The sequence below is a fragment of the Macaca mulatta genome, chromosome 4 (assembly GCF_049350105.2).
Source record: "Macaca mulatta isolate MMU2019108-1 chromosome 4, T2T-MMU8v2.0, whole genome shotgun sequence".
Taxonomy (NCBI): Eukaryota; Metazoa; Chordata; class Mammalia; order Primates; family Cercopithecidae; genus Macaca; species Macaca mulatta.
In genome coordinates, this window is record NC_133409.1 from 12,952,262 (window position 1) to 13,240,619 (window position 288,358).

General features: G+C 42.3%; 3 protein-coding genes, 3 long non-coding RNA genes and 1 pseudogene across 19 annotated transcripts; 3 read left to right on the forward strand and 4 right to left on the reverse strand.

The window, feature by feature from the left end:
* Positions 1-10,643: 10,643 nt before the first annotated feature.
* TAGAP (T cell activation RhoGTPase activating protein) lies at positions 10,644-21,113 on the forward strand. Its single transcript, XM_015137624.3, has 10 exons — positions 10,644-10,751; positions 11,440-11,524; positions 11,613-11,666; positions 11,989-12,055; positions 13,399-13,565; positions 14,259-14,420; positions 14,946-15,055; positions 16,803-16,998; positions 17,877-17,991; positions 18,978-21,113. Exons 2-10 carry the CDS (start codon positions 11,498-11,500, stop codon positions 20,273-20,275), a joined length of 2,196 nt encoding a protein of 731 aa, XP_014993110.3. The 5' UTR covers positions 10,644-10,751; positions 11,440-11,497; the 3' UTR covers positions 20,276-21,113.
* Positions 11,677-15,047, reverse strand: LOC106998184 (uncharacterized). Its single transcript, XR_013416154.1, has 3 exons — positions 14,914-15,047; positions 13,335-13,854; positions 11,677-12,816 (listed from the first exon to the last, which is right to left on the reverse strand). It is a non-coding gene; the product is annotated as an uncharacterized LOC106998184 (long non-coding RNA).
* Positions 21,114-47,337: 26,224 nt separating the features above from the next.
* LOC144340256 (uncharacterized) lies at positions 47,338-63,445 on the reverse strand. The gene is made up of 4 exons (XR_013416152.1): positions 63,339-63,445; positions 62,663-62,736; positions 60,266-60,345; positions 47,338-49,678 (listed from the first exon to the last, which is right to left on the reverse strand). It is a non-coding gene; the product is annotated as an uncharacterized LOC144340256 (long non-coding RNA).
* Positions 63,446-63,519: 74 nt separating this feature from the next.
* On the forward strand, positions 63,520-85,896 carry RSPH3 (radial spoke head 3). Of its 3 annotated transcripts, none has more exons than XM_077999231.1 (8): positions 63,520-64,131; positions 69,296-69,400; positions 76,527-76,668; positions 79,147-79,292; positions 80,588-80,791; positions 82,354-82,516; positions 84,914-85,000; positions 85,411-85,896. In XM_077999231.1, exons 2-8 carry the CDS (start codon positions 69,326-69,328, stop codon positions 85,719-85,721), a joined length of 1,128 nt encoding a protein of 375 aa, XP_077855357.1. In that variant the 5' UTR covers positions 63,520-64,131; positions 69,296-69,325; the 3' UTR covers positions 85,722-85,896. The 3 variants fall into 3 exon arrangements, with proteins under 3 accessions (XP_077855357.1, XP_077855356.1, XP_077855355.1); XM_077999230.1 differs by having other exon boundaries at positions 69,313-69,400; XM_077999229.1 differs by having other exon boundaries at positions 63,520-63,890; positions 69,313-69,400.
* LOC144340257 (uncharacterized) lies at positions 66,427-72,462 on the reverse strand. The gene is made up of 2 exons (XR_013416153.1): positions 72,321-72,462; positions 66,427-67,176 (listed from the first exon to the last, which is right to left on the reverse strand). It is a non-coding gene; the product is annotated as an uncharacterized LOC144340257 (long non-coding RNA).
* A 28,558-nt stretch (positions 85,897-114,454) lies between the features above and the next one.
* On the reverse strand, positions 114,455-232,563 carry OSTM1 (osteoclastogenesis associated transmembrane protein 1). 11 transcript variants are annotated; one of them, XR_013416027.1, is made up of 10 exons: positions 232,072-232,563; positions 221,703-221,817; positions 211,447-211,544; positions 205,116-205,283; positions 203,354-203,519; positions 197,313-198,980; positions 195,943-196,067; positions 192,506-192,624; positions 185,364-185,736; positions 184,064-184,501 (listed from the first exon to the last, which is right to left on the reverse strand). XR_013416027.1 is itself a non-coding variant. In NM_001261748.1 (6 exon segments), coding segments are annotated over 6 exon segments (1,005 nt in total). In that variant the 5' UTR covers positions 232,474-232,552; the 3' UTR covers positions 197,311-198,924.
* LOC703729 (nucleophosmin-like) lies at positions 166,440-175,664 on the forward strand (annotated as a pseudogene). The gene is made up of 2 exons (XR_003728747.2): positions 166,440-167,112; positions 167,204-175,664. The product of XR_003728747.2 is annotated as a nucleophosmin-like (transcript).
* Positions 232,564-288,358: the final 55,795 nt, after the last annotated feature.

A 288,358-nucleotide genomic window follows, 5' to 3' on the forward strand; every position in this document is an offset into this window, starting at 1 on the left:
GATGACAACATTCAGGATTGCCCAAGACAGCCTTACACACACATCTGAGAGTTGGTGTTGGCTGTGGGCTGGGCACCTTGTCTCTCCTCCACGTGGTCTCTCATCCTCCAGGAAGCTTGTATGGCTTCCTCACGTGGCTATCTCAGGGCACATTCAAGAGGGCAAAGGTGGAAACTTTGAGGCCATTGGAACACAGTATCCTTTTTTCTGCATTCTATAAGTCATGAGGGCAGCCTCACATCACGTGGGGAAGTAGACTCTGTGTCTTGATAGAAGTCGCCACAAAGAATTACGGCCACATTTCATTAACCACAAGATTGCAGCAGATTCTAAGTCACCTCAGCTCTCTCATGTTGTGGGTGAGAAGGGGTAAGTTAGGGAAGTAGTGCTCCTGAGATGACACTGCTCAATGTAGGGATGCTGAGGCTCAGCTTCCCACCCAGGCAGAGAATGTACCTGCTGCTCCTAAGATTGCCCAGTGCCTGTGGTTACAGTGGAGAAGGATCCCATTATAAAACTGACAGATCAGTTGACCCCAAAAACTGTGGCTGAGATCACTGGTTGAGCTGCATGTTGGAATTCTCTGGAGAATTTTTTTAAATCCTGAAATCTCATCTCCAGAAATTTCCATTTTATTGGTAAAAGATTAGGTGTGGGCATTGATTATTCTTAAAAAGCTTCCCAGGGAATTCTCATGTGCAGCCAAGTTTGAGAAGGGCTGATATTTAAACTTGAAACTGCCTTTTCTCAGTTGGCAGAGAGATTCAACTAATGCCTTATTTACTCTGTTGATCTGGTCATCTGTGCATCGTAAACATGTGTCATGAAAGGATAATGTTATACACACACACACACACACACACACACACACACACTGAGTGTTCTTGTAGGTGGTGGTCAAGGAAGCTCACCCTCAAGTGTTTAGGGATCTTCCAAGGGACATTTGTGGAGAGCTGAGCTCTCTCACCAAAAACAGACGCCCTGTGGACATACAGCTGTCTCTTAGGTTCAAGACAAGTTTGTGCACCTGGTGGTCTATTTGGCTTCCTTAAGCCAGGCCATTGGAAGTGAGTCATCAATAGGGAAATACCACTTATTTGAAAAAATTAAGTAAAATTAGCGAAGCCTCTGTTGAGTTAGATCTCAGGGCTCTAACTAAGTGGGCCAAGTGGTAGATGCCTTATCTCTGTTTAGCCACCTAGTAAAAGGTCTTGGGCTTATTCTCAACACAAAAGTGTAAACGATTCCTTTGGAGTAGCCCTCAGCTTTTGTCTGGGAAAACAGGGTTGAGCATAGCAATCAGAAGCAGAAATGTGTCCAAACATCCGAAAAAGCGGAAGTCCAGCTTCGGGCTGGGTGTCTGTTTTACTCATTCTTAAAAATGGATACTTGTGTGCTTCGTACCGTGCGCTCCAGGCTTGTCTTGGGGTTTAAGAATGAGTTTCTTCGATTTAAGGTCCTGCAGTCTAATTTCAAGGGGCAAGATAGAAAGATAGAATGTGAAAGCTAGCAAAGAATCGTGGAATAACCTAGCGATTATAAAAATGCCATTAAATAAACTACTCCAAAGCCAGGAAGCAGGAATATATAAAATGCATTTTACTTTTTACTTTTTTATGATACAGCAGGTCCTCAAATAACATTATTTTGTTCAATGTCATTTCATTATCACATGGATGAAAAAAGCAATTTCTTCCTGGCTGGGGTCACTCTCGATGTGGAATTTCTGTGCTCTCCCAACGTCCACATGGGTCTCCTCTGGGTGCTCTGGTTTCCTCCCACATCCCAAAGCTGTGCTGTTAGGTGTGTCTACATGCTCCCAGGAGGAATGAGCTTGGGTGCGTGTGTGAGTGTGCCCTGAGATGGGGTGGCAGCTGAGCCGCCAGGATGGTCTCTTGTCACCCCAGGCCCTGAAGTGGAATGAGCAGGTAAATAATGATTCTCTTTGTTTTTATTCATCTTTCCTAAATGTTTGTATAGCTCACACTTATTTCAATGTTTAATATTTGAAGTGTTCTGGGTCTTTATTTAGAAGTTCAGTGATCCTTTTGTGACCAGAAATATGCCACAGGAACTTGACTCTTTTTTACATCATCAGTTAGCCTATGGGAAAATTGTTTTCGTTATATGTTGATTCACTTAGAGTCACAGTTTCCAAGAACCTATGGATGACATTAAATGAGGTCTTACTGTGCTTTCAGTCATCCTTCAGAGTGTGGCCCTCAGACCAGCTGCATCAGCATCACTGGGTACTCCACAAATGCACATTTTCGGGCCTCTCCCCAGACCTGCCGAATCAGACGCTCCAAGGTGGAGGCCACAGTCTGGGTTTGAGTGAACCTCCAGGTGATTCTGATACATGATCAAGTTGGAGCAGCACTGCACTGCACTGCACATTTGAGAAATGGTTGCTGTTTGAGATTTAGGGAAGATCTCACAAAGGCTACAACTCAGAGAAAGGGCTTCTGGGCTCAGTTTTCCAGTTAACATATGCAAACTTAGGAAAGATATGGAAATTTTTAAAAATATGTATCATAGCTGGGCACGGTGGCTCACACCCGTAACCCCAGCACTTTGGGAGGCCGAGGCAGATGGATCATGAGGTCAGGAGTTCAAGACCAGCCTGGCCAAGATGGTGAAATCTCGTCTCTACTAAAAATACAAAAATTAGCCAGGTGTGGTGGTGGGTGCCTGTAATCCCAGCTACTTGGGAGCCTAAGGCAGAGAATTGCTTGAACCAGGAGGCAGAGGTTGCAGTGAACCGAGATCACACCACTGCACTCCAGCCTGGGCAACAGAGCGAGACTCCATCTCAAAAACAAAAAATTATATATGTGTATGTATATACACACAGATACATATATATATAATGCTTTCTAGTGTGTCGTATAATGTTTTATGACGCAAAAGCAGAAGGAGAAATCTTATGATTCTTTTTTCTGTAAGAAGAGCCTAGGAGGCTGCATCAGGCTTGCAAAAATTACGTGCCTTTCCCTTGCCCCCCTGCCCAAAGTCTTTTCACATAGAAGATGACACTAGCTTTAAACCCTTCCCCGGGACTGGTCCTAGAGTCTAAATCAGAACCAGTCTGGACTAGTGCATCAAGAAGGCTACAGTTGCCAGGAAAAGAAAGCACTCAACAGATCCAGCCACAAAGGGTTAGGACTTGCTAAATGGTTGGTACCTGAACCTGGGCGAAAGGTGAAAATCAGATGTGACGCCGCCAATGAACACACTGCCCTGAGCACTGACAAGCCCGCTCCGGCCAGGTGAGAGTTTGTCTTCAGGGTGGAGACCCCTTTACTTCTTCCCCTGGCAGGAGCTGCATGCCTAGTGGCCACGCTCCCCAACCCCGAGGAGCAGGGGCCGCCTCAGGAGGGCATCACTGAAAGATTTTCTTAGGAGACACCAAATAAGGCACAGTATTTGAGAAGGAGACCACACACATTCAAAATAACAAATACTTTTCTTTTTTTAAATTTACACAGGGAGGTAAAAGCCCTGGATAATTTTTTTCATATGACAAATGAAAAAAATTGCTCAGTAAAAAAACCAAAGTCAACTACAGTAAATACATCTTTAAAAGGCATTTTAAAAGCATGGGGCCAACTAAACATTTTTCCACCATTTCTACTTTTTTGGTTCAGATTTTTACAAATGCCGCACATGAATTTTGTAGACTGCTAACAAAGAACCTCAGCTTTCATAGTTTTCTCTTTGTTTCTTCAAAAAAATAACCTACCACATCATATTGTAGTTAACTGATGTTCAGGGTTGCTGACATGCCTTTTTTGACATCATGTTTTCTTTGTGCAATTTTTCAGGCCAAAATATCAACAGACAGAGTCTCGCTCTGTTGCCAGGCTGGAGTGCAATGGCACGATCTGGGCTCACTGCAGCCTCTGCCTCCCGGGTTCAAGTGATTCACCTGCCTCAGCCTCCCGAGTAGGTGGGACTACAGGCATGTGCCACCATGCCCGGATCATTTTTTGTTTATTTATTAGAGATGTTTCACCATGTTGGCCAGAATGGTCTCGAACTCCAGACCTCGTGATCTGCCCGCCTTGGTCTCCCAAAGTGCTGGGATTACAGGCGTGAGCCACCACCCCCAGTCAGATTCTTTAGTTCTTAAAGTGACAAACAGAGCTAAGCTGAAGCCCTGCTTGGGTCCCATAGCAGTGATAACGCAGCTAAGGTGAGGCCATGCCTGGGTTCCATAGCAGTTTGTGTCATCAGCCATACAGCTCTTAATCACCTAATCTCAGGAGGTCTTATTTTTAAGTCTTCATCTTGATCTCAATAAGTGGAGAAGGCAGTTTAAGAAGAACATTTTGTTTGAGACTTTCTTAGTTTTCAAGCCAGCTTTTGAAAACACAGAGTTCTTCAAATATTATTTTATGCTGAGCCTATTTTGTATTCCAACACAAAGATAAATTCATAATTGCAAAGATCTGAGGGAGCAAATCTGAAATGTCTGCTTCCACTGCTGCAGAAATGCAGGCATTTGTGGAGACAGCAAATTATTTTGCAAGATGCAATGATGCTTGACATTATTTCAGGGATGCCAGGGTCCCAGCAAAACTCTGAGAAGTTCCCTAGAAGGCAGCCCTTTTCCTGCTGGGGGAAAAAAAAATTAAAAATTAAAAAATGACCTTAAAGGACTGAACTGGATTTACTGTAGCTGAGACCGAGTCCTCGCCTGCATCTGTGAGCCCGGGGCCTGCGGAGAGGCGAGAACCTCTCTTCCAGGTATATCTTCCCCACCCACAGACTTTCCTAGAAGTTTCTTAGAGGAGAGGCAGACAAGGAGTTTTATTGCTAATTCGCTATAACCAAAGTCACCGCATGAAAGACTCTGCAGGTTGGGTACTTTGCAGATTAGTGAATCCAAGACCGTCATTCGAAGTGAGCACCGTCTCCCCAGCCCGCAGAGTCCTTTACGCTAAGTCCTCCTCTGCCTCCAGACACTGAGGAGCATGGCTCTGGGGACATTCATGTTCACACTTCCCAGAGCAGACAGAACTAGGGAGTCTAAGGTGAGAACACTGGTAAGGCTTTGGTCCTTGGAGGTGAGAGCTGGACAGGTGTGGTCACGCCCTCCTGACAGATTCACTGACAGAAGCTGCCACTCAAGTCCACCTAAAGAGAGACTTCCTTACTCACCACAGAGCTAGAAAGTCCATGTGTCGAATCCCTCAACATTGGTATTGACGTAAGCCGGTGGTGTGTGCAAGGAGAGCATGTCCCCAGCTCAATCAAATTCTGCAACAACGGTCACTGTTACAGCGTGACAAAGAGGTAGTCTTTCTCTATGAAACGAAACAGTCAAAGAGGCTGAGTGACAAAAAGTCTGAGTGACGAGTTGCAATACCAGCAAATGTATGGTGAGATTTAAATGTTTTATTTTATCACACAATTTTAGTAGTAATTAAAGTGTAGCAAATGCCTACTGTGTGCAAAATAGGAGGCCAGGCACTCGTAAGAATGAAAGATGAAAATGTGTCCCTGCTTTCTGGAGACTCACAGTCTACTGGATGTGGCCACTATGCAGGGCCAGGGAAGGGAGTTTAATTCAATCTAGAAAAATCCCTTCTTAGAGGAGATGGGACTTGGGCTAGATTCCGAGGGAAGGGCAGAATTTCAAAAGGCAGATGGGGTGAACGGCATTCCAGGAGGACGGAACAATTTATCAAAGGCCTGGAGACTCAGAAGCACACTTTTAGGGAATAACAATAGCCTGTGTGGCTAAAACATATGACAAGTGGGAAATGGGGAGGAGGGATAATCAGAGAAAAGGCTGGATTGCCCTTTTTTTAAAAAAGAAATTGTAATTTGAGCTTTCTAGAAGATCAACCTATTAATCAATCATTAGGTAGCCAGACACTGGGGTGATGGAGAAGTCCTGAAGGAAATTGTGAACTCTTTGGGAAAATAATCTTCAATGCAGGAAACTGTTGACATTAATCTCATTACAGAATGCAGGACTCTGAATCACTGGGTGGTCCCAGGAAAAGAAAGAGAAAGTGAGTTCAAAATGAAGAGCCAGACTCTGATTCTCCAGTTGGTGTTTCCCAGGCAAGCTGGGTAAACAATGTGGGGAAAATGACTTCCATATTCTGGTTCACAACAGTCCAGACTGAAGTGGTAACTGAGCCTGGAAGTATGGGAAGGAACGATGGTGCTTCCGGTAACTCTCCAAAGCACACATGTACACAGCATAGAAGTCACAGTCCCCGGAACGGAACTCACTGTCCCTAGAGACTCAACACAAGAAAAGCAAAGCCAGTTCTTTGCAGAAAAATTGATTGTGACCAGGACCCAAGCGATGAAAGTCCCACCATGAGAAGCATCTTTACAGATGTGGGTTTCACCGGGGTTTCCTTCAGCCCAACCCAGCAAAAGCCATTGAAGTTCCTTTCCACATTCTGAAGACTCTTACCATGCAGGGTGATGTGAGCTTGCTTTTCAAAGAGATGTGTGGGAGACAAGAATATGGAAAAAGTGAAACTGACATTTCCATCTTTTTTTCTAACTTTTGACATGACTGCTTCCACATTTTGCACTGTATTTACAAATGTTTCTCCTAGTGTTCGGAAAAATGCAATCAAAATTACTGTAAGATTTTCAGAGGTGAGGGTGTAGCACCTGCCCTCCACAACTCTTTGCATAGTAGGGGCCATATGCAGGTGGGGCCACAGTCATGAAGCAGAACGCCTCCTCAGTCCCCCACCAGCACCAGCTAACAATGATGGCTTTCCTTCAGTCACAAAATGCACCTATTCATTAGATGTTGACTGTCAAAATCTCCCAGGGACCCCAAAGGATGGCACCTCCCTCTGGGTTTTCCCACCATCAGTTGGGTCAATAAGAAGAGCCAAAACATATTTCTGCTTTAAAAAATGTAGGGGCCCTAACTCTTTTCTGTTGCCGTATTTGCTACTAACTTTTCATCCTAGATAGTTCGGCACCTTCCCTGGTTGCTTAACTAGGCATGGTAGGTCCCAGAAGGAAAAGGAAAGTTTGTCAATGTAACCATTTCTGCAGGTCATCAAACCATTCATCTTACATATTTTTAAAAGATGCTGAGGCTGGGCCCAGTGGCTCACACCTGCAATCCCAGCACTTTGGGAGGCCAAGGCAGGTGGATCACCTGAGGTCAGAAGTTCGAGACCAGCCTGGCCAACATGGTGAAACCCCATCTCTACTGAACATACAAAAATTAGCTGGGCGTGGTTGCACATGCCTGTAATCCCAGTTACTCAGGAGGCTGAGGCAGGAGAATCGCTTGAACCCAGGAGGCAGAGATTATAGTGAGCAGCAATCTCGCCATTACACTCCAGCCTGGGCGACAAGAGTGAAACTCCGTCTCAAAAAAAAAAAAAAAGAGATGTAAATTGTGTTTATTTATTATTATTAATGAAACTGACAAAAGGAAATTCTGAAGTTTCAGGAGCTTGCCCTAAATCTAACTCTCTGCTAGGTAAGCATTCCCCATAAAAATCTACCTGGGTTGTTCAGATATAAGTTGATATACGAGGTCTCAACATCTTGTCTCTGTTTCTAAATGATCCATTTGAAGGGTTATCTCTGAGTGGAAGAATACAGAGAGCTCTGGACTTAGGATCCAAACGTAGGACCAAGGCTTAAACACGGCTGAGTGACCATGGGCAAGTTAACTGACCCCGGGGAGTCCCAATTGTCTCACCTATAAAACAGGGAGGAGGACATACTTCAGAGTGCTGTGTTGCTAATTACATGAGATAAAGTCTTTAAAAATAGCTAGCGCATATGCAGGTTTTCAGTAAGACTCACCTTCCCCCACTCTTAGAATGGTAGATGCAGAGCTAATGACAGATGCCAAGATAGATGGCTTTTAAAAAGAACATGAACCACTGGGATGATGCCAGCACTGAAGTCATTTCATTGTTTGGTGTTTTGGGGGTAATGGTAGATGAATCTGAAATGAATGAATGGTAGATGAATCTGAAATGAATGAATGGTAGATGAATCTGAAATGAATGAATGCTAGATGAATCTGAAATGAATGAATGCTAGATGAATCTGAAATGAATGAATGGTAGATGAATCTGAAATGAATGAATGGTAGATGAATCTGAAATGGTAGATGAATCTGAAATGGTAGAGGAATCTGAAAGTTGTATCTCCCAGGATAGAACTGGGATTTAAGATGGAAACTTTTGGAAGGTGGGCTCCATTTTTCCATAACCAGGAGCCTTCACCTGATGAGGGAGTGGCTTTCTCAGGAGTGGCAATGCCTGTAGCACTAGAGGCCGGCAAGAACAATCTTAAAGAGACAATTTGGCCAGGCACAGTGGCTCACGCCTGTAATCCCAGCACTTTGGGAGGCCAAGGTGGGTGGATCACCTGAGATCAGGATTTCCAGACCAGCCCAACCAACATGGCGAAACCCCACCTCTACTAAAAATACAAAAACTAGCCAGGCATGGTGGCGTGTGCCTGTAATCCCAGCTACTTGGAAGGCTAAGACAGGAGAATCACTTGAACCCGGGAGGCAGAGTTTGCAGTGAGCTGAGATCATGCCATTGCATTACAGCCTGGGTGACAAGAGCGAAACTCCGTCTCGAAAAAAGAAAGAAAGAAAGAACAGTAAGTACATTAAGTTTCTTACAAAAATTAAAAAGTCCACTTGTCAGAAAAAAAAAGTTTAGAAAATACATATCAACGATGAATAGATATCACAATATAGTATGATATATAGAATATTATAGTAATACTCTATTTTGACTATTTTATAAGGAAATGTATACATTCAGAAATTATTTATTTAGTACCTACTATATACCTGGCACTAGGCTGGGCACAGCGTAAATGCCCTTTTTCAATTAAAAAAATCAGTGAGTCCACTTTGGAGGTTTATAAAGGCAGGAGAGGGATGCTGAAAGAGCAGGGGCCTCTACAGCTGCCCTGGGAACACTGGGTGAACTCTGGCACTGTGGTGGCTTTAAGAGAGGGAACGTCCAGCTGGAAGTCTGAAAACCAGGATCTGTCCCTAGGTCCCCACTGAGCCTCTGAGTTACAGAGCAAATTTCTACCTCTCTGTGCTTCAGTTTCCCAAAGTCTGCCCCCATAATCACCTCCTTTCAGTAAAATGACAATAGAAGTGACAATATGGAAAAGTCTTTTTTTTTTTATTTGAGATGGAGTCTCGCTCAGTCGCCCAGGCTGGAGTGCAGTGGCTCGATCTCAGCTCACTGCAAGCTCCGCCTCCCGGGTTCACGCCATTCTCCTGCCTCAGCCTCCCAAGTAGCTGGGACTACAGGTGCCCGCCACCACGCCCGGCTAATTTTTTGCATTTTTAGTAGAGACGGGTTTCACCGTGTTAGCCAGGATGGTCTCCATCTCCTGACCTCATGATCCGCCCGCCTCAGCCTCCCAAAGCGCTGGGATTACAGGTGTGAGCCACCGCACCCTGCCTGGAAAAGTCTTAAAATGAAAGATGCTGATGATGAATGAAGCCAAGTTATTTTAAAACTTTTTATTGAAAACTAACATAAATAGGAAAGTGTACACATAAGCCTAGCACCACCCAGATCAAGAATGGACAATCACCAAACCCCCGCTGGCCCCTGGAAGTCACTACCAGCCCCTCTGGGAAACTGCTACTCTTGCTTCCAACAGCACAGACGACTTTTGCTAGTTTTGTGCTTTGCATTAATTAATTCAAGTCTGGCTTCCTTGGCTCAACGTCATATTGTGAGATCCAACCATATTGTTGGCTATAGTCATAGGCTGTTCATTGTCAGTGCTATATAACATTCATTCTCTATGTGAATGGATCACAACTTATGCATCCATTCTCATGCTGAGGCATTTGAGTGGTTTCATATATTGCCCTTGATCTATAGAAAAGATCAGAAATTCTCTTATGCAGAAAGAGTGATCCACAAATGAAATTCACCATCTCTTTCCTATTTTAAATTGGTCTGATCAAAGGAATTTTTGTTTTCCTTCCATGTCAGAACGACATCTGCTCTGACTGTAAATTAAGTATCAATACTTTTGACCAGGAGTTACAGAAAGGAGAAGGGGGTTACTGTATTGACAACTGACTCGAGGGAGTTTTCTTCCTACTTCCAAAGGAAACTAACGTGGCTTTGGATGGTGATTGTTCCTCAAGGAAGGGACTGTCTTGGGTTTCTTTCTGGTTCTGTAACAGTGTCCCACATCCAGGGATGCTAATCAACGTGTGGTGCTGGTGGACAGAGCGGATGGCACGTGGGAGGGGGAACAGCACCCAAACAGGACGCAAAAAAAGGCACTTGAAATTACCACTTTAGAAAATAAAGTGATGTTTATGCACAGAATAACACAATTTCTTGTTCACACATCCCACCTATGACATTAATCAGAGCCTTCACCTATGGGCTGAATGTCATCTTTTCCACTCCTAGTAGTTTACAGATTTTTTACTTTGAAGTGGAGGAGAAAAAAAAAAGACAGAGCTGCCCTAAAAGGAATGAGGAAGTGAGAGCTCTCCAGTGTCTGGCTGGCTTCGTCTGTGTGACAGCCCATGATGTTCTTTCCGGTCTCTGTAATATTCTGAATTTCCACCTGCCCGCCCCCTCGCTTATAATGCAGAGCATGTGAAGGGAGACCGGCTCAGTCTCCCTCTCTCCCAGTGGACTAGAAGCAGCAGAGTGTCATGCTCTTTCTCCCATTATTTACAGCTCACCGGATGTAAAAGAACTCTGGCTAGAGACCCTCCGAGGGTAAGTACTATATATTAACACGCCTAGAAATTGCAGGCTGCCTTGCCAGTCACAGGTCACTCAGATCACAGGCAACAGAAAACAGCTAGCCCGTGGAATATACACTCACTTTATAAAGTCTCAGGACAAAGAAAGCTTTGCTTCAACGTGAAGGCTGCACCTTTTTGGTGTAGGGATTCTATAAATGTTGTCTTTGTTTCATGTTTACTATTGCAGCATCCTGGAGATACATTTTTTTTTTCCTTTTTGGATTAGATGAGAAAATCCATGCAAAGCACCTACTACGATAGCTGGCATATAGTGAGGACTCCCCCTAAAAAGTTAATGTTAATGTTAATTTAAAATGTTAATGTAATTGATATCCAAATTATCTCTTGATGGGAATGGAATAAATTGGTGACAACGTTTAGAATGGTAAAGATAGTTGGCTTAAATAATTTAGAAATAATTGTGTTCAGATGCTGTTCTTAACAACATATGACATCTGGTAACACAGAACTGACTTTAAATGAAAACTTGTCTATGTAATAGTTTTTTTTCCAAAGTAAAGGCAATTGAAAAAGTAGTAAAATAGAAAAATAAATAAATAAATAAATAGTTTCAAACTCTGTGCTTTGGCAAAGTGGTGCTGAAAGTGGCCAACCTACTGTGTGTTCCTCCTAACTCCTTTCCATATGATTCGTTGTAGACAGAGCCACAGCCGCACAGGAGTGAAATTCACTCCCGGACAGTCAGTCCCAATACTGATGAAGCTGAGAAGCAGCCACAATGCTGTGAGTGACACTCTCACATTTATTAATTCGCGTTTCCTAGAGGCAAGGGCCAAAAGATATTTACCTAATTTTATTTTTTCTCTTTTAGTCAAAAACACTAAATGCCAGTAATATGGAGACGCTAATCGAATGTCAATCAGAGGTAAGAAAGCAATTTTTGAAACTTTTTATCTGTACTGTGAGAAGGTGGAAAACTTTGTTTTATTGAATATTATTTGGGTTGAATATTAATTATCAGAGTAGTAAATTAACATCACACATGTAGTAAATTAAACACATTAATTAGGATCTTATATGATGACAATCGAGACTTTAATATTGCCTCTAGAAGCTAGAAAAAAACATCAATGCACTCTACTGACTTCATTTTTAATATGAATAAAATGTTGTATGTGTGTTTTGTGGGGAAAGACTCGATAGGTTTCTTCAGTCACTATATTTAACTGAAATAAAAATGTTTTTAGGGTGACATCAAGGAACATCCCCTGTTGGCATCATGTGAGAGTGAAGACAGTATTTGCCAGCTCATTGGTGAGTTTTGAAAACATACTGATCTTTTATGTAAGTGCTAACAACCAGCGTTCTTGGTTTGCAAAACCACAGCGTTTTTACTCTACTAGGAATTTTTTTGTATAAGTGTTCTGTTAAAGACCGCAGAACATTAACCCTTAAATGGCAGGTGTGCTCCAACTCACTAGAGCCGGGAGTGCTGCGAGCGGAAAGAGCCTCTCCACAGAGAATCCCCCAGTTCTGCCAAGGGTTTTTAATGCGGTTCCGTCTCCTGGCCGTGTATGTTTCCACAATTAGCATGCACACATTTGAAAACACACAGCGTCTTTTCCATTTTCTTCCTTCTCTTATGGAGAATGCATCCAAGAGCCTATGAAGCAACTGTTGCTGATCTCAAATCCCAAAGGACCCACCATTCGCTCTCAATTTTTTTCATAATGCATTTAATTACAGCATAACCCTGACCCAGTTCTCCTGAACCATACAGGCCACTTCTTTCTCATCACGCTTCCACTTGCCAATCTAAAATGTACAGAAACATATGCCAATGCATTTAGAAAATATAGCCTTTATAATTAGTTTAAAAAAAAAGGAGAAGGAAGGAAGGAAAAGAAAAGAAAGAAGGAAACTTTTGAGATTGCAATATCCATTGCACACACATCTTGTGGATTTCGGAAGGACAGAATATCTTGATAACGTTTTGCTGATAATTTCCAGTTGCCAGATGTAGGTTCAGACCTTCCTGCCGCGATTCGTATTTGCCTCTGTCCTAAAGCAGCGACCTGGAAAACCCAGGTGACCAGTCACCCGGAAGGAAGAATGGTGTTAGCTCCCTCTAGTGGCTATGTAGTGCCTGCGAGGCTGCAAAGGGTTGGAGCCGGCCCTGCTATGTGCCTTCGAAGAGAGATACTGAGCAAGTCACTTCCTCACCTTTTAAGTTTCGTTTTCTTCGCCAATTAAAGGAGGAAATCAAAATAATCTATTTCATATCAGAAATTTCCTCTATAGTTATTCAGGCCAGTAGGTTAAGATGGTTGTTTATGATCTGCACAGTTAGGTTTTGCTAATTTTCTGTAGCAAACAGCTGGAAAGAGTGAAAACAGGAAAGGTGGAGGCTCTGAGGAACCCTGGTGTTGCTGTTTAGGGAACTGGTTGCCCTGGTAACAGTGTGGTTGTTTATCGGTTGGTTTTTCTAGATTAAGATTCACGCCCTTTGCTTTCTTAAGTTTTCAAAATTATTTTTCTCACATGGCATATACTATCGACCACATTATGTGGCCAACGATACCCATTTTCTTACCTGGATCTTTGCGTATTAACACTGTAGTCTAATTTTTCTCGTTGCCTTGTTTTCTTGGCTGTAGAAGTTAAGAAGAGAAAGAAGGTGCTGTCCTGGCCCTTTCTCATGAGAAGGCTCTCCCCTGCATCAGATTTTTCTGGGGCTTTGGAGACAGACTTGAAAGCATCACTATTTGATCAGCCCTTGTCAATTATCTGTGGTGGCAGCGACACACTCCCCAGACCCATCCAGGTAGGCATGCATTTTCTCATAAACCTACTTCAGTTTTCAGTTGGACATGCAAAATACTCGGGAAATCTGAATGTCATTCTCCTATGAAGTTTGTAGGGACTGATCTTCCATATTTTCCACTCTTCGACATGGCACTCCCACATATGCATGCAGTTAGAAGAATATCTGACTGCTTCCATTCCAGAAATTGAAATTAGTTGTATTTGCCAATGAGCTCAGAGCTATGGTCCCTCCATTTCTCTGACTGCACAGAGTGAAGAATGCCGAAGATTTGTAGCTTCTGAAGAGTCTGAAGGGGAAACAGAATATAGACTTTGTGATCCAAAATCCAATGCTCATATGGAAGTATTTGAAATGAGAGAGCTCCAAAATGATTTTAGAAAGTGCAAAATTAGAGCTTTCACAATTTGCCTCCTCTTAGAAAAATAGCGGGGTTGAGGAAGGCCATTGATAGCGACTGAACTGAAAGCAAAATCTGACATTAATATTCCTGTTAAGACTATCTCAGTATACTAGAGAAGATAACTAACTTTTAGAGAGATGGTATTTTATGACAAGTAAAGTTAGAAACTGTTCATGTACATTATTTTAATTCTTTCTGCAGTCTAAGCATAGATCTTCATGCATTAGTAGCAGCACAGTATCTTTGAACCAATGGTAATCCTTTCCTGTTCCTATCGCTGTTTCCTTTAGGACATTCTCACTATTCTATGCCTTAAAGGCCCTTCAACGGAAGGGATATTCAGGAGAGCAGCCAACGAGAAAGCCCGCAAGGAGCTGAAGGAGGAGCTCAACTCTGGGGATGCGGTGGATCTGGAGAGCCTCCCCGTGCACCTCCTCGCTGTGGTCTTTAAGGTGAGTTCAACACGCTTGCGCCAAAAAACCTGCCAAGGGGCCCTGGCACACTCATTCTCAGGATGCAAGAAATAGGCTCTTCTCTCCACACAGCAAGGTACACTGATCTTGGAGTTTTATTTTTTTCATTAAGCCCTTTATTTATTTATTTATTTGGTAAGCACCTCTGTTTCTGTGACCTCAGATTCAAACAGAAAGCAATGCATTCTGCTCTCTCAAAACTTTGCCAACAACGGGCAATTTGATTGTTCCATGGCAGAATCCACATGCCAAAATCCAGTGGCCCCTCAGAACACACCCACCTGGGGATGGTGCCTCTGACTCTGCTTGATGTTAGAAAGTCGCAGAGAGGCCAAGGGTGTTGCAGAGAGGGTTCCCTGGATTAATCAAATGCAGGAATGAAGGGGCACAATCTATGATGGGCTAAGCATAGAACACCCTGTGATGGAATGAAAACCAGGTGAAAACGAGGACATGGGACATCATACAGTACCAATAGGCCAATAGCCCGCTCTCATCCCCCAGGACTTCCTCAGAAGTATCCCCCGGAAGCTACTTTCAAGCGACCTCTTTGAGGAGTGGATGGGCACTCTGGAGATGCAGGACGAGGAGGACAGAATCGAGGCCCTGAAACAGTAAGTCATCAAAGTCATCAGTGATTGCCAGGCCGCATCACCTCCGTCTTCTGATTCTTTACACAACTTTGTAAAAGCTTCATGATCCCTGTTTCATGAGAATTGTGATGTTTAGGGAATCTGAGTGGAATTGCTTGTCCACTCCCAGAATAAAAACCAGAGGGTGCCCTGGACTTTTGAAGTTTAATTTTAGCCAAATGAAAGGAAATATTTCTTCAAAACGTAGGAAGTGAATTTCAATCCTCACAAATCCCAAGAGGTAGGGAAGTCTGAAAATGTAAGCTGTTCAAAAAAGTGTGAGATAAAATCAGACCTGAAAACTGTAACACAGGCTTGCCAGCAAAGTGTAGGAGTTTGGGGTTATCTTTAAGCTACATTGGTGTCATGCAAGGCAACAGTTCTCCCATAAAACATCCCTCAGGATGCAGCCAGGCAATGGGGTGGGGGCGGTTGTTTTGTTCATAAAATTTCATAGCATATTTAATCCTCTTATAATTAACCAAAAGGAAAACTATATAATAACAAATTCCAGTGAGAGTAAAAATAATAACATATGCAATGGAAAGTGTGATCTGTTAGTGACTAGAGAATTCTAAAACCCAAGCTTTGAAATGTCAGCACGGTTATCACATCCTATGAAAGTCTATCTATATGTTATAATTGTCCCACATGGCTAAATATTTTCAATGACATATGTATAGAAGTGAAGACATTAAAATGTCTGTCCCAAAATGAATATTCTAAGATTATCACCATGAGTTTCCACCTAGACATAAAGCATTTTTATAACAATTCCTTCTTCTGAGAAATGAAAAGAATCACCATTTCATTTTTTGAAAAAGAGACTTTAAGAAGTCTAATTTCTTATCATTAGGAACAATGTTGTGATTGAAGTGCTGCCTTATTATGAATATGCCCTTAGAAACTGATTTAGTCGGCTGGGCGGGGTGGCTCAGGCCTGTAATCCCAGCACTTTGGGAGGCCAAGACGGGTGGATCACGAGGTCAGGAGATCGAGACCATCCTGGCTAACACAGTGAAACCCCGTCTCTACTAAAAAAAAAAAAAAAAAAAAAAAAAAAAAAAAAAAAAAAACTAGCCGGGTGAGGTGGCAGGCGCCTATAGTCCCAGCTACTTGGGAGGCTGAGGCAGGAGAATGGCATAAACCCAGGAGGCGGAGCTTGCAGTGAGCTGAGATCAGGACACTGCACTCCAGCCTGGGCGACAGAGCGAGACTCCGTCTCAGAAAAAAAAAAAAAGAAAGAAACTGATTTAGTCTTCATAAAGATTTCTCAGAATGTTGTAAAAATGTGTCATCTTCGTTTGGTAATTATAGTTTGTTTTTGTTTTAAGGCAAGAAAACCAGCCTAGCCGTGTTAGAAACAGAAAGAAATTCTACATGGCTAAATGATTACTCAACAAAACTATTTTCTAAATATAAATGCAAATTCTGGTCTTTAATGCAGATTGGCTTCATAATTTAAGCTCTGTATAAATAATAAAGGGCTGAATTATTCATGTCCCAATTATAAAGGCCAGTTTCTTAGCTCCTCAAGACCTTGCGGTTAACCAGCCTCACTCTGTGTCAGTTGCCACTGGAAGTGTCTGAATGAGCATTTCACAATATTACTTGTGAAAATGCACCTTCCTCATTTTAAAGGAAGTCTGGTTTCGGCAGAAACTCTCAGCTTGCTACACTGAAGACCATTAGCCTTTTTGAAAACTAACATCCCTTCACTTTATTCCAGGGTTGCAGATAAGCTCCCCCGGCCCAACCTCCTGCTGCTCAAGCACTTGGTCTATGTGCTACACCTCATCAGCAAGAACTCTGAGGTCAACAGGATGGACTCCAGCAACCTGGCCATCTGCATTGGACCCAACATGCTCACCCTGGAGAATGACCAGTGTCTGTCATTTGAAGCCCAGAAGGACCTGAACAACAAGGTTTGTTCTGCTTACTGATGAGAAATCCCCAACTTATGATCTCAGCATCTCTTTGCCAAATGCAGGCAATAAAATGCTTCTGAATGTCTCCAACTGAGTCAGCATCACAGTGAAAATATAAAATGCAAAATGCTTTTGTCATAGTTCCACTCCCTCAGATACATGTATCTAATGAAACTGAATAAATCTGTGTCTTCTGTGGTCTGTGACACAGATGAGTGCTGCAAGTGTTTACATCACTCTCTCCCGATATAAAAAAAGCCCTTTTGTTTTTGTGGTTTGTACGACACAGTCTATCGATCTGAGAAACTACTTACTTAAATGAAAATGTTATTAATACTTTAATTTTTTGTATGTTCTTAAATTTAAATGCATGTCTCAAAACACCAAGGAGTATCTAACTTTAATGTATATGATTGTTGGCATGGTGGCTCAGGTCTGTAATCTCAGCACTTTGGGAGGCCGAGGCAGGTGAATTGCCTGAGCTCAGGAGTTTGAGACCAGCCTGGGCAACATGACAAAATCCCGTCTCCACTAAAAATAGAAAAAATTAGCCGGGCCTGGTGGCACATGCCTGTAGTCCCAGCTACTCGGAAGGCGGAGGCAGGAGAATCAGTTGAGCCCGGGAGGTAGAGGTTGCAGTGAGCCGAGATCGCGCCACTGCACTCCAGCCTGGTGACAGAGTGAGAGCCTGTCTCACAAAAATAAAAAGTATCTGATTGTTACCAAATTTCTGTATGCTCTTTTCAGACACATAAAGATCTCAAATTCTCATTTTGGCATGTGACTCCACTGTGTCCCCATTCTTCCTCACCTCCCTAAAAAAAAAAAAAAAAAAAAAGTCTTCAAGCTGACAAATTGCTTACTTTTCCTCACAGGTGAAGACACTGGTGGAATTCCTCATTGATAACTGCTTTGAAATATTTGGGGAGAACATTCCAGTACATTCCAGTATCACTTCTGTTGACTCTCTGGAGCACACTGACAGTTCAGGTATGGAATGTGCTATCATTTGATTACGATTGTAGGGAAAAGTTCATGCCAGGCTGCCCGTCATGTAAAGCATCTCTGATGTATGAGGTAGAAGTTACCTTCACAATTCCCCAAGTCAGACTAGACTCCAGTCCACTAAACATGAAAACCCTGCTCCGGGCTTTTCCTGCAGCGCCTCTCAGACCACAGATAGTCTTTGCCCCTTCCCAGTGTTCATCGCAAATCACTGCTGATTTCACTAAGTCACCTTTAGCTCTGGAGTTGGGTGAGAAACTTTTGTTTCCACTTCATGGCATATGACTCCATTACAATGGAAATGGGTCCAGTAAAAGGAGCGGTTTTAAAAATTAAGGTCAATAAATTTGCAGTGAAATGCTGTTCTCTCTTTTCTTATTCTCTCCTCTCTTTCTCTCCTCCTTCTCTCCTTTACTCATTTCCTTTCCCTATTTTTCTTCTGATCTCAAAATAAATTCAGAAAGAAACAAACTTTTCATATGGTACATTTCTTGTCATATCAAGCCCCTAAGTAGTTCTGCTAATAAATCACCTAGTGATTTATTAGCAGAATTAGTCCCCTGATTGGTATGAGCAGGGCGAACTGTAGCAAAGTTCATTTCTAAAAGAACCTGAACGGCCATGCGTAGTGGCTCACGCCTGTAATCCTAGCACTTTGGGAGGCCAAAGCAAGCATATTACCTGAGATCAGGAGTTTGAAACCAGCCTAGCTAACATGATGAAACCCCCTCTCTACTAAAAATAGAAAAAACAGCCAGGCATGGTGACGGGCGCCTGTAATCCCAGCTATTCTGGAGGCTGAGGCAGGAGAATTGCTTGAACCCAGGAGGAGGAGGTTGCAGTGAGCCGAGATCACATCACTGCACTCCAGCCTGGGCAACAAAGCAAGACTCTGTCTCAAAAAAAAAAAAAAAAAATACAAATACAAATAAACCCAAACAAATGTTCAACTGCTCTTTGACTTCCCCCAGATGTGTCGACCCTGCAGAATGACTCAGCCTACGACAGCAACGATCCTGATGTGGAATCCAACAGCAGCAGTGGCATCAGCTCTCCCAGCAGGCAGCCCCAGGTGCCCATGGCCACAGCTGCTGGCTTTGATAGTGGGGGCCCACAGGATGCCCGAGAGGTCAGCCCAGAGCCCATTGTGAGCACCGTGGCCAGGCTGAAAAGCTCCCTCGCACAGCCCGATAGGAGGTACTCAGAGCCCAGCATGCCGTCCTCCCAGGAGTGCCTTGAGAGCCGGGTGACAAACCAAACACTAACAAAGAGTGAAGGGGACTTCCCCGTGCCCCGGGTAGGCTCTCGTTTGGAAAGGGAGGAGGCTGAAGACCCATTTCCAGAGGAGGTCTTCCCTGCAGTGCAAGGCAAAACCAAGAGGCCGGTGGACCTGAAGATCAAGAACTTGACCCCGGGTTCGGTGCTCCCAAGGGCACTGGTTCCCAAAGCCTTCTCCAGCAGCTCCCTGGACGCGTCCTCTGACAGCTCACCCGTGGCTTCTCCTTCCAGTCCCAAAAGAAATTTCTTCAGCAGACATCAGTCTTTCACCACAAAGACAGAAAAAGGCAAGCCCAGCAGAGAAATTAAAAAGCACTCCATGTCTTTCTCCTTTGCCCCTCACAAAAAAGTGCTGACCAAAAACCTCAGCGCAGGGTCTGGGAAATCGCAAGACTTTACCAGGGACCACGTCCCAAGGGGTGTTAGAAAGGAAAGCCAGCTTGCTGGCCGAATCGTGCAGGAAAATGGGTCTGAAACCCACAATCAAACAACCCGCGCCTTCTGCCTGAGACCCCACGCCCTCTCGGTGGATGATGTGTTCCAGGGAGCTGACTGGGAGAGGCCTGGAAGCCCACCCTCTTATGAAGAGGCCATGCAGGGCCCGGCAGCCCGACTCGCGGCCTACGGGAGCCAGACCGTGGGGAGCATGACCGTGGGGAGCATGAGGGCGAGGATGCTGGAGGTGGACTCCCTCCTACCCCCTCTTCCACCTGCTCACCACACAGGAGACTCAAGACACAGGGACAGCAAAGAGCCACTCCCTGGCCACGGACCCTCTCCCCTGCCTGAGCGATGGATACAGAGCAGAACTGTCCATGCTTCTTGGGACTCTCTGGGGCACGTGTCTGGCCCAGGGAGACCTGAGCTCCTCCGGCTGAGGACCGTCTCCGAGTCCGTGCAGAGGAATAAGCGGGACTGTCTCATGCGACGATGTAGCCAGCCGGTCTTTGAGGCTGACCAGTTCCAACATGCCAAAGAATCGTATATTTAGGAGGGAGGCCATACACCATGCCATAGCTTGTGCTATCTGTAAATATGAGACTTGTAAAGAACTGCCTTTAGATTGTGGTTTTAAAAGGTCTTGAATAAGCTCCTTTAGAACGCTGTGCAAAGCCCTCCTCAGTGAGGATAGCTACACCATGGCCATGGTGCATCAGATAGTCTGTGTGTACCCGGATTTGTGCAATATGTAACAAATGTATAAAATGTATTATAGATAAGGTGTTAGGTGCAAAGAATGTCTAATAATCCCTGCATACGTTTGTGGATTTGCAGTGAAGTACATTGCTGTTCCTTGCTTCCTGGGGCACTTTTCTCTTGGCTAGTGTTTGAAAATTATCTTTGCTTTTATAATGTGGCCTCAAATGTCATGCCAATTTTCACATTTTCCACAAACTCCATTTAGGGAGAAGTGTTTAAACCCCCGGTAAGTTTACTCTATACCAGAGTAAACTATATATTACTCCATATAAGCAGCCTTGCAATAACTAATCACCACCATAGACGAAAGAAACAGACTGCAAGGAACAGAGCTGAGCGTCTGGAGCCATCAAAGGCATTAAAAACTCCAGCAAAAGCAGAGGTCATAGCAAAAATCATGAAAAAACACTTCAACCTGTCCTTTCAATCATCCAATTAAATTTGGGTAAATTAATGAAAATGTATTATATCAATATTAACTCATCTACAGCACTTTGAGTTTCTTTGTAATTCATGATGTCCTATCCTATAGTGTGGAGGTAAATGATTTTATATGCATTGGGGGTCATATATAAAACTTCAATGTAATTTCACTACAATAAATTGCCTTCCTTATTTGAAAGTAAAAATGTTCATTTTTTTATTGACATGTTACCTCCTTTCCCTCGATTAATAGAAATCCACCGAGAAAATCATTCACATATTGGTTCACTCAACAAGCATTTATTGAATATATATTCACTATTCTAGACTAATAGCAAGACTGGAGATCTTGTTTAGGAAGAAGCAGTCTCTGTTCTCCAGAATTTGCAAAACCATAAAAAAGTACCTACTTTAACCCATTTTCTTTTTCAGCAACCAGTCATTCTGCCAGAAAAATTTAGTACACAAATAAAGGATAATATAATAAATGTAAAATTTCTCATTTCTAGCGAATTAAACTTTCCAGTAATTTTACATCTCATCTCATCTCATTCTTATGATGCTCACTTTGCTTAATGATTGGCAAACATAATGGTAAAATGTTTGTAATGTATTAGAACTTTACTGCTCAATTATTAAGATATTTATCCAGTATCTTTGAGATACTGGACTTCAATTTTCCTTATTTCATCAACTTTTTAAAAGAAAATATCATACATGCTTCTCCTTTGTTATAGAAATATGTTGTGTTGAGTCTTTTCAGAGATGATTTATCAATAATGTTGTGCAAAGTTAATAATGTTGTAAAATAGACTGCTCAAGGTAGCACACTCAGACCTAATATTAAAAATACTTTATTGATGGGCTGGGCGTGGTGGCTCATGCCTGTAATCCCAGCACTTTGGGAGGCCGAGGTGGGCAGATCATTTGAGATCGGGAGTTTGAGACCAGCCTGGCCAACATGGTGAAACCCCATCTCTACTAAAAATACAAAACATAGCCAGGTGTGGTGGTGGGCGCCTGTAGTCCCAGCTACTTGGGAGGCTGAGGCAGGAGAATCACTTAAATCCGGAAGGCAGAGGTTGCAGTGAGCCGAGATCATGCCACTGTACTCCCGTTGGGGTGACAGAGTGAGACTCGGTCTCAAAAAATTAAAATAATAAATAAATAAAATAAAAAATAAAAATATTAAGCACCAATAATATATAAATTTCATGGGGGCAGAGCTCAACTGACTGCTAACTTAAGCAGTCCATTTCCAGAGTTGGTCACTAATAGCAATAGTTACAATTTTAGCATCTACCATGTGCCAGGCACTGCACTAAGTATTTTAGTACTGAAAAAAAATCCTCTGCCTCTAACAATAACCACTTCTCATTGAGAATCAGAGGATTCCCATCAATAGACCACTAAGACTACTAACCAGGAAGCCACAAATGTATTCCAGCTTTACCACTCACCTGATCTCCGTGTGACCCTGCTCACTCAGGTCACGAAAACCCTACCCAAATTTCCTTATTTTTAAAAAGTGGAATGAAACCGGAAGTCCTCTACACACATGAATAGCACATTGTGCTGATGAACGTTTAGGAGCTCCCTGCCCAAGCAAATGTTGTTGTTAGTCTTTGAAGAGTGCAGTCAGTCACAGTTGACTATTTCAAATACTGCACGGTGTGGTAGCCCCACTCCTATCTACAGAGTCCGTCTGCCTTTCAAAAGGTTTCCCCAGCCTGGCTCCCAAGTATATTAGTTCTTGAGGGCTGCTGTAGAAAGTCCCATAGATGGGGTGGCTCAGACCACAGAAATGTATGTCTCACAGTTCTGAAATCCAGAGGTCTAAGGTCCAGGTTTCAGCAGGGGTGGTTCCTTCCGGGGCTGTGAGGGAGAAGAGGTTCCAGGGCTCTCTCCTTAGCACGGATGGCCTCCTCCCTGTGTCTCTTCACATCGTCTTCCCTCTACGTGAGTCTGCCTCCAAATTGCCCCTTCTTCTAAGGACACCAGTTACACTGGATTAGGACCCATCCTAATGACCCCATTTTACCTCTGTAAAGGGCTTCTCTCCAAATATAGTCACATTCTGAGATGTTGGGGATTAGCACTTCAACATATGAATTTGGAGGCGGCAAGACAGTTCAACCCGTAACACCAAGTTTTTCAAAATACTACTGAATGACACCTTCAATATGCCAATACTTTTTAATATTTCACCATAACCAGAGAGCAAGGGTGTACAGTGAGATTTAGATGGCATTAAAATGATGCCTTAGTCAAGGATCCAGGAACACCAGAGTTCTGTCCTCTATTGACTTCCTAAGGGCCCACACTAATGACAAATGGGAAAATCACAGATGTACCTGACGCCCCAATGCAAAGTGTATAGTAAAACCGGGTTGGAAGTCAGGGCCTAACTAGGAGATTAAACTTAAATTCAGGTCTGATTCCCTGGGAGATGCTCTCTCCTCCGGTAAAGAGGGGGAGAGGTGGATGACGCATGATACACGGATTATCTGTGCTGACACACTGTGCACCGTGCCCCCACCCACACACCAGCACTACTGAGGACTGGAAGAAATTAAAACTTGTTCCAGAAATGTTGACTTGTGGGAGTTAACCAAGGTTAGGCGCTTTTGTGGGAGCTTAGCAAAACTAAGATTGCACGAGAACTTGAACGCAACAAATACAACACCTCTGTTACACTGGTATCCCTTGGAAGCTGAAGTCGCAGCTATGGTTTTTAGCGCTAATAAAACCAATAACAGTTAATGGCCATAGCGCATCCCATGGCCATAGACAGAATGTGCGAAGAGCTACGAACACTGTTTATCCTTAGGTTTATCCTAAATTAAAAGAATATATTGACAGATAAATTCTTCTGATTGTGATCTCACTGGAAAAATCGCCAATACACGCTTCCCTCTTGAAAGGTCAGACAGAAACTCACATCAGATGCGATCTTCCATGTTTCCAGTTCTTTTTTAATTACATTATGTAATCTCAACTCTTCCTCTGAAAAAAGAGAATTACTAAGGAATCAGAGGGATAAACATTTTGCTAGAATTGGAAGTGAATCACTTTTTAGCAATATTTTAAATGTGGACTGAACTTCTGCATTATGTTCACTCCAGAGTAAAAATTAAATGTAAATGAGGAAAAACAAATGGGATGAAGTGCTTCCTCCTACTATATGCTACAAAGAGGCGGGCATTGTGAAACAAGCAAACTTGCGGAATGCAAAATCTGGCCAGAAACAGGAAATGCAGAATGTTAACATCTCTGTGGAAAAAGAAAGACAACGTGTTGAATGAATATACGACCCAAATTCAAATTCACGGAACCTGAGTCTGTGAATACTCCAAAATCTGCTCCCATGCACAGGGCACTAAACCTGTCTGAGCTCCAGTTTCTCCATCTATCAGATGAGGGTAATGATAACCTGCATCAGTTATGGAACACATGTAACAGAAAACCCAGACAACAGATGCTTAAATAAGAAGGAGGTTTGTGTGCCCTATGAAAAGAACAGACTGGCAGTCCAGGGCTGGGATCATGGCCTCCTCCGGCCCAGGGTTCCTTCACACTCAGAGCCAGTCATGGGGCTATGACCTGTGGACCCAATGCTAGGGTAATTCTCTGCTATTGGCATTTTTAGAGTATTAATAATTGAGAACTGCAGTCCTGCATGTCCACTTTGCACTGGGCCCTGCAAATTATGTAGCCAGTCTAGTTCACAACTTCAAGCTTTCTAGTCTACCATCCTTTCTGGGAACATGATCCTCTTCCCCTAACCTTTCCTTCCACATCCCAAGCGGGAACTTTCTGCTCAATAACCTCTACCTCCATCCCAAAGGCCAGAACTTAGTACGTGGCTTCTCTTTTTTTTTTTTTTTTTTTTTGAGTCTCCCTCTGTCGCCCAAGCTGGAGTGCGGTGGCGTGATCTCGGCTCACTGCAACCTCTGCCTCCCGGATTCAAGCAATTCTCCTGCCTCAGCTTCCCAAGTAGTTGGGAGTACAGGTGCATGCTGCCACACCCAGCTAATTTTTTGTATTTTAGTAGAGACGGGGTTTCACTGTGTTGCCCAGGCTGGTCATGAACTCCTGAGCTCAGGCAATCCGCCCACCTTAGTCTCCCAAAGAGCTAGGATTACAGGCATGAGCCACTGCGCCTGGCCAGTACATGGCTACTCTTACCAGCAGAGGAACCTAAGGATACAGTTTTTATAGCCAATTGCCTCTCCCAGCAAAATCAGTAAGAAACTAGAAGCAGATGGATACTGCGGAAGGCCTTGACACAAAAGTCAAATAAAAGAGATCGTCGGTACAATGAAACACATCCAAATTTAGTTGCTCTAATGATTAAAAAGGCAGGATAAAGTAGATTATCTACTTAATATAATGAGACCATTGAAAATGTTCCATATAATTAGGAATAATAAAAAGATAAGGCAGATAATCTCAAGAGTATTTCAATTATTTGTATGCTCACTGTGAGAATTTTATAATTATACAACAGTTTTAAGTAAAATAAATTAGTAACAAATATTAACTGCCCTCCTACAATATAAAAATATTATATTTGTATAAGGAGTTAACAATCTAGTAGAGAAATAAGACACCTTTGACAGCAAAGGTAGATTCCAAGTGAGTGATAATAACACAAAATACATAGTAGAAATGAATGACTGCTTCCTGGTCTCATTACTTTAGGATATACTTCCCATTTAAAGGAACTTTAAAGATTTCAAACAAGTGTAAGTACAACGTTCAGAACAATTGTGGAAGGTTCCAGCTGGATATTCATTTACAAGATCTGGCAATATCTTTGAGAAGCAAATAGTTAGATGTCATTTTTCCATCTTTGCTGAAAAGGACATTTCCTATCCAACATTTGTTTTGAAAAAGACAAAGCAGTAGATAAGGTAACTGCTGCTATACGGGCTGTTCATCTTTCCAGACAACACGTATCTTGTTAGTTTCCTAAGCAAGGATTTTCAATGGCTTCTTAACACTGTTTTTATTGAGTCTAAAGTCCTCTGCCTACCATCTATCATTCAAGGCCCTTCTTAATTTAGGCCCATCCTAAGTAAGCAAATTTACTAATTTTCTTAACTCTCTAGTGGCTTTCTACCATAAATCATAATTATGACAACAGCTAATTATATATATTAACACTAAGAATCTGAGATATAGCTACAGTGGTGTTCAGATGAAAATTCACATCCTCATATGATTATATTAATAAACAAAAGTAAAAATGAATGAATTCAGCATACCACTCATGGAGTTAGAAAAGGAAATAATAAAGTTGAAATTAATAATTTAGAAAACAGAAAAAGAATAAAACTGATAAATACAACCAAAGCTGACTCTCTGAAAAAATAAATAAAACAAACTCCTGCTTAATCTAAGCAAGGAAAAGGGAGAAATTAAAAACATATAACATGAGAAATGCTAATGGGACAATAACTACAGAAAATTAGAAGAAGCAAAAGACAACTTCACAAATATATTTGAATATTCTATGCAAATATATTTGAAGTACTATATATTATAACATATTATATTATACATTATATTAATAGGTATTATTATATTATATATTATACTAATATATTTGAATATGCTATGCAACTATATTTGAAATATGAATGAGATTATCATTTTTCTAGGAAGATATCATTTACCAACCTGATGACAAAATAGAGAAAAATCTTAAGCAGATTTATTTCATAGATGAAACAAAGAAACTAGCCAACCACTCTCCCTAATTCCCTAAGTCCAGTCGGTTTCACAGGGATTTCTCCCAAATATTTAAAAAACAGATCATTCCAGTGCCATTTAAACTACCTAGACTATGAAAAAGAAAAAAAACTTTTAAATTTTTTTGAAAAAGCAACTATAACACTGCCACCAAAACCCAGTAACAATTTCACATACACATAAAGGAAAATTACAGATCAGTCTTACAAATATTGATGTAAAAATTATAAATTATCCAATAGAATATATGATGACCAAGTGACATTTATTCCCAAATGCAAATATGACTTGATGGAGGAATTATTAATATATCATACTAATAAGTTAAAGGGAAAGTAATATGACTAGATCTATAGATAGTAAGACAAGCCCTATCAAAATTTAATCTCCAATATGAGGCTTTTATTTGTTTATTATGTTTTTAAAAATAATACAGATAGGGTTCCACTATGTTGACCAGGCTGGCCTTGAACTCCTGGCCTCACGCGATCCTCCCATCTCAGCCTCCCAAAGTGCTGAGATTGCAGGTGTGAGCCACTGCACCTGGCCTTTTGAGGTTTTAAAAATATATATATTTAATAAAATAGAAATGAATGAACATAATTTTTTAAAAAATATATGTCTATCTGAAGTCAGAAAAAAGTCTGATTGGCATTATTTCCTTTTATTATCTAACACACTCTGGAGGTACTATCTAAAGCTACCAGACAAGAGAAAGAAATCAGAGAAACAAAAATTGTTAGAGAGGAGGCAAGGCTATGACTATTTACAAATTATATAATTGGATATCTGGAAAATTCATGAGAACCAACTAAAAACAAAAATTACTAGAAATAAAACACATTCAGCAATCAAGGTATAAAATAAATACACAGAAATCACAAGCCTCTGTGCATACTCACAGCCAGAAAATATAACGAAAGAAAAGGTCCCATGTACGTTCACAACAAATAGATAGAAATAAAGTTAGCAAAACCAGTCTTTAATAAGATAGGAATCAATGAACACAATTTTCTAAAATATGTCTGTCTCAGACCAAAAGACAATATCAGACTTAATAAGGAAACAAAATGTTCCTGCAGGACAAAGAAGTAGAGTTGAATAAACAGAACCACTTATTATATCTTTGGAGAGTAACATAAAAATCATAAAATATGTCAAGTTGTCCTAAGTTAATTTTTAAATTTAAGGTGATCTTGATTAAAAAAAAAAAAAAAAAAAAGGAAGGGTTTTTTTATTTTTATTTTTTTGGTTGTTTTTGTTGCTCACTAGAACTAAAGAAAACTGAATCCACAAATCATATTAAAAAATCAATAAGCCCTGATAGGAAAGATGACTCTAGAAAAGAGGAGCAATTATGGAAAACTAGAAACCAGCCCTTCTAGATTTTAAGCGACACTCAACACTTTTGGGAACTGGAGCTTGAACAGACCTACTGAACAGAACGGAGGCAAATGCATACAGGACTTTGGTATGTAAAGCTGGCATTTCAAATCAGTGGGGACTATAAAGACGATTCAATAAATGGTGTTGGTATAAATGAGTGGCCATTTGGGGAGGAAAAAAAAGAAACATTGGGACCATATCAATTTATGCTAGGGGAAATTCTGGATAGGTGGAAGGTTAAATGTGGGAAGTGAAAGAATCAAAGTTCTAAGAGAAATGAGGAAAAAATCATTTATAATATCAGAGTAGGAAAGCCTTGAGAACATGACTTAAAATCTAGAAGACATGAAAGAAAATAATGACAAGTTAAAAACATAAAAATCAAAAACATCTGCATGAGTAAAACACCATAAATAAAGTCAAAAGACAAAGGACAAACTTGGGAAAATATTTGCAACTCACCTAACAGAAACAGCTAATTTGGTTTTATTTATTTTAATAGCTTTAGGGGTACAGGTGGGTTTTGGTTACACGGATGAATTGTACAGTGGTTAAATCTGGGATTTTAGTGGACCCATCGTCACCCCAAGTAGTGTACATTGTACCCAATAGGTACTTTTTCATCCCCTACCTCCCTCCTAGCCTCCCCCATTCTGAGTCTCCGATGTCCACAGTACCACTCTATATGCCTTTGTGAACCCATAGTTTAGCTCCCACTTATCAGTGAGAACATGCAGTATTTGGCTTTCTGTTCCTGCGTTAATTCACTTAGGATAATGGCCTCTAGCTCCATCCATGTTTTGGCAAAGGACACAATTTCATTCTTGGGGCTAACTTTTAAAGTTCCTGTAAAAAGATAAGGGAAAGGACAAAACTCAATAACAAATGTGCAAGGGATATGAACAGCCAATACATAGAAAAAGAAAAACAAATGGAACTGGGCATGGTGGCTCATGCCTGTCATCCCAGCACTTTAGAAGGCTGAGGTGGGCAGATAGCTTGAGCCCAGAAGTTAAGAGACCAGCCTGAGCAACATAGTGAGACCCCCTCTCTATTTTAAAATATGTTTAAAAAAAAAAAAAAAGCAAATGGTTCTTTAACTTTTGAAAAGATACACTCATTTTTTTAAAAAAACTAAACTACACGAAGACACTTTCTCCCATGAGATAAGCAAAAATCTAAAAGTTTAATAATACACTATGCTGATGTGTACATCTGTTATGTGTAACAGGTGTATAACTAAATGTGTACATCTAAATGTAGATATACACCTGTGTACATGTTATTAAATGTACTGCTAAATATTTTTGAACCTATTATAAATGAAATTGTTTTTCAATTCATTTTCCAGTGGTTGCTGCTAAAATATAAGAATAGAATTGGCCAGGCACAGTGGCTCATGTCTGAAATCTCATCCTTTGTGAGGCCGAGGCAGGAGGATCACTTGAGGCCAGGAGTTCAAGACCAGCTTGCTCAATAGAGTGAGACCCCCATCTTGACAAAAATAAAAAATAAGCCGGATGTGGTGGCACATGCCTGTAGCCTCAGATACTTAGGAGGCTGAGGTGGGAGGATCACTTGAGCAAGGAGTTTGAGGCTGCAGTGAGCTATAATTGTGCCACTGCACTCCAGCCTGGGTAAACAGAGCAAGACCCTGTCTGTAAAATTTTAAAAAGAAAACAGAATTGATTTTTGTATTTTAATTTTATATACTTTGACATATTTACTTATTACTTGATGTTGTTTGGCTCTGTGTCCCCACCCAAATCTCATGTTGAATTGTGACCCTGAGTGTTGGAGGTGGGGCCTGGAGGGAGGTGATTGGATCGTGGGGGTGGTTTCTAATGGTTTAGCACCATCTCCCTACTGCTGTCTTATGATGGAGTTCTCATGAGATCTGCTTGTTTAAAAGTATGTAGCACTTCCCCTTTCACTCTCTCTTACCTGCCATCATGTAAAGATGTGCTGGCTTCCCCTTCACCGTCTGCCATGATTGTAAGTTTTCTGAGGCCTCCCCAGCCATGTCTTCTGTACAGCCTGCAGAACTGTGAGTCAATTAAACCTCTTTTCTTCATAGATTGCCCAGTCTCAGATAGTTCTTTATAGCAGTATGAGAATGGACTAATACAGGAAATTGGTATCGGAGAAGTGGGGCATTGCTACAAAAGATACCTGAAACTGTGGAAGCAGCTTTGGATGGGCAGAGGTTGGAACAGTTTGGAAGGCTCAGAATAAGACAGGAAGATAAGGGAAAGTTTGGAACTTCCTAGAGACTTGTTGAATGACTTTTACCAAAATACTGATAGTGAGATACAGACAATGAAGTCCAGGCTAAGGAGGTCTTAGATGGAGATGAGGAACTTACTGGAAACTGGAGTAAAGGTCATTCTTGCTATGCTTCAGCAAAAAGACTGCTGGTATTGTGCCCCTGCTCTGTGAAATTTGAACTTGAGAGAGATAATTTAGAGTATCTGGTGGAAGAAATTTCAAAGCAGCTAACCATTCAATAAGTGACCTCGCTGCTTCTAACAGCATATGCTCATATGCATTCACAAAAAAGGTGGTCTGATATTGGAACTTATATTTAAAAGGGAAGCAGAGTATAAAAGCTTGGAAATTTTTCAGCCTGCCATGTAGTAGAAAAGAAAAACCTATTTTCTGGGAAGTAATTCAAGCCAGCTGCAGAAATTTACATAAGTAAAAAGGAGCCAAATGTTAATAGCCAAGACAATGGGGAAAATGCCTCTAAGACATTTCAGAGACCTTCATAGCAGCCCCTCCTATTACAGGCCCAGAGGCCTAGGAGGGAGAAACAGTTTCGTGGGCCAGGCCCAGGGCCTTACTATTCTGTGCAGCCTTGGGACATGGTGCCCTGAATCCCAGCCACTCCAGTTTCAGTCATGGCTAAAAGGAGCCAAAGTACAGCTTGGGCCATTGCTTCAGAGGGTGTAAGCCCCAAGTCTTGATGGCTTCCCTGTAGTATTGGGCCTGTGGGTACTCAAAGGGCAAGAGTTGAAACTTGGGAGCCTCTGCCTAGATTTCAGAGGATGTATGGAAACACCTGGATGTCCAGGCAGAAGTCTCCTGCAGGACTGGATCCCTCATGGAGAACCTCTACAAGGGCAGTGTGGAGGTGAAATGTGGGGTTGGAGCTCCCACCAAGTTCCCACTGGGGCACTGCCTAATGGAGCTGTGAGAAGACAGTCACCATCCTCCAGACTCCAGGATGAGAGATCCACTGACAGCATGCACTGCGCACCTGAAAAAGCTGCAGGCACTCAATCCCAGCCCATGAAAGCAGCTGTGGGGGTTGTATCCTGCAAAGCCACAGAGGCAGAGCTGCCCAAGGCCTTGGGAGCCCACCCCTTGCATCAGTGTGCCTTGGATGTGAGACATCGAATCAAAGGAGAGTATTTTGGAGCTTGGAGATTTAATGACTGTCTTCCTGGGTTTTGCTTGCAAGAGGTCTGTAGCCCCTTTGTTTGGCCAATTTCTCCCTTTTGGAATGGGGGCATTTACTCAATGCCTGTACCCGCATTGTATCTTGGAAGTAACTAACTTGTTTCTTTATTTTACAGGCTCATAGGTAAAGGGTACTTGCCTTGTCTCAGATGAGACTTTGGACTGGGACTTTTGAGTTAACTCTGGAATGAGTTAAGAATTTGGAGGATTGTTGGGAAGGCATAATTGTTTTTGAAACGTGAAAAGGACATGACATTTGGTAGAGGCCGGGTACAAAATGATATGGTTCGGTTCTGTGTCCTTACCCAAATCTCATGTTGAATTGTGATACTGAGTGTTGGGAGGGGTGCTGGTGAGAGGTGATTGAATCATAAGGGTGGTTTCTAATGGTTTAGCACCATCCTTCTAGTGCCATCTTGTAATGGAATTCTCATGAGATCTGCTTCTTTTAAAAGTGGGTAGCACCTCGCCCTTCGTTCTCTCTCTCACCTGCCACCATGTGAAGATGTGCTGGCATCCCTGTCACCTTTTGCCATGATTATAAGTTTCCTGAGGCCTCCCCAGCCATACCTCTTGTATAGCCTGTGGAACTGTGAGTCAATTAAGACTCTTTTCTTCAGAGATGACCCAGTTTCAGGTAGTTCTTTATAGCAGTGTGAGAATGGAATAATACACTACTTCTAATTATTTTGTAGATCCTTAGGATGTACAAAACAATCATATGTAAACAATCATATTGCCTGCAAATAAGGATGATTTTGCTTCCTTCTTTCCAATCTTTATTATTTTATCATTCGTTATTGCAGTGGCTAGAAGCTCCAATTCAATATTGAGTAGAAGTGTCTTTTTTTAGACAGCATATTTGCCTTTGTTCTGATTTTGGTAGAATATCATTTAATATTTCACCATTAAGTATAATGCTTGCTGTAAGTTTTTCATAAATGCTCTTTATGAAGTTGAAGAAGTCCTTTATAGTCTCAGTTCGGTGAGAAATTTTCTCATAAATGGATATCAAATTTTGTCATATTTTTTATCTACATGTGAAAATGAACAGATAGTTTTTCTCCTTTATTCTGTTAATATGGTGAGTTATATTGATTTTCAATATATTGTTAAACAAACCTTGAATTCCTGGGATAAAACTAATTGGTTATGCTGTATTATTTTATTATTTGCTTCATGTTTGTTTCCTCTGCTGTTAGTCCCTCTTGTTCTCCCTTTCCTATATTCTTTTGGATTAAGTGAATATTTTTATAATTTCATTTTAACTTACCTATTGGTCTTTTAGTCTTTTACATGATTTCTTAGAAGCTCCTCTAGAGACTACAATATAATCCCTTAACTTCTCAGTCTACTTGCAATTTTATTGGTCCATTTACCCTCCCCAGCCATACCACCAACACTGCCACCATCTTTTATGCCATAGCTGCCATATAATCTATCTATATGTGATATAAACCTTAAGTCAATATTATAATATGTCCTTTATACAGTTGTGCATATATGAAAAAATTAAGAGGAAAATTGGTCTTTGATGTTTACCCCAGAATTTATAATTTTTTATGCTTTTCATTCCTTTTCTCATATTCTGTACGACTCTCTTTAGCTTCTGGAAGTGCAGGTCTTCTGGTGATGAAATCTCAGTTTTCTGATATCTGAAGATGTCTTCATTTTGCTTTCATTCTTGAAGGATATTTTTGCTAAACAGAGATTTCTAAGCTGACAGTTTTTTCTTTAAGCACTTCAACAATTTCATTCCACTGTCCCTGACTTCTATAATTTCTGCTGAGAAGTCCACAACCATTGAAATCATTATTCTCCTATATATAATGTGTCATTTTTATTTACTGCTTTTAAGATTCCCCTTTGTTTTTTGTTTGTTTGTTTGTTTTCAGTAGTTTGACTATGATGTGTCTAGTTTGTTTTTCTTTGTATTTATCCTGTTTGGGATTCACAAAGCTTATCCAATCAGAAAATGTAAACATTTTATTAAATTTAGGATGTTTTCAGCCACTATTTTTTCAAATGTTTGCCATCTCATTCTTTTTCTCCTCTCTTCCTGATACTTTAACTCTCCATAACGTCAGCTTTTTAAATATTGTGCCACACATTCCTGAGGTTCTCTACGTTTCTCACTCCCTTTTCTCCTCCTCCTCCTCCTCCTCCTCCTCCTTCTTCTTTAGATGGGACAATTTCTATTGCTCTATCTTCAAATAGAGGCATTTAGATATGTGTAGAAACTGGTCAGCTTCCAAAAATGCAAATACAGCCCAAATAAATGTTAAGAACAATATATTAAAGTCTTAAGAAACCAGAAACATGTCGAGTGGGGATACCTTCACTGTTAGGTGATAGGGCAACCATCTGGTCATTTCATTCATGATCCCAGTTATTTTCATCTGTAGCAAAAAGTTATAGGATTTTCATTGTTACTGGAAATGAGAAAAAGTATATATACACATATATATGTATATATATATTTATATCTGTGATTTCTGGCAAATGTATAGGTGGTATTACACTTGAATTACATCCATATAGTTCCTAAGAATAATTTTATATGCCAAGAGTTTAAGATGCCTAAATTCTTTAAAAAGAACAGCAAATATCCACAGGCCTCAGAGTACACTGAGATGCATACAATCTAAATGTATTCCTTTCAGGATTTTGATTATAAAAAATTTCAGTAACTCCCTCAAAGATAGAGATTATTTATTCAACAAACATTATGGCAGATTCAAGTATCAAAACAATCTGTAAATTTGGGCATGTAGACCCAAAAAAGATCCTCTCTCAAACTGCTAACCTGGTGCTGCTAAATGAAGCAGTTCTTGCCTAAGAATTTTCACAGGTGTTCATTTGCATCCATGAAATTCCTCTCATTACATCAGTTTTTAAACAGGTTGTTTGCATCAAGTTTCAAGAGTAATTTGTGAACATTGGTGTCTGACTATCTATCCCCATAGTAGAGATAGTAACTTCTGAAAATTTCCAGTTACTCCTAGAGATTAAAGAGTTGGAAAATAAAAAGGTAAAATTTAAATTGTAATCTACTGGTCTAAGCCTATATTTTCAAATGGCCAGGCTTATAAACCATCTTCTTACTTAATATCCTTGCCTCAGCTGTCTTCCTCACACATTTTTTTTAAACAGTCTCAATCTGGCATCTACTGCAGCCTCAACCTCCCAGGCTCAGGTAATTCTCCAACCTCAGCCTACCGAGTAGCTGGGACTACAGGGGTATGCCACCATGCCCGGCTACTTTTTTTGTATTTTTTGTACAGACAGGGTTTTGCCATGTTGCTTAGGCTGGTCTTGAACTCCTGGGCCCAAAGTCCCATGCAGTTTGAACAGTATATACAATTGGAAGCCTCACATTCCAAACCCCACCTTCAACATGTTTCCCAAAATTTTCAAATCCCACCCTTTCACCTGGTCTTTCAGACCTTCCCCTAGAGCAGCAGTACCCTGTACCTGGTCCGTGGCCCAGGCATCGGGGACTCCTGCCCTAGGGTACATCTATTTGTTCTTGGAGTCACTGCCACAGCCACTGTCATTATTCCCCAATGTGGCCCCTCACAGGCTTGTGCGGGTGCATGCAAGCCAGCCCTCCCTCACTGATCCCGCATGCTGTTACCCTGGAGCAGCTCCCACACATGTGCAAAGCTGATGTACACCTAGGCCTTCGTTCATTCCAGTTCCCTACCTAGAATGTCTACGCAGTCCTCACACCCTGCCACCAGACCTTCGCAGCCATGCAGACACCTCGTCTCCAGAATTACCTCTGACACCTAAAGCACTCACAGACCCCACCTCCCTCCCTTTCTCTTTTGTACCCCACATTTTAATATCTTCCATTTTTTCCTGTTTCTCTCCTCCCAGTAGACTATAACTTCTTTAAGGGTAAGAAATGGGTCTCCTTTCTCTTCGTATTCTCCAGTACTAAAAACGCTTCCTGGCATATGTTAACCATTCACTACATGTTTGTTGAATTAATGAAAGAATAAAGAAATAAATGTACTTATACTCTTTAATTCAACCAAGAAAATATAACAGTGGTCCCCTACATGTAATTTATCCCTTACAGCTCAACTTTATATAAAACTTTCTCCAAACTCGAATCACTCAACTTCTTTCCACCACTTCCTTCAAAATTCACCAACTTCAAAGGCTCCATAATTTAACCCCTCCCCTTTGATCCTTCTCTTCTGCCATCTTCCAGATTCCACATTCCTCAGGAGCAGGCTTAAGGCCTTATCTTTCTCGTATTTTAAGTGTTTGCTTAGTTCCTTTTTGTGCCAGGTACTATAACTAGATGGGAAAAGGTTTTTTGGTTGTTTTCTTGTTTTTAATTTATCATGCAATTTTCACAACTTCACAAGATGAATATTAATACCCAAGATTTAACAGATGAGAAGACTAAGTAACTTGCCCAAGGTCACACAACTAATGAACGATGGAGTTGACATTTTAACATAAGGCTACTGTATTCTGAAGACACGCTCTTTTCTTTTTTTCCATCCCAGCACAGGGGAAAGGGGACAATTATTCTAGGCTGGATACTTACTTTATGTTCTTTCTGTAATAGATCTGTTATATTTTACAACAGGAAATATTTTTGAAACCACAGAATAGGTTCAGCAAAATAAGTGAAGCTTATCTTTGATCAGAGATAAAGGCAAAGAAACCCCGGCTTCAAATTAAAACCCCATATATGCAAACGTCATTTTATGAGCCAGGACTATCTTTTCCTGAGTTTTTTAACTTTAAAACACCAAAGCACAGTGGCTACAGAAGGAAGGTAGTCACGGAGTTGCACCACGGAATGAAATCGTATTATCACAGGCCTTAATACAACAGGCCAAATTCATTTCGAAAAAATGTATTCAAGTCTTAGACCCTGTGAAGAAAAAACTCTTATTTTCAAGAACAGAAACAGCTAGGGGTTTTTTATATCTTCTTACAATAAATTTCCATCCATTGGCTTTAAATTTTACTTTTCATTCAAAAGCACAGCATGTTTTTATATTGAAAACTTCCTAGGAAAAGGAGAGCCATTTTCTCATACTCTGAATCACGGTTTTGCTCTGACTAGGTAAACAGCATGCACGCTCAAACTCTTGCTAGAGAGAGTCACTGAAACCTTTTAGGTTAAAAGGAAATGATTGGTAAATAGCTTTTCTGAATCTGAGTTCTTCTGTAGGAAATGGAAAAACAGAGAACTTACAATTCTAACTAGTAGCATCAGACTCAAATAACAACTTTGTGGGAAAACAAGGATCGATTTGAAAGCTAGGCTCCTTCAGGTCAGACTCAGATTTTGAGGGGCCCTGTGTTTTTATAATTTTGGAGGCTCTCTACAAGAAAAAGAAGGCAAACTTACAAATGCAAATTTAATCATAAACACAAATATGTATCTAGAATAAAAAAACATAAAGCATAAATTTAATAAGGCTGACAAATACGGCAAACAAAATTTTTCACCACAATATGAAATAACATTTTTACTAAAATGTACATTTCGGTAGTGTTTCCTTTCCTATCTTTTTTAGTTGCATGCTCTCTTAAAAGACTTTTTTCCTAAAAAATAAAGATTTAAAATTATTTTCTCTATTGAGAATAAAGGTTTTTCCTTTAATTTGGCTAAAATTTGGAGTTCTTTCCAACATTAATAGCTTAGAATAATTTATTTCAGCTTCTCAACTCATTATTGTAATGTCATGTAAATTTTTAGAATTATTGTCAAATTTGGAGAAATCTCTGTCAAGTGTTTTTCATACAGGAGCTATATAATCTGGAAAAATATCTGCAGACTGCTGGTTTTATATATTTCAAATGTTCCTCTACTACCTACATACTGCCAATATTAGGCTCTGCAAAAAGTGTTCTTCTCATAGTACATGTCACAAGCCTGGTGAGTAGGCACCGTGGCCAGTAGGACTATCTTTGAAAGCCCCTCCTACCCCAGGATAGTTACGAAAAACTTACCTACTCAAGGAAGTGACTGCAAAGCACATAAGTAAATCTCATTGCTATGGCCTGGATGTTTGGGTTCCCTCAAGATTCCTAGGTTGAAATCCTAACCCCTAAGGTGATGGTATTAAGAGGTAGGGCATTTGGGGGAAAGATGAGGTCATGAGGCTGGGGCCCTCATGAGTGGGATTAGTGCCCTATGGAAGAGGCCTGAGAAAAACCCCTCACCTCTTCCACCACATGAGGACATAGACTGAGAGTGCTATCTGTAACCAGGAAAGGGGCCCTCATCAGACACCAAATCTGCTGGTGCTATGATCTTGGACTTCCCAGCCTCCAGAACTGTGAGAAATAAATTTCTGTTGTTATAAGCCACCCAGTTTATGGGATTTTGCTATAGCAGCCAAAATGGTCTAAGACATTCACTGAAATCAAACTAAATATATCCATAAGTCAGCTTTCCCTTAGCCTAGTCCTAAAATCCCCATGACCACTCCAGGGCCATTCAACAAGGTAAGTTAGCATGAAAAGAGACATGATTGTGGTTGAAATATTTTTCACAGACAGGCATGGTGGCTCATGCCTGTCACCCTAGCAGTTCAGGAGGCCAAGGTAGGAGGATTACTTGAGCCCAGGAGTTTGAGGCCAGCCTGGGCAACATAAGGGAGACCTTGTCTCTACAAAATAAATAATAAATAAATAAATCAGCCAGGCATGGTGGTGTGCTCCTGTGGCCCCAGATACTCAGGAGGCTGAGGTGGGAGGATTGCATGAGCCCAGGGAGTTTAAAGCTGCAATGAACTATGATCACACCACTGTACTCAAGCCTGGGCGACAGAGCAAGACTCTGTCTCTGTGTCTCCCTCTCTCTCTCTCTCATATAGATGGATAGATAATATATATAAAAAACACTCTATATCTATATATACTATCTATATATAGGTGATATACAATCTATATGTTATAGATACAATATATATCTATATATAGATATCTTAAATATATATATCTTAAAGTACTGACATCTTCCACCACCACTCGTAATCACAGCCACAGGCCGTAAACCACACTGGAGAATGGAGGCGAAGTGCAGCTCACCAGGCCCCAGCGCCAGACACTGGATTCCGGGGTTCCACGTGTGTCTGCAGAGATGCATTTGTTTCTCTCAACACCGAGGAAGACTCCCCCATTACACACTGGGAACTGGACTCAGAGCTACTCCCCAGGGGAGTGGGACCCAGGGCAGCTGCTCTTTCCACTTCCCATAGCGGCTTTTCCAGCGTTCTTTTCCTTACCATAAGAGGGGTGACACATATTCATTAAACATTTTCAGTAGATGGGATTTTTTAAATTACCTGTAGTCATATTACCTAGACACAACCATGGAAAGATTTTGGCATATTTTCATGTTTTATGGAACAAAGAAATTGAAAACATTAAATTAAACCAAATCTATTTCTCTCATTATTAAAGAAATATACATTCCCTGTCAAAAATATGAAAAGAATTTAAAAAATACTTAAAATCATCTGTATTTGTTGGCGAGGGCTGTTGTAACAAAGTGCCACAGACTGCATAGTTTAACAACAGACATTTTTTGTCTCGCAGTTCTGAAGGCCAGAAGTGCAAGATCAAGGTGTTGGCAAGGCTGGTTGGTTCCTTCTGAGGGCTGTGAGGGAAGGGTCTGTTCTACACCTCCCCGCTAGCTTCTGGTGTTTTACTGCCAATCTTTGGCATCCCTTGGTTGACAGAACATTACCCTGACCTCTCCCTTCATCTTCACGTGGTGTCCTCCCAGTGTGCAAATCTGTATCCAAATTTCCCCTTCTTATAAGGACACTGGTGACATTGGATTTGAGGCCCACCCCACTCCAGTATGACCTCATTCTAACTTAAGTAATTAATACACGATTTCCAAATAGTCACATTCTAAGGTAGTGGGGGTTAGAACTTGAACATATGAATTTGGAAGTGGGTAGGGGGACACAGTTCAACACAGAACACCATCTCAAATCCTGTGAGGCAAAGAAAACCAACGTTAGCAAGTTATTACTAGGTCGTTTTTGAAGGTATGGCCAGAAATTTCTTCTGCTACTCTGCTCATTGAGGTTGGGGTCTGTGTCCCCATGTCTCTGAATCTGGGCAAGCTGGTGACTGCTCTGCTCAGTAATCCTCGTATTCAAGTCATGACAACCCAGGCACCAGGCAGGGGAATGAAAGAGCTTCCAGATGTTTCCAGCCCTCAGCTACCAAGTCATTTCCAGCTTGGGTCTTACTGAGCTGAGGTCACAGACACCAGGGAATAAAGACAAACCCTCCCTCCTGTGCCCTGGTGAAATTCCAGATCCACAGAACCCGTGAGCATAATAAATGTATGTTGTTTGTGACCGTTAGTTTTACATCTAGACCACAAGATGCCTAAATACTTCGATAAACCTTATTCTGGGTATGTCTGTAAAGGTGTTTGGATGAGATTAACACTGGAATCATAGACTGAGTAAAGCAGGTTGCTTTCCCCAGTGTTCCTTCCCCAGTCCATTGCAGGCCAGAACAAAAGGCCTGGCAAGGTAGAACTTGGTCCCTCTGCCTGACTACTTGAGCTGGGACATCAGTCTTCTCCTGCACTCCAACTGGGGCTTACCCCATCAGTGCCCCTGGTTCTCAAGCCATTCGACTCATTCTGGAACTACACCACCAGCTTTCCTGGGTCTCCAGCTTACAGATGGCAGATTACAGGACTTCTCATCTACCACAATCCATGAGCCAACTCCTCGCAATAAATTGCCTATAATAAAGGTCTTATAATATATATGTTTATACACTATTGGCTCTGTTTCTGAAGGTTCCAAATATATTGTTTAAGTCAGTAATTTCAGAGGTGGGCGGAGGGCTAACTACCCAGCAATAGTTATATTGTAATATTTCTAGTCAGAAATATTTTAATTCTTATATAATTATAATTCTTACTCTTTTTTCTGTGCCTTTAAAAACATTTCTCTTACTAAAGTGAGTCACTAACTTCTTAGATCAAAAGGAAATGATAATTTCTCTGATTCTGAGATTTATTTTAAAAAATATTTAAAAAACAGTTCAGCCTCACTTCTAAACATTTGCATTATATAAACATAATGAATATACTAAGTCCAGCCATAGGTAACACAGGGACATTCACAAGTCCCAGGTGGAGGACAGTATGAACTGAAGCTTTTTGACGCAGTGGCTGCTTAGACCTTTTACTATTCTTTCCTAGTTAAAAGTCAGAGAAATCAAGTAAACATTGAAGTCTTAAAGATGCAGACAACAGCTGGGCACAGCAGCTCATGCCTGTAATCCCAGCACTTTGGGAGACTAAGGTGAAGGATTACTTGAGTCCAGGATTTCAAGAGCAGACCCTGGGCAACAAAGCGGGACTATCTCTTTGAAAAAAAAAAAAAAAAAAAAAGTCGTAGAAAACATGTGAGGCTCTTGGTAATGCATATGATGAATACGATGCACTACACAGCTCTGGTTTTGAGAAAGGGGAAGTGCTTGGTTCTTCTTGGCATTGGCTGTCAACCATGTAAATAGTTTGGCCAATATTAACAGACCCTGGAGCCAAATCAGTTTCATGGGGTCATCAATCATGACATTTCTTCTGAAACATGAGGTAAAGCATGTGGTGCAAGAAATACACTTTCTGGGAAATGACGGAAACCTTAAGAGGTGCAGCTCAGGGAGCTTCTTGCAGGCCAAACCGCAGCCCCTAGCCACAGAACTGACCAGACCACACGGAGGCCAAATACCTGTGTGTGGGTCCAGCATGAACAATGCTGGTCCTAAGTCCCTGTGGATCATGATCTCCTCATTACTGAGATTTTCATTTTCACTGCTCTTTCGGGTAGTAGATCTTTGAGATGTGTTAATGAAGGGACGGGAAGGTCTATGGTACTAAAAGTATATACTGTTGCCTTGAAAGACAACAGACTTAGTTGGGCATGAGGTTGTTCCCAACATTTTCCTCTGAAAACTCTGCTACATGTGGTTTCATTGTCTTCTGATCTTGGGTGGTGCAAAAAAAAAAAAAAAAAAGCCTATGGCCAGAGAGATTTCTGTTCCTGCATAGGAAACTTACTTTTTTCTATCTGAATGCTCATATAGTCTATTTCTTATATCTTTGTAATGTGAAAATGTTGTCACTCTTTTTTCTTGGAATGTGGTGGAATTTTTTTTTTTTTTTTTTTTTTTTTTTTTTTTTTTTTGAGATGGAGTCTCGCTCTATTACCCAGGCTGGAGTACAGTGGTGCAATCTCAACTCACTGCAACCTCCACCTCCTGGGTTTGAGCAATTCTCTCCTGCCTCAGCCTCCCATGCAGCTGGGATTACAGGTGTCCGACACCACGCCTGGCTAATTTTTGTATTTTTACTAGAGACAAGGTTTCACCATGTTCGCCAGACTGGTCTCGAACTCCTGACCTCAAGCAATCCGCCTGCCTCCACCTCCCAAAGTGCTGGGTTTATGGGCGTGAGCCACTGCACCCAGCCCTGTGGTGGATTCTTTTGATCTTCATCTTCAAGTTCTTTTCAGCACAAGAAACACTTGTTTAATTAGGTCTTTGGTTGTTACTTCTATTTTCCCACAGGAATACCTAAGATTCTTGCATTGAATCATTCTTCCCTCCCCTAGATAGCTCTCATCTCCCACACCGAGTCAATACTTTTAATCCTTTTCTCTGCATTCTGGGAACATACCTTAGGTGGTTCTTCACATCCCTCGCTTGACATTCAACAGCATTCTCTCTAATGTGGACGTGAATGTTATTATTCATCTTTAATTGCTTTTTAATCACTTCTCTCTTGATATTCCCTGCCTCACACTCTGATTCAGACACATTGAACTTCTCTCAATTCCTCAACATTCTAGGGTTTTGTTTTTGTATTTATATTTGTTTTAGGAGACAGGGTCTCCCTCTGTCACCCAGGCTGCAGTACAGCGACACGATCACAGCACACTGCAGCCTCTACCTCCCAGGTTCAATTGATCCTCTGGCCTCAGCCTCCCAAGTAACTGGGACTACAGGCACGTGTCACCACACCCAGTTAATTTTTGTATTTTTTTGTAAAGATGGGGTTTCACCATGTTGCCCAGTCTGGTCTCAAACTTCTGGGCTCAAGCAATTTTCCTGCCTTGGCCTCCCAGTGTGCTGGGATTACAGGCATGAGCTACTGCGCCTGGACAACATCTTGGGTTTTTTCTCACCTCTAGGGCTTCACACACGGTATTCTTTGGTCATAAACGCCCTCCACCACCAAGTCATTTCATTTGGCAAACTCCTACATCTTCATATGCTCTGAGCTTCAGCTTTCATGCAGGAAGCTTGCTATGACCGCCGAGGATGGCTCAGAGTCCTCGGGCTTCTATTGTGCCCTGCCAACCCTATTATCACGCATTTCACCCTGAATTGGAAATGCCAGTTCCCTTGTCTGGTACCTCACTAGATTCTGAGAGGACAAGAATTGACAATTTTATTCATCATTATATCCTCAGCCCCGAACACCACTGCTGGCATGTGGTAAGCATTAAAAAATATTTTTGCCTATAATATCCATCTTTTTCAATCACATTCGTCTTTTTGCATCTTAAGAATTCTCTGCATGGTACTCAAAGATGGTACCAAACAGCATCTTTAGGGATACCAACAAGTTTCATTTTTAGAGCTCTGTCTTCCTCTGATTATTCAAATGTGTGTTCCCTTCCTCCTACTTGACAGCATTTTTTCATAGATTTTATGTTTCTCCTGACCTCCTCCTCCAATGAATAGAATAGATCCAGACTTGGTGCCCACCAACAGACGCACATCATACTGACCCTGGCCTCACTTTCTATCTACCTGGGTGCCTGCCAATCTCCTCTTCAAGCTATAAAACAGACTGCAATGTCCAGCTCCCAGCTCCCTACCATTTCCATCTACTGTGCTCCTCTAGACAGAAATGGGACATGTCCTGTCCCACTGCCATAGGTATTTAGTTAGAATTGGAAGAAATTCCAACTTCAGTCAATGCCACTTTAAACCAGGAGTCCCCAGCCCTTTCAGTTTAAATGAATCCCAGGGACAAGGACATAATTTTGATAATTTTGGCAGGTGTTCTTAGAACACACTTTAGAAGTCTTATTTATGTCCTATATATTAGAGTTTCATCTTAAAGCAGCCTTGTATAGAAACTTTTGTAATCCTGTTAATGTCTTTGTTTTCTGCCTCTATAATTAAGAACTTACCTTTGACCTTTGGAGCACTGACCCTGTTTCTCTGGAGTCTTCCTCCTGAATGGGTCACTCCCCGTTTTTTCTTGAATAAACTTTTTTTTTTTTTGAGACAGAGTCTCACTCTGTAGCCCAGGCTGGAGTGCAATGGTGTGATCTCGGCTCACTGCAAGCTAGGCCTCCCGGGTTCACGTCATTCTCCTGCCTCAGCCTCCCGAGTAGCTGGGACTACAGGCGCCTGATACCACGTCCGGTTAATTTTTAAACTATTTAAACTGGAAAAAAATGAAACAAAATAAAGTTTAAAATAGAAAAATTAGCTGGGCATAATAGCAACTACTTGTAGTCTCAGCTATTCTGGAGGCTGAGGTGGGAGGATGACTTAAGCCCAGGAGGTTAAGACTGCAGTGAGTCATGATTCGCATCACTGCACTCCAGCCTGAGTGCCAGAGTGAGACCCTGTCGGAAAGGGAAAGGGAAGGGGAAGGGAAAGGGAAGAGGAAGGGGAAGGGGAAGGGGAGGGAAGGGGAAGGGGAGGGGAAGGGGAGGGGAAGGGAAGGGGAAAGGAAGAGAAAGGGGAAGGGGAAGGGGAACAGAAGGGAAAGAAAGGGAAGGGGAAGGGAAAGGGAAGGGAAGGGAAGGGAAGGGAAGGGGAAGGGAAGGGAAGGGAAGGGAAGGGAAGGGAAGGGGAAGGGAAGGGGGAGGGGGAGGGGGAGGGGGAGGGGAAGGGAAGGGAAGGGAAGGGAAGGGGAAGGGAAGGGAAGGGGAAGGGAAGGGAAGGGGGAGGGGGAGGGGGAGGGGAAGGGAAGGGGAAGGGGAAGGAGAAGGGAAACGAAGGGGAGGGAAGGGGAAGGGGAGGGAAGGGGAAGGGGAGGGGAGGGAAGGGGAAGGGGAGGGGAGGGAAGGGGAAGGGGAGGGGAGGGGGAAGTGAAGGGGAAGGGGGGAGGGAGAGGGGAAGGGGAGGCGAGAGGAAGGGGAGGGAAGGGGAGGGGGAAGTGAAGGGGAAGGGGGGAGGGAGAGGGGAAGGGGAGGCGAGAGGAAGGGGAAAGGGGAGGGGAGGACAGCTGAGGGGAAGGGGGGAGGGGAGGAGAGGGGAGGGGAAGGGGAAGGGGAGAGGAAGGGAAGGGAAGGGGAAGGGGAAAGGAAGGGAAGGGAAGGAGAAGGGAAGGGAAAAAGAAAGAGAGAAGGGAAGGGAAGGGAATGGAAAGAAAGGTGGACAAAGACATGCAGACTCAAGGATATTAAACTGTTTCAGAGCATGTGAGTTTTATTTTTCAAACTGGAAGGTTAGCATTAACTGACAATGGCTTTCATAAATTCAAAATTCATATTCGCTTCATCAAAATCAAGGTAATTCTACGTCTATTTCTCCAGCCCCAGCTTCTCACCTTCTCAAGCTATAGGATGTTGTCATGCAAGTGCCCTACAATCGTAATATCAAAATGTTCCCCACAAGGTAGAGGAAGTAAGTTTGGGCCAAAGAGAATCAAGGCATCAGATAGAAGCAAAGGGGAATGAAGGGTACACATGCTGCCCTCATTCCAATCTCTGCCTACTGCAACGCCTAAAGCCCACCCACAATGCTGCCATTCTGAAGGCACAGGAACCACCCCATAAACTTTAAAACATGCCCTTTTGCCAAGCAAATTCAAATTAGATTTCTCCCTTATGCAACCGAGGGTTCTCACTAATACAACTGCTTTACATAATACCTATATTGCTGTAAAGTTCGGTATAAATAATTTTTATAAAATTTTTTAAATCTTATATTTACATAGTACTTCACAATTTTCTAAATTGTTACACACATTATCTCTTTTGGTGTGCAAAAGTAATTGCTTGAGATGGCTAGAACAGCATTTACTATCTATGGTTTTAAAATAACAACAATAAAATAAGACACAGAATAATTTAAATTTTGCATAAGGTCACACAGCTAGTGAGAACAAAACAGGAGATGAACTCAAAGCTTCTGACTCCAAATCCAATACTCTACACCCAGAACTCTGGTCTTCTGATTGCTATCCCAGTGCTCCATGCACCCCTTGATGGCTATGCACATTTGTTAAACATACTAGAGACTATCTTTTGAAAGGAAACCTTTCCACCATGTACATAACTGCCTTCTAGTTGGCCTACTTTGTTTCGGTTTTGTTTTTGTTTTGAGACGGGGTCTCTTTCTCTCTGTCCCCCAGGCTAGAGGGCAATGGCACAATCTCGACTCACTGCAACCTCTGCCGCCTGGGTTCAAGGAATTCTACTGCCTCAGCCTCCCGAATAGCTGGGATTACAGGTGCCTGCCACCATGCCTCGCTAATTTTTGTATTTTTGTAGAGATAGGGTTTCACCATGCTGGCCAGGCTGGTCTTGAACTCCTCACCTCAGGTGATCCGCCTGCCTCAGCCTCCCAAAGTGCTGGGATTACAGGCATAAGCCACCACACCAGGCTAAGTTGGCCTACTTTGTAAATGTGATTTTTAAAAATAATATTTCCCTAATCAAGGGATACCCCGGCTGCAATTATTTCGATTACTGGAAACTAATGAAGAATTAGTGACACCTTGTGGCAAAAGCTTATTAATTCATGTTCTACTGCTACCCATTTTCAGAGATGTCCAAAGGCTTCATGCACTTCACTAAGAAGTTAAGACAAGAGCAAAACTTTGGAAAGAATAATCTAGGGTTGCAACTCTACCTCTGTAACTAGATTCTCTCCTCAATAACTCTACATGTGCTTCAGTCCCCTCCTCTTCACAGAATCTGTGTGACTTCAAGTTCACAGATGACTTCCAGGTTGGCAAACCCAGTGATTACTTCTCAAGTCTCATCTTTCTCAACTTCTCAGTTATATCTGACCAGGTTGAACACACTGTTCCTGAAACCCTTGGATTTGACAAAATCAGTTTCCCTTCTCCTTTAAAATGTTGTAAAGCGGTCTAAGTGCTCACGAGTACCAAATTTATATCTCTAGTTCCACTGAACTTCAGACTCACATCTCTAACCTGCCAGTGTGACATACGTATTTGGATGTCCAATAGCATCTGTCCAAAATAAAACTCTTGGTTTCCTGCTCTTTCCAACAATTGACTGCATCGCAGTAAATAACATGATCATCCTGTCAGTTTAGTAAAGCCATAACCTTAGCAGTCATTCTGTAATCCTCCACTACTTACTATTAGTAAGTGGCAGTGAGGAGTAGGAATAAAGGGACTTAGTTCATTCTCTGAAAGCTCCCAAATGCACCCCTTCTCTCCATTTTTCCTACTATCACCCTAATTCAAGCCAGAGTCTCTCAACCTACTCAGCACCTTCCTAACTAGTATCTTACTCTTCACCTCTTGCAATCCATTCTTTACATAGCAATCAGTGATCTTTTTAAAACATAACTCAGATGATATCCTTTCTTAAAACCAAAATCCCCATAATCCCAACTCCTCTTCCATTCTACAGAGCCCTCCAATTTGCCCCCAGCTTCCCCAAAATGCTCTAAAAGCTCATGTCTTACCACTCTTCCCTGGCGTTCCATGTTCTAGCCACGCTGGTCTTCCTTTCGCTCCTTAAACTGTTATGCCCAGACTGTTTGTTCCCCAAAGAAGACCACCAGAGTCCAGAGTCAAAGCCAAGTGGCAAGGATCTTTACTACAAGTTCGAACTTGGTCCCTCCTTTACACAGTATACAAGAGGGCCCCGATCAATGCGTGCGTTTGCTTTTTATAGCCCGAAAGTTGCAGGGGAACAAAGAAATTCTTTTGGCTCCCACGCTTTCAGTAACCTTGAACGGCTGTCTCCTTATCGGAGACTTTCCAGGTGGTGTTTGTACTGGGCTCAGGGAGTTTCGAGCCCGGGGGCTGAGGAATGTGCCCAGCTCCTTTCATTCCCCCCTTCTTTTCAGGTATCTTTAGAGCCAATCTTGGGTCTTATAAGTCTGGTTCTGTTTCAGCGTTTACAGGTTGGTATTGGGCTCTGAGGACTATGAGTTGTACGGTGTCAAATTTCTCCTTAATAAATTGTAAAATTCTGTTAACAACACAAGGTCCTACGGTAAGCAGAAATAGTAGACTTAGCAGGGGTCCAAGGAAGGGGGCTAACAGAGAAAACATAGAGGAATTCCACCATTGGTCTGCAGCTGAAGCAAACTGCCGTGTTTTTACTTCAGTGCTTAACTTGCGTAACTGTTGGACCCGGTCCTCTACAAGTCCTGATTCATTTATGTAGAAACAACAGTCTTCTTTTAGAAATATACATGTACCACCTTTTTCTGCAGTGAGTAGGTCTAGGGCTCTCCGGTTCTGCAAGGTTACCTGAGCTAGGGACGTGAGCTGTCGCTGAAGGGAGGCAAGGGACTCAGCCGACTCCTCCATAGCAACAGCAAATTGTTGTTACAACTTGTTACTTTCTATGAGGGTGTGACCTAGGGCTCCCCCCGCCAGTCCGGCCGCAATGAAGGATGCGGTGAGGGAGATTCCTGCAATGAGGGGGAGAAACATGGCTCGTGCAGGTCTTGGTCTAGGGTCTGGGTGAATAACAGCACTAGTCCAGTTACCGGTATACCCTAGGAACTCGCCAGCAGTTAGTAGAGTCAACCGGGGAACTAATGTGACAGGGAGACACAGTAGGTTATTAACAGAGGGACTAGGTAGGTTCTTAGATAAGGTTCCATTACACCAGAAGAATATGCCTGATGGAGCCCTTAAGGTGATATTAGGGGGCGTTGCAGTGATGCTGCAGAGGCTGGAATTGGTTTCTGAGAAACAGTAGGGAAACTTCTCCTGACTGGGGTTTAGGCATAGGCGCACGTTCAGGATAGGAGCATACGAGAGGTTCGGAGGTTGTTAGCTTGGGCAAAGGTAGAGGATCCCCATGGCAGAGGGACAGCGGTTAGCGGTGGACGCCCTAGAGTGGCGCACAGAAAGCAGCCAGACAGGCTATGAAGTCCTGTAAGGTTAGCAAGTTTTAGTCCTTCTTGTAATAACTTTAACCAGGAGAAAGGACGTAAGTCTTGTGTTAGTCTGTTTTCCTGTCATTGGATATTCCTGTGGACCAGGGGCAGTACTTGTACTAGGCCTCACCATAGATAGAGATGACTGCTAGGCCATGTGGAGGAGGGGGAGTAGTATACAGCCTCATGCTGAGGCGAGGTCTAGCGGGAGTTCCAGGGGTTTCTAACTATCTATGTATATGAAAAGTCTTTATCCCGTCTACGATGGAAGGGCCACTTAGGTTCTAACTGTTTTCTCTCTCCCCAATAACGGGGTCTATGGATGTTACAATAGTTATAAGGACAGCCGGCATTTTGGTGCCACCAATAGTGTTTACAATTGTATTTAGTCTGATCAAACTTAAAGCATATTATTGGTGTTATAGGTTTGGCTATTTGAAAACCAGTAAAATTTAGTAGAATTGGGCTGTTGCACCCTGAGGAAGGGCAATCAGCACTGGCCAATAATTTTCCGGGCTTATGAGGTTGCCCAGGGTGGGTTCGGTTTTCATAAAGCCAGAATCTCCAGACAAAGGGATTATGAGCTGGTTTTGTGATTTCTCCAGCGGCCACTAGGGCGACTAACGTTAGGGTTAGACTACCTAACTGCATGTTTGCAGTGAGCTATGCTGCCGGCGCAGGGTGAGTTTTAAGGGGTTGTTTCTAGCTCTGTCCACAGTCCATGCGTCCGGTGCTTCAGCCGCCGCCGTGATTGGTCCCAGAAGATCGGAGGTTGGGTCCACTGGCTTGACGTGGGTGTAGTGGATCTACGATGCGATGCCTTCTACCTTCAGGGCGGTGGGTGTGATTAGGAGTACCTGGAGTGGTCCTTTCCACCTGGGTTCTAGGGTCTCTTGTCGGTGTCACTTTACCAGGACCCAGTCTCCCGGCTGGTACGGATGGGGTGTCGGCGGGGGACCGGTCTCATATAGTTCCTTCAGCTTGGGCCAGATTTCTTGATGAATTTTCTGCAAGGCTTGTAGGGAAAATAAGAGTTCAGAGACATTTTCTGTTTTAGACTTGAGCAGATCATCTTTTAGGCCGGGAACTAAGGGTGGGGGTCTGCCATACATAATTTTATAAGGAGTAAGGCCTAGTCTGTAAGGTGTATTACAGGCCCGGAACAGAGCGTAGGGGAGAAGGACCACCTAATTAGTGCCAGTCTCCATAGTTAATTTAGTTAAGGTCTCCTTTAAGGTCCGATTCATTTTCTCTACCTGTCCTGAACTCTGGGGCTTGTAAGCGCAATGTAGTTTCTAATTTGCCCCAAGGATGGAAGCCAAATCCTGACTTACCTTAGCGACGAAGGCCGGCCTATTATCTGACCTTATCTGGACGGGGAAGCCATACCTGGGGAGGATATCTTCCAGGATTTTCTTTGCTACAACCTGAGTAGTTTTCTTCTTGGTGGGGAATGCTTCAGTCCACCCTGAAAAAGTATCTACAAAGACAAGTAAGTACCGATACCCGTATTTTCCTGGCTTTAGCTCAGTAAAATCTACTTCCCAGTAGATACCGGGCCTGGTTCCTCTAAGCCTTGTTCCCGTTGCAGCCTGGGATTGGGGGTAGGCGTTGTTAAGCTGGCAGACTTTGCAACTTGTCATGATGTTGCTGGCCGTCTCGGCTGTATGTCTGAATTTGAGCTTAGAGCGTCTGATCAGGTCTATCATCTGCCGAGCACCCAGGTGGGTGGTTCGGTGGATGTGTTCTAACACTTGTTGTCTTAATTTTTCTGGTAGGATGGTTTGGTCATTAGTATCAGTCCACCACCTATTCTGGATCTGTTTCAGGGGAAGCTTGTCAATCCACTGGAGATCTTGTTCTGAATAATCAGGGAAATATGGCAAGTCCCGGGGGCCCGGGTCAGGGAGCTGGAGTGCAAGGAGTTGGCTGGGAGCCTTCGCCACCTTTCTTGCAGTTTGGTCCGCCAGAAAGTTGCCTTGAGCAGTTGGAGTAGTTAGTTTCTGATGCCCTGGGCAATGCACAATGGCTAACTTTTCTGGCCTCTATAGGGCTGTTAGCAGGGCTAGGATTTCTTGCTTGTTTTTTTATCTCTTTTTTTTTTTAGCCGTCAGTAACCTCCGCTCCCTGTAAATGGCCCCATGTATATGCACCGTTGCAAAAGCATATCAGCTGTCTGTATATACCGTCAGCTTTTTCTCCGCCCCTAAGGTAAGAGCTTGGGTGAGCACTATTAGTTCGGCCTTCTGGGCCGATGTCCCCGGGGGCAGGGGTTCCGCCCAGGTTACCTCAGTCTCTGAAGTCACTGCCGCTCCAGCGTATCTCTGGCCCTGATGCATGAAGCTGCTCTTATCAGTGAACCAGACGAGGTCGGCGTCAGGAAGTGGGCGATCCTGCAGGTCTTCTCGAACCCCGTGCATCTGAGCCAGTACCTCGGTGCAGTCGTGGAGTGGGGCATCCAGGTCTGGGTTGGGCAGCAGCGAGGCAGTCTCTTACCCAGTGGCCAGCCTCCTTGCAGTAGGCACATTGGTCTTTTATCAGATTATCATGCCTGGGGGGGCCGCCTAGGTTAGGTGTACTCTGGCTGTAGATGTTCTTTCTGTACTACTGCTGCCAGGACCTTGGTCATTTTTTTAGTGGCCTTAAATTGCCTTTTTTCTGGAGTATCTCTGTTATTATAAACCTGCTGGGCTATCTGAAGGAGGTCTTGAATCCGCTTTTCTTCCAAGTCTTTTAATTTTTGGAGTTTTTTTAATATCTGGGGCTGCCTGATTTATGAAAGACATTACAACAGCTGTCTGACTTTCTGGAGCCTCTGGATCTATGGGGGTGTACTGTCTAAAAGCTTCCATTAATCTTTCTAAGTAGGTGGCTGGGCTCTCTGTCTTTTCTTGCCGAATAGAATATATTTTAGCCAAATTAGTGGGCTTGCGAGCAGCTGCCCGGAGACCTGCCATTAGAGTCTGGCGATAAAGGTGTAGCCGTCCCCTACCTTCTGCCGTGTTGTAGTCCTACGCCGGCCTGGTCAGAGGAAAGGTCGCGTTTATGAGGTCAGGGTTAGCAGTCGGTTGACCGTCGTTCCCCGGGACCAGCTTTCTAGCTTTTACCTGTATTCTCTCTCGCTCCTCCGTGGTAAACAAGATTCAGAGGAGCTGCTGACAATCATCTCAAATGGGCTGGTGGGTGAACATGACACTATCCAGTAAAGCCAGTAAATCTTTGGGGTTGTCTGAAAACCGAGCACTCTGAGTCTTCTAGTTATACAGATCACTGGTGGAGAATGGCCAGTACTGGAGCTTGGGGATTCCTGTGTCATCTGGGGGTCTTATTTCCCGAAGGGGTAAAGCCACCGTGGAGTCAGGCGGCTGGGGAGGGGGGCTAGTCCGTGAAGTGCACCCTCGCGTCCGCCCCGCCGGCCTTTTAAAGTTACTTTCCCTTTCAGTGAGCCCGCCTCCCCTCCGCCTGCTCCCTCCCTCTATCTCTCTCTCTAATCTTTCCGTTTCTGTCTAAATCTTTGATTGACATACTTACAGGGTCTCTTCTTTAAGTCTCTATCTCATTCGCGCACGCTTTCTCTCTCTCTGTCTCTCTGTCATCCCGTGTCCTTTCTCCTTTATACTCAGTCTCTTTTTTTTTTTTCTGTCTCTTTCTCTGACTCTCCACGTCTGCCGTTTTCTCCCCTTTCTCTTTCCGATTTCCCTTCTCACTTTCTCCCTCTCCCGTCTCTTATGGTCTCTCTCTCACTCATTCTCTCCCTCTCCCCAGTCTCACTTTCTGTGTCTCTTTTTGTAAAGGAATGTGGGTTAGAATCCCTGTAAAGGAAATCCGCGCCGGAAGCCGGGAGCCCGGGGACCGGGGCCGCAGGCGCGGCGCCGGAAGCCGGGAGCCCGGGGACCGGGGCCGGGAGCGCGGTGCCGGAAGCCGGGAGCCCGGGGACCGGGCCGGGAGCACGGCGCCGGAAGCCGGGAGCCCGGGGACCGGGGCAATTCAGACCGCGAGCGCGCACCCAGGGACCGGGGCAATTCAGACCGCACGCACGCACCCGGGGACCGGGGCAATTCAGACCGCGAGCGCGCACCCGGGGACCGGGGCAATTCAGACCGCACGCGCGCACCCGGGGACCGGGGCAATTCAGACCGCGAGCGCGCACCCGGGGACCAGGGCAATTCAGACCGCACGCGCGCACCCGGGGACCGGGGCAATTCAGACCGCGAGCGCGCACCCGGGGACCGGGGCAATTCAGACCGCACGCGCGCACCCGGGGACGGGGCAATTCAGACCGCGAGCGCGCACCCGGGGACCGGGGCAATTCAGACCGCGAGCGCGCACCCGGGGACCGGGGCAATTCAGACCGTGAGCGCGCACCCGGGGACCGGGGTCAGAGTCAGCTGTTGCCCAGATCGCGAACGCGCTCCGGCAACTCAGATCACAATTTAAATCAGAAGAGAGCCAGGGGACGTCTCCCACCGGTCTCCACTGGCTGTCCTATAGCGCGTCTGCCAGGACTGTGCCAGCTTCAGTTTCAGACCTCGCGAGTCACAGATTCAGATTCAGAACAGACACTCAGACACAGACAGACAAATGGAGACGAGCCAGCTCACCTATCAGTAGATCGATCTTAGCAGATCCGTTGACCAGGGGTCTGGTGGGCTTGGGGAATCCCGGATGAGCCCCCAGATGTTATGCCCAGACTGTTTGTTCCCCAAAGAAGACCACCAGAGTCCAGAGTCAAAGCCAAGCGGCAAGGATCTTTACTACAAGTTCGAACTTGGTCCCTCCTTTACACAGTATACAAGAGGGCCCCGATCAATGCGTGCGTTTGCTTTTTATAGCCCGAAAGTTGCAGGGGAACAAAGAAATTCTTTTGGCTCCCGCGCTTTCAGTAACCTTGAACGGCTGTCTCCTTATCGGAGACTTTCCAGGTGGTGTTTGTACTGGGCTCAGGGAGTTTCGAGCCCGGGGGCTGAGGAATGTGCCCAGCTCCTTTCAAAACATACAAGCTTGTTCCTTCCTTAGGAACAGTGCACTAGCCACCACCCTCTGCCTGGGCAGCTCCCCCAGAACTTCACGTGGTTCACTGCTTCTTTTGTCACAAGGTCTCTAGTTAGATGTTACCTTCTCAGGCTTTTCTGCTACTTAACTGAAGGCAGCCACTCATGGCCCCCACCACGACCACAAAGTTTTTTTGTTTTCACCAAAGGTTTTATCTTTCCATGAAATTTTCTTTTTTTTTCTTTTTTGGTTTATTTGCCTATTATCTATTTCCCTACAGTAGGACAAAAGCTTCGTCTATCCCAAGCTCTTACAATACTGCTCAGTACAAGGAAGGTGCTTAGTGTCTGCTGAATAATGAACTATCGTAAGTTCTCCCTTGCATTCTCTTACCGATATGGTTTGGATCTGTGTCCCCATCCAAATCTCATGCCAAAGTGTAATTCCCAATGTTGGATGTGGGCCTGGTGGGAGGTGATTGGATCATGGAGGTGTTTTTCATGAATGGTTTAGTGCCATCTACTTGATACTGTCCTCAGGATAGTGAATGAGTTCTTGCGAGATCTGGGTTTTTTTATTTTGTTTTGTTTTGTTTTCTTTGAAGCAGAGCCTCACTCCGTCACCCAGGCTGGAGTGCAGTGGCGTGATCTCAGTTCACTGCAACCTCTGCCTCCCAGGTTCAAGTGATTCTCCTGCCTCAGTCTCCCGAGTACCTGGGATTACAGGCACGCGCCACCATGCCGGCTAATTTTGGTATTTTAGTAGAGACAGGATTTCACCATGTTGGCCAAACTGGTTTCAAACTCTTGACCTCAAAGGATCTTCCCACCTCGGCCTCCCAAAGTGCTGAGATTACAGGCGTGTGCCACTGCACCGGGCCAAGATCTGGTTGTTCAAAGGCATGGAGCACCTCCCCTTCTTCCTCTTGCTCCTGCTCCTGCCATGTAAGACACCTCACTCCTCCTTTGCCTTCCACCATGACTGGGAGATTCCTGAGGCCTCTCCAGAAACAGATGCCGCCATACTTCCTGTACAGCCTGCAGAACCATGAGCCAATTAAACAGCTTTTCTTTATAAATTACCCAGCCTCAGGTATTTCTTTATAGCAATGTGATAACAGACTAATACATTTACCCACACTTAAAAGCATTTCTGAAACCATAGCCTTTCACTCACTTTTTGCACACTTAAATGGAAAATATGCTGCTGCTTCTTTTCTTGGATCAATTGTATACCCCTGCTATTCACTCATTCAAAAAACTATTCTAACTAAACATTAAGTAATATGGTAGGCCTACAAATACAAATAGAACATGATCCCTACCCTCAAGGAACTCATGGCCTAGTAGAAGCAAACATGTTAGCAAATCATTATAAAAGCCATATGCAAGTATATCGGGAGAACCCGCTCCCGATGTTTAACGTGGGTTCTTCTCTATTTCCTAAGTGTCTCAGCTGGGTTGAGAAATAAAGGGAAAGAGCACAAGAGAGAGAAATTTAAAGCTGGGTGTCCAGGGGAGACATCACACATCGGCAGGATGCGTGACGTTCCCCGAGCTGTAAAACCAGCAAGTTTTTATTAGTGATTTTCAAAAGGGGAGGGAGTGCACGAACAGGGTGTGGGTCACAGAGATCACATCCTTCACAAGGTAATAAAACATCACAAGGCAAATGGAGGCAGGATGAGATCACAGGACCACCGGATAAGGAGAAATTAAAATTGCTAATGAAGTTTCAGGCATGCATTGTCATTGATAACATCTTATCAGGAAACAGGGTTTGAAAGCAGATAACCTGTCTGACCACAATTTATTAGATGGGAATTTTCCTCCACCTGATAAGCCTGGGAGCACTATAGGACACCGGGGCTTATTTCATCCCTTCGGCTTCTACCGGATGCCTTAAAAGGGGCCATCTATAGGCCTACCTTCAGGGCTCATTCTCTTTCTCAGGGATGTTCCTTGCTGAGAAAAAGAATTCAGCGGTATTTCTCCTCTTTGCTTATGAAAGAGGAGAAAAGGAGAAATATAGCTCTGTTCCATCCAGCTCACCGTCGGCCAGTTCAAAGTTACCTCTCTTGTTCCCTGAACATTGCTGTTATCCTGTTCTTTTTTAAGATGCCCAGATTTCATATTGTTCAAACACACACGCCTTACAAACAATTTGTGCAGTTGACACAATCACAGGGTCCTGAGGCGACATTCATCCTCCTCAGCTTACAAAGATGATGGGATTAAGAGATTAAAGTAAAGACAGGCATAGGAAATCACAAGGATATTCACTGGGGAAATGATAAGTGCCATGAAATCTTCACAATTTATGTTCAGAGATTACAGTAAAGACAGGTGTAAGAAATTATAAAAGTATTAATTTGGGGAACTAATAAATGTCCATGAAATCTTCAAAATTTATGTTCTTCTGCCGGGGCTTCAGCCGGTCCCTCTGTTCGGGGTCCCTGACTTCCCACAACACAAGTAAAAGATGGCGTTGTGGCTGCAGAGTATATGAACCCAAGTTAGAGGCATCATAAATGCCTTCCTGGCCAGGCGCTGTGGCTTACGCCTGTAATCCCAGCACTTTGGGAAGCCGAGGTGGGTGGATCACCTGAGATCAGGAGTTCGAGCTCAGCCTGACCAACATGGATAAATCCTGTCTCTAGTAAAAATACAAAAGTAGCCGGGTGTGGTGGCACATGCCCATAATCCCAGCTACTTGGGAGGCTGAGACAGGAGAATTGCTTGAACTCGGGAGGCAGAGGTTGCAGTGAGCCGAGATAGCACCATTGTACTCCAGCCTGGATGACAAGCAGTGAAACTCTGTCTCAAAAAAAAAAAAAGAAATGCCTCCCTAGAGAAAACAACAGGAGCTGAGGTTTAAAAGAGGAGTAGAAGAAAAATCCAGGAAAAGAGACAAGGAAAAATCATAAAGCACAAACACAGCGTGGAAACATAATAGTTCATGCAGTGAAGGACCGCAAGCACTCAGCTCTGCTAAGAAAAAAGTACAAGACAGAAATCAGTGAGATGTGAAATTAGAAAAATACACAGTAACCATGTAGTGGCAGGCTTATAGCATAGTTTAAGAAACTTGAACTTATTAGGCAGTGGGTTATGGAGCAAGCATGGTCAAGGATGCCTTTCTCTTAGATTATTGTTTGGTTCCATAGACGATTTAATTTAGACTACATGGGGTCAGAATGACGAGGTCAAAGGCTGGTAGGAATAGGAAGGACACAAAAAAGAGGATCCAGAAGCAAGAAACACTGAGGAAGTAAAATGGACAGGACTTGGTGATTATTGGGATATGGAGAATGAGGGGAGGGGGAACAAGCAAAAGGGACAAGAAATGGGGGATCTGGGAGTGGAAGGACAATGAACATCATAAGCTGACGCTTTCTTGCGTAAGTTCTACAGTCCAGCAGTCAAGGGCTTAAGTCTTGGTCCTGTCACTTGCTTGCTATATGACTTTGGTAAGTTATTTCAACTTCTCTAAATTTCAGTTCCTTGCAAATTAAATGGGAATAATATCAGAATCTACCTCATTGTTAGACTGGGATTGTTATAATAACTAAACGAAATCAGGTATGTAAAGTGCTTAGCACAGTGCCTGCTAATCAGAAACACCTATTGATTAAAGAATTTTAAAATGATTATCTGACTATGTCTGTGGTCATAGATCTACCTTTCCTCTTCTTACTAGGGATGAATTGTCCATGTTTCTAGGCAAGGCCAATCCCTCAACTTACACACAAGAACCTATTCCTTTTTGCCAACATCATTCCACCAATTCTTCCCTCCGTCCCACACCATCCATTCCACCCTCTCTCCTGAATCACTTCTAGAAACATATACACACACAGTCAATTCTCGCATTAAAAAATATTGAACCTGTTCTTGACTCAATTTCCCTTTAACTACCAGCCCATTTCTTTCTTCTTTCCTTAAGTCATAAATTGCTCTTCTGCCACTCTTTTCAGGATCCATTATAACTGAACTTTCTCTTCTATAACTTCATGAAAGTTGCCTTTTTTCAGATTACCAGTGACTTCTATGTTTCTAGATCCAATGTTCTTATCTTGCTTAGCACATGTATAGCATTAGATATAGCTGATTACTCCCTTCTCCTTGAAACACTTTTATTACTTAACTCCCAGGTGACCAGGCTTTCTGCATTTTCTACCATTTCTTTGACCCTCTTTTGCAGTCTCCTTTGCTGATTATTCGTCATCTTTCCAAACTCTAAATATTGGAATACTCAAGGCCTTATCTCTCTATACTCCCTTGGTAATCTTATCAAGTCTCATGGCTGTTGATTCAAAAATCCACTTCTCTAACCCAAACCAATCTCCTAAAACTATAGACTCCCATGTCCAACTGTCTACTCAAACTCTCCACTTGGATGACTAACATGCCTTCCAAGCGTGATGTGCCCCAGACCAAGCTGCTAATGCTCACTCCAATAACGGCTCCTCCCCAGCGTTCCCTGTATCACTAAATGGCAACTCCATTCTTCTAGGTACTCTAGTCAACAACCTTATCATGGCCTCTGGCTACAATCGAATAGCTTAAATTAAACCAGTCCTCTCATGGGAATAAGCATAAAAGTTGAACATTTCAAAAAGCACACATAACAAAAACTACACAGGCTGTTTGAAGGCACCGGAGAGCAACCAAGATGGTCAAGACATGAGAGCCTGGGATCCCAGGAAGAAGAGAGATGCAAAAAGTGATACAGAACTTCTCCATCGCTTTTTCTTATTAGGGCATTTGCTGAGTTTTGTGCAGGGCATTATGGCGAGCAGAAAGCAGTGACCTGGAGGTATCAGGGACCTTTCAGATACGGGGAGATAAAAAATTGGAGTTGAAAACTGCTGACGGGACTTGAAGGGACAAGATCTCAAAGAAAGAAGGATCATAAAGAAGCCAGTCTGACATTTTGTTTGGCTTTTATCCTTGAGGTATTTGCTGAATTCTAAGCTGTAAGGGCACCGGAAATCAAGAAACCAAACAGTTGCTAAATAGTTAAAATGCTAAGTGTACATTTCAACAGTCTCACAGAGCTGGGGGTACAAAAATTGGAGTTTAAGGTTACCCAAAGATGGGGACCTGTTAAATATCGCAGATGTTCATGTTGAGAAAGAACAGAAAGGCCTAGCTCTGGGATAAGACCAAACCAGAAAATGATCAGCCCTCACAAAGTCTGAATCCCTGACTAAAGGTCATCTGAGGCTGAGCACAGGGGCTCATGCCTGTAATCTCAGCACTTTGGGAAGCTGACGCAGGTGGATCACTTGAGGTCAGGAGCTCGAGACCAGCCTGATCAACATGGTGAAACCCAGTCTCTACTAAAAAAATACAAAATTGGCCAGGCGTGGTGGTGCACACCTGTAATCCCAGCTACTTGGGAGGCTGAGACAGAAGAATTGCTTGAACCCAAGAAGTGGAGGCTGCAGTAAGCCAAGACGGCACCATTGTACTCCAGCCTGGGCAACAAGAGCAAAACTCCACCTAAACAAAAAAAACAAAAAAAAAAGGCATCTGTTCCTACTCTAATTGCTTGCCAGAATAAAATTAAATCCTTTCTAGAAAAAGACAACATCAGCCACAGTCTCTATGCAATTTTTATTTATTTCTTTATTTATTTTATTTTATTTTTTATCTTTTTTGCCAGAGCCTCTATGTGATTTTTTTCCTGCACAATGTCCAACATTTAATCAGAAACCTTAGGTTCATCTCTTATGCGTTTCTTTCTCTCATGTACCACGTCACGTCCAATCTGTTCTACCTTCAAAATTGAGCTGGGATCTTCCCACCACTTTTGGCCCAGATCCAGAACCAAGCTCCACCAAAAGCAAGGCAGTCTGCCCCCCGGACATGGCCTCAGCACTGACTGACCGCACCTCTCAGGCCCGAGCACCACACCTACACCAGATCCAAGCCACTCTCTCACCAGCCTTATTGGGAGCAGCTTCCTATCTGGTCTCTCTGCTTCTGCCTTCGCCCCACTTCAGTCTATTCTCAACCAAGCAACTAGAAAAAACAAATGTTTTTAATCAAACTATGTCAAGCTTCTATGCAAAACCCTTTAGGGACTTTTAACCCTAGAGTAAAACCTAAAGTCCTTTCACTGACCTACAACAAGGCGCATAGCCCGGCCTCTGACTTCATCTCCGAATGCTGCTCTGCTCCACTCACTCTTACTCCCATCCCCAACATGGCTTCCTGCCTTAGAACTAGGAATTGGCTGCTTCCTTGACCTGGAATGCTGTGCCAATTAGTATCAATTTTCATTTCTTCACCTCCTTCATGTCTTTACTCAAACGTCACCTTTTCAATGAAGCCTGCTCTGAAAATTGCTAGGTCTCCCATGCCCCAGCACCTAGCCTTCTTTCCTGCTTTATTTTGCCTTAGCTATTATAATTATCTAACACACATAATGTACTCACTTTTCTTGTTTGTATGACTCCTCCACTGGAATACAAATTCTGTCAAGGCAGGAGTTTTAATCTGTTGTTTGGTTTTGTTTCTCACTGCTATATCCCCACGAACACGAGGGGAGTGGGGGTGAGGGACAAGAAAACAACAGTGCTTGGCACATACTAGATACTCACAACTATTTGTGGAATGAATCATTCAGTTTCAGATCATCCAAGAGTTGTCCAGAAAATAGTCAGATATCCAGGACTGTCATCTGAGGGAGAAGTCTAGGTTAGAAATACATCCTTTATTGCCCTGGGTATACAGGTGGTACTAGAAATCATAGATGTGAAATGGGACTGCCCTGGGAGAAAGGAGAAGAGAAACAGGTTGTGGATAAAAACTTGTACAGGCCAGGCGCGGTGGCTCACGCCTGTAATCCCAACACTTTGGGAGGCTGAGGAGGGTGGATCACGAGGTCAAGAGATCAAGATCATCCTGGCCAACATGGTGAAACCCCACCTCTACTAAAAATACAAAAGTTAGCTGGGCAGGGTGGCATGCGTCTGTAGTCCCAACTACTCAGGAGGCTGAGGCAGGAGAATCACTTGAACCAGGGAGGCGGAGGTTGCAGTGAGCCGAGATCACGCCACTGCACTGCAGCCTGGCAACAGAGTGAGACTCCATCTCAAAAAAAAAAAAAAAAAACTTGTACAAGAACCTACAATGGCTATCAATTTCTTTATAAAGCCCACTGTGGCTGGTATAGCACTACTGGTTACTATCATGCATGTCCGTGTGAAGAGACCACCAAATAGGCTTTGTGTGAGCAATAAAGTTTTTTAATCACCTGGGTGCAGGCAGGCTGAGTTCAAAAAAAGCATCAGTGAAGGGAGATAGGGTGGGGCCGTTTTATAGGATTTGGGTAGGTAAAGGAAAATTACAGTCAAAGGGGGGTTGTTCTCTGGTGGGGAGGAGTGGGGGTCACAAGGTGCTCAGTGAGGGAGCTTTTTTGAGCCAGGATGAGCCAGGAAAAGGACTTTCACAAGGTAATGTCATCAGTTAAGGCAAGAACCGGCCATTTTCACTTCTTTTGTGGTGAAATGTCATCAGTTAAGGCAAGGACCGGTCATTTTCACTTCTTTTGTGGTGGAATGTCATCAGTTAAGGCAGGAACAGGCCATTTGCACTTCTTTTGTGATTCTTCAGTTACTTCAGGCCATCTGGGCATATAGGTGCAGGTCACAGGGGATATGATGGCTTAGCTTTAGCTCAGAGGCCTGACCGTTACCCACTCAATACCCATTCTATTCTGCCCCAACATCCTTCTAACAGAATTCGTTCATCTCCTCCCTGGCCAAGCGTTTCTTGGAGGCCCGGAAAGACTGGTTAGCTGGTCTAATCCAAACATGGTGGTCTTACATATAGATCCTAAGCTTAAGTCAATATGATGTAATTCTGGTCAGCTGGGAGTTCACGAGGGGGTTTTGCTCTTCCAATAAAGACAAAAGAGAAGATACTTCTATTACGACCTTGTTGAAGCCTACAACCCAGGGGACAGAGTGGAAAGGCAGGGGAAAAAATGCGGTGTTGATAATGTGCTGAGCCCCCAAGTTAACCTCCAGGTTAACCAACCTGGGGGGTGTAAAATAATGAATTCCTTATTATTCAGGACTGTCACCTGAGGGAGACCTTATTATTTCAGCCACTTTGAATTGGTTTTTTGTTACTTGAGGGAAAAAAAATTCTTTTTTTTTTTTTTTTTGAGACGGAGTCTCGCTTTGTCGCCCAGGCTGGAGTGCAGTGGCTGGATCTCGGCTCACTGCAAGCTCCGCCTCCCGGGTTCACGCCATTCTCCTGCCTCAGCCTCCCGAGTAGCTGGGACTACAGGCGCCCGCCACCTCGCCCGGCTAGTTTTTTTGTATTTTTAGTAGAGACGGCGTTTCACCGTGTTAGCCAGGATGGTCTCGATCTCCTGACCTCGTGATCCGCCCGTCTCGGCCTCCCAAAGTGCTGGGATTACAGGCTTGAGCCACCGCGCCCGGCCAAGGGAAAAAAACATTCTAATTAATACGCTAGTTTTTACGGTTTCCACGATGTGGTGCCAGCCTTTCCTTCTCTAGATATTTCTACAACTCATCTACACAAGCCTTGCTTACAGTTTTCCAAATACATCTTGCACTTTTTGAGCCTTTGATCAAGCCATTCCGAATGCACTTCCCCCAAGAGGCTGGCCAGTTAAAATACTATCATTCATCAAACACAACTTAAATGTCACTTTCTCCTGTAGCCCTTTCAGAAATTACCTCAAAATTAAATGATCAGACCTAAAATCTTTTGGGAGTGTTTTCGCCTCTAGAATTTACCACATACCTTTATGTTGGTGTTACTTATGGAATGCCTACATCTGCCTTATGTCATAGACTTCAAAGTGGAGACTGGGTCCAGATCTTAATATAAAGGCTTACCATTTACCAGGCACAGCTCTAAGTATTAACGGTTTTAATCCTCAAGACAAAACCTAAAGAGATAAATTCTTCCATTGCCACTTTGTGGATTAGGAAAATGAAGCACAAAAACATTTAACTTGCCTGAGGTTTCGGAGCTAGTACATTGTAGAATCTGGATTCAAATCAAGACAGCAATTAGCTGAATGAAGGTGTAACTGTAAATGCAAATAACTGATCACAAGGGATACACATTCACTCACACAAGATACAAGATTTTTAACGTTGCCGATACTAAAAACAAAGCGTCTGCGTTTTTAAGCGCAGCCCCACCCCGCGATACTAGATTCATTCTTCAGAGCTGGGAGCCTGATGAAGGGGAACTATTCCTTTATATTTTTTAAGACTCAATAAATTGCCCACTTCTTTCCCAAAATGAGATGTCTGTTCGGGTGGCCCTTGTCGCTCCGTGTGCCAAGGGTCCTCCGATTGCTAAGGACACAGCGGTGAGCAGAGAAGGCAGGTGAGGAACTGCACGGACTCAGCTGCAGAGGGCAGCGGCAGCCCGCCCCTGGGGCGGGGGAAGTGGAGGTGCCGGGAGACATCAGGAAGCCCTTCCCTCCCCGGGCACGTAACAGAGCTGGGAGCCTGGCTGCCAGAGGTTTGTCATCGCGGGGGCGGCCTGGGAGCGCTGCGGCGCCGCGGCAGGAGAAACAGCCAAGGACGCCCTGGAAGAGCAGGAGCACGTGGGCGAGAATGGCGCCAACACCAGCCCTGCAAAACCACATCCCAGAGCGGGGCCCAGGACAGCCACCATTACCCCGCAGGCCTCAAGGAAGACGGTCAAGTCAGCCAACGCCGCCTCCCTAGTCAGGAGCCTCCCAAAGCGCAGGCGCACCTACCCGGGGGGCGCGGCTGGGCGGAGTCAAGAGCCGGAAGAGCCTTGCGCCGCAGTCCTACCCCGGAAACCCGCGGGCCGGAAGTGTCGGGAGTTCCAGCTCAGAACCCCGGGTTGCTGGGCAACCGATGCGGCCGCTGCAGCTGGTCTCTGTGGTGCTGGGAGCGAGCCCAGTGTAGCTCCCACCTCCTACGCTGGTAACCTCCCGTCCCGCCCGCTTCCCTTGTTGTCGCTTCTCCTCGCGTCGGGGAATCCTTGCCCTTGGCACTACTTACATCTCTCCGGGTCCCACGACACCTTAGCGCCTACCTGCGTGAAAGCCAAGCTCCACAGAAAGCGAGGCAGTCTGCCCCCGGACATGACTTCGGCGCTGACTGATGGCACCTCTCGGGCCCCGAGCACCTACACCTACACCAGCCGGCCCCGAGCACTGCCCTGCCAGCGCAGCCGTTACCGGGACAGCCTGACGCAGCCGTGAGTGACCAGGCCAGCCCCTGTGTGGTCCATACTTGCACCCCATCCCCGGGCCGGGGTCTGGCCCCTTCGCCCTGGCAAAAGCTACTTATATGCTGTCTTCCCTTGGCTGCACTCTGCCGAAATAAAAGTTCTGCCCTAAGGAATCTCCCGTGGTGTGGAGGAGTGAAGCAGGAAGGGGCATGGATTGGGCACCAGCTAACTTTTAGTGATACTGAGTTGCTGCCGTGGTCCTTACCAGGTACACGAATCGGCTCATTTCACAAAGTTTGAATTGTACCAGTGTGTATTGAGGGCCAGCTACGTGCTGAGCACCTTACTGGGGGCATTCAAATACGTTTTCTTACTTAATCCACAGTGCTGTGAAGTTGGTTTTATAACTCCATTATGCAGATGAGGGAACTGCGGTGCAAGGATAATCCAACAATAGCATATCCAAAATGGGAGCCGAGTAAATCTCTTCTGCAGGCTTTGAGCAGGAGTAAGATTATTCTTCCATGCAGGACCACGTATTGGTTTTTTGTGGTGCTGGTGGTGGTGGTGGTGGTGGTTGTTTTGAGACGGAGTTTCGCTCTTATCGCCCAGGCTGGACCGCAATGACGCGATCTCCCCTCACTGCAACCTCCGCCGCGCCCCCGCGCCCCTGGCCCAGGGTTCAAACGATTCTCCTGCCTTAGCCTCCCAAGTAGCTGGGACTACAGGCGCCCATCACCACGCCCGGCTAATTTTTGTGTTTTTAGTAGAGACAGGGTTTTGCCACGTTGACCAGGCTGGTCTCAAACTCTTGGCCTCAAGTGATCCACCCACCTCGGCCTCCCAAAGTGCTGGGATTACAAGCGTGAGTCACTGCGCCTGGCCGGCAGATTGTGTTTTTACATCGATGAACAGTTGCAAATATTCAAACATACATAGGAAAGAAAAAAATATACATAAGCTCTTAAAGTTCTCTTAAAGTTAAACGGTTCTCTAAAATTATTTCCATAAGCCTCAAATGTTGAATTCAGCAGACCTTTACAGGAATGCAAGTTCCATGGATGCAGGAACCTTTGCATCTTTTGTTCACCTAGTACAATGCCTGGTACATAGTAAGCACTTAATACAAATTGTCGAATTGATGATTGAATATCAACAGTGTAATTATTGATGCTTGTTTCAAACACTGTTTCTAAATTCATAATTATCTTGTTCTGACATTCTTTTGTAAGAGATGTCTATCACTGTGAGAAAACTAAAATAGAAAATTTAAATCTGAAGAGTGGTCATTTATGTTAGAAAAGGATTCAATTTTAAAATTTTCTAATCCTTCCAAAAACACTTTCTGGTGCCTTTAAGTAGTTGCTTACAAATCATTACTATCCAATCAGACCAACAAATTAGAAACAAGAATCAAGGATGGTTCATTAGGAACAACTTTTTTGATAGTTGATTAGTATATTGAAGTAATCTGTTGATTAGTTGCTTAGTATATCTGAGTAATGCACAAGACAGAAAAATCTCAATTTTGAGAAAGTAGTATCTTACAAATCATAATCATTGATATCCTAATGGATAAAATATTAATATTTTATCCATAATTTGCTTATGGGTAAGGATAATATTCTCCTCTGATACCTTTATGAATAAAATATTTTTTAAGTGTTCAGGAGAGTAGCTGGGCATGGTGGCATGTGCCTATAATCTCAGGTACTTCGGAGGCTGAGGCAGGAGGATCTCTTAAACCCAAAGGCAGAGGTTGCAGTGAGCCAAGATCACGCCACTGCACTCTAGCCTGGGCAACAAAGCGAAACTCTATGTCAGGAAAAAAAAAAGTGTTCAGGAGAGTACTTGTCTTAATCCCTTTTATGTTGCTTTAACAGAGTATCTGAAACTGGATAGTCTATAAAGAGATGTATTTAGCTCACAGCTCTGCAGACTGAGAAGTACAAGAGCATGGTGCTGGCATCTGCTTGCCTTCTAGTGAGGACTTTTCTTATTGTATCATAACATGATGGAGAAGGTCAAAGGGGAAGCAGATACGTGGGAAGTGGCCAAACAGGAGGAAGTACCTCATTTTGTAACAACCTGCTCTCCTGGGAACTAGTCCTGTGAGAACTTAATCCAGTCTCTTGAGAGTAAGAGCTGCCTCACTACTGCAAGAACTGGTGCCAAGCTATTCATGAGGGATCCACCCATGATCCAAACACCTCCCACTAGGCCCCTCTTCCCAACACTGCCATATTGGAAATTAAATTTCCATGTGAGTTTTAGTGGGGTGACAAACCACATCCAAACCACAGCAGTACTTTTAGTACTTTCAGTACTTGCTGGTGAGTAACTAGATGACCATATCCAAAAAGAGTATGCTTTTGTGTCAATCTGTCTCTATGCTAGAGTGCCCTTTAGTTGTTTCCTGTTCAAAATTTCACATTGAACTGGATAAATCTTCAGTTTTTCATGGCTGGAATGGATAACTAACTTATAATTGAAGGGAGTCAAGATTCCAGATTATCTTGATTGGATATATATAACTGGGCTGAAACCAGAAAATGAAACTTAATTGGAAAGCTGTGAAGTTTTACTTAGGTGTGAGAAGTCAGTTATACAGAAATGGGAGTATCTGATTTTTCCTTTGAAAGGGTCTAGAAATTTAACACAAGTCTAATGTGAGTCAAGAACTTCCACCTTTTCATAGGATTATAAAGCTGAAAGAGAACATTTGAATACTAGTCTTCTTATTTACAAACAAGAGAATGTAATACATCTTTTATGTATTTCTTGGTAGTTGGGTGATCATAAACACCATTAAATTCACCTTTAGGCATGTATCAAAAGACAATTGTGATAATGACATCCTCATTTTACAAATCCTTTGGTAAAGGATGTGTAGCCCTTCTAATAAAATAACATTTTAATGCAAATGAATTAAAACCTTAGAATATACCTTAGAACATTTTTTTTTAAACTCAGATCAAATAAGGTTTAAAATCACTATAGTGGGCAGAATAATGATTCCCCAAAGATGTCCTCTTCCTCGTCCCCAGAACCTGTGAACATGCTATGTGGTAAAATGGACTTTGAGATGTGATTACATTAAGGATCTTGAGATGGGAGATCTTGAGATGGGAAATTAGCCTGGCTTATCCAGGTGGACCCAGTAGAATCACAATGGAGTCTTAAAAGTGAAAGAAGAAGGCTGGGTGCGGTGGCTCACGCCTGGAATTCCAGCACTTTGGGAGGCCGAGGCGGGCGGATCACGAGGTCAGGAGATCGAGACCATCCTGGCTAACGTGGTGAAACCCAGTCTCTACTAAAAAAAATACAAAAAAAAAAAAATTAGCTGGGCATGGTGCCGGGCTCCTGTAGTCCCAGGTACAACAGAGGCTGAGGCAGGAGAATGGTGTGAACCCGGGAGGCGAAGCTTGCAGTGAGCCGAGATCATGCCACTGCATTCTAACCTGGGTGACAGAGCGAGACTCCATCTCAAAAAAAAAAAAAAACGTGAAAGAAGAAGGCATAGGAGTCTGAGTCATAGAAGGAGATGTGTCATTAGAAGCAAAGGTCAGAATCACACAAATGCTGACTGGAAGGCGACCACAAGCCAGGGAATGAGGGCAGTCGCTAGAGCCTGGAAAAGGCAAAGAAACATTCTCCCTAGGACCTCCAGGAGGAGTGCAGCCCTGTTGACACCCCTTTTGGACATCTAAACTGCAGATTCTGAGAATAAATGTGTTATTTTAAGGCAACTACGTGGTTAGTAGTACCATCTAATCAAATAGGAAACACTGAAGAAGTAATGAGTTGGAATGGGAGAGTAATAATTAGTTCCATTTTGAGGTTGCCTTCCAGATAACATAGTGAGATGTCGTTGGGCAACTGGATATGCCTAGAGTTGAGAGAAGAGTTCTTGGCTAAATAAAAATTGGGAGTTTTAGGTATATGGATTATAATTGAAGTCTTGAAAATGGATGAGGTCGACTAAGGACAAGAGAAGGCTGAGCCTGGAGGAAATCCTCCAGTATGGGAGGAACTACAAACAAAGGCTAAGAAAAAGGCATTAGAGAAGTAGTAGAAAAACAATCAGAAGATTATAGTGGTAACACAGAGGCCTAGGAAAGAGAATGCTTCAGTGAAGGAGTGGCCAACTGGGCCTAACACTGCCCAGAGATCAATTAATACAAGCAATGAAACATGTTAGAATGTTCAATTGTGGCTTCAATATATGACAAAAAAGCAACTTATACCCCACTCAGAATCATTTCCCATAGAATACTGTTGTTGGTATAGGACAATGTTTAGTTTCTTAGCTATAAACAATATACCATTTAAATAACTTTGAATGAAAATATCAACTGTGTTTTTGTATTTTTTACTAGCAATCATTCTGATCCCTGAAATTAATATTTTATTTTATTTATTTATCTATTTATTTTTTGAGACAAAGTCTCTCTGTCTCCCAGGCTGGAGTTCAGTAGCCTGATCTCAGCTCACGGCAACCTCTGCCTCCTGGGCTGAAACCATTCTCATGCCTCAGGCACCGGAGCAGCTGGGATTACAGGTGCAGGCCACCAGGTCTGGCTAATTTTGTATTTTTAGTAGAGATGATGTTTCACCATGTTGGCCAGGCTGAAAAATTTTATTAACATTTTAAACAATAACTTTAAAAAATACGTTTGGGGGCCAGGCGCGGTGGCTCAAGCCTGTAATCCCAGCACTTTGGGAGGCCAAGACGGGTGGATCACGAGGTCAGGAGATCGAGACCATCCTGGCTAACATGGTGAAACCCCGCCTCCACTAAAAAATACAAAAAAATAGCCGGGCGAGATGGTGGGTGCCTGTAGTCCCAGCTACTCGGGAGGCTGAGGCAGGAGAATGGCGTGAACCCGGGAGGCGGAGACTGCACTCCAGCCTGGGCGACAGGGCGAGACTCCGACTCAAAAAAAAAAAAAAAAAAAAATACGTTTGGGTTTAAAGAACAATTAGAAAATGGACTTAATTTTTAAGCCTCATTTTTTTATTACTGTAACTTTTCAATCTTTGAATCAAGCTTTTTTCAGTCCTTTAAAGAAGGCCCCTTTTCAGGTGGGCCATTTTCATATTTACTAAAGTCATACAGATTTACAATCTAAATCTAGCCCTGCCACTTACTAGCAAGGTGACCTTGGGCAGATTCCAGAGTCTGTTTCCCCTTCTGAAAAAGGAATCATAATTCCCACCTTGGCAGCTTATTGTGAATAATAAATAAATAATGTACATGAAGGACCTGGCATATAGTAAGCATTACATAAATTGTATCCATTTACCTCCTTATTTTATGGACCACACTGAAACAGAAATTTATTTTCTTAAAATATATTTATTTTAGTCTAAATCCTATTGAAAATGAGTTACTTCATAGATACCAATACTCTATTAAAATGGTTTTACAGGATTTTCTGTTTTACAGAGATGAAGAACCTATGCGTTATGGAAACATAATGTATGACAGAAGGGTAATTCGAGGCAACACTTACGCACTCCAGACAGGGCCACTGGTAAGTTAAGTTTGAATAGTCTAACACTGTTCTCACATTATCTGTGGGGAAGGATCAGTTTCTTTGTGTTAATTTCTAATCCATTGCAGACTAAAACATTCATAAAATAAAGATGAATTACTATAAAAATGAAGTTTTAAAAAAGACATACAAATGGAAGCCCAGTGAGTTTCCAGGAGCTGGGGGATGAGGGGGCCAGGGAAGGAGTTACTGTTTAATGAGTGTAGAGTTTCGGTTTTGCAAGGGGAAAAGAGTTCCGGAGATAGAGGATGGTGACAGTGATAGAACAATGTGAATGTGATTAATACCACTGAATTTTATACTTAAAAATGGTTAAGGTGATAAATTTTACATTATGTGTATTTTACCACAAAAAAAGAATTAACTAAAAAAAAAAGCCCCAATTTTTCATTAGATTCAACAGAACTCTGCCATTCTAAACATTTCTAGACTTTTACTCTCAATTTCTATACTTAAATTGTTACAGACCAGTTCAAATAGTTTATAGACACACTAGCCAGAGGCCCACATTTTGAGTAGCCCTTGTTGATTGCATCTAGGTTTGTTTAGATTATCTCATACTCTAATACAATTATCGTTATTTAATCAAAAAGTCTGAATTCTGCTGCTTTAATTCACTCAACAGATATTTATTGACTTTCAGGTCCTGTTATGGGTACCTAGGATACAGAGATGAGTAAGACATGGTATGATATTAAGGGTGGTGAGTTCTTGGCACAGAAATGAAATACAGGTGAATCTCTAAACTGTATATGACATATAAGTGCCTAATACAAGATGGTGATAGAGATGCTCCTCTACTTAGGATGAGGTTATGTCCCAATAAACTCACTGAACATTAAAAATGAATTTAAAACACCAAACCTGCCAAACACACCATAGCATAGCATAGCATAGCCTACCTTAAATATGCTCAGAGGCCAGGTATGGTGGCTCACGCCTGTAATCCCAGCACTTTGGGAGGCCAAGGTGGGCAGATCACTTGAGCCAAGGTGCTTGAGACCAGCCTGGGCAAAGTGGTGAAACCCTGTCTCTACAAAAAAAAAAAAAAAAAAAACCCACAAAAATTAGCTGGGCATGGTGGCACGCACCTGCAGTCCCAACTACTTGGGAGGCTGAGGCAGAAGGATTGATTGAGCTCCGGAGGACAAGGCTGCAGTGAGCTGTGATCACACCACTGCACTCCAGCCTGGGTGACAGAGGGAAACCCTGTCTCAAAAAACAAAAACAAAAAAACACAACCTAGAATGTTAAGGAATTGAGGGAAGCTCAGTGTGCCTGAATCGGAGTCTGAGGCAGGGAGTATCAAGAAATAAGTGATTAAAAAGAAGTTAAAGATGAATAATAACATTCAAATCCAATGTTGTTGAATGTCAAATGAGGCATGTGAAGAATCCACCTAAGGTATGTTCCCGGAACGAGACCCTGTCTCAAAAAAAAAAAGTGCTCAGAATACTTACATTAGCCTACAGTTGGGAAAAATCATCTAACACAAAGTCTATTTTATAATAAAGTGTTGAATATCTCATATAATTTATTAAATATTAAAGTGAAAAATAGAATGGTTGTATGAGTATTCAAAGTACATTCTCTGTGGATACTTTTGTATCATCATAAAGCTGAAAAGTCATAAACCACATAAGTTGGGGAACATCTATTAGTCTGAAGCAATGGTTAACTTATTAAACATATATATATATGTATGTATGTATGTATATACGCTTCAACCCTATCCTGGATCTCTTGCATTAGAACCTCCAGGGATTCCCTGCTTCTCCCACTGAGGTGGTATCAACAAGGGTGGAGCAGGAAGCTGGACTTTCACCCAGTACCAGTGAGGTAGTAGGAGATGGCACAAGTCAGTGCCCCACTCTTTCTGGGGTGGTGCCAGCAAATCCAGTAGGTAGCTGAATTGCAGTCCTATCTGGCAGTAACAAGGTGGTATGAGGCAGTACTAGTCAATGCTGCACTCTCCAGACACCACCACCAGTGTCAACAGAGCCTAGAAAGGAGCTGAACTACCACCCCCACCTGGCACCTATGTGTTGGTACAGGTTGACCCTCTGCTTTTGTTGAGGTGGTGACAGTGGGGCCCAGCAGGAAGTTGAACTTCTAACCCCACACAGGCTTGTTCACTAAACAAAAAGGGTGACTTTCTACTGAAAAATTAAATAGGATCCAAAGTCTTCAAATATAATACCCAAAATAGCCAGGATACAAACCAAAATCACTTATCATACAAGAATCAGGACAGTCACAACTTGCACAAGAAAAGACAATCAAGAAATGACAAAACCAAGATGACTCAGATGTGGGAATTACCTGACAAGGATTTTAAAGCAACAAACATGTTTCAATGAAAAGTGGACAATTGTAGACACTCTTGAAACAAAAAAAAAATCTTAGCAAAGAAATAGAAGATAAAGTGAACCAAATGGAAACTTATAGAACTGAAAAATACAATAACTAAAATAAAAAACTCACTGGATGGACTCAGTAGTTCATTGGAAATGATATAGGAAACAATCAATGAACTTGAAGAAAAATCAATGAAGAATGGAAGTTATCCAGCTGAACAGAGAGAAAATAGACCAAATAAATAAATAAAAAGCCTGAGAGAGCTGAAGAACAATCACAAAGATTTATATTCATGTTGTTGGAATCCTAGAAGGAGAGGAGGAAAACTAGGAGATGGAAATCTTGAATCTGTAGGCAAAAGGCCTACAGATCCAAGAAACCAAGTGACTCCCCCAAAGAGGATAAACCCAGAGAAATCTACCCGAGACAAATCAAGATCAAACTTTTGAAAATTAAAAACAAAACATTTTGAAATCAGCCAGAAAGAAATTACGCATTAGCTAAAGGAGAACAATGATTTAAATGGCAGTGGATTTCTTACCTAAAACATGGAGACAAGAAAGTGGCACGATATTTTCCAAGTCCTTAAAGGAAAGAACTATCAAGCTCTAATTCTAATCCAGTGAAAATATTTTTCAGGAGTTCCAAAACGGCAGCATAGAAGCAGGCCGGCTTCACTCCCCCTGCAAAAGAAAATCAAGAACAAATATACAGTGCCGAGATTACCACCAGCAATATTCTAGAGGTCAAGTAGAAGGAGGAGGCACTTCCCAGGGCTACAGAAAAGTGAAAAAGCTCCAAGAAAGTGGTAGGAGAATCAGACGTTCATGTCTGCAGTATCTCTCCTTCTAGTCTGCCTGGCACTAAGGATGTGGAGGATTGTATTAGCGTTCTCTAGAGGGACAGAACTAATGGAACAGATATATATATATGCAGTAGAATTTATTAAGTATTAACTCACACAATCACAAGGTCCCGTAATAGGCCATCTGCAGGCTGAGGAGCAAGGAGAGCTAGTCCAGATTCCAAAACTGAAGAACTTGGAGTTCAATGATCGAGGGCAGGAAGCATCCAGCACAGGAGAAACATGTAGGCTGGGAGGCTAGGCCAGTCTCTCTTTTCACATTTTTCTGCCTGCTTGTATTCTAGCCACTCTGGCAGCTGATTAGATTGTGCTCACCCAGGTTAAGGGTGGGTCTGCCTTTCCAAGCCTACTGACTCAGATGATAGTCTCTTTTGGCAACACCCTGAGACACACCTAGGATCTGTACTTGGTATCCTTCAATCCAGTCAAGTTGACACTCAGTATTAACCATCACAAGGATTTATCTCTGACTTGTGATTTCTGCACTGGAAAAAGATCAAGGTGGACAACTAGTTTCCCTACCGTGTTGGGTTCCCTGGCAGGAAATTCAACCCACAAGAAGCATCATGAGTTCCTGAAGAGAGAAATACCCCTGAGTACAGCCAAAGACAAAATGGGGAGGTGAGACTACCATCCCCAGCCCTGGACACTCCGCTGTATAACTCGATCAAAGGAAACACCAAATGAGCATGGCTGTTCAGCAGCACCACACTGTAGGAGATAACATTGTACCGGTCCCCTGGGCATAGACCCCTAGCCAGTCCCACTACCAGTGTATCCCCTTTGGGACCTCCCCCATTCAGGATGGGCAGTGCTCTGATCATTTACTAGAGCCAGGTGAACCTGGCCTTAAGGCACCACCTAGAGCCAAAAAGGAGGCAGCAATCTAGTGATAAAGGATCTCTGGCAGGGCGCAGTGTCTCATGCCTGTAATCCCAGCACTTTGGGAGGCCGAGGCAGGCAGATCGCTTGAGGTCATTAGTTCGAAACCAACCTGACCAATATGATGAAACCCCATGTCTACTAAAAATACAAAATTTAGCCAGATGTGGTGGCAGGCATCTGTAATCCCAGCTACTTGAGAGGCTGAGTCAGGAGAATTGCTTGAACCCAGGAGGCAGAGGTTGCAGTGAGCCAAGATCACACCAGTGCACTCCAGCCAGGGTGACAGAGTGAGACTCTGTCTCAAAAAAGGGGGAAAAAAAAGGGGGGGTTTCTAAGAAAATATATCCAATAAAAAGCAAAAACAAGCCAGACAGAGAAGACTGGACTAAATAACCCTTCAGTGCAGAGACATAGACATACATCCACATGAAACAACAGCAAATGAGGAACCACGACCTACCTACCTGAAGGGACAAAGCAAGGAATCAGTAACTGGCACTAATGAGATGGCAGGATGTGAGCTCTCTGACCAAAAATTCAAAATAGCAGTCTTAAGGAAATTTGGTGACATCTAAGATAACACAGAAAAGCAATTTAGAAATTTGTTACAGAAATTTAACAAGGAAATTGAAATAATTTTTTAAAATCAAGCAGAAATCTTGGAGCTGAGTAATACATTTGTTGAACTGAAAAATGTATTAGAGGCTTTCAACAACAGAATGAATCAAGCAGAGGAAAGAATCAGTGAACATGAAGACAAAGACAGACTATTTGAAAATAAACAGTCTGAGGAGAGAAAAGAATGAGAAAAAAACAAAGACTGCTTACAAGATATAGAAAATTACCCCAAAAGATCAAAGCTAAGAATTACCTGTGTTCAAGAGGGAATTGAGTAAGAGTAAGGAGTAGGAAGCTTGTTTTAAGAAATACTAACAGAAAACTTTCCAAAACTTGAGAAAGAGATAGATATCCAGGTACAGGAAGGTCAGAGAATACCAAACTCTTTCACCCCAAATAATACCCCATAGAATAATCAAGCTCTCAAAGGTCAAGGACAAAAAAAGAATCCCAAAAGCAGCAAGAGAAAAGAAGCAAATAACATACATGAAGCATCTCCAATCCATCTGGCAGCTGACTTCTCAATGGAAATTGTACAGGCCAGGAGGGAGTGAGATGACCAGGAGGGACTGGGGTGACATTTTCAAAGTGCTGAAAGAAAAAAAATCATCTAAGAATATTGTATCCACAAAATTATCCCTCAAATATGAAGGAGACATAGTCTTTCCTAGACAAATAAGAGCTGAGCAAATTCAGCACCACCACGCTCATCTTACAAGAAACGTTAAAGGAAATTCTTCAGCCTGAACAACAACAAAAACCACTAATATGCCAAAAGAAAACATTTGAAGGTATGAAACTTACTGGTTAAATTAAGTACATAGACAAACCTAGAATACTCTCATACTATAACTGTAGTATGCAATCCACTCATAATTCTACTATGAGGCCCAAAAGACAACTATCAAAAACAGTAATAGCTGCAGCAACCTGTTAAGAGGTAGGTAATCACGCCACTGCACTCCAGCCTGGGCGACAGTGCAGACTTGGTCTCAAAAAAAAAAAAAAAAAGTGCAATGAGGCAACTGAAAGTTAGTATGTGGGGGAATGGAGTTAAAGTGTAGAATAATTTTTCTTTGCTTCTGTTCTTTGTGATCTAAGATAAGTTGTCATCTCTGCAAACAACTTGCTATATCTATGTTTTTTGTAAGCCTCATGGTAACCACAATGCAAAAATCTGTAGTGGAGTCACCAAAAATTAAAAGCAACAAACTAAAATATACTACCAGATAAAGTCACTTAACACAAAGACAGACAATAAAGAAGGAAGGAGATACAAAACAACCAGAAAATAAGCAACAAAATGGTAGTAGGAAGTCCTTGCTTTATCAATAACAACACTGAATGTAAGAGGACTTGGTTCTCCAATTAAAAGGCATAGAATAGCTGATTGGATAAAGAAACGAGACCCAACTGTATGCTCCTACAAGAAACCCACTTCACCTACAGAGACACACATAGACTGAAAGTAAAGGGATGGAAAAAGATTTTCCATGCAACTAGAAACCAAAAAAGAACATGAGTATACTTACATCAGATAAACTACAAATCAAAGACTGTAGAAAGAAACATAGTCACTCTGTAATCATAAAGTGATCCGTTCAGCCAGAGGATGTAACAATGATAAATATGCACCCAACACCAGAGCTCCCAATTATGTGAAGCAAACATGAATGGATCTAAAGGGAGAAATAGACAGCAATGCAATAATAGTAGGAGATTTCAACAACCCATTCTCAGTAATGAATAGATAATCCAAACAGAAAGGAAAAAAAAGAGAAAGAAAGAAAGGAAAATTGGTGTTAAACTTCACACTAGACCTATTAGGACTAACTGATATCTATAGAACATTTTATCCATCCTCTGCAGAGTACACATTTTTTTCTTCAGCACATGGATCATTCTTCAGAATAGACCATATCTTAGGCCACAAAACATGTCTGCACAAATTCAAAAAAGTAGAAATTCTATCAAGTATCTTTGCTGATCACAATGAAGTAAAACTAGAAATCAATAATAAGAGGAACCTTGGAAGCTACAAAAATACATGGAAATTAAACAGCATGCTCCTGAATGATCAGCAGGTCAACAAATGAATTAAAAAGGAAATGTTTTTATTATTTTTGTAAATATATAGATAGGATTGTGCACCCATGTATTCCAGTTAACAGCCATACTTTGAAGTTACTTTTATGCTTTGTCAAACATCTTTGTAATTATCTGACAAAGTACTAATGCAATTTTAATGAAGTTACTGATAATCAGGAAACATTATGATAAATGCCTTTATACTACCCAGGAATTGCTTTTGGAATGGCAGTTCTTGTATGCTTTAATAAATATTTTCTAAATTCTAGAAGTATTTTCTATCACTGTTAGCTCGGACAGCCTGATTCTCTAGAGCTTCAGAGACAACGGGAGGCTAAGAAGAGGGCTCTTGCCAGAAAACAAGCCCAAGAGCAGCTCAGACCACAAACACCTGAACCTGTGGAAGGCAGAAAGCATGTCGATGTGCAAACAGGTGTGTGACTGTGCCCTTGGCATTGTGTCCTCTTGGTTTACTCAGTTGTCTGTCAGTTCATTTGTGTTTGGCCTTTGTATTATTTATGCCTCTCCTGTGCTGATACTTCCCCAGTAACATGGTAGGGAAGTTCATTTATTAAAGAAATACATAGACTAGGTTGGGTGTGCTGGCTTACACCTGTAATCCCAGCACTTGGGGAGACTGAGGCGGGCAGATCGCCTGAGGTCAGGAGTTTGAAACCAGCCTGGCCAATGTGGTGAAATACCCCGTCTCTACTAAAAATACAAAAAATTAGCTGGGCATGGTGGCAGTCACCTGTAATCCCAGCTACTTGGGAGGCTGAGGCAGGAGAATCACTTGAACCCAGGAGGTGGAGGTTGCAGTGAGCCGAGATCGCACCGTTGCACTCCAGCCTGGGCGACAGGAGCTAAAGTCCATCTCAAAAAAAAAAAAAAGAGAGAGAGAGAGAGAAAGAAATACATAGACTGTATACTATTATCTTAGTGGATATGACTGGAAGTGTGGGATGGGGTTCAAAAAACAAACAAAAAAAAGAATTTTGGCCAAGCGTAGTGGCTCACATCTGTAATCCCAGCACTTTGGGAGGCAAGGCAGGAGGATCACTTGAGCCCAGGGGTTCGAGACCAGCCAGGGCAACATACCAAGACCCCATCTCCACAAAAACATTTTAAAATTGGTCAAGCATGGTGGTATATGCCTGTAATTCCAACTACCCAGTAGGCTAAGGCAGGAGGATTATATGTGCCCAGGATTTCAAGGCTGCAGTAAGCTATGATCACATCACTGCACTCAGCCTGGGCAACAAATAAATAAATAAAAGAATTTTGTGACCAAACAAATTCTGTCTTAGGAGCCCTTTTCCACATATTCTGTTCTCAAACTGGGATTCTTTCTCGTAGCCCAACATGAATCACTATTCTTTTCATTAGGACTTATAGGAAAGGAGAGCAATATAATTCTACTTTGTCATTTTGTCTTTTGAGAGGAATAAACCCACTCCCATCTGAGTCATCTGCCTCTCACACCAGCCTCCTCTGTCCTCCAGTTCTGTCACTGTGCACATTCCCCAGGGCCACACAGGTACCCCTGAGGCAGATGTCAGGATTTGCGTGCTTGTCTTGCTGTCCTCAGCTGTAGAGGTTTACCTGGTCCTATAGGGTCTAGCTGTATTGTTGACAGAATCTTGGTCATCAGACAGTGCTTGGTGTTTTCCTTGGACCACTGTCACTACTTAAGGTTCACTTTGTACCCTTCCAAGATGGTGAGTGGATCCATCAGGATTATTTCTGCATGGTAAAGGCAAAAGGGACCATTCCATGCTTTAACACTTGCCTTTACGCCAAGTCTAGAATGTGTGTATGGCTGTCATTAGCCAAAGAGCTAAGTTTTCATGTTTCTTTATACCATCAGAATATTAAGTGATATAATAGCAGCCAGCTTTTTTTGGATATTTCCTCAGAGACTGAACCAGGTCCTTTATCTGTGTACTTCCTTCATTATTACAAAGATTCTGTGTGACAGGTAGTTATAGCCCATTTTCCAGATGAAGAAACTGAGGCCCAGAGAGGACATGACTTGGCCAAGTCCTGTGCCCAACATCTGACTCTAGTGCTCATGTTCTTTGCTTGATACCACATTACCCTTGCCTCATATAAATTACTCCTAACATGAAATTTGTTTTCATACATCTGTTTATAATCTGTAGTGAGAGGGAACATCAAATAACCTGGTGACTTGGTACATGATTTTTTTAAATATCCAGGAATTTTCAAATCTTTATATGTTTACTATCTTAGGACGCAAATATATATATGTGTATTACTGACCTTTTATCCACTGTTGTACTCTGCATCTTATACACATCTATGGTCTCATGTTCTTCTTCAGTTCCATTTTCAAATACAAAGCTCAGTGCTTTCTAGACATTCAGTAAATGTTCTAGCCTGACTAACTCTATCTATGGTCTTCCAAATATTTAAAAACTCTTAGTTCAGTATGTGAAGTAAGCCCCATATTTGAACACTTTTATTCTAATACTTATTTTCTGATTCATTTAAATATGTTTTGAAAGAGCTAAAATTTCAAATACGCATATATGCTTGAAATAGACCAGAACTTTTTGTCTTAGAGACAGAGTCTCATTGTGTTGCCCAGGCTGCAGTACGGTGACACGATCTTGGATCACTGCAACCTCCACCTCCCAGGTTCAAGCAATTCTCCCACCTCAGCCTCCCAAGTGACTGGGACCACAGGCACGCACCACCACACCCAGCTAATTTTTGTATTTTTTGTAGAGATGGGGTTTCGCCATGTTGGACAGGCTGGTCTCAAACTCCTGGCCTCAAGTAATGCACCCTCCTCGGCCTCCTAAAGTGCTGGGATTATGGGCATAAACTACTGTGCCTGGCCTTAGACCAGAATTTTAAACTCAATGTATATGATGATTCTTCTTAGAATTATACCTTGAAGAAATTGCTGATCGCATAATAGAAGTTGATATGGAATGCCAAACAGATGCATTTTTGGACAGACCACCAACACCACTCTTTATTCCTGCCAAAACTGGCAAAGATGTGGCCACCCAGATACTAGAAGGAGAGGTACAGTATATCCTGTGGGTTCCCTCTATAATCTTTATAAATGAGGTAAAGTTAGGTGTAGATAATGCTTAATATGAACAAGAGCCACTTCACAATCAGATTCTACTTCTTGAATTTCTTTCCAGATATTATCTATAATGGTTTTATCATATAGTACTCAGAAATGTTTTGAAATACCATGTTCTGATTTCTTTGCCAATTAAAAACAAAATCATTTAAAATATTTTTAGAATATTTCCACATTTGATTTTTGTTTGTTTATATGCTTGCTTAATGTATGTATATAAGATAGATTTGTACTAAATAAGGAAAAATAATATCCCTGGTATAAAAGATTCCACAATTAGTTGCTTGTGGATTACATAACTTTTGTAAAGATACTCTCTCATTTTAAAAAAATTTTAATAATTACATTTTTCTATCAGTGTGGAATGCATAAATGGGCCTGTTTATGAAATTGAAGAAGAGAAGGCAATGATTATGTTCATAATGACCTAAATGAGTTTTAACACTTGTGGGAACTTGAAAGAACTGTCATTGAAATTGGGAAATAAAATAAATCTTCAGAAGCTATCTGAAAGTTATATTTGCCTAGAAATCCTAGCAATGAATCACCAAAATATCTATTATTCTTATTTGTTCGTTCATCAAACTGTTATTTAAAAATAAATAAAAACAACGGCCGGGTGCGGTGGCTCAAGCCTGTAATCCCAGCACTTTGGGAGGCTGAGACGGGCGGATCACAAGGTCAGGAGATCGAGACCATCCTGGCTAACATGGTGAAACCCCGTCTCTACTAAAAAATACAAAAAAAACTAGCCGGGTGAGGTGGCGGGCGCCTGTAGTCCCAGCTACTTGGGAGGCTGAGGCAGGAGAATGGCATGAACCCGGGAGGTGGAGCTTGCAGTGAGCTGAGATCCGGCCACTGCACTCCAGCCTGGGCGACAGAGCAAGACTGCGTCTCAAAAATAATAATAATAATAAATAAATAAATAAATAAAAATCAAACAGAGAAGGCAAAGAATAAGACAGACAAGGATATTCCTCTTCAGTGTCAGGGTTCATTTTGATGAATGCATACATTTTTTTCATAACTTTGACTTAACAGATTTTTGCCTGTAAACAAAATGTTGTTGATTTTGAGGATTAGGAACCATAAATAAAGCACCAGCACAGTGTCTGGCACACAGGAGACACTTAATAAATAATATCTTGTTATTGCTATTCATTATATTTTTGTTGAGCATTTGATTCGTAATTAAAATTTTAAGTTTGCTTTATTTTGTATGTTTAAGCTCTTTGACTTTGATCTTGAAGTTAAACCAGTGTTAGAAGTTTTGGTGGGGAAGATAATTGAGCAGTCTCTTCTGGAAGTAATGGAAGAAGAAGAGCTGGCTAACCTGCGGGCCAGTCAGCGTGAGTATGAAGAACTACGGAATAGTGAACGTGCTGAAGTTCAACGACTTGAAGAGCAAGAGAGGCGACACCGAGAAGAAAAAGTATATATAATTGTATTTTTCTTTCTTAGGCAGTCTTTTGGCTAGTTAGCATATTATGTTCAAAATTACATGTGATGATATATCATAAAACTAAAGATCTTTGGGAATATATTAGAAAAAGATCTATAATATTTTTGCTCAGGTCTCTTCTATAGATCAGAGATCTTTCGTGGACTGAATTCCATCTTTTAAACTCCAGCTTACATAAATATACCTAAAGTGAGTTTCCAAAAGTTTCTAAATAAAGTAAAAGTTCCTAGGTTACATGTGTCCCAGTTGAAGACTCTTAAACATCAGCAGTGCTAAAGAAAGAAAGACATATGTTGGTTTGCCGTAAGTTAGTGGCAGAAAGATGGAAGGAAGGAAAAAGTGAGTGTATTGGAGAGAGACTGTGGGTAAGAAGCAGGGCATCTGGATAGAATTCTGATTCTTTTTCTTGGTGACCAGGCCCTTCTTTATACCCTTAGTGACACACCAGACTGATTTGGGTTCTTATAGAATATTTTTCAGATTCAGGATTTTTAGAATCTTCAATAAGGAGAGGTTTACAATCCAGTTTTTTTAAATGTGCCGGTAGCCTACAGTTAGGAAGCACTAGAATAGATAGTCTTTCTGGTTCTGGCAATAACTGTCAGCCTTTGTTGTATACTGATGAACAATTATAAAGTAGTATCTTAATACCTGAAACAGTTCAGAAAAAATTCCCAAGGGGCCTAACTTACTATGCTATGAAAAATAGCGTAATTGTTGGGAAATCCTACTCAATACCTATCAAATGGACTTTAATTCCAAGATGAATACTTAGTTGTGTAAAGAGCATAGGGCTTACAATAAGGATTGTGCAAAAGTAAGATTTTATTTACAAATATAAAATGAATTGTGGCAAAATAAACTTTGTTGAAATGAGTCATGAAATCTTTATCAAAAAATATTTGTTTATTCACTATTTGGAAATATATTATGGAAAACTGGATACAGGAATCACCTAGACTTATATTTGTTTAGAGTTTAAATATAGATTTAATTAGAAAATATATTAATGCTCCCACTTCCACGTGAGAGTAGAGAACAGGATTCATCAGCTTTATAAATATTACATGGTCTAAAGGAAGCAACAGCAAAAAATAAGAGGCTTTCATAATCTTCAGAACCATTCAGCTTTACAAATTCAGGGAATTGTTACAAATGAACTCATTCACTGGCCCACTGGTAATTTTTCTTACCAGTAATATTTCATGATAATATTATTTTAAAGTACATATAGTGGTGATTATCTTTTTGCTACCATCTATACTGTCAAGCATGTATGTCTTGAAATTATTTTACTTGAAATGAATAGTGAGGTTTTTACCTTAAATTCCATCTTTTATAACTTCCTGAATTCAGTACCCACTAGCTGTTGAAATTTGTTAAAATTTTGATGAAAAATATGGACCTTTAATAGATAGACACCTCACTGCCCATTTTTTGATAAGTCTGGATTCTTCTACTTATTAACTTCACTAGATTCAGTACTTGGGGAGGGCATAAGAGCTAAATAACCACCTATGTTGTTTTGGCAGGAACGGCGTAAGAAACAGCAGTGGGAAATAGTGCACAAGCACAATGAGACATCACAAAAAATCGCCGCCCGAGCATTTGCACAGCGTTACCTGGCTGACCTTCTCCCGTCTGTTTTTGGCAGCCTCAGGGATAGTGGCTACTTTTATGATCCCATTGAAAGAGGTTTGTAGATATTTTTGTTAGATTAATTCTGTTTTAATAAGCATCCTCTTAATGGTTCAAATTTATGTTATGTCCATTTTTATTTTGAATTGGAATCTTTATTTCTGATACAAAGTCAATTTTAGTTGTTTAAAGTAAGTACAGTTGTTAATGAGATGTGTATTTTGAAGATCTTGATTTAAGGATATTAGTGTTTGTTTATTGAGAAGCAACATTTGTATAGTAGAAAGACATATGGACTTGGTATTGAAAATTTGAGTTTGGGTTGCAGCTTTATCATTAGCTAGCTTGATGACCTCCAGTTTCTCCATGTGTGAAATGAGGATTTTTTTTTTTTTTTTTTGAGACGGATTCTCACTCTTTTGCCGAGGCTGGAGTACAGTGGCGCGATCTTGGCTCACTGCAACCTCCACCTCCCAAGTTCAAGCAATTCTTCCTGCCTCGGCCTCCCGAGTAGCTGGGATTACAGGCACCTGCTACCACGCCCAGCTAATTTTTGTGTTTTTCAGTAGAGACGGGGTTTCGCCATGTTGACCAGGCTGGTCCTGACCTCAAGTGATCCGCTTGCCTTGGCCTCCCAAAGGGCTGGGATTATAGGCGTGAGCCACTGTGCCCAACCTGAAATGAGGATTATTTAGGAGTTAAGTCATAAGATATATGAAACGTGTAAACTGTAAAGTCCTATGTATGCGTAAGTAGTTGTTATTAACTTTTTCTCAGTTGACTTACTCCAATCAAAAACCCTTTGAGGGCAACTATCAAGGTCATTTATTCGTTTAATTAGGCTCTTACCCTGTTCCAGGCAATGTTTGGTATTGGAGAAAAGGAAGGATCCCTGGTCTCTGCCATTAGGGAACCAATAGCCTGATAGCTGTCTGTCTGTATCCCCTCAAAGTCCGCGGTCCTAGCTGCTCAGCCAGTGGAAAGGAAGAGTTGCATGTCCTCACCACCACCCACCTTCCTCAGGGTGAAAAGCATGTACATCCACCGTGCTTGGTGTAGAGGTCCTATTTTTGGGGCAGTAGTATTTTGGGACACATGTTAGTAATGTTAATTTTCACTGATTACATATTCAATTTAATACAAAGAGGTGAGATCACAGACAAATGTTATTAACATACATAGTATTTTTCATAGGTGATATCATTTGATACTCCCAATAACCCTGTAGGATAGGCAGGTCAGATAGAATTCCCATTTTTTCGGAAATAGAAACTGAAGCTCAGAGAAGTTGAATGCCTTGCTCCCAACTCCTCAGGCAGTGGAAATATTAGGCCTCAAACTGACTTGGAACTCAGACTCCAAGTCCAGTGTTCATTCTCGGCTACCATCCTGCTGTCCTGGGCTCTAGCTTGGACTCTGTTAGCCAGAGAGACAAGTAGCCTTTTTTCTATCACTGATTGCCAAAAAAGTAAGTTATAGATCATATAAAAACTTGCAAATGAAATTCATACCTGAGATTAAAATTATTTATAGTAGTGAATATAATATTCTATCACACTCTCCATTTCATCCTATTGAAAAATAAAATTAGATGCCTGCCCCAAAAAATGCTGTTTTGAAACTTTAAAATGTATATTGTAATAGATCATATTTTTAAAATGCTTACACAGTGGATTTCAGTTTGAACAAACTTAATACTGATGGAAACACCTAGTTTCTGACCTATTTCTAGATGGCTGCCTCCTCAAATGCCCTCTCACCTGCGTTCTCTGAGTCTGATCAGCTTCCTTCCATTAGGCCCTGGCCTTCAGGTGGAGACTTTCTTTTACTGGCATTGCTCAATTCCAGATTTGCATTGCATTTGGATTGGAGTTCTCCCAAACCCACATCCTCCCCCTGCCTCCCTGATCCATCTCAGATTGCACCTACGAAGGAAACTCCAAATGCCTTGACTCCAAGGAAGGCCTCATAGTTCTTAAAATATTGGGACAGGTGTGGTGGCTCATACCTGTAATCCTAGCACTTTGGGAGGCCAAGGTGAGTGGGTCACGAGGTCAGGAGATTGAGACCATCCTGGCCAACATGGTGAAACCCCGTCTGTACTAAAAATACAAAAATTAGCCAAGCGTAGTGGCGTGTGCCTATAGTCCCAGCTACTCAGAAGGCTGAGGCAGAGGAATCACTTGAACCCGGGAAGCGGAGGTTGCAGTAAGCGGAGATCGTGCCACTGCACTCCAGCCTGGGCGACAGAGCGAGACTCTCTCAAAAAAAAAAAATCACTTATGCAACAGAAAGGAAACTGACCAGAACATATATAAGGAATATGGCAAGTTATGCTGTATGAGTCTACTTAACATTTTATATTAAGAAACTAATGTTGCTGAGTCTATTACATTAGGAGAAAAGCACATTATTCCTCTGACGATACATAAAAATCAATGTCTTTTATTACAGATATTGAGATAGGATTTCTTCCATGGCTAATGAATGAAGTTGAAAAAACCATGGAATATAGCATGGTGGGAAGAACAGTGCTTGACAGTAAGTTATTTTATCCAAAAATTCATCTCTAAAATTTTTAGTAGAAAGAATAAATTGAATAATTGAAAGATTAATTTCACAGTTCTAATACTTAAACTTTTAGTATATCAATTATATTAATAGAAGTGCAAATTTTTACCCTCAATATTATCTTTGGCTCTTTTATAATTTGATATCTATTAATATCTTCTGTCTTTACTTCATAAATGATATTCTGTTAAAACAGTATAATTTATATTTAATGCATTAAGTGTGAAGTTAAGTATGCTGACTTCAAAAAAAAGGTTATGACATAGGAAAGGGATGAGGCTTCGTGAAGGTTTTGTAATCATCTATAAGTCAGCACTATAACTCCTAAAATATACCATAATATGAAAATCATAATGATGTCTGGACACTTAACTTTTCAGTGTTGATCCGTGAAGTGGTTGAAAAGAGACTGTATATGTATGAGCATAAGGAAGAAACACATCGGTCTCCAGAACCAGAGGATGAGCCTGGTGGTCCTGGAGCAGTGACAGAGTCGCTGGAGGCCTCTGAATTCCCGGAGCAGAGCATGTCACAGACGCAGGGGCTGCTTTTAGATGGAGACTATGCACAAAGAACAACATATGACAGAAGGTCATCCCAGGAAAGGAAGTTTATGGAAGAGACAGAGCTATTAGAGCAGGATGAAGAATCAGCAATGAGGAAGTCCTTAGAGGAGGAAGAATTGTCATAGGAGGGGAGCTTCGAAGTCATGAAACCAATCAACAGCCAAGTCAGCAAGCAATCAGGTAATGATGCGCGAGTCCCCTCAGGTTATAGAAATTATGTTGTATTTAGTCAATATGTCTTTTTGTCTAATGGACTGGGCCAATCAAATGTGATAAAATAAAGCTAATTTGAAAATGAAACTAATTGAATTCATTTATTTAATAGAATATTCAAAGGCTACATTGTAATTCTAATGAGAATTATATTTAATTACTAGCTTTCTATTACCATTATATGTAACCAGCAAATATATTTTTCCTTAGTCCTTCTAATTTTACGGGTTAGTTTTTTTTAGTACATACGATATTTAATGTTCAATATCAGTGCTGTCAGCCATTTAGCTTTTCTTCTCTATAGGAAAACTATTTCACCTACTATAAGAGAGAATGCCTAGCCAGGCGTGGTGACTCACACCTGTAATCCCAGCACTTTGGGAGGCTGAGGCGGGCAGATCACCTGAGGTCGGGAGTTTGAGACCAGCCTGACCAACAAGGAGAAACTCCATCTCTGCTAAAAATACAAAATTAGCCGGGCGTGGTGGCGTGTGCCTGTAATCCCAGCTACTCGGGAGGCTGAGGCAGGAGAATCGCTTGAACTTGGGGCGGAGGTTATGGTGAGCTGAGTTTGCACCATTGCACTCCAGCTTGGGCAACAAGAGAAAAACTCTGTCTCAAAAAAAAAAGAAGAGAGGATGCCTAAACGTTGTGCTACTGAAAGCTGCAGTGCTCCCTTCCTGCAAGGACCAGCTTCAATATTCAAGTAAGGCTTAAGGAATTCAGTGGATTAGTAATATGCTCTCATCTATTTTTTCACATTCCTGCTATTAAAAAATTTCAGGCAATGCCAATAAAGCAAAAATCTCTGTTTGCCCTTATACAGTCTCACTCCCCTCCTCGAAGGCAGATCACTGTTACCAGTTAGGTATGAACCATCTAGGCCTTTTTTGAGATACTCCTATACAAATGTATTTGAAAATCTAGAAATATATAGCTTGATTTTATTTATATAAATATAAACATTATTTGCATATTTTATTTTTCACTTAAGAGAATGTCTTAGATCTTTCAAGGTTAGCAGGCATCCATCTCTTATCTTTTTAAAATATGGTTAAGGTATTACATATTATGACTGTGCTGTAGCATAGGGAATTAACATTTGACTTTTTAATCTGAATGTGTTAGAGAATTTACCTGCAGTATTAAAATCACAGATTATTTTCTCTCCAAAGCCTTGCTAATCGTAAGCAGTAACTGAAGTCTTCGGAGCCTTTAGATAGATAGAGCCTATTTTTCTTTTTACTTATTCTTATTTTTATTTTTTTGAGACAAGGTCTCACTCTGACACCCAGGCTGGAGTGCAGCAGCACCATCACAGCTCACTGCAGCCTTGACCCCCAGGCTCAGGTGATCTTCTCACCTCAGCCTTCCAGGTAGCTGGGACTACAGGCTTGCACCACCACGTCTGGCTAGTTATTGTATTTTTTGTAGAGATGAGCTCTTGCTGTGTTGCCCAGGCTGGTCTCCAACTCCTGGGCTCAAGTGATCTGCCTGCCTTGGGCTCCCAAAGTGCTAGGATTACAGGCATGAGCCACCGCACCTGGCTGAGTCTGTTTTTCTCAGAATACTTATAAATATATAAAAGTAGTGATTTAAAATAACTTATAATTATTAACCCATTTACCTTAATTTCTTTTAAGTTAGGTACCAAGAATGTATCCACATTTAAAAACTTTTAAAAAAAGAATGTACCCATTTTCCCATATGGTATTTCACTATAACATTAAGCCTCATGGCAACCTTCTGAAGCATGCATGACAATATTTGTGTTTTTTAGTTTCTAATCCTTAATTCGATCAGCCAGCAAACATTAGCTGAGTGCCTGCTCTGCCTTGGGAATGAGGCTGCAGATACAGCAGTGAACAGTCATGAATACTTCATGTTTTTTACAGCCTAGCAGTGGAGCTAAATGAAGTAAATGATGTAAATAAAGAAACCAAAGCTCAGGGATTTTAAGTGATTTGCAATAGGTGACAAGCCTAGTAGGGAGTAGGACTAAAGCTGGAACCCAAATCTCCTTACTTCTAATCTAGTATACTTTCTTCTAATAACTTGCTGTCTTTGTGAGGTACAAAGAATAATTTAAAATAAATTATTGCATTAAAAGCATTTAAAACATTAGAGTCACACCTGTTATCCATCACTGGGCTGGTTTCATCTTGTTAAACAGTCTTTATGATCACCCAAAAATTTATAAGGTATTAGTTTTGACAAGAAGACCAAAAATTTTTAATTAGGGCTATTGCTGATTATTATTGTTATTACCAATTTAAAAATATCTGTAACTAGTTTTTAGAAACCTTAAAATTGGGCCGGGCACAGTGGCTTACGCCTGTAATCCCAGCACTTTGGGAGGCTGAGGTGGGCGGATCACAAGGTCAGGAGATCAAGACCATCATGGCCAACATGGTGAAACCCTGTCTCTACTAAAAATACAAAAGTTAGCCAGGCGTGGTGGCGGGCATCTGTAGTCCCAGCTACTCGGGAGGCTGAGGCAGGAGAATCACTTGAACCCGGTAGGTGGAGGTTGCAGTTAGTCGAGATCGCGTCACTGCACTCCATCCTGGGAGACAGAGCGAGACTCCTTCTCAAAAAAAAAAAAAAACTTTAAAATTGATTTGAGATGGATTATCTTTCATAATCCTCTAATTCCCCTTTAGAATGATCCAGTCCATTAAACACTTTGCAGATGCCAGACCTATGCTCTATAAATCCATAAATTAATTCAATGTATTAAAAGAAGTAGATATCTATAAACCCCACACTGAATGGGTTAAGCTTAATTGCAATCCTAGTCCATCCTAGAGAGAAACCAAAATAATTGAGAGGTTAGGGCATTGTCGCTGTGAGAAAGCTTAGAGATAACACATTATGTGTTATCTGGAGAAAAGAATGTTAAATGGAAACAAAGTTTATGAAGAATTTCTTCAAGTACCTGAAGGATTTTATGGGAAATTACAAGATAGCATACTTAGGTTCCATATGTCTAGATGACTTTTCATAACTAAGCAACTTTTGCAAATGGTTTGGGAACATAAAACTCTTCCAGGATGGAAGAAAATGGGTACCATTAACATTTGGATGGTTATGGGACCATCATAACATATGCAAAATGCTGGCTTCCCAACTGTGACCCTCAGTATGACTTTTAAAGGAATTATAAGCTCCAAATACTTTTTGGAGTACTTGACTTTTTCACACATTTGCTAATACCCTTCTCATAAGTTTTCTTTCTTTCTGATGTTTTGGCTAACACTGAGCTAACAGAAGCTAAATAATAATAAAATGAAGGACAGATAGTAAATATATTGAAATTGTCGTTCCTGGCTGGGTGCAGTGGCTCACGAGGCCTGTAATCCAAGCACTTTGGGAGGCCGAGGCAGGCAGATCATGAGGTCAGGACATCAAGACCATCCTGGCCAACATGGTGAAAGCCCGTCTCTACTAAAAATACAAAAATTAGCTCGGTGTGGTGACACATGCCTATAATCCCAGCTACTCGGGAGGCTGAGGCATGAGAATCACTTGAACCCAGGAGGCGGGGGTTGCAGTGAGCCAAGATTGTGCCCCTGCACTCCAGCCTGGCGACAGAGCAAGACTTCGTCTCAAAAATAGATCAGAGAGGTAGAATGTAATCTTCTCTAGCATAGGCATCATTGCATTTAGGCCATGTGAGGGCTACAAGCATGGCCTGCGAAGCCACTCTGAGCAACACAAGGTGGAGTTTGAAAGCAGATTCAAAGCCAGACCACTGGGCTTGAGTTATGGTAGATGCTTAGTCAATAACGTTGTTGAACATTTCTCATTATTAGAAATGTCTTTCATACTGATTCAAAACCTATAACTGAAAGATATGAGTGAAAAGATAAGCTAATAGCATTATAGGCTTGCTTATAATCAAGTGTTAAAGAGTTTGAAATTTTAGGATAAAAATATTTCAGGTATAAGATGCCATTTAAGCAATTTTAACTTCTTTTTGGAAAGAGAGTTTAAAATGTATGAATTTTTATCACTATATTCATTTATGATTTTTATAAATATGAACATTTTTGTGATAATTGTATGTTGTCTTTTAACATTTTAGATTATAACCACTAGGTGTCAGTAAAACCCTAAGATAAGGTTGACTTGCTGCCAACTTCATACATAATTTCGTGACCGTAAAAGACCTTGGTGAGCACAGTTCGAAAATATATTGTATTCCTTGGAATCTTCTAGACTCTCAATGAATATTTTATCTCACCCTAAAGTTATCCGTCAGCTCTGTAGGGGTGCCAGACTCTTAAAATGTTCATTTTAGAGTGGACTTTAGTTGTCACATACTTCAGTATCTAATTCAGGATCCTTAACAGATGGTCAGTTAGTCTTTGTTTCATCACTTTAAGGATGAGGTTTTCACGTTATGAGCTGCTCTAGATAGCAATTCTGTCTTACTTGGTTTTGTCTCCACGGGCCTGGGCTATGATAGATGCTTAGTCAATAACATTGTTGGACAGTTCTCATTATTAGAAATTTCTTTCATACTGATTCAAAACCTGTCCTATTATAACCTTTGCTTATTGGTCATAATCATGAGGGCATGATTATGGTAGAGGCAGACAAAATAATTTTATTGCCGTATCAGCCCTATCATGTACCCCAATAAATTTTTCTTTATCCCCCCACCAAGTTTTTTTTCTCCCAATGAGATTCACCACTCTTCCCAATTATTCCTCATGTGGCACAGTTTCAGAACTTGCCCACTCACCAGCCTGGTCACTGTTACCTTGAAATGGCTATTTGGTCAAAGTTTCTCTTAAAACATGTTTCCCAGAATTAGGTAGACAACTCTGGGTGTAATCTGACTCGGCAATCACCCATCACCAAATCACTTTCTCTAAACTCAAATGCCTAAAAATCATATCTTCCAGGACATCGGTGAGAAAAAGCCAAAATGAGTTTTGAGCAGCTACAATGTCATGAAGTCAACATACTTTGCAGTGGACCCTGTAAGCCTATCCTAACATGTTGCTAACCAACTAGGCTATTTCATTATTGACCCTACAACATGTTAGAAGTAACATTAACCAGGGAAGTGGGACTGCTGTGGGAAAACTCATAGCACTAACATAAGAGAAATGGCAGGAAAAAATAGGTAACTCAAAAAGTATAGCAGTCAGGAGCAAAAATTGAGTATTCTTCAGCATGTCCTGACTACACCTTTATATTAAAGTACAATACAGAAATTAATGTGTATGGACAAAACACCTCTAGAATGGTAGAATAAGGATCTCTGAAAATCTGTTCCTCCATAAAAGCAATGTGAATGCAGGCCAGAATTGCCAAAATCAGTATTTTCAGAACTCTGGAAATTAACCAAAGGCTTGCAACAATGAGAAACATTAATTAAAGAAAAATGATTGAATCTTAGTAAAAACAGTAAACTTCATGGCATTTTAACTTGACCTGTTTCCATCCCGCTCTTCCCAGCTCCACCGTAGCCTTGAAAGCCAGTAACCAAGAAACAGAAGCTTAGGAGCTATTGAAAGGGGCATAAAGGCTTGGTGCCTCCCCACCCCCACAATAAAACTTCATCTCCAGACAGTTGTCACTACTTGGCATCTGTGGCAGCTCTCTGGAAAAGCCCATTTACAGGACATGTCTTTATTTAACCTGACTCAGAGCTTTCTCAGTGACAAAAGTCCTGACATCAAAGCATTAAGAACAAAAAGCAGCAGCAATTGTTTAACATCACAGCTGCCTGAGGTAGAGCAAATAAGAGACTGGCAAAAAAAATTGAAAATCTTGAGAGTGCAGTGTTGATAAGGGGCTTTGAAAAGCTTTGACATTTGCTGGGTGCTGTTTCTCATGCCTGTAATCCCAGCACTTTGGGAGGCCAAGGCGGGTGAATCACAAGCTCAGGAGTTCAAGACCAGCCTGGCCAACATGATGAAACCCCATCTCTACTAAAAATAAAAAATAAATAAATTAGCAAGGCATAGCAGCAGGAACCTGTAATCCCAGCTACTCAGGAGGCTGAGGCAGAAGAATCACTTGAACCCAGGAGGCAGAGGTTGCAGTGAGCCAAGATTGCGCCACTGCACTCCAGCCTAGGTGACAGATCCATCTCAAAAATAAGAAAAGCTTTGACATTCTTGGGAAACTATACATAGGGTACATGTGTAGGACTCCATGCATGCCCAGAAAAGAGCTGAGAAGGCCTGAATCACTCACTTCTGACTGACCTTAAGGATCTGCACAACCAGAAATTGAAAGCTAAGACAGAGTTATAAACTGCCAAAATAGTAAAGGCATGCCCAACACATACAGAGCCCCTCAGCAAAGGATGGAAAACTTACTGGTTCAGGGCATTTAAGGAAATCTCTAATCATTAGCTGATTGCTAAGCTAACTAAGCAGAGACTTCAGTGACCACACGCAACAAAGAATACAAATTTTACAAAATTTTTCCAGAGAAGTCGTTAAACAAAAAATAACAAAACAGCAACAAAAAACCCAGGTTGGACAGGTGTCACAAGAATATAACTTTCAGAGTTACTACATTATAATTATTTAAAGTGTGTAATTTTCAGCAAAAAAAAAAAAAAAAAAAAATACAAGGCAGGCAAAAAATAGGAACATATGGCAGTCAAAAAAAGCCGTCAATAGAAACTGTTCCCAAGGAAGTCCAGATTTTTAACTTACTAGACAAAGACTTTAATTGGCTATTTTATGTTCAAAGAACTAAAGAAAACCTTGTCTAAAGAATTTAAGTATGAGAAAGATGTCTCACCAAATATGAGTATCAGTTAAGAGAGAGAAACATTTTTTTAGAACCAAATAGAAATTCTGGCATTGAAAAGTACAATAATTGAAATGATACATTTACTTCAGGGCCTCAATAGCAAATTTGATCTGGCAAAAGAAAATATCCATGAAATTGAAGTTAAATCCACTGAGATAATTCACTCTGAGGAACAGAAAAATGAATGAAGAAAAATGAGCAGAGCCTCAGATACCTGTGGGACACCATCAAGCATATCAACATACACATAATGGGGACCCCAGAAGGAGAGGAGAGAAGAGAGAAAAGGGCAGAATATCTGAAGAGATCATGGCTTGAAAACTTACTAAATTTGATGAAAAATGTTGATCTTCACATACATTCAAGACGTTCAGTGAACTCCATGTAGGAGAAATTCAAGAGATCCACAATTAGACATATCCTAGTCAAACTGTCAAGAGACAGAGACAGATAGAATCTTGAACAGCAAGACAAAAATGACTGTTCATGTACATGGGCTCCTCAATAACATTAACAGCTGAACTCATCAGGCATCATGAAGGCCAAAAGGCAATGGGATCATATATTCAAAGTGCTAAAAGAAAAAGCTGCCATTCAAGAATTCTGTATCCAGCAAACCTATCCTTTAAAATGAGGAGAAATTAAGACATTCTCATATAATCAAAAACTGAGAGAACTTGTCATTAGCACACTTGCCTTACAAGAAATACTAAAGGGAGTCCTTCATACTGAAATGAAAGGATACTAGACAGCAATTCAAATCCACATTAAGAAAAAAGGAGCACTGGCTAGGCACGGTGGCTCACACCTGTAATCCCAGCACTTTGGGAGGCTAAGGCAGGTGGATCACAAGGTCAGGAGATCGAGACCATCCTGGCTAACACGGTGAAACCCCGTCTCTACCAAAAATACAAAAAATAAGCCGGGAGTGGTGGCGGGCGCCTGTAGTCCCAGCCACTCAGGGAGAATGGCGTGAACCCGGGAGGCGGAGCTTGCAGTGAGCCAAGATGGTGCCACTGCACTCCAGCCTGGGCTACAGAGTGAGACTCTGCCTCAAAAAAAAAAAGAAAAAGAAATAAGGGGCACCAATAAAGACTGTATATAGGTATATAAATGATAGTATAAATTTACTTTTCTTTGTAATTCTTCTGTCATTTAAAAGACAGTTACATCATAAAGCAATCATTATAAAACTGTATTAATGGACTTCTAATGTATAAAGATGTAATTTGTAGGGTGGATCATCACAAGGTCATGAGATCGAGACCATCCTGGCCAACATGGTGAAACCGTGTCTCTACTAAAAATACAAAAATGAGCTGGGTGTGGTGGTGCACGCCTGTAGTCCCAGCTACTGGGGAGGGCGAGGCAGGAGAATTGCTGGAGCCCAGGAGATGGAGGTTGCAGTGAGCCGAGATCGCACCACTGCTCTCCAGCCTGGTGACAGAGCAAGACTCTGTTTCTAAATAAATAAATAAATAAATAAATAAATAAATAAAACGAAGGAGAAGGAACAGAATAATGCTAGAGAAAACTTTTTGTATACTCTTGAAATTAGATCACTATTAATCTGAAGTAGATTGTCTTAAATTAAGATGTTAATTGTAATCCCCAGAGCAGCCACTAAGAAAGTATCTTTTTACAAAATAGTAAAAGTAGCTGGGTGCAGTGGCTCACTCCTGTAATCCCAACACTTTGGGAAGCTGAGGCAGGCAGATCACTTGAGGTCAGGAGTTCAAGACCAGCCTGGCCAACATGGTGAAACCCCATCTCTACTAAAAATACACAAAATTAGCCAGGTATGGTGGCACATGCCGGTAATCCCAGCTGTTCAGGAGGCTGAGGCAGGAGAATCACTTGAACCCAGACGGTGGAGGTTGGAATGAGCTGAAGTCATGCCACTGAACTCCAGCCTGGGCAACAGAGCAAGACTCCATCTCAAAAAAATAAAAAACAGTAAAAGAAACAAGAGTATTAAAAGCTTTTCCTGGCCGGGCGCGGTGGCTCAAGCCTGTAATCCCAGCACTTTGGGAGGCCGAGGCGGGCGGATCACAAGGTCAGGAGAGCGAGACCACAGTGAAACCCCGTCTCTACTAAAAATACAAAAAAAAATTAGCCGGGCGCGGTGGCGGGCGCCTGTAGTCCCAGCTACTCAGGAGGCTGAGGCAGGAGAATGGCGGGAACCCAGGAGGCGGAGCTTGCAGTGAGCCGAGATCGCGCCACTGCACTCCAGCCTGGGCAACAGCGTGAGACTCCGTCTCAAAAAAATAAAATAAAATAAAATAAAATAAAATAAAATAAAATAAAATAAAATAAAATAAAAGCTTTTCCTGGAAGATACCCATTTAATGCAAAAGAGAGCAATAATGGAGGAATAAAGGTACAAAAAATACATAAGACATATAAAAATCCAAATAGCAAAATGGTAAATTAAAATCCTAGCTTATCAGTAATTTAATCAAAAGTAAATGGCTTAAACACCCTAACCAGAAGGCAAAGATTGCCAGAATGAGGGTTTTTTTAAAATAATCCAACCGTACTATTAGAGACACTTTAGATTCAAAGACACAAATTGGTTGAAAATAAAAGGATGGACAAAGATATGGCATGCAAAGAGTAACCAAAAAAGAGCTGGAGTGGCTATATTAATATCAGACAAAATGAACTTTAAGATAAAAATAGTTACAAGAGATGAAGAAATGCATTTTATGATAAAAAGGTCAATCTTCAGAAAGACAAGAATTATAAACACATATGCACCTAATAACAGGGCTCCAAAATACATGAAGCAAAAAGTGATAGAATTAAAGGGAGTATTAGACAACTCAAAACAATAGATACTTCAAAACCCCACTCTCAATAATGGGTAGACTAAGGAGAAGATCAGCAAAGAAAAAGATGATGTGAAATATAAACTAATTAACCTTAGACATCTATAGAAATACTTAACAACAGAATACACATTCTTTTCAAGTGCACGTGGAACATTCTCCAGGATCATGTTAGACCAAAAATAAGCCTTAGTAAATTTTAAAATATTGAAAATTGCACAATGCGTGTTCTCCAGCCACAATACATTTAAGCTAAAAGTCAGTAATAAAAGGAAGTTTGGGAAATTCACAAATGTGTGGAAATTAAACAATATACCCCTAAATAATAAATAGTTCAAAGGAGAAATCATAGAAAAATTAGAAAGTAATTTGAGGTGAATAGAAACAGAAATAGGCCAGATGCTGTGGCTCATGCCTGTAATCCCAACACTTTGGGAGGCCAAGATGAGTGGATCACTTGAGCCCAGGAGTTCAAGACCAGCCTAGGCAACCTGGCAAAACCCTGTTTCTACAAAAAAAAGAACAAAAATTAGCCAGGCATGGTGGTACATGCCTATAGTACCAACTACTCGAGAGACTGAGATAGGAGAATCATCTGAGCCCAGGAAGTTCAAGGCTACAGTGAGCCATGATCATACCACTGCACTCCAGCCTGTCAACACAGTGAGACTATGTCTTTAAAAAAAGAAAATACAACATGACAAAACTTATGGATGCATCTAAAGCAATGCTTAGACAGAAATTTATAACTCTAAAAGTCTATGTTTAAAACAGAAGAAACATCCCAAATCAATAACCTAAACTCCCACCTTAAAAAAACTAAAAAAAGAGGAAAAGAAACCCAAAGCCAGTGAAGAAAGAAAACAATAAAGATTAGAGCAGAAATAAATGAAATCGAGAATAGAAAAACAATTGAGAAAGTCACTAAAACCACAAATTTGGTTTTTCTGCAAAGATTAACAAAATTGACAAACCCGAAACTAAACCGACCAAGAAAAAAAAAGAACACCCAAATTATTAAATTAGGAATGAAGGAAATGATATTTTACCAGCCCTACATTAATAAAGATTATTATGAGAATATTATGAACAACTGTAGACCACCAAATTAAATAACTTAGATGAAATTGACAAATTCCTAGAAAGATACAATTTACCAAAACTGACTCAAAAAGAAATAGAAAACCTGGATAGATCTGTAACAAAGAGATTGGATTATTAATTTTTGAAACTTCCTATAAAGGAAACCCCTGACTCAGACAGCTTCACTGATGAATTATAATAAACATTTAAAGAAAAGTTAAGGTCAAACCTTCACAAACTCTGAAAAACATAGAAGAGGGGAACAGTTCCCAACTCATTCTATGAGACCAGTTTACCCTAATACCAGAATCAGACAAAGACATCACAAGAAAACTATAGACCAATATCCTTTAAATATATAAATGCAAAAATCCTCAATGAAATACTAGCAAACTGAATTTAGCAACATACAAAAAGGATGACCAAGTGGGATTTATCCAAGGAATACAAGGTTGTGAAATCCAAAAATCAATCAATATAATATGTTATATTCATGACACAAGTTTACCCATATAACAAATCTGCACATGTACCCTGAACCTAAGAGTTTAAAAAATAAAAAGAATATATGCCATATTAATATAATAACAGAAACCACATGATCATCTCAATAGATGCAGAAACAACATATGGCAAAATTCAACACACTTTCATATTAAAAACAGTCAACAAAATTAGGAATGGACAGAAACTTCCTCAGTCCTGTACAAGGCATCTAGGAAAATTCCACAACATAATACTTAACGGTGAAAGATTGAATGTTTTCCTTATAAGATCAGGAATAAGACAAAGACATCTTGTCACTTTATTCAACATTGTACTGGAAGTTCTAGTAATGGCATTTAGGCAAGAAAAAGAAAAGTCATGCAAATTGGAAAGGAAAAATAAAAATGTCTTCAGTCGCAGAATTTTAAGCAATTTATGAAAACACTATTAGAAGTAATACATGACTTCAGCAAGTTTGCGGACCACAAAATCAATAGTTCATAAAAATTGCATTTTTATACATTGGCAATGAACAATCTGAAAGGAAATTAAGAAAACAATTTCATTTACAAAGCATGGAAAAGGATTAAATACTTAAGAATAAATTTAACCAAAGAGATGCAAGACTTATACAGTACACTGAAAACTACTTAACACTCATGAAGGAAATTAAAGAATACCTAAATAAATGGAAAGACATTGCATATTCATACTGGAACACTTAATGGTGTAAAGATGGTAGGACTCCCCAGAGTGATCTCCAGATTCAATGCAATACCAATCAAAATCCCAACAGACTGTTTTTACGGAAATGGAAAGCCAGTCCTAAAACCCAAATTGAATTACAGGGGAACCTTAGTTGCCAAACAATCTTGAAAAAGAACAAAACTGTAGGACTCACACTTCCTAACTTCAGAGCTATAGTATTCAAAACTGTGTGGTAAGGGGTAAGGATAGAAATATAGATCAATGGAATACTACAGAATCTAGAAATAAATCCATTCCTCCAAGGTCAATTAATTTTGACATGTGTCCAAGATCCTTCAATAAGGGAAGAATGATCTTTTCAATAAATGGTAATGGAACAACTCCACATGCAAAAGAATTAAGTCAAATCCCACTTCACACCATGTACAAAAATTTACTCCAAATGGATTATAGACCTAAATGTAAGAGCTAGAACTCAAGACAAGATAACAGTAAAATATTGTGACTGTGGATTAGACAATAGTTTCTTAAATATGACATCAAAAGCACAAATGATAAAAGAAAAAAAAGATAAATTGGATTTCATCAAAATTTAAAACTTGTGCTTCAAAGGACACCATCAAGAAAGTGAATAGATAACTCAGAGGATGGACAAAAATGTTATCAAAGCATATATCTAACAAAAAATTTATTATCCAGAATATACAAATAACTACAACTCAACAATAAAATGACAACCTACTTTAAAAATGAGTAAAGGGTTTAAAAAGACATTTCTCCAAAGAATTTAAACAAATAGCCAATAAACACATGGAAAATGTTCAATAACATTAGTCATTAAGGAATTGCAAATCAAAACTACTTCATACCCATTAAGGTGGCTAAAATTTAAAAAGACAGACAATAGCTAGTTATTAAGGATGAGGAGAAACTGGAGCACTCATTCAAGCGAATAAAGTTAATGATTTATGACACGACACTGGTCACATCTGGATTCCAGGTCCTAAAAATGAGTTGAAGATCATACAATCACAATACAGAAAAAGACTTGAGAATCCATCTAATCCCATTGATCCTTAGATTTGATTCAGTCCACAGAAACTATCAATCCATGGCAGAAACTGAAAAATAAAGACAATACTATACGTTTTTCCCAATTAAAGAACTGTCCTTTATTCTGAGATTATATTAGAGGAGAGGGTGGTGTGAGAAATTAAAGATAATAAAGAGTAGTAGTTCAGAATTTTTCCCCCTAATTGTCCATTCTTAAAATTGTTTTTGAAAAGTTATTGGTCTGTGAAACCCAAAAATCTTGGAACATTTGTCCATACCTCCCTCATTGTTTGAATAGAGTACATATATTAATGATTCCTGATAACTAGCAAAAGTTATTTTTATCAGGGGTAAGAGGAGGGGTGGATAATTTACTTTCTAGTGTATCACTTTTAGTATCTATGGGATGTTAAGAATTGTTTTTATTGTTATTTATTCCATTTTATTTTATTGAGGCTATTTGGAAATTATTAGAAATTATGGTATAATCCCAGCACTTTGGGAGGCTAAGGCAAGAGGATTGCTTGAGCCCAAGAGTTTGAGACAAGCCTCGACAACATAGTGAGACCCTGTCTCTACAGAAGAATTTTGTAAATTAGCCTGGCTTGGTGGCACATGCCTGTAGTCCCACCTGCTTGGGAGGCTGAAGTGGGAGGATTGCTTGAGCCCAGGAAGTCGAGGCTGCAGTGAGCCGTTAGACCATGATTGCACCACTGCCCTGCAGCCTAGGCAACACTGTGAAACCCTATTGAAAGAAAGAAAAGAAAGTGAAAAAGAAAGGAAAGAAGGGAGGGAGGGAGGGAGAAAGAGAGAAAGAAGGAAAGAGAAAAAGAAAGAGACTGAGGAAAGGGAAGGAAGGAAGAAAGGAAGGAGGGAGGGAGGGAGCGGGGAGGGAGGGAGGGAGGGAGGGGAGACAGGAGGGAAGGAGGGAGGGAGGAAGAGAGGTGGGAGAGATTATGAAAAAGAAAAAAGATCTCTCCTAAATTCACTACCAAAATTGAGTAAGAATTATCACTTATAATATTGCCTTTCAGTCTTTTTATGTGTATGTTTATAATTCCATAAAATTGGGATGATGAATATAATTTTATTTTCTGTTTTTATCATTAAATATATTTTGTGTTTTCCCATATTATTCAGTATTCCTTACAAATAGTACCTAAAGTGCAATTATTGATTTAATGATGTCCTACTGCTGGTCATTGAAGCTTTCCTAATTTTTTACTCTTCTAAAATTATAAATAACATTTTCAATCATAAATGTGTCTTTAAATCTTTCCTTGGCATAGATTCCTACAAGTGAGATTACTAGGTCAAATAATGAACATTTTTAGGCTCTTGATATATATTGATGATCATTGCTTTCCAGAAAGATTGTGCCAACATTTTACACTCCCATCAATGTCAGTGGAATCTGAATAAGTTGGATTTTGCCTTCTTTAATAACACATCTTTTATGCTAAAAGATAAATAGTAGGAATTTTCACCTCACCTCCAGTAATGACAGACCAAGACCCAACTGGAGGAGTCCCAACAGAAAATATCTATAAACACTGGACAATAATACCAAAAGCAACTACATCAGTGAATTGGAGAGTGGACAGAGCAGATAAAATCAGGTGGAGACAAGCTCAGAGAAAAAGAGGATGGGAGCTGTACAAGTTAAGTTCTCTGTTTTTATTTCTTCTGTCTGGGGCTAAATATAGTCTATTTGGAATGTATGGTCTTGGAGGAGACACTAATTGAAAACAGCAGTCTTTTTGACCAGGGAAATTTTTTTTAAAAAAAGAGCTAGAGAATCATGGACACTGAAAAAAGTGGAAGAATCTTGGAAGCAAAAGAGCAAGAGAAGGTTTCAGCAAACATGTCTGCCCACATTTCCGAGTGACCCTTGAACCATGTATATATGGACCAAATTCAAAGCAGCTCATCTAGAGAAAAAAATATCTAAACTGAGACTGAAGCTGCCACCCCAAAAAATAGAGATTGCAACTCAAACATAGATGATTGCCTGCTTAAACAAAAGAAATCATAATCATGAGAGAAAATTAACTGAATCCAGAATTTCTACAACTTGATAAGGTCCAGGATACAATAAGAAAAACTACCTATCGTATAAAGAACCAAGAAAATGAAACATATTCTTAAAAGAAAATCAACTGAGTCCAATGCCAAGATGTGCCAGATACTGGAATTAGCAGCCAATGATTTTTAAACAGCTATTAGAACTCTCCTCAATGAAGTAAAGCAAAATATGCTTTCAATGAGTTGAAGAATATGAAATCTCAAGAGAGGGGTGATTAAAGAAAGAAATCATTTATCAAGAGAGAAATGATTAAAGAAAGAACCAAATGATATCTGATATACTCACCTGCTGTTCCCATCCCCTCTGCCTCCACAACACATACAAACCATTTGCCTACCTAGCAAATTTCTCGTCCTTAAGTACTCAGCTTAAGAGTCCCCACTTTAAGAAGCCTTTCTCAGGGCTCCAGTGTCCTTGCAGCACACACCAGGCCTAAACTTACCAAGACAAGAACAATTGCAAGTGCAGAGTTTCCCATTGCCCCCCACAGTTGGGTGGCTCACATTGACTGAGAAGAGCTGGATATTAGACTATGGGAAAGGAACTTCAGCCCTGTATTCTTACATAAACATGATCAGCTACATGACAGGGGAAGTACCAGGCCTTCCCATGGCATGGTCAGAGTCTGGGATCCAAGTCTTATAGTTTTAACTATGTAATGTGGTGGATCAGTAGTTTCCAACTCTGATCTGCCACTCAGCATTCTACCACGATTAGCTTCACTGCCTTAGGTACTCAATTCTAGCTAGTATCTGTGGCGCATATTTCAGAACCCAGTGGTCCTATTCCATGGGAGGCCAGCTCCATCTCTGGAAGACCAATCTGCAAAGAATGAGTCCTAGGCAAGTTGACCCTACATTCTTAGTTTACCCCCTAAATTCAAAAAGTGCCTCATTTTCTGTTCCATCATCATCTCATATTGTTTCAACCATGAGTATTAAGAGGCCAGTGACTGACATAGCTCTAAGAAGGCATTGCTGAACAGACCAGGGGTCATAGGAACTCTTATATCAAGCTCAATTCATCTAGTAGTTTTCCAAATTTTTCTAACTCCTTGATTTGCAGATATCCAGGTTTATCATTCATCTCATCTCATAAGTTGCATTTTTGTTTACAAACGATGGTTGCCCAAATGACCAACACTTAGTTTGCTTTTTTCATACAGCTGGTAATATTTTTGCGGTAAGCTGACTGTCATGCCTTTCCCATGTGCTATGGTTTGAATGTTTATTCCCTTCAACTCATGTTGAAACTTAATCCCCAGTGTGGCAGTATTGAGAGGCAGGACCTTTAAGAGGTGGTGGGTCATGAGAGCTCTGCCCTCATGTATGGGTTCATCCACACATGGATCAATGGATTGATGAGTTAAGTGATTAATGGGTTATCACAGGAGTGGCACTGGTGGCTTTATAAGAAGAGCAAGAGAGACCTGAACTAGCACACATAGTTCAGGCATCACATGTGATGCCCTGTACCACCTGGAAACCCTGCAAAGAGTCCCCACCAGCAAGAAGGCCCTCACCAGATGCAGCCCCACAGCCTGGGATTTCTCGGCCTCTATAACTGTGTGAAGTAAATTCTTTTCTTTATAAATTATCCAGTTTCAGGTATTCTGTTATAAGCAATAGAAAATTGACTAAGGAAATTGGTATCAGAAGTGGGGCTGTTGCTAATAACGAATACCTGAAAACGTGAAAGTTAGGGCAGAGGCCGGAAGCATTTGGAGAATCAGGCCAGAAAAAGCCTCCAATTCATTCTGGTAAAGGCTTAGACGACAAGAAGACTAAGGAAAATTTGGAACTCATTGGAGATTGTTTAAGTGATCATGACCAGAATACTGATAGAAATTTGGACAATGAAGGCCATTCTGACAAGGTCTCAAATGGAACTCTATTGGAACCTAGATTAAAAAAAAAAAAAAAAAAAAAAAAAAAAAAACTTAGTTGAACTGTGTCCATGTCTGAGGGCTTTGTGGAAGACCAAGCTTGAAAGTGATGAACTAGGATATCTGGTGGAAGAAATATCCAAGCAGAAAATCATTCAGGCTGCTGCATGGCTACTTTTAATTGCTAACATTAAGCTGTGAGAGGGGAAAAAAAAATGACTTGGAGACAGAATTTATAAACAAAAGAAAAGCAAAGCAGAAAGATTTGGAAAATTCTCAGCCTGGCCATGTAAAGAGTGAAAAATGGCTGGGCACAGTGGCTCACGCCTGTAATCCCAGCACTTTGGCAGGCTGAGGTGGGCAGATCACTTGAGCCCAGGAGTTTGAGACCAGACAGAACAACATGCAAAACCCCACCTCTACAAAAAACAAAAAAAATTAGCTGGGTATGCTGGTGCACAGCTACTGGTAGTCCCAGCTACTCAGGAGGCTGAGGTGGTAGGATCACCAGAGCCTAGGGTGCTGCAGTGAGCCATAATCACACCACTGTATTCCTGAGCAACACAGTAAGACCCTTCCTCAAAAAAAAAAAAAAAAAGTGGAAAAGGATGAGCACAGATAGAAGGAAGTCAGGTGCTTCTCCTCAAAACAATGCAAGAAAGACCGCAAAGCCATTCCAAAAACCTTTGAGGCTTCCTCCCTGTTACAGGCCCAGAGACCTATCAGGGCAGGGATGAGCCCAAGACACCTTCCACAGATTCCCTCCCCAGGACCACCTCAGGACCCTGCTCACCAGGTTCTGGTGAGGTGCTTCTCAGCTGCCCCAGCTGTGGCTCAAGTAGTCCCAGGTGTGGATCAACCCGCTGCTCAAGAAGATGTAAGCTGTAGCCTTGATGGTGTCTCATGATGCTAATTCTGCAGGCCTTGCAGAAAGCAATAGCTGTGGAGGAGTGGCAGCCTCTACCTAGATTTCACAGGATGTGGCTGAAAGCCTAAGAGCCAGGTAGAGACATGTTCAGGGATGGCATCACTGCAGAGAGCCCTTACTAGAGTAATGCTAGCAGAAACGTGAAGTCAGAGCTGCTGCAGAGAGCCCCCACCAGGGTTGCTAGTGGAGCCATGGGAGCGGGACCACCACCAGGACCCCAGGGCGGTGGAGTCCCCAGCAGCACACAGTGCCTGCATGGCAAAGCTTCAGGCACTGGACTCTGACTGCAAGCAGCCACGTGGACTGCACCCAGCAAAGCCGGGGGTGGGGGCAGCTGCCTGAAGCCTTAGGGCCCCAACCTCTGCCCCAATGTGTACAGCAGGTGGCACACGGAGTCAAAAGAGACTTTTCTCCAGCTTTAAGATTTGATGTCTTCTTTGCTGCGTCTTGGACTTGCTTGGGGCCTATTACTCCTCTCTTTTTGCCTATTTCTCCCTTTTGAAATAGGAATGTCTGTCTAATGCCTGTACCACCACTATATCTTGGAAGAAGATAGCTTGTTTTGGTTTCACAGGCTCACAGGTGAGCCTCTGGACTTTGAACTGAAATTTTGTGCTGGAATTAGTTCAGACTTTGGAACTATGGGAGTGGAATGAATGTGAGAAGGAAATGAGTTTTGGGGGACCAGGGGTAGAGTGCTACCATTTGACTGTCCCCTCTAAAACTCAATCCTCAATGTGGCAGTATTAAAAGGTGGCGGCTGTCCGAGGGGTGATTGGGTCATGAGGGCTCTGCCCTCATGAATAGATTAACCCACGCAAGGATTCATGGGTTGATTGATTAATGGGATGTCACAAGAGTGGGACTGGTGGCTTTCTAAGCAGGGGAAAGAGACCTGAGCCAGCACATCATGTGATGCCCTGTCACCTCAGGACTCTGCACAGTTCCCTCCAGGAAGAAGGCCCTCACCAGATGCAGCCCCTCAACCTTGAGCTTCTCAGCCTCCAGAGCTGTCCAATAAATTCCTCTTTTTAACAAATCATCCAGTTTCAGGTTATCTGTTTTAAGTAGCAGAAAACAGACCAAGACATCATGACGTTGGTTTTGCTTGAATTTCAGTATTCAGTCACTTGTTATGAGTTAATAAGATACAGTATTTCAGATACTATTATTAAAATTATGGCCAGATGCAGTGGCTCACTCCTGTAATCCCAGCACTTCAGGAGGCTGTGGCAAGTGGATCACCTGAGGTCAGGAGTTTGAGACCAACCTGGCCAATATGGTGAAACTCCACCTCTACTAAAATACAAAATTTAGCCAGGCATGGTGGCACGCACCTGTAGTCCTAGCTACTCAAGAGGCTGAGACAGGCGGATCACTTGAACCCCGGGAGGCGGAGGTTGCAGTGAGCCGAGATTGCACTAGTGCACTCCAGCCTGGGCGACAGAGTGAGACTTCATCTCAAATAATAATAATAATATTAATAATAAATAAATAAAAGTACCTAAAAATTTTTTGTCAGAGGTAATTTTATCGAGTAAGTTCACCAGTGCCTCATTTTAAAACTGCTACTTGTTTCAGTTTTCTTTGTTCTCTGTGATATAGTCAGGTAGCTGGATTTTTTTTTTTTTTTCTGTAGAGACAGTCTCTGTCACCCAGCCTGGAGCGCAGTGGTACCATCTCAGCTCACTGCAACTTCCATCCCCCCAGTTTAAGCAATTCTCCTGCCTCAGCCTCGCAAGTAGCTGGGATTACAGGCACACGCCACCACAGCCGGCTAATTTTTGTATTTTTAGTAGAGACAGGGTTTCGTCATGTTGGCTAGTCTGGTCTCAAACTCCTGACCTCAAGTGATCCACCCATCTCAGCCTCCCAAAGTGCTGGGATTACAGGCGTGAGCCACCGCGCCCAGCAGGGTGTTTAAATAGGACTCCCTTCTCAGGGGAAGCCATGGCCCCAGAGGCTGAGAACCATGCAGTAGCACCTGGTACTGCTATATCTTGAGAAAGGCACCAACTGCAAGGCCTTGCAGAGAGACAGCAGGCTGTGAGCACTAGGCCTCACCCAGCATGACGCTGTAGACGGGGAGTGCAGGGAGACCAGGGGTGGCGCTTGTTCTGGAGCTACTGGTGTACCACGCAGTGTCTAGGCAGGAAAGAAGCTTCAAGGGGAGAGCTCAGTAGTTTGGCCTGTGTTCCTTGGAGCTGGAGTTAATTGCTACCGCAAAATGGAATGTACCACCAAACAACTAGTGGATTCATACGCCACGTAGTAAGACAAGCCAGGATAGCAGGAGCATTTGGACTCCCTCAGGTCAATTTACAGCAGGACTGCTCAGCCTTCACCTCCCACACAACCAGCCTGCCATTGCTCATGTTTCCCACTGACCACAGCCTGATGACTTTGGGCATCTCACAGGCAAAAGTGCCGGACATGGCATGGCTGGCTGGTACACCAAGGGCCAGCAGCAGTACAGCATCAGATACTTCTCACACCAGCTCTAAGCCCCGAAAGGACTTGCTGTCCCTGACCACTAATGTCAGGGCACACTTCCTTTGATCAGTGCATGGCTTCAGAAGAACTACAGCCAGCTCCCTCCTGGGATTTTTGAGGAACCCTCAAACTTCTCTTTGAGAGGAAGAACCAAGATTTGATACCCATGAGCTAGAGGACCCTGAGAGTAGATCACGGGTGCACCACTTGTGCAGATTCTTGCTCTCCCTGGACCCAACACCTTCTAACAGAGGAGTCAGAAACAACAAGCATCTGCAACAAGTTGAGAGCAATTTGAAGAAAAGAGGAAAAGCCAGGTGTACCAGTGCCAGCCCTCTGCCACTCCACCACAGATCGTCCAATCTGAAGCTGGCTAGATGCGGGAGGGAGAGGTTTCCAACTGGTGGAGTGTCCAGAGTTTTGACAATTGCACTGTATTAGACTCGGTTATTTGACTAGAGGTTCTAGTACCTTAAACATGACCAGAAACAGGCAACAAAAGTAAAAATACACAAATTGGATTACATCAAAATGTAAGACTTCTGTGTACCAAAGTACACAATCAACAGAGTGAAAGGGCAACCTATGGAATAGAAGAAGATATTTGCCAGTCATATATCTGAAAAGAGGTTAATACCCAGAATACACAAAGAATTCCTACAACTCAACAATAATGACAACAACAAAATAACCCCAATTTAAAATGGACAAAAGAATTAAACAGACATTTCTCCAAAGATGATATACAAATAGATAACAAGCATATGAAAAGATATGCAACATCACCAATCATTAGAAAAATGAAAATCAAAACTGCAATGAGATACCACCTTATACCATTTAGGATGGCTACTACCCAAAACACAATACAAAGTAAGTGTTGGTGAGAACGTGGGACAATTGGAACCCTTGTACACTGTCACTGGAATGCAAGATGGTACAGCCACTATGGAAAATGGCATGATGGTTCCTCAAAAAATTCAAAGTAGAATTACCATATGATCCAGCAATCTCATTTCCGGGTATATATCCAGAATAATTGAAAGCAAGGTCTTGAAGAGATATTTCTACACCCATGTTCACAGCAACACTATTCACAATTGCCAAGAGGTGGAAGCCACCCAAGTATCTGCATGAATGAATGGATAAACAAAATATGGTATGTGCGCACCATGGGAGAATATTCAGCCTTAAAAAGGAAGGAAATTCTGACAAATGCTATAATATGGATAAAACTTGAAGGCATCATGTTAAGCCACTCACAAAAATGATGACTACTATATGATACCACTTATATGAGATATCTGGAGTAGTCAAATTCATAGAGACGGAAAGTAGAATGGTGATTGCTGGGGCTAGAAGGGAGGAGAAACAGGAAGTTGTTGCTTAATGTGTTTAGAGTTTCAGTTTTGCAAGATGAAAAAATTCTAGAGGTTGGTGGCACAATAATATGAATATATTTAACACTACTGAATTGTACACTTAGAAACTGTTAAGATGGTTAAATTTTACATTATGCATTTCACAGTGTTTTTAAAAAGTAACCAGAAAAGCTGTGGAATCTGCCCAACATTTCATCCAAGAGGCAAAGAAACAAGTCCACAGATTGGGCTTAAGGAGTCAGTGGAAGGAAAACTAAGGTTGTGTCCTGCCTGCCTCCTCTCAAGTCCAGTTTGTTCAATAATCTAGTTATGTAAGAGTGAAATGTGTGAAGTAAATGCTGTGAAGGTGAAGTTTTCATACATTGCTACTCTGTTTACTTCCATTCTTGGTTTCACAATCACTTATCTTCTCAGACATTGCTACTCGTTTTAATTTCTTTTGTTCCTTATTTCACAATCATTTCTTTTTCTCCAAACGTAACAGGAAAGGAGTGCCACCTGTAGAACATTGAGTTTCTAAATGGACAATATGACCGGGTTGCCACCTTGCTGTGGTCAACTTAGCAGCCAGCAGCATCTCAGTTGGTCCTTGAATTATAACTGAAGCTACTGATAGAAAAGATGAAGTAATGATTTCACATCTTTTATACTGATTTCATTTAGAAAGGGTCTTTAGAAAAATTTAAACACCTCCCCCAAATGACAGGAATGCATAGCATTTTGCACAACGCTGTATTGAATTTATTTAGTTGAAAGAGTTTTCACCCATAATTTATCTTCATAGAGTTACATCTGGTTATCTTGTTTTTTAAAAATCTCACAGAAAACAAGAATGGGATTTTATAAATATAAAGTGGTGGTAGCTAAAAGATTCTCCCAGAAAAAAAGGAAACTATAAAATGTAAGTTCCTTGACAGCTGAACATAAGAGGATTACATTAAATACGTTCATGAGTTCAAATGAGATACAGGAAAGCCATCACCATGCTGGGTTTGGCAGTAGCATCATTTAGCATCAAGCCTGGGCAACATGGCGAAACCTCGTCTCTACAAAAAATTAGCCAGTTGTGGTAGCACACATCTGTGGTCCCAGCTACTGGGGAGGCTGAGGAGGGAGGATTGCTTGAGCCTGGGAGGACCAGGCTGCAGTGATTCTGATCATGCCACTGCACTCCAGCCTGGGCAACAGAGTGAGATGCTGTCTCAAAGAAAAAAAAAAAAGAATTTAGCATCAGTGTGCTGACATTACATCAAGCAATGTTATGACTCTGGCCTACTGTTATCCTCCTGTAGGACTTGTTTAACTTCAGAAAATGGAGTAATAAAACATTAAGAGTTTTATTTCCATGACGTCTAGCAATTGAGGCAGCATTATCTGTAGACTGACTCTGCCTGATGGTTTAATCAAGGCCATTCTAGCGCATTGTGTGTGTTTCACAAATGTTAAGTTTTAACGTGAGAGCAATACTTAATAAGCAGTACTGCCTTTAGCTAGCTAGACACATCAGCCCTAAGTACACCTTATGGATAGCTGTATTCACTATTACTATAACTCTAATACCTGTACACACATAAAATGAATGCCATTTGAAGCTTGTGTCTTTCAAATTATTATATGGAAAAATACATGTCACTTTCCTTTTTTTTTTTTTTTTTTTTGAGATGGAGTTTTGCTCTTGCTGCCCAGGCTGGAGTGCAATGGCACAATCTCGGCTCACTGCAACCTCCACCTCCCGAATTCAAGCAATTCTCCTGCCTCAGCCTCCCAAGTAGCTGGGATTACAGGCATATACCACCATGCCCGGCTAATTTTGTATTTTTAGTGGAGACAGGGTTTCACCATGTTGATCAGGCTGGTCTCGAACTCCCAACCTCAGGTGATCCACCCGCCTCAGCCTCCCAAAGTGCTGGGATTACAGGCATGAGACACAGCGCCCAGCCAGTACATGTTACTTTCAAAACATACTGAAACCGTACTCCCTGCACTATGAAGGCTAATTGAAAATTGCTTGTACCAAATTATTTTTTCATTACTCTTCAATCTGGATTATAGAAATTGTTTTGTTCTAGCTTCTGTATTACTATGTCTGGGAAAAGATGAAATCTTCTGGGAGGTCAGAGAAACTACTGTAGTTTTTAAGAAGAGTGACATCAATTTGTATTTTTTGAAGGTAATTCTGGTAGAAGTATAAAATAGAATTTTGTTAAGAATGGAAATAGGGCCAGGCATGGTAGCTCATGCTTGTAATCCCAAGACGGGTGGATTGCTTGAGCCCAGGAGTTCGAGACCAGCCTGGGAAACATAGTGAGACCCCTGTCTCTGCAAAAAAAATACAAAAATCAGGGCATGGTGGCACGAGCCTGTGGTCCCAGCTACTCAGGAGGCTGAGACAGGAGGATCACTTAAGCCTGGGAGGCAGAGGTTGCAGTGCACTGAGATCATGCCACTGTACTCCAACCTGGGTGACAAAGCAAGATGCTGTCTCAAAAAAAGAAAAAGGAAATAGGAGGTTATTTAGTACAATATTCCAATTGTTAGGCAAGAGAGAGTAAGCCATTGAGAGAGTGGGAGTTGAAAGCAGGGGACAGTCACATGAGACAAAGCCAATAGGAGATTCTAGATGAAGCAAAGTCTGTAAGAAGTTAGGAGAAGATGAAACCAAATTCAGGTGAAGAAATTAGACTCATTACTTGCGAGTCTCAGTTTAACATTTCTAAAGTGGAAATTTAACAATATGTTCCCTCTGCCTCATCATAAGGTTTTTGTAAGAAATAAAGCAGGTAAGTATCAAATGCAGAAAACAGTGATCCACAAATATTGGTTATTTTCATTTTCCTTTTTTTAAATTATACTTAAGTTCTGGGATATATGTGCAGAACATACAGGTTTGTCACATAGGTATACATGTGCCATTGTGGTTTGCTGTACCCATCAGCCTGTCATCTTCTTTAGTTATTTCTCCTAACACTATCCCTCCCCTCGCCTCCACCCACCGACAGGCCCCAGTGTGTGATGTTTCTCACCACGTGCCCTTATGTTCTCGTTGTTCAACTCCCACTTATGAGTGAGAACATGTGGTGTTTGGTTTTCTGTTCCTGTGTTAGTTTGCTGAGAATGATGGTTTCCAGCTTCATCCATGTCCCTGCAAAGGACATGAACTCATTCTTTTTTATGGCTGCATAGTATTCCATGGTGTATATGTGGCATATTTTCTTTATCCAGCCTATCATTGGTGGGCATTTGGGTTGGTTCCAAGTCTTTGCTATTGTGAATAGTGCTGCAATAAACATACATGTGCATGTATCTTTATATTAGAATGGTTTATAGTCCTTTGGATATATAACCAGTAATGGGATTGCTGGGTCAAATGGTATTTCTAGTTCTAGATCCTTGAAGAATCGCCACACTGTCTTCCACAATGTTTGAACTAATTTACACTCCCACCAACAGTGTAAAAATGTTCCTATTTCTCCACATCCTCTCCAGCATCTGTTGTTTCCTGACTTTTTAATGATCGCCATTCTAACTGGCATGAGATGGTATCTCATTGTGGTTTTGATTTGCATTTCTCTAATGACCAGTGATTATGAGGTTTTTTTTTTATGTTTGTTGGCCACATAAATGTCTTCTTTTGAAAAGTGTCTGTTCATATCCTTCGCCCACTTTTTGATGGGGTTGTTTGTTTTTTTCTTGTAAATTTGTTTAAGTTCCCTGTAGATTCTGGATATTAGCCCTTTGTCAAATGAATGGATTGCAAAAATGTTCTCCCATTCTGTAGGTTGCCTGTTCACTCTGATGATAGTTTCTTTTGCTGTACAGAAGCTCTTTAGTTTAATTAGATCCCATTTGTCTATTTTGGCTTTTGTTGCCATTGTTTTTGGTGTTTTAGTCATGAAGTCCTTGCCTATGCCTATGTCCTGAATGGTATTGCCTAGGTTTTCTTCTAGGGTTTTTATGGTTTTAGACCTTACATTTAAATCTTTAGTCCATCTTGAGTTAATTTTTGTATAAGGTGTAAGGAAGAGGTTCAGTTTCAGTTTTCTACATATGGCTAGCCAGTTTTCCCAACACCATTTATTAAATAGGGAATTCTTTCCTCGTTGCTTGTTTTTGTCAGGTTTGTGAAAGATCAGATGGTTGTAGATGTGTGGTGTTATTTCTGAGGCCTCTGTTCTGTTCCATTGGTCTATATATCTGTTTTGGTACCAGTACTAAGCTGTTTTTTTTACTGTAGCCTTGTGGTATAGTTTGAAATCAGGTAGCGTGATGCCTCCAGCTTTGTTCTTTTTGCTTAGGATTGTCTTGGCTATATGGGCTCTTTTTTGGTTCCATATGAAATTTAACGTAGTTTTTTCTAATTCTGTGAAGAAAGTCAATTGTAGTTGATGGAAATAGCATTGAATCTATAAATTACTTTGGGCAGTATGGTCATTTTTATGATATTGATTATTCCTATCCTTGAGCATGGAATTTTTTTCCATTTGTTTGTGTCCTCTCTTATTTCCTTGAGCAGTGGTTTGTAGTTTTCCTTGAAGAGGTCCTTCACATCACTTTAAGTTTTATTCCTAGGTATTTTATTTTCTTTGTAGCAATAGTGAATGGGAGTTCACTCATGATTTGGCTCTCTGTTTGTTTATTACTGGTGTATAGGAATGCTTGTGATTTTTGCACATTGATTTTGTATCCTGAGACTTTGCTGAAATTGCTTATCAGCTTAAGGAATTTTTGGGCTGAGACAATGGGGTTTTCTAAATATACAATTGTGTCTTCTGCAAACACAGATAATTTGACTTCCTCTCTTCCTATTTGAATACGCTTTATTTATTTGTCTTGCCTGATTGCCCTGGCCTGAACTTCCAACACTATGTTGAATAGGAGTGGTAAGAGAGGGCATCCTTATCTTGTGCCGGTTTTCAAAGGGAATGCTTCCAGCTTTTGCCCATTCAGTATGATATTGGCTGTGTGTTTGTCATAAATAGCTCTTATTATTTTGAGATACGTTCCATCAGTACCTGGTTTATTGAGCGTTTTTAGCATGAAGGGGTGTTGAATTTTATTGAATGCTTTTTCTGCATCTATTGAGATAATTTTCTACTTTAATAAATTTTTAAAATCCATGTGGCAAAGAAAAGGTATGTGGTATGTCATGAATAGATGGAGCTGTTCATGTCATTTATATAAAAATATACTCTGCATGTTTGTTCCATGCTGGGCACTACTGCTCTAGACCCTGGGCTGACAGCATTGATCACAACAGACCCGAGCGTTGCCCACGTGAAGCTCACACTCTAGTATACAACAATGCAGGAATAGCCCTTGAGGGCCTCCCTGCTTAGGAGTAGAGCCTGTGGGAGACTGAAGAATATTGATGCTTGTGATAGGAACAGGGAAGAGGGAGGAGCAGCCAGTTCGCAGGGTGGGAGTATGGCAGCTGTGATGTAGAACCTGGTCAGCTCCAGCTGTGGAGAATCAGCTTCTGGAGATGTAGATATAAGCTGTCAGGGTGACAAAGGAGTTAGGGACTGAGAAACTGGGTGGGTTTTGGGACATCATCTGATAACTGAACACTAAAAATGAATGAGACCTCAGAAATCGAAAGAGTAGAGAAATTCGCAAGTCAATGAGAATGCAGTTGAAGGAGAAGGAAGGAAGAGGAGACCTTGGAGGAAACAGATGACGTGATCAAAAAAATTGGAGGAAAACTGAAGAAACAGATGGTAGAATAGAAGGGAGGATTTATTTTTTAACAAAATCACTGTTGGGGCAGGCACAGTGGCTCACGCCTGTAATCCCAGCACTTTGGGAGGCCAAGGCAGGAGGGAGGAACACTTGAGCCTAGGAGTTCAAGGCCAGCCTAGGCAAGATGGTGAGACCCTGGCTTTGAAAAAAAATACAAATAAAAAATGTTTTTCTTTTATTAGCTAGGTGTGGTGGCACACTCCTGTAGTCTCAGTTACTTGGTAGACTAAGGTGGGAGGTTCTCTTGAGCCCAGGAGTTTGAGGCTGTAGTGAGCTTTGATACCACCACTGCACTCCAGCCTGAGTGACAGAGCAAGACCTTATCTCAAAAAAAAAAAAAAAAAAAAAGTAAGAAGTGACTGGCCAGGCAAGGTGGCTCACGCATATAATCCCAGCACTTTGGGAGGCCGACGTGGGCAGATCACGAGGTCAGGAGTTCAAGACTAGCCTGACACGGTGAAACCCCATCTCTACTAAAAATACAAAAAAATTAGCCGGGCATGGTGGCGGGTGCCTGCAGTTCCAGTTACTCAGGAGGCTGAGGCAAGAGAATGGCGTGAACCTGGAAGGTGGAGCTTGCAGTGAGCCGAGATCGCGCCACTGCACTCCAGCCTGGGAGACAGAGCAATACTCCGTCTCAAAAAAAAAAAAAAAAGTGACCGCATTCACACATTTCACACAAGATTTAATTGGTTATAGAGCTACTTCCATGTAAATAAAGAAAATGGAGTAACAGTTTACATGATACTAGAATATCATAGTCTTCCCAGAATGTTGCAAGAGAACACTATGTATGTGATTCTTTTGTTTTTTTAGCAGTAGTAGTAGCCAAAAAGTTGTATGCTTTGATTTTTCCTAATCCAAGTCCCTAATACTAATGAAAATTTATCATTTCAAACTTTAAGTTTCAGGTCCCATTTTTCAATTAGTATAGGCAATCAAATATCCCTGGAATGGTTTGTCTACTCCTGATTTTATGTACACACACACATCTGTACCAAACACTTGAGTATACCAAGTGCTAAGTGCAAAGGAAATTTTGCGCACACGCGTGTGTGTGTGTGTGTGTGTGTATATATATATATAAAAAATTTCCTCTATTTCCTCTATTTGGGAAAAAAAAATTTAGTGGTCAATGAAAGCTATCTATATAGTACCTTAAAGGAAAACTACACAAAGCACTTATGAATACACAAATTCTTTATTTCTAATACTTTTCTTGTGAAGTAACTGCTAAAATTATTTCTAACAAAATTACAGATGAGTAAAATATGTTTAAATGACATAACATAAATTATAACATAATTTTAGCAAATCCTTATATTGCAGCATGGAATCACTTCGGTATCATTCAGGGATAAAGTATTAGCCATTACTTTAATAATGTTCATGTAAGTTCTTAAAGCATCATACATTTCTTTCTATCGGAATATGTCAGTTAACATAGTCCCATTGAACTCCCTCAGCCGGGTCATTCTTCCGTTTCTGAAAGGCGGGACCATGGAAGATGACACTTGTGGTCAGTGTCATAGATGTCTTCAGTGCCGTATGAGATTTTTATAAATTGTGTATCTGCATATCCCAGGACATTGGTTTTATCCAAGACCAGTCTTCATCCTTGGCATCAGGAAGATTTTGACCACAACATTTTGAATCCTCTGTTTATTTTCTGGATGGGAAGAAAGGGTAAATGAAAATAGTTTTATTTTGTGGTGAACTTATCTACTCAGATCATAGATTATTCAGTAAAATCTCTTAACGTTATTTTACCATAACATAAACTCTCATTTTCATTTATTAATCAGAAAATAATATATGAAACATCATTTACTCTTTCCATAATACACATCAAGAAATAAACTAGCATTCCCTAAGAAAAGACTTAAGACATCACCTGTCAGACAGATGCCAGTTTGCGAGTGGAACAGCTAGAGAGAAATCTGCTGCACATTTGAAGAGAGAACCTAGAGTGCGTATCCGTACCATGAGGAGAAAACACAGCTTAGTCTTTATACTTCGTCATGTGTTTATTCAACAGATAGTTATTTAGACTTATTGTGCACCAGGACCTGTTTTGTGACTAAAAACACAACTATGAACTAACGGGGAAGGTTGCTGGCCGACTTCCCCGTCTCAGAAAGTGAAGCAAGTCCTGCCTCCCTGCGTAGGCAAACTTCCTCAGCCCCTATAAGAGCACTGCAAGATACTCCTAGAAACACCCTTCTAAACAATACTTTTTGCAATGAATACAAATTGTGATTCAGCTGCTCTGGGGCGGAGTCCAGGCATCAGTGTTTTAAAGCTCCCCAAGTTAGTGGAAAGTGCAGCCAGGGTTGAAAACTTGAAAACCACCGAGCACTGTTTCTTCTCTGGGTTCTTTCATAAACATTAGTTTCTTGTTCTCATTTGACCCACAGTATAGTCCCTAGTATTGAAGAAAAATGGAAATTGGACCCAGTGAATTAGGTGATGCTTCCAGACCCTAGCAATCCCTGCCAATCTCTAAACCCCCAAAGAACAGAGACTAGGGACTAGCTTGTGTGATTCTCAGGGGAACGTCGTTGTAGCTAACCGCATCCGTGTTCTCTAGCCGTCGGCTGTGCTAAGCGCTCAGTTCGAATGGATGAGAGTCCATGCAGATTGGAAGGAAAGTGCCCAAAAAGTGTCTGCTTTATAATTAAAATAAATGTAGTCAAATCGTATCTTATTTACTTTGGTGAATGTTTTTCCGAAAAGTATAAAATTCTATAAAAAGCAACGGTCTTTTTTATTCAGAAATGTAGGACATATCTTGGTTTTAAGAATATAGCCATGAGTTTACTTTCAGGCAGTATTGGCCAAAGCAAGTATTACAATGTTATTACAATGTTAAAATAGTATTATATAATAAAATTACTGAAATATTAAAGCTTCAAGTTTAAATAGTTGTTTTAATGGATCAGTTTTCTAGTGTGATTTTTAAAATCACAAAATATATATACAAATATATATAAAATATATAAATATATACATATATACATATATTTATATATAAATATATACATATATAAAATATACAAATATATGTATGCATGTACATATATAATTATATATGTAATTGTGTATAATATAATTAATATAATTATATATAATGTATCATATATAATATATAATTATATAATATAATTATGTACACATACATATATTTGTATATTTGTATATATACAAATATATTTGTATATAAATATATATGTGTATATATAAAATTATATATTTACATATATACTATATACATATATAATTGTATGTGTGCATATATACAATTACATATGTATATATGTACATATATATATAATTCCTACAGTGCTTTTTATTTCCAATAACTTGCTTTGGTTGAAAATGTAATTTTAACAAAAGGTAGTTTCTGAGCTTCTAAATCGATAATGTACAATAAACATAATGAACCTGATAGGGTGAAAAAGTCTCACAGCATGTATAGTATGGTCTGACCAACGCTAACATTAAGCTTATTGACTGGAAACTTCCTATCATGCTTTTAAAAAATTACTTCTGGCCAGGTGTGGTGGCTTACACCTGTAATCCTAGCACTTTGGGAGGCCGAGGTGGGCAAATCACTTGAGCCCAAGAGTTCAATACCAGCCTGGGCAGCATAGCAAGACCTCGTTTCCACAAAAAATACAAAAATTAGCCAGACAAGGTGGCACACACTTGTGACCCCAGCTACTAAGGAGGTTGAGGTGGGAGGATTGCTTGTGCCTGGGAGGCCAAGGTTGCAGTGAGCTGTGATTGCACCACTGCACTGCAGCCTGGGTAGCAGAGAATGCCCCTGTCTCAAAAAAAAAAAAAATTATTTTGTAAGTGCCAAGTAATGCTCAATGCAGAATATGGTACTTTTTAAGATACAATTTCTATTCTCCAACTGTTTCCAAATTAAGCAAAAATGAGTGCATATTTTAAATTATAGTCTGGGAGAAGAAAGGGGAGAATATAAGTTTTAATAAAAATCATTTGTGCCTTTCTAATCTGTTTGGAATTTATCAAAGATACTAATAAATTCCTTTACTCATGTATTCCTTCATTAAATAGTTACCGAGCTCCTGAGCTTTAGATACAGGGATGAACATGACAAGGATGAACAAGGCCTGTCTTTCCAGAGTTTGGACTTCTGGAACTTAATTTCAGTTTATTTTCCCGCAGAACAAAATATGCCTAGGGTATGCACAAGCACCATCATCAGAAGCACAGATGGGGATTCAGCCAATATCCAGCATTGAAAACCGAACTAACAGTTACAGAGTTTTCATTTGGTAGCAATCTTAAAATATGTCCATCTGGAGGCAAAAAAAAAAAAAAGGAAAGTCTTTTTGTAAAATCCACATCATATTGTTTAAATATCTGAAGCTAGCATTTACAAATAACTGTGCTTAGGAAGGGTGATGAGTTCTTCAACGCAGAGCACTCTCTAGTATGTAAGCTGTCTAGGAGCAAGTTCTTTCAGATGTTAGAATATTGTGGACGTTGAAAGCATTTCCCACAAACCTGATTCTCCCCAGAGCCTAGCATGAGGAGGCATTGCATTTCACTAGTGTTCTTTTGTCAGCTTCAGTGAGTTTACTGATAGAAGAATCAATGTAAAGAGACAGCGTAAACCACCTGCTAAAATATTCTGATACTCACTTAAGACTACACCAAACACTCCCTCAGAATAGGGGACTTAAGTCAACACATTAACTCTTTCAGACCAAGAAGGCACCAATCAGGTCAATGCAGCAGCGTCTAGAAGCAGAGCAGTTAGGCTGACCCTGGAAGAAACTCAACCCTGAACCCCTGTCAGAGCCTCTGAGATTCTGGGAAAGAGGCCGCAGATGGCTCAGTCCATTGAATTCAATTTCATCTGCAGAGCAAGGCTAACAAAAGAACAAGTATAGGTTACCTGCTTCATCACAGAGAACACAGACATAGGACTTAGGATGTTAGCCAAAGGGCCCCAGTACATTGAAATAGAGGGTGCATGGATAACAGAGCATGCTGCTGCTACAATTTAAATCTTCCGGGACCAAAATTTCTGAAGTTACATAACAATGCTTTGATAAATACTTGAGTTTGTGCAGATTTAAAAACGAAAGAGGCCGGGCGCGGCGGCTCACGCCTGTAATCCCAGCACTTTGGGAGGCCGAGGCAGGCAGATCACGAGGTCAGGAGATTGAGCCCATCCTGGCTAACAAGGTGAAACCCCGTCTCTGCTAAAAATAAAAAAAATTAGCCGGGCATGGTGGTGGGCGCCTGTAGTCCCAGCTACTCGGGAGGCTGAGACAGGAGAATGGCCTGAACCCGGGAGGCGGAGCTTGCAGTGAGCCAAGGTCGTGCCACTGCACTCCAGCCTGGGTGACAGAGCGACACTCCATCTCAAAAAAAAAAGAGACCGGGCATGATGGCTCACACCTGTAATCCCAGCACTTTGGGAGGCCGAGGTGGGTGGATCACCTGAGGTGAGGAGTTTGAAACCAGCCTGGCCAACATGGTGAAACCCCGTCGCTACCAAAAATACAAAATCAGCCAGGTGTGACGGTGCATGCCTGTAAATCCCAGCTACTCAGGAGGCTGAGGCAGGAGAATTGCTTGAACCCAAGAGATGGAGGTTGCAGTGAGCCACGATTGAGCCACTGCATTCCAGCCTGAGCAACAGAGCAAGAATCTGTCTCAAATAAACAAAAGAATTCATTTTACTGATTGACGAACAAGACAATCTAATCCACAACTTCATTTTATAATGACTTTGTAAATGTACCATTAAAAATTTACAATATACATATTACATACATGTACAAATATACATGTAATACATATATTGTAATTTTTGCAATATACATGAGTTTGAGTTCTGGCAGGGCACAGTAGCTCATGCCTGTAATCGCAGTTCTTTGGGAGGCCAAGGCAGGAGGATCACTTGAGGCCCAGGAGTTTGAGACCAACCTGAGCAACATAGAGAGACTCTGTCTCTACTTGAAAGAAAGAGAGCAAGAAGGAAGGAAGGGAGGGAGGCAGGGAGCGGAGGGGAGAGGAGACGAGGCGAGAGGAAAGAAAGCAACAACAAAGGACATTAATGGGAAATTTGAATGTAGACTGTATTTTAGATATGAATATCATTATGAGTGTTAAATTTTCTGAGTTTGATAATTCTGCTATATTTATGTAAGAGAATGTCTTTGTTCTTAAGACACATACACTGAAGTACTTAAAGGTAAAAAAGTCATGATGTCAGTAACATATTCTCAAATCTAATAATGCAGAAGAAATAAAAGCAATACTAACAAGAATATAGAGAGACAGAGGGGAAAAGAGAACTGGTAAAATTTTAATAGCAAAATTAGGTGAAGGGTTTATGGATATTCTCTGTGTTATTCTTGCAGCTTTCCTGTAGACTTCAAATTTTTCAACATAAAAGTTTAAAAGTATATAAGCTAACACAGTGCAAATGAAATAACAGTTTTAAATCACCCATGGATCAAAGAATAAATTACAAGAGAACTTAGAAAATATCTTGAACTGAATGAAAATGAAAAACAACTTATTAAAATGTGTCTACATAAAGTTTATAGGAACATGTATAGCTTTAAATACTTGTAATAAAAAAGAAAGATGTAAGATCAATTATCTAGGGCCCTCCCTAAGAAACTAGAAAAACAGGAGCAAATTAAACTTAAAGTTAAGAAAAGGAAGTAATAAAGATCAAAGCAGAAATTAACAAAAATGAAAGTATGATAACATGTAATCCCAGCACTTTGGGAGGCCGAGACGGGCGGATCACTAGGTCAGGAGATCGAGACCATCCTGGCTAACAGGGTGAAACCCCGTCTCTACTAAAAAATACAAAAAGCTAGCCGGGCGACGTGGCGGGCGCCTGTAGTCCCAGCTACTCGGGAGGCTGAGGCAGGAGAATGGCGTAAACCCGGGAGGCGGAGCTTGCAGTGAGCTGAGATCCGGCCACTGCACTCCAGCCCGGGGACAGAGCGAGACTCCAAAAAAAAAAAAAAAAAAAAAAAAAAGAAAGTATGATAACAACAGAAGACAGGATAACAATCAATGAAACCAGAAGTTCTTTTGGAGGAAAATAAAATTGAAAAATCTTTAGCTAGACTGATCAAGAAAAAAGAAGATACAATATCAGGGGGGAAAAAAAAGGGGACATTTCTACAGATCCTACAGACACTAAAAGGATAATCAAAGTACTACTAATGAACAACTTAAAAGTATAATAGAATATTATAAACAGTTTATGTCAACAAGTTTAACAAATTATACAGAATGAACAAATTCCTAGAAAGATACAACTTATAATGCAAGAAGAAAATTTAAAAATCTGCATAAACTTATGGCAGTGAAAGCACTTGGCATTCAAAGAATAGCAAGGCCAGTGTGACGGGAACAGAGTGAACTAGCAGAAAAGTATAAAAGAAGAGATCAACATGGAATACTACACAGCCATAAAAAGGGAACAAGATCATGTCCTTTGCAGCAGCGTAGATGCCGTTGGAGGTCATTATCCTAAGCAAATTAATGCAGGAACAGAAAACCCAGTACCACATGTTCTCATAAGTGGGAGCTAAACGTTGAGTACACATGGATACAAAGAAGGGAATAATAAGACATCAGGGCCTACTTGAGGTAGAGGGTGGGAGGAGGATGAGAATCAAAACACTACCTCTCAGGTAGTGTGCTTATTACCTGGGTGACAAAATAATCTGTACACCAAACCCCTGGGATATGCAATTTACCCATATAACAAAGCTGCACATGTACCCCTTAAACCAAAAATAAAAGTTGGAAAGAAAACAAAAATTTTTTAAATAAAGAAGAGCTCAAAGAGGTAATAGAATGTAATCATGTTGCGCATTGAGGATTATTTTAAGGACTCCATTGACTTTCCTCCGGGTGCAATGCAGAGTCATTCAAAGATTTTTAGCAGAGGAATGACCCAATTTTTTTGTTTAATGGTATGTCAGTATTACTAACTCCTTAATAAATAATATTGTCCACAGGACAAAATTCCTACCAAATGTCAAAGCAGAAAATAAAAACTGGTTATAGAAGCTGAGAGTTTGGGTCAACCTGCTCTTCTTCCCACCCTACTTGGGAGATTTTGAGCAGGAAGCAGAGATGGAGATCAGATTGCTCTCCTCTGAGTTAGTTATCAGTTGATACACATCCTGGAGGCTTTACAGGAAGGCAGTGGCCCTGCCATGGAAATTGCCACTGAGGCTGGTCCTGGGACCAAACTTGCTCAGCCCTGTCCTCTGCCCAACTGGTCCCTCCAGTCTGCACATAGCCTTACAGTGTCCTAACCTAATCTCTGTCCAGGGTAACTCATCCTTATCTGGGGATCCTGAACAATTCTGTAGACTCTTTTTTTCTTGAGACAGAGTCTCATTCTGTCGCCCAGGCTGGAGTGCAGTGGCGTGATCTCAACTCACTGCAACCTCCGCCTCCCAGGTTCAAGTAATTCTCCTGCCTCAGCCTCCCGAGTAACTGGGATTATAGGCATGCACCACCACACCTGGCTATTTTTTTGTATTTTTTTTAGTAGAGACGGGGTTTCTCCATATTGACGAGGCTGATCTCAAACTCCTGACCTCAGGTGATCAGCCCGCCTCAGCCTCCTAAAGTGCTGGAATTACAAGTGTAAGCCACCACACCCAGCCAATTCTGTAACTTTTAATGATCTTAATTCAAATCATAGAAATCCAAGATTTCTAAATCCATTATTTCAGAAAGAGACATTTGTTACATTTGCCCAAATATAAGGTGATATTTTTCTTCCCAAATATGAAACCCAAGAAAAAATGCATATTTGTGACACAAAATCTTATTATTTGTGACCTTATAAAACCCCTAATACAATAAAAATCAAAGATATGCCTTTTCAATTTGAATCAAAAGACAAAAGCACTCTTTGGGATGTTCTCTTTAGGAACATGCAATTCTCCTTGTATGTGAGACACATGCTAGCTACCTCATCCAGTTATCTTTCTTGGTTTATCAGTACCATGGGAAGCTTTGCCTTTAAAAATATGTGCTATTTGCCGGGCGCGGTGGCTCGCACTTATAATTCCAGCACTTTAAGAGGCTGAGGCAAGCGTGTCACCTGAGGTCAGGAGTTTGAGACCAGCCTGACCAACATGGAGAAACCCCATCTGTACTAAAAATACAAAATTAGCCAGGCGTGGTGGCCATGTCTGTAATCCCAGCTACTCAGGAGGCTGAGGCAGGAGAATCGCTTGAACCCGGGAGGCGGAGGTTGCCGTGAGCAGAGATCGCCCGAGATAGTGCCATTGCATTCCAACCTGGGCAACAAGAGCAAAACTCCATCTCAAAAAAAAATACATACATATATATGTGTGTATATATATGTGTATATATATACACACACGCATATATATACACACATATATACACACACACATATATTTGATTATAGATATATATATGATTATTAGAATGATTATTCTCCCTACCAAGAGTTAATCTTGAATTTCCCATTTGTGATTTTCCCACTGCTTGCTTTCTAACAGGAAACTAGTCTCATTTACTTTCTCATAATGACAACTTCGTGATAAAGGCCTTGCCCAACAGAATTCAGATGTTACTTGATGGTACAGGTGTTGCTTCAGATGACACCTGATTGCCTTTATCACCATTAGCAATTGGAGCACTAGTCAGGGAGACCCTGATTTTACTCATTATCACTTAATTTAAAAGACAAAAAGAGCTAGCACTATGTGATGAATTGTCAAAGCCAGGGAACTCGTGGAAATTATGGCGGAGGCCTTAGTCTCATGTCCGAGCGTTCGAGGTCTCATTGCCAGGAGGGAGAAGGAACTGTTCGAACAGGAGGGCAATGGGAATGGTGTAGCGGTCTGTGACCCAACTGAACAAGGAAGGCAGTGGGGAGAAAGCGCACTGGCAGCGCCGCAGCAGCCCGGAGGTGACCGGAGGATGACCCAGGTGGGAGCGCTGGGACTGCATTTAAGGAGGGTTTGCAGGCCCCTGCACGGACGTTCCCCACTTGTGTTCACTGCGTACTGGGTGCAAGGTCAGCACACGTCTTATGAGGGACCGACGGCCTGCTGGCTGCTGGCTGCAGGGGCAGTTAGGGAACAGTAATTAGAACAGTCAGAGAACCTCCTGCAAGGGAGCGGGAGCCATGCAGATAGCCCGCAAGTTTCCCAGGCAGAGGGGCCTGTCCATCCCCGGAGGTAGGGAGAGATGCATCCAAGGGAACACAGATTGCCATACCGCCAGAGAACAGGAGAAAGGGCCTCGAGACAGCAGGCCTCGGGACAGAGGACCTTGGGACAGCAGGCCATGGGAAGGACGTAGGACAGAGGAGCACAGAGCTTGTCCCAGACACTGAGCCAGGCAAGGGGGACACAGAGAGGAAGTTCAACTCCTGGTGGACACCAGGAAGCCCAGGAGAAAAGCAGGACGTGCTTGGTGCTGGAGGGCGGGCGGGGCACCAAAGGATGGCCACAGTGCTGGGGCGCAGGTCTAGGAGGGAGTCCTGGACTATGACAGAGGATGAGGGAGCCTTCCAGAGAAGGCGGCAGGAGAAGGCCAAGGAGCAGAAGGGAGTGGCGTGGGTACCTGGGAGCTGAGGCCCAGAGTCGGAGCCACAGCCAGGAGCCCCCAAGGGTGGGGCCCAGGGAAGGGAGATGCGAGGAGATTCCAGGACACTTTGATAGCAAGTAGGGCATGTCCCCAAGGCAGCAGAGGAAGCTGCAGTGTCGTCCAGTAATCGGGAGTTTAGGAGGTGTGGCACAGTCGTGGATTTGGTATAGTCACACCCATCAAACCAGATCACAGGCACAGGAGGAAATGAAAGACAGTGCCAAGTACCTGCGGTGTCTTTGAGTTTGAAGGCTGACTGTGATTTCGCCCCCTAAGGGGTTCCTTTGCTTTTCCTTTGCTTTCAGATTTTCTACAATGATTATGTATTTAGAGTGGAAAAAAACATGCCTTAAAATAATCAAACTCTGATTATGCACCAGCACTCAAATAGGAGCTGGAATCAGAGAAGAGAGAGACAGAAATGAAGCAGGTGTTGTTATGCCCAGACTGTTTGTTCCCCAAAGAAGACCACCAGAGTCCAGAGTCAAAGCCAAGCGGCAAGGATCTTTACTACAAGTTCGAACTTGGTCCCTCCTTTACACAGTATACAAGAGGGCCCCGAACAATGCGAGCGTTTGCTTCTAATAGCCCGAAAGTTGCAGGGGAACAAAGAAATTCTTTTGACTCCTGCGCTTTCAGTAACCTTGAACGGCTGTCTCCTTATCGGAGACTTTCCAGGTGGTGTTTATACTGGGCTCAGGGAGTTTGAGAGATATATGGTGGTGGGATGGGAGGATGGGATGTGTTTGTACTAGGCTCAGGGAGTTTTGAGCCCGGGGCTGAGGAATGTGCCCAGCTCCTTTCAGTGTCAGAACAGAAACTTGACTACTTGTGTGGAATCCTGTCCATGGAGAACGTTGAACTTGGTTTCCAGTGTGGACTAAATGTGAGGGGCACTAGATTCTGCGCCCACTGCTCGCTCTACCTTCCTCCCTCCTTTTCACCTGCCGACTCCTGCTGGCCACAGTCCCAGCCGGCACTTCACTACCTCCAAAGCCTGCAGGAGCTGCTCCCTGCCATGTGGCTCTGATCCTCTATTACTGTGCTGACCTGGGCCCTCACCTGCCCTCCCAGCTTCCTCTCGGCCACCTCCCAACAGGTGCCCTGTCTGTGATGAGCTCGTCTGCAGGGGTCTCTGCTCAGAGAGTCCTTCCACCTCCCCTCAAAGGCCCCAGCAAGAACCAGTACCTCCTCCATCTGACTTGCCTGCCTGCGCCACTAGAGCATAGTAGGAACATTTTATCCACTTTTATATCCTCAGTAGCCACCATACAGCACATGTGCACTGTGGCTGAGGCAAGGGAGGGATGTGGCGGGAAACTGAGTCTGGATCAAGTGGAACATCCAGATAGAAACACAAAGCCGGGAGTCAAAGGCGAGGGCTTCAAACTCGGGAGGAAGGCAACGGCTAGAAATGAAGTGTTTGCTTGTATGTTTGTTTTTGAGACAGGGTCTGGCTCTGTCAACCAGAATGGAGTGTAGCAGCATGATCACGGCTCACTGCAGCTTCAACCTCCCCAGGCTCAGGTGATTCTCCAACCTCAGCATCCCTAGCCAGCACTACAGGCCTACACCACCATGCCTGGTTAAATTTTGTATTTTTTGTAGAGACGGGATTTCACCATGTTTCCTGGGCTGGTCTTGAACTCGGGCTCAAGCAATCTGCCGGCCTCGGCCTCCCAAAGTGCTGGAATTACAGGCATGAGCCACTGCGCCCAGCCAGAAATAAAGATTTGAATGTGAGTTAAATGAAGCGAAAGCAGAAACCATGAGTGTGACTAGCGTCCGGGGAGAGAATGAAGAGGATGAACCCATAACTTCCCCACCAGGGTCAACAAGCCTGTTGCAGCCATGAAATCCGGTGCCCCCAGAGCTGACAGGTCCGCAAGAGGACAAGTGACCCAAGGTAAACAAGTCACGTTCCCTCACAGAGCAAACTGGGATTTTGAAGACAGAAAGGAGGAAACAGAGCCCGGGCCGCGGTGGCTCACTCCTGTAATCCCAGCACTTTTGGAGGCCGAGGCTGGCAGATCGCGAGGTCAGGAGATGGAGACCAACCTGGCTAACATGGTGAAACCCCGTCTCTACTAAAAATACATAAAAATTAGCCGGGCGTGGTGGTGGGCGCCTGTAATCCCAGATTCTAGGGAGGCTGACGCAGAAGAATGGCGTGAACCCGGGAGGCGGGGGAGCTTGCAGTGAGCGGAGATCGCGCCACTGCACTCCAGCCTGGGCGACAGAGCGAGACCCTGTCCAAAAAAAAAAAAAAAAGAAAGGAAGAAACAGACTAGCAATTGTTGGTACAGGTCACATGAACAGCAGCACACTAAATAAAGAAAAGGCCCACGATTGTCCAGGCCTCTAGTGCCTTCCTAGGTCCGGCCCTTTTCAAAGTACAGTTGTTCAAATGCCTTGAAATGCTTGGGCCAACTTCCAGTCAATTCCCTTTTCATTCAAAATAATTACAGAGTTGGTTTCTGATACCTGAAACCCAGATGACCTTAGCAATTACAACCAGATTACTCTGAAGCTAAAAATACATGAAATGCAATGAATGAAGCAAGCTACGGGGAGAGAGTGACATCATGGTTGATTGTAATAAGAGCTTCAATAGTCATTTAATGATCGTCTCTCTACCTCCTGCTATTATCTTCCCAGACAGAAATGGTTTAGTGATTCCCTTGGGAGAGTTGAAAGAATACTATAGCTCTAGCCAAATGTGATTTCCCATTCTACTCAGGTTTGGTTGACCAGAATGAAATCGGATTTTTTTTTTTTTTTTTTTTCTTGAGATGGAGTCTTGCTCTGTCGCCGAGGCTGGAGTGCAGTGGTACGATCTTGGCTCACTGCAACCTCTATCTCCCAGTTCAAGCAATTTTCCTGCCTCAGCCTCCTGAGTAGCTGGGATTACAAGCGTGTGCCACCACACCCGGCTAATTTTTTTTTTTTTTTATTTTTAGTAGAGACGACGTTTCCCCATATTGGCCAGGCTGGTCTCAAACTCCGGACCTCAGGTGATCCGCCTGGCTCAGCCTCCCAAAGTGCTGGGATTACAGGTGTGAGCACCTGGCTCTCTTTTTTTTTTTTAAAGACAGTCTCACTCTGTTGCCCAGGCTGGAGTGCAGTGGTGCGATCTCGGCTCATTGCAACCTCTGCCTCCTGGGTTCAAGTGATTCTCCTGCCTCAGCCTCCCGAGTAGCTGGGATTACAGGCATGCACCACCACACCTGGCTAATTTTTTTTGTATTTTTAGTAGAGACAGGGTTTCCCCATGTTAGCCAGGCTGGTTTGGAACTCCTGGCTTCAAGTGATCCGCCTGCTGAAGCCTCCGAAAGTGCTAGGATTACAGGCATGAGCCACCACATCTGGCCTGATTATATTTTTTAAGGAATTGCTTCTTAAGAATGATAGTCTGGCCGGGCATGGTGGCTCATGCCTGTAATCCCAGCACTTTGGGAGGCCGAGGTGGACAGATCACTTGAGGTCAGGAGTTCTAGACCAGCCTGGCCAACATGGCAAAACCCTGTGTCTACTAAAAATACAAAAAAGTAACTGGGCGTGGTGGCGGGCGCCTGTAGTCCCAGCTACTCAGGAGGCTGAGGCAGGAGAATGGCATGAACCCAGGAGGCGGAGTTTGCAGTGAGTCAAGATCGGGCCACTGCACTCCAGCCTGGGCCACAGGGTGAGACTGTGTCTCAAAAAAGAGAAAGAAAAAAAAAGGATCATAGTCTGACTTCTACAGATTCACATAAATAACAACAGAGGGATACAACCCTTCCCATGTTGGGCAGCTGGTCACAAAATCATAGTACTGTGGGCCTATTTTTGACAAAAGGAAGAGTTTCTACACATTGTTAAAATGCTTATGTATATTTACTGGATAAGAAGCATGAATTAGAACAATCTACTGAAAACGGATTGATTTTAGCATACTGGGTTTTCACAAATTATGACTACATAATTATCACTTTGTGGATCTCCACCAACTAAATAAAGTTTGTGCCAGGTCAATCCTTTTGTCTACTAACTGATACCAATTTGTGAAACATTAAAAAACAAAGGAAATACTATTTAACAGAATAGTTTTGAATTTATCACACTGAGAAAACACAGCCTTTCTTATTTTCCAAGACAATCACCAGTCGGCCCCTCCTCAGTAAAGGGAATTCCGGCAGTTTCCTGACTTTCCCGGAGTGAGAATTATCTGGTTGCTTATTAACCACCCAGCTCCCCCAGTGACTCTGATCAGTGGGCTTGGGATGGAGGCCAGGGACTTGTATTTTAACAGGTACCTGGGTGGTTGTCATCATCAAAAAAGCTGGGTTCCCCTATGGTTGGGACTGTGGCGTTCCTTCCCTGTTGTCCTGATGCTGCTGGTGTTGACAATGTGATTCCGCCACTGTTGAATTTGTGTTCTATAATATAAATTTGACTGTCAGCCGTGCATAGTGGCTCACACTTGTAATTCCCAACACTTTGGGAGGCCAAGGTGGGAGGATCACTTTAGCCCAGGAGTTTAAGACCAGCTTGGGCAATGTAATGAGACCTTGTCTCTACAAAAAATTTTATAAATTAGCCAGGCACGGTGGCGTACGCCTGTGGTCCCAGCTATATGGTAGGCTAAGGTGAGAGGATCACCTGAGCCTGGTAGGTCTAGGCTGCAGTGAGCTGTGATCATGCCACTGCACTCCAGCCTGGGCAACAGAACAAGACCCTGTCTGAAAAAAAAAAATTAAGTAAAATAAAATTGACTATCATATATTGAAGTATAGTTCTCTTGTTATCTTGTTTAGGGTTCTCCAAGCTTCCTGTATCTGTAGACTGATGTTTATCATTAAATTTGAAGGATCAAGGCTATTATTTCTTTCAACAATTTTTCTGCCATTCTCTATCTTTTCATCTACTGGGATTCTAATTACATATGATTTAGACAACTTGAAATTGCCCTACAAGTCACTAAACCTCTGCTCATTTTTTCTTCTTCTTCAAATCTGATCATTTCTATTGCTTTATTTCCGATTCATTAGCCCTTTCTTCTGCAGTCTGTTGCTAAGCAGTGAAACTTTTATTTTACATATTGTAATTTTTCATTTTAGCATTTCCATTGGTTCTTTTTTATAGTCCCATTTCTCTGCTGAGACTCCTTATTCATCTTATTAGGACTATCTTTTTCTTTAAGTCTTTGGATATTTTTGTATTAGTTGTTCAGAGTCTTTCTCTGCCAAGTTCAACCTTTAGACCAAGATCTAGATGTTATTGATAGCTTTTTTTTCTTGATAATGGGTCACATTTTTCTGCTTCTTTGCATGTCTAGTAATTTGTTATTGTGTGGTGGACACTGTGAATGATACGATGTAGGGAGTTTGGATTATGTCATCTTCCTGTGTAAGATGTTGAGTTTTGTTCTGGCAGGCATTTAAATTACTGTTATATCCTCTTGATCAGGTTAGGCTAGTATCATTCTTTATTTGGGAGGAATCTATTCTGGTTTAAAGCTTAGTCCTAAAGTATTGTTCTTGCTTTATGGCATAGTCCTTACTCCTAAGGCATAGCCTTTCTAGGTCTCACCTGCATGCCCAAAGTGTTCACGTTAGGCCAGAGCGCTAACATCTCCCTGTAACGTACCAGTTCTAGTATTACTGTGCCGCTCTCAGCCCCAGCACGGCCTGCCTTGGACAATCACAGCCTAGTCCTAAGTTAAGGATTCACATAAAGACTTCCCACACAAACTTCATTGTCCTGAACAACTCTCTTCTTCTCTAGTACCCTGTTCTGCAGACTTCAGCTCCTTCAGCAGCCCTGAACCCCAATTTCTGCCTCTTCATCTCAGTAAAGTCACTGCTCAGCTTGGATGTCACTTCCCTTTGCCAGGGCAGGCAGAAAGCCAGGGGATCCTGGGGCTCATCTTGTGTTTCCCATATCTCATGATCCCAGTCCAGCACTGCCTGTTACTCAATGCCCCAAAACAGTCGATGCATATATTCTGTCTATTTTTATCGTTGTTTTTAGCAGAGGGCAAGTCGGGTACCAGTTTCTCTATCACGTCCGAAGTGAAAGTGAAGCAAATGCAATGATGATTACGGTTGTAAAAGTGGTTCTCAACCACGGCTGCATATTGGAATACCTTGAGGATTTTTTGTGTGTTTGTTTAAATACTAGTGCCCCACGTGGCCTGAAGGTCCAGCCAAAGTCGAGAAGCAGTCTACATCATCACAGTATTTCCGCTCTGGCTTCTCACCTTTGTCAATGTTAGGCTTTTATTGGTTGCAAAATAATCCCCTAAATCACTCCGGGCTCCCTGAATGAGCCTGTACAGAAGGGTTTTTATGGCTTTTGTTATGGCTCCAGGATAGTTAGGGTGCTATCTTCTGGAATAAAACCTGCTAGGTCAGCTGCTTCTGGGGCCTGTGCTTCCCAGTCCACATTGACTTGATTAATAATTTACAGTCATCATGAATGTTATGCTATTTTTGGAGGTCGTTACATGAAACCATATCATAACCACTTGTTCTAACACAACATCCAAATATGATTACTGATTGCTTTAGATATGCTATAGACCCGAGACTGCTCCAATAAAACCAAGACAGCACACTGAATTTGTATACACAAACTCCATAACTACATTTAGAACAAGACTGGGTTCAAGCAGTAAGCCTGGCCAGTTCCCATAAGTCATAGTCACTAGTTGTGGGGGGAGGGTAGTATCCCAGGGGTTCTAGTATCTAGAGAATTACACCATCTTCAGAAACATCACTAGAATAGAGCTTACCATATTTTTCATCTTGTATCCTTAGTAGTACATTAGTGGATTTTCTAAAATAATGCTTGCTTTACTTTATTTATGAATGGTACCAAAAAACATTTTATCTCATTAAGAATAGTAATATTATGGCCGGGCACGGTAGCTCACACCTGTAATCCCAGCACTTTGGGAGGCCTAGGCGGGTGGATCACGAGGTCAGGAGTTCAAGACCAACCTGGCCAAGATGGTGAAACCCTGTTTCTACTAAAAATACAAAAAATTAGCCGGGCGTGGTGGCATGCGCCTGTAATCCCAGCTACTCCGGAGGCTGAGGCAGAGAATTGCTTAAACCTGGGGGTAGAGTTTCCGGTGAGCCGAGATCGTGCCACTGCACTCCAGCCTGGGGGACAGAGTAAGACTCTGTCTCAAAAAAAAAAGAATAGTAATATTGTGTGTACATATCAAATATAATCCATATTATACATATATAGATTGTTTTATATTAATATTTTAAAGAGAGCAATGTAACTTTAAATTTTGCATAATTTTTTTAAAATATTGATTTAATACTTTATGATAGGGCAATTTGAAGGCCTGGTTTTAAGTTCATGTTCTTTCATTACTTGGTTTTCACGAGTACCTTAGCTAAAAAAGGCATCTCACAAAGATAGGTACAGACAAAGGGGAAAAAGATATTATGTTTATTAAATTAAAATGTTTATTAATCTCATTCACCAATTACACAGAAGTTGTTTCTTGAAATTCACTAGCAAATTTAAATCCTTTCTGATCCAATCAGTTGTTCTTGCAAATTAAATAATCAGAGGGTGTTCCATTTTGATAGTTTTAATAAATGGTTTGAAAGCCTGAAAATTTAATTTGAAACATTTTAAGCAAGTTAGAAGACTCTGGTTCCAACTTTTTAAATAATTTTTATGGGTACATAGTAGGTATATATATGTATGGGGTCCCAACTTTTGAAGTGGGAATGTATGAATTTTTTCAAAGCAACACACATCATTTTCAGTAACAAAATCACATAATAATAGAAATAGTTCCAAACATCTGTTTTTAAAATCTTTTAGAAAGTTTCTTTTAAAAAGTAGTTACTAGCATACTCAGTTTTAGACTATCTTCTCTAACCACGTGGAATCAGATCATGCATTTGTTTTTATTTTTGTTTTCAAAAATATCTGCAGCCAGGAGCAATGGCTCACGCCTGTAATCCCAGTATTTTAGGAGGCTAAGGCAGGTGGATCACCTGAGGTCAGGAGTTCGAGACTAGTCTGGCCAACAGGGTGAAACCTTGTCTTTACTAAAAATACAAAAATTTGCTGGGCATGGTGGCACGTGCCTGTAATCCCAGCTACTCAGGAGGCTGAGGCAAGAGAACCACTTGAACCCGGGAGGCAGAGGTGGCAGTGAGCCAAGATCGTGCCATTGCACTCCAGCCTGGGCAGTAAGAGTCAAACTCTGTATCAGGAAAAAAAAAAAAAAAATCTGCCAGGAATTGTGTCTCTGAGAACAACTTACCATGTCGGAAAATGTCAGCAAATTTAGAACACTGTCTTTTTACATAACAAAAGTCTGTAGAATTGTCTTTAAGTTCAGCAGCTATTTCGAAAGATTTATCAATGAAAACTGGTGAGCATCAGCGTGGTCCAAAAGATTTCTCATTAGGAATTATTGTAGATTGCCCTCCTTTCGACATTCTTTTAGTTTGTTTGTTTTCTGAGACAGAGTTGTGCTGTATCACCCAGGCTGGAGTGCAGAGTCACTGTAGCCTCAACCTCTTGGGCTCAAGCCATCTCCTGCCTCTGCTTCCTGAGTAACTGAGGCTACAGGCATGTGCTGCCATTTCCAGCTTATTCATTCATTCATTCATTCATTCATTTATTCATTTATTGGTAGAGACAAGGTCTCATTACCTTGCCCATTCTGGTCTCAAACTCCTGGCCTCAAATGATTCTCCAACCCCAACTTCCCAAAATGCTAGGATTACAGGCATGAGCCATTGGGCCCAGCTTAGATTTTCTTTTTGTTTGTTCATCTTTGTTGAGGTATAATTGGTACACAATAAACAGCAAAAGTCCAGGCGCTGTGGCTTATGCCTATAATCCCAACCCTTGGGGAGGCCAAGGCAGGCGATCACTTGAGCCCAGGAGTTCAAGATCGGCCTGAACAACATGGTGGAACCCCATCTCTACAAAAAAGAGTTTTAATTAGCCGAGCACGATTGTGTGCACTTGTGGTCACAGCTACTTGGGAGACTGAGGCAGGAGGATTGCTTGAGCCCAGGAGGTCAAGGCTTCAGTGAGCCATGTTTAGGCCAGTGCACTCCAGCTGGAACAGAGCGAGACTCTGTCTCATAAATAAATAAATAAATAAATAAATAAATAAATAAAAATAAACAGCACCTATTTAAGGTATATAGTTTGATGAGTTTAGACATATGCACCCATGTCCCTAATACCACAATCAAGATAATAAACATATCCATCACCCTCAAGAGTTTTCTAGCCAGGCACCGTGGCTCATGTCTGTAATCCCAGCACTTTGGGAGGCTCCTGACCTCAAGTGATCCACCCACCTCGGCCTCCCAAAGTGCTGGGATTACGGGCGTGCGCCACCGATCCTGGCCTTTTTTTGAAGCTTCTCAATGTCATTCTTGATTATTCTGTTCCCCATTTTCTTTGCCTTCGTGACTCTCCTGTATATTATGAGCAGAGTCCTGTGCTCCCGCATGCCACATGGACAGCGCCTGGGGAGAGTGACTTCCCAGGATATCCACAGTAGAAGGTTTTGTCGTGTTCTTAAAGAGTTTTGGACTTGCAGGATTCTCGCCAACCAGGATCACACTCAGGTTTGTTGCCTGAGGCCACCCACTCTTCCACCTCCTGCCGCACTTTCTGCTTGATCTGCTGGGCCAGTTGCCTTCCAGAAATGATAACAGCTTCATTGGGAACGCCGCGAGGTGGAAGGCAGCAGCTATGGGCAGGCTGCAGCAGCCAGGCAGCCAACACGGACATGAGGGAAGTTGCAGCCATAGCCCACGCCAGTGACCACGACGATCCAGGTCACACTTTAATCAACAGCAATCACCAGAAAATTCAGCTATGAGCTCAGTAGAATTTAGCCCTTGCCAAAAATTCATGAGACATATGTTGTTTAAGAGTTACCATGTAAGGACTAATTAGCCATTATTCTTTTCAGTTCTCTACTTTCCATTTCTATTTCCTGTCAGTGCAGTAGAAAGTCATGGTGGCCGATGTAGGACTGTCTATGGGCAAATGAGAAATAAGCGTCCCTCAGGCCAGGCGCAGTGGCTCATGCCTATAATCCCAGGACCTGGAGAGGCTGAGGCAGGAGAATCACTTGAGCTCCGGAGTTCAAGACCAGCCTGGGCAACATAATGAGACCCCGTTTCAATTGAAAAAGAAATAAAGAAAAAAGTGTCCCCTCCTTAAGACATATTTTTATATCTATTGGAAAACTGTCATAAACATCTGATTTTATTAAAAGAAGAAAACTTAGCTAGGTACAGTAGCTCACACCTGTATTCCCAGTACTTTGGGAGGCCAAGGCAGGCGGATCACTTGAGGTCAGGAGTTCGAGACCAGCCTGGCTAAAATGGCAAAACCCCATCTCTACCCAAAAAAAAACAACAAAAATTAGCCAGGCATGGTGGCGCACACCTATAATCCCAGCTACTTGGGAGGCTGAAGCAGGAGAATCACTTAAACCCGGGAGGCAGAGGTTGCCCTGAGCAGAGATCGTGCCACTGCACTCCAGCCTGGGCGACAGAGCAAGACCCCATCTCAAAAAAAAAAAAAAAAAAGAAAAGAGAAAGAAAAAAAGAACAAGAAACCTTGTTGCCATCTACCAGGCCTTTTTTTTTTTATTTTGAAACAGAGTTTTGCTCTTGTTGCCCAGGCTGGAGTATAATGGCGCAATCTCAGCTCACTGCAACCTGTGCCTCCTGGGTTCAACTTATTCTCTTGCCTCAGCCTCCCGAGTAGCTGGGATTACAGGCCTGCACCACCACGCCCGGCTAATTTTGTATTTTTAGTAAAGACAGGGTTTCACCATGTTGGCCAGGCTGGTCTCAAACTTGTGACCTCAGGTGATCTGCCCACCACAGCCTCCCAAAGTGCTGGGATTACATGCGTGAGCCATTGCACGTGGCCCACCAGACATTTTTCATGATAAATATTCAAATCTACAATGTAAATAGCATCCCTCAGATTTACATACGTGCCCTGGGTCAATGAAACCACCAATAATAAGAAAAGTAAAATACAAACATAGATTATTAAATTGTAAAAAAAATAAGGTGAATTCATCGTATATAAAGGAAATATCTTCCCAGCTCTGTCATTGAAAGTGACCCCACTGTGGCACTCCTCTTACCCTCCCACCAACATTTTTATGCACTCCTAACACCCAGATTTTATTTTCTAAAAGTATTCTCCATTAAACAGAACCAAGATGTCTTCCATAAAATAACTCTACACCTGTTTGGTATATCCTATTATTTGCAGGAAACAAATGTTACTGGAAAGGGGTCTGGATCCAGACTCCAAGAGAGTGTTCTTGGATCTTGCAAAAGAAAGTATTTGGGGTGAGTCCCTACAGTAAAGTGAAAGCAAGTTTATTAAGAAAGTTAAGGAATAAAAGAATGGATATTCCATAGGCACAGCAGCCCTGAGGGTTGCTGGTTGCCCATTTTTTATGGTTATTTCTTGATGATGTGCTAAACAAGGGGTGGATTATTCATGCCTCCCCTTTTTAGACAATATAGGTAACTTCTTGACATTGCCATGGCATTTGTAAACTTTCATCGTGCTGGTGGGACTCTTTAAACATGCTAATGCATTATAATTAGCATACAATGAGCAGTGAGGACAACAAGAGGCCACTCTCATTGCCATCTTGGTTTTGGTGGGTTTTAACTGGCTTCTTTATTGCAACCTGTTTTATCAGTAAGGTCTTTATGACCTGTATCTTGCGCTGACCTCCTATCTCATGTCGTGACTTAGAATGCCTGTCTGGGAATGCGGTACAGTAGGCCTCAGCCTTATTTTACCCAGCCCCTATTCAAGATGGAGTTGCTCTGATTCAAATGCCTCTGACACGAGGATGTCAAAGGCAATACTGAAAGGAAAGGAAGCCAACCAAAAGGGGCTCCCATTGGCCAGCCTGTGATAATGTGAGCATTAGAAAATAATATCAATTTTAGGTATCTTTAGTAGCAGTAGTAGTAGTAGTAGTAGTAGTAGCAGTAGTAGTAGTAGTAGCAGCAGCAGTAGTAGTAAGTAATAATCTGACAGTTATTTTGAACTAGTTGAACCTTGATAACAATGAGTTTATAACCATAATCAAAGGAGTAACACTCTTTTAAATAGCAACAGATAGTTGTAATAAATAAAAAGGGTGAATACTGAAGACTAAACTTTGACCTTTTCCTTTTCTTGCCCAAATTCCTACCTAAGGGGCCTGAGGAGTCACACCCTATGAACCATCAAGTCTCATCAGAGGGGCTTTATTTAACCCTATATAATGTGGCTCACTTTCCAACTTGACTCTGGCATAACATCACATAACAAATAAGGAAGGAAATCAAAATATTTTAACTCCAAATATATTTCCTTGCCATACCTTGAAGTTGCCCTGCAAAGTCATCTCTTGTGGGGGGAAATCCACATTCTATATAGAATCCCCTTTCCCTTTTTCCAGGAAAGAATCAAACATTTACAATCTATTCTTTCTGAATACTGCTACCTGGAAGCCTCATCTCCATAATAAGAACCTTGGTCTCTACAACCCCTTGTCTTAACCTAGGCATTTCCTTTCTTTTGATCCCAGGTCCTTAGACAAATTCTTTTAACCAGTTGCCAATCAGCAAATTTTTAAATCTATGGCCTGGAATCTCCCCTGACACAGCTGTTTTGAGTTGTCCCACCTTTCTGGACCCAACTGAACCAACGTAAATGCTCAAAAATGTATAAAACCAACTGCCTTGGGCACATGTTCGCAGGATCTCTGAGGCCCATGTCATGGGCCATGATCACTCATATTTGGCTTGGTAAATATGTATCTTCAAATATATTACAGAGTTTTACTCTTTTCATCAACAATATGATAAGATAGATTTCATTTTTCTTTGGGAGGCTGAGGTGGGTGGATCATGAGGTCAGGAGATCAAGACCATCCTGGCTAACAAGGTGAAACCCCGTCCTACTAAAAATACAAAACAATTAGCCGGGCGTGGTGGTGGGCACCTGTAGTCCCAGCTACTTGGGAGGCTGAGGCAGGAGAATGGCGTGAACCCAGGAGGAGGAGCTTGTAGTGAGTTGAGATGGTGCCACTGCACTCCAGCCTGGGCGACAGAGTGAGACTCCATCTCAAAAAAAAAAAAGATATATTTCGTTTGTATTGATTTTGGTAAAAGTCATAGTATGGGTATTAGTTGTTGTTGTTGTTGTTTTAAACTATGTAAGTAGAAAAGAGTAAATATGGCCAGGTCCTGTGGTTCACACCTGTAATCCCAGCACTTTGGGAAACTGAGGTGGGAGCATTGCTTGAGTCCAGGAGTTTGAGACCAGCCTGGGCAACATAGTGAGAACCTGTTTCTACCCAAAATTTTAAAAATTAGCTGGGTGTGTTGATGCATGCCTGTGGTCCCAGCTACTTGGAAGGCTGAGTTGGGAAGATTGCTTAGGCCTGGGAGGTAAAGGCTGCAGTGAGCCATGATTGCACCACTGCACTCCAGCCTGGGCAACAGAGCGACACCCTGTCTCAGAAAAAATAAAAAGAAAAGAAAAGAGTAAATATAGACAGTGATGAGCCAAATTATCCCTAAAGAATTAGGTGTTCAGTCAGAAAACCAAAATCCCTATCAGTCCAGGGGCAGCTCAGATAGAAGCAGGTCAAGGTGTACCCAGAATTGGTTCCTTCCGGTGAGTTATTGGTCTCACTGACTTCAAGAATGAAGCTGTGGACCCTCGCAGTGAGTGTTAAAGTTCTTAAAGATGGTGTGTCTGGAGTTTGTTCCTTCAGATGTTCAGATGTGTCTGGAGTTTCTTCCTTCCGGTAGGTTCGTGGTCTCGCTTGACTTCAGGAGTGAAGCCGCAGACCTTTACGATGAGTGTTACAGCTCATAAAGGAAGTGCGGACCCAAAGAGTGAGCAGCAGCAAGATTTATTGTTAAGAGTGAAAGAACAAAGCTTCCACACCATGGAAAGGGACCTGAGTGGGTTGTGGTGGCTGGCTCGGGTAGCCAGCTTTTATTCCCTTAAGTCCATTTTACAGAGTGCTGATTGGCCCATTTACAATCCTTTAGCTAGACACAAAAGTTCTCCAAGTCCTCACCCGACCCAGAAGCCCAGATGGCTTCACCTTTCAAAAGGCTCTCTGGGAGTTGGTTGGCACTGGGAGTCCTTGGCAGTTACCAATAAAAAAGAGGAGCCAACTCTGTGCTCCAAGGCAATGCATTACCCAAATTCCTCAAGGAAGAGAATTGTTAGTGATACAGGAGCTAGAAATAAATTATTTAGGCAGATAGTGAGAGCAAAAGAGTCCTTAGTAAGGGTTCCCTTTTAAGAAAAAGCAGCCCAAGAAATTATTATTTTTTTCTAACAAAGAGCAGACTGAAAAATCAAAAAGGTATGACATTTGCAGATGTCGAAAAGCAAGCTGGGGCCGGGCACAGTGGCTCAAGCCTGTAATCCCAGCACTTTGGGAGGCCAAGACGGGCGGATCACGAGGTCAGGAGATCGAGACCATCCTGGCTAACATGGTGAAACCCCGTCTCTACTAAAAAATACAAAAAACTAGCCAGGCGTGGTGGTGGGCGCCTGTAGTTCCAGCTACTCGGGAGGCTGAGGCAGGAGAATGGTGTAAACCCAGGAGGCGGAGCTTGCAGTGAGCTGAGATCCGGCCACTGCACCCCAGCCTGGGTGACAGAGCCAGACTCCGTCTCAAAAAAAAAAAAAAAAAGAAAAGCAAGCTGGAAGTTTGCATGGGTGAGCACCAGCAGCTGTGCCAATAGAAAAGTATTACCTGGGGGCCTGGCATATCCTTCATGGAGGCTCCATCTTCCCTTTTTTGTTACCATGTGTACAGTACAGAAATGGACAACATGGTATCGGCCAGGCAGATAACCCATCTGCATAATAAAAGATTAGGGTGTGGGTGGCCAACTTTTAATGCCATATGCAAATGGCACACCTAGCCCTAACCAGTTTTTCACACCTATGCAAATGGTACACTACCTGGGCCAACCAATCTTTTGCACCATATGTAAATCAGACATTGCCTCCTCAAGCTCATCTATAAAACCCCCTGCATTTCACTGCAGATCTAGCAACCCATTTCTCTGGGACCCCTCTGTGCTGCAAAGAGTTCTTCTCTTTCTTTCATCTATTAAACTTCCACTCTTAACCTCACTCCTTATGTGTCCACATCCTTGATTTCCTTAGTGCGAGACAATGAACCTTGGATATCACCCCAGACAACAAGGCCACTTCATTAGTAGACCTTCCTAATTATCATGAGCTATGGATAAAGCAAATATAAGTTTCCAAGATATTGAAAGACCCAGAACAATGAGTGAGGTACAACCAGCCTTGCATGCAAAACTTAAAGAATATATCAGTCCTGGGAGACACACCAAGTTTCAAAAGATTAAAATCTATTTGAAAGTAAGGAACTTAAGAGTCCTGTGATTAAATAAAGGAGACCAAATTGTAAAGAGGGACCCTGGCTAATGACCTTCACATGGTGTTGGGAGACAAGCTGAGTGTTGGGAGAGCAGCTGAGGCAGGGCTTGCATGTCTGCTAGACTTGCTGGCTCCTTGCTTCTAGTATGCCCATTATCTCAAGTAGCCATATGCTTCTCATTCACTTGATACACTATTTCCTTTCAACCCCCACATCCTCACCACCTTTTTCTTTGTTTGATCACCAATAAATAGCTGGGCTCCCAGAGCTCGGGGGCCTTTGCAGCCTCCACACTCACAATGGCCCCCTGGTCCCACTTTCTCTCTCAAACTGTCTTTTTCTCATTCCTTTGACTCTGCCAGACTTCATCACCCCCATGACCTGGTATTGGGTCTGATCACCCCAACAACATGGCCTGATGTAGATCTCTTTGAACTAGACAATTAAGTCCCAGGTCCCAGCCAATAATCAGTCAACAACCCCAATTCTGTCCTTGGCTGTTCTGAGATTGAAGAAGGAATTCATGAATTTTCCAAGTATAATCAAAGACAACCAAAAATTTTTACTTTTTCCCTCAAAAGCTAAGTGTAGTGTAGTCCCCGCTTAGTCTAAGTTAGAGAAGAACACTAACTGCCTGTTTTTTCTTTGGTGCTCAGCAGGCTTTACGTGTGCTTGTTAGTTTCACACTCCTTGAGGCTCAGCAAGTTCCTGCATCACCTCCCTAGCACAGCTGCAAAGTTACAAGGTTGATACAGAAGCATGGTTTCCCAAGAATGTGGAACACGTAGTATAGATAAATGTAAAAGACTGATCAACTGCCTTTGTTCTCACTTCAGTAAGTACGCTTCCTGCATCATGTAGCTCCCAGCCACTGACTGCTTAAAAGGTGGCTGCTTTCTTTGTCCGGCGCTCAGACTTTCCTGGATGCTAGTCCTACTGAGCCAGGTGATCACCTTTTAATAAAGACCTTTCCTGAACTCACTCTGTTTGGTCTCGCCCATCTTTGATTATCCTGCAACAAGATCTTTCTGTTTTTCTTTTTCTTCTTTATTCCTTTTAGTGCTGGTAAAATTATTTTTTTTTTTTTTTTGAGATGGAGTTTCACTCTTGTCGCCTAGGCTGGAGTGCAATGGTGTGATCTTGGCTCACTGCAACCTCCACCTCCCAGGTTCAAATGATTCTCCTGTCTCAGCCTCCTGAGTAGCTGGGATTACAGGCAGCCAACAGCACGCCCAGCTAATTTTTATATTTTTAGTAGAGACGGGGGTTTTACCATGTTGGCCAGGCTGGTCTAGAACTCCTGACCTCAGGTGATTCACCCACCTCAGCCTCCCAAAGTATTGGGATTACAGGCATGAGCTACCATGCCTCGCCAGTGCTGGTAAAAATTAGTGCAACCCTGAGAAGTGTGAACAGAATATTTAGTAATATTTCTACAACCTCACTGTCATAGTTCAGATTCCCCAGGAGACAACCTCTGAGATTCTGAGATTGTATGCAGGAGATTTATTGGGAAGTGCTCTTGCGGATCACCATCTATGATGGGTAAGGAAAGTAGGATTCGGTGGCGGGGGAAGGTAAACTACAATGCAATCATTACAAGAGTCTCAGCCAACCTTGCAGATTGCTGTGAATCTGGGGGGGCCCTTCAGAGATGTCTCAACTTGTTGCCAAGGGGCCAGGCCTTTGTTCTGTCTTATGCACAAGTCATTGAATGTAAGATTCCCCCACACCCACCCACCAGGAGGCATAGTTTTAGAGCTCTCATTGGCAGAGAGACCCTGCTCTGGGAGGGGCTCAGCTAGGAACTATTTGGCAGCTGAGGGAATGAGTGCCTTAGTCCTGCAGAAGGATCTAGATGGCACACTACAGCATTCACTATATATATATATATGCAAAAATGTAAGTCTTGGGAAATATAAAAATTAGATTAGACAAGCATAAAGAGTTGAGTGCCTATAGTCTCAGCTACTCAAGAGGCTGAGGCTGGAGGACTGCTTGAGGCCAGGAGGTTGAGTCTGCAGTGTGTTGTGATCAAGACTGTGAACAGCCACTGTACTCCAGCCTGGGCAACATAGTGAAACCTCATCTCTAAAAGCAAATTTTAAAAAAAAGCATAAAGAAATACCTTTAAATCCTCACTGCTAGCCTTTTCTAACCAGTTTTAGTATAAATATGCTGTTTTGTAATTATTGTGAAATTTTGTGTATTGTCTGCTCTTTAAAGTGTTTAAAGAGCATTTGAGAGACTCCAATTGAACCTGGGATTTTCATTAAATGATTAGAAGAGTTTAGTTAAATAAATTTTGGTAAATGTTTAAATGTTTAGGGAAATTTAACTTATTTAAACCTATTAAGTTTGAGTTGGTTCCTCTTATAAGTAGTTTGAATATTTATGAGTGTTAATTGTTTAAGGAAACGTTAATTTAACAAATTCGTAAAATTAATAAATTTGGCATGGAACAAAGCCCAAAGAATAGTGAGCATTACTCTCCATACACAAAAGCCTCTCAGACATTAAATAAGCTATCAATATATTCCAGGATGGCAGGGGTTTTATCTTTTCATCATATATACCAATTTCAGTCATTGGTGGTGGATGCTATGTTGAGATCTATGACGTCTGGGCTCAGTGGGAAATTCTGTCATGATTGACTAGTCATGTCTGCCATAGGTGTGACAGCTCAGAGGCTCAGCATATATACAATATATTTATCAACATTGGGTCATTAGATAATCAGAAAAAAATGTATCCAAACTGTATTATCAGAAAAGAATGTATCCAAACTATATTATCTTTACTCCCCCCAGAAAGTCTTCACTGAACTTAAAATGGAATATCATTTCCTAAGCTTTTATGTAGGGGTGATATCAGGAATAGCCATCTAAATAATATTTCTCTATATTTTCTTTTTTTTTTTTTTTTTTTTTTTTTTTTTTTTTGAGACGGAGTCTCACGCTGTTGCCCAGGCTGGAGTGCAGTGGCGCGATCTCGGCTCACTGCAAGCTCCGCCTCCCGGGTTCCCGCCATTCTCCTGCCTCAGCCTCCTGAGTAGCTGGGACTACAGGCGCCCGCCACCGCGCCCGGCTAATTTTTTGTATTTTTAGTAGAGACGGGGTTTCACTGTGGTCTCGATCTCCTGACCTTGTGATCCGCCCGCCTCGGCCTCCCAAAGTGCTGGGATTACAGGCTTGAGCCACCGCGCCCGGCCTATTTCTCTATATTTTCAAAACTGAGGTTGAGAACACTGTCATCTTAACCAGTGTCCCTACATAAGGTTTCTTCTAGTAAATTTCTCCTAGAATTCAGTTGTAGAAAAAGTGTTTTCACCGGGCGCAGTGGCTCAAGCCTGTAATCCAGCACTTTGGGGGGCTGAGGCAGGCAGATTACTTGAGGTCGGCAGTTTGAGACCAGCCTGGCCAACATGGTGAAAGACCGCCTCTAGTAAAAATACAAAATTAGGTCAGGCATGGTGATGCGTGCTTGTAGTCCCAGCCACTCGGGAGGCTGAGGCAGGAGAATCGCTTGAACTCAAGAGGTAGAGGTTGCAGTGAGCCAAGAATGCGCTACTGTACTCCAGCCTGGTGACAGAGCGAGACTCTGTCTCAAAAAAAAAAAAAAAAAAAAAAAAAAAAAAAAAAAAAGGCCGGGCGCGGTGGCTCAAGCCTGTAATCCCAGCACTTTGGGAGGCCGAGGCAGGTGGATCACAAGGTCAGGAGATCGAGACCACAGTGAAACCCCGTCTCTACTAAAAATACAAAAAAAAAAAAAAAAAAAAAATTAGCCGGGCGTGGTCGCGGGCGCCTGTAGTCCCAGCTACTCAGGAGGCTGAGGCAGGAGAATGGCGGGAACCCAGGAGGCGGAGCTTGCAGTGAGCCAATATCGCGCCACTGCACTCCAGACTGGGCAACAGCGTGAGACTCTGTCTCAAAAAAAAAAAAAAAAAATGCAAAATTAGCCGGGCGTGGTGGTGCACCTGTAATTCCAGCTACTTGGGAGGCTGAGGCAGGAGAATTTCTTGAACCCCAGAGGCAGAGATTGCAGTGAGCCGGGATCGCACCACTGCACTCCAGCCTGGGTGACAGAGTAGGACTCCATCTCAAAAAAAAAAAAAGTGTTTTCATTGGATGAAAGAGTATGACCCTTTTATTGGGCAACAAAATAACAGTGAATTATACTGTCAAATTGCAATCCTCCCTTCCCTCCCCGCCACTCCTTTCTGTTTTTTGCTCTGGTGGTAAAAATCTGCATTGCTTACTAATACTTTGGTGTGAGTAGATTATTTGGGGAACTCAAAGGGACTCTGATATCTGCATTGAGGTAGAACACATAGGACACACACTGAGACAACACAGGAATAGAACGGTGAGGGGGGGTCAACTGAAGTCAGAGTTAAATATTTCAAATGCACTGTCTGAGTCCATTCATTTCATAATTGAATGTTTAAGGATTACAGAGACTACTAGGCATGGGTACAAGAAGATGAGTAATGGCTGAGCACAGTGCCTTATATCTATAATTACAGCACTTTGGGAGGCCGAGGTTTCTTTCTGTGGGAGAATTCCTTGAGCCCAGGAGTTCAAGACCAGCACTGGTCAACATAGGGAGACCCTTGTCTATACTGAAAATACAAAAATGTGCCGGGCTTGATGGTGCCTCCTGTAGTCCCAGCTACTCGGGAGGCTGAGGTGGGAGGATTGCTTGAGCCCAGAAAGGCGGAGGCTGCAGTGAGTGCCAAGATCATCCCACTGCACTTCAGCCTGGGCGACGGGAGTGAGACCCTGTCTAAAAAAAAAGAAAAATAATTGTGTTTTGGAAATACTGTAGAATCCTAGTTTCCATATATAGGATGGATGGGATTGGGAGTCAAGCTTTCAGGCAGGGACTGAAAGGATGGAAAATATGGCTGGATACAAAAGGAAGTGTGAAACAACGTGTACAGTGTGATCTTATTTCAATACCATATTTTTGCTGTGTATGTGTATATGTCTACATATGTACACATATATCTCATACATGTACATAAAGATCTTGAAAAATATATATCAATATCAATCTAATAACACAGTTTATCTCCTAAGGAAGGGGAAGAGAGGAGGTGTAGAGTGGACAAAAGAACTTACTTAGCCTTTGGCCAGGCTCAAGGACTCTGGGAGGCCAAGTTGGGGGATGGCTTGAGCTCAGGATTTCAAGACCAGGCTAGGCAACATGATTCTAACCCTGTCTCTACAAAAAATACAAAAATTAGCTGGGCGTGATGGCACATACCTGCAGTCCCAGCTACCTGGGGGAGCTGAGACAGGATCGCTTGAACCCAGGAGGTCAAGGCTGCAGTGTGCCGAGATGGAGCTACTGCCCTCCAGCCTGAGTGACAAAGTGAGACCCTGTCTCAAAAAAGAAAAAAAAAAAGAAAGAAAGAAATTTAGCCTTGTTCTGCAGATCTTAATTTTGTAAGCAGAATTGAGATCTACATCCACTTACCTGTTGTGAATCATGAAGTGACTTGGGACCTATTCAAATATAACATATTCTTCCAGGCAAAGTCGCGTGGGTTCAGCCATTCAGGGACTATTCACTGGGCCCTGGACACTGCTGGGGCGATGGGAGGTTCCTGCCCCTGAGGAGTTTACAGTCCAGTTGTGGAGGAGAGAGACACACACGAGGCACTAATCTGACGATGCTAACAATGTGTGCCAGGCAGTGTATAACACATACATTCTGGAGACAGGGGATCTCTAAAAGTTTGAGCTGGTTGAAAAAGCCTTCTCAGAGAGGCAGGGCTTGAACTGGTCCCTAGAGGAAGAGCTTTCCAGGCTAGAACTTCACGTGAGCAAATGCACAGATGTTGCATTGTGTTAGCTATCGAATATGGTGCACTTAAAGGACAGTCATGGCTGAGGGTTCAGACGTGGGAAGAAGTGATATTGGAAAGGTGGTTGGGCCATCTCTTAAGATGAGGGCAGAAGGCAAGGCTGAGGCTCCTAATTGAAAGCAATAAGTAAACTTATATGTTGAGTAGACATTACACATGACCCACTGGAAAGAAACTATTGGGCCGGGTGCGGTGGCTCAAGCCTGTAATCCCAGCACTTTGGGAGGCTGAGGCGGGCGGATCACGAGGTCAGGAGATCGAGACCATCCTGGCTAACACGGTGAAACCCTGTCTCTACTAAAAGATACAAAAAACTAGCCAGGCGAGGTGGCACATGCTACTCGGGAGGCTGAGGCAGGAGAATGGCGTAAACCCGGGAGGCGGAGCTTGCAGTGAGCTGAGATCTGGCCACTGCACTCCAGCCTGGGCAGCAGAGCGAGACTCCGTCTCAAAAAAAAAAAAAAAAAAAAAAGTCATTTTAATTTGCCTACAGAGGCATGAGTTGGATTTAAGGAAAGCAAAATCCTTTTAAAATGGACACTTTAGAGTCTTTTCCTCTTGTATCAAATTGCTGTTAGGGAATGAATAAATTTGGGGACATGATGGAAATGCTCTATTTTTTTGTTTGTCGGTTTTAAGACAGGGTCTCGGTCTGTCACCCAGGCTAAAGTGCAGTGGTTTGATCAAAGTTCACAGCAGCCTCGACTTCCTGGGCCCAAGCAATCCTCCCATCTCAGCCTCCCAGGTAGCTGGGAGCACAGGTGCATGCCACCACACCCAGCTATTAAAAAAAATTTTTTTTTTGTAGAGACAAGCTCTCATATGTTGCCCAGTGCTGGTCTCAAATTCCTAGGCTCAAGCAATTCTCCCACCTCAGCCTCCCGAAGTGCTGGGATTACAGGCTTTAGAGGCGTGAGCCACCGTGCTCAGCTTTATTTATTCATTTTTTCAAGTAAAGACAGTGTCTTCTTATGCTACAATCTGCTCTCGACCTCCCAGGCTCAAGCAATCCTCCCACCTAAGTGTCCCGAGTAGCTGGGACTACAGGCGTGCACCACCATGCCCAGCTAATTTTTAAATATTTTTGTGGAGACAGTGTCTCCCTGTATTGTTCAGGCTGATGTCGAGCTCCTATGCTTAAGTGATCCTCCCACCTCAGCCTCCCAAAGTGCTGGGATTGCAATTGTGAGCCACTGCACTTGGCCTACTCTGTCTTGATTGTCATGGTGTTTTTACAGATGCAAATATTTGTTAAAATCCTCTGCATTGCACACTTAAAATGGGTGTGTTCTCTTGTGTGCAAATTATATAATATAAAATTACAGAGTGACTCTGAAAAATAAAAAATAACTGCCCTGGACTTCCTTTTCTTAGGCTGAGCAACACCATTTTAGAAATAGTTTAGGACATTCATACAGCCAACAGACACATGAAAAAATGCTCATCATCACTGGCCATCAGAGAAATGCAAATCAAAACCACAATGAGATACCATCTCACACCAGTTAGAATGGCGATCATTAAAAAGTCAGGAAACAACAGGTGCTGGAGAGGATGTGGAGAAATAGGAACACTTTTACACTGTTGGTGGGATTGTAAACTAGTTCAACCATTATGGAAAACAGTATGGCGATTCCTCAAGGATCTAGAACTAGATGTACCATATGACCCAGCCATCCCATTACTGGGTATATACCCAAAGGATTATAAATTATGCTGCTATAAAGACACATGCACACATATGTTTATTGCGGCACTATTCACAATAGCAAAGACTTGGAATCAACCCAAATGTCCATCAGTGACAGATTGGATTAAGAATATGTGGCACATATACACCATGGAATACTATGCAGCCATAAAAAAGGATGAGTTTGTGTCCTTTGTAGGGACATGGATGCAGCTGGAAACCATCATTCTTAGCAAACTATCACAAGAACAGAAAACCAAACACCGTATGTTCTCACTCATAGGTGGGAACTAAACAATGAGATCACTTGGACTCAGGAAGGGGAACATCACACACCGGGGCCTATCATGGGGAGGGGGGAGGGGGGAGGGATTGCATTGGGAGTTATACCTGATGTAAATGACGAGTTGATGGGTGCAGCACACCAACATGGCACAAGTATACATATGTAACAAACCTGCACGTTATGCACATGTACCCTACAACTTAAAGTATAATAATAATAAATAAATTAAAAAAAAAAAAAAAGAAATAGTTTAGGACTTTCCGTGAGTAAACAGGAAAAGAAAGATTCAGAGTTACTAAAGAGACTGGAAACAAAAATTTCCAATTAACTGTATGATTATTAACCAGCCAGCATGGGTTTACATAATTAATAATTCCAGAGGTTTTTATGACTTTCATTTTTCTTTTGCCTTTAAACATATTCTTCAATAAGCCATCATGAGAATGTTCTATAGGTGGTGGGAGGCATGAATGGCCAGGTGCAATTACTTCCCTAGACATTGGATTAGGACATGCATACACTTAAACTGGCATTGTAGCTGTTTTTTTGTTTTGTTTTGTTTTGTTTTGAGACAGAGTCTCGCTCTGTCACTCAGGCTGGAGTGCAGTGGCATGATCTCAGCTCGCTGCAACCTCCACCTCCTAGGTTCAAGTGATTCTCCTGCCTCAGCCTCCCAAGTAGCAGGGATTACAGGCGTGTGCCACCACGCCCAGCTAATTTTTGTATTTTTAGTAGAGACGGGGTTTCAGCTTGTTAGCCAGGCTGCTGTTGAACTCCTGACCTAAAGTGATCTGCCTGCCTCGGCCTCCTAAAGTGTTGGGATTACAGGTGTGAGCCACCGCACTCTGCCTAAACTGGCATTGTAGAACCTCTCTTTTTCACTCTACATTGTACTGTTTGCTGTGTTCTTTAAGAATATGCAATTCTGCTACAGAAGAAGGAAAAACACCTAAGATGGGTGAAACTCGTTGTAGTCAGCTCAGGCTGCTATAACAAAACACCACAGACTGAGTGGCTTCAACAGCAGGCGTTTATTTCTCACACCTCTGGATTCTGGGAAATCCAGGATCAAGCTGCTGGCAGGTTCAGTTTCTGGTGAGGGCCCTCTTTCTGGCTTGCAGATAGCTGCCTTCTTGCTGTGCCCTCACATGGTAGAGAAAAAGAGCTCTTGTCTCTCTTCTTTCTATAAGGACACTAATTCTGTCACGGGGGCCTCACCCTCATGATCTCATCTAAACCTGATTACCTCGAAAAAGACCCCTCCTCTAAATACCATCACATTGGGGGTTAGAGCTTCAACATATGAATTTGGGGGAGACACCAACATTTAGCTCATAATACTCATAAGAAATGTTAAGCATAGATAAAAACAAACTTAAGTAGCTTGTGAGAAATAAAATTCATAAGATATGTTAAGTATAGGTGGTGATTGAGCAAATAGCTTATGAAACAGAATTCATAAAATATGTTAAATACAGGTAGTAAGTAATATGCTTAAAAGGTCAGAACAAAAGTCTTAAAGACAAAAAGGGGCCAGGTGTGGTGGCTCACGCCTGTAATCCCAGCACTTTGGGAGGCTGAGGCGGCTGGATCACCTGAGGTCAGGAGTTCAAGACCAGCCTGGCCAACATGGTGAAACCTTGTTTCTACAAAAAATACAAAAATTAGCCGAGCATGGTGGTGGGCACCTGTAATTCCAGCTACTCGGGAGCCTGAGGCACAAGAATTGCTTGAACCCGTAAGGCAGAGGTTGCAGTGAGCCGAGATTGCACTACTGCACTCCAGCCTGGGTGACAAAGCGAGACTCTGTAAAAAAAAAAAAAAAAAAAAAAAGGATGGAAAGTCTATGGGTGATGCTGCCTCTAGGCTGATGTTTATATCATCCCTAAATCAGCCACCTTTCAGTAATCTCAGTATCGTCCCCCAGGGTCCTACATATGCTTTGCCCCAGAGATGTATATAAAACCTGTAAGTGTTCAGCAGCTAAGCTAACTGGCAAGCTATAGCTCTGGCAGGCTTACTTGCTCTGGATCTTTCTAACAGAGTAAGCATAGGGGAGGGAAGGCATCCAGGCACTTTCTGCTGACCCCTCTCCATGTCGTCCAATTTCAACTCAGCTCCTTCCAACCACACCATCAGCAGAGAAAGGTCATCTTCCCTCAGCCCTAGCTTGTTCCCTCTCCTACGAGTGGTAACCTACCCCATCTACACCCTCCTTGCTTTCTGTTGTGTGTTTTAAGTAGGTTCAATAATCTCCACTTTGAGCAATATATACTTGGTCTGTGAGCCCTTCTGTTCCCTGACCTCTGAGAACGCTTTCCTGATAGTGAAATCGGAGGCCGCCTTTCCCCACAGTGCAGCCTGATTTGGGGGATAGCCAAAGCAGCCTTCAATCTATTTGATGTTTTTATTGTTTTTGGTTTGTTTCGTTTTTGTTAGTTTTAGGCAGCGTCTTGCCCTGTTGCCCAGGATAGAGTGCAGTGTCATGATCTTGGCTTACTACAGCCTTGACCTCCCAGGCTCAAATGATCGTCCCACTTCAGGCTCCCAAAGTGCTGGGATTACAGGCATGAGCTACTGCATCCAGCCCATTTGATGTTTTCAAATGCGTATGAGGTGCAAGTAAAGTTATATTCCTGACTTTCCAAACCAAGTAAGTGTTAGTATTCATTCAAGCCCCTTTGTCACATCCCATGCCAGGCAGCATGAGTTCTTATGTGTTACAGGGCAGGGCATAAACCAAAATTTTGTCGGGGGTGGGATAGGATTTAGAGGGAGAGGCACATCCCTCCTTGATTCCTATCCATTCATTGATTCAGTAGACACTTAACAAACCCCACCTTTTTCCTAATTGTGGTTGGGTTAGAGTGTTAAATAAGGTCAAATCCCACCCTCAGGGGGCATGCTTTCTCAAGGAGGCCCCAGATGCATGGCCCCTACACAAACAAGAGAACTAAGTGCAGGAGAGGCGTTATAAAGGGCCATGGGAAAGAGAGGTGTATGTGGATGCATGTGCTCTGGGGTGTGTATGTGTGTGTGTGTGTGTGTGTGTGTGTGTAACAAAAAGCAGACCTCACAGAGGAGGTGTCATTTTAGAAGTCTTGAAGGAGGAAGCCGGGCACAATGGCTCATGCCTGTAATCCCAGCACTTTGGGAGGCTGAGACAGGTGGATCCCCTGAGGTCAGGAGTTCAAGACCAGCCTGACCAACATGGTGAAACCCCATCTCTTCTAAAAATACAAAATTAGGCCGGCATGGTGGCGCATGCCTGTAATCTCAGCTACTCAGGAGGCTGAGGCACGAGAATCGCTTGAGCTGGGGAGGCAGAGGTTGCAGTGAGCTGAGATCACACCATTGCATTCCAGCCTGGGCAACAAGAGTGAAACTCCATCTTAAAAAACAAAAAAAGTCGGCCGGGCGCGGTGGCTCAAGCCTGTAATCCCAGCACTTTGGGAGGCCGAGACGGGCGGATCACGAGGTCGGGAGATTGAGACCATCCTGGCTAACACGGTGAAACCCCGTCTCTACTAAAAAAATACAAAAAACTAGCCGGGCGCGGTGGCGGGCGCCTGTAGTCCCAGCTACTCGGGAGGCTGAGGCAGGAGAATGGCGTGAACCCGGGAGGCGGAGCTTGCAGTGAGCTGAGATCCGGCCACTGCACTCCAGCCTGGGCGGCAGAGCAAGACTCCTTCTCAAAAAAAAAAAAAAAAAAAAAAAAAAAGTCTTGAAGTAGGAATAGGAGTTTTCCTGGTGGACAAAAACCACACTTTGGTCATTCAGAAGGAGGGATGATTAGAAGCAAAGACCCAGGCACATGGAAGAATATGAGTGTGAGCTGGGCACAGTGGCACATGCCTGTAGTCTCAGCTATTCAGAAGGCTGAGGCAGGAAGATGGCTTGAGTCTAGGAGTTCAAGGCTGCAGTGAGCCATGATCTTGACACAGCACTCTGGGCTGGGTGACAGAGCAAGACCCTGTCTCTTAAATAAATAAATAAATAAAAAGGCTGGGCACAGTGGCTCACGCCTGTAATCCCAGCACTTTGGGAGGCCAAGGCGGGTGGATCACGAGGTCAGGAGATTGAGACCATCCTGGTTAACATGGGGAAACCCCGTCTCTACCAAAAATACAAAAAATTAACCAGGCCTTGTGGCGGGCGCCTGTAGTCCCAGCTACTCAGGAGGCTGAGGCAGGAGAATGGCATGAACCCAGGAGGCGGAGCTTGCAGTGAGCCGAGATCGTGCCGCTGCACTCCAGCCTGGGAGACAGAGTGAGACTCCATCTCGAAATAATAAAATAAATAAATAAATAAATAAATAAATAAATAAATCTGAGTGTGGACCATGGAGGATCTAGGTATGAACGGAGCACGGATGTAGAAAGGGAGGGGCAGGTGACCACACGGGAAAGGTGAGCCAAATTGAGTACTACAATGAAAAGCCCATAGGAGTCATCTTAAGCTGTCCTTCTAGCTGCTCAAAATCAACAAATAATATTTTAAAACTTGCAGTCACTCTCTTCACTCTCGATTAATCCTTCCCCTTACATCCATTCCAATAGCAAGTTCTGTTTGCTCTACCTTCAAACAATATCCTGCAAGACCCACCTTAATCCAGGTGATGGTCACCTCTCCACTGAGTTGCTGCAATAGCCTCTGAACAGCTCGCCTCACATCTGTTGTTACTTGCCCCTCCCCAGCAGTCTACTCAACCCAACCCAGTAGCCAGAGTGATTTTTTTTTTTTTTTTTTTTTTTTTTTGAGACAGGGTCTTGCTCGGTCTCCCAGACTGGAGTGCAGTGGTGTGATCTCAACTCACTGTAAACTCCACCTCTTGGGTTCAAGGGATTCTTGTGCCTCAGCAGCTGGGACTACAGGTGCACAGTACCAAGCCTGGCTAATTTTTGTATTTTTAGTAGAGACAGGATTTCACCACGTTAGCCAAGCTGGTCTCGAACTCCTGACCTCAGGTGATCTGCCCACCTGGGCCTCCCAAAATGCTGGAATAACAGGCATGAGCCACGCACCTGGCCTCATCACCATATTTATGTCTCAGAAAGATCCCTCTCAAGGAGACTGAGCTGAAGCAGGGGACAAGAGGTGATAAAGGCCCTGCCACAGAGAAAGGCTAGATTCCAGAGACATTTACAAACCAACAGAGATCAAAGGTGTTTTACAGACTGACTACTGAGATTAGAGTTAGTAATAAAGAGTACATTCAATTAAACCCAGCATGTTAGTAATAAAGAGTACATTCAATTTAACCCAGCACATGTTTGGTGCATATTTGCTAAGGGCAAGGGATCATGGGAAAAAGGGATAAAAGGACAGACCATGCCCCAAGGTGGGTATTGGGTCAGGTGAGTAGGGAACTGAAGAGAAGTTTGGTGCATGTGCTGGGAGAATGGGGGCAGAAAACGCTCGATATCCAACATGGGGGAGATTTGAGAAGATGCCATAGGGTAGGGCATATCTAAGCTAGGTCCTGGAAGAATTTCAAAGGCAAAGACTGGAAAGAACAGTGTGTGGCAGGACATATTTTGAATTTCATCATCTCTACCATCTCTCTCAGAACTTTCAATGGAGTTGCTAGTGATTTGAGAAATAAGTATTTCCATACCCCATAAAACAAAATAAAATTTAAAAAAGAGGACAGGGTACACAGAAAAGCAGCAAGGAAGAATTAGGATCATTCATCACCAGAATAACTTGGTCCAGAACAAGCGAACCATGTCAATAAGATTTTAAGAAAACACAACAAAATCATTCCTTGTTCAGATGTGTCACAAAAGGAACAACAACAAAAATCCTCCAAGTGAGTAACTGCTGACTCCTGGACTTTGACCTGGGAGAACAATTTTCTGCCAGGGTGATATTGTTGTACAGCAAGTTAAGATCCTTGGTAAGCAGGATTCCTACATAAAGGCTGACGGTCATGCCGGCTTGAGGAACTTGCCTACATTTTTAATAAAACTGTCAGATCAAGCCATGCCTGGCTGCAGTCTATTATTAATACAAATTCTTAACTGTCAATTAGTTAACTGGCTGGTAAAAGGAACCTGGCTTACAAGATTGTTGCTAATGAATATAATGCTTTGTTCCCCAGCAAAACATATGCTTAGGTTGTGTAATTAGAAGAAGGGCCCCCTCCCTCCCTCCCCACAGGGAGATCATGTGCAGCTGAATAAAGGAGCTTATTATACCTGTGAGGGGGCAAAGTCTGTGGGTCTGTGGCTTATGGTATTATGACAGATCACAAAATCACTCTATTATGCTAGTCAATCTGTTTCCAAGCACCTAGCAGGGAACTAGCTGGGCACTAGCCGCTCCAAAACAAGATTCCCATTGGTTTTCTTCCTAAGGTCTCATGACGGGTCAGCTGTTGTTGACATCACCCCACCGCTCACATGTCAGTCAGAGCCTTTTTGTCTGACTTCTGCCTCTGTCACTGCCAAGCTGTCCTCTGAGAGTCAGCCCTTGCCTCGGGCCACAACCAGCTCCCAAGGAGAGCTCAGATGAATTTGAAATCCAGGGGCTTTTGTGCTAGTGAAAAGGAAACGGATGTGGTACACTTAAACCCTGTGTGTCTTTTGTTTCTGACTCCCCTTCCCTCCTGTCCTTCCCCTCTCCCCATCTTTTTCTTTTCCACTATTTCCCTGCCTCCTCATCTCTCTTCTTCCCACCGTGGGCATATGCCTTCTTTTAAAACATACTTATTTTATTTTATTTATTTATTTTGAGACAGAGTCTTGCTCTGTCACCCAGGCTGGAGTGCGGTGACAGTATCTTAGCTCACTGCAACCTCCACCTCCCGGATTCAAGCAATTCCTCTGCCTCAGCCTCCTGAGTAGCTGGGATTACAGGCACCCGCCACCAAACCTAGCTAATATTTGTATTTTTAGTGGAGACAGGGTTTCACCATGTTGGCAAGACTGGTCTCGAACTCCTAACATCAAATGATCCACCCGCCTCGGCCTCCCAAAGTGCTGGGATTACAGACGTGAGCCACTGTGCCTGGACTAAACATATTTAGAGAAGAGCGCAGCTAATAGACCTGTCTCCTCCAAAAGCCTTTGTTTTGAAGTCAGTAGTCACATGCACCTACAAAACCATTTCAAATTCAAGAGGTCGAAAGATATTTGCCTAACACTCCAAAGAAGTGGCTTTACAGAACGTTCGTTTTATTACCTCAGCAGACAAATAAATATTCTCCAGAGTTTTTCTCCCTCAACTCTTCTACATTTCCAGCAGTCTCCTGCCACTGGCTGGATTGTCCTTGTGGGAAGGGACGGGGACAGGGGGTGATTGTCTACATTCCTGCCACCCCCAGCTTCCCTACCTTGTTTCTGCAACTGTCTAAACAGCCCAGAGTCTGCAAAGCAGAAATTCACTGGGGAATGTGACATGTCAAATCATAATATTTATAAGACTTAATGAGTAGGAATAAAACCACAATTTTCCAAGTAGTGATATCTGGAAGAAAAATCATGGAAACCATATCCACAGGGGCTTCAAGCAGAGCTGCTTCCCTGAGGCAGACGAAGAGTCTGGCTCCAGGGGAAAACCAGTGTTCACTGCTGCCCATGTATTGGGGAGTCACAGCGCTTGGAAGACACAGCCACTTTTCATCAGTGAATATTTTGTAGGTGACCATTAAGGACTGAAAATACCTATGGTAGGGCAAAAGATGACAGAAAGCTGGACAGACCTGGGGGAGAAATGGTGTCACCCAAAAGGGCTCTGTAGTTATACATGAGGAAGCAGCAGCTGAGTTCATCAAGGGTCTGTGTCAGTCACATCCGCATTTAATGGTTTAGTGTTACTTTTTCCCCATGTGTATTAGTCCATTCTCACACTGCTGTTGTCCGAGGTGTTCTAACCAGAGCGACTCCATCTTGAGTGAGGGCTAGGAAAATGAAGCTGTGACCTGCTGGGCTGCACTCCCAGAAAGGTATTCCTAGCGTTTAGATGTTTACAGTTAATGGAGCAGATTGATAATGTTTACTTAACAGACCCAGACTTGGGAATGTTCTAAAATCCCGATATCTGGAGAACAAAGACATTCCTAATTTTGCTTTAAAGATAATATTCTTTTTTTTTTTTTTTTTTTGAGACAGAATCTCACTCTGTCACCCAGGCTGGAGTGCAGTGGCCGGACCTCAGCTCACTGCAAGCTCTGCCTCCCAGGTTCACACCGTTCTCCTGCCTCAGCCTCCCGAGTAGCTGGGACTACAGGCACCCGTCACCACGCACAGCTAACTTTTTTTTTTTTTTTTGTATTTTTTAGTAGAAACTGGGTTTCACTGTGTTAGCCAGGATGGTCTCAATCTCCTGACCTCGTGATCTGCCTGCCTAGGCTTCCCAAAGTGCTAGGATTACAGGCGTGAGAAAGATAACATCCTTGCAAAATATAGTAATTAAGAAGATTAATCCTTTATCAGAAACCCTTATAGCAGAGCACATCTCCCCATGATCTTTTTTCTTGTTTTTTGTTGTTGTTTTGAGACAGGGTCTTGCTCTGATGCTTAAGGTGGAGTGCTGTAGTGTGATCTCAGCTCACTGCAACCTCAGCCTCCCGAGTAGCTGGGACTACAGGCTCATGCCACCACACCTGGCTAATTTTTGTATTTTTAGTAGAGATGGCCATGTTGGTCAGGCTGGTCTTGAATTCCTGACCTCAAGTGATCCACCTGCCTCGGCCTCCCAAAGTGCTGGGGTTACAGGTGTGAGCCACCACCTGGTGCATGATCTTTTTTTTACCATATATATGTATTCACAAGCATTGTACCTTGGGTGGAAGCATTCCTCCTCTTATTTTTGGGAATGCCCTACTCTGTCTATGGAGTAGCTGTTCCTTCACCACTTTACTTTCTTAATAAACTTGCTTTTGCTGTGCACTGTGGACTCTCCTTGAGTTCTTGCGAGAGATCCAAGACCCCTCTCTTGGGGTCTGGACTGGGACCACTTTCCTGTAACACTATGAAGAAATATCCAAGATTGGGTAATTTATATTTAAAAAAAAGAGGTTTAATTGACTCACAGTTCAGTATGATTTGGGTGGTCTCAGGAAACTTACAATCATGGCAGAAGGCACCTCTTAACAGGGTGTCAGGAGACAGAATGAGTCCGAGTGAAGGGGGAAGCCCGTTATGAAACCATCAGATCTCCTGAGAACTCACTCACTGTCACAAGAACAGCATGGGGAAAATCGCCCCCCCTGATTCAATTATCTCCACCTGGTTCTGCCCTTGACATGTGGGGATTATTACAATTCAAGATGAGATTTGGGTTGGGACACATAGCCAAACCATATCATTCTTCCCTGGCCCCTTTCAAATCTCATGTCCTCACATTTCAAAACACAATCATGCCCTTCCAATAGTTCCCCATAGTCTTAACACATTCCAGCATTAACCCAAAGGTCCAAGTCTGAAGTCTCATCTCAGACAAGACAGTCCCTTCTGCCTATGAGCCTGTAAAGTCAAAAGTTTGTTACTTCCTAGATATAATGGGGGTACTGGCATTGGGTAAATACACCCATTACAAATGGGAGAAATTGGTCAAAACAAAGGGGCTACAGGCCCCATGTAAGTCCAAAATGCAATAGGGCGGTCATTAAACATTAAAGTTTGAAAATCATCACCTTTGACTATGTGTCCCACATCCAGGTCACACTGATGCAAGAGGTGGGCTCCCATGGCCTTGGGCAGCTCCGTACCTGTGACTTTCCAGGGTGTAGCCCCTCTCCCAGCTGGTTTCACAGCTGGTGTTGAGTGTCTGCAGCTTTTGTAGGCACACAGTGCGAGTTGTTGGTGGATCTACCATTCAGGGGTCTGGAGGATGGTGGCCCTCTTTACACAGCCCCACTAGGCAGTGCCACAGTGGGGACTCTGTAGGGGCTCCAACCCCACATTTCCCTTCCACACTGGCCTAACAGAGGTTCTCCATGAGGGCTCTGCCCCTGCAGCAGATATCCAGGCATTTCCATACATCCTCTGAAATCTAGGTAGAGGTTCCCCAACCTCAATTCTTGACTTCTGTGTACCTGCAGGACCAACACCACATGTAAGCCACCAAGGCTTGGGGCTTGCACCCTGTGAAGAAATGGCCCAAGTTATACCTTGGCCCCTTTTAGCCACAGCTGTAGCTGAAACATCTGGGGCATAGGGCACCATGTCCTGAGGCTGTGTAGAGAAGGGGGGCCTAGGCCTGGCCCATGAAACCATTTTTCCCTCCTTGGCCTTTGGACCTACGATGGGAGGGGCTGCTATGAAGTTCTCTGACATGCCCTGGAGACATTTTCCCGATTGTTTTGGTGATTAGTATTTGTCTTCTCATTAATTATATAAATTTCTGCAGCCAGTTTGAATTTCTCCCCAGAAAATGGATTTTTCTTTTCTATTGCATCATCAGGCTGCAAATTTTCCAAACTTTTATGCACTGCTTCCTCTTGGATGGTTTGCTGCCTAGAAATTTCTTCCACCAGATACCCTAAATCATCTCTCTCAAGTTCAAAGTTCCACAGATCTCTAGGGGCAGGGGCAAAATTCCACCAGTCTCTTTGCTAAAGCATAGCAAGAGTCACCTTTATTCCAGTTCCCAACAAGTTTCTCATTCCCATCTGAGATCACCTCAGCCTGTATGTCATTGTCCATATCACTATCAGCATTTTGGTCAAAACCATTAAATCTCTACAAAGTTCCAAACTTTCCCACATTTTCCTGTTTTCTTCTGAGCCATCCAAACTTTTCCAACCTCTGCCTATTACTCAGTTCTAAAGTTCCTTCCACATTTTCAGGTATCCTTATGGCAGCACCCCACTCCTGGTACCAATTTACTGTATTAGTCTGTTCTCACGCTGCTGTGAAGAAATACCTGAGACTGAGTAATTTACCAAGAAAGGAGGTTTCATTGACTCACAGTTTCACATGGCTGGGGAAGTCTCAGGAATCTTACAATTAGGAATGCACAGCAGCAGGAGAGAGAATGAGTCCAAGCGAAGAGGGAAGCCTCTTACGAAACTATCAGATCCCATGAGAACTCACTATCATGAGAACAGCATGGGGGATACTGCCCCCCATGATTCAATTATCTCCACCTGGTCCTTTCCTTGACACATGGGGATTATTACAATTCAAGGTGAGATTTGGGTCAAGACACAGAGCCAAACCATATCACTATGTCTTCTTTGTATTCTTATAACTCCTACAACTTTATATAATGGTCCTATCAGCACAATGTGCCATTGGATGTTCTGTTGTAAAGAAGCCTGTATGTATCTACATAGTTTTTACCTGATGTGTATAAGATGTTCTCTGACTAGAGTACAGAAGGGAAGTTGGGAAGAGATCCATTGTATGTGAAGAACTGAGGAAGTGGGACCAGTGATACTTGAAACAAGACCCTGTGGTATCATGCAAAGAGCATGGGCTCTGTCATTAGAAACAACTGGATATGATTCATGGCTTACACTTACCACTTGTGTGACCTTGGACAAGTTTCTAAGCCTTTCTGAATCTCTGTTTCATCATATGTAAAAGTGAGTATAACATAATCAGAAATACTTTGAGAGAAAACCAATATAAAAAATGCTCATAGCAGGAGCTCAGCAATGGGTAGTTTTTATCACTGTTCATTTTGAAACACTGGACACTTTAGTGGTATCCAAAGTGTCCTAGCTTTTAATGCTGAAGGATTCAGCAACCATTTCAACATCATATGGTACGGAACAACACTGCTGTTACTGCTTCATGTGCTAATAAAAAGCCTGTGTTCCAGGCAATTTGCAAAAAGTAAGCACCTCGTGTCTTCCCTTACTAGATTGAGGGATTCTTTTCTTTTCTTTTCTTTTTTTTTGAGACAGTCTCACTCTGTTGCCCAGGCTAGAGTGCAGTGGTGTGATCTCAGCTCACTGAAACCTTCGCCTCCTGGGTTCAAGCAATTCTCCTGCCTCAGCCTCCTGAGTAGCCGGGATTACAGGCACCCACCACCACACCTGGCTAATTTTTGTATTTTTAGTAGAAACGGGGTTTTGCTATGTTGGCCAGGCTGGTCTCCAACTGCTGACCTCAGGTGATCCACCGGCCTCAGCCTCCCAAAGTGCTGGGATTACAGGTGTGAGCCGCTGCTCCCAGCCCTAGATTATGAGATTCTTTTTTTTTTTTTTTTTTTTTTTGAGGCGGAGTTTTGCTCTTGTTGCATAGGCTGGAGTGCAATGGCACGATCTCAGCTCACCACAACCTCCACCTCCTGGGTTCAAGGGATTCTCCTACCTCAGCCTCCCAAGTAGCTGGGATTCCAGGCAGGCACCACCACGCCCAGCTAATTTTTTGTATTTTTAGTAGAGACAGAGTTTCTCCATGTTGGTCAGGCTGGTCTCAAACTCCCGACCTCAGGTGATCCACCCACCTTGGCCTCCCAAAGTGCTGGGATTACAGGCGTGAGCCACTGCACCTGGCCATGAGATTCTTAAAGAAAATAATGGTGGCTTATTCATCTCATCAACTTCAGGACTTAGCATCAATAGGCACATCACAGTTCCCAATACTGTATGGGCATTTTCGTTGAAGAACTTAGACTGATGTGTGAAAAAGCCCTAATGATATGCCACATTTGTTTTTTTTTAGTTTTTAATTTAATTTTTATTTTATTATTATTATTGTTTTGAGACCATGTTGCCCAGGCTGGAGTGCAGAGGCTCAAGAGATCCTCCCACCTCAGAATCCCAAGTAGCTGGGACTACATGTGTGCACCACCGTGCCTGACTTATTTTTTTTATTTTTATTTTTTTGTAGAGCCTTATGTTGCCAAGGCTGGTCTTGAACTCCTGGGCTCAAGCAATCCTCCTGCCTCAGCCTCCTAAAGTGCTGGTATTACAGACATGTGCCACCTTTCAAGATGATGAAAAACACTACGAGGAACTGTCAGAGTGCAGTCCCAGTTTAGGAAGAATTGCTGTTAGAACCAATTGCCTTGGGATGATTGAGGCTATGTGTCTTACTGCCCATACTGATGTTCTTGGGAGCTTCATTCCTGGCAGATAATTCCGAATCCAGTCAACATCATAATTGCACAACCCATGGCTATTTGAACAACATCCACAATCCTCCAGCTTGTTTTATTTTATTTTTATTCTTGTTTTTGTGTAGAGACAGTGTCATTATGTTGCCCAGGTTGGTCTTGAACTCCTGGCCTTAAGCGATCCTCCTGCCTTGGCCTCTCAAAGTGCTGGGATTACAGGTGTGAGCCACCACACCCAGTCTTTATTTGTTAATTCATATATTCAACAAGTATTTGTCAAGCATCTCCAACATGTCAGGTGCTATCTGAGATGCTGGGAACATGTATGGTGAACCAGACAAGCAAATGTTTATGGAGCTTCAACATCACTAAGCACCAGGGAAATGCATACCAAAACCACAGTGAAATATCATCCTACCCACCAGTCAAACTTTAAAGCTCCAAAAATGATCTCCTTTGACTTCAGGTCTCACATCCAGGTTACACTGATGCAAGAGGTTGGTTCTCATGGTCTTGGGCAACTCCACCCCAGTGGTTTTGCAGGGTGCAGGCCCCCTCCTGGCTGCTTTCATGGGGTGGCGTTGAGTGTCTGCAGCTTTTCCAGGTGCACAGTGTAAGCTGTCAGTGGATCTACCACTCTGGGGTCTGGAGGACGGCAGCCCTCTTCTCATAGCTCCACTAGGCAGCACCCCACTAGGGACTCTGTGTGGAGACTCCAACCCCACATTTCCCTTTCACACTGCCCCAGCAGAGGTTCTCCATGAGAGCCCCCTGCAGCAAACTTTTGCTTCTATCTTCTTCTGAAATCCATACATTTTCTGAAATCTAGGCAGAGGTCCCCAAACCTCAATTCTTGACTTCTGTGAACAGCAGGCTCAACACCACGTGGAAGCTGCCAAGGTTTGGGGCTTCTACCCTCTGAAGCCACAGCCTCAGCTATACGTTGGCCCCTTTCAGCCACAGCTGGAGTGGCTGGGACACAGGGCACCAAGTCCCTAGGCTCCACACAGCATGGGGAACCTGGTCCCAGCCCACAAAACCACTTTTTCCTCCTGTGCCTCTGGGCCTGTGATCAGAGGGGCTGCCATGAAGGTCCTAAGATGGGCTGGAGACATTTTCCCCATGGTCTTGGGAATTAACATTAGGCTCCTTGCTACTAATGCAAATTTCTGCAGCAAGTTTGAATTTCTCCCCAGAAAATGGGTTTTCTTCTCTATAGCATAGTCAGGCTGCAAATTTTCTGAACTTCTATGCTGTTTCCCTTTTAAAACTGAATGCCTTTAACACTACCCAAGTCACCTCTTAAATGCTTTGCTGCTTAGAAATTTCTTCCATCAGATACCATAAATCATCTCTCAGGTTCAAAGGTCCACAAATCTCTAGGGCAGTGGCAAAATGCCACCAGTCTCTGTTAAAACACAACAAGAGTCACCTTTGCTCCATTCCCAACAAGTTCCTCATCTCCATCTGAGACCACTTCAGCCTGGATTTTATTGTCCATATCACTACCAGCATTTTGGGCAATGCCAAATGCCAACAAGTCTCTAGGAAGTTCCAAACTTTCCCACATTTTCCTGTCTTCTTCTGAGCCCTTCAAACTGTTCCAATTTCTGCCTGTTACCCAGTTCCAAAGTCACTTCCACATTTTTTGGTATCTTTTCATCAATGCCCCACTCCTGGTACCAATTTACTGTGTTAGTCCGTTTTCATGCTGCTGATAAAGACATACCCAAGCCTGGGGAAAAAAAGAGGCTTCATTAGATTTACAGTTCCACGTGACTGGGGAGGCCTCAGAATCATGGCAGGAGGCAAAAGGCACTTCTTACATGGCAGTGGCAAGAGAAAAATGAGGAAGAAGCAAAAGCGGAAACGCCTGATAAACCTATCAGATCTGATGAGACTTATTCACTATCACAAGAATAGCACAGGAAAGACTGGCCCCCATGATTCAATTACCTCCCCCTCCATCCCTCCCACAATATGTGGGAATTCTGGGAACTATGATTCAAGTTGAGATTTAGTGGGGACACAGCCAAACCATATCAATATTTTTGTCTCAAATTTTTTATGGTGCACCAGAGTAAAGAGACACTTGGATAGATACCTTTCAAACACCTGAGAATGCAGAAGGAAAGTAGTTAACCAAATCCATAAAAAGAAAGTAAAAAAATGAGCAAGGCATGCAAAACAGTTCTAAGCCTTCTGGATTAATCCAGAGCTGAGGGTCCCTATTGCTCCATGGAGTTGATTAGGATGTTATCAGACCTTTGTAACTGAGAAATACTGGGCCACTGACTAGCTAACTGGAGGAACAAATTAGGCATCTAATGATTAAACTGATATTAAAAGCATTTTTATTTCCTACTTTAATTGGAATTTCTTTTTTATTCTATCTTACATGAGTTTTGCTCTTTAACTCAGGAAACATATTCTGAAAGCAAAAATGTATGTGTGATATTGCTATTATTTTTTTCCAACAATAGAAAAAAAAGTTCAGCCAGGCACAGTGGTTCACACCTGTAATCTCATCACTTTGGGATCCCAAGGCGGGTGGATGGCTTGAGCTCAGGAGTTCAAGACCAGCCTGGGCAACATAGCAAAACCCCGTATCTACAAGAAATACAAAACAAAATTAGCCAGGCATGGTGGCATATGCCTGTGACCCCAGCTACTTGGTAGGCTGAGGTGGGAGGATGCTTGAGCCAGGGAGGTGGAGGTTGCAGTGAGCTGAGATCATGCCACTGCATTCCAGCCTGGGTGACAGAGTGAGACCCCATCTCAAAAAAAAAAAAAAAAAAGGAAAAGAAAAATTTTTCTTCAATGACTGGAGTTTTCTTTCATCTTACAGTTATTTTAGAGAAGCAAGGCAGTGTGACATAGTAGAAATAATTGAGGGCCATGAGTCAAAAGACTTGGTTTCCAGCTGTCATGGGAAATCATTTCATCTCTTTGAGGCTTGGTTTTCCCTAGGAGTTATTAAGCCATATACAGAAGAATTCCTTGGGTCCCTTTTAGCTTTAAGAGTCTGTGATTCTAGAAAGCAAGGAGCTGTTTCTGAGGGAGGATAAAGGAAACACACGCCGGGTGCAGTGGCTCAAACCTGTAATTCCAGCACTTTGGGAGGCTGAGGCTGGTGGATCCCTTGAGCTCAGGAGTTCAAGACTGGCCAGTACAACATAGTGAGACCCTGTCTCATTGCTGTTTTAACATTTTTTAATTAAAAAAAAAAAGAAATATAATGAAAGATGAAGGAGGCAAGAAGAGACAGAATCTAAGAAAAACAAAGAAAGCTTTGGAGAGCAAGGTACATTGTACTGTAAAGTCAACCTGCTCCCTGTTAACTTCCTTGGAAAAGTGGAATCAACTTTTTGAGCTTTTTATCTTTTCTTCTGTGTCCTGGCTGGTAGAAATACAAATAAGCACTAAACTGGAGAAAAGCAGGGAGCTGGGGGAATAAGGACAAGAAATGGAAGGATGGATCATTTAGACACTGCAATGCCAGCCCCAAGTCTTCTAGAAATGAAGGTGACAATTTGGCCCTAAAGTTCAAAAAGGTTAAAAAGGATTTTTTTTGTGTGTGTGTGCCTGGGCTGCTCCCAATAATCTTAATTCAAGAGGATCCCCATGGTTTAATTTATCCAGAATCTTCTCCTAAACCTTTTGCAGTGTGCATCAGCTGAGATTTCAACAACAGATGGTTGCCCTGAAGGTACTTTGATAGGTGAAATTTAGAAAAGATTCTTGGTCCTAAATGGAATCTAATCTTTTACTGTCTAAACCAATCTGGATTCATTTCAGACCAACTTATTCTTAGAAATATATTTACAGAGGCTGGGCACAGTGGCTTACACCTGTAATCCCAGCCCTTTGGGAGGCTGAGGCAGGTGGGCCACTTGAGCTCAGGAGTCTGAGACCAGCCTGGGCAACATAGTGAGACCCACATCTCCACAAAAAATTTAAAAACTAGCTGGGTGTTGCTGGGAGCAAGCCCCCCAAAATCCGGCCATAAGCTGGCCTCAAAATTGGCCATAAACAAAATCTCTGCAGCACTGTAACATGTTCATAATGGCCTTAACGCCCATGCTGGAAGGTTTTGGGTTTATGGGAATGAGGGCAAGGAATACCTGGCCCGCCCAGGGTAGAAAACCACTTAAAGGCATTCTTAAGCTACAAACAATAGCATGAGCAATCTGTGCCTTAAGGGCGTGTTCCTGCTGCAGTTAACTAGCCCAACCTATTCCTTTAATTCAGCCCATCCCTTCGCTTCCCATAAGGGATACTCTTAGTCAATTTAATATCTATAGAAACAATGCTAATGACCGGTTTGCTGTTAATAAATGTGTGGGTAAATCTCTGCTCAGGGCTGTCAGCTCTGAAGACTGTGAGACCTCTGATTTTCCACTTCACATCTCTATATTTCTGTGTGTGTGTCTTTAATTCCTCTAGTGCTGCTGGGTTAGGGTCTCCCCAGCCGAGCTGATCTCGGCAAGTGGCGTCCATCTTGGGGGCTCGAATCCAGGTCGAAGGGTCGCCGGAGCAATGGTAGGAACAGAAAACTAGCTGGAGGATACCCAAATACTCTTAAAGCAATCCCCATGGTGAGTAAGAAGGGGAGCTTAGAAGCATCAGGGTAACAATGGGACAGATATGGGGTCTGGTTGGTTTCACCTTGGAACTTTTTCACACTGATGACGAGGAGGAACAAGAGTATAGCAAAGTAACAGAGGAGGTTACAGAGCAGGTTTATTTGCCAGCTAAAACTAAAGTGGCAAAGGAAGGAGAGGTTCATCTCTACCCTTCTGCAACCCCTCCTTACTATTTTGAAGAAAATGACCCCCCAGATCTTTCTTTTCTGGAGGACACTGTGTGAAAAGTAGTTGCTCCAGTGACTGTTCAAGCAGCACCTCAAGCGACTGCTGTTATTTCTATTCAGGCAGGAATTCAGCAAGCTAGACAAGAGGTGATTTAGAAGCTTGGCAGTTCTCTGTTAGAATACACCCCCCAGATCAACAGGGAAATATTACAGCTGCATCTGAGACTTTTCCTTTTAAATTACTCAAAGAATTTAAACAAGCAATAAATCAATATGGACCAGGTTCTCCTTTTGTAATGGGACTGTTAAAGAATGTTGCTGCTTCCAGTCGGATGATTCCTACTGACTGGGACGCTCTTGCTTGAGCTTGTCTGACTCCTGCTCAGTTCTTACAATTTAAAACTTGGTGGGCAGACAAAGCTTCCATTCAGGCTGCTTGCAATGCCCAGGCCCAACCTCAAATTAATATAACTGCAGACCAACTTTTGGGGGTTGGCGGCTGGGCTGGTTTAGATGCACAAGTGGTCATGCAGGATGAGGCCATAGAACAGCTTAGAGGAGTGTGCGTTAGAGCTTGGAAAAAAATCACTTCAGGTGGAGAACAATACCCTTCCTTTAGTGCTGTAAAACAGGGACCCAAAGAACCATACGTTGATTTTATAGCTCGGTTACAGGAGTCTCTTAAAAAGATGATTGCAGATTCAGCTGCTCAGGATATAGTGTTGCAGTTATTAGCTTTCGACAATGCTAATCTCGATTGCCAGGCTGCTCTGCGACCTATCAGAGGGAAAGCACATTTAGTTGATTATATCAAGGCCTGTGATGGTATCGGAGGTAATCTGCATAAAGCTACCTTGCTGGCACAGGCAATGGCAGGACTGAGAGTAGACAAAGGAAATACTCCTTTATCTTGGAGCTTGTTTAACTGTGGGAAGCATGGTCATACTAAAAAAGAATGTAGAAAAAATCAGCAAGTCCGGCCACCAGATAGGGGAAAAAAAGAAAACTGCAGATCCTGAAATATGTCCAAAATGTAAAAAAGGAAAACATTGAGCTAATCAGTGTCACTCTAAGTTTGATAAAAATGGGAACCCAATTTCGGGAAACGCAATGAGGGGCCCGTCCCGGGCCCTGTTCTAAACCAGGGCATTTCCAGCTCAGGCCATTCCCTCACCCCTGTACAATGTCTGTCCCCCACCACAGCCGGTAGTGCCGCAGTAGATTTATGCTGCACAAAAGCTGTGAGCCTTCTGCCTGGGGAATCCCCGCAAAAGCTCCCAACAGGAGTCTGTGGACCCTTGCCAGCAGGGACAATAGGATTACTTTTAGGAAGTTCTAGTTTGAGTTTAAAAGGGGTACAACTGGTGTGATTCCGTCCTGCGGGGCTGTTCCCTGGAGCAACGTTCGTTTATCTCCATCCGCCTTCTCTCCCACCTAAGTGCGTGCAGCCACCTGATGGAAGATTTGATGGACATGAACATGAGCCCCCTGAGGCCCCAGAACTATCTATTCGGTTGTGAACTAAAGGCTGACAAAAATTATCAGTCTAAGGTGGATAATGATGAAAATGAGCACCAGTTATCTTTAAGAACGGTCAGTTTAGGGGCTGGTGCAGAGGATGAATTGCACATTGTTGAAGCAGAGGCAACGAATTACAAAGGCAGTCCAATTAAAGTAACACTGGCAACTTTGAAAATGTCTGTGCAGCCAACGGTTTCCCTTGGGGGCTTTAAAGTAACACCACCAGTGGACTTAAGGTTGAAGTGTGGTTCGGGGCCAGTGCATATTAGTGGACAGCACTTAGTAGCTGTGGAGGAAGAGGCAGAGTCAGAAGATGAAGAGGAGGAGGATGTGAAACTCTTAACTGTATCTGGAAAGCGGTCTGCCCCTGGAGGTGGTAGCAAGGTTCCACAGAAAAAAGTAAAACTTGCTGCTGATGAAGATGATGATGAGGATGAGGATGATGATGATGAAGATGATGATGATGATTCTGAAGATGAGGAAGCTAAAGAAAAAGGGCCAGTGAAGAAATCTGTATGAGATACTCCAGCCAAAAATGCACAAAAGTCAAATCAGAATGGAAAAGACTCAAAACCATCATCAACACCAAAATCAAAAAGACAAGAATTCTTCAAAAAAACAGGAAAAAACTCCTAAAACACCAAAAGGACTAGTTCTGTAGAAGACATTAAAGCAAAAATGCAAGCAAGTATAGAAAAAGGTGGTTCTCTTCGCAGAGTGGAAGCCAGGTTCATCAGTTATGTGAAGAATTGCTTCTGGATGATTGATCAAGAGGCTATTCAAGATCTCTGGCAGTGGAGGAAGTTTCTTTAAGAAAATAGTTTAAACAATTTGTTAAAAATTTTCCTTCTTATTTTATTTCTGTAACAGTTGATATCTGGCTGTCCTTTTTATAATGCAGAGTGAGAACTTTCCCTGCCATGTTTGATAAGTGTTGTCCAGTTTCCATTGCCAAGAATGTGTTGTCCAAAATGCCTGTTTAGTTTTTAAAGATGGAACTCCACCCTTTGCTTGGTTTTCAGTATGTATGGAATGTTATGATAGTACATAGTAGTAGCGGTGGTCAGACGCAGAAATGGTGGGGAGACAAAAATATACATGTGAAATAAAACTTAGAATTTTAATAAAGTAAAAAAAAGGGGGGGTACAAATACATACAGGAGTTATTGATTCAGATTACAATGGGGAAATTCAAATTGTTATATCTACTTCTATTCCCTGGAAAGCAGAGCCAGGAGAGCACATAGCACAGCTCCTGATTGTGCTGTATGTGGGAATGGGAAAAAGTGAAATTAAACGAACAGGAGGATTTGGAAGCACAAATAAACAAGGCAAAGCAGCTTATTGGGTAAATCAAATTACTGATAAATGTCCTACCTGTAAAATAACTATTCAAGGAAACAAATTTAAAGGTTTGGTAGATACAGGAGCGGACATTTCAATCGTTTCTCTACAGCACTGGCCATCCACATGGCCAATTCAACCCTCTCAATTTAACATAGTTGGAGCTGGTAAAGCTGCTGAAGTATATCAAAGTAGTTATATTTTGCATTGTGAGGGGCCTGATGGACGACCTGGGACTATTAAACCAATTATAACTTCTGTACCTATAAATTTATGGGGAAGAGATTTATTACAACAGTGGGGAGCACAAGTTCTAATTCCAGAACAATTGTATAGCCCTCAAAGTCAACATACAATGCGTGAAATGGGGTATGTCGCTGGTATGGGACTAGGGAAAAATTTGCAAACTTTGAAAGAACTACTTCAAGTGGAAAATCAAAGTTCCCGCCAAAGATTAGGAAATAATTTTTGATGGTGGCCATTATTAAGCCTCCAGAACCTATACCTTTAAAATGGTAAACAGATAAGCCAATTTGGATAGAACAATGGCCACTAAGTAACGAAAAACTGGAGGCTTTAGAGAAATTAGTTACTGAACAATTAGAAAATGGGCACAGAGCTCCAACATTTTCTCCTTGGAATCTTCTAGTTTTCATAATTAAGAAAAAATCAGGAAAATGGAGAATGTTAACTGACTTAAGAGCCATCAATTCAGTTATCAACCTATGGGAGCATTACAGCCAGGATTGGCTTCTCCTGCTATCATTCCAAAAAATTGGCCTTTAATAGTAATAGATTTAAAAGATTGTTCCTTTACTATCCCTTTAGCTGAGCAAGACTGTGAACAGTTTGCATTTACAATTCCTCCAGTAAACAACCTGCAGCCAGGTAAGCGTTATCACTGGAAAGTGTTGCCACAGGGCATGTCAAACAGCCCAACAATCTGTCAGATGTATGTGAGGCAAGCAATTGAACCTACTCGTAAAATATTATGTTATCATTGGAAAGTATTGCCACAGGGCATGTCAAACAGCCCAACAATTTGCCAGACATATGTGGGGCAAACAATTGAACTTACTCATAAAATATTTTCACAGTGTTACATTATTCACTATATGGATGATATACTTTTTGCTGTCCCATCTCGAGAAATATTACTCCAATGTTATGATCACTTGCAAAATTCGATTTCTCACGCTGGTGTAATTATAGCTCCTGACAAAATTCAGGCTACTACTCCTTACTCTTACTTGGGGACCTTAGTAAATGACACTACCATTGTGCCACAGAAAGTAACCATATGTAGGCCGGGCACGGTGACTCACGCCTGTAATCCCAGCACTTTGGGAGGCTGAGATGGGCGGGTCCCGAGGTCAGGAGATCGAGACCATCCTGGCAAACATGGTGAAACCCCGTCTCTACTAAAAATACAAAAATGAGCCAGGCATGGTGGCGGGCGCCTGTAGTCCCAGCTACTCAGAAGGCTGAGGCAGGAGAATGGCGTGAACCCAGGAGGCGGAGCTTGCAGCAAGCTGAGATTGCGCCACTGCACTCCAGCCTGGGCGACAGAGCAAGACTCTGTCTCAAAAAATAAAAATAAAAAATAAGGTAACCATACATAGGGGTCAACTAAAAACATTAAATGACTCTCAAAAATTACTAGGAGATATTAATTGGATATGACCTGCTCTAGGCATTCCTACCTATGCCATGAGTAGTCTATTTTCTATCCTTAGAGGAAATCCTAGTCTCACCAGCCCTCAGCAATTAACAAAGGAGGCTGAGGTCAAGTTACAGCTGATTGAAAAGCAAGTCTATAAAGCTCAGATAAATAGAATAAATCCAGAGAAGACTCTAGATTTGCTAATTTTTTCAACTCAGCATTCACCTACGGGTGTTATTGTCCAAGAGTAGGACTTAGTAGAGTGACTTTTTCTTCCACATACTAATTCACGGACTCTAACTCATTTAGATCAAATTGCTACTATGATAGGGATTGGGAGAACTCAGATTGTTAAATTACATGGATATGATCCTGGAAAAATTATTGTCCCTCTCACGAAGGCACAAATACAGCCAGCTTTTTTTTTTTTTTTTTTTTTTTTTTGAGATGGAGTCTCGCTCTGTCGCCCAGGCTGGAGTATAGTGGCATGGTCTTGGCTCACTGCAAGCTCTGCCTCCTGGGTTCATGCCATTCTCCTGCCTCAGCCTTATGAGTACCTAGGACTACAGGTGCGTGCCACCACGTCCCGCTAATTTTTTGTATGTTTAGTAGAGATAGGGTTTCACCATGTTAGCCAGGATGGTCTCAATCTCCTGACCTCGTGATCCATCCACCTCGGCCTCCCAAAGTGCTGGGATTACAGGCATGAGCCACCGTGCCCAGCCACAGCAAGCTTTTATAAATAGTCTTACTTGGCAAACCCCTTTAGCTGACTTTGTGGGTATTCTCAATAATCATTTTCCTAAAACGAAGCTATTTGTTTCTGAAATTAACTAATTGGATTCTCCCTAAAATAACTAAATTTAAACCAATTGGAGATGCTGAGAATGTTTTTACAGATGGATCTAGTAATGGTAAAGCTTTTTATTCTGGCTCAAAAAGTAAAGTTTTCCAGACATCCTATACTTCAGCTCAAAAAGCGGAGCTTGTAGCTGTAATTGAGGTATTGGCTGCTCTTGATATGCCTATTAATGTGATTTCTGATTCTTCATATGTGGTTCATTCCACACAGTTAATTGAAAATGCTCAGTTACGATTTCATACGGAGAAACAACTGATGACTTTATTTACCCAATTGCAAACAGCAGTTAGGAGTAGAATGCATCCTTTTTACATCACTCACATTACAGCTCATATACCTCTTCCAGGACCTTTGACTGAAGGGAATCAAATGGCTGATCGCCTAGTTGCTAATGCAATATCTGATGCTAGATATTCACAATTTAACCCATGTTAATGCCTCTGGTCTCAAACGCAGATACGACATTACCTGGAAAGAAGCTAAAGCTATTATCCAGCGATGCCCAGCTTGCCAAACGGTGCCTTCCTCATCTTTTACAGGAGGAGTTAATACTCAACGAAGACTGGAACCTAACTCTATTTGGCAAATGGATGTCACACATGTTCCCTCATTTGGGAGACTAGCTTACGTACATGTATGTGTGGACACGTTCTCTCACTTTGTCTGGGCTACATGCCACTCAGGAGAGTCTTCCGCCTGTGTTAAACGTCACCTTTTGCAGTGTTTTGCGGTGATGGGCATTCCAGCTTCTATTAAAACATATAATGCCCCAGGCTACGCTAGCCAAGCTCTAGCTACATTTTTCTCTATGTGGAATATTAAACACATTACTGGTATCCCATACAATTCTCAAGGACAAGCCATAGTGGAAAGAATGAATCTCTCCCTAAAACAGCAGTTGCAAAAGCAGAAAGGGGGAGAGAGAGAATACTGAATACCCCAGATACAACTGAATCTAGCATTATTAACTTTAAATTTTTTGAGCCTGCCCAAAGGCCAGATGTTATCAGCAGTTGAACAGCATCAACAGAAACCAGCTGCAAACACAGAAACAGAACAACTGATTTGGTGGAGAGATCCAATAACAAAAAGTTGGGAAATAGGTAAAATAATAACTTGGGGTAGAAGTTATGCTTGTATTTCTCCAGGCCAAAATCAACAGCCAATTTGGATACCATCAAGACACCTGAAACCTTATCATGAGCCAGATACCAAGGAAGAGACTCTGGGAGGATCCTGAGGACCCCTCGGTTGCAGCCATGTCGAGACTGACGCTGAGGAGGACCTCAACTGTCATGAGCAACACCCATCGAACACAGCCACCCACCTGGGGACAGATCAAGAAGCTGTCACAGATGGTGGAAGAAAACCTGAGGAAAGCAGGACAACCAGTCACAATGAATAATTTAATGGTAGCTATGATAGTGGTTATCACCACTGCCGTGAGTATCCCTTTGATAAGGGCTGGCAATAATGCCTGGATGCAATCACTATGACACAGTCACACATGTTTTCTGATCTCAGTATTTACCATAATAACTCTGCTCCTATAATTGAGGCATACCGCCCTCAAAAACCTATTTGTAAAAGTATGGCAAAAGTTCCTATTACTGGAACCACAGCGGTATAGTGGCACTGCAACCTCAAATGTTTCGGCCCACTCTAGGAGCTTAACATAAGGATTTGTGGAAACTATTAAATGCTCTTAATAAGATCAAAATTTGGGAAAGAATAAAAAAGCATCAAGAAGGACACTCTACAAACTTGTTTTTGGATATTGCAAAATTAAAAGAACAAATATTTAAAGCATCCCAGGTACACTTGACCTTAATGCCAGGAACTGGAGTGCTTAAAGGAGCTGTAGACAAATTAGCAGCTAGTAACCCATTAAAATAGATAAAAACACTCGGAGGCTCTGTGATTTGAATGATGACTGTGCTTTTAATCTATATTGTTTGTCTTTGTAGAGTCTGCAGATGCAGATCCCAACTCCTGTGAGAAGTAGCTCACCGTGACAAAGCTGCCCTTGCTTTTTATCTCTTTGCAAATCAGAGAAGGGGGACATGTTGGGAGCAAGCCCCCCAAAATCTGGCCATAAACTGGCCCCTGAACTGGCCAAAGTCTCTGCAGCACTGTAACATGTTCATAATGGCCTTAATGCTCGCACTGGAAGGTTGTGGGTTTATGGGAATGAGGGCAAGGAACACCTGGCCCACCTAGGGCAGAAAACTGCTTAAAGGAATTCTTAAGCCACAAACAATAGCATGAGCGATCTGTGCCTTAAGAGCATGTTCCTGTTGCAGTTAACTAGCCCAACCTGTTCCTTTAATTCAGCCTATCCCTTCGTTTCCCATAAGGGATACTTTTAGTCAATTTAATATCTATAGAAACAATGCTAATGACTGGTTTGCTGTTAATAAATATGTGGGTAAATCTCTGTTTGGGGCTTTCAGCTCTGAAGGCTGCGAGATCCCTGATTTCTCACTTCACATCTCTATATTTCTGTGTGTGTCTTTAATTCCTCTAGCACTGCTGGATTAGGGTCTCCCCAACTGAGCTGGTCTCAGCACGTGTGGTGGTGTGAACCTGTGGTCCCAGCTACATGGGAGGCTGAGGCGGGAGGATTGCTTGAGGCTGCAGTGAGCCATGATCATGCCAGCCTGAGCAACAGGGGAAGATCTTGTCTCCAAAAAAAAGAGAGATGTATATGGAAGAAAAAACTAACAAGAAGGGGTGATAGACAGCATAAGGCATGTAGGAGAAAGGGCATGTTTCAGTTCGAGCAACTGGGTGGGTATTGTTAACTGTTTAGTGAGATGGAAAATCAGGAATTTGGTTTTAGACATGTGATCTTACGAGCTATAACTCCTAAATGAAACTATAACTCCTCCTGGGGAATATGTGCATTTTAAAGAAGAAAGCTCTCAAGGATCAAAAAAGGTGAAACTAGAGTGGTGGATTGGCAGGCAGTTGGGTTGTCATTTTTTAATCAGGGATTCAAAAATGGGCTTGGAGAAATGCCTACGGAGAAGGCTCTCAGGGCATAATGACCACATTGTTATAGAGATGGGCACAGACTCTGGAAGAAAGCCTGGGACATTTCTTCCTCTACCTCCTCTAGTCTGCATCCCTCCCCTGCCTTTTTCCCTAAGATTTGTTCCAGTGCTTCAAACCTGAGGTTTACTGGAAAATTTCCCCTCAGTTGCTCCTGACTATACTTTGATCCAAAAGGCTGGGCGAGATCTGCCTCACCCTGCAGTCCCTCCCAAAGCAGCCCTCACCTCTAGTTCCCAAGCTCATCACGCTTGAGGGAGGAAAAAGCTGCCAGACTCTCCCTGGGAAAGGAGACCAATTCATCCGAAAATCAGTGACAGGAAGAAGAAGCTGCAATTGCTGGAACTGAATATTCACACAGAGCAAGAAAGAGAAAGAGAGGCAGGAGCCAGGTTTCCTGAGCTCTGATTCTCAGAGGCCTTGCTCTTCTCCAGAGTTATCCAAGCCCAGCTGTTTCTCCCAAACCCATTCAGAGGAGCCCCTTGGAAAAACAACAATCCTTAGATCAAAAGAATTTGTACCCAGAAATGTTCCTCATAACAAATTCTTGTCTCTCTCCATCTAAATACCTACCACTTGCTTGGCATTTGAAATGTTTCAAGTTATACCAGCTTGAAGAAGCTTCCTATTGATCTCCACTTATTATACTGAAGTTAGACTATGAAGCCATCAAGAAAACTTGGATTATACTATCTACAAAATCAGTTAATCTAGAGGAAATCCTCATGCTTTTATAAAAGCAACTTTGCTTTTCATGTAAAATTATAATTATTTATTAAAATGGCAAAAGAAACAATAACCACTCCATTAAAAAGGATATGCAAGTCTGGGCATGGTGGCTCACACCTGTAATCCCAGTACTTTGGGAGGCCGAGGCGGGTGGATCACGAGGTCAGGAGATCAAGACCATCCTGGCTAACATGATGAAACCCCGTCTCTAACAAAAATAAAAAAAAATTAGCCGGGCATGGTGGTGGGCGCCTGTAGTCCCAGCTACTCAGGAGGCTGAGGCAGGAGAATGGCGTGAACCCGGGAGGTGGAGCTGGCAGTTAGCCGAGATTGTGCCACACTGCACTCTAGCCTGGGCGACAGAGCGAGACTTGTCTCAAAAAAGAAAATACAAAAATTAGCTGGGCATGGTGGCAGGCGCCTGTAATCCCAGCTACTCAGGAGGCTGAGGCACGAGAATCGCTTGAACTCAGGAGGTGGAGGTTGCAATGAGTTGAGATCACGCCACTGCACTCTTGCCTGGGCAAAAGAGTGAGACTTCATCTCAAAAAAAAAAAAAAGGATATTCATTTTAAAGTTTTATATAAAATAGAATTGCCTATGTACAATTAAGTTCCATTTTCACTGATTGTTAATGAGTAATCCCTGGTTTCTCACCTGGGATCTGCCTGGGTCCTGTTCTGGGCCCAAGAACCCCCATTGGTATATTGGTATTGGCATGATCTCAACCTCTGCAAGGTCAGGCCTGCTGCTGAGAGTCTCTGCTGCAGTCCCAGTGCCTGGCACACAGCCTGCCTTGTCTTAGGGGACCACTGATATTTCTTCAAGAATGAATGAGTGGACACAATCCAGCACCAGGACTTCGGGATAAACTGAATCTGGTTGGATTATTTCTGGAGAGGCTGAAAGGAGATAGGATTTAAGGAGTAAATATTAATCCAAACAGAAGAGCTAACACCAGAGAAGTATCGAATATGCTGTGATTCTGTTTTCTCCCCTGAGAGACTTTTATGAGGACAATGTCAGAGATAAGGTGAAAGTTTGGGCACAACAGGTCAGGAACTTGGGGTATCAACAGGGAAGTGAAGGGATTCCTAGGCTCGAAACAAAGCGTGGGACCTGGGTGTCGCTATTGCTGGTGCTGGCTTTGTGACATTCGAACAGGTCATCGGCTTCCAGATGAGATTTGATCTCCATGAAACCTTTCTGGAAATCAGACTCCTTCTAGAATGGCTTAAACATTTCAAAACAATTTGACAACATACATCTTTGCAATGAGCTATACTGAAATTAAGGAAACTTCAGTTCAAGGCCACATTCCTCAAAGCATGTTTTTAATTTTTTTCTTAATACCTTAATAGGGTTTTGTGGAAGAAAAAAAGAGTGGGTAAAACCAATGTTAACCTGATTTCTTTATCGTAATTATCAGAGCCTTTTATATATATTATATATTATATAAAATATATTATATATTATATATTTATATAAGTATAGTTATATGAAATATATATTTTATAAAATATATTTATATAAAATATAGATTATATTTTATAAAAATATATAATTTTATAAAATATAGATTATATTTTATAAAATTATATAATTTAATAAAATATAGATTATATTTTATAAAATTATATAATTTAATAAAATATAGATTATATTTTATAAAATTATATAATTTAATAAAATATAGATTATATTTTATAAAATTATATAATTTAATAAAATATAGATTATGTTTTATAAAATATATATAATTTAATAAAATATACATTATATTTTATAAAAACATAATTTATATGAAATATAGATTATATAAAATATATATATATTTTTAGATGGAGCGTTGCTCTGTCACGAGGCTGGAGTGTAATGGCACCATCTCGGCTCACTGCAACCTCCACCTCCCAGGTTCAAGCCAGCACCAGCAATAGCGACACCCAGGTCCCACGCTTTGTTTAGAGCCTAGAAATCCTTTCACTTCCCTGTTGATACCCCAAGTTCCTGACCTGTTCTGCCCAAACTTTCCCCTTATCTCTTACATTGTCCTCATAAAAGTCTCTCAGGGGAGAAAACAGAATCATGGCACATTCGATACTCCTCTGGTATTAGCTTTGCCTCAATCTCCTGAGAAGCTGGGACTACAGGCGTGCCACCACACCCAGCTAATTTTTTTATTTTTAGTAGAGATGGGGTTTCGCCATGTTGGCCAGGATGGTCTCAATCTCTTGACCTCATGATCCACCTGCCTCGGCCTCCCAAAGCGCTGGGATTACAGGCGTGAGCCACTGTGCCCAGCCTAATATTAATGTACATATATACATTATGAATCGCCAAGATAATGTGTGTGTGTGTGTGCGTGATCTCGTAAGACTAGAATTCTGCAGAATCTTTTTTTGGGAAATACTGACTTACTGAGTAATTCTACCTTCCTCTTACATACTTTTTTGCCGCAGAAAGTGTCAACACCTTTCTCTTCAGTGTCAACATCCATAAAAAAAGTGTCAACACCTTTCTCTTCAGTGTCAACGCCCATAAGTGTCAACACCTTTCTCTTCAGTGTCAACACCCATAAAAAAGTGTCAACACCTTTCTCTTAAGTGTCAACGCCCATAAGTGTCAATACCTTTCTCTTCAGAGGTCTTCATTTTCTTTGTGTGTGGCATGGCAAAAGCCAAAATGAAAGTTTAAAGATCCAATGTGTGTAGATATATATACATATACAGATAGATAGATAGATTTTTTTCTTTTTTTTTGGAGACAAGGTCTTGCTCTGTCACCCAGACTGGAGTGCAGTGATGTGATCATGGCTCACTGCAGCCTCAACCTCCTGGGCTCAAGCCATCCTCCCGCCTTCACCTCCCAAGCAGCTGGAACTACAGGTGCATGCCACCATACCTAGCTTATTTGTGTATTTTTTGTAGAGATGGGGTTTCGCTATATTGTCCAGGCTGGTCTTGAACTCCTGAGCTCAAGCAATCCACCTGCCTCAGCCTCTCAAAGTTCTGGGATTATAGGCGTAAGCCACCATGCCTGGCCAAATATGCATTTTTAAATAAGAAGGAAGTAAGTTTTTCTTACAAAGTAAGTTTTGTGTTTTTGCCTATTGAAGCCAGGAATTTTATTATTCCTTTTTTTATGTATAAAATAGTCCCTCAGTGACCAACACAAACAGAAAAATATAACAAAATGGCTTTCCAAAAGACGATGAAGTTAGAAAAACAATTTTACCAAAATATAACTTTAAAAAATATACTTAAATAAAACTACCACAAAACAGAGATATAATGTGATTTTACCACCATATATTTGAAAAGTAGAATGACTCATTATTTTAATATTTCCTAGGAGTATTGTCTTATAATTTGCCCAAGGATTTGATTTGATTTTCTAGTGGCCCCAAAGGTGGCAATATCTGCTTATGAAAGCCTTGATTTGGGCTGTGTAGGCTGCCATAGTTTTTTTCAGACTTTTCTTTTCGTTAAAACGAGATTGCACTATAGGTCAGCAGTGTCACCCATGCTTCCTAGACGCTTATATAATCAGAATTTACTTCTTCCTTTTATTTGCAATAACACATTTTTTCATACTTAATGAGTGTAGAATATTCTCTGAGAGGAATCCACAAATGTTGAAATTTCTTCCTCCTTAGGAAAAGACAGTAGATTGTCAATTTATTTATCCTTCATTTCACTCAAAATATTTTCTTATAAATTCCCTGCAGGCTTTCTCTCTTCCTTCCTTTCTATGGAGATTTGTGAAAAATGTGACACACACACACCTGATAGTAGTGGCATGGGCCTTGGCCCATCCTCGTTTGTCTTTTAAGAGGTGTCCTCAAAAAAAAAAATTTACAAAAATTAGCTGGGCGTGGTGGTGACACCGGTAATATCAGCTACTTGGGAAGCTGAGGCAGGAGAATCACATGAACCTGAGAGGCAGAGGTTGCAGTGAGCCACGATCATGCCACAACACTCCTGCCTGGGCGACAAAGGGAGAATCCATCTCAAGAAAAAAAAAAAAAAAAGAAGAGGCATCTACAAGAGTTTGAAATTAAATTTTTTATTCCTATTGGTGTAATATTTATAGATTTTTTTTTTTTTTTGAGTCAGGGTCTCTGTCATCCAGGCTGGAGTACAGTTGCATAATCTTGGCTCAGTGCAGCCTTGACCTCCTGGGCTCAAGATCCTCCCACCTCAGCCTCCTGAGTAGCTGGGATTACAGGAACGTGCCGCCACACCTGGCTAATTTTTTATATAGACAGGGTTTTGCCATGTTTCCCAGGCTGGTCTTGAACTCCTAGGCTCAGTGATCCTCCCATCTCAGCCTCCCAAAGTGCTGGGATTATAGGTGTAAGCCGCTATGCCCAGCCTTATTTATGGATTTTTAAAAAATGAACAACCTGCCATCATCCTCAGCAAACTAACACAGGAACAGAAAATCAACCACCACATGTACTCACTTATAAGTGGGAGTTGAACAATGAGAACACATGGACACAGAGAGGGGAACATCACACAGTGAGGCCTGTCGGGGGGTGGGGCATGGGGAGGGAGAGTATAAGGAAAAATAGCTAAAGGACGCTGGGCTTAATACCTGGGTGATGGGTTGACTGGTGCAGCAAGCCACCATGGCATACATTTCCCTAGGTAACAAAACCTGCACATCCTGCACATGTACCCTGGAACTTAAAAATAAAAACAAAAATGTCTAATAAACGTAAGACATTTTCAACTTCACTAGTAGTCAAAATTCGGAATGCAAGTTAATAAGTTAGCACGTATCTAAGAAAGAAAAGGAAAATTAAAATAAATAAATAAAAATAAAAACAACCACACTAAGCCCAAGTAGGCCCAAGTAAGAAATGTATCTCAGCCAGGCAGGGTGGCTCACGCCTGTAATCTCAGCACTTTGGGAGGCCAAGGCGGGTGGATTTCCTGAAGTCAGGAGCTCACGACCAACCTGGCCAACATGGTGAAACCTCGTCGCTACTAAAAATACAAAAATTATCCAGGTGTGGAGGCAGGTGCCTGTAATCCCAGGCACTCAGGAGGCTGAGGCAGGAGAATTGCTTGAACCCGGGAGGCGCAGGTTGCAGTGAGCCGAGATAGCGCCATTGCACTCCAGCCTGGGTGACAGAGCAAGACTCCATCTCAAACAAACAAACAAACAAACAAAAATGAAATACATCTTAGTCATTGAAGCAACTCTTATTTGACTATCATATGCTCACTTTTATACTCTGACAGGTGCATCTCCTCCCTGTAGCATGAAGGAATACAGCAATAAAGGCTGAGGCTGTCCTGAAGGATACCTAGAGAGGCAGCATGGAGGAAAGGTGCACAGTGAGACTCCAGGATGAGCCGCCCATGCAGTGCTGAAGATTCTGGGCCACCCTCTGAAAGCACGGTAAGAAAGTGGGTGGTCCTGAGGTCAGGAGATTGAGGCCATCCTGGCTAACAAGGTGAAACCCCGTTTCTACTAAAAATACAAAAAATTAGCTGGGCGTGGTGGTGGGCGCCTGTAGTCCCAGCTACTCAGGAGGAGGAGGCAGGAGAATGGCGTGAACCCGGGAGGCGGAACTCGCAGTGAGCTGAGATCACACCACTGCACTCCAGCCTGGGCGACAGAGCAAGACTCCATGTCAAGAAAAGAAGAAAGTGTGTGGTCCTGAGCTCTGAGAGCTGCCCCCACTCCAGTGGGGATTTTTCCTCAAGTGAGATTCTTCAGAGTATCCATTTCCTTTTTCTTTTTTTTTTAGAGACAGAGTCGCGCTCTATGGCCAAGGCTGCAGTGCAGTGGTGCAATCATAGCTCACTGCAGCGTGAAACTCCTGGGCTCAACTGATCCTCTCACCTCAGCCTCCTGAGTAGCTGGTGTATGTCACCATGTCTGGCTAGTTTTGTTTGTTTGTTTGTTTAGACTGAGTCTGGCTCTGTCACTCCCACTGGAGTGCAGTGGCATGAACTTGGCTCACTGCAAACTCTGCCTCCTGGGTTCAAGCAATTCTCCTGCCTCAGCCTCCTGAGTAGCTGGAATTACAGGCATGCAGCACCATGCCTGGATAATTTTTTGTATTTTTAGTAGAGACAGGGTTTCACCATGGCCAGGCTGGCCTCAAACACCTGACCTCAAGTGATCCACTTGCCTCAGACTCCCCAAGTGCTGAGATTACAAGCACGAGCCACTGCATGGTTCCATTTGCTGTACAAGTTGGAGTGGTGGCTGGATTACAGAGTTGTTGTGTAGCTCAGAGACAACCGTGCAGGTTATAATTTCTCTACTTGCCTCCTGGATTCATTTTTCATCCTTCCTTGTCCTGCTCTGTGCCCAAGGAGACCGAACCAACCCCTTCAGATCAGAGGGCAAGAGGAGACAGGGGCCAGGCTTTATTCTCTACGCCTTTGCTTAGGAGCTGTGTCTGTTGGTAGCTGTCATGCTCCATACCTATCACTCCCATCAGGTGGCCTATGTCGCCAGGCTCTAATACCACTTTTCTCTCCCCTTGCTCCTTTAGTCCTAGGGGAAATAATGGTTTCCTGGAGCCAGACTTTGGGTGCCTCATGCCACAGGGCATGGATTTAGCTAGTACCCACGGCAGCTGCCTGACAAGACTATTGTGTTTCTTTGTGGCAACCTCCACAAATCACAGGACTGGATTTATGTGATATTTAAAATCTTAAAGATTTAATTAAAGATTTTCGAGTAGATGAGCACATAAGATCTGATATGTAGTCTAAGAATATTAACGTGGTAGAGTATTAAGTATATGGGAAAGGGAGAGAATGGAGATGACACCAGTGAACAAACACTGCCATGGTCCCTGTCAGTGGTGATGACAGGTGAGATACACAAGGTCAATGGGAAGGTTCCAGATAGACATCTACTCCAAAGGAACCAAAAACAGATTGTCTTCGGGGGACACAGTGGAAGGATGTTTCAAGTAGGAATCTGCCAATGTTGTCTTTTCTGAATTTCCTTTTGTGGGGAACTGCTCCTCTGCTACTCTATGTGATTTTGATGAGGCTGCCAATTGCAGAACTCTGCCCCTCTGACCACAGAGGGGTGTGTGTGATAGTGGTAGGGGCAACCAAGAATAGTACCTCAAGCCCAGCCCATCTTAGTGCCTCATTCTCTTGGGCAGAGTGATTGATCTAGGGATGGCCATGTGCCTGAATCTAGGCCAGTCAATGCCTTTTTTGGTGACTTTTCCATTTGGAGCTGAAGGAGAACGGGCCTTACTTTCAGAAATATGTGAATAGGGATGCCGCGGCCTCTTTTTTTTCCCCCACAACATGAAGAACAAAGAAAACATAGACAAGTGAGTGGAGGGTGAAGATGGTGACTTCCTTAGGGTTCCTGAGTCTAGTCAAACTGGAAGTGAGATCAATTTCTGGACTTCCCAGTTATGTGATCCAGTAAATCTCCTTTTATGCTTAAGCTAGTTTGAGCTTTGAGTTGGGTTTCTGTCACTTGTAATTGAAACAAGTCTGAACTTTTAAAAAAAAAAAAAAAAAAGTGAGGGGGTGTCGGGCACAGTGGCTCACACCTGTGATCCCAGCACTTTGGGAGGCCGAGGCAGGCAGATCACCTGAGGTCACGAGTTTGAGACCAGCTTGGCCAACATGGAGAAACCCCGTCTCTAGTAAAAATGCAAACATTAGCCGGGCGTGGTGGCACATGCCTGTAATTCCAGCTACTCGGGAGGTTGAGCCAGAAGAATTGCTCGAGCCTGGGAGGCAGAGGTTGCAGTGAGCCAAGATAGTGCCACTGCACTCCAGCCTGGGTGACACAGCAAAACTCATCTAAAAAAAAAAAAAAAAAAAGTAACATGTTCTTCCTATTAGAAATAGGCTTAAGAAACTTCCATGAGTCCACAGTAAATTCAATGGAATGAATGCTTAAGCAGATATGATCTAAGGAAGTTTTATTAGCAAACTATGGATAAAAGGTGTTTAGGAGAATGTTGGGGAAACTAGTTTTGCTCATTTTCATTCTTTATTTTCCTTCTTATGCCAGTAGTTTCTGCTTTTGAAATTCTAAGAGGAAAAGAAACAGTAAGTGTAGTCAGCCAAGGGAAAAGATATAGACTGGGAAGCAGTAGAGGAAGCCTGGGAACAGAGTGATGGAGAAGGGAATTATGAGAAACGCCATGGCATATGAGAGAGCTCCAGCCTGGGAGTCAGGACCCACGTACAGTCCTGGCTCTGCCACAAATGTGCCATCTGCTTGCATAAGCTAGTCTGACTAAGTTGTGATTTCTATACCTGAGAAATAAGCAGGCCTGGAATAAAAGATGATTAATATTCCCCTTCAACAGTCTATTATTCCAGTGTGTCCCTATTTTTAGCAGGAACATGAAGGAAGCAAGGGATTAGGGAGCATCACTATTAGATTCATAGCTGTGAAGACAGTTTCCCAGAAGGGTTCCCAGGAGGTCTGGCTTGGAGGGCAGCTGCTCCAATGCCCCCAGACCCAGGCTCAGATCAAACCACAGGCAGCTGAGGCTCTGGCTTTATCCTGGAAGGGTTAAGACATGGTCAATGAACCGAGGAACCAAGGCAGGTCTCCTTGTTTTGCTAAATAGTTAATGCAATCCCTTAGGCAGGCAGGGTAAAACCAACCTCATTTCCTCCTTCCCTCCTCACCCTTTTCCCACCCAGTGAAGGAATCCTGACTCAACCTAAACCCCACCCACATCAGCATACCTGGAACCCATCCAACCTAGCAAGTGCAGCCTGCCTAGTGGTGACCTGAACAAGCCAATTTCACACGGGAAAAATCAACAGCCTGCTGTTATCACAGCCAGGAAGGCAGGGAAGGAGCAGTTTCATCCTCAGGGCAATTCAGGCAGGAGGAGAGAAGAGTATGGGGAGAGGTCGTGAATAAACACACAGGAAAAGGAAGTTCTGCCGAAGTTTGCTCCTGCTCCAAAGTTGGGTTTGAAGGGTAGTGTATAAGAAGAAATAAGTTTTCTTCTAGCTCTTTCAAACTTTCTGCCATTTCTGCCAAAATACCACCAAAGAGTTTCTCAGTTCTCAGATTCCTGAGAAACAAGAGCTGCCACACAGTAGGTGCTTAGTAAATAATAATTGTATTTTATTTTAAATTATTAGTTTAAACGTTAAAGTTAAATTGAAATAAATTACTAATTATTAAGCACCTCGCTCTGTCACCCAAGCTGGAGTGCAGTGGTGTGATCATAACTCATTGCAGCCTCAAATTCCTAGGCTCAAGTGATCCTCCCATCTCAGCCTCCAGAGTAGCTGGGATTCTAGGTGTGCACCACCACACCTGGCTATTTTTTTTAATTTTTGGTAGAGGTAGGGTCTTGCTCTGTTGCCCAGGCTGGTCTCTAATTTCTGAGCTCAAGTGATCCCTCCACCTCCCAAAGTGCTAGGATTGTAGGCATAAGGCCCAGCAATAAATATTTACTGAGTGGATAATCGAACAAATGGATGGACACATCTTTTGGTCATTAAATTGACTCTCTTTGTGGTGCCAGATGTGATGAGCCACCGGAGTAAAATATGCTCCATGAAAGAGAAGGGAGGATCAGGAGAGGCACTCAAGCACACTCAGCTGAAGCTGCTTCCCCACTCTGGACGATCCAGGCAGAGTTTTAATATTGGTCACAGTGCACAGAGGGCATCTCCCTCAGTCAAGGAGCTTCCTATAGGCCCTTCCTATAGGCCCAGGACCATGAAGTTATTTATTAGTCCCTGACTTATAAGAGCTTGCAGTCTAAGTGAAGAGACAGTGTTAGCTCAGAGGGAATAATGACATGATTTGCATAAATCAACAAATAATTGGCCTTAAGTAATGTAGAGAAGTGTATTATTATAATGAGTTCAAAGAAAAGAGAGATGAGTGGGGCTGGAACAGTCCAGAAAGCACCACTGAAGAAGTGGGATTTGACTTTGATGCAGGGAACAGGCAAATGCTCATTCACGTAGGGAATGTGGATTAATTTTCTGAACCCCGATCCCACCCGGGGCATCACAGTGCTGTTTTCCAGATGCATACCCAAGTCCCCTTTCAATTTTCCATCTCTGATCTGCATGGCAGGCGAGATTTCCATCACCATCAGAGCAGACGGGGCTTCACAAAGAGCAGTGCAATTTGAGTGCTGATGAGGCCAACAGGTTTGATTCAGAAGACTGTTATTGCTGCCAGGCTGTAGCTTAAACATATAAATTTGCTGCTTCAAATGTTCCATCAGGAGAATCATCTGGGGAGCACTAATCCTAAGTGAAACCGTCTTGATTACAAAGGAAGAAACGACAACACCATATCGTTTAACTGCTGAACCTTACAGTGAAACACAAAGCGGCATTAAAGTTCTCTGCCTGTAATGCCATGGTTTAAGCGGTTAATCTTATTTTAGCTGAATGGCATGTTCATTACAGCAAATAAGTAGGTAATATGTGGGATTACTGAAGAGGGAAGATAAATTAAACCAGTTATGGGCATCATGTTGATTTTTTTTAACTGTCTAATTTAACTTGGTATTTTTCAACAGCCAGATCTAATAAACACTCATTTAGCAGAGATTAAAGAGATGGGACTCTTGCCCAGAAAAGGTGTTATATATGACTTGAGATGCTAGTTTTAAGGGCAGTAATTCATGATGCTCAGCACTTGCTCCAGCCTGGAATTTTCAGTGCTTTAACAGGAGGGGTTCATGAATGGCAAAGCAGTGCTTCTCACTTTCCAGTAAATAGTTACATTTCTACCATTTATACTTTTCATGGGCAGCTGAAGGACTTTTCTTCAAGGTCTCAAACATTCTTTTCTGTAGACCTGCTACAAAGACACCTTCTAACATCAGACAATGTAGTTCAGGAATGTATTTTGTTATCTTTTCTCAAACAAGCGCTACTCTAACTTCAAAAACCATTCATTGAACTATGGGTACAAAGGACAGAGGAGATAGTCCTTGAATTGGAAGAGACTACAATGTAGTCTGGAGAGGAGGAATAACAATCACACACAATAAAGAACAATAAAGAAGCTGGTAACAGCATGAGAGGTGCATAAACAAGTGCCAAATTACATAGCCAATTTGTGCAGTGTAGCCCATAAGGAAAGAGATGGACAAGTACTTACTGAGCAGCAAGAAATACTCCAGGTTGGGTATTGTGCTGTAGGCTTTTTGTATACTTAATTTGCACAAAATTTTTTTTTCAAGGCAAATATTATGACCTCCCATTTCACAGGTGTAGAAACCGAGGCTCAGAGAACCAAGTTGCTTGTTCAAGTGGGGGAAAGGCCCAGGTCTGATTGCAAAGTCCTTGCCTTTCCTTTATGGCAAGTTGTTTCTTTAAGAAATATGATGAGTCAGGAGAAGAAAATCATGTAAGATGTCATGGAAGGAGTGGAATTGGATCTGAGTCTGAATGTACCCTTCAACCCAACTTCAAAGCAGCAAATACCTTGATGCAATTTGTTTGACAATCAATTCTGCTTCCAGGAATTAAGCCTAAAGAAATAATTAAGAAAATGTCCCTTTAGAAAGTTTGTATCCATTTGCACTCACACCGTATGTTATATAAATTCATTGTTCTCATGCCAACACCAGACATTATCATTCCTTTTCAGTATCTACAATTCCATTAGATGGAATATAGTATCACCATGTGGCTACAGTTTGTGTTTCTTCAGTGGGTAGATATGAACACCTATTCGTATCTTTGCTGCCTAACTTTGTTTTAGAATTCTCTGTGCCTTTTCCTTTGCTGATTTTTTTTTTTTTTGAGACAAGGTCTCGCTCTGTCTCCCAGACTGGAGTGCAGTGGCATGATCTTGGCTTACTTCAGCCTTGACCTCTTGGGCTCAAGCAATCCTCCCACCTTAGCCTCCCAGGTAGCTGGGACTACAGGCACACACTACCATGCCCAGCTAATTTTTCAAAAAATTTTTTTGTAGAGATGGGGTTTTGCCATGTTACCCAGGCTGGTTTTGAACTCCTGAACTCAAGCAATCCTCCCGCCTCAGCCTCCCAAATGCTAGGATTACAGGCATGAGCCACCACGCCATGCTTTGCTTATTTTTCTATGAGATATTTATTTACCTCTAAATAATTTTATTTTAAATTTAATTTTATAAATTAAAATTAATTAATTTAGAACACTTTACATGTTAAGATTTTTTGAACTGTCATATATGCTGCATATTACTTCTAGTTGATTTTTTTTTAAACAGACAAATCTGAGTCATTTTCTTTATAATTTCTGCAGTAGCATCCTGGAAATACGGCTATAGCAAGAAGTAACCTTCAGAGTAAACAGCTTTCTCGAATTGGTAGCTCAGGAGAATGGATAACCAGGGCAGACGTGTACAACTTCTAAGTATCTGCAAGGACAATCCCAGTTGTGCAGACTCAGGGCTCCAATGAGATTACCTGTTAAAAGGACAGGTAACCCCTGATGGCTATACAACTAAAGGTCGCCTCAGTTACACTGATTTCTTAGTAACTTGAATTCCTAGGATAATCTCTAATTTGTTCAAAGTGTACTATTCTTTTAGCATACTGATAAGTCCACAAATACTATATGTGACATTTTGTCTTAAGATTGATGCAGGATTTTTCTTGGCCCCTTCACTGGACTCCCAACAGGAGGGAACATTTACTCAGCCCACCACATTCAACCCCTTGTGGGTGGGAGCCTGTGAGCAAGTGAGTGTAGGACCCAGGCGGCCACTCCAGGCACCAGCAGAAGCAAGCTCCATGTGGGGCCCGTGGCCAAACCAGCCATGAGCCAGTGAGTGTGGGATCTGGCCAGTTGCTCTGGGCACCGGCAGGAGCAGGCTCCATGTGAGGCTCATGGCCAGATCAGGAGTGAGCGAGTGAGTGCAGGATCTGGTTGGCCACTTTGGGCACTGGCGGGAACAAGCTCTGTGCAGGGCCCATGGCACCACCAAGATGAGGGAGCTTGTGACCCCAAAACCCCAGGGGGAGTTTTACAGTGCTCTCTTAGCGCTGCCATCTGCAGACGGCTGTGTGTTAACAGCTCAGCTGGCCCCTTGTCTCGTCACATGGGGTGGCTGCCCTCTGACAGCAAGGGCAAAGGGCCAGTGTGATAGCCTTTTGGGGTCCCCACACTCCGTGGGCCCTGAGCTCTTGTCCATCCAGCATCCAAGGAGAATGAAGTTGCATGGACACTTGAAGGATGGTGAGGGTGGAAAATTTAATTGAGCAGTGGAAATGGCTCTTAGCATAGAGGGGAACTGGAGAGGGGATGGGAAAAGCAGATAGTCTTCCCCAAAATCTGGCCCTCTCTTCCCCAAAGTCTGGCCATCTCTCCTTTCTACTGACTGAGTCTGGGATCTTTATAGGCACAGGATGGGGGTGGGGTGGGTCATAGGTAGTTTTGGAAAAGGCAACACTGGATTGGTAAAAAGACATTATTCAGAAAGAACAAATCAAGAGAGACAGAGCAAACAGGAATAGAAGTTCTCACTTTGGGCTGCAGGTTTCAGGCTTTTGGACTTGAAGATGGGGTTTCACCAGGGACCCATCCCTATTTGCCTAGGCATTTGGCTGCCTCCTGCCACTCTCGATATTTTTGTTTGTTTTGTTTTCACTCTCAATATTTTTTAGTGAGATTTTTTAGTTCATTTTTGTGCTATGTTCATCAGGTTTGACATCAAGATGATGCTGACTTTGTAAAATTAATTGGAACTTCCTTCCTTTCCTCCCTCCTTCCCTCCTTCTTTCCCTCTTCTATTTCATCTACTTACTGATATTTGAGTTTAATATATCATGTTACTATTTGTCCTGTCCTGTGTTCCTGTTTCTCTCTTGATTTCTGCTATATTGATATTTCCCCTTCCTCCCATTAGTTTGGTAGTTACACCTTCTTTTACTTTTTTTTTTTTTTTAGCAGTTACCTTAAAGGTTTCAACATTAATCCTAATCTCCAATGTTACTTGAATTTTTATCTCACTCCCAAATAATGCCACAACCTAAAACATTTTAACTCCAAGAATATTGTGGTGGTTAATTTTATGTGTCAACTTGACTGGGCCACAGGGTGCCCAGACATTTGATCAAACATTATTCTGGGTGTGTTTGTGAGGGTATTTCTGAATAAGCTTAGCATTAGAATCAGTAGACTGAATAAAGTAGATTGTCCTCCCCAATGTTGGTGGACCTCATCGAATTAATTGAATACCTGAATAAAATAAAAAGTCTGATAAGAGGAAACTTCTCCTGCCCGACTTCTGAGCTGGGGCATTAGTCTCCTGCCCTCATATTGGAACTACATTGACAGCTTTCCCGTAGCTCCAGCTTGCCAAATGCACATCTCGGGATGTCTCAAGTGCCATAATTACATGAGCCAATTTCTTACAATATGTATGCACGTCATAGAAGACATTTATATGCTATATATATTTAATATATGTCATAGGAGACATATAATACATAGAGAATATATGATATACAGATCATATAACATGTAGATTGTTTATATAGAATGTTCTATATGTAGATTATGTGTTTCCTATGACATATATTAAATGTACAACATACATAAAATATCTATCTCCTATGACATACATATTAATTATTAAGTAGTGGCTTATGGCCAGGCATGATGGCTCACACTTGTAATTCCAGCACTTTGGGAGGCTGAGGCAGGCAGATTACCTGAGGTCAGGAGTCCGAGACCAGCCTGGCCAACATGGTGAAACCCCGTCTCTACTAAAAATACAAAAGTTAGCTGGGTGTGGTGGCACATGCCTGTAATCCCAGCTACTTGGGAGGCTGAAGCAGGAGAATCACTTAAACCCAGGAGATGGAGGTTGCAGTGAGCTGAGATGGTGCCACTGCACTCCAGCCTGGGCGATAGGAGTGAGACTCTGTCTCAAAAAATAAAATTAAATTAAAAGTGGCTTATATATTATCATATATAATATGGCTTATATACCATATATCTCTCTCTCCTCCTGGTTCTGTTTTCCTGGAGAACCCTAATATAAACCACCTCTTGATTTTTATGTCACTTGTGCATTTTATTCTTTCTCTATGTATGTATATATACATATATATATGTTAACTCCACATGACAATATTGTATACAGTCAATATTTATTTAGATTTATCCATATAGTTGCCCTTTACACTAATTTCCTGTTCTTGCACCTGTGAGTTTCCAACTGGGTTTATTTTCCTTCTACCTGAAGGCATCTTCAGTGTTTTCTTAGTGCAGTCCTACTTGTGATGAATTCTTTTTGTCCTGAAATGCCTTGATTTCCCTTTTAATTTTGAAGACCATTTTTGCTAGGCATGGAATTCTAGACAATTGGTTACACTCTTTTTTTTTTTTTTTTGAAGCAGACTCTCACTCTGTTAACCAGGCTGGAGTGCAGTGGTGCAATCTCAGCCCACTGCAACCTCTGCCTTCTGGGTTCAAGCAATTCTCCTGCCTCAGCCTCCTGAGTAGCTCGGATTACAGGCATGCACTACCACGCCCAACTAATTTTTGTGTTGTTAGTAGAGATGGGGTTTCGCCATGTTGGCCAAGCTGGTCTCGAACTCATCTCAAGTGGTCCGCCTGCCTCAGCCTCCCAAAGTACTGGGATTACAGGCATGAGCCACCACACCTGACCAATCAATTACCTTCTTTCAGCACTTTGAAAATATTCTATTTGTCTTCTGGCTTTCATTATTTCTCTGGAGAATCCAGCAGTAAGTCTAGTGGTTGCTCTTTTGATGGTGATGTCTTTTTTTCTCTCGCTATTTAGTAAGATTTTATCTTTGGTTATCAATTACTATGAATGTGCCTGGGTTTTTTGTATATTTTAAATTCTGCTTGGGATTTTTAATCTGTGACATGCTTTTCACCAGTTTTGGAAAGTCCTCAGCTATTATCTTTTCAAAAGTTGCTTCCAGGCTGGGTGCAGTAGGTCACGCCTATAATCCCAGCACTTTGGGAGACCGACGTGGGTGGATCACCTGAGGTCATGAGTTCGAGACCAGTCTGGCCAACATGATGAAACCCCGTCTCTACTAAAAATACAAAAACTAGCTGGGTATGGTGGTAGATGCCTGTAATCCCAGCGGCTCGGGAGGCTGAGGCAGGAGAATCTCTTGAACCTAGGAGGCGGAGGTTGCAGTGAGGTGAGATCACACTATCACACTCCACTCTGGGCGACAGAGCAAGACTCTGTCTCAAAAAAAAAAAGTTGCTTCTCTCACATTGTCTCTGTTCTCTGCTTTTCAGGGACTCTAAATACATTTATATTAAATCTTCTCATTGTATCCCCTATATCTCTTATCCCCCTTGTCTGTACTTACGACCTTTTCTCACTCCATGTTTCCTTCTGGAAATGTTCTTCTAATATATTCTTAATTATATCTTCAACTATGTCTTATTTGCTATAAAACCTTTCCATTTAGTTCTTAATTTCACCTACTATTTTTCTTTGTTTGGGATTTTGTTTTTATGGTTTCCATAATTATTAATCTTGTTTCTTGTTTTATCTCTTCAAACCTATTAAACACATTTCAGAGCAATTTTCTGTCAAGTAAAACTTGACAACAAAAAAAGCAATCAGTAAGTTCCAGTTCCACTTAGGATAGAGAAAGCCAAGAAGCATTGCTCTCACAAACTACTTTGCCTTGGGCAGAGTACAGGATGAAAGATAGCAGCAAATTAAAAAAAAAAAAAAAAAAAGAAAACTGAAATTTTAACAAATGCTTAAAGAGCAAGTGTGGGCTAGTGTGACAGCTTAGAATTCCCAAGAGCCACAGACACAAGGAGAGTTTAGCCCTAGTTACCGGCTCTTTTTCATAGCCTCCACTGGGTGTTTATAAGAAAAACTGGGGACAGAGCAGGACAACTGAAAGAGACTCCTTTTGGTGACACAGGCATGCAGGTGACAACCAGCTACCACTGTGAGAGAGATATGAAACCCAGGTCCTTTTCTTACATAAAGAAAAAGCCCTCTGCCACCAGGGAAGTGATACGAAACCGCCTATCCCCTGGTTTCAGCCAACGAACTTGGCTGTAGGCAGGGAGGAGTTGAAGCAAAAACCATCTGCTGTTGGACAGGGCAAGGAAACTCACTTGTGACCACGATCCCGCACTGATGCAAAGCAGAGGTTTGCCACCAGTGAGAGAGGGACAGGAAACTCACTCTCACCTAAGACTCCCACAATTACAAAGCAGGGTCTGTGTGCCACAGAGAAAGGGGACCCAGCCCTGAAGCTCACACACCCATGGTTTGCATGAGACAGAGGCCGGAGGAGGAGAACCGCCTCCTGCCACAACCATAAGCCTTGCACAAAGTACTAAGCAATAGATTTCTACAGCTGAGGAGGGACACGAGCAGAGAGAAAGAGGTATCACTGGTGATATAAGCATGCAGAGTCTGCTAAAAGCTGAGGGTGGAGCAGGAACACTGAGAAAAACTCTGGCACTCTAGGCCACACACTAAGCCCACGGCAGCAGCAGTCCATCACTGAAGAATTTGAAATCTGTGATATACTGAAAGTAACTATAGCAGCAACAAACTCAAACTCAGATCAACTATTTATTAGAGTTATTTGCCTCTCCCTAATAGAGGCCTAATGGCCTAATAGAAGGAAAGCTGTGCCCATTTCCAGATATAAATACTATTTACCTCAGTTTCTACTGTTCTTTAACATGCAACATCTGACATTTAATCAACAATTATAAGACATTTTAAAAAGCAAGAAAAAAAATGATCCATTGTCAAGAGATAAAGTAGTCAACAGAACCAGATCCAGAGATGACCCAGATACCGATACTATCAGATAGAAACTTTAAAACAACTATGATTAAAATGCTAAAGGACCTAGTGGAATGGATGGACACCATGCATAAATAGATTGGGAATTTCAGCAGAGAGATGGAAGCTATAAAAAAAGAGTTAAATAAAAATGCTAGAAATAAAAATATAATATTAAGAGATAAAGAATCTCTTCAACAGGCTTATCGGTGGACTAAACACAGCACAAGAGAAAATCAGTAAGCCTGAAATAGATTAACAGAAATAATCCAAACTGAAACACAAAGAAAAACAGAGTGTATAAAATAAAACAGCACATCCAACAGAGCCATGGGACAATATCAAATGGCCTAACATAAATCTAATTGCAGTCTCAGAAGAACATTTGATCATATAATGGTTGCAAATTTTCTAAAATTAATAAAAAACAACAAACAGATCCCAAGAGGCTTGGAGAATCTCAAGCAAAAGAAATACAAAGAAAAACATACCCAGAGGCTAGGCGCAGTGGTTTATGCTTGTAATCCCAGCACTTTGGGAAGCCAAGGTGAGAGGATTGTTTGATCACAGTTGTTCCAGACCAGCCTGGCAACATGGTGAAACCTCAGCTCTACAAAAAAAAAAGAAAAGAAAAAAAGCTGGGTATGGTGGCACATGCATGTAATTATAGGTACTTAGGGGACTAAGGTGAGAGGATTGCTTGAGCCCAGGAGGCAGAGGTCGCAGAGAGCTGAGGTCACACCACTGCACTCCAGCCAGGGCAACAGAATCGATCTTGTATCAAAAAAAGACACATCATAGTTTAACTGCTAAAAATTTTAAAAAGGGATATCTAGAAGGCAACAAGGAAAAAAAATTATGTATAGATGACCAAAATTTAGAATTACAGCAGTATTCTCAACAAAAACTTTGCAAGCCAGGAGGCAATGGAGTAATTTCTTTAAAATAATAGAAAACTTAGACTTTACCACAATCTTATCAGGTCACTTGAAATCTTGGTGTTAGTGAGGCTAATCAGGGCTAGAGTTGAGAAGAAAGATGGTGGTACTGTGGGAACAAGAGTAAATGATAGGGCTTAGATGCAAGGTGCTGGGGTGCACCTGAGAGCCAGAATGATATGGGTATGCCTCTTGAAATCAGGCCATCAATAAGCAAGGTCCCCAAACCTAAAATGGGTTTTTCAGAGCCAGACCACATCAGAGACTACATTCTCTAAATAACTTTCAGCACAGTGGAGTTGGCTACAAGCAAAATTGCATAATTGCAGTGCCCACCTAAGTACCTATCCCCCAATGTCTCAAAGACATAGAATGAATGGTACAGATTGTGACACTAGCCAAACTACAAAGGATAGTTCCTATGATTTCATCTATTGTGATATCAGGAGACAGGAAGAAGAAGGTGAACAAATAATCTGCTAATGCAGAGGTCACAGACCCAGGAGGAACACCCATGTGCTCCTATTTGAGATATTGAGTTGAAGCAAGGGGTGAGTCCTGAATGGATGGTGGGCCAAATGTGCCAAGTAGTGCAAGGTCAAGCAGAACTTCAATCCTTTCCATAATCTCCATCATTTCCCAAAAGCTTAAAAATATACAATCTAATTTTACAATTTCTACACATACACTCTTCAAGACAAGTGACTCCCAACTTCCCTTTTCCGTGTAGACTGCTACCTCTAGTTCCCTCATATACCTTCAGGAATCACAGGATGTAGTCACGACTGGGGGTAGTGGAAATTCAATCTAGAGATTCCACTTGCTTACTTACCTTCTTTATGCTATCCTTATGCTAGTTGTCACAGTAAGAGAGAACATGAGCATGGAGTGGGGAGGGAGGTGGGTGGGTGTTGGATTTTGACTGCTCAGAGTCTCTGGGTTATACAAATAAACATTGTGCCTTATTTAATGGAGGACAGCCAAGATGTAAAGAGGGTTTCAAAAAGTCAAGGCCAAGCAAGCCCTTTGTAGCTCAGCTCCTATTACGTTACTGGCAATAGCACTACAAATCAATGTAGAAAATGAGGTACTAGTAGGAGAGAGAGGAAAAGGAAAAAATAGCTGATCCTCTCTGGAAAGAGGGATGGCTGCAAGGCTTTCTGCTGTGGGCCCCTGCCTCTAAAGATACCCAATACAGTGATAGTAGTTTTTTCCTCCCTTCTTTTTATTTTTTGCTGGAGTGCAGTAGTGCCATCTCGGCTCACTGCAAACTCCGCCTCCTGTGATTCTCCTGCCTCAGCCTCCTGAGTATCTGGGATTACAGGCACGCACCACCACGCCTGGCTAATTTTTAGTAGAGATGGAGTTTCACCATGTGGCCAAGATGGTCTCAAACTTCTGACCTCAAATGATCCGCCAGCCTCAGCCTCCTAAAGTGTTGGGATTACAGGCGTGACCTACTGCACCCGGCCCTTCTCTTACCTTTGTGTGACCACTCTTCTGTTTCAGAAGTCAAAACAGGACAAGCAACTAATAATTTTCTTTTTTTTTTTTTTGAGACAGAGTCTCGCTCTGTCGCCCAGGCGGGAGTGCAGTGGCCGGATCTCAGCTCACTGCAAGCTCTGCCTCCCGGGTTTACGCCATTCTCCTGCCTCAGCCTCCCGAGTAGCTGGGACTACAGGTGCCCGCCACCTCGCCCAGCTAGTTTTTTTGTACTTTTTAGTAGAGACGGGGTTTCACCATGTTCGCCAGGATGGTCTCGATCTCCTGACCTCGTGATCCGCCCATCTCGGCCTCCCAAAGTGCCGGGATTACAGGCTTGAGCCACCGCGCCCGGCCTGCAACTAATAATTATCAATTCTGCCTATCTATACTCTAGTTGTATACAATCATCTGAGAATTACAATTGAATTATTTTCCACTTCCAATGCTACTGGGCAAATCTTTCAGACATGATCCTGAGCATTTAAGACAATGGAGGAATTACCACAATTTCTAGCTGAAATGAGCCTATCATTTTAGTTTTTTTTTTCTTTTTTACTTTTACTTTTTAATTTTCAAAATATGAGATGGGGGGGTCTCACTTTGTTGCCCAGGTTGATCTTGAACTCCTGGCCTCAAGCAATCACCCTGCCTCAGCCTCCCAAAGTGTTAGGATTACAGGCAGGAGTCACTGTACCCAGCATCATTCATTTTAAAGCTTTGAAATGTTTTGATTGCATTGGGGTACTCAGATGGATTTTTTTTTTTTTTTTTTTTTTTTGAGACAGCATCTTGTTCTGTAACTCAGCCTAGAGTACAGTGACATAATCTTGGCTCACTGCAGCCTCTGCCTCCTAGACTCAAGTGATCCTCCCACCTCAGCCTCCTGAGTAGCTGGGACTACAGGAACACACCATGATGCTCAGCTAGTTTTTTAATTTCTTGTAGACAAGTTCTCACTATATTGCCCTGGCTGGTGTCAAACTCATGGGCTCAAGTGATCCTCCCGCCTCAGCCTCTCAAAGTGCTGGGATTACAGGTCTGAGTCATTGCACCCAGCATGTTTTTAAACATACCTGTTGATCACAAGAAAAACATATTTAAAAAATCATTATTGAAAAGCTCCACACTATAAGAAGCATGGATCAGTCAAATTATCTTTTAAAAGCCCTCTTTAATTCCAAGGAGACAAAGTAAGTATTGGTCATTAAACATGTTACATGTATGACTAATATTTATTATAGCTAATATAATAGTTTAGAACAAGGAAATTTAGTAGAGTTATAATATTTTGGTGCACATGTATAATTCAGCATAAGCCAAAGCCCTTTTAAAATAACCAATACTATCATTTTATGAAATCTTTATAAAATAAGCACAGTAGTACAATATTTAAGCATCTCAAGTCTCCATTTTAGAGTTGATTATCAAGGAATGCCTGTTATACATAAAGAGCTCTATGCTGTTCTGCTTCTTTAGTTAATAAGGTAGGGAAATAAGTGACACACTTTTTAGAGGAATCCATGCAGTGGACAGAAAGTCAGATTAGGTAGTCTCTAGGGATCCATCCAGTTCTGGGACTCTATGATCAGATGGCCTCTAAGGTTTCTTCTAGTTCAGAAAATAGAGGTACCTGGAATATAATTTTTTCCATTTTAAATGGTTATATAGGTTAATAGTATTTTTTGCTTTTCAAAATTCATTGCTGGTGATGTCTATTACTTATATGATGTCATATCTTTGGCCAGGAATGCAATCCTAACTAGTTTTGTTCCAGGAAAACATTTCATTTTATAGGAAGCATATCCCAGAAACATTAGAAAATACTAGTCCCAATATAAGTAACATTTACCAGCTAGACTCTGGGCTACACTTTAAAATATCTGATGTTCAGCCAGGTGTTGTGGCTTATGCTTGTAATCCCAGCACTTTGGGAGGCTGAGGCAGGAAGGTCACTTGAACTCAGGAGTTCAAGGCCAGCTTGGGCAATACAGTGAGACACTGTCTCTCCAAAAAAAAAAAAAAAATTAATTATCGAAAAAAAGAAAAAATATATCTGATGTTATTTCTCTCTCTCAAGTTCAACAATAAATAAATAATCCAAAGTACATTTTTATTTGCAGCAAAATTTAAGATAGATGGTACTTTTTTTTTTTTTGAGACAAGCTCTGGCTCTATCGCCCAGGTTGGAGTGCAGTGGTACGATCTCGGCTCATTGCAACCTCCGCCTCCCGGGCTCAAGACATCCTCCCATCTCAGCCTCCCAAGTAGTTGGGACTACAGGCACTCACCACCATACCCAGCTAATTTTTGCATTTTTTGTAGAGACAGGGTTTCGCCATGTTGCCCAGGCTGGTCTCGAACTCATGAGCTCAAGCGATCTGCCTCAGCCTCCCAAAGTGCTGAGATTACAGGTGTGAGACACTGTGTCCAGCTGATGGTACTCATAAAAGTAGGCATCCAAACTCAACACCCGAAAAACTGAAATGTGATGTTAAATTACATCTGAAAATTTAAAAATGTATTTAAAAATCTAACTAAAGCTTACAATTTCCTTATTTTATTTCCTTTATTTTAACATGTCAAAAAAACACTTAAAGATATTCTTGTGAATACATATAAGCTGCCTCTCAGCATTCAGAACTATGCAAATAATTTTTCAATATGACAAAATGAAAAATGTACATACTTTAGGGTAGCGCTTAATACTCATCTTTGAAATCTATTGCTGATGCTATGTCTAAAGAGCAATGACTCAACCAGAAAAAATAGTAAAGGCTGCCTTTTCCTTTTTAAAGTGCTTATTAGCTTTATATCCAAAAACAATGGTTTTTACAAATACGTAATACTGAAAGGTGCTCAAAAAGTCACCACTTACTTATCTGCATTAATGAAGGTTGCTTCCAATGGCTCTCAATCATATGCTTCAAATCAAGACAGTGCTAAGTTCCAGCAGCATGAACAGTGACAGCAGAACAAACCCCAGCACATTTTCAGTGGATCACAGCAAATCAGAGAAAGTATAACAGCTTTTGAGTATGTTACACATCCAAGAGCCTTATCTTTCGCTCCACATATATGGTAAACATAAAAGAAAAAAGAAACACTTTGTCTCCCTATAGAGCATTTTATAGTATAGGGAGGGATTCAAATTCTCTTATTATTTAACAAAACTCTTGTTTCTATATAGAGGAGATGTTACATTCTTAATGTTTACAACAAAGCCTATTTCCACCAAAAAAGCAAGAAGAAATTAATAAATGAAATCCTGAACTCTAAAAACCTAAGAAATAAAATTGTGAACAATTCTGAAATGAAGTGTTTTTTTTTTTAAAGGCTAATACAAACATACCAAAATAGAATTTCTGAGCATGAAATATGTGATTTCATTTCAATCGTATCACTTTCATCTGATTGAAAAATTTAGAAAAAATAAGGATCATCTTAATCTCACTGCTTTCTGTATGAGACTATCATTCCAATTCATGCCCTCAATACACACCACTGTCCAACAGTCTTACAGTCAGCATCCTCTCAGGTCCCTGTCTGCTCGCTGAACCTTAAGCTGGTTTTACCCCTCCTTTCTCTCTGCTCCCAAATCCTCTACATATCTCAAGAGAAAAATATTCCTTTAAAAAATGACAATTTAAATACAGTGTGATAATGCTACATTTGATTTAAAGTAGTAATAAATTATAAATTGCCAAATAACTTAATGTAATTCACGATGCAAATCCTTGGTATAAAAATAATCCATATTGCCCTGAATATAATAAAGCAATCCAGTGATTTTTAAATTAGTTATGAAATAAAGGCAAAAAATAAGATGTAAAATACTATTTATAAAAGTCAAGTAAGAAACCAGCTACCATAAATCTTTTTACAAAGATAAATGTAATGTGGCTTACTACTTCTAAAAATTGTTAGGGAGGTTTGGAATCAGTGGTTTCAAAAATGACTCTAGGGAAACTAGAGACTGAATTATATATTATTGTGATGTACAACATATTAACTATATATATAATAATAATACTGCAATGGGGAGTAATTAATCTTTGGGCGTGCTACTTCCTGACAAGTACATTTCTTTTTCGAAGTATTTGCTATAACCAATTAATTTTTAAATGTTAGTTTTCAAAAACGTTTCTACTTGAGATACTTATGTTATTCTTATTAATACCAGAAGTCTAGAATGGTGATAAAATGCCTATAAAATAAAATAATGATTGTTCTTGCATCTTCTGTTATTGTGACAAATACACATTAAAATAGATAACATTGCTACACCTGGAAATTAAAAATATCCAAATCTGTTAGAAAGAAGTGGAAAAGGAAAGAAAAATGGAAAATTCTTATTTAAAAATGGATCTGAAGTCCTTGTATTTCTTAAGAACTTGACTTATCAAATCACAGTTTATCTTCTTTCTGAAATCAAGTTGTGTCTTCCACCATTCATTCATGTGATATGTCAACTCTCCATTTTGTAGGTCTCAGTTTGAATTTTCTTGAATGTTTGCAAAACTGGTACTGGACTTGAGACGTTTGGCTAGACAAATCAAAAGAATTGTGTTTTAACTTAAATTTAATTATCAAACATAATTATTTACTATTTTTATGTAAACTACAGTATTTGTCTATCAATTCTATGTTTGAATCCTAACAGTTCCAGCCTTATAAGAATTAAAACCTAATTAAAACTTTCTTCAAAAAACATAACTTTGTTAGAAATTGCACGACTTTGCTAGAAGCAGTACCAAAATTATTTATATCTTCTTGAACATCACAATCTTAAATATGTAATGTAGGTGAAATAAATGTACTTAGACAATGAAAGTGCTATAAGGTAGAATAACAAAATTATACATCTAAAAGTCTAAGTTAGAAATCCAAATCTAAATTTCTCTTAAAAGAATTCAGTGAAAACTTCCTCAACCTGATAAAGAGCATGTACAAAGATTCTATAGCAATCACTATGCTTAATTGTGAAAGACTGAATGATTTTTTCCCCCCTAAGATCTAGAATAAGACAAAAATACCTGGTCTTGCTCGACATCATGCCACTAATTTATCATCAGTGCAACAAGGCAAGAGAAAGAAAAGGAAAGGTATACATATTGAAAATAAAGAAATACAACTGCTTCTATTTTCAGGTGAAAAAAAATTCAGTGAAAGAACTCTGTAATGGAAAAAAGAAAAAAATTTTAATGACCCTCAAAGAAAAGTGAGTTGTATATTATTATGGAATCCTGCATTATGAAAAAAAATGTTTAAAGATGCTCAAAGAGAAGTGAGTTTTATGTTATATACACACACAAACACATATGGCAGCTAACAAAATACATTACCATCAATTCTGATTTGATGCTAATGGGACTGAGTCATTAGGGTTAATAAAACAAATCATGGCTATTTGGCTTGGTAATATGTTTTGTACTTACAGTTAAACATGAATGTTTTTCATGTTCTAGAAATGAAAACCAATCATGCCCACAGTGAGAGCATTTATACTGAGTAACTAAGAGTGTCCCTACTTCAGAGCTTCACAAAACTTGGGTAGGGGTTATGATTTAGCAGCTCTGCAATGAGACCCTAGTACCTGTACTTTTTTTTAAAGCTCTGCAGATAATTCTGATATGTAGCCAAGGATGAGAACCAGTGTTTCTGCTTATTTTATTTTATTTTATTTTTTATTTATTTTTTTTTTAGACAGAGTCTCGTCTCTGTCGCCCAGGCTGGAGTGCAGTGGCTTGATCTCAGCTCACTGCAAGCTCCACCTCCTGGGTTCACGCCATTCTCCTGCCTCAGCTTCCCGAATAGCTGGGACTACAGGCACCCGCCACCACGCCTGGCTAATTTTTTTTTTTTTTGTATTTTTAGTAGAGATGGGGTGTCACCATGTTAGCCAGAATGGTCTCGATCTCCTGACCTTGTGATCTGCCCGCCTCGGCCTCCCAAAGTGTTCGGATTACAGGCGTGAGCCACCGCGCCTGGCCTACCAGTGTCTCTGGTTTCTATCAGGGTCCCCCTGACCACCACTGTAAGTGGAAAATGACAACATGACTTCCTGGACCAGTGTACTGCTTCAGCTTAAACTAAAGGGAAAACTTAAACTAAAAACATTGACCTAAACTAAAATCTACTTCTTAAGACTTCAGCAGATTTGGGAGGCAAACCAAATCAATAGTTTGGGTTTTTGAGAATTACTTTGTTAAAAACTACTAGAAGTGATCTAGCTTCTGACTAAATTTCAAATGACTTAATAAACTGGCCAAGTTAAATACGAATGAGTACATACACCTACAACTTCCTTGCCTTTATATTCTCTACCTGATAAATCCCCACATCCTTTAAAATTCTACCCCAGGGATCATCTAATGGTGAATTTCAACACCTCTAATGCAGTCAGCTGCTCCCTCCAGGCAGGGGAGACAAACAAATAGAGAATAAATGAAGAAGATGATTTAAATAACCAATTATTTAATTTAAATTAGCTTAAGTGATTAAGTGCCATTAAAGAAAGACGGCACAGAAAAATGAATGGAGGGGTGGATTCTTAAGACTGGGGAGTCATAAAAGGTCTCTTTGAGCAAGTAACTTTAGAGCTAAGACCTGGCTTGCAAGAAGCCAGGTAAGGAAAGAGGGAAGGGCCTTGGAAAAGCAGCAGTGTGAATGAGCTTGGTAGCAGAGAAGAACAGAAAGGAACCAGACTGTCCACAGCACCATGAGCAATGAGGAGAATGGATGTGACGAGTTTAGAAAGGTGGCTATGGGGCAGGTCATGTACAGCTTGGAGAGCAGACCCTGGAAAGTAAGTTTGGATTTATTCTAGGTACAATGGGAACACATTAAGGGTTCCAAGTAGTAGAGAAACATGGTGAATTTGTGTTTAAAAAATTATTTTAGCCACTTTATGGCATATGGATTTTAGTAGATCAAGAAATGGAAGGAGGGATACCAGTTAAGAGGCTCTTGCATTAGTACAGGTAAAAGATGAAGGGCCGGGCGCGGTGGCTCACGCCTGTAATCCCAGCACTTTGGGAGGCCAAGATGAGCAGATCACAAGGTCAGGAGTTTGACATCAGCCTGGCCAATATGTTGAAACCCCGTCTCTACTAAAAATACAAAAATTAGCTAGGCGTGGTAGCATGTGCCTATACTCCCAGCTACTCAGGAGAATGAGGCAGGAGAATAGCTTGAAACCAGGAGGCGGGGTTGCAGTGAGCCGAGATCGTGCCACTGCACTCCAGCCTGGGTGACAGAGTGAGACTCTGTAAAAAATAAATAAATAAATAAATAAATAAATAAGAGAGAGATGAAGATGGCTTGGTTTACCAGTGGAGGGAGAGAGAAGACTAACTAAGTAGGACTGGCAGCATACTTGCTAATGAATTAAAAGGGGATGAGGAGGGTTATGTGGGAATGGAAAAATGAAAGAAAGAAGTAAGAAATGACTACAAGGTTTGTGGCTTCCATAGCAAATAGTGACACTGGTAGTGACTTTTACTGTGACAACAAACAAAAGATCCTGATCAGAAGCAGTAAATACTTTCCATAAAGTTAAATAGATTTGCAAGGCAAATAAGATGCTAAACTTTAAAAGTATACCAAGCTCTGAAAAATAGTTTCTCAACGGTGAGGTGCCCACAATATTTTGCTGTTATTCTGAATAAGTGCTTCAAGGACCTGAGCTACTACATATTTACGGAATGCTGGCAGCCTTCAAAAAGCTTTACTAAATACACCTGTGACAAAGACTCTCCCCTCTAGTAGCATTTTAAGGGGACAAAACATTACAAATTCAGTTCAAACTCATCTACAGGTAACCTTTTTTTAAAAGTTAGATCTATTAGAAGCAAAGTTAGATGAAGCAGTGATCCAAATTTACAGGGAAAAGAATTTTTATACCATACATTCCTAGACTACAAATAGTATCTGAGAGAAAAGAAAGTTAACTTTTTTCCCTAAACAGTTCTCTTTTTTAAAAACTAAAATTATTAAAGCATAAGCCCATACTTTCATTCTGATAATAAACAAGAAACCCATGTGACTTAGAAGCCACTCTTCTTTAGCTGGATGGGATCTCTAGTTAGTGCTTCTTTTGCTCTGGCCTATTTCATAGGGAGAAAGAAAGGGAATGAATATGTATTGAGCATACACTATTATGTCAAGTAATCTCCTTGGAACTATGACTCCAATTTGTTCACAAACTGCCTGTATGTTAGCTATAGTTTCTTCCTGCCTGCCACACCTTTAGGTGGTTCTAAGACCCACAACTCCAGTGGATCTAAGAGCTGTCTGTATCTCCCTGCTATTGCCATGTCAGGAGTGCAAACTCTCTGTTGCTATTCTTCTGTTGTTGCCAACCTTATTCCAGGGGTAATCTAGCATTTTCAATTTAATCATCTGAAAGACACCGTGTTTTAACTTTTTTTTTGAGACATTCTCACTCTGCCCCCTAGGCTAGAGTGCAGTGGCGCGATCTCGGTTCACTGCAACCTCCGCCTCCCAAGTTCAAGTGATTCTCTCCCCTCAGCCTGCTGAGTAGCTGGAACTACAGGCATGTGCCACCACACCCAGCTAATTTTTTGTATTTTTAGTAGAGATGGGGTTTCACCGTCTTAGCCAGGTCTCGATCTCCTGACCTTGTGATCCACCCGCCTCAGCCTCCCAAAGTGTCCAAAGTGCTGGGATTACAGGCGTGAGCCACTGTGCCCGGCCCTGTTTTAACTTTATATTGTCTACCCTTATACAATTTTCACAGATCTTTTTCACAGTAAGCATGACTGTAAAATTTAAAGCAGAGAGTCCTTTTAGGCTAATCCACTTTGAGTTCTCAGAGTAGCTATCATTTCTAAAACAGGTCTAAGTTTTTAAAATACAGGCTTTTATTTATAAAATAAATAATTGTAAAAAACTTACGCAGAATGAGTTTGCGTTTCTTTTGCTCTGAGTGAAGAAAGCTACTAAGGTAGAAGACAACAGGTAGAAAGAGAATGAACACAGAAACAGCAATTACAGGCACTGTGTCACTGCAAGGGACTGAACAGTTGAAAGTTCGACTCCAAAGTTTTCGGGTGATGTTCATCTGGAACAAGAACAAACAATATCATTCTATTTTATATTTAACTTGTCTTCAATTTCTTATAATTATTTTGCTAATAACTAAACAGGAACCTAGAATTTAGACTAAATATTCATCTCTAAAAATCTACTGATAGTTGAGGACAACTTCTTCTGCCACGAAAAAATCCTGGTTCACAATCAGTCATTGTATAAATTTATATCCATACAGAAATTTCATATTCTAAGTCCATAACACTGACCAAAGTATTCTAGAATGTCAACCATTTGTACATTCAAACAGAGAACTTGTATGAAGAGGAATATAGTTAGGCCCTGTTTTATTCATTTACAAAATATTTATTATTTACTGAGAGCCTACTAGAAACCAGGTACTGTTTTAGGCAATAGGAAGGGAGCAGTAAAAACAAACAAAAATCCACACTGTACATTTCATTTTAAGTGCTTTTTAACCATCTCGAATATTATTGGTTCTTATAGTTCCCTCTGAGCTGCTGTGATAATTCACACTCATTCTCAATTCTTACGCTCATTAATTTTGACCTCAAGTTCTCCACTTTGAGCCAATAATTTCTCAGTTTCCTCTAATGTCCCAATACTCAGGCATCATAGTGCCTAAAAAGGCATGATTGCCATCTAGTGGCACCCTATATAAAGGCAGGCTATAAAATGGAGAAAAAAAAATTTTTTTGACCATTCAATTAATACATGTTTATTAAGCCCATTACATGCTAGACTGTCCTAAATACTGTCCTAAATACTGAATGGTAAACAAAAAAAGCCTAAGTCCTTGTCCTCATGTGGCTTATATTTTAGTGAGGAAGACAGACTATAAACAAATATTTTCAGATGGTAACAGATATAAGAAAATAAAACAATGGAATAGGAAGTTATCGAGGAATGGCTTCTAAAACAGGTAGTGAAATCCAGAAACGTCTTTTTTTTTTTTTTGAGATGGAGTCCCGCTCTGTCGCCCAGGCTGGAGTGCGGTGGCACGATCTCGGCTCACTGCAACCTCTGCCTCCCGGGTTCAAGTGATATTCCTGCCTCAGCCTCCTGAGTAGCTGGGATAATAGGCGTGTGCCACTACGCCTGGCTAATTTTTGTATTTTCAGTAGAGATGGGGGTTTCACCATGTTGGTCAGGCTGGTCTTGAACTCCTGACCTCGTGATCTGCCTGCCTCGGCCTCCCAAAGTACTAGGATTACAGGTGTGAGTCACTGCGCCCCACCCAGAAACTTCTTAAATTAGCGATAAGTGCACAAGAAACTGAAATATAAATATATAACAATATCTACACCTCTGCAAATGGACATATTTTCAAATTTAAAAAGATTAAATGTACCAAATCATCAACTCACTTATGAAGTGCCTAATTTATTTGTTTTATTTTATTTTTATCCTAACCATGAGACTAGGGAAATATCCATTTTGGTTTAATAGACCAGGATATTCTAAAACTTTACTATTTTATAACTAGTTATTTTTGGTTGAAGACAGAATATGCAGATTCCACTGTATCTCCAAAAAGAATAATCACACTGAAGGTACATTCAATAACACTCTAATATATGTATCACATCAGAAGCAAAGTACTTACTGCATCTTCCACATCAATGCATAAATGTGTTCCAGGTTCAGCCTTATTCTCAAGTTCATTCATTTTTTGCATTTCACTGTACAGACTACTCAGAGTTTTGTATGCTTCACGACAGTTTTTGCACACTTCTGAATAATTTTTTGTCTGTAAAAGACTATGTGCATTCCCCTAAAATGACAAAGGCACATGTAATATATACAATAAACATTATACACAATATCTCTTTAATGTAAGCTATTTGCTCTTCTAGAAGACGGGAAACAATATGGTATGTTAAAGTGCTAAGCTGTGATGTTGGGTAGGTTACTAAATCACTCTGAGTCTCAGTTTTATCATCTATAAAATAAAACGACCTCTACCTCTATTATAAGTCCAAAGGATTAGAGATCTGGTATGTGAAGCAGATGGCAAACTGTTTGGAACTTTCTAGGTGCCTCTAAATTTTGAAAACTGCTGCATTAGCTAATATTAACTGAGGATAACAATAATTCATATGCCAAATTACTAGTAACTAAATACAAAATTTCCTAAATTATCTCATTACAAATCTGCAGTTATCTATCCTACTCTCACTGAATAAATAAAATAGGTTCCTGCCTATGCTGACTTCAACACCATAGTTTATCTTGCTGAGACAGGACTTTTTAAATGGAAAGGGAAAAGGCACCAAAACTGCATCCCCACTCAATTCTCTTATCACAAGGCTCATAATCTAGGCCTTTCTAGTCAACAAAAAGGGCCAAATACCAAAGAACTATATAACCTAAAATGAGGAGAGTGGAGGTACATAAAATATTATGCTAGTAATACTGAATTTATTGAGAGTTTTTAGCATGAAGGGCTGCTGAATTTTGTCAAAGGCCTTTTCTGCATCTATTGAGATAATCATGTGGTTTTTATCTTTGGTTCTGTTTATATGCTGGATTACGTTTATTGATTTGCGTATGTTAAACCAGCCTTGCATCCCAGGGATGAAGCCCACTTGATCATGGTGGATAAGCTTTTTGATGTGCTGCTAGATTCGGTTTGCCAGTATTTTATTGAGGATTTTTGCATCGATGTTCATCAGGGATATTGGTCTAAAATTCTCTTTTTTTGTTGTGTCTCTGCCAGGCTTTGGTATCAGGATGATAATAAGAGCTATTTATGACAAACCCACAGCCAATATCATACTGAATGGGCAAAAACTGGAAGCATTCCCTTTGAAAACTGGCACAAGACAGGGATGCCCTCTCTCCCCACTCCTATTCAACATAGTGTTGGAAGTTCTGGCTAGGGCAATCAGGCAAGAGAAAGAAATCAAGGGTATTCAGTTAGGAAAAGAAGAAGTCAAATTGTCCCTGTTTGCAGATGACATGATTATATATTTAGAAAACCCCATCATCTCAGCCCAAAATCTCCTTAAGCTGATAAGCAACTTCAGCAAAGTCTCAGGATACAAAATCAATGTGCAAAAATCACAAGCATTCTTATACACCAGTAACAGACAAATAGAGAGCTAAATCATGAATGAACTCCCATTCACAATAGCTTCAAACAGAATAAAATACCTAGGAATCCAACTTACAAGGGATGTAAAGAACCTCTTCAAGGAGAACTACAAACCACTGCTCAGTGAAATAAAAGAGGACACAAACAAATGGAAGAACATACCATGCTCATGGATAGGAAGAATCAATATCATGAAAATGGCCATACTGCCCAAGGTAATTTATAGATTCAATGGCATCCCCATTAATCTGTCAATGACTTTCTTCACAAAATTGGAAAAAACTGCTTTAAAGTTCATATGGAACCAAAAAAGAGCCCGCATTGCCAAGACAATCCTAAACCAAAAGAACAAAGCTGGAGGCATCACACTACCTGACTTCAAACTATACTACAAGGTTACAGTAACCAAAACAGCATGGTACTGGTACCAAAACAGAGATATAGACCAATGGAACAGAACAGAGTCCTCAGAAATAATACCACACATCTACAGCCATCTGATCTTTGACAAACCTGAGAAAAACAAGAAATGGGGAAAGGATTCCCTATTTAATAAATGGTGCTATGAAAATTGGCTAGCCATAAGTAGAAAGCTGAGGCCGGGCGCGGTGGCTCAAGCCTGTAATCCCAGCACTTTGGGAGGCCGAGACGGGCGGATCACGAGGTCAGGAGATCGAGACCATCCTGGCTAACACGGTGAAACCCCGTCTCTACTAAAAATACAAAAACTTAGCCGGGCGAGGTGGCAGGCACCTGTAGTCCCAGCTACTCGGGAGGCTGAGGCAGGAGAATGGCATAAACCCGGGAGGCGGAGCTTGCAGTGAGCTGAGATCTGGCCACTGCACTCCAGCCTGGGTGACAGAGCGGGACTCCGTCTCAAAAAAAAAAAAAAAAAAAAAAGTAGAAAGCTGAAACTGGATCCTTTCCTTAACCTTATATGAAAATTAATTCAAGATGGATTAGAGACTTAAATGTAGACCTAATACCATAAAAACCCTAGAAGAAAAACCTAGGTAATACCATTCAGGACATAGACATGGGCAAGGACTTCATGTCTAAAACACCAAAAGCAATGGCAACAAAAGCCAAAATTGGCAAATGGGATCTAATTAAACTAAAGAGCTTCTGCACAGCAAAAGAAACTACCATCAGAGTGAATAGGCAACCTACAGAATGGGAGAAAATTTTTGCAATCTACTCATCTGACAAAGGGCTAATATCCAGAACCTACAAAGAACTCAAACAAATTTACAAGAAAAAAACAAACAACCCCATCCAAAAGTGGGCAAAGGATATGAACAGACATTTCTCAAAAGAAGACATGCATACAGCCAACAGATACATGAAAAAATGCTCGTCATCACTGGCCATCAGAGAAATGCAAATCAAAACCACAATGAGATACCATCTCACACCAGTTAGAATGGCAATCATTAAAAAGTCAGGAAACAACAGGTGCTGGAGAGGATGTGGAGAAATAGGAACACTTTTACACTGTTGGTGGGATTGTAAACTAGTTCAACCATTATGGAAAACAGTATGGCGATTCCTCAAGGATCTAGAACTAGAAGTACCATACAACCCAGTCATCCCATTACTGGGTATACACCCAAAGGATTATAAATCATGCTGCTATAAAGACACATGCACATGTATGTTCATTGCGGCACTATTCACAACAGCAAAGACTTGGAATCAACCCAAATGTCCATCAGTGACAGACTGGATTAAGAAAATGTGGCACATATACACCATAGAATACTATGCAGCCATAAAAAAGGATGCATTTGTGCCCTTTGTAGGGACATGGATGCAGCTGGAAACCATCATTCTCAGCAAACTATCACAAGAACAGAAAACCAAACACCGCATGTTCTCACTCATAGGTGGGAACTGAACAATGAAATCACTTGGACTCGGGAAGGGGAACATCACACACTGGGGCCTATTATGGGGAGGGAGGATGGGGGAGGGATTGCATTGGGAGTTACACCTGATGTAAATGACGAGTTGATGGGTGCTGACAAGTTGATGGGTGCAGCACACCAACATGGCACAAGTATACATATGTAACAAACCTGCACGTTATGCACATGTACCCTAGAAATTAAAGTATAATAATTAAAAAAATTTAAAAAAAATTATGCTAGTAAATCTCAATCTTTTGTACTTCTAGACTGACACTTGTCTTTTCAAGAATAAGTTTGCTAAACAGTCAATTCACACCTTTGCTTTCTACGCCCTTTCTTCTTTACCTTCTAGTATGAAGAAAGGATACTAACTGAACATTGGGATGAAAGAGAAAAGAGAAAAATCAAACTAATTACACTGATGTAGGCCCAACAATGTGACCCTCACCATCTATTTGACAGAAAAACTAAGTCTCTCCTTAGTCTGCTACAAGAAATAGCCTATTGCTTGTTTTTCACAGAACAATTGTGCACTTAGCTAAAAATTGAGCACATGGCTAGGCACGGTGGCTCACGCCTGTAATCCCAGCACTTTGGGAGGCCGAGGTGGGCGGATCATGAGGTCAGGACATCGAGACCATCCTGGCTAACACAGTGAAACGCCGTCTCTACTAAAAAGACAAAAAATTAGCTGGGCATGGTAGCAGGTGCCTGTAGTCCCAGCTGCTCAGACGGCTGAGGCAGGAGAATGGTGTGAACCCGGGAGGTGGAGCTTGCAGTGAGCCGAGATCGCGCCACTGCACCCCAGCCTGGGTGACAGAGCGAGACTCTGTCTCAAAAAAAAAAAAAAAAATTGAGCACATGATCAATTTAGCTAAAATTGTGCACATAATCTTGATGGGGAGTAATTTAACCTTTTTTTTTTTTTTTTGCCCAGACTAATTTCAAACTCCTGGGCTCAAATGATCCTCCCACCTTGACCTTCCAAAGTACTGGGATTACAGGCAGGAGCCACCATACCTGGCTGCCATTTTTATTAAAATTTAAAATGCACATATCTTTTGATAATGTGAAAGTTGTAGACATTAGGATGAAATCATCTTTGTCAGACCCAGACAAAATACAGCCAGGAAGGCCCAAAGGAGAGGAGACTCATGCTTATGTGTCTGACATAGCTGTTTCCAAGGACTTTCTAAAAACCCCACAAGAAACCCTTTCACGCCCTTCATGCAACTCCTGCTTTCACATGGTTTACCACTGCCATTCTTTAGGACTGCAGTAATTTGGATAAGATGCGCTCAGAAGAACACTTGCCCAGTAATGGCATCTCCACAAATGAACTGACGACAACTCTGGCTTTGAGCCTCTGGAACCAGTGAACTCAGTTTCTAAGCAGTTTGTGTGAACCTCTCCCTTTCTGCTAGTAAAAGCTTCCCTTTACCCTTCCCTCACTGGATGTACTGGTGGTTTGCCAGTGCATTCCAAATTATGATACTCCTTTCTTATTCCCTAGTACACTCATCATATTTGGAGATAATTTTCTCTACTGTCTTTTTCTCCACTTCTAGAAATCTATCAAACTCATACAAGTGCTCTAAGTTAAATGAAAAGAAGACTGTTTATGGTATGCAATTTAAAACTTATTGTTTCCAGAATTTTCCATTTAATATTTCTGGGCTGCAGTTGGCCACAGGTAAGTGAAACTGTGGAAAGTGAAGCCATAGATAAGAAGGACGACTTTATAGAAAAATTGCTATTTGAGTGTTACAACACACATCAGTCCACTAAAGGTTGTGAAGTCCTATAGTAAAGCATTTCCCAACCTTAATGGAATACTAAACCTTTTCTGATAGGACATCTATTAACATGCTGCAGAACAAATTCTGAGAAATGTTCACTTTTTTTTTTTTTTTTTTTTTTTTTTGGAGAAAGAGTCTCGCTGCGACACCCAGGCTGGAGTGCAGTGGTGTGATCTCAATTCACTGCAACCTCTACTTCCCAGGTTCAAGCGATTCTCCTGCCTCAGCCTCCCGAGTACCTGGGACTACAGGCGTGCGCCACCAAGCCTGGCTAATTTTTGTATTTTTAGTAGAGACAGGATTTCACCATATTGGTCAGTTTGGTCTCGAACTCCTGACTTCAAGTGATCCGCCTGCCTCGGCCTCCCAAGGTGCTGGGATTACAGGCATGAGATACCGCACCCGGCCCAATTTTTATTATTCTTAGGGAAATTCATAATTCAGTGTTACCACATTTCTTACAGAGGAAATCATACATGCTTATACTGTAAGCATGTGTACATCTACTGTGGGGATTACTTCCTTGTTATGTAAGTTTCAAAACTACATTTTAACCAGAGTTCCAACCTCATCCTTCACCACGACCAGACAAGTTCCAATACCAAAATTCAAGAGTCAGAGATAGAGATGGCAAAAATCTACAAGGTTAAGATTCTTAAAGGCTACCTTTTATTATCATAATTCAATACTCAAAGATACTTTACTAAACAGTGCTTTTTAAGGTAGGTAAAACATATTTAAGCAAATTTCAGGCAAAGAATAAACTTCCTATAGACAGAATCTTACTACACTGCAAAATACCTACCTAAGTCAGATTGAAAACCATTGTGTTTTAATTAAACAATCACACACCTCAATGTTTTCACACTCATTATCTCACCAGATTCTCATTACAAAATACTTGAAGATAGGCAGGATAGATATTATCTCCATTTTACAAATGAGAGAACTGAAGTTTTCATGATTTGTAAGTAGAAGAACTTACTTAAAGAGCAGAAATCCAGGTCCACTAACTCCTCTACATCATGAATTTAGATAAATATCAATAATTAGTGCTATAAAAACTTGGAACTGCACATTATTCCTTTGTATAAGGCAGCATTTTAATTTTAAATATTATATATAAAATACCTGAAGGTTATGCTCAAAGCAGGTCAGGGTGTGATTAAACAGATTAAGGAAATATACTGTGCTGTTTGATAATTCTTCACTGTTGTTCGTTAAACAATCTGTCAAAAAAATTCAAAAAGTATATTAATATAACTCAAGGAACAATTATATGTTGTCGTTTATCTCTTAAGCTATCAGCTTCGTTTCACACTACAGTAATTCTTTATTCAAACAAGCATGAATTTTCCAAATATATGAAGCTCACTCCTTTCATTTTCCAGAAGTTAAAAAAAGTCATAACCATTTTCATGAACATCTTAAAATAATCACATACTCTCCTCTTTTCATAAAAATATACCAAATAAAATTCAAATTGACTTTTGATGGCACAAGGTCATAATCATGGAATATCAGCTATCAAATGCTGCCTTAATAGTGCTATTTAGGCGTAAGACTGTTTACCCCGCATTCATTTTACCAAAACTCATATGCCTTATCATCATTTTTTGTGTCAAATTTCATAGTTCTCTGCATCTTCCAACTTCACTAATGAGTCATTTATTGTACCTAATGGGGTAACTTTTAAAATTTGCTCTTTCTAATCCATCATGAGTTGGGAGCCCAGAGAAACAAACTGGTGAGAATTTTGCCTAAAATACTGACATGGGGGCTTCAAGTAAAGTCTAGAAACAAAATTGTTTTACATTTTTAAAAATCCTACATAAATGGTATTTCTCTGTAACTGGCTATTCTTGCTTAGAGTTAGCTCAATTTCACTCATCCCTTTTGTTTTCTATGTATGAGTATATCACAATTTATGTATCCATTTTCTCTTCTTCAGGGAATAATCTATTCTTTCTTTTTTTTTTTTTTTTAAGAAACGGGGTCTTGCTCGGTTGCCCAGGCTGGAGTGCAGTGGCACAATTGCAGCTCATTGCAGACTTGAACTCCTGAGCTCAAGTGATGTTCCCACCTCAGCCTTCCGAAGTGCTGGGATTACTTAAAGGCATGAGCCACTGCGCTCAGCCAGGGAACCTAGTCTTTATCCTCAGATAAACTTTTGTCTTTACCTCTCCTTGTGTTCTCAGCCTGCTATCTCCAATCGAGGTTCAACTGCCTGGATCCAGATCTTGGAACTTGTGGTCAGCCGTTTCCATCTCACTCTCCTAGAATCCTTGCCCTCTTTATCTTCCACACACTCACGGCCATTTTCATCCCTGGACAGTCCCCATCTACTTTCTATACTTTCATTCTGGTTATAGAATACTACTACAGAAATTCTAAAATGATAATGAAGGGACTCAATTCAAATTCATGTGTTCTGATCTCAGGGAAACAAAATGATCCTTGTAGATGCCTTACTAATTGCTCTACAAGGGATGTTCCAAATATTTTCTAATCTCTAGTCCCCAACCCTACTCTTGTTCCCCTTAATTTCAACAGATGGCTTTGTATTATGCCCACCTGATTTAGAAATTCAGGGCCATCAGATAGGATCTCTCTCAACTGAAGTGGAGAGACAACATACAAAGCTATTGCAATTACCCAGGAGAAAGGCAGCAGGGCAAGTAGAATTCGTGGAGAAAAGAGAGACTGACTAGGTAGACACTAGGATATGACATACTAAGGGACATCCATATACTCTGATAGACAACAATCACTACAACGAAAGTTAACACTAAATACTTGCTATGTTCTAAGAACTATGCTTACACTGCACTTTAAACACATTTGCCCATTTAATTCTTGCAGTAATTCCATGAGGCAAAAATTATCATTATCTCCATTTTATAAATAAGGAACAGAGAGAAGTTTAGAGAAATTAAGGAAGTTACACAAGGTCATAAAACTGGTAAGTAAAAAGCTAGAATCTCTACTCAGACTGATTCTTAAGTCTGCACTCTCAAACGCTGCAAAATAAATAACATATTTATATCTACATTCTAAACTACTAAAAGTTCAAGACTCAGAGTCTACAAATACATGCCACTGCCTACTCCCTCCACTACCCATATATATCTTACACCATACAGGGATTCAGGCAGTCCCCACCAACTGATCAGAGTTAGCAACTGAGATGAAACCTAAACCTGGTAGACAGGGGGCAGACAGTACAGTAAAGCTCCTTTGTGCAAATCAGAAAAAGATACCCGCTCTGGGTGGATAAATTACAAAAGGTCATTCCTGCCTCCAGAAGCTACGCTGGAGTTCAGCCCCATTCACCTCCTTGCACAGGCCCCTTGTGCAGGGCTCCTTCTGCACCCATTGTACACAGGACCCTCTTGGTAAACCTATTTCTAGAGTCGTCCCCTCTCTGAACTCACATACTCTACATTCTCTGAAGCTTTATCTTCTCAAGAACATGAATCTCTTTCTAACTTCTCACCCTTATCATTTAAAAAATCTGAGGGATCATTACAAATTAGGAAACTAAGCCAGAGAAATCGGTGATATGCTGATGATCATACCACAAGTTAATAAGGCACTGAAAAAAAAAATAGGCCCAGCATGGTGGTTCACATCTGTAATCCCAGCACTCTGGGAGGCAGGCAGATTGCCTGAGTCCAGGAGTTCGAGACCAGCCTGGGCAACATGGTGAAAACTTGTCTCTACAAATAATACAAAAATTAGCCAGGCATGGTGGCATGCATCTGTGGTCCCAACTGCTTGGGAGGCTGAGAGGGGAGAATTGCTTCAGTTTGGGGAGGTCAAGGCTGCAATAAGCTGTGACTGCACCACTGCATTCCAACCTGCATGAAAGAGTAAGACCTCGTCTCATAGCTCCTCTTAATGCTAGTTTAATATCATCATGAAGTAGCCTGCAATCCTTTTAGGGATGAGGCAGAGTTGATATAAATAAGAACAACTACATATATGCAGAATATTAGGATATTAGGCTAACAAGACAACAGTTTTCAGTTTTTGTAGTTGATGTATTGCAGGGAAGTTGAGGGAACACAATTTCATTCACAACAATTGTACATCTGTGTTATAATGAGCTATGTCATGACAACTGACATATACAACATAGGGATGAAAGGGGTCCACATACTGCCTACAAAAGTAGTATACAGTACATTATCATGAGAGAGCAATAGCAAATTTCTTTTATGCAAGACACATAATTAAAACAAATTTCTTTTTAAAAAGTAATTTATAAAGAAAGCTTCTCTGAAGAACAAAAGAACTTAATGTCTTCTATCTTATTGACAGCCATTTACTTTTTACGTAAAATACTTTGAAAATGAAAAGCCAATATAGACTGGTCATCTTGTTAAGTACTACATTCATGCAGTACCATCAAAACTTTTTCAATGATCATTAGACGGTGCTAACATAAAGCACAAAGGAGTTCATTTATATAATGGGGTTAAAAAGTCTTCATCATTAAAGAGCCGTGACTTTCTGAATCAAAATAACAGATCTCTAGTAAACTCCTTTTTTATCTTTTTGCAGGAATTGGGAGCTTAAGGTTATAAACAATGAAAAGCTATACGGTTTAGAAATTGGTAAGTTAAAGAATATTAATAATAATAAAGCTTCCTTTAAGCACTAAGTGAAGTGGTCATTATGAATTTCCTTCATCTTAATCAATGGAGCCTCATCAAGGACAGATTAGCAGAGTGGCTTTCTCAGAGAAGGCTCAGGCATCAGCTTAAGAGTCATTCTTCTTTTTTTTTTTTTCTGCGACAGAAGAATCTCACTCTGTCACCCAGGCTGGAGTGCAGTGGCATAATCTCAGCTCATTGCAGCCTCCACTGTGCCCGGCCTCAAGAGGCATTCTTAAGGGTATTAAGGATTCGAGTTAAGACCTCACATAGAAACCTACTAAATTATCATAACAGGAATTATGCATCTTTAAATAAAGCATTTGGCATCTCTTAGGAATTTTACAAAGATCTTTGCAGTTTTTCAAAACTAGTTTTATAGAAAATAGCAGAGATAATCACCAATTTAGGGTAAGCTTCAGAAAATACAAAATAAACTACGGAAACTTTGTACCTAAATGACCTAATTAAGTTTAACAAATATGAACACTAAGATACTTTAAATTATAAGATACAAATGATATGATTATAACGCTTAGTACATTTCCCTCTGGATAAAATACGTGAAGAAAGGTTTTGGTTAATTGACCTCCTGGTTAACCATTAAGTACTACTGTTGTTGCTTTTTAAAGCATCGAGACATATATTTTATGTATTAACTGAAAGTTAATTTGCCTTTGATGAATCAGAATATACATCAGGATTACACAGTGGTTCAATAGCATCATTATGCTCATTAATTATCACCCAGATCACCTGGATCACTAAAGATATAGGTTGCTCATAAAGAAAGAGTTTTCAGTGTGTAAGAACAAACATATGAACTGATAATTTTGAAGCCTATCCTATTACAATAATGCTTCATACTGGATACTGCTTACCAAAGAACCCAAACACTAAAGCAGTCATGAACTCATGAAATCTGGTCATTCTGCTGATTATTTAACTGTTGTATGCACAAAATAAGCAAGAAGGGTCTCAATACAAGGCTATCCCTATGTCAACAATACACAGCTTTAAAATTCTGAGAAACCTTTAATATACTTTCTTTACTTTTTAGCAGTCATTCTCCATAAGAAAGAGCTAGTTTCCATGTTATTTGTGGTATGAGTAGAAACAGTTGCACTCTTAACACTTCTTTTGACCCTCCATCCATTTCCAATAACCAGCTTCCTACCAAGACTAATACCATTCGAAGACACAGGAATTCTGAAGAGAAAAGGGATGGGAGTAGTACATGGATGGCATTCTCTCCTCTTTTGGATTCCTAGCATTCTTTTCATGAATAATAACTGCAGAGACTAGATGCCACCCCTATTTCAAGCTAAATTAAGCAGAACAGAAAGATAGTTTGGGGCAGTATACTCATTTAATAATATTCTTTCTAGAAATATTTTACCTTTTATGTTTTTACATTTTTTTCTATTGTTTAATAATATTATTTTAAAAAATTCTAATAGCCCTTGCTATGGTCAGAATGTGTCTCCCAAAATTGATATGTCGAAGCTTGATGGCCAATGTAATAATATCAAGAAGTGGGGCCTTTAGGAAGTGACCAGGTCATGAGGGTTCCTTCTTCACAAATGGGATTTACTCTTCCACTCTTCTGCCACGTAAATGGGATGATGAATGACAATAATTTTTAATGCATAATTCTGGAAAATGAAATAGCTAATCTCTCTAACCACATCTAACATACAAATACGTATCACAGATTTGAACATTCTGTTAAATTTTTAAAATTTCTATATATTTTTGAATAGGTATTAAATGTATATGGCATAAAATCCAAAGGGTACAAATGCAAATACAGTGAAAACTAAATCTTCCTTCCTTTCCTGCCCACGCAGCTACCCAACCACCTTCCTTCAAAATACATACGTATTCTTAGAACACAAAATATCATACTTTTCTGTACCTCGCTTCTTTTACCTGAGACCGTATGTCTGGGCCAAATTAATTTTAATTGGGAAGTCTTTTAAGTAAGTCATATCTAATTGCTTAGCATTTTATTTGGTCCTCAGAAGTTCAATGTAAGGAATATTTTCAAGATAGGATGCCTCACAGAGGAACAAAATACCCTAAGAATTTTTTCTACAGCATTTTATACCTGCCATACTGAGTAAATATGCAGTAAAATGTTTTCTTTTCAACTAACTGAGCAAAAAAGGTCTGTACTTCGAATTAGTGAAATCTTTATTAGAAAATGCCTTTTAAGCCAGGCACAGTGGCTCACACTTTGAATCTCAGCACTTTGGGAGGCCAAGGAAGGAGGCTTGAGTCTAGGAATCTGAGACCAGTCTGGGCAACATGACAAAACCCCATTCTCCATTAAAAACACAAAAATTGGCTAGGCATCCTGGTGCTGCCTGTAGCCCCAGATGAAGGGGTGGCCTGCCCCTCCACACCTGTGGGCGTTTTTCGTTAGGTGGAACGAGAGACTTGAGAAAAGAAATGAGACACAGAGACAAAGTATAGAGAAAGAAAAAAGTGGGCCCAGGGGACTGGCACTCAGCTTACAGAGGACCCACGCCGGCACCGGTCTCTGAGTTCCCTTAGTATTTATTGATAATTATCTTTACCATCTTAAAGATAAGGAAGTGGCAGGACAATAGGATCATTTTAGGGAGAAAATTAGCAGTAAGACATATGGATAAAGATCTCTGTGACATGGGTAAGTTCAAAGGAAAATGCTGTGCCTTAATACGCATATGCAAACATCTCCACAAATCTTTTAGCAGCATTGCGCCAGCAAGTCCCGCCAGCAAGTCCCACCTTATGCCGTAAGGCGGTTTTCTCCTATCTCAGTAAACAGAGCATACAATCGGGTCTCACACCGAGATGTTCCATTGCCCAGGGACGGGCAGGATTCTTAACCAGCAAACTGCCTTCAGGCACTTGTTTAACAAAGACACATCCTGCACAGCCCAAAACCCATTAAACCTTGAGTCACCACAGCTCATGTCTCTTGCAAGGACAAGGTTGGGGCAGGGTCACAGATTAACAGCATCTCAAATACAGAACAAAATGGAGTCTCTTACGTCTACTTCTTTCTATATAGACACAGTAACAGGCTGAACTCTCTTTCTTTTCCCCACACCCAGCTACTTGGGAGGCTGAGGCTGGAGGACTGCTTGAGCCCTCAAGAGGTGGAGGCTATAGTGAGCTGAGACTGTGCCACTGTATTCCAGCCTGGGCAACAGAGCAAGACTGTCTCAAAAATCAAACAAACAAAAACATCTTTTAAAGAAAAAAATGCCTTACCTCTTCTAAGTATATAAATTTAGTCACATCAGTCAAAAGAAGTGAAACCCTGGCTCATCTGAAGGTAGTGAGTTATCTCAATTAATTGTTCACAGTCAGTTACAGATTGAACTCCTTGTTCTACTCTTTCTCCTCTTCTCACTGCTTCACTTGACTAGTCTTAAAAAATTAAATGAATTAAATAAAATTTAAAAATAAAGAAGTGAATCCTAGTACATATCCACTTATTCCAATTAACTGATTTTAAATTATTTATAATTAACGTATTTTCTATGTTAATGGATTTTTCTAAAAAGCTTAATACTTAAAAACAGGTTTACATATGTTAAGCAAATGCTCTTTAATCATATTTATACTAGAAAATTTTACTCTGAAAAGTAAAGGATATGCTAAAAAAAAAAAAGTTGTGTTAGTCAAGCTTCGGAGACAAAATTTTAAAAGTCAATATTCAATATACCATGGTATAATGACAAGGGAAAAAAACTAGCTGGGGCTTCTTATCCCATTTTAGTTTTCCTTCATATGAACTAAACAAAAAGATAAGTCTTTATAAAAGCTAAGCTACTTAATGATTTATAGGGACACAAATTTTTAATCTATCCTTCTATTTCCAAGGCCCCTCCCTACTTCACATTTTCTTTCCTTCTTGCCTAAACTATAGCAGTAAACTTCTTACTGGTCTCTCTTTCTTCCAATGAGGTTCCATGAAAAAAGGATCTTTGCAGTTTGGTTTTTTTTTTTTTTTAAGGCTTAGAAAGTGCTAGGTTAAATGATGTTTAAAAAACCTTTTTCTTTAAGACAGGGTATTGCTCTGTTGCCTAGGCTGGAGTGCAGTGGCGCAATCATAGCTCAATGCGGCAATCATAGCTCAGTGCAGCCTCCAATTCCTGGGCTCAAGCACTCCTCTCACCTCAGCCTCCCAGGCAGCTGGGACTACAGGCGTTTGGCACCATGCCCAGCTAATTTTTTTCTTTTCCTTTCTTTTCTTTTTTTTGTTGCCTAGGCTGGTCTTGAACTCCTGGGCTCAAGCAATACTACCATCGTGTCCTCCCGAAGTGCAGGGATTACAGGTGTGAGCCTCCCCATTGAGCCAAAAACAAAATCCTTTTAAAAAACTCTGTAGTACTACTCAATGCATTTAATATTCCAGGTACACTGTAAATCCCAAAGATATTACAACATATAGTAGTCACCTCTTATCTTCAAGGGATACATTCCAAGACCCCCAATGGATGCTTGAAACCTAGTACCAAACCTTCTATATAATATGCTTTTTCTATTTCTATTTTTTTCAAGTATAGTACCAAACCTTCTATATACTATGATTTTATCTTTTTTCTATATCATACCCATGATAAAGTTTAATTTATAAATTAGGCACAGGAAGAGACTAAAAACAAAAACTAATAATTATGTTACTATTATTAAAGAATTAGTAAGTAAACTAAGGGTTACTTGAACACAAGTAGTGCCACACCGTGACAGCTGACCTTAAAACCACGACGCTCCTGAGCGTCCCGCAGGACAGGCAGCATCTACAGCATAGTTCTGCTGGACAAAGGGATGATTCCCAGCCCACGCAGATGAAGCAGGATGTCGTGGGATTTCATTATGCTACTCAGAATCATACACAATTTAAGCTTATACATTGTTTACTTCTGAAATTTTCCATTTAATATTTTTGGACTGCAGTTGACTGCAGTAACTGAAACTACAGCAAGTGAAACCATGGCTAACAGAATACTGTATAATCATAATAGGAGAATACTGTATAAGCCTTTCTTTTCTTTTTTTTTTTTTTTGGTTGTTGTTGTTGTAGATAGGGTCTAGGTCTGTTGCCCAGACCGAGGTGCAGTGGCACAATCATGACTGATTGCAGCCTTGACCTCCTAGGCTCAAGTAATCCTCCCACCTCAGCCTCCCAAGTTGCTGGGACTACAGGCACACGCCACCAAATCCAGGTAATTTTTTATTTTTTGTTTAGAGAAGGTTTTGCCATGTTGCCCAAGTTGGTCTTGAACTCCTAGGCTCAAACAATTCTCCCACCTTGGCCTCCCAAACTGCTGGGATTACAGGTATGAGCCACCATGCCTGGTCTATAACTCCTTCTTAATAATATAGTGATTATAATCTAAGCAGTATAAAAAATGTTGGCCCAAACAGTAAACTACTCTATCAGTCAAGGTCCTACTTTCCCTTGCCAACTTTACCTCCCACTATGCTTCCTGGAACATCTGTTGCCCTTTTATACCTCTGTGCCTCTGCCCATGCCACTACCTGCCATGTCCTTCTCTCATTTTTTTTTTTTAAAGACAGGGTCTTGCTCTGTTGCCCAGGCTGGAATGCAGTGGCACAATCATAGCTCACTGCATCCTTGAACTCCTGGGCTCAAGGTATCCTCCTGCCTTGGCCTCCCAAGTAGCTAGGACTACAGACACACGCCACCATGCCCACCTAATTAAAAAAAATTTTTTTTTGGTAGAGACGGGGATCTCACTATGTTCCCCAGGCTGGTCTCAAACTCCTGGGCTCAAGCAATTCTGCCTTGGCTTCCCAAAGTGCTGGGATTACAGGCGTGAGCCACCTCACTGGCGTCATCTCTACTTATTGAAATAATGTCCAATAGTACAGGCCTAGGTTCAAAAGGTAGTTCCTCCAGGAAGTCACTTCATATTCTCCCCAGTAAAATTTGTTTTCTTCTTCCTCCAAGGACTCTATAACTTTATTAAAGCATTTATGTGTCTGTCCTAGGTTGTATTTGTAAATATACCTTTCTCACTCACTATATTGAAAGACTTGAAAAATAAGAACTGCCTGGCACATAGTTGGTATTCAAAACACCATCTGAATTGGGATAGTGATTTTAATTTTTCCAAAGACTATCTAAAAATAGATCTTACTTTATTACACAATTACACACAAACCTGCAAAGAAGGTAGAACAGATGTTATCATCCCACCCCATCCCCTGCCACACACCACTTGACAGATTACTGTAAACATCATAATTATTATTATACTAAACAGTTAACATTTCTTGAACATTAAATATATGTCAGGCATTGAGCTAAGTGTTTTACACAATTTACTTCATTTAATTCTCAAGGTGACTATATAAGATAGGTTCTATCATTACCACCAATTTACAGATGAAGAAACTGAACTTCCAAGAGGCAAAGTTTTTCTCCCATATCTGACAGCTAGTAGGTTAGGGCTGGTAAGTGGCAGAGCTTAGAATCAAACTCAAGTCTGTCTAAATCCAAAGCGCGTAGTAACTGCTACACTCTTCTGCCTTTCACCATTTGCTCAGTTGCCATTAATAAACTATGGTGTCCATGACAGTTCATTTAAACTTAGCAATAAAAAGTATTATCCAGCTTCAAAGATCCCAAAATTCACTAAAATAAAATCTGACATTTGTACTACTGAACTGTAACTGCAACAAGAAAATGAAAGAATTACTTACTTGCACAATTTGCCTCCTGCCATGTGGTATTAAAAAACTCTGAGAGAATCACAACTATTTGCATTCTATCTGCCATTAAGAGACTTCTGGCACAACTCTGACTCTCTGAAGTATTCTATAACAAAAACAAGAGAGAAAAATACAATCTGAGTATTTTTAGACTTTGCAAACAACTTGAGGCAAAAACCTTACAAAAAAATAACATTTATTACAAGCTTTGTAACATTTTGTTTGATATGATCAGATAACGTTAACATTAATAATAACAATGATAATAAAGTAATTAGCAGCTAACATTTATTGGTACTAGGTTCACCTGCAAAGGAAGAAAATCTTTGTACCTAAATAGCTTGTACTCAGACGGAAAAATACGCTTTTGCAGATCATTTTAATAATGAAAGAAACTCATGCTATGCAAATAATAAATCCAAGTTCCCAAATTATTTGATCCTTATCTATTTTCTTTCCCTTGTGCCCCAAGCAAGGAACTAAGTCCTACTGACCCTTAATTCTTTCACAGTTATTTAACTCCTACTATTTACTAGGCACTATAAAAATCCTGAAGTTTTGATGATATAAAAAGTATAAAAGAATGCCATCGATTCTGGGGCTTTGAGAACCTCTCGCAGATACACAGACAAGGAGTTATACAGTGTGACGAATAATAAACGAGAGTGGTAACTCCTGGGAAGCAAATGATCAGCCATGTGGGAGAAGAAATGGGAAAAAGGAGAAAAGGAAGAATCTCTGCTTTAAAATACTTGCTGATGTTCATTTTGGGAAGGTTATCTTCTTTGTAGCTTAGTTTTGTCATACCATTAAAAGGTCCATTTGAATGAGTGCTTGCTTTTAAAATAGTGAATTGAACAAAACATTTTATTTATTATAATTATTATTACTATTATTATTGTTGTTATTTGAAACAGAATCTCACTCTGTTACCCAGACTGGAGTGCAGTGGCAAGATCTCAGCTCACTGCAGCCGTTGCCTCCCAGGTTCAAGCGATTCTTGTGCCTCAGTGAGAATCTGGGACTACAGGCGCATGCCACCACACCCAGCTAATTTTTGTATTTTTAGAGCCACTGCACCTGGCCATGAACAACATTTTAAAAGACTCCTTTTTAGAATTACCTTCTGAGCAATACCAGTCATAGAAGAAAATTTTCTATTATCACTTTTTTTTTTGAGATGGAGTCTCACTCTATCACCCCAGCTGGAGTTCAGTGGTACAATCTCAGCTCACTGTACCATCTGCCTCCTGGGTTCAAGTGATCCTCCTGCCTTAGCCGCCCGAGCAGCTGGGACTACAGGCAATGTGCCACCACACCTGGATAATTTTTATTTTTAGTAGAGACGGGGTTTCACCATGTTGGTCTGACCGGTCTTGAACTCCTGACCTCAGGTGATCCACAAGCCTTGGCCTCCCAAAGTGCTGGGATTACAGGCATGAGCCACCATGCCTGGCCTATTATCTCTTCTTAAGTAGAAGTAATAATAGTGTATTAATACAAGCCTGGGTCACTAGCTAGTGACCTTGGGCAGCTGACCTACCTCTCTAAGGTTCAGTTTCAAAATCAAGGGTTCTACAGTTACTGTATGTATTAAATGAAATAGCATAGATTAATCACTCAGCACATTATCTGGTACACAGTGAATGATATATGCTATTTCACCTAGCTACCATGCTGCCAACATGAAGTGCTCTAAGTAGGGTTAGTTGGATAAGTGTAATTAGTTGCTTAAGTTGAATCTTCATAAGTAGGTGACTGGCCATTTTAAAAACCAATAATAGTAAAGCCTGTATGGGTGTTCAGTGTGTGGAATAGTTCAGTTGAGGAAGATATCAATGTAGTTTTGAGAAGTTAGGAAAGAGTTCATGAAGGAAGCAGGATATGAACTAAGCCCTATATTGAGGAAGAGAAAAGGATTCAAAAATAGGAGAATTAAATGATCATGGCATGAAAGTGATAATGATTATGTGGTATTCGGGGAGTATTCGGTAGTCTATGAAAGTAGGGCTATTAAAGGGCTAAGTTAGAACAAGGTTATGAGAAGCCTTGAGGGTCATGAGAGTTAGTGAGAAATTCTTGAAGATTTTTGAGGAGGGTGTCATGAAAAGCAGTTTCAGGAATATATGTTTAGGCCGTGATATGTAAGGTGAGGAGGCAGGGAGACTTGCATCACACTACTTCTGTAGCTCAGGTATAATGAAAGGATGATGACAGCAGTGAGGACAGAAAGGAAATGACTAATAATCCAAACGATGATGAGGTACTTATTTAGTACTTCTCAGTTCTAAATGTCCCAACTGCACTTCCTTACTTAATCCTCATAACAACTCTATGAAATAGGTACTGTTAGCTGGGTAGAGGGTAAACTATCAAAGGTGACTGAGAAGGAAGAATTGGAGAGAGAAAGAAAAATAAGGAGAGCACGATGTCCTGTAAATCAAGGAAAAGGGAAGTGGTGGTTGTGTCAAATCCTGCTGAGAGAATTGGAGGTACATCTGTCAACACTGACAGTATTGGTGACACTAACAAGAATGAATTTGATGGTGTCTTTGGGTGTGAAAGTGAGGTCAGAGTGGGTTGAACAGAGAACGGAAGATGAGGATGTGGGAAGAGTGAACCTAGACAACTGCTGAAGAGTTTGGCCTTGATGGGGAAATAAGAAAGAAAGGTCACTAAAGAGCAATGTGGGACCCATGCGTCATTACCCTGATGCATGGTTTCTTAAAGCATGATATCCATCTATTACGTTTAGGTTTCTCTTCTGGACAGACGTCCCTTTAAAATGGAAACTGCCACATCTTTGTATTCACAACACCTCGCCAAGTGACCAAAAAAGCAATGGTCCTTGTTTATACGTAGACCTCTTAATACTCAAATCTATCATAACCACTTAGCAGAACCCTAACTATCATGAAGCCAGCCATTTCTTTTGATCATGCCTGCACCCAGGAAGTCAGGAGTTGCTGGCAAAAAATTAACAACACAGATTAATTCCACAGTAAATCCATAATCCTAAACCATATCCCTCACTTTTCTATCTGCTCATTCTCTCCTTTTTACAACTTTTCCACTCTCCCAGAAACTCTGATCCCTCTCCCACTCTTTACTCTCAAGAGAAGATCTAGCCTCCTGGATAACAGAAGCCTTCGAGCTGAAACTCTAACCTGCCTACCTCTACATGTAACCTCTCTTTCTACCCTCCTATTATGGTGGGGAAGGCACCTGTCCCTTTCAAGGCCCATCTCTCTGAAGATGCCCTAGATCCCATCTACCCTGCCTTTTCTGGAAACTGACCTTGTCTGCTTCCCACTCTCTCCTACAAAATATTCACCTTCTCTAAAGGACCCTTACTATCAACATTTAAACATGTCCAGCTTTCTCCCATCTTGGGCAAGAAAGAAGAGAAGGCAGGACAAAGGAATGGAGGGACAGGGGAATGGAAAGAAATGACAGAAAGTTGGCCTGGCATGGTGGCTCACGCCTATAATCCCAGCACCTTGGGAGGCTGAGGCAGGTGGATCACATGAGGTCAGGAGTTTGAGACCAGTCTGGCCTACATGGTGAAACCCCACCTCTACTAAAAATAAAAAATTAGCCAGGTGTGGTGGTGGACACCTGTAGTCCCAGCTACTCAGGAGGCTGAGGCTGGAGAATCGATTGAACCCGGGAGGTGGAGGCTGCAGTGAGCCGAAATTGTGCCATGCATTCCAGCTTAGCCGACAGAGCAAGCCTCTGTCTAAAAAACAGACAGAGACAGACAGAAATGAAAGAAAGTCTCTGAGTCCCACGTTGCTCTTTAGTGACCTCTCTTTCTTCTCTCCCCATCAAGGTCAAACTCTTCAGCAGTTGTCTAGGTTCACTCTTACCACGTCCTCATCTTCCAGTCCTCATCTTCCAATCCCTGTTCGTTCAACCCAATCTGATCTCACTTTCACACCCAAGGACTCCATCAAATTCACTCTTGCTAGTGTCACTAATACTGCCAGTGTTGACAGATGGACCTCCAATTCTCTCAGCAGGACTTGACAAAAATAACCACCCCTTCCCTTTTCCTTGATTTACAGGACATCATGTTCTCCTCATTCTTCTTTATCTCTCCAATTCTTCCTTCTCAGTCACCTTTGAGAGTTTACCCTTTACTTAATCTTAAATTCTTAGTGTTCCTACTAATTCTTCAGGTATGTTCACCCAAGTCATAATTTCAAATGCCATTTTTGTGCTGACACTTCCAAAGGCGTTATCTCCAGTCCAGTCCTCTAGATGTCTATATTCAACCACATAGGCAATATCTCCACTTAGAAAGCTCATAAACACCTCAAAATCAACAAGTTCAAAACTGAGTTAATGATCTTCCCCCACTAAACAGACTCCTCCTGCCAGCTCAGTAAATGACAACCCTATTCACTAAGCTGCTCTTATTAAAACCCTGGAAATCATCACTACCTTTTCCTTACTCCCCACTTTCAATTAACCTCCAAGCCTCTAATTTCTGCCTCCTAAGTATCTCTGAAATCTACCCATTTCTCCCCATCATGATGGCCCCCACATAATCTAGCCACTATTGTCTCTCATACCACTGCAATAGTCTAATTATAATCTTCCCACATATCTTCTTCCCCTACCCTCCCCAGCCCCAACCCCCTCCATTTTCTGTCACATAGCAAAGTACAAATCTGATTATGTCATTCCACAGAATTAAACCTTTCAATAACATCATACTGCTTTAAAATCAAAGTCTAAAATCCTTAACATATCCTACAAGGCCCACATGACCTGCCGCCTGTCTACTTCTTCAGGCTCAGACCATGGGTCTCCTTCTTGCTCACTGCGCTGTGTTCTAGACCTCAAATACACCACAAACTCCTTCCCATCTCAGTCTTCATGCCTGCTATTTCTTTACATGTACACCTTCCCTCCCACGCCCCATGTTCTCTCAAATTGTAGATGTCTGCTTTAATCACTGACCATTCTACCTATCCCCCAGTCATACTCAAGGTCAGCACTCTTGTCATATGCATTGGTAGCATCTGGGTTTTTTAATCAGCAACACTTACCATACATGAATTAAATAATTATTTGTATAAGGAGATGCTTAATGTCTGTTTTCAGACTACAAGCTCTGCTCATTCACGCTATATCCCTAGTAGCTACCACAACCTGTACATAATAGGTACTCAATAATATTTTTTTGAATGAATGCAGAAGAAATATTACATTTTCTGATCTCTAATGAAAGGCATAGATTATTATACTATGTTCTGGTTTTCTCCCTATAGTCCTAAGAATTTGTTAGTTAATAATCTACAGTAAAAGTATATTGAATACTCACCAAATACATAACCCAAATGACTAGCACTTCACAAAGATATACAGATACATAGATAGATAGAGATAGATAGGTAGATGGATGGATCTATAAATCTAAATTTTAAACACTATCTAAATTTTAAACAAACCAAGTAGAATAGGACAGAGCCTACCAATTCAGAATCTGAGGGGGCAAAAGCATCCTCAGGACCATTCTGATAATGCTGAATCACAATGAAACTATATCCCTATCAGTTTAAACTAAAAGGAGCAAGTATGACTCTAAGGAAGAGAGAACCCCTCAGTTCTATCATTCAGGTTTCAGAAATCACTGTATTTTTTACCTTGAGATAATAAAACTATATGCGATCCCTGTCCCAGAAATTCTAAAAGGAAGTGACAAGAACCTAGGATTCTTATCATGGAAATTTATTATAGTTAAACTAATTATATTGCTGTACCACATAAATAGCTTACTAGTTTCTGGCTTTGATTCTTTTTTCTCCTTGTTATACTCCTCTCCTCTCTCAATCAATCCATGTCCATTCACACTAAAGAAGGGTAGACAGAATGCCTTGAGATTCAGCTTGTAGGTTTCCTCTGATCAATCAGCCTTGCTCTGTTTCCTCATTTTTTTTTTTCTTTTTTTGAGACGGAGTCTCACTCTGTCACCCAGGCTGGAGTGCAGTGGTGCAAACTTGGTTCACTGAAACCTCGGCCTCCCATGTTCAAGTGATTCTCCCACCTCAGCCTCCTGAGTAGCTGGGATTACAGGCACACACCACTACTCCTGGTTAATTTTTTATATTTTCAGTAGAGACGGGGTTTTGCCATGTTGACCAGGCTGGTCTTAAACTCCTGGCCTCAAGCGATCCACCTGCCTCGGCTTCCCAAAGTGCTGGGATTATAGGCATAAGCCACTGCACTGGGCTCTGTTCCCTCCTTTAACTTGGCATTCCTTTCACTCTTTTGCTCTAAATTGCTATGGTACAATTTATAACACTCACCGATATTTTCCTATTTCCCCATATAAGGTACTTTATTTCCCCTAACTATACTGATAGTTTGAGGCCTGAATCTTACCCTTCTTTTCCTTCTTATCCTTTTACCAGCCCAATATTCAAGAATAGTAGGTGCTTGCTAAAAACTAATTTAAATGAAAGACTGAGTCTGAGTCAAACAAAATACATTACACTGGATAGGCCAGGGGTGATGGCTCATGCCTATAATCCCAGCACTTTGGGAGACCGAGATGGGTGGATCGCCTGAGGTCAGGAGTTCGAGACCAGCCTGGCCAACATAGTGAAATCCTGTCTCTACTAAAAATACAAAAATTAGCCAGGCATGGTGGCAGGCGCCTGTAATCCCAGCTACTTGAGAGGGTGAGGCAGGAGAATGGATTGAACCCAGGAGGCGAAGGTTGCAGTGAGCCGAGATCATGCCATTGCACTCCAGCCTGGGTAACAAGAGGGAAACTCCGTCTCAAAAAAAACAGGCTGGGTGCGGTGGCTCACACCTGTAATCCCAGCACTTTGGGAGGCCGAGGCGGGCAGATCACAAGGTCAGGAGATCGAGACCATCCTAGCTAACACGGTGAAACCTCGTCTCTACTAAAAATATAAAAAATCAGCCGGGTGTGATAGTGGGCACCTGTAGTCCCAGCTACTCAGGAGGCTGAGGCAGGAGAACGGCACGAACCTAGGAGGTGGAGCTTGCAGTGAGCAGAGATCTCACCACTGCACTCCAGCCTAGGCAACAGAGTGCGACTCCGTCTCAAAAAAGAAAAAAAAACATTACACTGGATAAATAAACCTCCCCAAAAGACAACTAATTCCTTCAAGTTCACTCATGACACATTTTTCCATAGGTTTTTGTTTTGTTTTTTTGCATTGGAGTCTCACTCTGTCCCCTAGGCTGGAGAGTGGTGGCACTATCTTGGCTCACTGTAACCTCCTCCTCCCGAGTTCAAGCAATTCTCCTGCCTCAGCCTCCTGAGTAGCTGCGCACCACCATGCCCAGCTAATTTTTTTTTTTTTTTTTTTTTTTGTATTTTTAGTGGAGACAATTTCACCATGTTGCCCAGGCTGGTCTCGAACTCCTGGCCTCAGGTGATTTGCCTGCCTCAAACTCCCATAGCACTGGGATTACAGGCATGAGCCACCATGCCTGGCCTCATAAGTTCATTATTATACATGATGGTTCAACTCCCAAACCAGTCCGTATAGCCTTTTAAATCTATAAAGTACCTCAGAACTGTAGAAGTCATGTTTTTGAGCTAAAGAATCATATACAGCTCTACTGGGGAAACAAGGGGAGCCGAGACCAAGGCTTAGGATGAGTTGGAGAGAAAATACAAAAAAAGTTTCCCTGCCTCTTTTCACCTATTTATCTACTTCCTTTCACATCAGGGTGAGTTGAGCTGGGTACCCAGGTTGCTGGTAGAATCTGAGGGAGAGGAAGGGGGTTTCTACAACTCCCCCACTGGGAAGCCTCCCCTGGGTAGTGGGGAATTCATATAGAAATTCATATGCAGATTGGGTGATGCCTATAATACTGCACACTAGAGTTTGAGGTGCTACTTTTAGCCTCTTTTTAATTCCACAGTACCTACACATATGAGAAAAGCTTTGCTGCCTCCAAAGACCCACACTTTGCATCATGATCCCTGGCCATTCTGCCCACAATAACACTTGTTCTTTAGAGTAAATGGAACCCTAAAACAACTCATCTTAACTGCTCAACACTGAATATGATGCTATACCATATCCTGCTGCAGTTGATAGGGACATGTCTTAGGTACTATGTCTTAAAGTGATAGTAAGATATATATTCCTTGCTATACCCAATGCAAGTGTGCCTCGAAAATACTGCATGTAAGCCTGAATTTATTTACCTTGAAAATACGTCCTTGGCCAGGTGTGGTGGCTCACACCTGTAATCCCAAATCTTTGGGAGGCCGAGATGGGTGGATTATTTGAGGCCAGGAGTTCGAGACCAGCCTGGCCAACATGGTGAAACCTGTCTCAACTAAAAATAAAAAAATTAGCCAGGTGTGGTGGTGCACACCTGTAGTTCCAGCTACTCAGGAAGCTGAGGCAGGAGAATCACTTGAACCCAGAAGGCAGAGACTGCAGTGAGCCGAGATGACACCACCGCACTCTAGCCTGGGCAACAGAGCGAGAACTTGTCTCAAAAAAAAAAAAGAAAAAACAAACAAAAACACATGCTCTTTACAAAAGGGTTGACTACAGAATTTATTTAACGCAATAAATTCCCCATTTCTGTAAAATGACAGATTTTTATTTTTACGTATTTATTTATTTTGAGATGGAGTCTCACTCTGTTGCCCAGGCTAGAGTGCAGGGGCGCAATCTCGGCCCACTGCAACCTTGGCCTCCCAGGTTCAAGTGATCTTTCTACCTCAGCTTCCAGAGCAGCTGGGACTACAGGCACATGCCACCACACCCGGATAATTTTTGTATTTTTAGTAGAGACAGGGGTTTCACCATGTTGGTCAGGTTAGTCTCGAACTCCTGACCTCAGGCGATGCCCCTCCTCAGCCTCCCAAAGCGCTGGGATTACAGGCATGAGCCACCACACACAGCCATGACAGATTTATTTTAAATAATAACAGGCTGACTTAAAGCAGGATACAACTAGATACAAATTTATATTTAGTGCAACTATAAACAAGTTTAGACAAGTTTAAATTTATGAAATAATTCCAACCACATTTTCATGAGACTACTTGCTGTCCCCTTAATACAAGAGGAACTTTCTCATTCTCCAATCCCAGTGTTATTCCTCATGTTTTTCCTTTACCAAACATATCCGGCCCACACCTCGTGACTCCCAACAACCCTGACACTCTAATATTTTCCTAGTCTAAACTTTATAAAGTACTTAAGAGCAGGAATTGTGTCTGTTTTTCTTTTTTAAATTAAGGCCCTCACAGCAGGTACCACACAACTAGAAACACCCTCAAGGTACCAAGAATGAAGTGCAGTCTTACAATTTCTTAAAATTTTACCTCCCATTTACTTAGAGGTATTACTATGTGTCAGTTTTCTAATTTGTTGTTGTTGTTGTTTATGTTGTTTGAGACGGAGTCTCGCACTGTCGCCCAGGCTGGAGTGCAGTGGCGCGACCTCGGCTCACTGCAAGCTTCGCCTTCCGGGTTCACGCCATTCTCCTGCCTCAGCCTCCCGAGTAGCTGGGACTACAGGCGCCCGTCACTACGCTCGGCTGATTTTTTGTATTTTTTAGTACAGACGGGGTTTCACTCTGTTAGCCAGGATGGTCTTGATCTCCTGACCTCGTGATCCACCCGCCTCGGCCTCCCAAAGTGCTGGGATTACAGGCGTGAGCCACCGCGCCCGGCCTATCCCCATTTTACAGATTAGTAAACAAGGACAGAGAATGTAAGTAACTTGCCCAGAGTATACCGCTAATAAGCAGAACGGAACTGGACTCCTGGCCGCTAGCTCCAGACTGTCTATATCACAAAGATGAAGTCACAGGCAACATCTCTTTTAATTCTTCCAACAGCCGCATTAGGCAGCTGTTCTTTCCACTTTATAGAGGAGGAAACTAAGGTTCTGAGAAGACAATTACTCCAAGGTTACATAGTTAGAAGGTGGTGGACATGGAACATTTCCGGCTACAAATCTCAAATTCCAAACCACTACCAGTGTCTCCATCCCACCTGTTTCAGAAAAGGATCCTTCCCGGGAACTCCAGGAGAAGATGACGAGAAGCTATGGTGGAGTGGGCGGAGGAAGAGGAAGAGGGTTGAGGAATCAGGACCCCCAAGAAAACCAATCACACCTATATGAACCAAAGCTGTCCAACAGCATTCATGGAAGCAAAAACCCAAACCCCAAGCCCCATAATGCCACCCCCTTTTTCTGATGTCCCAACTCCACAGACCCAGTCCAACCCCTTTTTCTTACTGTTGGGGAAACTGAGGCCCCTAGCGTTGACCATCATTACATCCTCCTCCTGTCCCAACTCTCCCGCACCACAGTCCCGGACGTGGTCCTGTACCCACCCCCACGGCTCGGCTGATGTTGTCCATCTTGCTGACGACCTGTTGGAAGAGGGGGTAGCAGGTCTGACAGAGGCGCACGGGCCGGGCGCTGCGCACCAGACACCCTGTCAGCTCTGCGCTGCTGTTGGCAAAGTCCAGCAGGAGCTCCCGGCACTCGGGATCCAGATCCGGCAGGTCCGGGGGCAGCGACAGAGGCCCCAGCTTTCCACCCTGCAGCAGGGACAGGGACAAGTCCTCCACCTCCAACAACTGCTGCTCCGACAGGAGGTCGTGGAAGACCCGGTGCGGACTGCTGCCGAAGGGGAGCGCGCCCAGGGCCAGCCCCGACCACAGCAGCAGCCCCAGCGGCAGCCACGGCGGCAACGAACACCTCCGCCGCGCGGCTGTCGGGCCCGGCTCCATCACGGGGCTCACACACCCCAGGGCGCCCACCACCAGCTCTCCGCCCCCAACCGGCACCGCTGACAGCCGCCGCTTCCGGTTTCCGCAAGCGCAGGCCGAGAGCCGGGTCACGAGGAGGGCGCGTCACGGCCCCGCCCCCTGCGCGGGACGCCCCGCCCCATTGGCTGCCGGCTGTCTCCGGGACGCGGGCCTGCGCTCGTGCGGGACGCACCCACCCTGCGGCGGCTCGCTCCCCGGCCCGCGTCAGATGCGGTGCGCGCGGGGGTGGTGCGCTGGAGGCTCCCGAGCCCAGGCTCGCCAGCGGTTGACTACGAGCGCCCACCGCTTTGGACAGTTGCATCTCAGGAGTCCTGACCCTTGAACGCCCACCCCTCTGGGAGTTCCGGGCGTCCTACAAGTTTCTTACCTCGCTGGACTGACGACGGCCTCCGTTGTGGAAATGACTGTCGGCTGCGTTCACAGAGAAAGCCCGCTGGCCGGTGCCTCGGCAGATTTTCTGCGTGGTGTTCCTTAGCGTAGTTTTTCCCTCATCCCATTTGGAGAGAGTAATAATGCCCGTTGGTTATTATAGGTGGTGGAGCCTAGCGGTTTCCGAGCTTTTTGTTTTTGTTTTTTAAAAAACTCTCAACTGTCTGCCTCAGCGTTGTCAGATCGAACTCTCTGGGATGAGGGAAATATTCTACATCTGCGTTATTAAGGCAGCCACTGGACACATTTATGATGTTGAGCCGGCTGAGGAACTGAATTTTAAATTTTATTTAATTTAGGGCTGGGCGGGGTGGCTCACGCCTGTAATCCCAGCATTTTGGGAGGCCGAGGCAGGCAGAGCGCTTGAAGCCAGGAGTTGGAGGCGAAACCCCGTCTCTACTAAAAATACAAAAATCAGCCGTTGGGCGTGGTGGCGCAAGCCTGTAGTCCTAGGTTGAGCGGGGAGGATGGCTTGAGCCAGGAGGTCGAGGCTGCAGTGAGCCGAGATCGCACCACTGTACTCCAGCCTTCGCCACAGAGTGAGACCCCCATCTCAAAAATAAATAAGTGTTTGACTTAAATGTAAGTAGCCACATCTGTATAGTGGCGACTGTACTTGACGCAAGTCTGGTCCGACAGTGGCCAAGAAGCAGGTTTGCTTGGAACTGAAGGAGTACTAGGGACGCAGCGCGTTCAGTGCTAAAACCCAGGAAATCCTGGACAAACTGCTCAACTTCAGACTCCTATCCAGTTTCTGACATGCCCGAGGCAAAAGCAGGGGACACTCGAAAAAGCGTCCTGATACCGTTGCCAGTCTGTAAAAAGAATTTAAGCTCATAATCTGGAAAACAGTTTCTGACAAGTATGTGACCAACCAGGTTGGTAGAAAATTACTTTCGGGCTTTGTGTCATCCTACTTTTTAGGGTTGTAATTTTTGCCTTGTAAATTGCAGAGCTGCTGCACTAAGTTCTACTTATCTTAGGGTCCTAATTTATGTTTCTGACAGTTCTTCCAAAACTTTGTTGTTGTCGTTGTTGTGTATTTGGTTTGGTTTAGAGATTTAGAGACATAGTCTCGCTAGACTGCCCAGGAAGGACTCGAACTCCTAGGCTCAAGGGATCATCAGGAGGCTGCCTCGGCCTGCCAGACAACTGGACTACAGGCACAGGCTGCTGTGCCCAGCCTGGGGGTTCTTATAGTTATTTTTTACCCCGCCTGTTTGATGGTTGTTTTATGTTCCTAAATTTGCTTTGGATAGGTAAATTTTGTTTCATTTTTGTTTATAAGAAACTGAATAGTAGGAAATTTGATTTGTGTACCAATAAATGTATTTCCAAAAGAGAAAATAAGTTGTCTTAAGTTTTGCAAAAATCATCACGTAACTCTTAGGTCTTTCTATGGGTTAGAATTATCTTTCTTTTAAATGATTTCAAGCACCATTCTGTGTTGTAAGTGGATGTGTAAATTGTTAACTTCTATGGAAGTCAATGTGAAGAATCAACAACACGTGCTCTTTGATGCAGCAAGTTCACAACCTTGTCATAGACACTTATTCATTGTAATATTGTTTGTAATGGTAAAAAGGATGGCTTCAAAAAGCATGTTAAGGGGCTGGGCACGGTAACTCATGCCTGTAATCCCCGCACTTTGGGAGACCAAGGCAGGCAGATCACCTGAGGTCAGGAGTTCGAGACCAGCCTGGCCAACATAGTGAAACCCCATCTCTACTGAAAATACAAAAATTAGCCGGATGTGGTGGCGGGTGCCCATAATCCCAGCTGCTCAGGAGGCTGAGGCAGGAGAATCTCTTGAACCTGGGAGGCGGAGGTTGCAGTGAGCCAAGATCATACTACTGTGTTCCAGAGTGGGTGACAGAGCGAGACTCCGTCTCAAAAAAAATAAAATAAAATAAAAATGTTAAGGAAATTACAGACACTTTCCCTCTTCCTTTGCTTTCCATTCCTGGAACAGTTCAATCTTAAAGGTCAAGTAGAGCAAGAAGGCATCTGTGCTTGGTAGGGCTGGGGTGTCAGAGACCCAGAGAGAGGTGTCAGACCACAGGTAAGATGAAGAGGACAGTGGTGTGAGGGAGGGTGGCAGCATCAGCCTGATGCAGAGTATTGGGTTCTGCGGAGGACTGGCAGCGGTGACTGGGAGGTTGCTTACATTCAGAAGGATTGATGGAATCAGTAAATATATTAAGAATAATTGGAGTCCAGTTTCAGACTGTCAGAGAAGAAAGTTACAAATATGAAAAGAGAGAAATGAACTCTAATGTAGGATTAAAATTAGAAATATCAGTGCAAATTCATAGCTTAAAATACATAGTCATCTACTGATACCAGCTGGGGAATGTTTCAAGGCCCCCTACAGATGCCAAAATCTTCAGATCCTCAAGTCCCTTACATAAAATGCCATAGTATTTGCATATAACCTACACATTTCCTTCTGTATACTCTTTTTCTTTTTCTTACATTCTGTTAAAGCATCTTCTTTATACTTTTAAATCATATCTAGATTACTTATAGTACCTAATACCATATACATGGTATGTAAATAGTGGTTATACTATGTTTGGTTTTTTAATTTATGTTGTTTTTTATTGTTACTTTTTTTCTACTAGGAGATATTAGTTTTTTAAAAATTATGGTAAAATATACGTAACATAAAAGTTACCATTTTTAATGTACTTTCAGTGGCATGTTACTTTTTATTGTGGTTTTATTTTTGAATTGTTTTTCTCTTGTTTTGTAGAGATGGGGTCTTCCTGTGTTGCCCGGACTAGTCTCAGACTCCTGGGCTCAAGTGATCCTCCCACTTAGGCCTCCCAAAGTCCAGGAATTAGCAGTATGAGCCCCTGTACCCAGCCCTCAAGTATTTTAGACCTGCAGTTGGTCAAATCCAAGGATGCAGAACCCATGGATACAGAGGGCCAACTATATATAGTATAGAAATAAATATAGATGTAAATATATATGTATATATATTTTTATGTGTACATACATATATGAATATATGCTATATGTATACATATATGTGTGTTTGTGTGTGTGTATTTCCTCTGGCTTTGTCCACTTAGAACACTTAGTAGCAAAGGTACCCTAGTGATAATGAGCATGCAGAATGCCCAGATCTTGGATTCTAAGTATCATTCTCCACTAAAAGGAACCAAGGATCCTTGGAGAAATGGCTGATTCAGAAAAAACACAAATTGAGACTGGATCATCTTGTGCCACAAAGTAAGGAAGTGCTCAAAGAATAATGTTGGAAACATGTCAAGGGCATACTGAAACCATCTTAAATAGACTCCCACTGGTCAAATCTGAGTCAATCTCAGCATCAAAATAATGGTTAACAAATTATAACCCATTACATAAAACCACAAGCTCACAGGGATCAATTTAAGTAATAGATTGATAAGTACATTTATATATTTTCATAGATTCTCCCCACCAGATACTTATTAATTACAAATGGGGAAAAAGGAGTAAATTTACAGTGGAAAAGCTTGTCCAGTCCTATGTTAATCAAACGATCAACATGAACATCATCATAATGGAACATACAGAAATTGTGTGCACCTGATAGGCTGCAATTAGGAGAATATAGTGTCAGTTCTGTTATATTCCTGCCAAAGATGCATAATCTGATTCCAATCGTGAGGGAGGTGTCAGACAAACCAAATTAAAGTTCATTACATAAAATACCTCGACTGTAATCTTCAAAAGTGTTACAGCTACAAAAGTCAAGGAAAGATTAAGGAACTGCACCTGACAGGACATTACTGGGACAAGTAGCAAAATTCAAATAGGGTCTGAGAATTAGATGGTAGTTACGTATATTGCTGAAGAGATTAACTAATGATTATGAGAGAAGATTATATTTATCATGATACAATAGCCCCATAGTGTAAGAATAAGAAGAATAAGAATAAGGAAAGGTCTTGTCTTAAATGTAAACCTAATAAATAAAAAAAAGTAATGCTATTGCCTAAATTCAGGTCCTTTGCATCTCTTGCCTGCAATATTGTAACAGCAAAAACTAGCAATCAAAGGGAAACGTCTGGAAACCAGAAAAGAGAAAGAGAAATTGACCTACGATGCCACCTCACATTCCTCTTGTAAATTCAAAATGTTAATCAAGACTCTGTGAGACTTTCAAAAAATTTGCTTTCATGGGAAATTGTTATGAAAAATTACCTCAAATTTGGAAATAAAGTAAAAAACAATCAGCATACTGGGGCATATTTTCTTATTTTTTCTTTTTCAGATTAGATTAATTTAAAAACCTTGTCTTTGAGCTCTGAAGTTCTTTCTTCTGCTTGTTTGATTCCATTGCTGAGACTTTGCAGAGCATTTTGCATTTCTGTAAGTGCATCCATTGTTTCCTGAAGTTTTGATTCAGGAATTTGATTGTTTTTTATTTATGCTATCTATTTCACTGACGATTTCTCCCCTCCTTTCTTGTATCATTTTTTACTTCCTTAAATTGGACTTTGCTTTTCTCTGGTGCCTCCTTGATTTTAGCTTAATAACTGACCTTCTGAATTCTTTTTCAGGTAAATCAGGGATTTCTTCTTGGTTTGGATCCAGTGCTGGTGAGCTAGTGTGATTTTTTTATGGATGTTGAAGAACCTTGTTTTATCATAGTACCAGAATTGTTTTTCTGGTTCCTTCGCAGTTGGGTTGGCTGTGTCAGAGGAAAGGTCTAGGGCTCAAGGCTGCTGTTCAAATTCTTCTGTCCCATGGGGTGTTCCCTTGATAAAGTACTCTCCCCCTTTTCCTAGGGAAGTGGCTTCCTGAGAGCTGAGCTGTTGTGATTGTTATTTCTCTTCTGGATGTAGCCACCCAGCAGGTCTACCAGGCTCTGGGCTGGTACTGGGGATTGTCTGCACTGGGTTCTGTGATGTGAACAGTCTGCAGGTGTCTCAGCTGTGGATATAGGCACCTGCTCTGGAGGAGGTGGCAGGGGGGTGAAATGAACCCCGTGAGGGTCCTTGGTTTTTAGTTGTTTAATGCACTATTTTTGTGCTGATTGGCCTCCTGCCAGGAGGCAGGTGGCACTTTGAAGAGAGCATCAGCTGTGGTAGTATAGGGAGGATCAGGTGGTGGGCAGAGCCCTAGGACTCAGAGGAGTATATGCCCTTTGTCTTCAGCTACCAGGGTGGGTAGGGAAGGAGACCATCAGGTTGGGGCAGGTTTAGGCCTGTCTGAGCTTAGACTCTCCTTGGGTGGGCCTTGCTGTGACTGCTGTGGGGAATGGGGATGTGGTTCCCAGGTCAATGGAGTTATGTTCCCAGTAGGATTATGGCTGCCTCTGCTGTGTCATGCAGTTAGTCAAGGAAGTGGGAGAGAGCTGGCAGTCACAGGCCTTACCCAGCTCCCAGGCAACCCAAAAGGCTTGTCTCACTCCCATTGTGCACCCCCCAACAGCACCAAGTCAATTTCCAGTCAGTGGGAGAGCAGGGCTGAGAGCTTGCCCCAGGCTACCAGCCTCCCACTGTGAAAGCCAGCTGGGTTTTTGTTCCTCCCAGTCTTCGAAACTGCACACCAGATTGATGCCAGGAGACTTCACATTCAGTTGGAATTGTTACAAAGTTCAGCTAGAGGTTTCCTTCTCCCTGTGGTCTTTTCCCTGGCAGCCCTCCTCAAGGACCCCTGTGAGACAAGGCAGAAATGGCTACCCAGGGACCCAGAGAGCCCACAGGGCTTTTCCTGCTGCTTCCTTTACCTCTGTATTTTGCTCGGCTCTCTAAATTGACTCAGATCCAGGTAAGGTCAGAATATTCTCCTGTGATCCAGACCTTCAGGTTCCCTAGTGAGGGTATGTGTTCAGGGGTGGACAATTCTCTTTTCCCACTTCCACAGCTTGGGCACTGTCATGCACGTCTGCGTGAAGAGACCACCAAACAGGCCTTGTGTGAGCAATAAAGCTTTTTAATCACCTGGGTGCAGGCAGGGAGATAAGGGTGGGGCCGTTTTATAGGATTTGGGTAGGTAAAGGAAAATTACAGTCAAAGGGGGGTTGTTCTCTGGCGGGCAGGAGTGGGAGTCACAAGGTGCTCAGTGGGGGAGCTTTTTGAGCCAGGATGAGCCAGGAAAAGGACTTTCACAAGGTGATGTCATCACTTAAGGCAAGGACCGGCCATTTTCACTTCTTTTATGGTGGAATGTCATCAGTTAAGGCGGGGCAGGGCATTTTCACTTCTTTTGTGATTCTTCAGTTACTTCAGGCCATCTGGGCATGTACGTGCAAGTCACAGGGGATGCGATGGCTTGGCTTGGGCTCAGAGGCCTGACAGGCACTCACAGTATTTGGGGTGTCTACAGGGTCTGGCAGGAGTCATCCACTTTCTTCAGAGGGTCTGTGGGTTTTCTCAGCTTTCCTGGCTTATTCCTGCAGTAGTTCTGGAGCAGAAGTTTACAGTGCGAGTCTCCACACACTGCTCTGTCTGCTGCGTGGGAGCTGCAATCTAGTCCTGCCTCCCGTCCACCATGATCCCCTATGCTGTCCAGCAACCTAATTCTAACATTATTTTTTTCAGTGCCTTCACCCAGTGTAATGCCCAGACCCTCTGTTCCCCAAAGAAGACCACCAGAGTCCAGAGTCAAAGCCAAGCGGCAAGGATCTTTATGACAAGTTCAAACTTGGTCCCTCCATTACTCAGCATACAAGAGGGCCCCGAACAATGCGAGTGTTTGCTTTTTATAGCCCAAAAGTTACAGGGGAACAAAGGAATTCTTTTGGTTCCCGCGCTTTCAGTAAAACTTTGAACGGCTGTCTCCTTATCGGAGACTTTCTAGGTGGTGTTTGTACTGGGCCCAGGAAGTTTGAGAGATATGTGGCGATATGTGGTGAGATGGGAGGATGGGATGTGTTTGTACTGGGCTCAGGAAGTTTGAGAGATATGTGGCGATATGTGGTGAGATGGGAGGATGGGGTGTGTTTGTACTGGGCTTGTTTGTTTTGAGCCCGGGGCTGAGGAATGTGCCCGGCTCCTCTCACCAGTTTGAGAGACATTGAGTTAATATTAATGAGTTAATAAACATTTGACACATTTTCATTCTATATTTGTATGAGTCATGTTTTTAACTTTTTGAAAATTATACTTGGACAATTTTTCCCATTAAAACATGGAATAGTGGGGAAGCAAGAATTTAGGCCAAGAAGGTAGTCAAAGATGACCAGAAAAGGCCCAGGAACCAAGGCCAATAAAACAGTCTCCCTATCCATACTCTTGCTCTCTTATGGATGGTTTATTCTTACTACAGCAGGCAAAGTGATTCCTTCAAAACCTAAGTTGGATCATGTCACTCTTTTTGTTTTGACTCCACCAGTGGCTACAGATATCACCCAAAGTTAAAGCAAAGCTCTTGTTATGCCTTAGAAAAATCTGTGATCTGCTGCTTTTATCAGCATTCTCTTTTTCCCAACCTGCTTTATTTTTTTTCCATAGCACTTAGCACCATATAGAATCCTATACACTTGTTTATTTCTGTCTCCCCGCACTGGAATTTAAGTCCCTTGAGAGTGTTGTCCACTGCTCTCTCAGTGCTTAGAACAGTGGCATGAAATAGATGCTCAATAAATATTTATTGAAATATGATTTCCTTTAGAGAGGGGTAGAATATAAGCAGTTTGAGGCTCGAAAAGAAGGTATGAAATAATTATTCTGGAAAAAAATAAACTTAGGAAAAAATAAATTTATTAGGTATATATAATAACATTGCCAGGCAATATTGAATGCCTATTTGAGATCTGTGAGCACAGTTTTAAGGTCTAATCAACAGACCTAATTAGGTGTTCTCTTCAGCAGTGTTTAGTTGTTCAGGTGAAAGTGTAGAGCAGCATAATGGTTGGGCTTAAAATTGTTGGGGCACTGCCTAGGCCAGTATGATGAAAGGAGAGTGTACCATATCACCTTACACATCCCACCTGACCCAGTTTCCAATGCCTTCCCACCTTCCCAAACCATTCTACTGGGTCCTTTGGAACTCATGATCTATCATCTGTAATTTCTGTTTTCTCCAAGATCTTCTCTAAACAGTCCCTTTACTCTCTTTGATGAAACAAAAGTTGACTATCTCTTGATGACCTCACTTTTGCTATGCTTCATGGCCTCTAAAGATATTGTGGAGTTTCCTCAGGAGCAGCCCCTAGTTTGAGGGTAAGAGGAGCTCAGTGAGCATTCCAGTCCCTAAGCAGAGCAGCCCACCTTGATCTGCTTTAATTATTGGAATTCCACATAAGATTATTTTCAAGTTTCCCCTAGGGGAAAAAATAGTTTAGAAACCACTGTTTTGTTACATTTTTGCAGTGGGCTAACGTCTGCTGTGTGTCTCCGGGCCCCATTTCCTAGGTTATACTGATCCCGTTTCATCACTGTGCGTTGGTATATGAGGTGAGAGAGCTTAGCCTTTCAGCTCATAGGTCTCTGGATCTGAAGGAGCCACATTTGAACCTGTTGTAGAAACTGTCCCACATACTACCCAAAGATTCTAGACTTTGAACTTTATACTATGACATGATCGGACTTTTGGGTTGTCTCCCTTGGAAGAGGTTTATTACCACAGTAAAACCTAGTCACCCAAATACATGTTTGCTGGTTTCTGAGGTTATCCTGATTCCAGACTTTGAGATTCTAGACTGAGCTTTATACTATGACATGGTCAGACTTTTGGGTTGTCTCCCTTGGAAGAGGTTTATTACCACCACAGCAAAAGCTAGTCACCCAAATATATAGTTCTTTGCTGATTTCCTCTCTGCTATTTTCTCTGGTTCACTCTTTTGGACCTTTTTTATTTAGATGTTAAATCTTTTTTTCTTTTTTTTTGGAGACAGGGTCTCATTCTGTTGCCCAGGCTGGAGTGCAGTGGCAAAATCATAGCTCACAGTAGCCATGAACTCCTGAGCTCGAGGGATCCTCGGCCTTCTAAGTAGCTGGAACTACAGGCACATGCCACCATGCCCAGCTATAATTTTTGTGTTTATTTTTTGTAGAGATGGAGTCTGACTATGTTGCCCAGGCCAGTCTTGAATTCCTGGCCCCAAGCAATCCTCCTACGTCTGCCTTCCAAAGTGCTGGAATTATAGGTGTGAGCCACCAGGCCCAACCAGATGTTAAACCTTATAGTGGAGATTGCTCGACTTCCTCCAACATCCATTCTCTCCTTCCTTTTAATGATAGAACTCCTGAGATTTAGCTGAACATGGCAAGACTACATGCTCCAACCTCCCTTGCAGTTAAGTGTGAACTGAAGTGCGTATATCTTACTGGTCATATCTTTAAGTCATGAATTGTATCCACCCTCTTCCTGTTAGGAAATGTTTTTTGTTTTGTTTTGTTTTTGAGATGGAGTCTTGCTCTGTCACCTAGGCTGGAGTGTAGTGGTGCAATCTCAGCTCACTACAACCTCTGACTCCTGGGTTCAAGCAATTCTCTTGCCTCGGCCTCCTGAGTAGCTGGGATTACAGGTGCATGCCACTGCGCCTGGCTAATTTTTGTATTTTTAGTAGAGACAGGGTTTGGCCGTGTTTGCCAAACTGGTCTCAAACTCCTGACCTCAGGTGATCCACCCGCCTCACCTCCCAAAGGGCTGGGATTACAGGTGTGAGCCACTGCACCTGGACAGGAAATGTTAATAACTGAAACATCAGCCTGGATACAGAGATGGATATGGATGCAACATGTTTAGCATGACGGAGCCAGCTGGTCATAAAGCAGAGTCATCTACCTACTCTAGGCCCCAGAGAAAAGAACTTCTGTGCTATGAATGCCACTATATTTTGGAGTCCCTGTTACAGCAACTTAAGCTGATCCTAATGCAGTCCGCCTAGATGGTTACTTAAATTTTCTCAACTTCTATGTCCTCCTAGTTTTTCATCTCTTTGTATATTTTTATCGTACTTCCTAGAAATTTCGTTAACTTTGTTCTTCAATGCTTCTACTGAGTATTTTCATTTCTGCTATATTTTTAATTCCCAAATTTTCTTGTTTTGTAGATGCTATATCCTTTTTTTTTTTTTTTTTTTGAGATGGAGTCTCGTTCTGCCACCCAGGCTGGTGTGCAGTGACATGATCTGGCTCACTGCAAACTCTCCCAGATTCAAGAGATTCTCCTCCCCCAGCTTCCTGAGTAGCTGGGATTACAGGCACACACCACCACGCCCAGCTAATTTTTGTATTTTGTATTGGTCAGGCTGGCCTCAAACTCCCGACCTCAGGTGATCCGCCCTCCTTGGCATCCTATGTAGATGTTATATCTTTTTAAAGTCTTTGTTTTCTTCCTAGTCTGTTTCTTCCAAGTTACTTTTATTTATTTATTTTATTTTATTTTTTGAGATGGAGTCTCACTCTGTCACCCAGGCTGGAGTGCAGTGGCGTGATCTTGGCTCACTGCAACCTCTGCCTCCCGGGTTCAAGCAATTCTCCTGTCTCAGCCTCCCAAATAGCTGGGACTACAGGCACCCACCACCACACCTGGCTAATTTTTGTATTTTTAGTAGAGACAGGGTTTCATCATATTGGTCAGGCTGGTCTCGAACTCCTGACCTCAGGTGATCCACCCACCTCAGCCTCCCAAAGTACTGGGATTACAGACGTGAGCTACCGCACCCAGCCAAGTTACTTTTATTCCTGTTTGTTTTTGTCTATACCTTTCTTTAAGTGCCTAGTTAACCTTGGCTTTCTTCTTACATTTAAGAGAGAGGCACTACAAAGCTGAATGGAAACTCTGTGTTTGTGGATAGTTCTTTTTGACTGTGGGTTTCAGTGTAGGCCAATGGTTCTCAATGGGGATAATTTTGCTCCCCACCCTTGTGGTATATTTAGCAATGTCTGGAAAAATTTTTGGTTATCAAAACTGGGAGAAGGGTATGATACTAGCATCTGATGAATGGAGACCAAGAACACTGCAAAACATCTTAAAATGCACAGGATGGTCACCCAAAACAAAGCATTGAAAACATCAGTATTTTAAATCGTTTCTCTTGGGCAGATTATCCTCTTCAGAGAAGACTCTGCCAGCATGCTACCTTGCTGCCAGTAATCTCTGATCCTGGCAGTGCTGGCAACTCAACTTCAGTGAATGAACTTTTACTTAATCCCCCTGTTTTAGCAAAATGTCCCTGCCCTCAAATATGCTTATGTCTCTTGGTCCAGACTCCCTTTGCTTCGCTTTCTCCAGATATCAGGATTTTAGTGGTATTCTGTTGGAGTTGGGATGGGACATAGAATAGTAGGGAGGGTATTATAAATAGCCTTTCAATCATCCTGTTTTGGTTCTTCTTTTATCTATATTTTCAGAGGTACCTGATGTCTTTTCACTTCTTGGGCTCTTTGAGGGTTCCATAATATAATTCAGTTGCCTTTTTTTCCTACTATAGGCATACAGATTAGCTTTTCTGCTTGGGTTCTGCTAAGTCAGTTTTTATTAGTCCACCTGCTTTCCAGCTTCCAATATATTTTTGAAGAGATGGGGTCTTGCTATGTTGCCCAGGCTGGACTTAAACTCCTGTGCTCAGCTGGGTGTGGTGGCTCATGCCTGTAATCCCAGCACCTCGGGAGGCCGAGGTGGGTGGATCACAAAGTCAGGAGATCGAGACCATCCTGGCTAACGTGGTGAAACCCCATCTCTACTAAAAAATACAAAAAATTAGCCGGACATGGTGGCAAGCATCTGTAGTCCCAGCTAATTGGGAGCTGAGGCAGGAGAAAGGCGTGAACCCGGAAGGCAGAGCTTGCAGTGAGCCAAGATCACGCCACTGCACTCCAGCCTGGGCAACAGAGCAAGACTCCATCTCAAAAAAATAAACAAACAAACAATCAAACAAACAAACAAACTCCTGTGCTCAAGTGATCCTCCTGCCTTAGCCTCCCAAGTAGCTGGGACTACAGGCGTGCATCACCATCCCAAGCACCAATATTTTTACTTTTTCTTTTCTCTTGTTCTCTATGTTCTTATGTGTCTTTTTAAAAGTCCTTTTACAAATCTTGTGGGATTTCAGGAAGGAACAGATCTAATCATGTGTTCAACTTGCTCTTTTAAATGGCAACCTTTTCTGTGTTTTACCTCACTCTTTTTAAAGTCAGAATGTATATCTTATGTCAACTCCAGCCATGAGATGATTTTATGGAGAATGTGGACTGTGTCCTATTTATATTTGTATACTTAGAAGCACTTAGCCTGATGTCTTGTACAGAGAAGGCACTCAATACATTTGTTACATTGAATTTATGTAATACGAATGCACATCTGCTTTAAGTGCTTTTCAGATTGATACATCAATGGAAACATTTTTATTTTTGTAATTCTTTAATGGACAAAACAATGCTATAAGTAAATGTCCATGAGCTTTGCATGCCTGAGTAGAACGACCTGAACACATGGGACATGTAAAACATGTTGTTCATTCATGATACTCTGCAAATAGTCTAATCTACTCACTCCAGTGGCCAATCTCATTTCCAGATCTCTCACCTGAAGACAGATTTTTTTTTCACCTGAAGATAGATTATCTTATAGCTTTGGCATTAGAAGATATTTTTAAAACAATGAAATTGAATCACATTTACTTGACAAACTCTCTGGCTGTAAATGTGTATTTCTAATAGATGAATGGTATTAGAACTTTGAGTTTGTATCAACATAATTTTAATAAATATTTGTTCAATTTACAAATGAATGAAAATATACATAAAAAATGTGTGCTTCAGTAGATATATATTGTCAGTGACCAAAGTCTGATCACTGAACCCATTTCCTAATATAACAGAAACTCTCTTGTTAATTAGATGCCTAATATGTGGTACTATTTCTTGGAGAGCCAGCATTCACAAGTAGAAATGAGAATGGCACCACTCACTATTACTCCTAGTGACCCACTAGCAAAATTTTTGCTCCCTGTTCTAATGACTTTATGCCCTGCTGGGCTAGAGGTCCAAAGGAGGAGTGCATCCACCAGGAGATACAAGAATGAGTGAATTGGAATTTAAGATTGCCACCTGGCCACTTTGGGCTCCCTCTAAATCAATGGTTAAAGAAGAGAGTTACTGTGCTGGCTGGGGTGATACCAAGGGGAAATTGGACTACCACTCCACAATGGAAGTAAGGAAGAGTATGTCTGAAATACAGGAGATCCCTTACGGTATTTCTTAGTATTATTATGCCCTACTATTAAGACTGATGGAAAACTACAACAAGCTAATCTAGGCAGAACTGTGAATGGCCCAGGCAATTCAGGAATGGAGGTTTGGATTACCCTACAGGTAAAGGATCACCACCAGCTGAGGTGCTTGCTGACATCAAAGATAATACAGAATGGGCGATAGAAGGTAGTTATAAATACGAGCTATGACCATGTGACAAGTTATAGAAATTGAGAATATAATTATTATTAATATTTCTCCATATTTTGTTATGAATATGTGTGTGTATATATACACATATATATATACATACACACACACACACACAAAAAAAAACCAAATATCTTTATTTTCTTCTCTCTTTTATTCTCTTATAAGTTATATTGACTTTAGGCTGGGTGCAGTGGCTCATGCCTGTAATCCCAGCACTTTGTGAGGCTGAGGTGGGTGGATCACCTGAGGTCAGGAGGTTGAGACCAGCCTGACCAACATGGCAAAACCCCATCTCTACTAAAAATACAAAAAAATTAGCCAGGCATGGTGCTGTGTGCCTGTAATCCCAGCTATTCCAGAGGCTGAGGCATGAGAATCACTTGAACCCAGGAGGCAGAGGTTGCAGTGAGTGAGCCGAGATTGCGCCATTGCACTCCAGCCTGGGCAACAAGAGTGAAACTCCATCTAAAAAAAAAAAAGATATGTTGACTTCATATTATCATACTATAATATAATATGTAAGTACTATTAATTTTATATCATCATTTTTAAGTTATAAAATATCAAGGAGAAGAGTTAAACATCACTCAAGGACTTTATCTCCTCTTCTGGAATAGGGGTTAGTCATGTTCAGTTGTATGAAGATAGTGGTATCATACTAGGTATAATTATGATCTTGTTATTGTCTTTATTTGGAGATACATATAGATGCCAGGTTAACAAGGAATGGATTTATGATGGTTAATTTATTTGATCAAATGTCATTCTGGGTGCATCTGTGAGAGCATTTGTGGATGAAATTAACATTTGAATTGGTAGACTGAGTAAAGCAGATTGCCTTTCCTAGTGTGGGTGGGCGTCATTCAGTCAGTCCATTGAAGACCTGAAAAGAATAAAAATGCTGAATAAGAGGGAACTCCTCCTTCCTGACTGTTGGGGGGTGCATTAGTTTTTTCTGCCTTAGGACTCAAACTGAAACATTGACTCTTTTTGAATCTCCAGCCTGCTGGCTTTCAGACTGGAACTACACATTAACTCTCCTGGGTCTCCAGCTTGTGGAATGCAGATGTTGGGACTTCTTAGACTTCTTAGCGTCCATAGTCATGTGAGCCATTTGTTGTAATTAATCTCACTGTCTACCCATATCTAGATATATATGTTTCCCATTGGTTCTGTTTCTCTGGAGAACTCTGACTCATAAAGATATGTTAATTATAAATAGAAAAGTGATTGCACTATTAAAAAATCTTGTTGTTCAGGCTGGGCACAGTGGCTCACGCCTGTGATCTCAGCATTTTGGGAGGCCAAGGCAGGTGTATCACCTGAGCCCAGGAGTCCAAGACCAGCCTGGCCAACATGGTGAAACCCCACCTCTACCTAAAATACCAAAAAATACAAAAATTGGCTGGGCGTGGTGGTGCACGCCTGTAGTCCCAGCTGCTTGGGAGGCTGAGGCAGGAGAATCACTTGAACCCCAAGTAGGCAGAGGTTGCAGTGAGCCAGGATCACGCCACTGCACTCCAGCCTAGGCAACAAAGCAAGAATCTGTCTCAAAATTAAAAAAAAAAACAACAACTTGTTGTTCAATGCTTATTAATAACCACATATGGATTTTATGTGTCTCTTGACAGTTTTAAAGTATGTTTTATTATTTATTGTTTATTATCCATTTAATTTCCTAAGATACATAGATTACTAGAGAAATCAACAAGATGTTATTTCTATACAGCATGTCTTAAAAAATATATCAACATTTAAATATTCTTTATCAATAAGTTATATTTCATATTCACTGTGTACGTAACAACAGAAGCATAGGAAGTAAATGTTACAGTCAAGATGAAGTGTACGAATGTCCATGTCTCAGAGAAGTGGATGTTCCTGAATTTACCTATGGCAACATTTGGAGCAAGTACCACTTGTTACCATCCTTATGCTATGCTTACTTAAAGACAGGGCCAGCGTTAAAACGTTTGCTTCTTTTACAGCGATTTGATTTTCCCTTCAATTCTAATGTTGCCCAATTGCTCTATTCAGATAAAGTCATTTAATCTCTGCTCTTGGCTGGGCGCAGTGGCTCACGCCTGTAATCCCGGCACTTTGGGAGGCCGAGGCGGGCGGATCACGAGGTCAGGAGATCGAGACCATCCTGGCTAACACGGTGAAACCCCGTCTCTACTAAAAATACAAAAAATTAGCTGGGTGTGATGGCGGGCGCCTGTAGTCCCAGCTACTTGGGAGGCTGAGGCAGGAGAATGGTGTGAACCCGGGAGGCGGAGCTTGCAGTGAGCCAAGATCGCGCCACTGCACTCCAGCCTGGGCGACTGAGCGAGACTCTGCCTCAAATAATAATAATAATAATAATAATAATAATAATAATAATAATCTCTGCTCTTCTGATTGATATTTTAATTATTCAATCCTTTCCAGCTGCGTCCACCCTAGCTCTTTATGAAGAATGGAGAACTATGCTTTTTATATTTGAATGATAAAACTATTGATAGGGTCATTTTTTTCTTAAAAAAAAAAAAAAGAGAGAGAGAGACAGAGAAAGAAATTACCCACCGAAAAGAAAAAAGAAAAAAAACCATTCTGCTGCTCAGAATACCACAGGGAAGATGGTTGCATATCATGCATATCAGTTCCCTTTTAGTGGTCTATTAACATTTTAAAGACTATGACAACTATTTAAACTAATTATTTGGTTTTACAACAAAGAAATATGTATACATTTGTGCATACATATAAATCTTGGATTAGTCAGATGTAAGCCAAAATCTCATTTTGATTCTCCTAGGGTCCCTTGTTTGTATTCCTAGGTCTTCAGAGACTAGATTCTCTGTGCATCTGAGGATAACTACTGGCTGATCTAGTAGAGGCAATAATGTGACTCTTGGACTGATGAATAGACTTCCATCAAGACAGCCTATCTGTTGGATCTTTATTGGTTTTGAGAAACAGAAACCCAACGCAAGTTAACTTCAGCAAAAAGTGAGAAATTCAAGGATGAAACCAAGACCACGTCTCAGGATGGGATTGGAACTATGCACCAAACACTTGGTCTGTCCTTGTTCTACTCTACATGTCTCTAAGTTTTCCCAGGCTTTGTGGTAGAAAATATAGCTACACAAACTCCGTTATTATTATATATATATATATTTTTTGAGACAGAGTTTCACTCTTGTCACCCAGGCTGGAGTGCAATGGTGTGATCTCAGCTCACTGCAACCACTGCCTCCCAGGTTCAAGCAATTCTCCTGCCTCAGCCTCCCGAGTAGCTGGGATTACAGGCGCACACCACCACACCCAGTGAAGTTTTGTATTTTTAGTAGAGACGGGGTTTCACCATGTTGGCCAGGCTGGTCTCGAACTCCTGACCTGAGGAGATCCACCCACCTTGGCCTCCCAAAGTGCTGGGATTATAGGTACGAACCACCGTGCCCAGCCCAAACTCCCGTTTTTTTTTGTTTTTTTTTTTTTGAGACGGAGTCTCGCTCTGTCGCCCAGCCCAGGCTGGAGCGCAGTGGCGCGATCTCGGCTCACTGCAAGCTCCGCCTCCCGGGTTCACGCCATTCTCCTGCCTCAGCCTCCCGAGTAGCTGGGACTACAGGCGCCCACAACCGCGCCCGGCTAATTTTTTTTTGTATTTTTAGTAGAGACGGGGTTTCACCGTGGTCTCGATCTCCTGACCTTGTGATCCGCCCGCCTCGGCCTCCCAAAGTGCTGGGATTACAGGCGTGAGCCACCGCGCCCGGCCTAAACTCCCGTTTTTAATATATCTTGCATTAAAGATTTCAACCCACACAAAGACCAGACCTCATTCCCAATCCCAATTTTTCCAAGGAATCTCTATTCAGCCCAGATTGTAGCCAACATGATGGTTACGGGCCATATATATGCCTAAGGTGAGCAGCAACTATCTGGGCTGGTGGTGAGGTATGGGATTTGGGGTGGGTAAGAATTTACCAAGACAGTTGTAGGTAAAGAAAGGCAGATTTATTAAAGAAAGTATGAGAATATGTTGCCAGGGAGCAGTGGGCAGAACCAGCAGAAGAGGAGCTGTCTACAAGGAAACAAAGGCTTGCTGGAGATTTTATTGGATGGTTGTTGGGCTGATTGATAATGTGAAGGTAGCAGAAAGCCAACTTGCATTCTTCTGTCAGCCAACGTGTTTGATGATGAATTGAAGCATTTGGTGATAAGCAGAAAGTTTGTGAGTTATGTATGTTATTTGCTCAGAAGGACTATATGTCCTGGGCCATAAAGAGAGACAGACTTATAGCTTATCTGATTCCTCTTTTCGCTTATACGTCCTGGACCATGAAGAAAGGCAGACCTATAGCTTATTTACTTTATCTCTTTGCTTTCCCTTCATCCTACCAGTCTGACTCCTTTTCCCTAATTAGGACTCCACAATATATAGCCATGGCTGCTTGGAAGCCTACCTGTGACCATGTGGATGAGCAGAGAAGGGAGAGGTTTGTAGAAAAGGGGAACTGGGTGCCAAATCTAATAGGTGTCCAGTGCAAGGCCCTCTCTTCCCTCTTAATGGAAAATGAATCTTAAACAGTGCCCTTCTGGAGACCACACTGGGGAAAAGGAAGTAGATGGTATTAAGTAGGTTTGGTAAAGGGAGGAATTTTGAGGCAACTGGACCTTTCCGGGACCCTTCAATTCATACCATATGTATGGTTCTTTACAAAAATATAAAACTCATTATTTGGGCCATTCTTTTTTAAACTTATATTTTATGTTTTATTTTTAAATTTTTATCTATTTACCTATTTTGAGACCAGGTTATGAGACTGGCTAATTTTTGTATTTTTGGTAGAGACAGGGTTTCACCATGTTGCCCAGGCTGGCTCAAACTCCTAGGTTCAAGCGATCCACCTGCTGGGCCTCCCAAAGTGCTAAGATTACAGGAATGAGCCACCACATCCAGCTGCATATTTGGACCATTTTTATACAAAAAGATTTAATTGATTGTGGCAAACATTATTGGATTATGATCCGTCTTCAAATGCAAATATATATTGATTATCTGGATCATCTTTGCCAAGATTCAATTCAGTTACCATAGTGCCTGAAATGACCATAATGTACAAGCAGTGACTCTGTTGTCACCATTCTGTAAATCAATGGGTTTCAGCCTCAGATCCCAGGACATCTAGGGATCTACAAGGAAAAAACTGAAGACCCATAAGGTATTTCTAGTATTTCATAAAGTCTAAAGCAAATAATACACTTACCGGGCACAAAGCGATGATGGATTACCTAAAACATCAAAACATCAAAACCATCAAATTTCTCTGCTTTAGAATGAAATGATATCAACTCAGGACAGCAAGTCTGTTATTCCATGCTGGTCTTAATCTCTGCTTTAGTGCATGCGTGCTTGCGTGCATGCACACGTGTGTTTATGTGTATCCTTGGTTATACATTCTGAGCAAATGAATGGCATTCTGGAAGAAATGTGATTTAATGTCATCCTGAGAGGCATTATATGTGGCCACCACTACTCAGGTTATATTCTAAAAAATGTAGAAAAAGAAATTTAAAGCTCAAGGTTAATAAAGTCATCTTTCCTGGAGATCTTTAAACATGAGATAATTAGCCATCTCTCTAAAATAATTACCTCTAGAAGATCCTTCTACTTCCTTTCAAAATATATTAAAATATCATCTACCCCATTATTAGAAGTTGTACTGATTAGGATAATATATTGTCTTAATGGCTGAGACCTGTGGATAATAAATTGTCTCCAGAGACGTTCTGCATTTAGAGCATAAATTCTGGGCCACCCTCTGAATGTCAAGACTTTGAGTGTTCTGGATTTCCTGCAATTTATGGTCTCCATAATGTTTGCAAGCACTTGGTTATTTCTCTGCTTCATCCCATGATTAGGCCCTCTGGACTTGGATGTAAAGAACAGGATGGATAGAAAAGGTTTCTATAATACGAATCTACTTATAGTCCAGGTTATCAGAAACCTTTCAAGCCTTAGGCACTTATACATGTAATTTCCAGAAATCCACGCTGGAGCAAAGTCACTCCTCTTTCTTATAGTCAGCTGACATCAATAGGTCATTTTCAGCAGCCTCACCAAGGCTCACAGTTCTACACTAAATTGCTATTCCAACCCACCATTCAGAAAAGCAATTAATCTCAATTCAAATGAGAAGCCTGTTTAGGGTGGTATGGCTGTAGATGCAAATCACCTTTAAATATCCCCTCTGTTTCAGTCTTTGAAATGGTATTTCTAAATTTCAAAAAAGTTAATGATATTTCTAAATTTGAAAAAAGTTAGAAGGCCCAAATTCTAGTAAGTATTAGTTTTTTAAAACATCATTTAAAGTTACATATTTATTAAAAATCAATTCATATGTGATGGACAAAGCACTTCCTAAACGTGCATCTTTGTGAGGCTATAAAAATTGGGAGAGGACCGGACACGGTGGCTCGTGCCTGTAATCCTAGCATTTTGGAAGGCCGAGGCAGGCAGATCACGAGCTCAGGAGTTCAAGACCAGCCTGACCAACATGGTGAAACCCCGTCTCTACTAAAAATACAAAAATTAGCCAGGCGTGGTGGTATGTGCCTGTAGTCCCAGCTACTCAAGAGGCTGAGGCAGAAGAATTGTTTGAATCCGGGAGGCGGAGGTTGCCGTGAGCCGAGATTGTGCCACTGCATTCCAGCCTGGGTGACAGAGAGAGACTCCATCTCAAAAAAAAAAAAAGAAAAAGAAAAAAAGTGGGAGAAGTAGGTAGGACATGTATTAAGGAGAATAAAATCTTCTCCTCACCCTTGAATGCTTGTACAGGATATTCTTTGTAACGCACATATGCTGAAAATTCCCCTTTTCTTCCTTGAAGCATCTGTGAGCCTTTCTTTTTTAGATAAAATGAGCTTTTTTGGTGGACACATGACAAGGAAGAGGTTCAATGTAACAAGTGATCATGTTATTTTAAAAAGCTCCGTCTCAAATTAAGTTTACATATGGTAGCCTTTTAAGGCTGTGGGTTGCAACATGTGAACAATTTTAAAGTGTAACATTTCATTTACAGGTTCAGAGTAGCTTTCAATTCTCTTACTAGTGTGCTTCTGATTAAATCTTAATTGTACCATTCATTGTGAAACGAAAGAAATGCTGTTATACTGGGTTTTTGCTAAGGGGAAATCAAGATGGCCCTCAAAAAAACTAAGTCATCCATGGAAAAGGAATAAAACTATGTGGAAATGAGCCATAAAATTAAAGCCTACCATTTAGATTTGCATAATTAAAAAATTATCACAAGTAATACCTTTTTTGATAGACCCAAGTTATTTAAATATAGGTGATTAGTTATTATAAATCATCTGAATGCATGAAGAACACTGAGTAAGTGGCAGGCAACATGTAATGAAAATGACATATTCAATAATTGAAGTTGCTACTTTACCATACACTAATTTTTTTTTTTTTTTTTTTTTTTTTTTTTTTTTTTTTTTGAGACGGAGTCTCGCTCTGTCGCCCAGGCTGGAGTGCAGTGGCCGGATCTCAGCTCACTGCAAGCTCCGCCTCCCGGGTTCACGCCATTCTCCTGCCTCAGCCTCCCTGAGTAGCTGGGACTACAGGCATCCGCCACTACGCCCGGCTAATTTTTTGTGTTTTTAGTAGAGACGGGGTTTCACCATGTTAGCCAGGATGGTCTCGATCTCCTGACCTTGTGATCCGCCCACCTCGGCCTCCCAAAGTGCTGAGATTACAGGCATGAGCCACCGCACCCGGCCACCACATACTAATTTAAAAATATATCCTTGTGACTTTTTTTTTTTTTTTTTGGAGACAGAGTTTCACTCTTGTTGCCCAAGCTGGAGTGCAACGGCATGATCTCGGCTCACTGCAACCTCCACCTTCTGGGTTCAAGTGATTCTTCTGCCTCAGCCTCTCGAGTAGCTGGAATTACAGGCATGCTCCACAACGCCCGGCTAATTTTGTATTTTTAGTAGAGACAGGGTTTCTCTATGATGGTCAGGCTGGTCTCGAACTTCCGACCTCAGGCGATCCACACGCCATGGCATCCCAAAGTGCTGGAATTACAGGCGTGAGCCACCACACCCCACCGGCCAATAATTTTTTTTCGAGACAAGGTCTCACTCTGTTGCCCAGGCTGGAGTTCAGTATATGATTGTAGCTCACTGCAATCTGGATCTCCTGGGCTCATGATCTTCCTGCTTCAGCCTCGTGAGTAGCTGGGACTACAGGCGTGTACCAGCATGCCTGGCTAATATTTGTGATTTTTAGTAGAGATGAGGTCTTTCTATGTTGCCCAGGCTAGTCTCCAACTCCTGAGCTCAAGCAATCCTCCCATCTCAGCCTCCCAAAGTGCTGGGATTCCAGCACATGTGACCTTTATTTCATATAATTATCTATATCTGACCTATTCCAATTTTGTGTAGGCAATTTTGTGCCACTCTATCACTGTTTTAATCAATGTCATTAGTATTATTTGTAACTCTCAAATTGAAGTAACCAAGGTGTCTTTCAATAGGCACATAAACTATGGTATATCCACATGATGGCGTATTTTTTGGCAATTAAAAAAATATCAAGCCAAAAAAGAGATGGATAAACCTTAAATGCATATTGCTAAGTGAAAGAAGCCAGTTTAAAAATACTACATGCTGGCCGGGTGCGGTGGCTCACGCCTGTAATCCCAGCACTTTGGGCACTTTGGGAGGCCTAGGCGGGCGGATCACGAGGTCAGGAGATTGAGACCATCCTGGCTAACACAGTGAAACCCCGTCTCTACTAAAAAATAAATTTTAAAAAAATTAGCCGCGCGGTGGCGGGCGCCTGCAGTCCCAGCTACTCAGGAGGCTGAGGCAGGAGAATGGCGTGAACCTGGGAGGCGGAGCTTGCAGTGAGCCGAGATCGCGCTACTGCAGTCCAGCCTGGTCGACAGAGTGAGACTACGTCTCAAAAAAAAAAAAAAAAGAAAAAGAAAAAAGAAAATACTACATGCTGTATAATTCTAACTATATGGCATTCCTGAAAAGGTAAAACTACAGAGACAGTAAAAAGATTCGTGGTTGTCAGGGGTTTGTGAGGAGAGAGGAGGGCTGAACAAGTGAAGTGCAGGGAATTTGGGGGAATGATGAAACTATTCTGTCTGATGCTCTAATGGTGGCCACCTGATTACTATGCATTTGTGAAAACTGTAGAAGTTTCTAGCAGAAAGGGTGAACTTTAATATAGGCAAATGTAAAAAAAATAGTCATTTAGGATGTTGGAGGATAACAGGACAGAATGCATACAGTGACAAGAAAATGAAACTGTATTGTAAACGTACAAAACAACCTCACTGAAGAGGGTGGGCAGTAGAGGGGGTTCTGACCTAAGTAACTTTGGAAATGAATAGAATTTGTAAGAGTAAATACATCCTAGTCAACATACTACTGGAAGTCCTAGCCATAGCAATTAGGGAAAAGAAAGAAATAAAAGGCATCCAAATTGGAAAAGAGAAAGTCAAATGATCTCTGTTTATTGACGACATGAAAACCTCAAGACTTCTCCAAAATGCTCCTAGACCTGATAAATGATTTCAGTAAAGTTCCAGGATACACAATCAATGTACAAAAATGAGTAGCATTGGCCGGGCGCGGTGGCTCAAGCCTGTAATCGCAGCACTTTGGGAGGCCGAGACGGGCGGATCACGAGGTTGGGAAATCGAGACCATCCTGACTAACACGGTGAAACCCCGTCTCTACTAAAAAAAAAAAAATACAAAAAAATAGCCGGGCGAGGTGGTGGGCGCCTGTAGTCCCAGCTACTCGGGAGGCTGAGGCAGGAGAATGGCGTGAACCCGGGAGGCGGAGCTTGCAGTGAGCTGAGATCCGGCCACTGCACTCCAGCCTGGGCGACAGAGCGAGACTCCGTCTCAAAAAAAAAAAAAAAAAAAGAGTAGCATTTCTATACACCAATAATGATCAAACTGAGAACAAAATAAAGAAGTCACTCCAACTTACAATAGCCATTCACAAAAATAAAATACCTAGGGATACATCTAACCAAGAAGATGAAAGATCTGTTCAAGAAGAACTGTAAAACACTAATGGAAGAAATAATATGACACAAACAAATGGATAAACATGCTCATGGATTGGAAGAATTAATATCACTAAAATGACCATACTGCCCAAAGCAATCTACAGATTCAAAGCATTGCCTATCAAATTACCAATATAACTTTTCACAGAATTAGAAAACCCAATCCTAAAATTCATATGGAACCACACAAAAGCCTGAATAGCCAAAGCAATTCTAAGCAAAAAAAAAAAAAAAAAAAAAAGCTAGGTCAGGTGTGGCCCACACCTGTAATCTCAGCAGTTTGTGAGGCTGAGGCAGGATGATTGCTTGAGCTCAGGAGTTTGAGACAAGCCTGGACAACATGGTGAGAACCCATAGCTACAAAAATAATAAAAAAACAGCGGGGCTTGGTGGCACTCACTTGTAGTACAAGCTACTTGGCAGTCTGAGATGGGAGGATCATTTGAGCCTGCGAGATTGAGGCTGCAGTGAGCCAAATCATGCCACTGCACTCCAGCCTGGACAGCAGAGTGAGATCCTATCTCAAAAAAAAAAAAAAAAAGAATGAAAAAAATATTAACAAGAAACAAAGCTGGAGGCATCACATTACTTGACTTCAAATTTTTCTACAGGGGTATAGTAACCAAAACAGCATGGTTCAAAAATAGACACACAGATCAATGGAACAGAAAGAGAATGCAGAAATAAAGCCACATACCTACAACCAACTGATCTTTGACAAAATCAACAAAAATATACAATAGGTAACGGACACCCTATTCAATAAATGGTGCTGGGAAGATTGGAGCGCCATATGCAGAAGAATGTAGCTGGACCCCAACTCTCACCATAAACAAAATGTTTAATTCAAGATGGATTAAATACTTAAATGTATGAAAAATCATAGAAGAAAACCTAGGGAAAACTCTTCTAGACAATGGCCTAGGCAAATAATTTATGACTACGACCTCAAAAGCAAATGCAACAAAATCAAAAACAGACAAATGGGGCTTAAATAAATTTAAAAACTTCTGCACTGCAAAATAAATAGTCAACAGAGTAAACAAACAACCTACAGAATGAGAGAAAGTATTTGCAAACTATGTGTCCAACAAAGGACTGATATCCAGAATCTATAAGAAACTCAAATAGCTCAACAAGAAAAAAAAAAAAAAATTAAAAAGACACATGACAAAAGACACGAACAGACATTTTTCTAAAGAAGACATACAAGCAGCCAATAAACACACAAAAAAATGCTCAACATTACTAATCATCAGAGAAATGCAAACTAAAACCACAATGAGATATGATCTCAACACCAATCAGAATGGCTATTGTTAAGAAGTCAAAAAATAACAGATGTTGGTGAGCATGTGGAGAAAAGGCAATGCTTATACACTGTTGGTAGGAATATAAATTAGTACATCCTCCATGGAAAACTGTATGACAATTTCTCAAAGAACTAAGAATAAAACTAATATTCAACCCAGCAATCCACTACTGAATACTTATCCAGAGAAAAAAAATGTTATATCGAAAAGATACCAGCAAAAAAAAAAAAAAAAAAAATTGTACAGGATCTTGATTTTATATATATATATAAAAAAAAGACACCTGCATTCATATGTTTATTGCAGCACTATTCACAATAGCAAAGTCATGGAATCAACCTAAATATCCATCAACAGATGATTGGATTAAAAGTATGTAGTGTATATATATATATATATATATATATATATACACACACACACACACACACACACACACACACCATGGAATACTATGCACCCATAAAAAAGAATGAAATTATGTCTTTTGCAGCAACGTGGATGAAGCCAGAGGCTATTATCCTAAGTGAAATAACTCAGAAACAGAAAATCAGTGCCATATGTTTTCACTTTTAAGTGGGAGCTAAACAATGGGTATACATGGACATGCAGAGAAAAATAATAGACACTATGGACAACAAAATGGGGGAAGATAGGAGAGGGGTGAGGTTCGAACAATTACCTATTGGGTACAATGCTCACTGTTCAGGTGATGGGTACACTAGAAGCCCAAACCTCATCATTACATAATATATCCATGTAACAAACTTGCACATGTACCCCTTGAATATATAAAAAAAAAATTAAAAATAAAGAAAACTAAATAAATTGCAAAGAAAAAAAGATGAAAGACAAAAGGGATTCTACAAAAACCCTACACTGGTGGGAATATGTCAAAGGGACACAGGAGCCAACTGAAAGAGCTCCCAATGGTGAGAGTTGTAACAATTTGAGCAGTAAAATAAAACAGTACAAGTTGAACATCCCTAATCTGAAATGCACCAAGTCCGAAACTTTATGAGTGCTGATGTGATGCCACAAGTAGAAAATTCCACACCTAAGTACTTAACACAAACTTTGTTTCATGCACAAAATTATTTTTAAATATTGTATAAAATTGCCTTCTGGCTATGTGTATAAGGTGTATATGAAACACAAACGAATTTTGTGTTTAGACTTGGGCCTCATCTCCAAGATATCTCATTATGTATATGCAAATATTCCAAAATCCAAAATCTAAAATACTTCTTATCCCAAGCAGAATACTCAGCCCACATTGAATTATACCATAAATTATAAACATTCAGGAGTTCATACTGACATAAATGATTGAATAAATAAACGGGGGAGGAGACAAATCTCCCTTGCAGAAAAATTCCAAATAATTTATGTAGATGCTCTGTCCTCAAGAAGGTGGAATACAGCTCCCCAGTCCTTAAGTGTGGAATATGTATACTGGGCGCCTTGCAAAGAGTACATTATGGAAAGGAGGGAGAAAAGAAGAGTAGCTTTATGGTGGAGAAATCTGACAAATACCACGTCAGCCAGGTGATCAAGGTCAACGTCAACAATGGTAGAGTATGTTAATGGTAGGTACCCTTGATATAATGTGATGAAAATGGCACTTTGCCTTTGTGATATTCCCCATAAAAACCCATAACTCCAGTCTAATGATGCACAAAACATCAAACAAATCCCAAGAGATGGACAGCCACAAAATATTTGAGCCATATCCATGAAAACTGTCAAGGCCATCAAAAATAGGAAAAATCTGAGAAACTCAAAGTTAAGAGGAACCTAAGGAGACAAGAAAGCCAGATGTAATGACTTCAATTAATAAGAATGTATAAACAGTGGTGTATGAATAGTAATACATTTATGATACTAATGTAAGATGTTAATAACAGGGGAAATGATATGGGGTATATGGAAACTCTGCACTATCTTCTTGGCTTTGTAAAATCTTTAAAAAAAATAACTGCTCAGGATATTTCCCTCTTTCACTCTTTTATTTGAAAGTAACCTTTAATGTTTTTTCTGAGTTTCTCTTGTAAAAATTTTGTTTTGTCAGGTCACAATCTGATAAGATTGGGAATTATTTGGGGCATATAATAAACCTATACAGTAACTGTAGGGAGGGGCGCAATCAAGCATTCTGTATTACTGTTTAATAGGAGACCCAACTGTTCTAGCAACCAGGCATAGAAGAAACTGTATGAAAGAGTAAGGCTTTGCAGGCTTAGCCAAAAGTTTTCCCAAACAGATCTATGCCACAAGACAACCATTGAATTTTGAGGTCAGGCGTTTCTATATAAACTGCTTCCACTATTCAAAAAAGTTCACATTGTTCATGTAGAATGCTTAAGTTTGAGTAGTACAGTTACCCTAAGGATCTTAATAAAGTTCTCCTCTTTAATCGAAATGTTAATCTGATGGGTGGAGTTGTTTAAAATTATCCAACTGAGAATAGTGGTTTTCACACTGTGATCTGAAAGTCTTCAAATACTACTATGAGTTGAACTGTGTCCCCTTCCAAATTCATATATTGAAGTCCTAACCCCTAGTACCTCAGAATGTGACCTTATTTGGAGGTCGGGCCTTTAAAGATGTAATCAAGTTAAAATGAAGTCAATTAGAGTGGGCTCTAATCCAACATGACCGGTGTCTTTATAAAATGGTGCTGGTTGGACCATATGTATGCTGGGGATACATAGAGGAAAGACAAGGTAAGAAGACACAGGGAGAAGGTGGCCATGCATAAGCCAAGGAGACAAGACTGGCACAGATCCTTCCCTCACAGCCTGCAGAAGGAGCCAGACCTGCTGACACCTTGATCTTAGGCTTCCACCCCCAGAACTGTAAGACAACACATTTGCTGTGTAAGCACCCCACCACCACCCAGTGTGTGCTACTTTGTCATGGCAGCACTAGAATGCTAACACAAATACATTTTAGGCACTTTCTGGAAGAAGGATACAAGTGGAAGCCCAGTTCTCTTTGTATATTGGATTTCTGAATAAGATTTATTTATATAAAGAGCTCCAAACGAATGTTTGAAAAACATTGTTGTTCAAAAATGATTTTGATGTAACTAATTTTGAATTCTTTCTAATCAACAGGTCCAATTGCTTCTTGAGGCCAGGGCATTCCCCAACCCCCCACCACTTTTTTTTTTTTTTTTTTAAAGATACAGTGTCTTACTTTGTTGCCCAGGCTGGAGTGCAGTAGCACTATCTAGCTCATTGCAGCCTTGAACTCATGGCTTCCTGAGTAGCTGAGAACCTAGGACTACAGGCATGTGATACCATGCCAGGTTAATTTTTTTTTTTTTCTAATTTTGTTTCTTTGTAGAGATAGGGTTTGCTATGTTGGCCCAGACTGATCTCAAACTCGTGGCCTAAGTGATCCTCCCACCTCGGCCTCCCAAAGTGCTGAGATTAGTGGTGTGAGACATTGCACACAGCCTGAACCCATTCCTTGATAGTAAATGTCTGTCATTGTCTCAACCTAGATGCTTCCAAAAAACAGAGCTTGAACTGAAGACTTGTGCTTAGGCAGTTTATTTAGGAGGTGATTTCAGGGAGTTTCAGGTGCTTCTCCAGTGCTATGCATTCATTATTCTCCTTTTGAATAAACCATTGCCATCTGTGATGTATTGTTTTTGCTCAATGTTTTTCTTCTTAGATGTTAAAAAGATTTCAAAACAGCATGCATCTAAAGAGTTAAAATTCCACACTAATAAAATTCTGAGAGGAAGCCAAACTAATTTGCAATATATACCATACACATGCTCAAAATTATTCTGGTCTATAAAGCAGATTGTATGAGTTAGGGTCCTCTGGAGAAACAGAACCAATCGGATATATACTGTATATATGAGATGATCTCTATGGAATAAATAAAGGCATTGGCTCACACAGTTACGGCAGCTGGCTAGTCTGAAATTTGTGGGGCAGGTAAGCAGGCCAGAAACTCAGGCAGGAGTTGATGTTGCAGTCTTGAGGCAGAATTTCTTCTCAAGAAACCTGTTTTTGCCCTTAAGTCCTTCACTGATCACTGATTAGATGAGGCCCCCCTACCTATTGAGAGTCATTTCTCTTATGTAAAGTCAACTGACTGTACATGTGAACCACATCTACAAAATACCTTCATGGCAATATCTAGATTACTATTTGATTAAATACCTGGGTACTGCTATATTTTAGCCAAGTTAATACGTAAAGTTGGCCATCATGCTGGTCAAGAACTAAAAACCTAGAGGCATGCATCTCCTTCCCTGTGTCACTCTGGGAAAGTCAGAACATCTTCCGGTTCAGTTTCTTTTAAGGAGCAGCCACAGTGACACCATCATTTTAGCCCACCTAAGTAGCATCATAGAAGAAAAGAATAAGGAGTTAGTGAAACAACTGTATTCTTGTAGGGAAAAAATGCTACCTTAGATAGAAATAATGTTTGTGACTATGATAGAACAATTTATTTCTGCATCATCCCTGAACTATCCCGATAATGTATGAAAATACAGCCAAATAATCTTTAGGCCTACAGGTTATCAGCTCTTCAAATACTGGTCCATTCTCTTTGTTTACAACCAAGAGACAAAGAGGAATTAAGCAACATATAAGTGGAAGACCCAAAAATAGAACCCAGGTGTCCTCAGCCCTAGAGCGCTGTCCATAACACCAAGCTACCTCTGTGGACATAAAGATGAATATCAGTAGCTAGAGAATGGGTTTCTCTACTTAATGTTCATAATTCCATTTGCCCATGAAATGACCATGTGAAGTTTATTTTGTAAAGTAGACATTAGAGAATATTAGAGAATATTGGCTAATTTTGTCAGGTGTGATAAGGCATTGAGGCTGTGTAGACAAATTGTTCTTAACTTTTAGGGATGTATACTGCATGTATTTTCCTCAAAATACTTTAGTAAAAAAAATTAAGCAAATGAGGCAAAATACTAACAATTGTTACACATAAGTGATGGATATATGGGTGTTTATCATATTATGTCCTTACTCTTGGTAATGTTTTAAATTTTTCATAATAAAAAGTAAAAAAAAAAAAGAAGTTCACTTTCTTTCTGTTCATAGGCTTGTAGGCAGCTAATGCCTACATATATCCAAATATATCCATTTTCATACATCCAACATGCATTCTCCTTGCATGGCCACTGAGTCAATAAACCTATATCCACAGACCTGTGCACACCCACTTTTCTAGACTAGGACTTTTTTTTTTTTTTTTTGAGACAGAGTTTCTCTCTTGTCACCCAGGCTGGAGTGCAATGGTGTGATCTCGGCTCACTGCAACCTCCACCTCCTGGGTTCAAGCAATCCTCCTGCCTTAGCCTCCTGAGGAGCTGGGATTACAGGCACCCGCCACTATGCCCAGCTAATTTTTGTACTTTTAGTAGAGACAGGGTTTCATCATGTTGGCCAGGCTGGTCTCGAACCCGTGACCTCAGGTGATCCATCTGCCTCGGCATCCTAAACCGCTGGGATTACAGGTGTGAGCCACTGTGCCTGGCCTAGACTAGGAAATCTAATTCCACGGCAGGGGATCCCAAATTGACCCTACCTTGGTGTGTCCATTTCCTCTTGATACTTGTTCTAATATTTTCTGTTTTTTTTCTTTTGTTTTTTGAGACGGAGTCTCGCTCTGTCGCCCAGGCTGGAGTGCAGTGGCGTGATCTCGGCTCACTGCAAGCTCCGCCTCCTGGGTTTACGCCATTCTCCTGCCTCAGCCTCCTGAGTAGCTGGGACTACAGGCGCCCGCCACCGCGCCCGGCTAATTTTTTTTGTATTTTTAGTAGAGACGGGGTTTCACCGTGGTCTCGATCTCCTGACCTTGTGATCCGCCCGCCTCGGCCTCCCAAAGTGCTGGGATTACAGGCGTGAGCCACCGCGCCCGGCCTGTTCTAATATTTTCAAAAAGAAAAATTATCACAACGTGTTTATATCTCTTAAAAAGGCACAAACTCTTTGTATCCTTCCCTTCATAGGTCATCAAATTTTAAAAAAGGAAATTGAAGATTGAGCTAGAGAAAGAATGCTGACAGTGGTCTAGTGGCCTCCTAGCTTTTTTTTTTTTTTTTTTTTTGAGACGGAGTCTCATTCTGTCGCCCATGCTGGAGTACAGTGGCGCGATCTCAGCTCACTGCAAGCTCCGCCACCCGGGTTCACGCCATTCTCCCAGACTCCCGAGTAGCTGGGACTACAGGTGGCCACCACCACGCCCGGCTAATTTTTTTTTTTTTTTTGTATTTTTAGTAGAGACGGGGTTTCACTGTGTTCGCCAGGATGGTCTCGATCTCCTGACCTCGTGATCCGCCTGCCTCGGCCTCCCAAAGTGCTAGGATTACAGGCTTGAGCCACAGCGCCCCGCCTTTTTTATTTTTTGAGATAGGGTCTCACTCTGTTGCTCCCAGCTTTGCTGCTCAGCATGAAGACAAAGTAGGAGCTCTGGAAAGAGGAAATAGGAGGTAAGAACCTCTTACAGCCTAAACTGGGATCCTGCTCAACCCAGCCAACTCCTCTCTCATGCCTCGGTACTACTACTCAGACGAATTGTGAAAACCATTGATTTGTCTGCCTACCGTCCAATTTCCACATCTACAAAGTCAGTTTTGCCTCAAGCGATCCTCCCACCTCAGCCTGAGGAGTAGCTGAGACCACAGTCACTCACAACCACACCCAGCTAATTTTTAAATTTTTTGTAGAGATCAGGTCTCCTTGTGTTGCCCGGGCTGGTGTCAAACTCTTGGGTAAAGCGATCCTCTCCCCTTGGCCTCCCAAAGTGCTGGGATTACAGGTGTGAGCCATGCATGCCAGGCTGATCTCCCAGCATTTTTATTCAGCCTGAAACTATACGACATACAGTGAAGCTTTTATTAGTAGTAGTACTTTGTGTGTAAAAAGATTTGATGGAGAGGATCATGCTATAAAATGTTAGTTATCACCCTCATGATTAAGCATTAATTAAGTACCCACTGTATACCTATGTTAAAAACTAGATTTGGGAGGTCAAGGTGGGTGCATCACTTGAGGTCGGGAGTTCGAGACCAGTTTGACCAACATAGTGAAACCCCATCTCTACCAAATATACAAAATTAGCCACACGTGGTGGCGTATGCCTGTAATCCCAGCTACTTGGGAGGCTGAGGCAGGAGAATCACTTGAACCCAGGAGGTGGAGGTTGCAGTGAGCCGAGATCGCACCATCGCACTCCAGCCTGGGCAACAAGAGCAAAACTCTGCCTCAAAAAAAAAAAAAAAAAAGAACTAGATTGATTAACATGAGAAAATCTAGGCTTTGGACTCTAAATTACCCAAATAAGCTACCTAAAGGTTCAAATGAACCAAATAATTACAAATCTCTGCTTCATTGAGTGTTATTTGGTTATAGCCATCTCTGTGTTCCAAAGTCCCACAGCCAGCACTCACATTCCAGAGACATCTACTAACAGTGCAGTAAACTGCATATAAACTGTATAAGCTAATGAATAAAAATTGCATTGTCTGCTAGAGTAAAATTGGAAGCACTCCATTCCTTTGTGATTATCATTTGCTTGACCTTTAAAGAATTTAAAGATGGTGCTGATGTGGTAAGGGTTGGGAGTGGGAAGAAAATGTTCAAACTGAAATTCAGTTTATTTAATAGCTAAAGCTCAAGATTACTAAAGAATTTTTTACCTCCTCAAATTAGAATATGTACACTAATGCTATACAGATATGTAAATTCCCATTCAGATATTCCACTTTGTAAAAGTTTCACTTAATTTAGTCCTTTGGCTAATCGCTGTGACTCTAGTCATTTAATCTCTCTGAGCCTCAGTTTACTTATCAAATAAGAGAGGCAAATTATTTTAAGGCAATCTCAAGATACAACATTCTATTGGTATTATAATTTTTAAACTCGGTGATAATTTAAAACATTTTAAAGGAATGTTGTTGCTTACACACAGTTTTGATGAAGTTCTCAATACTATTTCACTCATTGCTTTTTTCCTTGGTTTTTACATGTGTGGGACTGTATTTTTCAGGCTTAGTATTAACTGTTTCTGAGGACATATACGATAGCAGAAAAACAGAAAAGCAGTGAAGCAGATGAGGCATACATAACAAAGGCCCCAGCAGACACATAGCAGATGTGGGCACAGGGGAGGCGGCCCACTGGAGGACTGGAACTTGAGAAACCCAGGGGCTTGATCGGGTAATAATGGCTTCCCAGGGGCAGGGACTTGACATTTGGTTCAAAGACAAAGGGCTAGGTAGAGGAGAGAGATGATTTTGAGCACACCAGGAAGTCTGACATGGACTCCCTCCCCAAGGCCAACCCCCTTCCATTTCTCCTGTTTTGAGCAAAGGGGCTGCAGTGGAACCAGCAGGAACTAAAATATGTTGTTTTGTTTTAAAAATTATACTAAGTTAAGAGGCATCAATATCCCCAGAGGCAATATCAACAACTCTACAGGCAGCATTAGGGACTTGTCACTGATGGGAGAAAGGCCAGCAATGTGCTCTAATGGTGGCACCAGGGGCCTTGCACAGCCAGGCTGTGCACAGACACTAGAAGTGCTCAGCGTGGGGACTTTGGCAGGGAGCCATGGGATAGGTCACCAGAATGCATCGGAGGAAAAGGGTCAACACCCCAGGATTGCCACAGGACTAGTTCTAGGAACAAGGTACAACTCTCCCGAGGGCTCTCAGAAGCATTGGGCCTGGAGTTCTCATAAAGTCATGCTGACTCTGACTGTTACTGTGATCCTGTTTGGAAAAGATGAGTTATGTTTTTCTGACCCTAGACTTGGCTTTCTGCTCATTTCCACATTTTGTAGTTCTGCCTTACTTCTTTCTTCAGACAATCCTTCCCCACTCAGAGGAGCTAATACTGGTTCTTGTATGGACAATACTTTCCTATTGCACTGGCCCTCTTGCCAGCCCCCAGCTGCGATTCTGTTTCCCTGTTGTGGCTGTGGGGATGGTGTCTTTTATTCTGATATGAATATCCTGCAAGGGTCATAGTCAGGCCCCAGTCTTGTGAATACACCTCTCAGCTGAAGAGGGAGGTCATTTGGGGAGTCAGTCATGTGAGTAAGTTGTGGGAGATCGGACAGGGACCTAGAACTCTAGCCAGAATCTAAAGAGGCATACCTTCAAAAGATCTCTTTCCCTGGGTTCCCTGAGTAATGGCATGGGTCTTTAATTACAGTACAAGCTGTGTCTGAAAACCGGATTATTAAATCAAGAAAAAAAATTTTTTAAGATAAAAACAGAAACTGGATTATCTATGAGCTGTGTGTTTCACTTTTATTATGCCTTTTGCTATTTAGCCTCCAGCAAAGTCTTTGTGTGTTTGTTTGTTTGTTTGTTTGTTTGTTTGTTTTTGGAGATGGAGTCTGGCTCTGTTGCCTAGGCTGGAGTGCAGTGGCGTGATCTCAGCTCACTGCAACCTCTGCCTCCTGGGTTTAAGTGATTCTCCTGACTCAGCCTCCGAAGTAGCTGGGATTACAGGCACCCACCACCACACCTGGCTAATTTTTGTATTTTTAGTAGAGATGGGGTTTCACCATGTTGTCCAGGTTAGTCTCGAACTCCTGGCCTCAAGTGATCCACCCACCTCAGCCTCCCAAAGTGCTAGGATTACAGGTGTGAGCCACGGTGCCCAGCCCCATTTGTTTAAAATCCTAACTAGAGCTCTGCTGTGCTACAGGACACAAAAAGACTGATTTCTTGCTCTTGGTCCCTGGAAGTGAAGAATCTGAACTTTATTTATTTATTAATATTTTTAAAAATGTTTTTTTTGTAGGGGTGAGGTCTCCCTGTGTTGCCCAGGCAGATCTCGAATTCCTAGGCTCAAGCAATCCTCTCACCTCGGCCTCCCAAAGTGCTGGGACTACAGACATGAGCCACCGCATCTGGCCTGAACTTTATTTAAATTAAATAATAATGACATTATTTTTCCTATCAGCCCTTTATATTTTGGGGAAAAAAAAAGTTAAGTTTAATTTTCCAGAACGATTTAAATTTTAACATTATTGCTAACTATGATAGAGATTTTGTCCACTGTAAGGGGGAGTTTCAAACATTCAAAAATCATATGGGTTCAGTGGCTCACACCTGTAATCCCAGCACTTGGGGAGGCCGAGGCAGGCAGATCACAAGGTCAGGAGATTGAGACTGCGGTGAAACTCTGGCTCTACTAAAACTACAAAAAATTAGCCAGGTGCGGTGGCAGACACCTGTAATCACAGCTACTCAGGAGGCTGAGGCAGGAGAATGGCGTGAACCCAGGAGTGGGAGCTTGCAGTGAGCCGAGATTGCGCCACTACACTCTAGCCTGGGCAAAAGAGCTACACTCTGTCTCAAAAAAAAGAAAAAAAAAATCATATGTCAGAGATATTGAACAGAGGCAGCTAGAAATCCTGCTAAAGTGAAAATCTCTTGATGTCAAAGCTGTTTTCTGACTCATGATACCCTGGCTTCTATTTTGTTTACGGCAAATCTGCCCTGGCGTCTCACTCACTCTCACCCCAACTCCATTCTCATATCATTAATGTCCTCTAATATCCTTAAACCAACATGGAATCGTCAGATGAGTCAAAACCCAACTTGAGGCCAGGTGCAGTGGCTCATGCCTATAATCCTAACACTTTGGGAGGCCAGGGTGGGAGGATCACTTGAGCCCAGGAATTCAATACCAGCCTAAGCAACATAGGGAGACCCCCATCTCTACTAAAAATAAAAAATTTTAAAAATTAGCCAGGTGTGGTGGCACATGCCTGTAGTCCCAGCTACTTGAGAGGCTGAGGTAGGAGGATTGCTTGAGCTGGTAGGTCGAGGCTGCAGTGAGCTGAGATTGTGCCACTGCACTCCAGCATGGGTGACAGAGAGAGATCCTGTCTCAAACACACACACACACACACACACACACACACACACACACACACACACACAACTTTATCTACCTCAGTGTCTCTGTTTGTTTGTGCTTCTATAAGAAAATACCCGAGATAGGGTAATTTTAAAACAATAGAAATTTATTTTCACATAGTTCTAGAGGCTGGGAAGTCCAAGATCAAGGTACTGGCAGGTTTGGAGGCTGGTGAAGGCATATTCCTCATAGTTGATGCCATCTAGGTATCCTTACATGGTGGAAGGAACAGAAGGGCAAAGAGGGGACAAATGCTGTGTACTCATATGGTGGAAGAGCAGAAGAGAGCAAACCCATTTCCTCAAGCCCCTTTATAAGGGCCCTCATCCCATCCCTGAGGGCTCTGTCCTCATGACATAGTAACCTCCTAAAGGCCCCCACCTCTTAATGCTATCACATTGGCAATTAAGTTTCAACATATGAATTTTGAGGAACACAGTCAGAACACAGTACTTGACATCCAAGGTACTCATGCGCTCCTAGAGGTTGCAGCTAACCTTTGATTACCTTCTGTTTAGTCATTCAAAGGCATTTATGGACACCCTTATTCCTTTCCATTTGTCCTAAAGAATGTATGGCTAGAAATTTATGAAAGTGTTGGAGACGGTATGTATCAGAGGGCAAAGACGGATAACACTGGTGTAGGGGGATATGCATTTCATTTAAGTCCAACCCGCTTGTCCCTTGCTGGCTCCAATATAGAGGTTTAAAAGCTGAATACTGTTTTCCCAGCCTCTCCAGCAGCTCAGGAGGCCACATGAGCCAGTTCTAACCCAAGAGAATTCTGCTAGGGGGACTTCTGATAAAGCACATGTTTTCCTATTAAAAGGGACAGAGGTGGCTGGCACAGCACTTTCCTGCCTTGAAAGCAGACATGGTGGTTGGAGAGGCAGTGGCCTTCTTGAGACCAAGTGGAAAAAGCTAAGAAATAACATGTGTCCTGTCATCACCAAGCTGCTGAAGCAAATCCAGCAACTACTAATTTCTGGCCTTCTTGTGTGAGAAAAATAAAATTCACCTTTAAATGACATTGATGTGTGGAATTTACCTTAAAATACCCTAGCCAAACCAGAAAGGAGGTACAAAACAAGAAGGCAAAATATGGCAGGGCGCGGTGGCTCACGCCTGTAATCCCAGCACTTTGGGAGGCCGAGGCGGATAAGTTCAGGAGTTTGAGACCAACCTGACCAACATGGTAAAACCCCGTCTCTACTAAAAATACAAAATTAGCTGGACATGGCGGCGCATGCCTGTAACCCCAGCTACTCGGGAGGCTGAGACATGAGACTTGCTTGAACCAGGGAGGTAGAGGTTGCAGTGAGTTGAGATCGCGCCATTGCACTCCAGCCTGGGGAACAAGAGCAAAACTCCATCTCAAAAAAAAAAAAAAAAAAAGGCAAAATATGATGGTTATTAAAGCTAGGAGATGGATTTACAGGGAGTTATTATACTCTACTTTTGTGTATAGTGGAAGTTTTTTCTTTTTTTTTTTTTTTTTTTTTGAGACGGAGTCTTGCTCTGTCACCCAGGCTGGAGTGCAGTGGCCAGATCTCAGCTCACTGCAAGCTCCTCCTCTCGGGTTCACGCCATTCTCCTGCCTCAGCCTCCCGAGTAGCTGGGACTACAGGCACCCGCCACTTCGCCCGGCTAGTTTTTTGTATTTTTTAGTAGAGACGGGGTTTCACCGTATTAGCCAGGATGGTCTCGATCTCCTGACCTCATGATCCGCCCGTCTCGGCCTCCCAAAGTGCTGGGATTACAGGCTTGAGCCACCGCGCCCGGCCAGAAGTTTTTCTTTATAAAAGTTATGAAAAAGAAAGATTTTATTGTTTTCATACTTTGCATTGAATACTAATTTGTGTTCATTTTTCTTTTTATCTTGATATAACATGAATGGATTTTCAGTTTGTTACCAAAGGGATGATGGAGTCCCAACAAACCATTCAAAGTACTAAGCTTTTCCTCATACACTCTGAGAATACCCAAAAAGTTTCTCCTAAAGAGCAAGCTTCTATTTGTAGTGAATAAAGCAAAGAAAAATGATACCATCATCGGGTGACAGAGAGAGTAGGGTACACAATTCAGGCAATTAAGTGTATATTCAGAGCTAAATCATGCAGTTTGGCTGTCTCAAAACAAAAAGTGCTTTGGGACCGGGTGTGGTGACTCATGCCTGTAATCAGCATTTTGGGAGGCTGAGGCGGGAGGATTGCTTGAGCCCAGGAGTTCAAGACCAGCCTGGGCAATATGGTGAAACCCTGTCTCTACAAAAATTAGTTCGGCTTGGTGACACACACCTGAAGTCCCAGCTACTTGGGAGGCTGAGGTGGGAGGATCGCTTAAGCCTGAGAGGCAGAGGTTGCAGTGAGCCGAGCAGAGATTGAGCCACTGCATTCCAGCCTGGGCGACAGACTGAGACTCTGTATCCAAAGAAAGAAAAAAGAAAAAGAAAATGCTTTGATAATTACACACTCTTCTCTCTGCTTTGTACTGTTTAGATAAAATGAAAAAAGAAATCAGGAAATCACCTTTTAAATTAGCCAGAGCCACCATGGGACATTCAGGCTGTTTTCAGGACAGTGGTTAAAATACCAGGATGAGCTGATGTGTCATGATGCTCTGATGAACAGGAAAGACTGAAAAGGATGCCAGCTAATGAGGGTTTAGGAAAGCCTTAAGATGAGGCAGAGTGGGCTGGGGAGAGTGCCCTGGGCCAAAGTTGGGTCGCTATAGCTCTGCCTCTGGCTCTGATTCATTTGCCAGGGTTCCCTTTGTTGACCTGGTATTTCTCATCTCAAGCCTAAGTCAGGTACTCTGTATGTCTTGCCCTCTTTCCAGCCCCACTCGTGTTTGGCACTTACATGAGAAAGACACAAGCACAGCATACAGTTATCCTTCCTATAATACTCAGACACAACCTCCAACAGCATCCTCAAACCACACCCATCAGCAAGGGCTGTTCGCAGTTGCCAAGGAGTGACTGTGTTTCACACTAGAGATTCCAGAAAAACCAGCCCAAAACTGCCCTGCTTCTAGCCTGAGTTATAAACTCAAACTCCGAATCTTAGAAAATAGTCAACAAGGCCGGGCACGGTGGCCCGCACCTGTAATTCCAGCACTTTGGGAGGCTGAGGCAGGTGGATCACTTGAGGCCAGGAGTTCAAGGCCAGCCTGGTCAACATGGTGAAACCCTGTCTCTACTTAAAAGTACTAAAATTAGCCGGGTGTGGTGGTGCATGCCTGTAGTCTAAGCTACTCTGGAGGCTGAGGCCGGAGAATCGTTTGAACCCGGGAGGCGGAGGCTGTAGTGAGCCAAGATCGTGCCACTGCACCCCAACCTGGGCAACAGAGTGAGTCTCTGTCTCAAAAATAAATAAATAAAAAGAAAATGGTCAACAATTCAACAAACATTTGCTGAGAACTGATACAGGGCAAGGGCAAAGTCCTAGATTCAGTGCTGTGGGCTACACTAGCTGCAGGTACTTACAAACTAGTAAAAAAAAAAATAAAAGATGTATACAATTAACTGCCTTGTGAGGTAGTTATGATATAAGAAGAAAAATAAAGGAAAAAATAGTTATGATATGAGGAGAGCTTAAAGGTGGAAGAAATGACAAGGAAGTCAATTTTGGAAGAGTGGCATTTGAGGTCTACCTTAAAGATGGGCAAGCCTCCAATAAATGAATGGATTAGGGTGATTTCCAAGAAAAGAAAATGCTTGTGACTTGACATGGATGCAGGAGAAATAGGATGTTTGAAATAAGTCCCTGCAGAATATCAGTACACATAGGAGAGTATGGGAGAGAAGGTAGAAAGATGAGGGAGCAAACACCGAGGCACATAGTGATTGTGGATTCAAGAGAGGCTTTAAAAGCAGCTCAACCACACTAATGCCACCTTTGCTCTTCCTTAACCCAAAGTGCTCACTCCAGGTAGACATTGATACCCTCACCAGTGAGATCTTATCTCTGATGTCACGTTTTCTTTCTTTTTTACTTTTTAACTGCTTGCTCTGGACATCAGCAGAGGCTTCAAGACAGTGGTTCTTCCTTGTTTTTTGTTTTGTTTTGTTTTTTGTTGTTTTGTGTTTTTTTTTTTTTTGAGACGGAGTCTCACTCTGTCGCCCAGGCTGGAGTGTAGTGGCGCGATCTCGGCTCACAGAAGCTCCGCCCCCTAGGTTCATGCTATTCTCTGGCCTCAGCCTCCCGAGTAGCTGGGACTACAGGCGCCCGCCACCTCGCCCGGCTAATGTTTTTGTATTTTTAGTAGAGACGGGTTTCACCGTGTTAGCCAGGATAGTCTCTATCTCCTGACCTCGTGATCCGCCCGCCTCGGCCACCCACAGTGCTGGGATTACAGGCGTGAGCTACTGCACCCAGCCTGGTTTTTTTTGTTTGTTTGTTTTGAGACGGAGTCTCACTCTGTCACCCCGGTTGGAATGCAGTGGCACATCTCGGCTCACTGCAGCCTCCACTTCCTGAGTTCAAGAGATTCTCCCGTCTCAGCCTCCCAAGTAGCTGGGACTACAGGTGCTTGCCACCAGGCCCAGCTAATTAAGCTTTTTTTTTTTTTTTTTTTTTTTTTTTTTTTTTGTATTTTTAGCAGAGACAGGGTTTCACCATGTTGGCCAGGCTGGTCTCAAACTCCTGACCTCAGGTGATCCATTCGCCTTGGCTTCCCAAAGTGCTGGGATTACAGGCGTGAGCCACTCACCCAGCCTTTCCTTCACTGTTGTGCTCTGAAATTACTGTGTCTGAAATTCCTCTATCCCTTGGGCTCCAACCTGTGCCCCAGATGTTCCTTATTAAAATTCAATAACAAATAAATACTAGAGAGGAATGGGGCTTATACTCTAGCCATTATAGATTGGAGTTTTGCCTTAGTTGCCATCACCTGTAGAATACTGAGAGTTCAAGATGCTGGGAGGCAGAGGTTTGTTTGGAAAAAAGAGAAGGAAGATTCTGGATGCTCTCTAGGGCAGGCAGACAGTAGCTGCAATGTCCAACAGAATCCTCGATCTGCCCTCTGTAATCACAGAACTTCTAGACTTACACTGGAGAGAAATTGAAAATCAGGTGTCTTTGCCTGACCCCTGACACTGGCCAGGCCACAAGGATTAAGGAAACAAGCTTGATCAAGGCATAAAACGTCAGTCTCTCTGAACCTCATTCCTCCCAGCTCTCTCCACCTGAATTCCTTCTGCTATACAGCCTCTCCCGTTCTGCCTCTTCCAATTTTCCTTTTCATCATTTATCCTTTCCTTCCCCTCTACTCCCTCTTTCTTCCCCACTTTGTTGTATAGACGTTTGAGTATGCGATTCCCTCAGACCTTATATTCTTAAGTTTTCTTTTTCTTCCACCAGGGGTCGGCTTTGTTTCTTTTTTCCAAGACTGATGCGGCTCCCATACTGCCAGAGATCTTACTTAGTCCAGAAACAGCCTTTTGTGGGAGGTGTGGGAGATGCCGTGGTCAGGCCAAGGGCGAGATGAGCCTGGGGGTCGGAGTTGCCCGAGTGGAGACTGGGGACTCCACGGGGGAGGCTGGAACCCCCTGTGCCACAAATAAATGCTCGTTCTCCACCACATGTGAGGCATTTGAATAGGAACAAGTCTCCCGTGTTGGGAATACCAGGAAGTGCTGGGGGACCGGCGAGGTCACAGCATCCAGGCTGCAATGCAAATGCCTAGGCGGTGCGCACGGCGGCGGTGATCCAAGATCCTGCCCCAAAGAGGGTCCCGCAGTCACCGCCCACTTCCAGGCGAGTTTGGGAGCCGAGGGACTTCGCCTGCTTGGGTCAGAGCCCAGGAGGTGGCGTGGTGGTGGTGGAAGGGCCTGAGCGTCTCAGCCCTGACGGCCTAGGCCAGGTTTATGCGCTGGGGCCAAGACTCAAAGGCCAAGGTCTGTGCCTCCAGCTGTCCCACCAGCCAGCCAATGTACTAGGCGCAAGCAACCAAAGCCCACTCCCCTGCGAACCCAGGATGGGACATTCATCTCCAAAAGCCTTTTCTTCCTCTTACTCTGTTTCTTCTCATTTGCATCCCTCTGGCTGCAAACCAAGGGAGGCGCCCAAATATAAAAGTCAAGTCGAATTGAAAGCGTATGGCTTGTGCGCTCCCAACGCCCTCCCCCCTTTTTAAAATTGTGTTTCAAAACAACATGGTGACTTTTGGACAAGATTTTTCTATTTCGCCCACACCACAATAGAGATGCAATGAATGCTGCTGGTGAAATGTTTGGCTGTGTCAAATTCAGTCCCGCAGGCTGGCTTGGGCCAGCACTGGGGCTCCGCTTTGTGTTATGTTCACGGAGAAGATATTAATTAAAAGAAATACATGATTAAAAAGTAATGAGTTGAATAAAAATTATCTCAGCTCATTTTCTGATTATGTTAATTGTTAAAAACCCTTCAATCACGCCGTTGCAGTCAATGGGCTTTAATGTGAAATTAGTGGGCTCTTGATAACTTACAGTCCAGAATAATCCTGGCGGTTTAGTCATCATTCCTAATAACAAGGATGTTGCTAAGAACAGAAATTTTACATGATTTTGATACATTCAGCCCTTCCCCCCACGTCATTAAAAAAAAAAAAAAAAAAAAAAAGGTTTAGCCTGCCTGCGATTTCCAACTTCTCTTTCCATGGATCGACCGCGGCCTTGGCAAGGACTTGAGTCTGCGTTCCAGTCCCTTCCGCTCCCAGCGCGCACGCAGCCTCTCGCCTTTGCGTCGGCGGGTTGCTGGTTGCTGGTACCCGCTCAGCAGCTAGGAGCCTTGGGGAACCCTAGCTCGTAGCTTCCCCGCCTGGCGAGGCCAGAGTGCCAAGTTGCTCACTAGGCTGTGCTGAGGGATGAGGGGAGAAAAGAACGGAATTCGCAGCTACGAGGGCTAGAGGGACGGCGCGGCTGCTTGGGGACGGGTCGCCTAGCGGTGGGCGAGTAGGGCTGTGCGTCGTTGTGCGCCCGCGGGGTTGCAGGATGGGGCAGGCCGAGTTGTGACGCGTGTGTGTTTGTGTGTGCTCGCCTCCAGATTGCGCGCTTTCGGGGCTTTGGATGCCAGGGATCTTGAGGACCCATCCAAAGCCCCGAGGGGGCGGAGGCTCATGCAAGCCAGGGAAAATGTCCCCTAAGCCCCAGAGCCTGGGCTGCGCTCGCGACAAAGTGCCTAATGCAGAGTAGGCTCTTAATAGGTTTGCCTTGGATCTAAACGAAAGCTAGTGAAATTCGTACATAATTCTAATGAAAGATGACGGCCGGGTGTTCTCAGCAGCCCCTGGCCCTCACAGGGCGACCTGAAAGTTCCCACTCTACCCGAAACGAAACTCAGAGCCAAGGTGGGGGCGAAGGCCGGGTAATGCACTGATCGAGGGTGAGGAGGGATGTTTCATATCCTTTTCCGACATATCTCACGACAAAAGACCTTTCAGTCTCTGAGCCAAGGAAAGAAACGTCGCACACCCTCTATTTTGACTTCTTAGGAAACACAATGCCTCTCAAATTGGGCCTGCCAGAAAGGTGTGACCCGGGAGGGTTGTGGAGTCCTCGGACCTTGGGCGGGTGTGGGTGACGGGACTGCCCGCGGCCAGAGGATAGGTTCTAGGTCTCAGTCCGCTTGGTGCTGGACGTCGAGGAACCCAAAACTGTCCACTGGAGGCGCCTTGACGCCTTGGCCAACGAGGGCTGCTTCTGCACACTCGAAGGGACTCAAGCCCCATTTTTCTCCCAAGAGAACTATGTGAGGGAAATTGCATTTCCCGAGGTCTGTCTGAAATTACACATACACATACACATACACAGCCTATAGATACTGGTATGCAGAAAGGTGGGGGCTGAAGGGGTGTGGGGGGGGGAGAGAAGGAATGAATTATTCCCAGAACATGAGGCTCTGTGTCTCAAAATGCCTTCCTCCGACGCTTCCACCTTTAAGACTACCTGGATGGGGTGGGGGGCTGGTGTTTTAAAAATTGTCTTTCTATTTCTCTGGCCCCTTTACAAGACAAATTTCTTTTAAACACTTTTAAATATCTGTATTTTCCACCTTTCCAAGCCCCAACACTAAGGAGACTTCCCTTGGGATTGGGGGGCAATGGAGTCAGGGGCTGGCTGGGACGAGTCCCAAGGCTAATTCTCCTTGTTCGCCTATTTGCATCCGCTGTTAGGCTGAGGATCATTTTAATAAATAACAATGAACAGGAATGGCATCTAGAGGGCTTGTCGGCAACATTTAAAAGCCAATAGAGTTTATAATTCTACTCTATCATTTCTTATTGATTAGAGTAATCAAGATAAAAAGCTAGCCGGGCTCGGAGAACTTCAGCAGCATATCATTAAAGATAAGAGTCAGTTAATTCTGGAGCTGGGGTAATGTGGCTGAAATGAAGAGTTCATTTGCATGAGATGCTGAGCCCAGTAACAAGGGGACAAAAATCACTAATTAGGATTGCAGAGTGTCGGCCTCTCGGAAAGCACCCTTTCCAGACTGCGGACCAAGCGGAGATTCGCGTTAATGTAAATCTGGGGAGGACTAAAAGCTCTCACTGGCTTTGTAGAAGGAGACAATCACTCCCGCCCTCTACCACGGCCTCCCCGGCCCAGGCAGCCCAACTGGGGCGGGGACGGGGTTACTCGGGTCGGATCCCCTTTTCTTCCCTGTCTATCCTACCCCCACTCCCGCGGCCACGAGAAGGCGTCCCACCCACCCTCTTAGGGGGCACGTGGGCGAGTGTCTGGTGGCCGGGTGAGTGGAACCCGCCGCCCAGTCCTTGCTGCGGGCTCTGGGTGGGTGAGGATCCCTGGGGAGGTCCCAACTCCGGTGCAGCGTCCGCGGGGTGAAGGGCTCGAGTGCAGTCAGGCCCCAAGGGAAACTCGGGACATCTGCACGGATGAGAATCCCCAAGGAGGACCAGGTCCCAAGGCCAAAGTCCTCGACCCCCACCAGGCTGTCTCCCTCTAGTCCTCCCCTCGCCTGACCTGCCATTTGGGACGGAGCCAGTCCGCAGGCAACTAAGGGCTCAAATTGGTACAAAGAGCGTGCGCAGGGGTGCGCCTGGGTGCGCAGGGTTGTGTGTGTGTGTGTGTGTGTGTGTGTGTGTGTGTATGTGTATGCAGGTGAGTCCAGCTGTCGTGTAAATAAGCTTGTTGCTGAGTAAATGTGTTTTTTCTTGGTATAGGCACAAACGTGTATACGTTGGTCTAAATGGGGTGTAGTGTGTGTAATAGTACAGATGTGGTGTGTGTGCGCTGTGTGATGTGCGTGTGATGCGAAGAGGGGAGGTGACAGGCCGGAGAGGTTTCCCCAAAAGAAACCTCTGGAGGGCTTCCGGGATGAGGGTGCCTGGGGGTGAGGCGGGACCTGGGCACTGCCTCGGAGCCCCCACCTCAGCCCGTTGCCTCCAGAGGCTGAGGCGCGAGGCGGGAGCGGGGCCGCGGGGGGCAGCTGCGTCTCCGGGGCCGGGTGAGGTGGGACCAAGGGAAGAAGGAACCGCCTCCGCGCTTCCCGCGGCCCTGCCCCACCGCCCAGCGGGCGACCGGGAGAAGCCAGCTCACCTCCCGGGGGGTCGGTGGAAGTTCTCTCGACCCATCCCCTGGAAAATGAAAGTACCCCAGAAGCACAAGTTGGCCTGAGGAGCGCGAGAGCGCGGAAAGGCCTCTGACAGCAAGGACCGCGCGTACACCTCGCCGCCCCGGATCCTTCTCAGCCCGAGGAGTTTGGGATTCAGGCCCTCCGCGGCCCTCCCAGACCCGGTGCAAGGAGAGGCTCGGGCTGCCGCCCGCAAGTCCGTGAGCGCCGAAGCAGTTCCCGCCCTCGAAGTTCTTCTCAGGGAGAGAGGGAGAGAGGGAGGGAGAGAAGGAGACAGGGAGGGAGGGAGAGAGGGGCGCGCGGCTTCTGGGGCGACCCCTCCCGGAGATGCGGCGGCCGCGCCCGGAATCCGCTCCGCGACCCGCTCTCCCCGGCCTTCTTAGAACTAACTTTGGCCCTCACTTGGCTGTAGCAGAAGGGAATCGAGGCCCCACTCCGTAATCGCAGGTGTCGGCGTGGAAAGGAGCCACGCATGCACACTCACTGGTCTCACCGCGCGGGCTTCCGCGGCCGGGCGAGCCGCTGCGCCCGCCTTGCCTGCGGCCCACAGAGCCAGTCCGCGCGTGTCCCGCACACCTGCGCCAGCGCAGGACCCAGCCGCCGAGGCCGTGCGCCCGCGGGGCTGCTGGGCAGTGGGCAGGGGGCGCAGGGGGCGGCGCGGCGGCTGAACCCGGGCGGGCGAGGCCCAGCCGCCTTCGGGGCCTGAAGCGGGAGGTACCGGCGAGGGGCGCGTTTCTTTCGCATCCACACCCCGCCCCCACGCCTCACCCCTCTCTCCAGGGATTTCTTTTTTTTTTTTTTTTTTAATCCAGGCACAGCTGGGGGCTCCCTCACCACCCACCCCTGGCCTCACCCATACAGAATAAAGTCAGTCTGTATTTAATGGTTATGGCGGATGTGAGGGGGATTTGGCAGAGGCAGAAGAGAGGCCTTTCGCTCTCAAATATCGCCCCTTACGTCGTGTGAGTCTACCAACCCACCACGACCTCATATTCTTGTGCGGGTGTCTGACTCGAATGACAAGCGAGCTGATTTTTTCACTACATAGCTGGGAAATGTAGTGAGTGATAATAGAGATTTCTCTTTCATTTTTTACGCTTGACTTGGTTATTGTTGCTTTTCTTTTCCCGTGATTCCTTCTGAGGATTAGCTCTGACTTCCCCACTATTGGCGGTCAAAGTGGCCCCGACTCGGGATGACAATTGACGGGGATCAAGGGATTGCCCATTCTGTGCCTGTAAGAACCGATTCGTGCCAGAGAAACTCATCAAGTGGAGGCGGAGAATAAAGACCGTTCGGGGGTAAATGTATTCATTGAGAAGGGTTCTCCCAAATTGCTTCTAAGTTTTTTTAATGAAAAGTAACGATTGCGGCAATCAGCGGCTTTTTGGCGGATTACAAATCTGGAGGGAGCTGCGGCGCTGCATTGAAAAGTGCCCCCGCCTTCGCACGGGGCAGCCGGTTCACAGGAGCAGCGCGAGGGGCGGGGGTCCGGTCGAGGGACAAAGGCGAGGAGGGGGCGAGCGGAGGAGGGCGGCTCGGGGCTCCCGGGCGCGCATCGGGCAGGAGACGCGGCGGTGCCCACCCCAGCGCAGGCGTGGCAGGGCGCCCCCCAGCGAGGAAGGCTAGGAGCAGGGTACAGACAGAGGGCCGAGGGAGGTCGACCCCAGCACCACCAGCACTGGGGAGATTCCGGGCATCTGGAGCGAAGAAGGTGTGCTACAGGGGTCGAGCCCATCACCGTGGAAGTCCGGGGGAATGGGAGGTGCGACTCTGTCCCCAACCTCTACCCGGGGCACGCTGGTGTCTTCTTTTAAAGACGCCTCATTTTGCAATTGGAACCGAAGCGTGGGCCGGGGTCGGGTCTTCCTGGTGTTAAAGGCAGGAGATGGGAAAACTGAGTCTTTCCTGGGATGGGGCAGGACCCTCACACGGAAGACCCCACTGAGCGCCGGGGCGGATCCCTTCTCCCAAATGCTTCCGAATGGCGCCCTGGTCCCCTCTGCCACACGGACCCTGCGCGCACGCCCTGGCCCTGGCGGCCTCTGGGGACACAGTCTCCAGGCCTGCACGGCGCCCGGGCCTAGGCCGCAACGCCCCCCGCCCAGGGGAGTTGCCTCGGAAGACGGGCAGGAGACACACTAGAGGGCAGAGACAAATCGCTGTTCCCACAGAGGCCGAAATCAGCAGCAGCAGCCTCAGGCAGCCGTATTCAGCCTGACTTTTTATACATTTATTTTTTAAATAGTGCATCTTAGCAGGGAGGTGGGAGGTATGTTTCTTCGCTGCGACTTCTTTAAGGCTCTCTAAAGTAAATAGGGGGTGGGGGGGCAGAGAGACAAGGGTAGAGAAGAGGAGAAGAAAAACAAAAAGACTCTCCCTCTCCTTCCCCCTCCTCAAGTTTAAGAATAAATCCAGCAGGCAAGTCCGCAGCCCTGAAGGTTTAACTTTTTTTCTTTGCAGCTTGTCAATGCGACCATTGCTTTGATGGGAGGCTCCTCAAGGTGACACATTTCTGAACTTCACCCTCTTTTCAAACTAACTCCCTACCTCCTTGTTAGTGGCCAGCTCTGAACTTCTGCAGAGTGTTTTTGTGTGAGTCAAGGCTCATTCACGGGCGCCTTTGTGGGCCTCTCCTCCTTTCAGGCCTCAGCGTGTTACACCAATTAAAGGGCGACGTGCTGTAAATGTAATGGGCCGCGCAGCGATTGTTTCTGACAAGCAACAAAACACATAGATCCACCCCTTAGATTAGGCCGTTGAAGGGGAGGTTGAGGCCGGTCAGTTTACTGAATAGTTTGTGAACTGTAATTCTGAGGGCTCATGTGAAAAAAAAAAAAAAAAAAGTCTCTTCCCACCTCCCTCGCCTTGCTCCTCCTTCCCAAAAGCTAAAAAAAAAGAAAAAAGAAAAAAAAAGAAAGAAAGAAAAGAAAAAAGAAAAAGAAAAAAACAAGTGACATCCATGGGGCAGAATGGGGTCACTAGAGAAAAAAACCTATGTGAGGGGCTTGGTCTGTTACTTGGACAGTCCGGAGAGCCCCTTCAGCTCTTTGCTCTTTGCTCTCCCCCTTTACTCTTTGAAAACGTCCAGCCTGGCCCTCAGTTTTACTGACCACAGCAGGCTTCTCCTCTGATGGCAGGCCTGACCCCCCGCATGAGGACTTGAGATCAGGGTGGAAATGAAAGTCAGGTTGTCTTGGAGAATTCTGCTGGGGTTTGACCTGGTCCCGGTGGGACACTGATGAGTCATAGGCTGTGGGCACCCCCACCCATTCCTCCTCTGGAAGTACCCTCACTCTCTGGCTCCCCCTCTAGCCCCCAGTTCTTTCCCCGGCGGGGTGCTGCAGAGGCCTGGGCTGTCTCTAGCCTCTTGGGCTTTCCTCCTCTTTTCCAGCACCTGGCATCCGTCCTGGTTCCTGCAACTCTGTCATCACCTGAGCGTTAAGGAGCACAATTCACCTGGAAAGGAGAGGGTTAGAGATTAGTCTGCTCCATCGTCCTCACAAATTCTGGGGCCCAGAGAAGTGACTGGACAAAGATCACCAAGCCAGGCACTGAGCTACAACTGGAATTCAGCTCTCTCACCTGTCAGGCCATCCCATTCCCACATATCACCACCTTCCCACACCTCACTGTCTGACCCCTGAATTTGCCTGAAGGACCCCCACCCCTGAACTCAAGGATGGCGGCCTTTCAGCCCGCATCATCTTCGTCCTCAAGTGATTCCAGCTTCTGAGGCATCACACAGGTGTTCCTCCCCCAACTCCCTCAGCTCCCGTCCTTCCAGCCTCTGCCCATCTCCAGCCTTCTCAGCCCAGCTCCATTCAACAAATAGTTACTGACCGTCAGTTATGTACAGTGGGTGTTTTACCTTTTCTATGAAAGTTCTCCAGCTACTCTTCCTCAGTATGCCCCTCCCCACTCAGACTTCTCTACCTCCCTTGTCCATCACTTTCTGTTTAGAAACCTATGCAAGCCCCTGCTCACATAACGCTTCTGTAAAGCCATGCCAGGGTGGAAAGACCCCGAGGGAGGAAAGTGAGCCTGATGGAGAACTGAGCGAAGTCCAGTGTGGCTGCAGCAGAATGAGGTTGGGGAGAGGGGCAAAGTTTATGTCTCAAACAGCCTTGTGGGCCACACAGGGATCTTGGATTTCACCCTGGAAGCAATGGGAAGTTATTGAACAGGTTTGAGCAGTGACGCCCCCCTTGTCTTGACTGAACTTCTGGAGAATAGAAACTACATGTTTTTCATCTTTGTGTTCTTCTACTCTTGCCAATGTCTGACACACGACACTCAAGAAACTTTTGCTGAACCAATGAACCCATATCTCATTAAGCACGTACTACCTAGCCCTTCCTTAGCTTTTCATGGTGGCTAACCAGGTTGTAAGTAACCAAGATGGCAGAAACCAAGTTACAGTGTCTCTGAATTTTCAACAGTACCTGATTGATACTGAATTCATGCTAGGAATACAGTACAGTCATCCTTTGGTATCCATAGATGATTGATTCCAGGACACCACCTCATATCAAAATTTGAGGATGGGCCGGGTGCAGTGGCTCACGACTATAATCCCAGCACTTTGGGACGCCGAGGCAGGCAGATCACTTGAGGTCAGGAGTTTGAGACCAGCCTGGCTGGGTGAAACCCCATCTCTGCTAAAAATACAAAAATTAGCCAGGCGTGGTGGTGTGCACCTATAGTTCCAGCTGCTCGGGAGGCCGAGGCAGGAGAATCACTTGAACCCGGGAGGCAGAGGTTGCAGTGAACCGTGATTGCACCACTGCACTCCAGTCTGGGAGACAGAGTGAAACTTCATCTGAAAAAAAAAATAATAAATTGAAGATGCTCAAGTCCCTGATATAAAATGGCATAGTATTTGCATATAACCTATGTACATCTTCCTGTATACTTCACATCATCTCTAGATTTAATACCTAATGCAATACCTACACATCAGTTCCAAGGAATTCAATGTAGTACTCAGTGCCACAGATTCAAGCGTGTTTGCTTTTTTAAAACCTTGTGGAAAAAGTTTCCAAATATTGTGGCTTTGCAGTTGGTAGAATATACAGATGCAGAACCCACAAATACAGAGGACTGACTGTCCTCTCCTGTCCATTGACTAAAGGTGTGCGAGGGGAAGAATTCAAAATCAGGAGGCCAGATTCTGAGGACACTTCTTGTCCTTGCCAGTAACTAATGGCCTCGCCTTGGGAACACATTGCCTAACTACACTGAAGCCTTGGTTTCTTCATTAATAAAATAGGGACAATGCCCCTTAACTCATGGATTGTGAGAACTAAATAGCATTCGTATGTGAATGACTTGATTTTGAAGGAATACATTAATGAATGAAATTTAGTGCATGTCCTGGAGCCAGGGTAAGACCAGTGATGACAGCGCCACTTTAAAATGACAAAAGATAGTCCTGGAGCAAGTGGGATCCTTGGAGAACTGCTCTGTCTCTCATAGCAGGCTTCCCCTCTTTTGCAGTTGGCCCAGGACCCAGCTGGTCCCACATCTTCCCCAAGGGCGTGCCACCCCGGCTGACACCCTTCACACTTGGCTGCCTACGCTCCTGCTCTAAGAAGCCTGTTTCAAAGAAGCCCACTTTCCCTTGTTGCACGTAGAAGGCTGCACTTGGAGACGAGACAACTAGGTTCTGGGAAGCCATGGCAGAAATCACGCAGACTCTGATTCCCGCCGAGAACCAGGCTAAAGAACCACTCATGGCAAGACGGGGCCCACCGGCCTGCTGGCTCCTCACCAAACTCTACTCCGCACTGACTGTGGGCTCTTGTTCTAGAGGCCCCCGCATCCTCAGGATGAAATGTGAGTACAAGAGCAGAGACTACCGGTGCTGGTGCGTGCGTGTGTATGTGCGTGTGTGTGTGTGCACGTGCGTGTCCACAGCAATTAGCCTCTGATACACATAGTGGGAAAAAAGAATCCCCAAAGAGGAAATAAACAAGTCTTTTTGTTTAAGTTTCTACATCCGAATCAAATTCTTCTTTAAAAACTATCTCTCCATTTCCACTCAAGGACAGAAAGGAAAGAGACACTGGCTTCTTACCCTTGTAGCGCCTTCATCTGAAGAGATTTTTAAGCTCAAGGAGCAGATGTAGAAGCTAATGTTTGTAAAACCTGATGAACTGTCAGCGAGCCACCACCCTGCCAGGGAGAGCTCCAGGAGCACAAGGGGGGCACCAGCCCGGGGTGGGGATTGTCTGGCAAGCCTGTCCTCCCTGTGGAGCCGGTTTCCTGTTCCCGGGCTGAGCAGATGCCCAGCCGGAGGCCTGAGGTCTAAGAGGCTATCATGGGAATGAGTGCATCCTTAGAAACCTTTCACTCCAACCTGATGTGGGTACTGCTAAATCCTTTCCTGAGCCCCACACAACAAAAGCTAGGGATTCGCGCTCATGCTTCACAGATCCCTTAGCCACTAGGAATGCAGGTTGCTTCAGCTCAGTGGCAGTTAGTGCAATCCTAAGTGATTTCAGTCAAGAGTTCTAGACTTTTTGTTCACATTTTCTCTCATTCAATTGCTCCCAGAGACGATCTCTTTCTTAGCAAATGGAGTCATTCATTTTCATAGTAGGGTAAACTTTGGTGATTGGGGTACAGAGAGGTGGAGGGGGGAGTTGACAAGTAGATGGGGGAGTACAAACAAGGTCTGGAGGAATTTCTCAGGGGTGGGGGGACAATAGTAGCCGTAGAAGAAAGGACTGAGAGTCTTGGGGATCTCTGGCCAATCCCTGGAGAAGTGGATCCCAACATGGCCTGCAGACTAAACTGTGGGCCCTGTGAGAGCTGAGCCACACTTGTGTTGCCACTGGATGAAAGGTGGAGGAGGCAGAAACCTAAACAAGTGAATTCAATTACATCTGAAAAAGAATAGGCTAAATTAGGATTCATTCCTTGGGCCAGTTCCAGGAAATATTTGTGAAAAGTTGGTTGAAAGAATACCACCATCCAAACCCTAATTTTGCTATTATGTAAAAGCCCCGATTCCTTTGCAGTAAAACATTAGAAAATGTTTTCCTCATTTTGTCTTTGCTACTGGTGTGTGATCTCTTAATTTAATTCTGGTTTTTGCTCATATAAACCAATGGCCGTGGAAACATTTTCCTGTGGTGCAGCAAAGACAGGGGAAAAGTAGAACATCAGTAATTATATTTTGGGCACTTAATTTATTTAATGAGTAGTTATCAAGCACCCTTAATGGTTCCAGTCATAAACTAGGTTTATGTTAGAGGATATCGGCCTGCTTCAGAGATCCTTCATGTGTGTCTCTGAGATGCAGACAGAAGCAGCGTGTTCTTAGGCGAGACATTCGTGAACTGAGGTTAGAATTCATCAGCCTGATGCCCTAATAATTTCCTACTGCCTTCTGCCTCTGCTGTGCCCCCAGTTGGAGCCCAATCAGTGATGCCACTGCCCAATTTGCCCAAATAGCCAGCCAGTGGTAGTGAAGACCCAAACATCTCATATTTTTAAAATTAATTTTTTACCTTTCTGTCACCTGCCTGAGCTGGTAAAAAAAAATGTTTCTCGGGTTTCTTCAATTCATCCTCTCAAGGAGTGCTGTTAACCCTTTGAGGGAACTCACATATCTATGGGAAATGTTATACATTTGGAATGTTTTACATTTGGGAACAGAAACTAACTTAGGCAGAGAGCTCAGATTTAGAATACAGTGCATGCATTTTTTGGTCATGTGCCATTTCGTGGTGGATGGAATTCATGGCTGCAGCTTACAGTTGTATAGGTTCCACACTGCACTGTGCTGGAGGGAAACACACAGACTATGGATAGACAGAACTGTGTCTTCTGCTCATGGTGGGTAGGAGGTAAGGACAGAGGGGTCACTCCCACCCTTTATTTCAGCAGCTTAAGAAAACTGTGATAGATGTTGAAAGTAGTGTACTTATTTGGGATGAAATAACTACTTTTTTTTTTTTTTTTTTTTTTGAGATGGAGTTTCGTTCTTGTTGCCCAGGTTGGACTGCAATGGTACCATCTTGGCTCACTACAACCTCCGTCTCCCGGGTTCAACTCCTCCTGAGTAGCTGGGATTGCAGGCGCCTGTCACCAAACCTGGCTAATTTTTTGTATTTTTGGTAGAGGAGGGGTTTCACTATGTTGGCCAGGCTGGTCTCAAACTCCTGACCTCAAGTGATCCACCTGCCTTGGCCTCCCAAAGTGCTGGGATTGCAGATGTGAGCTACCGCACCTGGCCTGAAATAATTTTTAAAGTTCAAGACTCAGGTAACTTGGGTTCAAACTGCCTCTGCCATATTGCTTAACCTCTCCATTTCTTATCTATAAAATAATAGATAGATAACATTAAATAATAAGAGTTACCACTCACAGTTTTATGAGGATTAAATGAGTTGATACATGTAAAGATCTTAGACTAGTGCCTGGCACATAGTAATTGCTCAATTAATATTAGCTATTGTTATCATTATTCTTTGATCTGTTGGAAAAGATGTGCATTTCCTGTTTCTTGTGGGAAGAAACAGGAAAACAAAGTTCCCACTGTTCTGTTTAGAAAAGACTATAGGCCTTGCATGGCTAGGCAGGAAGAGGAAAGGCACTCAAGTAGGACAGAATTGGGTTTATTTCTGTTGTAACCACCTATTGTGCTCTTGGTCACATCCTCTACAAACTGCAATTTCTTCAAATGCAGATTGAGAATAGTAATAATATCTATGTTGCAAAGTTGTTATGAGGATTAATGACAAAATATGGAAAGTGTCCAACACAGTGCCTGACCCTTCAGAGGTTCTCAAAAAGTATTTATTACTGTCAGATGGAAGTTAAACCAAGACATGGCATTTGGATACTGTTAAAAAAAAAAAAAAAAAAAAAGGATCACTGAGAATATTCTAGCCTCAGTGACAAAAGAAGAAAAAACAAGCTTTCCAACTCCCAGCCAAGAACAGTGATCTGAAAATCTTGATGTGGGGTTTGTGTTCAGTCCCCAGCCCTTTTCTGGACTGCCGGACCCTCATGTTTGTCCTGCTTCCCCCACTTTCTTCTAGTCCTGGTCAGAAGTGATGTTAGCAGGGACTGAGAAAACCCATCAGGGAGAGGTGAGGCATCTCCCCAGTGCCTTTTTGATGTATGAGGGTGCTTCAATTACCATATTGTCAGCTCCATGAGGGCAGGGACCATGTTTGTTCCTGTTCAACAACATACTCCTTGGTAAATATTTGTTGAATACGTTTAAAAAATAGAATACATTATTAATGACTTCATTATATAGTAGCAGCGCAGTTAAACCTGAGCTCAATTAACTGAACCCTCAATTTACTAATTTTTTTCTGCATCTAACTTTGTGAAAGAAAGTGCTAACAGGACAAGCTCATATGAGGAATTCAGTATCAAGAAAACTAATCACAATTTTTCAAAGTATGATCTGGGATTTGTACAGATTCAGCCCAATTTCCTAAGCCTTGTACATGGAGCTCATTAGCACTGTGGAAATCATTCAACAAACATTTATAGAGCTAGTCCTATGTGCCAGTGGTCCCCAGCCTTTTTGGCACCATGGACCAGTTTCATAGAAGACAATTTTTCCACAGACACGTGTGGAGGGATGGTTTTGGGATGAAACTGTTCCACCTCAGATCACCAGACATTAGATTCTCATAAGTAGCGTGCAACCTAGATCCCTCGCATATGCAGTTCACAATAGGCTTCGCACTTTTATGAGAATCAACTGCTGACGCTGATCTGACAGGAGGCGGAACTCAGGTGGTAATGCTCACTCACCTGCCGCTCACCTCCTGCCGTGCGGCCCAGTTTCTAACAGGCCATGGACCAGTGCTTGTCCAAGGCCTGGGGGTTGGGGACCCCTGGTATATGCCAAAGACTGAAATAACAACATAATATAATTTTCAATTTATTAATTACTTTCACATATAAATTTAAAGTAATTATCCCTGATGAAAAGGACAAGTATGACCACCTTCAGTTTCCCTCCCCATAGTAGGAAAGCAGGACTCGAAAAGGTTCAATGACATGCCCGAGGCTCCTCTCATGTCACCGCTGGGCTGAGGCGTGCTCTGACCCATAAACCCAGTTCTGTTTTAATTTCTTCCTGTGATCCCTTCCATGGGAACTGCTGTTTAAA

Excerpts from the sequence above, each read along its gene's own strand:
- RSPH3 (XM_077999229.1), top strand. The coding sequence starts at position 63,775 with ATGACTTCGGCGCTGACTGATGGCACCTCTCGGGCCCCGAGCACCTAC. Across the intron at positions 79,293-80,587 it reads CCCAGATACTAGAAGGAGAG|CTCTTTGACTTTGATCTTGA; the intron begins GTACAGTATATC and ends TGTATGTTTAAG. Across the intron at positions 82,517-84,913 it reads TTATGATCCCATTGAAAGAG|ATATTGAGATAGGATTTCTT; the intron begins GTTTGTAGATAT and ends CTTTTATTACAG.
- TAGAP (XM_015137624.3), top strand. The coding sequence starts at position 11,498 with ATGAAGCTGAGAAGCAGCCACAATGCT. Across the intron at positions 11,667-11,988 it reads TAATCGAATGTCAATCAGAG|GGTGACATCAAGGAACATCC; the intron begins GTAAGAAAGCAA and ends AAATGTTTTTAG. Across the intron at positions 12,056-13,398 it reads CAGTATTTGCCAGCTCATTG|AAGTTAAGAAGAGAAAGAAG; the intron begins GTGAGTTTTGAA and ends TCTTGGCTGTAG.